Source organism: Rana temporaria, chromosome 5 (assembly GCF_905171775.1).
Source record: "Rana temporaria chromosome 5, aRanTem1.1, whole genome shotgun sequence".
NCBI classification, from domain to species: Eukaryota; Metazoa; Chordata; class Amphibia; order Anura; family Ranidae; genus Rana; species Rana temporaria.
The window spans coordinates 260,742,126-260,991,845 of NC_053493.1; the positions used below are offsets into that span (position 1 = coordinate 260,742,126).

A 249,720-nucleotide genomic window follows, 5' to 3' on the forward strand; every position below is an offset into this window, starting at 1 on the left:
AAAAAACAAACACAACAAACAAACACAAATACTCACACAACAAACAAACACAAATACTCACAGGTGAAACACACACACAAAAATCAAACCACACAAGCAGACAGCTAATACAAATTCAAAAACAAACACGGAAAAAACAAACAGAAAATACACTTAGAAAAAAAACACAGTTACTACACTCTACTACTCCTCCAAAACTTTTATCTAACACTAAACTCACAAACACACACCAACAGACGGCAGAACAAAAGCAGCTTGCTCTAGGAAAGGGGAACACAGGGATGTACTTTTGCAAGGGAAGTGTGTTTGTCTGGGGCTATTTATACACAGGGCGATTCTAAAACTAAGTACGCTTGGCCTTTTACCTATCTCACTGATTGCGCCAAGCCGAGTTCTGCACATGCCCAGTGAGATGCAGATTCGTGCGCGCATGCGCAGTACGGACGGCCCTTCATTTGCATGGGGTCACGGCTCATTACAATGGAGCACGCCCACTTCCTTCCCACTTGCAATAACCCTGCCTTACGCCTCGGGATTTAAGTTACGCTTGCGCAATTTTGGGCGCAAGTGCGCTGTGGATACGGCACTTATGACACAAAATTAAGGCGGCGTAACTTAAATGACATACGTTTTGAGTAACTTAATTTGCACCGCTGTTTGTGAATCTGGCCCTATGTTCTTGCGGAGAAGCCTCACTTTTAAGTTGCAGTGCGGCCTTAACCCTGCATCAATGTGACAGTCAGCCTCAGCCAGCCACTGGGGGCACTAGGGAGAACTTGCTCCGGATCCCCGCATTCGGGTCCAGTAATCCCTGACCACAACTGTTTTCTGATGAAGGAGGAATCCCCACAATCAGAACACAATGATACAGTAGGGAGGACTCCTCCATCCACCTCAGTTGTGTGGATGTGGGAGTCCATTCAGTTTTTCTCGATCAGCCCGCTGGCTGATCAAAAAACTATACTTGTATGGCCAGTTTTAGCTCCATCTGCAAACTCAACAGCACCTTTTCCCCAACCATTGGGTTCAATAATAATAAACTTTATTTCATTATTTTTCAATATTAGCAACTAGTTTTTCCATGGTAAAGTCATATGAAGCAAGGTAGCATATCTAGAATGGTAAATGCAATGGAGGGGACGCATAAAGGTAGTTTTTCAGTTGGCCAAAGTTCAGTAAAGGAACAAAACAAGTAAGCAGGTGATAAGGCCCTCCAGGAATCTAAGATGGATTTAGGAAGCGCATCTAATAAAATGTGGGATTATAGGCCACAAAGAGTAGGTCAATGGCCAACTAATATATTATCTATTTGTATGACACATCTCATAATTGTTTAGAATTCATAATGAATTATCTCTTTGGACTACAGATGCATACAAAATTTAGGAGAATTTAAAAAAGAGGAAACGCACAATATAAAACATTCCATCAGTTTGATTAAGATTTTGAAGTATGTGCCCAACATTCTGTCCTGTGGATGCACTCTAAAAATGAAAGTTGATTATGTATGGACCCCTTTACAAACTAATTCTGGATGTACACAAGGAAGTAAAGAAGCAGAAGCAATGATAGTTTGGGGTATTAAGAAGCTGTTCGGGGTTTTTACCATTAAGTTCCTAGTTAGTTGGATGAAAATGTTGACTTTTTATAAAGAAACAGGAAGTAGAAACCTCACTCAGCCTTGAACATCATTTGGACAATTGACAGCTAGTTAGTCAATGCCTGAAGTGCCGTTGCCACTGGCAGATTTCAGCAGACGGCTCTGTGACTGATCATCTGCCTCTTTTAAGCATTCTCTGCGTACCTGCCAACAATACCTCATTGCCGTGTGTTCTGTACAGCTGTCGTTTTTGACCTGTGATGGTTGGTAAAGAAAGTGATATGCTGTATAAATGCCAATGTCCCCATACTTCAATACTTTATATAGTGAGTTGTCAATTAATTCAACTAAAATGTAGCCAAAAGATATACAGCCACCTTTCAGTATGATTACCCAAAAGTATGAAATAATTTATCACACAGATCTATTCTCAGCCAAAGCATGACTCCTTTGGAAGGTACAGAATGTTTTTATTAAAAACTTTGCTCAATATAAAAAATTATTAGATAGTATGAGAGAAACATTTTTTGTATAGCTACAGTTCAATCAAAACTATATATAAAATGTCTTTCTCTGGATGCCAAGAAGAAAATACGGACACAATCTTTAAGTCTTTACACCTGTAATAAACAAACTAAATACAGTGTTCAACAATTGAATTACTCTAAATATGATTTTCACCTGTAACATGCCCTTTCTCATAGATAGACCAAGGTGGATTTTCCGAAATCTGGTTACTCCTGCACTTTAGTTTATAAAAGCATTCAACAACAAAGCAAAATATAATACCAAGACAATTGTCTGGTAAAGACAGATATTCGGGGTACAAAACAAGTTAAGATTATCTAAGAGTTCAGACAACCATATATAACTAAATCTCTAATTCCTTAGCACACATATGGGCTGGTAGAAGAAATTAATAGCAATCAAAAACAATTAGGAGCAGTGCCATGTTTACCCATGTGTTTTTGAACTATTTGAAAATTAGGGATTCATATAGAGGCACAGACTGATAAAAATTAAACATAAGATAACCATTCCTTAGCCTGATCTGTGGATATCAACACAGGCTCTTAAACCTCATTGCTGAGACAATAGTAATCTACCAGAGCTTACACAAGCGTCACATTTAGAGAAACTTGTGGACAGGAGTGAGAAACACTGTACTAGAGAATGCACTCAAAACTAAAGTTTCTTACACTTACAGGGACTAGAGAAGACATGTGAAATCATGTAATGGATAAAACAAATGTGACTTTGCAGTCATTCAATGGTAATCACAGGCTATACTAATACTTTACATAATGATGTGTCTGGCTATCTATGGTTTTTAAAAATTGAATTTGCCTACCTTCCAATTCGCCAGACATAGAAACATGGCACAGGGCAATATAAGCTCTGTGTAATGTCTCGTACACACGACCGAGAATCTCGTCGTAAAAGAAACGTTGTTTTCCTTGACGAGGTTCTTGTCAAGCTCTCCTTGCATACACCCTTTCGAGACAAAATCTTGTCTTTCAAGACGTACGACGGCACTATAAAGGGGAAGTTTGATTCCAGTGGCGCCACCCTTGGGGCTGCTTTTGCTAATCTCGTGTTACCGCGTGTTAGTAAAAGTTTGGTGAGAGACGATTCGCGCTTTTCAGTCTGTTACAGCGTGCTATCTCCATTACGAACGCTACTTTTACCAAAGGTGCCCTCCCGTCTCATACTTTATTCTGAGCATGCGCGGGTTTCTAAGCATACACAAGAACGTGTTTCTCGTCGTAAACCAGCCTAATGAGAACCACAAGGAAAAAATTGAGATTCCCGATGAGAAAAAGGAGAGCATGTTCTCTTTTTTTCTCATCGAGATCCACAACAGTTTTCTCGACCAAAAACCTAGACACGACCGTTTTTCTTGGCAAAAAAGCTCTGCCAGCATTTTTCTTGATGGTTTTTGCAGAAAGGCTTCAGTCATGCATAAAAGGTGGCCAAGGGTTTGTGAACATATGCTTATATGCAACAAATAATAACCCTCTTATGATTATGAACCCTGCTTCAGAAAAAAAGGCAACAATAAAAATAGAATTTATTTTTTGGGGGATTGGTGCTATTGCATTTTCACAACAGATAATCCTCCAAAGGGCATAAAACAAGAATTAGGAATTATTTATGTTCTCCATATTTAATAAAATTATATTCTTTGACCTGTGGTTCTAGGAAGAGATAGAGAATGTATGTACTGCTAGTAATCCCTGTGGAATGCACTTGTTTTTGGTATTCCATATTCAGTTCTTAAAAGTCAGTCCAGGCCAAATTATTGTTTCAATTTTAAAAGGATGTTGGTGGGTCAAATCTTCCCTTAACTTTTATATTCTCAGGAACTACAGTGGAACTATTTCCCACTAGGATTCCTGGAGTTAATGAAAAGTCTATGAGAGTGAGACCAATAGTAATGGCAGAGGGATGGACCATGAAACTCATATGTAGAGACCTCACCAACAGATTCTCTAACACAGATAAGACCGCATTCACACAATAAAGTCATCAGTAGAAGATTTAGCCCACAAGTACCTCAACATAACAGTAATCTACATTTTCAGCTGTCTATAGGCTTTAGGGCACAGGTGTCAAACTGGTGACCCTCCAGCTGTTGTAGAACTACAAGTCCTATGAGGGATTGGAAGGCTGACAGTTACAAACATTACTCCCACAGGCAGAGGCATTATGGGACTTGTAGTTACGCAACAGTTGGAGGGCCACCAGTTTGACACCGCTGCTTTAGGAGGTGATCAGACATTGTTGCCATTGCAGGCCTATCAGGTGAAAACCATAGCATTTGAGACAGTTTTCACTCATTTCCCCAGACAGCAACTATCAGGCAGAGTCATAGGCTACCTATAGACAAGAGATTGTAAACAGTCAGACTGGGAAACTGTCATTTCATATTTAATATGAGATGACAATTGCCTAATCCAGTTATTTACATTATACCAGGCTTGGTAAATACAGATAAACTGGAGTAATCCATATAGACAAGAGAAGAAGAAGAAGCGGAGAATCAAAAAATGATAAAAACATGCATTTTAAATCTACTTATATCCATCTTCTTTTTCAGTTTTGTTCATCCTTTCAGTCTTTGCATTTTAACTGGTCATTGCAGGCACTGTATTTTTCATCTGACTCAAAATGATGACATTTTACATACCGTATTTATCGGCGTATACCGCTCCCTTTTTCCCCCTTAAAATAGGGGGAAAATCGTGGGTGCGCGATATACGCCGATACCCGCTTCCCGCGCTCAGTTTGAACGCCTCCGCCGACATATACCGAGCGCAGTACACTCGGGTACATTCGGCCAGGCTCGGCTTCGCTAGTGGTCACGCTCTGTGACGTTTATGCGTGAGAAGCCGAGCGTGCCCGAGTGTACTGCGCTCGTTATATGTCAGCGGAGGCGTTCTAACTGAGCGCGAGAAGCGGGGATTCGACTCGGAGACAGAGCGGGAGAAGCCGGGAGGACACCACCGAGGCCGCAGACGGACACCGGACCGGACAAGGCCGCCGATGGACGCCGGGCAAGACACCAAAACTGTAAGTAATAAAAACATTTTTTACAGGAATTTCGGGTCTACATTAGGGGTGCGCGCTATACGCTGGAGCGCGCAATACCCCGATAAATACGGTAGTTAGGTTGAAAAAAGTCCATTTAGTTCAACCAGAAAAATATAGAAAATAAAGAAATAGACAGAATAGATAAATAAAAACCCTCCATATAAGGAACCCTATACCCACAGTTGATCCAGAGGAAGGCAAAAAACTTAAAAATTAGTTTAGTCCTATTTGCTCCAATAGGGAATACATAAATGCCTTCCTTATCCCACAAAAGGCAATCCTAAACTCCCCAGATCAACAATCCATGATTCTCTTATCAATAAATGTTAATATACAGTTATATTTTGTGTATTTAGAAATGCATCCAGTCCTTTTTTTAAACAATCTACTGAGATGGCCAGAGCTCATTTTCATAGTTCTTACTGTGAAGAAGACTTTCCATATGTGAAGGTTAAATCTTTTTTCCTCCAGATGTAAAGAGTGTCCCCTTCACCTTTGTGATGGTCTCAAAGTGAATACCTGTACACCAATATCATTATATGGACTACTTATGTATTAATACATGGTGATTATATCCCTCCTTAATCTCCTCGTCTCAGTTTAGATAATTCTTCCTCATACAATATGTTGCCAAAAGTATTGGGACACCTGCCTTTACACGCACATGAACTTTCAGGCCTCGTACACACGATCGAGTTTCTCGGCAAAAACCATAAAGAAACTTGCTGGGAGATATTTTTTTGCCGAGGAAACCGGTCGTGTGTACATTTTTTGTCGAGGAAACTGTCGAAGAAACTTGACGAGCCAAAAAGAAAGCATGTTCTCTATTTCCTTGATGGGAATGGAGAAAATTGGCTTGTCGAATTTCTCGACGGCTTCACAAGGAACTCGACGAGCAAAATGATGTGTTTTGCCCGTCGAGTTTCCCGGTCGTGTGTACGAGGCCTAATAGCATCCCAGTCTTAGTCTGTAGGGTTCAATATTGCGTTGGCCCACTGTTTTCTTCTAAAACAGCTTCAACTCTTCTGGGAAGGCTGTCCACAAGGTTTAGGAGTGTGTCTATGGAAATGTTTGACCATTCTTCCAGAAGTGCATTTGTAAGGTCAGGCACTGATGTTGGACAAGAAGGCCTGGCTCGCAGTCTCCGCTCTAATTTATGCCAAAGGTGATCTATCGGGTTAAGGTCAGAACTTAGGTTGGGTCAGGTTGTTTTTCAGGGGTTGGACTTGGCCCCTTACTTCCAGTGAAGAGAACTCTTAAGGCAACCACATACCAAGACATTTTAATGGACAATTTAATGCTCCCAATTTTATGGGAACAGTTTGGGGATGACCCCTTATTTTTCCTACGTGACTGTGCACAGTGCACAAAGCACGATCCATAAAGATATGGATAAGCGAGTTTGGGGTGGAGGAACTTGACTGGCCTTGCCTAGACACATTTCTAAACCTTGTGGACAGCCTTCCTAGAAGAGTTGAAGTTGTTATAACTGCAAAGGGTGGGCTAACTCAATATTAAACCCTACGGACTAAGACTGGGATGACATTAAAGTTCATGTGCGTGAAAGGCAGGCGTCCTAATACTTCTGGTTATATAGTGGATATACCGTGCCTTGAAATTTACAAAAAATTTAAATGTATTTTATTGGGATTTTTTGTGATAGATCAATGCTAAGTGGCACATAATTGTGAAGTGAATTGCTACAAATTAATAAGTGAAAAGTGTGGCATGCATTAGTATTCCGCCCCCTTTACTCTGATACCCCTAACTAAAATCTAGTGAAACCAATTACCTTCAGAAGTCACCTAATTAGTAAATAGAGTCCATCTGTGTGTAATTTAACCTCAGTATAAATACAGCTTTTCTGTGAAGCCCTCAGAGGTTTGTTAGAGAACATTAATGGACAAGCAGCATCAGGAAGGCCAAGAAACACACCACACAGGTCAGGGATAAAGTTCTGGAGAAGTTTAAAACAGAGTTAGGTTATTAAAAAATATCCCAAAGTTTTAATATCTCACGGAGAACTGTTAAATCCATCATCTGAAAATGGAAAGAGTATGGCACAACTGTAAACCTACCAAGACCTTCCACCTAAACTAACAGGCCGAAAACCCCCCGGTTCGGTTCGCGCCAGAACATGCGAACAGGCAAAAAGTTTGAGCGAACATGCAAACCTTAATAAAGTCTATGGAACACGAACATGAAAAATCAAAAGTGATAATTTTAAAGGCTTATATGCAAGTTATTGCCATAAAAAAGTGAATGGGGACTCAGGTACTGCCCTAGGAGACATGTATTAATGCAAAAAAAAGTTTTTTAAAACAAACGTTTTTTCAGTGAGTGATCCTACTCCATCTCCAACGATGCTCATTCCTTGTCCATGGTTTTCTATACTCAAACTCTTATTATGCTTTATTATAGAATGTCATTTGTCTCGATTTCTCCTGAAAAAATATCCCTGATGAAGGAATTAATATTGAGATCTTGAAACGCATCGGGCGAAAAGGAGACCAACAATTTCAATTACATCAACTGTACTGTTTTATCTTCATTTTTATGTCATATATGGTGATTATGCACCTACTAGTTTTTAATACTATTTCAATAAATTTTGCTATTTTGTCATATATCTTGATACTCTTGAATCTTTATATATAGTTGCCCTAAAAGTCCTCTGTGTACTCTTCCTGGGGGGCACTTTATCTTTTTATCGTTAAAAAGGAGCAATGATTTTTAGTCTGCCTGTAAAGTGGCAAAACTAAAGGTAAAAATGTAGTTTAAACTTGCTCGTGGCTGTAATGTATTGCCGGCTCCCAGCAATATAGATAAAACATGAAAGAAAAAATTGGCGTGCAGTCCCCCCCAGTCCATACCAGGCCATTCAGGTCTGGTATGGATTTTAAGTGGAGCTCCACGCCAAAATGTAAAAAAAATGGGAACCAAATCCAACCATGCAGCGACACAAACATCAGGACCATCCCTACAAGCCGGGCAAGGAGAGCCTTAATCAGCGATGCAGCAAAGAGGCCCAAGAAGCTGCATAGATCCACAGCTCAGGGGGGAGAATCTGTCCACAAGACAACTATTAGTTGTGCACTCAACAAATCAGGCCTTTATGGAAGAGTGGGAAAAAGAACGCTATTGTTGAAAGAAAGCCATAAGAAGTCCCACTTGCAGTTTGCGAGAACCCATGTGGGGGATACAGCAAACATGTGGAAGAAGGTGCTCTGGTCAGATGAGACCAAAATGTAATATTTTGGCCTAAAAGCAAAAGGATATGTGTGGCAGAAAACTAACACTGCACATCACCCTGAACACATCATCCCTACCGTGAAACATGGTGGTTGCAGGATCATGTTTTGGGGATGCTTTTCAGCAGGGACAGGGAAGCCGGTCAGAGTTGATGGGAAGATAGATGAAGAAAAATACAGGGCAATCTTAGAACAAAACATGTTAAGCCCTGTACACACAATCGGTTTGTCCGATGAAAACAGACCGATGGACTGTTTTCATCAGACAAACCGATTGTGTGTGGGCCCCATCGGTTTGTTTTCCATAGGTGAAAAAAAATGGAACATGTTTTAAATTTTTCCTATGGATAAAAAAACGATCGTCTGTGTGGAAGTCCATCGGTCAAAAATCCACGCATGCTCAGAATCAAGTCAACGCATGCTTGGAAGCATTGAACTCATTTTACGTCACCGCGTTTTTGCACAGTCGGAATTTTGACTGATGGTGTGTAGGCAAGACTGATGAAAGTCAGCTTCATCGGATATCGGAAGAAAAAAATCCATCGGATTAGATTCCATCAGATATCCGATCGTGTGTACGAGGCATTAGAGTCTGCAAAAGACTTGAGAATCTGTGGCAAGACTTGAAAAATGCTGTTCACAGATGCTCTCCATCCAATCTGAGAGAGATTGAGCTATTTTTAAGAATAATGGTCAAAAATGTCACTCTCTAGATGTGCCAAGCTGGTAGAGACATACCCAAAAAGACTTGCAGCTGTAATTGCAGTGAAAGGTGGTTCTACAAAGTATTGACTTAGGGGGGCTGAATACAAATGCACACCACCCTTTTTACATATTTATTTGTAAAGTAAAATGAAAACCATTTATCATTTTTCTTCTACTGCACAATTATGTGCCACTTTATTTTGGTCTATCACATAAACTTCCAATAAAATACATTTATGTTTTTGGTTGTAACGTGACAAAATGTGGAACGTTTCACGGGGTATGAATACTTTTTCAAGGCAGTGTTTACTGTTTACCAGGATATAACTGTACAATTCCACCAGGATTCCTTTTGGGCTCTTTGCTGATAATACCTATTTGTACATTGGATGGACAGTATGTACTGTTTTTAATCTCTTCCTATATGAAGCTTGTATTATTTCTATACTGGTGTGCATCTATATACCTGTGGTTAATGTTATCTGCTGGTTGTAGTAGTTCCTCTGCTCCCAATTACTTTTTTGAGATTGCTGATTAATTTCCCATGAAGTGAATCCCTTCTGCTCACAGAGGCTCTGTCCTTAGTGGAGACACTGCCAACTTTATTATCAAACCCACTCAGGTTCTGGTTCTCTTATTTACCTACAGGTTTAGCGCAATATCCTGTTTGGTGAGTAAATAGGTAAAGACTTGAATCTCTTTTCAACCCTGTCCTGCCTGGCCTATTGTAATATGAAGGCCAGGCAGGAGCCCTATTATCCCGGGAGGATGGAGAATCTCTAACAATTAGTAACAATGGCTTTCAAATAGCAGAACTCAACTCTTTGAGGATACATAGATGTATGCCATTTGGTCAAGGTGCTTTACTCACCTTTATTTTGTCTAAATATTTCTGGACAATATTTATTTTGAGCCATTGGGTTTTTTTGGGGCTATGTTTTTTTTTTTTTAAAGGGTACATTTTTTGTACACAACAAATAAAAAACAGATACATGGAGCGAACATCGCTCAATCCATTCCAAAATATAGTAAACTGATAAACATTCAGTGGATACATAGAAACCCGAAAAAAATCACATGTCAATTTGCCCATTTGAGACCGTTCAGTGGGCAGGGGCTTCATTCAGAAATGAAGGAGCAGGTGTATGGTACTCTCGGAGCTGACCCAGGAGCCCCAAATCTTTAAGATTTTTTTTGGACATCCATCATTATTTATATGTCAACTTGTATAACGGTATAGCATGATTAATGATAGTGAGCCAAAAGGTTATGGTGGGCAAGCATTGAGACTTCCAATGGAAGGTTATCGATTTCTTAGCATAAAACAATACTATACACATAAAGGTTTGTACATTCTTGGAATATACCATCATTAAATATGAATATATCCAAGTAACACAGCAGGGATGCAAAAATACGAAGGAAACTTGGACAGCCGCACTCCAAAAATGTTCTTTAAATTAAAATCGATCACAAAATGAACATAGCTAGTACTAGCTATGACTAAGCACTGAATCTACAGTGCGAAACGTTAGCTTTTGTTCAATTTTTTTTGCTGTGGCATGTTCATTTTGTGATCGATTTTAATTAAAAGAAAATTTTTGGAGTGCGGCTGTCCAAGTTTCCTTTGTATTTTTGGATCACTATTGCATTGCCGGCACCCATGGTTTGGTTCCAGTGAGGAGGTTCTTTGAAGACTACTGAGCGGTTATTTTCTCTCTCTAAACACCCCAGGGGATTACATATATTGGGTATCTGAGTTAGGGAGCTGATGAAGGCCGTGACCTCCGACCAGAACTTCCTAATCGGAGTGCACTCCCACATCAAGTGAAAGAATGTGCCATCAGCCATGGCGCATCGGGAGCACAATGCAGAGGGTAGTCTATTGAGTTTAAACAGTAAATATGTTCTAAAGTAAGATCTGTATAGTAATTTAGTCTGTATCACCTTGTCACGGAAAGAAATGACAGAGGGAACCTGAAGGGGAAGAACTTCCTGCCAGATGTCCTCCATCAATTCAGGTATGTCAGCTCTCCATCTATCAGCCATACTGCTGAGCCTAAAAGTTGTAGAATATAAGAGGGACCCATAATATGTTGAGACTAGTTTGGCATGAGAGGAGTCAGTCAGTAATTGTTCTAACGGAGAAAGTTGAACAACGATGTTACGGAGGCCTTTTGGGGCTGTTAATAGTATCCCCATTATGGACGTGAGCTTCCTCATTTTCCTTTGTATACACCAAGCTTAAAAAGGTATTTATTAAATGTATCCTCTCTTTATCCCCAGCTGCCACCTCTAAATTATCTAAAGCAGTGGTTCTCAACCTCAGTCTTCAAGTACCCCCAACGGGCCATGTTTTCAGGTGCTACTTTCAATTAATATCAATGACATGATATTGATAAGAGCTATTTTATCTAAGGGAAGTTCCCAAACCCGGCCCATTGGGGTTACTTGAGCACTGAGGTTGAGAACCACTGTTGTAAAGCACCTATATGCTCAGACCTGACATTATTACTATTAATATAATTTAAAAATGTTTTGAAGTCCTACTCTTTTTTGAACCCTGTCATTTGTTTTACATTTTTGTGACCCTGATTTCCTTTTCACATATTCTGTTATTCATAAAAAGACACATATGTGCAAAGACATAAAACTAGCAGGAACAGAACTGACATTAGATGTTCTTTTAGCAGGAGATGAAAGCAAAGAAAATATACTACAGTCCATGTGAGCAAACACACAAAGTAAATATTACTTGTGTTATTTTGTACTGCATTGTGCTTTTAGAAAGGTCAGAAGAAGAATAAAATCTTGAAGGCATTTTAAACCCTTCTACCTGTACCTTGCGTTTTTCACCAGCATATGATGTACATTGATCATGTAGTTTCATGTCATTCTTGTAATTTGTTGCCCTGTACACAGAGCCTATAGTATAGTAAATCTTCACATTTCTGTGTCAGCAGTTTCTGTTTGTGTAGAAACATAAGGGTATTTAGCATAACTCTGCCCAGGTTAATGCATGACCTCTGTCTGGAGTGTGAGACCCAACACTTCCTGTGAATATCTCACAATCCCTAGGTCGTTCAGTCTAGTGCTGGTGTAGGTGGTGTACAATAATTATCTGAAACAGACACAAAAACTGAGAACATTTACAGACACACGGAAAGCTCACCATGTAGTTGGAAGCTGTTTTTTTATCACATTAGCACTCCCACATCTTGCGACAGAGAGCAGATGGCATGCATTGGACAATGTGTGACTTAGAAAAGGAAGTTGTTGGCAAATAGGGCAGCTGAAGCAATACATGCAAATAGGGGAATTATTCGGCCATGACACTACAAACGGCAGCCACAATATGTGAGCCAATCAGTACAGAGTAAAGCAAACAAACAACCCATGGAATAAAACTACACCTATACCTAGGTTAAAACATACAGTATAGTGCTTACCTCTGGAGGACTTGTTTGATATGATGGTTTCTCTGTTCTACCACAACTCTTTGACCTGCTTGGTTCCCCACTGACACACCTGGTTATATAAATGTTTTTACACCTGGTTATTAGCTAGAGGCTGCTCACACCTGTGTAACTTAAGTGTTAGTATGCTACTGCTCTATAATAGTGCACAGAAAATAGGCCAGAAGCTATTTTATGGTAGATTAAATTAATTAATTATGATAAAGCAATTTAAACAATGCATGAATCAGTAAACAAGCAACTGGACACATTTAAACAGGCCAGCCTAAATAAGATGTACAGCAACCTATAATATGACATTTAACTAAATTAAACAAAATGTTAACTGGTATGGACAGTGGAAAATATAATTAACTAACCTTAACTAACTTAAAGAAATGTCCTTGAGTTCACTCTACACATACATCCCTAATAATGGGTGGGTGCATGCATTCCTTAAAAGGTGTACCCCTGGAGGTGGCTATAAAGTATCGGGTGCCTAATTAGCAGTATTATCCGGCTTTTGTTGGGGTCTGTATGTAAGGTGGTGCACATGTTGCTATCTCTTTAAGACTGCACATAGTGGATGCTTGATAGGCTGCTAAGTAAAGAGTGGCCTCTGTTTGCATTAACTATGGGCTGTAAGGAGTTAAACCCATCTGTTCGGCTTACCACTCGTGGTATGCAACGGATTCCATCCAGTACATTTGGCAGTCTGTTGTCCTAGAAGACCCAGTGCTCATGCTCAGATCCTCCCGATTAGATCCCCATGGTATGGTAGACTCTCACTGGCTCTCTCTGACTGTAGGTGCACACAGCAACGGGTCCCTCCAGCTTTGAGTCCTAGCACAGCAGGAGAACTTTCAATGCCTCCATCCTTGGCTCTGATCCTCACACTCTGCAATCAAACAGAAGACCCAAATGGAATCCCGGTCTCCACACATACTCCGTTCTCACTGGTGTAGTGCACAGACCCGAGCAACAGGTCTGCAATCTCTCTCTCCACACTGGACTGCCCTGATCTGTAGCTCAAAGGCCTGGGAAAAGCCAGTCCTCTCCTCCTTCTGTCCACAGGGATTCCTCAATTTCAAGCCCCAAAGCCTCCATTGACCATCACTCTGCCAGGACTACATGTCCCATGATCCTCCTCCCTGCAGCAACATCATCTCCTCTTCACAGGCTCCACTCCTACCTGGAAGGAGGGGGTTGTGATGTTGCAAACTTTGTTCACTTAATCTAGTGTGTCAGAGGGGCAGAAGTCATTGAGGAGGTCAAGGCAAAGAACAGAGAACCCATCCTATCCAGCGGCTCCTTCCGGGGAAGCGCTGTATTGGTAATGGAATGCTGGCATGCTGCTATTCATTAAGAGGTTAATGAAAGTGCATTTTGTACTGAGCACAATGTCCATTTCTGACAAATCCTGCAACAACCTCTGAACTGAATACAGTGTTTTTTCTTTATTATAAAGCTCCTTTTGTAGCTCAAATTTTATTTCCTAAGCCTTCCATCTGCCACTGCCAATCCTATATCTCACATTTATACCCATTTAAATCGTCAGTTACTACCTAAAGGATATTCATACTTATAGTCAGCCATACACAGTCTAGAATATGGTATTGGATTATTCCCTATCATGATGCAGAGGTTCTTTAGAAACTTTAAATTACTTTCAGAAAAAAAATGTTTTCTCTATTCTGTTGTATCTCACAGCATAAGTTATGCTTATTCTGCATTTATAGACCTTAAATAACATATGGACAATTTGAGTCCAGTTCTATTAAAACATCAACACAGTGAATCTGCCAATTTCTAAGAATCCACACAGGCAGCATAGGAAGTATAGAGTGTAATAGTACCTATTCTGTTAAACATGTACCCTATTTTAAGGAGCAATGGCTCACTGTAAACAAGGGCAGGGGTCATATCCAAAAATGTTAAAAGTGAAATCTGCGAGTTCTTGGCCACAGGGAAAACCAATGTTCACGTTATATTTCTGGGTACAGCATGGAAATAAACACCAACCTGGCCAATCATTTTTAGGGGAACATGCAATCTAATGATTTGATCTCTTGGGGAGGAACCATAAAATCCAAAGCATCCATTGTCTGCTTCACAAGAACATCAACCAACATGGACTTTTATACTAATTAATGCTACCTAGCCTTGGACATAACCAGTACCAGGAATGTTTGACCTGCACAGTGAAAAACAGCAACACCAACATTTATCTTCATGTCTCTCATGTAGCTGTGAGATTCTACTCCCATATCCAACCACAATCCAGTGTTTATGACTAGCATAGACTCAATCCCCAAACAGTGACAGAGCATCCCACTTGAGTTTAAATAGAGGACACAGTTGGGTGACACATCATGTGATGCTTTAGTGTCCATGGCACTTCCCCGCTCCAGTGTCCACAGCAGCAGAAGATAGAGAAGGAGCCTTCACTGGAACGTGACACAGAATCAGCAGTAAAAGTATTTAAGACCGTTCCTATTGTTAACTAGCAAAAATAAGGAAATATACACTGCATATTACATGCATATGGAATTGCTCTACTTTTACATCAGTTTTGTGCAGTTTTAACCACTGTTGAACCCACAGTCTAATGCACTGCTGCATCTCCATCTGCACCATGTGTCTCAGTCTTACCTGCACTTCCTGGGTACACAGGACCTCCAGTGCAGGGCGTGGACTTAGCCCCTGAGCCATGATTGGCCAAATGCACCCTGACTTTGGCCAATCATGGCTCTCACAGCACATTGCGCTGTGATTGGCCAAATCATACAGGGTCAGGTGCATGCTTTGGCCAATCAGTAGACGTCAATGCACTGCGATCTCGCAGTGCATTATGGGGTGCTCCACCGCAGGCGGCCCATATGTTTGTTTGTTCTACGAACAAATGAACAGCTGATGTTCGAGTTGAACTTACACTTCATTCGAACATCTGGCTCATCGATACCTGCAGGTAAGCTTTAATATAAACGTACCTGTAGATAAAAGAAACAAAGCAGAGTTTACTACCACTTTAACCTATACGGAAGATCAAGAACATCAATGTCCATCTGTGTATTGTGCAAAAAAAAGGAGTGTTTGTTTTGCATACAGGAGGATACTGAGGTAAAACAGAAGTCTGTTACTGCTACCCCCAAGAGTAAACCTCTTTCCATGTCAACTTTTTCTTGTACCAGAACTGAAACAGACAACTTTGAAACCTTTCATATTTTGTAATTTATCAATATACAGGTGTTATGTGTATACAAATATCACTAAGTGCCAGTTTTCCAGTATGATTCTATTACAACTTTTGCTTTGCTGAAATAATAATACTCTTTGTACTGTACATGTAGCAAAGCTCAGTGTTTCTGATAAATTTCAATTACTTTCAGTATGGGCACTATGCTAAAGCTAATGGGGGATGGGAGAGTTAGTTTACTCCCATTCACAATCTATTGAAATTTGGGATGTTGTCAATTCAGAACTGTCCTGTAGGTCAGTCTGCGCTCCAGGGGTGTGTTACCACCCCTGGGCGACAGTTGGCGCTAGAGGGGTCCTGACAGACCCACCTTCCCCAGCAGCCAATCAGAGGAGTGTTTCCCCCTTTGAGCATGCTGGGGGGGTATATATGTGGCAACCGCCATGTTCTGTTCTGTTCTGTGCGGGGCCCGATTTCCAGGTGCAGTATCCACCTTCAGGGTACGCGCATCCATGGGCCCCGCCACCGTGGTCCACTTGACCGAAGTTGCCCACCATGCGGAGCTTCACCCTGACATTGAGAGGGGCCCCAGCGACTTGCTAGGTCCCAGATCCTCATTGAGAGGATCCTAAGCTGAGAGCTGCATGGTGGGGGAACGGCTCGGGGAGAACCTAGAAATAGAGGTTGTCCAGGAGGCCTAGACGAACCATCGAGGATCCGGTCATCACGTTACATGACAGGTACACTAAAGCTGTCAATTGGTGACCCTTATTTGAACTAACTGGGAGAATTAGCTCCATTCAATCCTTCATATCTAAAATCATTAAGCCTGTGGCAGAGGTCTGTTCCTCCCAGTGATTTGCAAGTGGCGCTCCAGGTGCGAGGGCTGTGACAACCGCCTGTCCGGGGGCACTTTACCCACTCTAGTTGGAGTGGCGACGAGCTGAGCTAAATTATTGCCGAGAGCAGGCTTGCTCTCCTTCATATCCAGGGCATGATACTAAAGTTCTCACTATGCTCATCAACCTTTCTCTATTGTGTGCCATGTTGATGTTGGCCGTGTTGGGCCTTGGAATAAAGCATTGAAAACTAAATTGATGTCTGGACACCCGCTCTCTACCTACACTCACAGGTGTCACCCCTAGACAGAATAAGAGGGTAACTTAATACGCCGATCCCAAACTATCCAGCGGCTCCTTCGGGGGTGAGCGCTACACGTGGGGGCTCGTCCGGGATTCGGCTGTTGCCTTTGACAACCAGAGAAGGTAGTGGGTGCAATTTACTAAAGAGCGAAGAGTGTGCGGTATCGTGTGTGAACTGTCCGGCAGCGAGGGAGTTAACCTTGCACCGCTAAGCTAGGGCATACGTGCAGCACAGCCCGCGCCTACAATGTGCCTGGACAAGTTCTTCCAAGTAGGAGGAGCCACCCTCCCCTGCGTGCAACGTGCACAGCAATTTCGCAAAAAACGGGGAATAGGAACGCCCACTAGCACGCCCAAGATCAGCAGACCCATCATTTCCTTTGAGAAGTACAAAGTTGCGCTGAAGATGTCCGAGATCTCAAGGACCCCAACTGCTTTGAGGCACCCTACAACCACTCCAAGGCTGCCTGCTGAGTCTGCAAGGCTTGGAGTGCCCATGATTGACACGGGAGTTCGGCTGTCCACAGCTGGACAGTTCATATTGCTGTCCTCTGAGGGGACAGAGTTGTTGGGCTTCCTATGTCCCAAATGTTAGGGGCTGGCCGTCCGCCTCTCGCCCTTTGCCCGATGCCAGCAATGCCGGGCACCCCTATTCGCCACTATGCCAGTGGTTGGCCCCCCGCGGGACTATCGCATGGACCGGTCTTCCGGAGCCGTCACTGCGGAGGTGAAGGCCTCATGGCCAGAAGTTTTTCCTGCCGAGAAGAACGCGGCCCCAGAGGCCCTGGACGACGAGAGTGCCCTCAGGTTGCCCCTGAAGATTTTGCCGCCGGTCACGTGGACTACTCACCCCCAGGAGGTGAGCCAAGTGGGTGAGATGAGTGAGTTGAGAAATGTTGTGGCCCGCGCGGCTTGCATACGGGTCGAACCTACCCAAGAGGCCGTCTCAGTCGGCACGGCATCTATCCAGTGTGCACCCACCGGGGGGAGATCCCTCCAGCCCATCAATTGGGAGGAGATCCGGAGGCTCATCCGACCCAACCTGGCCACCGTTTCACTGACTTACCTCCCTGCTGGAGTGGAGGATTAGTCCGATCTGGAGATCTGGTCGGGAGACTCCACCATCGAGGGTGATGACTTGCCTGACCACTTATTCGAACCACGATTCCCCGAGCAACAGGGCTTCGGGGGGTGTTGGAGCTCAGCGAGGAGAAGAAGGAGGAAGAGGCGACCGGTTCGGAGTGTATCCTGTGGCCCATGTCTGCCCTAGGGAACGGGTGAGCTGTTTTTTTTTTCTTTGACTCGCTGCTTTTTCAGCCTGAGACATGTTGTCTCGTGCGGGGTGCTGGTGTTCCCGTTGGAGGGGCCCTGATTGCTGTAAAAATTACATTGGCAGGGAAGGGGTTAACCTGTAGGGGGCACTGAAGGGGTTAAGTGTAACCTAGGGAGTGCTTATAACAGTTAGGGGGCATGGCTTGCGTGGCACATCACTGATCGCTGTTACCAATTACAGGGAACTGACGATCAGTGACAGTGTCACTAGGCAGAACAGGAAGATGCATGTTTACACTTGTCTCTCCCGTTCTGCAGCTCTGTGACCCGATCACGGGACACCAGGGGACATTGAGTCCACTGGTCCCGGGCACGGTCACGGAACAGGGACGCAGGCGCGACCACACGGCCGGCAAATTAAAGGAGACGTGTATATATACAGGCCCATTTGCCCAGCCGTGCCATTCTGTCAATGTAAAAGTGCGTGCGTGCGTGCGTGCGGTGGTCAGCAAGCGGTTAAACACATGTCCCCTTATATGACACAGCAGTGAGAGGACAGCCTCCACTGCAGCATTTTTATTGGAAAACTTGTTCCAATGGTGCTTTACCATTGGTCCAAGGCTCCAAGATGTCCATTAAGCTCAGTGCTGCTGACAAGAAGTGAGAGGCACTTTGAGCTCATCCTCTCAGTCTGCTGCAAACAGACTGAGAGGTGGGGCATGCCCCACATAACAACACTCAGGTCTGACATACGCAACCAACAGTGCACTGTAGCAAGGAGTACAGAATGAGCACATCTGCCCTATACCTACAATTGTGGGTGGGGTTATTGGGGGGGAGGGGGTAATCTCAACACCAAAAACAAGATGGGACACCAGTGGGTACCTCCTATGCAGCTAGTAAATTACTTTGTATTTTTGGCAATATGACAGCGCAATATGACAAAATTGTGATAGTGCCAAAGATTGAAGCATAATGGTTTGCTTATAGTTAAACGTTATGAGCTTAAATTCTCCCTATGATTTCCATGGCTTTCACATCACTAAGCGCTCAAATTGTCAGCAGCATTAAAATACTGTCCTAGTTATAACAAGAAAAATAATCTCTGAAATAAAGGCTATACAGTGGGTGACCGCGATATTGTGTCAATCTCGCTCCCTTTCTCGGTGAGATTGACCACCTACGAGCCCCATCGCGGGAGCCAGCGCCGAGCTGGCCAGCCCGATGGAGACAAAGCCATCATAGAAGCGACGGGAGATCCGACTTGGATTCCCGCCAATTCTAGCGTCAGCATTTGGTACTCATTCCTGAGAGGGAGAACTCCACGCCAATTTTTTAAATAAAAAAACGGCATGGGTTCCCCCCCCAGGAGCATACCAGGCCCTTAGGTCTGGTATGTAGGGGGTCCCTACATACCGACGTAGGGGGGTCCCCCTACAATCCATACCAGACCCGTATCTAAAGCACGCTACCCGGCCGGCCAGGAAGGGAGTGGGGACGAGCGAGTGCCCCCTCCTGAGCCGTACCAGGCTGCATGCCCTCAACATGGTGGGGTCGGGTGCTCTGGGGCAGGGGGTGCACTGCGGGGCCCCCCACCCCAGAGCACCCTGTCCCCATGTTGATAAGGACAGGGCCTCTTCCCGACAACCCTGGCCGTTGTTTGTTGGGGTCTGCGGGTGGGGGGCTTATCGGAATCTGGGAGCCCCCTCAAATAAGGGGGCCCCCAGATACCGGCCCCCCACCCTAAGTGAATGTATATGGGGTACATCGTACCCCTACCCATTCACCTGGAGGCAAAGTGTTAAAGTAAATAAACACACAACACAGGGCTTTTAAAATAATTTATTAGTCTGCTCCGGAGGCCCCCCCTGTCTTCTTTAGCTCTTTTAGCAGGGGGGGCTTCTTCTTCACCGCCGTCTGGTTCTCTTCCACTCTCCGAGGGTGGCTTCTTCTTTCGCTGTCCGGGGGGTCTCCTCCGCTCTCCTTCTGCTCTCCGGGGGTCTTCTCCGCTCTTCAGGAGTCTTCTTCTATTTTCGCCGCTCTCCGCTGTTGACTCGGCGCACCCCGGTTCTTCCTCCCGCTGTCCGGTGCCTTCTCCTTCAGGGCTGGCCACCGCTATACTAGCGGCGGCCAGTCCGCTCTTCTGTGACGTCATCTTCTTCACTTCTCTTCTTCTGCCTTCTCCCGATGTTGACCCGACGCCTCTTCTCGCTGCAATGACGGGTGCGCGGCTTGCATCCGACTTATATGTGCCTCACAGTCCCATCATGCTCCGGTACCTACCCACGTGGTACCTACCCACGTGATACCTACCCAAGTGATACCTACCCACGTGGGTAGGTACCGGAGCATGATGGGACTGCGAGGCCTATATAAGTCGGATGCAAGCCGCGCACCCGTCATTGCAGCGAGAAGAGGCGTCGGGTCAACATCGGGAGAAGGCAGAAGAAGAGAAGTGAAGAAGATGACGTCACAGAAGAGCGGACTGGCCGCCGCTAGTATAGCGGCGGCCAGCCCTGAAGGAGAAGGCACCGGACAGCAGGAGAAAGAACCGGGGTGGGCCGAGTCAACAGCGGAGAGCGGCGAAAATAGAAGAAGACTCCTGGAGAGCGGAGAAGACCCCCGGAGAGCAGAAGGAGAGCAGAGGAGACCCCGCCGACAGGGGGGGTCTCGTTACAACCCATACCAGACCTAAGGGCCTGGTATGCTCCTGGGGGGGAACCCATGCCGTTTTTTTTATATAAAGATTGGCATGGAGTTCTCCCTCTCAGGAATGCATACCAAATGCCGACGCTAGAATTGGCGGGAATCCAAGTCGGATCTCCCGTCGCTTCTATGACGCGCTCGCTGGAATGTGCTTTGTCTATTCCAGCGAGTGCGAGATGTCGGCACCATGTCGCCGAGAATCAGCGTGATGCTGTTGTGCTAAAAACACAATATCGCAGTCACCCACTGTACCATGGTAGTCATATGGCTCCATATGTAACACACATAATTCATTTAACAAAAAACTAATATCAACGTACTTTGCAGCATTTTGTTCTTTATTTAAAAAAAAAAAAAAGCATTGTAATCGTTGTTTAACAGTTGAAAAACTGCATGTGACATTAATGTGAGGTGTACACAAATAATGATGTTTTGTCACATGAAATGTGGGTTGTACATAAAAAAAAACTAAGATTTGTCATTTATTTCGATAAAATTATTAATTAAATTAAAATTTCCCTGAGGTAATCCCCTCATTCTATTTTTGTGAGTGAATGAAGAGTTTCTCTATGAGACATCTCTTAGCATATTGATTAATGACAATTTGCCTACGGTCTGTTCTGTGAACAAACAAAATCCATTATTTAACCAGCGAGTCTTTTCCAGTAACGATAGGTTTGTGTGAAAGTTGCTACTGGCATTTTGTTCCAACGTTGATCTAATAATATGCCACATTTGGTCTTCTTAATGTAATAATAGGAGTAGGGACCCTGCCTTAAGCTATAGTGTACTTAGTTGGCCATACAGGTTAATATTTCCCTCATTCAGCCCAGTTCAGATGTTCATTTGAGAACTGTCCACCAAGCTCCTTCAACAAGGGTGAACTGTAACGTTGGCAGGGGCTGCTGCTGCCAGAGCCACCCATATTATTCAGTGGGAATCAGCTTAAAGCGGAGCGTTAGAACTCGCTCGTTAGAACTCGCTGCTCGCTCATTAGAATTTGTTCGTTAGAACTCGCTGCTCGCTCGTTAGAATTCGCTCGTTAGGACACGCTGCTCGCTCGTTAGAACTCGGCGCAAGCTCGTTAGAACTCGCCGCGAGCTCGTTAGAACTCGCTCGTTAGGACACGCCGCTCGCTCGTTAGAACTCACTCGTTAGGACACGCCGCTCGCGCGTTAGAACTCGCCACTCGCTCGTTAGGACTCGGCGCTCGCTCGTTAGAACTCGCTCGTTAGGACACGCCGCTCGCTCGTTAGAACTCACTCGTTAAGACACGCCGCTCGCGCGTTAGAACTCGCTCGTTAGAACTCGCCACTCGCTCGTTAGGACTCGGCGCTCGCTCGTTAGAACTCGCTCATTAGAGCTTGCTCGTTAGAGCTCGCTCGTTAGAACTCGCCGCTCGCTCGTTAGAACTCGCTCGTTAGGACACGCCGCTCGCTCGTTAGAACTCGCTCGTTAGAACTCGCCGCAAGCTCATTAGAACTCGCCGCAAGCTCATTAGAACTCGCCGCAAGCTCGTTAGAACTCGCTCGTTAGGACACGCCGCTCGCTTGTTAGAACTCGCTCGTTAGGACACGCCGCTCGCGCGTTAGAACTCGGCGCTCGCTCGTTAGAACTCGGCGCTCGCTCGTTAGAACTCACTCGTTAGGACTCGGTGCTCGCTCGTTAGAACTCACTCATTAGAGCTCGCTCGTTAGAACTCGCTCGTTAGAGCTCGCCGCTCGCTCGTTAGAACTCGCCGCTCGCTCGTTAGAATTTGCTCGTTAGGACACGCCGCTCTCTCGTTAGAACTCGCTCGTTAGGACACGCCGCTCGCTCGTTAGAACTCGCCGCTCGCTCGTTAGAACTCGCCGCTCGCTAGAACTCGCTCGTTAGGACTCACTGCTCGCTCGTTAGAACTCGCTCGTTAGGCCACGCCGCTCGCTCGTTAGACCTCGCCGCTCGCTCGTTAGACCTCGCCGCTCGCTCGTTAGAACTCGCCGCTCGCTCGTTAGAATTTGCTCGTTAGGACACGCCGCTCGCTCGTTAGAACTTACTCGTTAGAACTCGCCGCTCGCTCGTTAGAACTCGCTCGTTAGAGCTCACCGCTCGCTCGTTAGAGCTCCCTCGATAGAACTCACCGCTCGCTCGTTAGAACTCGCTCGTTAGGACACGCCGCTCGCTCGTTAGAACTCGCTCGTTAGGACATGCCGCTCGCTCGTTAGAACTCGCCGCAAGCTCGTTAGAACTCGCTCGTTAGGACACGCCGCTCACGCGTTAGAACTCGCTCGTTAGAACTCGCCGCTCGCTAGAACACGCTCGTTAGGACTCGGAGCTTCGCTCGTTAGAACTCGCTCGTTAGAACTCGCTCGTTAGAGCTCGTTAGAGCTCGCTCGTTAGAACTTGCCGCTCGCTCATTAGAATTTGCTCGTTAGGACACGCCGCTCGCTCGTTAGAACTCGCTCGTTAGAACTCGCCGCCCGCTCGTTAAAACTCGCTCGTTAGAGCTCGCTCGTTAGAACTTGCCGCTCGCTCGTTAGAACACGCTCGTTAGGACTCGGAGCTTCGCTCGTTAGAACTCGCTCGTTAGAGCTCGCTCATTAGAACTCGCTCGTTAGAACTCGCTCGTTAGAACTCGCTCGTTAGAGCTCGTTAGAGCTCGCTCGTTAGAACTTGCCGCTCGCTCATTAGAATTTGCTCGTTAGGACACGCCGCTCTCTCGTTAGAACTCGCTCGTTAGGACACGCCGCTCGCTCGTTAGAACTCGCCGTTCGCTCGTTAGAACTCGCCGCTCGCTAGAACTCGCTCGTTAGGACACGCCGCTCGCTCGTTAGAACTCGCTCGTTAGGACACGCCGCTCGCTCGTTAGAACACGCTCGTTAGGACTCGGAGCTTCGCTCGTTAGAACTCGCTCGTTAGAGCTCGCTCATTAGAACTCGCTCGTTAGAACTCGCTCGTTAGAGCTCGTTAGAGCTCGCTCGTTAGAACTTGCCGCTCGCTCATTAGAATTTGCTCGTTAGGACACGCCGCTCGCTCGTTAGAACTCGCTCGTTAGAACTCGCCGCCCGCTCGTTAAAACTCGCTCGTTAGAGCTCGCTCGTTAGAACTCACCGCTCGCTCGTTAGAACTCGCTCGTTAGAACTCACCGCTCGCTCGTTAGAACTCGCTCGTTAGAACTCGGCGCTCGCTCGTTAGAACTCACTCGTTAGGACTCGGCGCTCGCTCGTTAGAACTCACTCATTAGAGCTCGCTCGTTAGAACTCGCTCGTTAGAGCTCGCCGCTCGCTCGTTAGAACTCGCCGCTCGCTCGTTAGAATTTGCTCGTTAGGACACGCCGCTCTCTCGTTAGAACTCGCTCGTTAGGACACGCCGCTCGCTCGTTAGAACTCGCCGCTCGCTCGTTAGAACTCGCCGCTCGCTAGAACTCGCTCGTTAGGACTCACTGCTCGCTCGTTAGAACTCGCTCGTTAGGACACGCCGCTCGCTCGTTAGACCTCGCCGCTCGCTCGTTAGAACTCGCCGCTCGCTCGTTAGAATTTGCTCGTTAGGACACGCCGCTCGCTCGTTAGAATTTGCTCGTTAGGACACGCCGCTCGCTCGTTAGAACTCACTCGTTAGAACTCGCCACTCGCTCGTTAGAACTCGCTCGTTAGAGCTCACCGCTCGCTCGTTAGAGCTCCCTCGATAGAACTCACCGCTCGCTCGTTAGAACTCGCTCGTTAGGACACGCCGCTCGCTCGTTAGAACTCGCTCGTTAGGACATGCCGCTCGCTCGTTAGAACTCGCCGCAAGCTCGTTAGAACTCGCTCGTTAGGACACGCCGCTCACACGTTAGAACTCGCTCGTTAGAACTCGCCGCTCGCTCGTTAGAACACGCTCGTTAGGACTCGGAGCTTCGCTCGTTAGAACTCGCTCGTTAGAGCTCGCTCATTAGAACTTGCTCGTTAGAACTCGCTCGTTAGAGCTCGTTAGAGCTCGCTCGTTAGAACTTGCCGCTCGCTCATTAGAATTTGCTCGTTAGGACACGCCGCTCGCTCGTTAGAACTCGCTCGTTAGAACTTGCCGCCCGCTCGTTAGAACTCGCTCGTTAGGACACGCCGCTCGCTCGTTAGAACTCGCCGCTCGTTAGAACTCGCTCGTTAGGACACGCCGCTCGCTCGTTAGAGCTCGCTCGTTAGACCTCGCCGCTCGCTCGTTAGAGCTTGCTCGTTAGACCTCGCCGCTCGCTCGTTAGAGCTCGCTCGTTAGAACTCGCCGCTCGCTCGTTAGAATTTGCTCGTTAGGACACGCCGCTCGCTCGTTAGGACTCGCCGCTCGCTCGTTAGAACTCGCTCGTTAGGACACACTGCTCGCTCGTTACAACTCGCTCGTTAGGACACACTGCTCGCTCGTTAGAACTCGCTCGTTAGGACACGCCGCTCGCTCATTAGAACTCGCTCGTTAGAGCTCGCCGCTCGCTCGTTAGAATTTGCTCATTAGGACACGCCGCTCGCTCGTTAAAACTCGCTCGTTAGAACTCGCCACCCGCTCGTTAAAACTCGCTCGTTAGAACTCGCCGCTCGCTCGTTAGAACTCGCTCGTTAGAGCTCGCCGCTCGCTCGTTAGAACTCGCTCGTTAGAGCTCGCTCGTTAGAACTCACCGCTCGCTTTTTAGAACTCGCTCGTTAGTACATGCCGCTTGCTCGTTAGAACTCGCCGCTAGCTCTTTAGAACTAGCTCGTTAGGACACGCCGCTCGCTCGTTAGAACTCGCCACTCGCTCGTTACAACTCGCTCGTTAGGACTCACTGCTCGCTCGTTAGAACTCGCTTGTTAGGACACGCCGCTCGCTCGTTAGAGCTCGCCGCTCGCTCGTTAGAGCTCGCCACTCGCTCGTTAGAGCTCACTCGTTAGAACTCGTCGCTCGCTCGTTAGAATTTGCTCGTTAGGACACGCCGCTCGCTCGTTAAAACTCGCTCGTTAGAACTTGCGGCTCGCTCGTTAGAACTCGCTCGTTAGAACTCGCTCGTTAGAGCTCGCTGATCGCTCGTTAGAACTCACCGTTCGCTCTTTAGAACTCGCTCGTTAGGACACGCCGCTCGCTCGTTAGAACTCGCCGCTCGCTCGTTAGAACTTGCTCGTTAGAACACGCCGCTCGTTAGAACTCGCCGCTCGCTCGTTAGAACTCGCCGCTCGCTCATTAGAACTCGCTCGTTAGAACTCGCTCGTTAGGACACGCTGCTCGCTCGTTAGAACTCGCTCGTTAGAGCTCGCCACTCGCTCGTTAGAACTCGCCGCTCGCTCGTTAGAACTCGCTCGTTAGGACACGCCGCTCGCTCGTTAGAACTCACTCGTCAGAACTCGCCGCTCGCTCGTTAGAACTCGCCACTCGCTCATTAGAACTCGCACGTTAGGACTCGCCGCTCGCTCGTTAGGACTCGCCGCTCGCTCGTTAGGACTCGCCGCTCGCTGGTTAGACACGCCGCTCGCTCGTTAGACACGCCGCTCGCTCGTTCTATATAGCCGACGCTTCCAGGAAATGATTGCTTGTGGGCTTCACATTGCCCACAAGCAAAATGGAAACTGTCAGGAACCGATTTTAAAAGTTCTTATTTGCCATCAAAACGGACAGGGGATATTTGAAGACACCGAACAAGTGAGTTTAACTTTGTATTGTGAAACCCCATTGATTGCATCAAAAAAAAAAAAAAAAGAATCGCCGCAGAACCTCCGCTTTAAATTCAAGCTGTGTATGGCCAGCTTATTTTTGAAATTTGCATCTAGGCCAGTGTTTCCCAACCAGGATTCCCAAGGGTTCCTCCAGAGGTTTCTAGGAGTTCCTTAAGCAGTAAGCCATTTCTGCCTCTTAGATAGATTCCCGTAGACACCAATGATCTTCCTAGCTAGCTCTCTGTAAGAAAGCAATTCTTCCAAATGACCACAAGTGTAAGGAGCATCCTTCCCACCGACCATCACACCGACTACCCATATTTTTCGCTCCATAAGACGCACCTAGGTTTTAGAGGAGGAAAACAAGAAAAAAAATATTCTGAAACCAAATGGTGTACCAACATATTTACCAGTGCCCAAGAAATGCAGCTTGACCTGTGCCAATTAAATGCAGCCTTACAAGTCCCATAAAATGCAGCCTGACTTGTGCCCATTAAATGCAGCCTGACATGTGCCCATTAAATTCAGCCTGGCATGTACCCATTAAATGCAGCCTGAAATGTGCTCATTAAATAAAGCTTGACTTGTGCCCATTAAATTCAGCCTGATTTGCAGCCTTATCTGTGTCCATTAAATGCAGCCTGTTCTGTGCCTGGCGAGTACGTCATCACAGTCGCCCGTCCACCTGTCACTCAAAAGACAGAGTAGCCCGAGCGGCAGTACTCCATTCGGCCGTTGGGGCTGCTCTGTTTTCTGTCTTCTTTGAGTGACAGGAGATCGCCCGACGCTCGGGGGAGACGGCCGCCCTGTATTGTGACAGGGCGGCCACGACGGGCGGGGGCTGTTCAGTAGTTGCTCCATTAGACGCACAGGCATTTCTCCCCATTTTTTGGGCGGGGGGAGTGCGTCTTATGGAGCGAAAAATATGGTATATGGTCATTTTCAGCAGGGATTCCCTGAAACGGGAAAGTTATTTCTAGGGTTCCTTTGTGTTGAAAATGTTGAGAAACGCTGATCTAGGTTGTGGCCACCTTGAGCTATATTTATGTTATGTGGTATCATTAGATTTCTATTAAGACCCCTTTCACACTGGAGCGGTTTGCAGGTGCCTAATTCAAATGAGGATGGGGGGGTGTTTTATGTTAATTACTCGTGACCCGACGTGACCCGACGTGATTGACGTTTTTTACGAACGGCGCATGCGCCGTCCATGTACATATCCCAGTGTGCATTGCTCCAAAGTACGCCGCAAGGATGTATTGGTTTCGACGTGAACGTAAATTACGTCCAGCCTAATTCACGGACGACTTACGCAAACAACGTAAAATTTTCAAATTTCGACTCGGGAACGACGGCCATACTTAACATTGACTACGCCTCCTAAGGGGCAGCTTTATCTTTACGCGGCGTATCTCTTACGGAAACGGCGTATCTTTACTGCGACGGGCGCACGTACGTTCGTGAATCGGCGTATCTAGTCATTTACATATTCTACGCCGAACTCAACGGAAGCGCCACCTTGCGGCCAGCCTAAAAATGACACTTTAAGATACGACGGCGTAGGAGACTTACGCCGCTCGTATCTTAGCCTAATTTAAGCGTATCTGGTTACGCCGGCGTAACTCTCTATGAATCTGGCTAGTAGGTTGCACTTGTAGTTTGCACTTGTTAGTGCAAAGTGGATTTGCCTTCAGTAAATAACCCCCTATGTATCTTTATTTGAAGTTCAGTTCTGTGTTGCCAAGTCCCAGTTTTACCTACTTGTATGATTTTAGTTATTGTTAGCTACCATATTGGATGTGATGTGAGCAACCCCAGCACACTCAAAGCTGCCTATCAAATTCTTCTTCGCTCCTCCCCTGAAAGCTGCATAAAAAATATTTATGGAAGAGAAAGACATTAAGCCTTGTAAGTGCTGATTTTTTTTCTTGCACCTGCAAATTTTTGGTTGCATGTTAGTAGAGTTTACTGGTACAACTTTAACATGGTGTTTTTCCTTTGCGTAACCTGCATTTGAAAAATTGCCCATCCTTGAGCACTTCAACTGAAATTCAGTACCAGTGCTAACATAAAATACAGGGAGTAATTTGTAAATACTGGAAGAAAGAAAATTAGAAATGTCATTCAAAAACACCTGATTCCAGCTGACCTTTTTCAGTAAATGAAATCCTGACTAGTTGCTATTAACGCAGGAACAAAGATTGTCTCTGGACAGCCGCACTCTGAACAAATTGTAGCCTTTTATTAAAAGTAGGACAGCACTACAAGTCACAGCAAAATGACGCGTTTCGCACTGAAACTAGTGCTTAGTCATAGTCATGCTATGACTAAGCACTAGTTTCAATGCGAAACGCGTCAGCAGTCAGGTTTTATTTTGCTGTGACTTGTAGTGCTGTCCTTCTTTTAATAAAGGGCTACAATTTGTTCAGAGTGCGGCTGTCCAGAGACAATCTTTGTTCCTGCTTTGCCAAGTGCATTGCCTGCACCTGAGTTATCTGCAACGGAGGAAATTCATCTGGGTTCCCACCTGGAGCGGCTATTCCCTTTAGTTGCTATTAGACATGTGCATTCGTTTTCGTTAGAATGCATTTTCGTCCGAAAATCTGTTTTTTTCGTTATCGTTTTAACGTTTTAAACGATAACGAAAGTGCAAGAAACGAAAACCGAAAGATCCGACATAAAAAAAATTTATTTTAATTTTCGTTGCGGTAAAAATTCGATATAGAGAGATTCGACATTATAGGGAAAAGATTCGACATCATAGAGAAAACATTCGACACTATAGAAATAATAGATTCGACATTACAGAGAATAGATTTCGATTTATGAGAAAATAGATTCGACATTATAGAGAATAGATTCGACATTATTACTAGTCATACAACATTAGAATTCTTGTAGGTGGAATATTCGAACGGAAATGTACGATTCGACGTAAAGATTCGACGTTCCGTCGAATATTTTTTTGACCATTAGACAGACGCCAACAAAGATTCGACGTTCCGGCGAATATTCTTTTGCCCATTCGACAGAAACCAAGTATTATTGGATTTTCGGACGAAAGCTATTCCCCAACGAAAAACAAAATAAATCAAAACGATTTTCGGGAGTAACTAAATACATTTATTTTCCAAACGAAAACGAAAAAACTAAACGAAATATTCCAGTCTGCACATGTCTAGTTGCTATTAACAGCAGAGATATTTTCCGTTCTCTGATCAGCTGTATACATGGAGTGATCATGTGGCTGAATGGACATATATAAACACCGGTGACTGATTGTATCCTTGCTTTTGGTTTAGATTGCATGCTATCACCTTAATGGGGTGTTTTTAGTAATTTCATAACATTCACAGGATTATTGGACTAATTGGATTTTAATTCAGAATGACTGCGACAGCATAAAAATCAGCTTCCACTTTCCACACAAGCTAATGAGAAGGTCTCTTGCATACAAGTTGGGTATAAATACAGAGCCTTGCTATAAATATTTCATATGCAATTAATTGAATCCTGCCCTAGCTGGATGTGCTATTACATTGTATAAATGTTAACCAAATGAGAAATGAAGAGTAAAAAAGAAAATCCAATTTGTTTTCCGTTCCTGTCTCATGTATAAAATGGATTGGCTATATGTCACTGCTAGAGACAATATATATATATGTGTGTGTGTGTGTGTGTGTAACTAGGGGGTTACCGTCTAAGAGACCACAACATGTACACTAGCAAGGCCTGGGTTAATTTACTGTAGCTGGTTTCTTCTACAAAAAAAAAATATGGTTAATTAATTAGGCTTTAGCTTGACACAGTGGCTTTCGAGAGATTTTTTTTCTCATTGAGCTGCCTGCAAATAGATTCATAGCTGTAATTGTCCCATTGAGTGACCCTCTCAAAGAGAAGGCTAATTAAAGCAGCCATCAGCTGAGAACAAGTAAGTGTGACACTTGTCAGCATGTGGCATTTCATAAACAAAGCCCCTCTGCTCCCTGGTAATGGCCAATTGGAAGTCCATTAGTCACTAAAATCAAATGTTGTTTTTGTCTTCTTTTCTAGGCTCACAACAAATCTAATACCCTAGTAGGGAAATAGGTCTTAAATGAATTTATACAAACCATAATAAATACATCCTATGTGTTACAGATATATAATATGTAGGCTATATCTACTAAATATAAATATGCTGATGCTGTTTTATCTTCACTTCACTAGTACTAGCACCACAAAATGACATTGCCTTGGGTTTTGCCCTTAAAGGGGTTGTAAAGGTTAGTTTTTTTATTTTCTAAATAGGTTCCTTTAAGCTGAGGCATTGTTGGTTCACTTACTTTTCCTTCGATTTCCCTTCTAAAAATGTTTTTTCTTTGTCTGAATTTCTCACTTCCTGTTTCTCCTCAGTAAACTTGCCACCATCATCCAAGCGGTGGTTAGTCAGCCAGAACAGCTTACTGAACACCTTACTGAGGAGGAACAGGAAGTGAGAAATTCAGACAAAGAAAATGTAGCGATACCCCCGAAGGAGCCGCTGATTGTTTTGGGATCGGCGTATTACGTTACCCTGCAGTGTGTCTAGGGGTGATAGCAGTGAGCCAAAACAGTGAGCGAATGTCCAGACAGTGAATAAAGGTTTTTCCAATGCTTTATTTCCAGGCCAACACGGCCAACATCAACAATAAGTGGGAAGAGCAGGTTGATGAAGAAAAGGGAGAACCTTGCAGTATCAGGCCTGGATATTAGTTGAGCAGCCCTTGCTCAATAGAGTACCAAGTTATACTCGTTGCCACTCTCAGCTGGAGTGGGTAAAGTGCCCCCGGACAATCCCCTCTCAGAAGCCTGGCAGCTGAAGTGTCACTTAGAATTTGCTGGGAGGAACAGGTCTCTCTCACAGACCTGGCTCTAGGGCCTCTGCCACAGGCCAATTACTTTAGGTGAGCTAAATGGATGAACAGAGCGAATCGTCCCAGTGGATTTTTAGCATAGGTCACTGAGTGACAGCAAAGCGTACCTGTCAGCATTCCAGTCACCAGATCCCCGAATCGGACGGCACCCAGCCTGGAATCCTCTCAATAGAACCGGGAACCCAGTAGATCAATGGAGTCCCCTTTTACCTCCGGATGAGGTTCGGTGTAGCCTGCAATTTTGGCCAGGTGGGCCACGCTGGCGGGGTCCATGGATGCGCGCACCCTGAAGGTGGATGCCGAACCTGGAACCGGGACCCCGCAAAGATTTTAGAATACATGACCCCTGTCACAGATATACCCTTCCCCAGCATGCCCCGTGAGGGAAAAGCTCCTCTAATTGGCTGCTGAGGAAAACTCACTCTGCCAGAACCCCACTGGTGCCAACTGTTGGCCAGGGATGGTAACGCATCCCTGGAGCACAGACTGACCCAGTGGACTTTTCTGGAATGACAGAAGTCATAATTTAAGTAAATTGTGAATGGGAGCAAAGTAACTCTCCCATTCCCCACTAACTTTAGCGTAGTGCCCATACTGAAAGTAAGGGGGCGCTACAAAAACAAAGAAAAAAAACATTTAGAATTGAAATCAAAGGAAAAGGTAAGTGAACCAACAATGCACTAGCTTAAAAGGAACCTATTTAGAAAATAAAAAATTATCCTTTACAACCCCTTTAATAGCACATTCAGGCTCACTGTTACCAAGGTGCCTTATGCCTAGTACACACGAGAGGATTTATCCACGGAAGCGGTCCGGAGGACCGTTTCCGCAGATAAATCCTCTGGTGGATTTTGATGTGATGGTTGTACTAACCATCAGATCAAAATCCGCGCGGAATTCCCTCCGCGGTGACGTGTCGCGCTGTCGCCGCGATGATGACGCGGCGACGTGCGCGACGCTGAAATATAAGGACTTCCACGCATGCGTCGAATCATTACGACGCATGCGAGGGAGGGAATCGGACGGATTGATCCGCTGAGTCTGTACAGACCAGCGGATCAATCCGCTGGACTGGATTCCAGCGGATAGATTTCTTAGCATGCTAAGAAATTTTGATCCGCTGGAAATCCATCGCCCGGAAAAATATCCGCGGAAAAATATCCGCTGGATCGTGCACACCAGCGGATCTATCCGCTGAAACCGGTCCGCGGATAAATTCCAGCGGATAGATCCTCTCGTGTGTACGGAGCCTTAGGCTTTTAATTTTTCCCCTCCTTCCATAAATTCTTTCAATGCAAGTACTTTCTATTCCAAACTTGGGGTAGATATATTTTATGCGGCAAGTTGATATGCAACAGTCGGACCGTTTATGTTCCCACCCTAGGAGCTATAATAAATAAAATAAATAGCTTTGGCCATAGAGGCAGCTGGTTATTGCACACGGTTCAGCATATATTACTACTGCATGTGCTTCTGTGACACATTAGGAAAATATGGTAGATCCCAGCGCTCTAGGGACACAATGCAAGATTGTCTGCCATGAAAATTGTAGGAAATTCCTTTAATAGTTAGATAAACATGATATACAAAAATTCATAAAGGCAATGGGCAGATGATATACAATTACAGTTTTTCTCCATTGTTTTGGCTCATTTCTTGAAACAGAAATGACATTCTCAAAACAACATGGACAAATCTCCAAACCACTTCGCAATTGTTCACAACTGAATGGCATTTCTCATTCATTTCATCAAATTGCAAAGTCTCAGTACATGTCTCACTTTCTCAGTACATTTCTCAAATGATTTAGTACAAGTTGCCTACATTTAGCACATTTTCCAATTGAATAGATCTTGTTGATCTAAACTAATTGTAATTTCTTCAGTCTAATGGTCGTTCTCTCCAAAACGTGTCAGCGTCATTTCATTGTTTAAGTCATCACATGCACAATAGTCTGTTCAATTGTCAAAATGATTCAGGAACATAATACCATGAATACCATATATGAATCTCTTGGAACATTTGATAAAATGATTACAGCAATTGACAGTCGGGTGCAACTAGAACTTGACTAACGAAGGAGGAGTTGGAGTTGGTCTCAGATGACCAATCAAACAGTATGTTTAGTTACTGTACCTGACAGGTGTTGTCCGTGATTGTGAATGCTGCCAAACATGTATATATAGAGCTTGACCATGCAGGACCAGTACAATTTCTGAACATGGTGTCACCTGGCCAAGTAAATGAACAATGGCAACTGTCTGCTCGAGGAAGAAGAAGAGGAGGAGGAGGAGAAGTAAGGGTGTGTGGTGGTAGAATAGGGGGAAGAGGCCGAGGAGCACGAAGACACCATGCTGTCCCTGATGAAATTTGGGCAACAATTATAGACCATGTCATCAACCATGGCCTCACAATCAATGATGGAATTATATAATGTATAGGACAGGACACTGTGCATAGAGCAACAAATATGTTTATTCATTTACATATTCATTTAGTGTGTGTGATAGGCCTACAGTATAACAGTATCTTACCTCAGTGGGATGTTACGTATGATACTAACAATGACAAGAAAAATATTGTAGATGTAGCGCCTGTGTACTTCCAAGTACCGGTGCTATTACTGTAAAAGTTAAGGGATAATCAGAGTGTAGTTGACTCTGATTCTGATTGCAATTTTACAAAGGGTCTCTGTTTCAGCTGGGCTGTGCTGCGGGTCCATTCTGTGGTTGCTGGGGTGTCATACCACCCCGGGGCGACAGTGGAGTCCAGGCTGGGGTGCCTCTTGCCAGCAGCCAATCGGGAGGGAGTTTCTCTCGCGGGGCATGCTGGGGGAGGGTACTTCTGGAGCAGACGCCATTGAGGCGGGGTTCTTTTCCTGAGGTGGCACCCACCTTTAGGGTGACCACACATCACGGCCCGCCGGCGAGATGGCCTACCAGACAGGGGTGCGCGTGCCACGCGGTGTTCCTGGTTCCGGGACCATGTTGGCACGGAACATTTAAAGCTGTGGCGGGGCCCCAGTATTCGACTGGGTCCCCAATTCTGAGAAGAACATGTACCCCAGGTTTGGAACCACTGGAATACTGGCCAGTAGTATATTGAACTTGTGGAACATAGAACATTCCTATGTAGCTGTCTGTAACTCTAGTGTATGACTCTTCTGTATGACTGATTTGATGTTTTCTTTTTTTACTCTATTGTAGAGAATAATGGCACTGGAAGGAAACGAGACCTCTCACATACCTGTGTATGTGGATGAGGCTGGCTTCAACCTGGCCAAGGGCCAAAGACGTGGCCGTAATTTTATTGGCCACCGGGCCACGGTGGATGTCCCAGGCCAGCGAGGGGGCAATATAACTATGTGTGCTGCCATTTCTGAGAATGGTGTGGCCACTCACATCCCCAGTCTTGGCCCATACAATACACAGAAGCTCCTCATCTTCTTGGACCGCCTTCATTTGGATTTGATCCCTGAAAATGAGAGAGGTCTCATAGGGCCTCACCTACCACAATATATAATTGTATGGGACAATGTGAATTTCCATTGTGGCCCGCTTATCAGGGCCTGGTTCACTGCTCATCCAAGGATGGATATGGTGTTCCTACCACCTTACTCTCCTTTCCTCAATACTATTGAGGAGTTTTTCTCCACTTGGAGGTGGAGAGTGTATGAGCATCGGGCTCAAGATCAGAGGTCCCTGATCCATACAATGGACGCTGCCTGTGAGGATATTACAGGAGATCAGTGTAGGGGATGGTTGCAACATGCACGCCGTTTCTTCCCTCGTTGCATCGCAAGGGAGAATATACGCTGTGATGTTGACGAAAATCTGTGGCCAGACAGACAGCAGCATGTGGATGGGCAGGAGGGTGAGGACGGTGGGCAGGAGGGTGAGGATGGTGGCCAGGAGAGGGAGGGTGAGGACAGCGACCAGTGAAGAGATGTTACAGTACTTGTGAAACTCCAGCTTTATTTACAGCATTGTAGGCTAAATTTAATTTTCCTTGTTTTTCGTTTGTGTATTTATATTTCCGTATATTATGCTGTATACATTTTCTTTTTACTCTGAAGTATGGAAGTTACTTTGTGTGTGAATGATAATGGTTACAATACTGTAAAGTAATTTTTCCTTGGCAGTATGAGCGCAATGTGTGATGTCAAACCTTGGAGGCGACTCTTACCCTAAAATCTTTTCCTTTTTTTTTTCAGTTTTATACATCATTGTATTCAATTAGCTAGACAAAAACTGTACAGTAACCATTGTCAATGAAGGACTGGGCTACAGTTTTTCTCCATTGGTTTGGCTCATTTCTTGAAACAGAAATGACATTCTCAAAACAACATGGACAAATCTCCAAACCACTTCGCAATTGTTCACAACTGAATGGCATTTCTCATTCATTTCATCAAATTGCAAATGTCTCAGTACATGTCTCCATGTCTTAGTACATCTTTCAAATGATTTAGTACAAGTAGCCTACATTTAGCACAATTTCCAATTGAATAGATCTTGTTGATCTAAACTGATTGTAATTTTTTCAGTCTAATGGTCGTTCTCTCCAAAACAGGTCAGCGTCATTTCATTGTTTAAGTCATCACATGCACAATAGGCTGTTCAATTGTCAAAATTATTCAGGAAAATAATACCATGAATACCATATATGAATCTCTTGGAACATTTGATAAAATGATTACAGCAATTGACAGTCAGGTATAACTAGAACTTGACTAACGAAGGAGGAGTTGGAGTTGGTCTCAGATGACCAATCAAACAGTATGTTTAGTTACTGTACCTGACAGGTGCTGTCCATGATTGTGAATGCTGCCAAACATGTATATAGAGCTTGACCATGCAGGACCAGTACAATTTCTGAACATGGAGTCACCTGGCCAAGTAAATGAACAATGGCAACTGTCTGCTCGAGGAAGAAGAAGAAGAGGAGGAGGAGTAAGGGTGCGTGGTGGTGGAATAGGGGGAAGAGGCCGAGGAGCACAAAGACACCATGCTGTCCCTGATGAAATTCGGGCCACAATTATAGACCATGTCATCAATCATGGCCTCACAATCAATGATGGAATTATATAATGTATAGGACAGGACACTGTGCATAGAGCAACAAATATGTTTATTCATTTAGTGTGTGTGTTAGGCCTACAGTATAACAGTATCTTACCTCAGTGGGATGTTACGTATGATACTAACAATGACAAGAAAAATATTGTAGATGTAGCGCCTGTGTACTTCCAAGTACCGGTGCTATTACTGTAAAAGTTAAGGGATAATCAGAGTGTAGTTGACTCTGATTCTGATTGCAATTTTACAAAGGGTCTCTGTTTCAGCTGGGCTGTGCTGCGGGTCCATTCTGTGGTTGCTGGGGTGTCATACCACCCGGGGCGACAGTGGAGTCCAGGCTGGGGTGCCTCTTGCCAGCAGCCAATCGGGAGGGAGTTTCTCTCGCGGGCATGCTGGGGGAGGGTACTTTTGGAGCAGACGCCATTGAGGCGGGGTTCTTTTCCTGAGGTGGCACCCACCTTTAGGGTGACCACACATCACGGCCCCCGGGCGAGATGGCCTACCAGACAGGGGTGCGCGTGCCACGCGGTGTTCCTGGTTCCGGGACCATGTTGGCACGGAACATTTAAAGCTGTGGCGGGGCCCCAGTATTCGACTGGGTCCCCAATTCTGAGAAGAACATGTACCCCAGGTTTGGAACCACTGGAATACTGGCCAGTAGTATATTGAACTTGTGGAACATAGAACATTCCTATGTAGCTGTCTGTAACTCTAGTGTATGACTCTTCTGTATGACTGATTTGATGTTTTCTTTTTTTACTCTATTGTAGAGAATAATGGCACTGGAAGGAAACGAGACCTCTCACATACCTGTGTATGTGGATGAGGCTGGCTTCAACCTGGCCAAGGGCCAATAACGTGGCCGTAATTTTATTGGCCACCGGGCCACGATGGATGTCTCAGGCCAGCGAGGGGGTAATATAACTATGTGTGCTGCCATTTCTGAGAATGGTGTGGCCACTCACATCCCCAGTCTTGGCCCATACAATACACAGAAGCTCCTCATCTTCTTGGACCACCTTCATTTGGATTTGATCCCTGAAAATGAGAGAGGTCTCATAGGGCCTCACCTACCACAAAATATAATTGTATGGGGCAATGTGAATTTTCACCATGGCCCGCTTATCAGGGCCTGGTTCACTGCTCATCCAAGGATGGATATGGTGTTCCTAACATCTTACTCTCCTTTCCTCAATACTATTGAGGAGTTTTTCTCCGCTTGGAGGTGGAGAGTGTATGAGCATCGGACTCAAGATCAGAGGTCCCTGATCCATACAATGGACGCTGCCTGTGAGGATATTACAGGAGATCAGTGTAGGGGATGGTTGCAACATGCACGCCGTTTCTTCCCTCGTTGCATCGCAAGGGAGAATATACGCTGTGATGTTGACAAAAATCTGTAGCCAGACAGACAGCAGCGTGTGGATGGGCAGGAGGGTGAGGACGGTGGACAGGAGAGGGAGGGTGAGGACGGTGGCCAGGAGAGGGAGGGTGAGGACGGTGGGCAGGAGGGTGAGGACGGTGGGCAGGAGAGGGAGGGTGAGGACAGCGACCAGTGAAGAGATGTTACAGTAGTTGTAAAACTCCAGCTTTATTTACAGCATTGTAGGCTAAATTTAATTTTCCTTGTTTCATGTTTGTGTTTTTATATTTCCGTATATATTATGCTGTATACATTTTCTTTTTACTCTGAAGTATCGAAGTTACCGTATTTATCGCGGTATAACGCACTCCCGCGTATACCGCGCACCCCTAAAGTTGCCGTGAATCCTGTGGAAAAAAAGTTATTTTTTTTACTTACAGTTTTGGTGTCTTGCGCGGCGTCCATCGGCGGCCTCGTCGGGTCCGGTGTCGGCTTCGGGTGTCCTCTTCGTCGGGTCCGGCGTCCTTCTGCGGCTTCGGGTGTCCTCTTCGTCGGGTCCGGCGTCCGTCTGCGGCTTCGGGTGTCCTCTTCGTCGGGTCCGGCGTCCTTCTGCGGCGTCCTCCCCACTCGTTTCCCGCGCCGAGTTTGAATACTGCGCCGACATATACCGAGCGCAGTACACTCGTGTATCGACGGGCAGGCTCGGCAACTCTCGCGCTGACGTCCTGTATGCTCAGGATGTCAGCGCGAGTGGCGCCGAGACTGCCCGAATATACACGAGTGTACTGCGCACGGTATATTCCGGCGCAGTATTCAAACTTGTGGCGGGAAAGCGGGTATCGGCGTATACCGCGCATCCACGATTTTGGAAAGGTGGACATGGAGGATATTTCAATGGTCCTCTGCCATAGAGACAAAACATTTAAACATTTTGACTTGCAGTGCTTACACAATGCCAAAGGGATGAAGCATTTTGGGGGCACTGACTATTTGAATGAGAAAGAAATTTAGTTTTGACACATGAGTGAACTGTTTTGGGAAAGATATGAACTTCTGAAGGTGAACCATGGTGTTGTGCTGAACCATCCAGGTTATTTTGACAAATGTACCAAGAGAGCTGAGAATGTCCGGTCTGTATCAAGAAATGAGCCAAAGCAATTGAGAAGAATATTTGCCATTTTGGGGGCACTGACTCTTTATATGGGAAATGAATATGGTTTTGAAGCATGAGTGAACAGTTTTGGGAGAGATATGAGCTTTTGCACCTGAGTTATAGTGTTGTGCTGAACTGTAAGACTGTTTTGCCAAATGATCTTAGAGTTTTGAGAATGTCATTTCTGTTTCAAGAAATGAGCCAAACCAATAGAGAAAAACTGTAAAATCAAATAAGAACAAGTAGCCACAGGTGTGCACACCCACAGACAAGCAATTACTCCAATATTTCAGATGGTCTATACGTTTTTTTAAGTTACAGGACAGTTAGGGACTAACCTGCACCTATACCAAGGTCCCCCCTGCCCCTCCCCCCCCCGATTTGGTGGGAACCTGAATCAAACCCACAATCTGCGAACATTCTGATGGTAGCCTCATACCTCTCGAGGCTCCCTAAGCTGACTGAGATTTCCACGAAGTTGAAACAACCGCGGACATTCTGAAATTAGCCTCGAACTTCGCTGAGGCTCATTAAGTCCGCTGTGGCTCCAAACAGCTTAGACAAAACTGAAATTCATGGACATTCCAACGATAGCCACGAACTCCACTGAGGCTCACTAAGTCAGCTGTGGTTCCAAGCAGCTCAGACAAATTCACGGACATTCCGATGGTAGCCTCATCATTTCTAAGGCTTTCATGACACTAGGAGCACAACGCAACTCATCACAATCAGATTGAGGATCCTCTCAGCTTGCATGATCATTACATTTACTTAATTGGTAAATAAGCCTATACATCTCTAGACAATTATTTTCCACCATCCATTAGAGCCAACTACTTCAGGGTCAACTTACTGTGAGTAATCCACGTCATTACAAATCTATAAGAATCCGCGCTGAGGTGTCGGGTGTGGGCTGCTGCCCCCCTATGATACCCCAATAAGAGATCTGGATAGTTGTAATGTTTGTGAGAGGGGTAGATGGCGCTGCCCTCTCCAGGTGGTATAGATGGGGGTATAAGTGAGTGCTTCAATCCCAGGAGTTGATAATAGGTTAGATGTCAGGTACCCAATGGGAGGGCAGACTTACATGTGTTTGTGAGCTCCCTTCAGTTCTCCAATTGTGCCATAGGGGGTGCTGGTATTCCCTTTAGACTGTGAGTTACCCTTTTGCCAATAAAGCAGTGGATGAAGGGCTTCCTATAACGTGATCTATAAACTCAGTGAATACCCCTCTGTGAGTGAGTGGGGTGAAGGTGATAGCCCCGTAGGGGATGGTAATTAATAATGTGAAGTGTCCACTGTTGAATAAAGAATAGTACTATGTCAGGATCCTGTGCAGACAACCAGATGGGTAATCTGGACCTGACAGAACAAAAAAAGAGGTAAAATAAGGTCTAAGGACCTGCTGTGCTGTGTGAGTGCAACAGGCAAATGAATGATAACATGTGTACCATAAATAAACTCTCATAGTAGGATGTGCATAAATCACAAAAAATAAAATAAAATAAATATATATCACAAAGAGAGCCTTGGTAGGCAGCCGTGGTGTGTAAAATCGGTGTTTAAATATAAACACAGTGAGTCCCGTGTTTTAAAAAATACCCATAACAAAGATGCTATGGAGTGATACAGATCAATAATCAAATCAGAAATCAAAAATAAAAAGGTGAGTAAAACAGTCACTGGGTATGTTTCTAATTCCAACATAGAAAAGGTGACTTACAGTATGTGATCTTCACGTGCTAGTCATCAAACTGCTGGCGAAGGTGACTTATGTATTTGTGATTTACCCAAGTGACAATCGGCATAGGAGTACATAGGGTCTGAGCGGTGGATCAGCACTGGAATAACAGCAGGGAATTATCCTATCTGTGAAAGGAGAGGCTCAACCGTTCCACTACCTTCTGCTTATCACCCCACCAGGGGCACATAGATCTGGTGAGTGGGAGCACAAAAGCCACCTTCGCCAGCAGTTTGATGAATAGCATGTGAAGATCACATTAGTCACATAAGTCACCTTTTCTATCTGTTGGAATTAGAAACATACCCAGTGACTGTATTACTCACCTTTTTATTTTTGATTTCTGATTTGATTATTGGTCTGTTTCACTCCATAGCATTTTTGTTATGGGTATTTTTTAGAGCACGGGACTCACTGTGTTTATATATAAACACCAATATTACACACCACGGCTGCCTACCAAGGCTCTCTTTGTGATATATATTTATTTTATTTTATTTTTTGTGATTTATGCACATCCTACTATGAGAGTTTATTTATGGTACACATGTTATCATTCATTTGCCTGTTGCACTCACACAGCACAGCAGGTCCTTAGACCTTATTTTACCTCTTTTTTTGTTCTGTCAGGTCCAGATTACCCATCTGGTTGTCTGCACAGGATCCTGACATAGTACTATTCTTTATTCAACAGTGGACACTATTAATTACCATCCACAACAGGGATTTTACCTTCACCCCACTCACTCACAGAGGGGTATTCACTGAGTTTTTAGCTCACGTTATAGGAAGCCCTTCATCCACTGCTTTATTAGCAATAGGGTAACTCACAGCTTGAAGGGAATACCAGCACCCCCTATGGCGCAATTGGAGAACTGAAGGGAGCTCACAAACACATGTGAGTCTAACCTATTATCAACTCCTGGGATTGAAGCACTCACTTATACCCCCATCTAATCCACAAGATTGTTTGCTATGTGAAAACGGACAGAAATATTTGCAATTGGTCGGAATATTATGGAACAGAAGTTGGAATATTAATTACCCTATGATCTCTAACCTGATGGCTAATATTTATTTGCAACATATATTGCCACTCTAGCAATTTGTGACTTCCTTCCTGGCCCACCCATATATACCATATGGTGCTCTTTTCTAAGTAAACTGTTTACAAGATTAACCTGGTTGATAGCTTGGTAGATCTTGGTATATGAGCTAATGGTGGTCTGCAATGTGTTTGTTTAAGCCGTTATCTGGCTAACGCCACCGCACCATACCTACCCCTTTGCTCCCCTCCTTGATCCCATGCATATATGTCTTGGTGTAACTTTAAAAACTTGTGATTCAAGTCAATGCATGATTTATGTACCAGATACCATCATCTGGATGATCTTGGGTCTTGAGGTATATGAAGTCTGCAGGGTGTCTGCATAATCTAATCATCAGCTGGCATCGCTGAAGGACATTTCAGAACTCTCTTTCCCTTGATCCTGCCAGTTGAGCCTTCTATTGTAACTGTCCTGAAACTTAAGAAAGTTTATAGACAATCTGAAATATTGGTGTAATTGCTTGTCTGTGGGTGTGCACACCTGTGGCTACTTGTTCTTATTTGTTTTTTAATTTAATATCATCTGCACATTGTCTTTATGATTTTTTGTATATCATGTTTATCTAACTATTAAAGGAATTTCCTACAAGGTAAAGACGGCTGTCTGCCTTATCCCTTGTCCTACACTGAACTTTATGGGACTCTCCCCCTCTCTCTCTGTTTTTCATAACTGCTATCCAAGTTCAGGGCAAAGGGAAAAGGCGCCACCCACCCAGGGTGAGTCTGTATCCCTATTCTAAAGTGTTCTCAATGCAGATGTCAGTTAACACACTGGTCCTTTGATTTGACCTTTCGCTTTTTTTTCTCTAAAGATTGTCTGCCAGTCTAGAAAAACTACAGTGCCACTCTAGAATATTTATGGTCGCCAGTTGAATGATATAACAATCTGTGACTGTGTATGGGTAAAAATATATTGATAGATAATTGACATATGTGAATAATATATATAGAGATGAAAAGATAGATAGATAGATAGATAGATAGATAGATAGATAGATAGATAGATAGATAGAGTTTACTGTGCTGCCTCCAGCATGTATATGGGCATTTGTGTATATAGCCTATGTTGATCAACAGCTGAAGTGGTTCTGAAGTCACAAGGTTGTTTACCTTAATGTATTACCTGCATTAAGGAAAAAAAACTTTCACTAAATGTTTGCTTTCCCCCCTAAATACTAACCTAAACCAAATTTTTAGGGACTCATTAATGACAGAAATAGTACCACTGGATTGGCGCAGGGCCAATGTGGTGCCTATATTTAAAAAGGGAATAAAGTCTTTACCAAGTAACTATAGACCTGTTAGTTTAACTTCTATAGTTGGGAAGATACTGGAGAGATTAATAAAAGACCACATAAATGAGTTCTTGCTGGATAAAAATATTTTAGGCAACAAACAGCATGGATTTGCGAAAGACAAAAGTTGTCAGACAAACCTGATTTTTTTTATGAAGAGGTAAGTAAAACCCTGGACAGAGGAGTAGCAGTGGACATGGTATACTTGGATTTTGCAAAAGCGTTCGATATAGTTCCCCACACACGGCTCCTGTGTAAAGTAAAGTCTACAGAATTGGAAATATCAGTTTGTAAATGGATAGAAAACTGGCTAAAAGACAGAATTCAGAGAGTCGTGGTTAATGATTCTTACTCTGAATGGTCTAAGGTTATCAGTGGTGTACCCCAAGGTTCAGTGCTGGGACCCTTACTTTTTAATATCTTTGCAAATTATATTGAGTCTGGGATCAAAAGTAACATTTCTGTCTTTGCAGATGACACCAAGCTGTGCAGTGGAACAACGTCCTTACAAGATGTCTCCAATTTACAAGCCAACCTCAATGCTCTGTCTAATTGGGCGACTATGTGGCAGATGAGGTTTAATGTTGATAAATGTAAAGTTATGCACTTGAGGACGAAGAATATGCATGCATCATACATACTAGGGGGAGTACAACTGGGGGGATTGGTAGTGGAGAAGGATCTGGGGTTTTTAGTTGATCATAAGCTGAATAATGGCATGCAATGCCAAGCTGCGGTTTCCAAAGTGAGCAAAGTCCTTTCTTGTATTAAGAGAGGTATGGATTCTAGAGAGAGAGATATAATTTTGCCCCTGTACAAATCATTAGTAAGACCTCATCTGGAATATGGAGTTCAGTTTTGGGCCCCAGTTCTCAAAAAGGATATTGGGGAACTGGAGAAAGTGCAGAGAAGGGCAACCAAACTGATAAGAGGCATGGAGGAGCTCAGCTATAAGGAATGATTAGAGGAACTGAATTTATTCACTCTTGAGAAGAGGAGATTAAGGGGGGATATGATCAACATGTACAAATATATAAGGGGTCCATATAGTGAACTTGGTGTTGGTCAACACAAAGGATAAGGGGGCACTCTTTACATTTAGAGGAAAAGAGGTTTCACTTCCAAATATGGAAAGGTTTCTTCACAGTAAGATCCATGACTGCTTTAAGAAAGGCCTGGATTATTTCCTAAATGTACATAATATAACTGGGTACTAAACATTTATAGGTAAAGTTGATCCGGGGGAATATCCGATTGCCTCTCGGGGATCAGGAAATAATTTTTTCCCCTGCTGTAGCAAATTGGATCATGCTCTGCTGGGGTTTTTTGCCCTTCCTCTGGATCAATTGTGGGTATAGAATCGGGTATATGGGATTGTATGATATTATTATTGTTATTTTTTTTTATGGTTGAACTGGATGGACTTGTGACTTTTTTCAACCTGACTAACTATGTAACTATGTAGAGTTGAGCAGTTAGGATTATACAAAATAAAGCTCAGTGCACAGTGTAAAGCTATCTCAAGTATAGAACATAAAGCACAGTGTACACATTGAAATGGTGTAGACTAGAGTTTAGAATGTACTGCACAGTGCAAACTATCGTATTGTGCATTAAGAATTCAGCAGTTTCAAAAAATGCAAAAAGATAATTTAAATGAAGTGTCTTGGAGATGATGGGGGGTGTAATGGAAAAAAATAGAAGCTAATATTGGAAGGAGTACAAACTAATTGTAGAGGGAGTACAATATGAGAGTGGATGTTGCAGAAGGCAGATATAAGCTAATGGTGGAGTAGGTGGCATCAGCTAACAGAGGGGGAGCATAGAGACAAAGGGCCAGATCCACGAAGAAGTTATGTCGGCGTATCTATTGATACGCTGCGTAACTTCTAGGATGCTCCGGCGTATCTTTGTTTTGTATCCACAAAACACGATAAGCCAGAATGGGGGCTAGATCCGACTGACGTACGTCTTAGTACGCCGTCGGATCTTAGGTGTATATTTACACTGGCTGCTAGGTGGCACTTCCGTTGATTTCCGCGTAGAATATGCAAATTAGCTAGATACGCCGATTCTCAGAACGTATGTCCGCCAGGCGCATTTTTTTACTTAGTTTGCGTAAGGCTTTTTCCGGCATATAGTTACCCCTGCTCTATGAGGCGTACGCAGTGTTAAGTATGGACGTCGGGCCAGCGTAAAATTTTCCGTCGTTTGCGTAAAACGTTCGCGAATAGGGCTTTGCGTAAATTACGTTCACATCGTCTAGGCATCGAGCGGGCGTAATTTAATTTGAAAATTCAACGTGATACTGAGCATGCGCGCGAATGCGCCGTACGAAAAAAGCGTCATTTACGTGGGGTCATGCTTATTTTACATAAAACACACCCCCCTGTTCCTCATTTGATTTAGGCGCGCTTACGCCGGCTTTGTAAATACAGCACTTGCCTCTCAAAGTTGCGGCGGCGTATCGTTACTACTATACGCTACGCCCATTTAAAGATACGCCTATCTACGTGGATCTGGCCCAAAACATGCAGTGCCAGATGTAGCAAAATGAGGACATATAATGGCAAAGGAAAATAAGGAGAGATGGACCGAATTATCAGACAGGGAGTACTATATTGTAGTTTACTAAACTGGTGCAAGGTTAAAGCCATAATGGAAACCAGGTTCAGGGTGGTAAAAAAAAAAACATGCTTACACTGCAGAATAATAAAAGCTACACAAACATATGAAAGCTGCACAAATGTGACTCAATCAGGGTAAATTATGGTTTTACACAGCATAATCTCTATAAGACTCTATAACAACAGAGAGTCAAGCTGATAATCACTGCTTAAAGTGGTTGTGAACCTAGTTACACAAATTGTACCAACAGGTAAGCCTATAATGAAGCTTACCAGTAGGTACTGTAAATATCTCCTAAACCTGCAAGGTTCAGAAGATTTTTACCATATATACACTTGTGCTGACGTCATCGGCTCATGCGCACCGAAGAAACGGCTCGCTCGTGCCGTTTCTTCAGCAGCCGCGCCATGACCGGCAGCTCTCGCGCGCTCCAGCCAATCACAGTGCCAGAGCCCACGAACCCGGAAATAACTTCGGGAGACATGTCACAGCGGGTCACAGTGGTGTGCAGAGCTGCTGCAACAGTTTCGATCTAAGGTAGGTATCTCATAATGAGCTAGTATACAATACATTCACTCCGCTGTAGATGCAGCAAAATTGTGTATTGGAGTCATTTGAAAAAAGAGGGTGAAGATCGTTAGGACAAAGCTAAAGCGACCTGAGGACATTGTTGTCAGATAGACTGAGTGGCAATGTGGATGGAAGCCAAATACTGTAAGAGCAAAGTTTAATATTCCTCCCACTGTGTGTTGCACTATCCTTTATTGTCCTTACTATTAACTATCAGAAGCAATATCAAATGACTTCTAGGTCAGTCTTTTAAGCGTAAAACAATAAATAAGTCTCATCCTTTCCTTTCTTACAAATAAGTATCCTGTTACAATGCTACTGTAAGTACTGAATTACACAGCGCTAGCAAACATTTCACAGTTATCTCTTGTTTCTGAGTCCACCACAGTATTTCTATGTTTATTCTGACTTACATTTAAATACTAATTAAAAATCATTAAACGTTAAAATAAGAAGGCAGCTTTGCAGTAGATTGTTTAAGTTGTTTTCTGTTCAATAATTTGTATTGAAAAGATTAACAAAGTTACAGAAATAGCAAACACCCATTTGTGGATTAACATTCTCAGTAAGAAGGGCTTCAACACATTTCTATTTCGACAGGGTGATACAGAAATGTACAAAATGCAATTAAAGTAGTTGAAAAGGGTAGAAGGATTGTTCCTATGCTGATGTACTACTGTATTATAAATCTAGATACTTTTTTTATATACATATTTTCTATAATAAATATCTATAGATGTTTATATTTATTACTCGTGTGCTGCCAAAAGTAAATTTTTTCTAGCTTAGATTAGTTTCCATTCTCATAATACCGGGACGTTGGCACACTTATATTGATGCATCCACAGCAATCAGTTACCCTGTGATGATGCACATCTTAGGAAGGTCCTTTAAAAAGTAGAAGGATTGTTACCTTAATGAGCAGAGATTCTTGCAGCTCTGCAGGGGCAGGCCCAGAGGTGATTCATGCCACGTCAGCTGGAGCCACGAATGATGGTGTGCGATATTGGAACAAACCTCCTGTCTGCCCTTAGACAGGGAAAGTTGACATGTGCCAAGCCTGGAATATGTCCTCAATTTTAGTGGTGCAGCATTTATTAAATAGGTACCCAGGGTTGGAAGATCTGCTAAAGCAGGCCAGCAGAGTCTTTAGCCATTTCAGGCGGTCTTGCATAGCCAGTGCTCGGTTGGCTGAAATTCAGCTGGGATTCCACCTGCCCGTAAACCGCCTAATTTGTGACATCTCTACCAGGTGGAACTCGACTTTGGCAATGCTGCAGCGGTTGCACATGCAGCAGAGGGTCGTCAACAAGTACCTGTGTGAGTATGGCACAACGACAAGCACAGGTCGGCTCGGCTATTTTTTCCCATACCAATGGCTGCTGATAAAGGATGCTGTCACCATTTGAGGAGGCCACAAGAATGGTGAACTGTAAAATGTATGCATCAGTGACACAATCCCTGTTGTGTTCCTGCTGGAGCAGACTCTGCACAGTATTATGGACCGGGCACTCCAGGCACAGCTTTGGGAGGAAGAGGAGGACTTCCTTTCCGCTCAAGGCCCGCTTTATTAAGACATCATTCTTCCTATGCCACAGAACACACAAGAGGAGAGGGAGAAGGAGGAGGATTCTGGCTGTTTTAGAGGCATTGAAGCAAAGAAAGATATACGTCAAACCTTAAGAGTTGGTTTTCCATCCCCAGAACCCTTGGGAGTAGTATGTGGTTGGGAGGAGGCAGTTCCAGATACTGTAATCCTCACTCATGCGACAAAGCCTGCGAAAGGACCCAAAATTACATGGCATAAAGGAGAAGGATCACTATTGGTTGGCAACCACTGGGTTACTGGGTCATAAGAATAGACCACTGTCAAGAACTTGCCCAGTATGCAATTGAGCTGCTGGGCAGCCCTGCACCCAGCATGCTTTCCGAAGGGGCATTCAATGCTGTTGTCCACAGACTCCGTGGACCGTCTGACATTTATCAAAATAAATCAGTCCTGGATTACCAGCAGCTATGAAGTCCCTGATGCCGATGTCACTGATTAAGTGTTTTTGGGATGTGGAATCTCTGCAAGACTTCTAGGCTTACTAGGGTTGTGGGTGTTGATTTCATCTGGAAGAGTTTTCTTGGTGTAGGTTTCATGGGCACAATTAACACCCAAAGAACAATTTTTCCGCACCAGTTTGACAGGTGCATACCATTTATGTATTTGACAGCAAAGCAATTCTTGCTTTCATGAAAAGTACCTCTATAGTGTTACATTTTGAAGGCACCACTGACACCCAAAGACCAATTTTTCCGCAACTGTTTGACAGGTGCATATCATTAAAAATTTGGACAGCGATAGGCGTGGCCAAGATGGCGGAGTGAAAGGACGTGTTCTGCAGAGCTCTGCTGCCCCATTGATCCTGCATCGCATCTAACTGGGTCTTTCCCTGTTGTGCACTAACCCAAACGGCGGTGAATTCCTGGAAGACAGTCCGGGCGTTGTAAGGGGGATAAAAAAACTCAAGTTTCACCTTGAAATACCGCCGGAGACGAGCCCTGCTGTCTGGAGGCCTGGTGAGCAGACGTCTCGTGTCAATATGGCGTCACAGACGGATGCTATGGAGGGACCTGCCATGTCTGTGCCCGGTATACCGGAGGTTATGGCTGCCGTTGCTGCCTGCCAGGCTGCCGTGGCCTCTTGCCAGGCGGCCTTGAAAAACAAAATTGAGAAGGTGCAGATGGATATAGGTCTGTTCCGCCAGGACATGGACAAGGTCTGCTCCAGGCTGACCGAGGCGGAGACTCGGGTGGGCCAGGTGGAAGACGATGTGGGAGAAAACTGGAGCACCGCGCTGAGGATTCCGAGAACAGATGTCGTAGGAACAACATTCGTATTGTGGGGCTCGCGGAAGGTGCTGAGAGAAGGAATCCCACCGTGTTTGCACTGGAACTACTCCGTTCCCTCCTCCCAGCGGCTCACTTGTCCCCCTACTTCACGGTGGAGAGGGCTCACAGGCTACTGCTGCAGCCCGGTCTGCAAGGCTCCCCTCCCGGCACCGTTATCCTGAGTCTCCTCAACTTTAGGGATCGGGATGAGCTGCTTAGGGCGGCTAGAGAGGCCGGGGAGCTGACCCGCGGTAATAGCCGCTTGATGCTATTCCCTGACTTTTCTATCGAAACTCAGAAGCTCCAGCGCTCCTTTGATGTGGTTAAGGCAGGCCTCCGTTCCAAGGGAATCAAGTATAGCGTGCTTTTTCCTGCTAAGCTGAGAGTGATTCATGGGGAAATAGTCAGTTTCTTTACCTCTCCAAAGGAAGCTGCAAGATGGCTGGAAACTATCCCCCCTCTGGGATGAGACCTGCGGAGCTCCTGCTTTTGTTTCGCCTGGTGCCTTGTTTTTTGGATTACAATTTTCCCTTTTTTTTTTCTTCTTTTTGCACTACTTCGTGCACTTAGCAGACCGGAATGACTTCATTGGCTGGGGGATCGGCTGTCCTCCTATACATATGATTGTGCCTTACCCTTGATGCCAATTGGCAGCCCACAATGTGGTATGTACCACTGTTGGTTTCCTGCTGACTGCACCCTATTGCTGATTGACTTGTTGGCTGTTGTCCTATGGGGGGAGCTGCGTGATACTGCATGACTGCTAAACAGGAGGCCTGGTTTTGCATGTTTCCTCAGTTTAGGCTGCTGCTTCCCCCCTTCCCTATACCTGGCTGGTACTTCAGTCTGTCCCCCCTGTCCGGTGCTGGCTGCTAGACTTCTATTCTCTTGTTCATATGTCATTGTTGCCTTGTTGGAACTGTAACTTCTAAGTACTGTGCCCCTGGTGTAGACCAGGTGATACCCAGTGGCGTATCTAGTGTATGGCAGCCATGGCAAGTTCCATGGGCGCCATGGGGAGGGTGGCGGCAAAAAGCTACCCCCCGCACACAAAAAAAAACACCCGTCCTCCTGCGGCCCCCTCCCGCACTAATGTAGCTCCTCCTTGTTGCAGCCGCTCTGCTGAAGCACCGCGCCGGCACAGCAATTGCTAATATTGCAACTTGGCATGGGGAGGGGAGCAACAGGCGCCCCCATGACGGCCGATTACTGGCCATTGATGGCACAGTGGCTGTGTTTTATTGGCACAGTGGCTGCTTTTGATGGGCACAGTGGCTGTAATTGATTTTTCTTTCAGTTTGTTTGCACCCCCCCAAATAAAATTCAGCACCAGATGCCAGTGGTCCCCAGTGTCCCTCTCGCACTGCGTTCCTCCCTGTCCCTGGTTATCTGAAAGGTTTCAAATGTTTTGACAGGGGCGCAGTTTCAGTGCTTGCCATAGGCGCCATTTTCACTAGATACGCCTCTGGTGATACCTACAACCCGGTTAGGACATCATAGCAGCATCTCTTGACCCCTATGTTGCTCCCTCAACTTGTCCGAATTCTGTGACTTACACCTCCTTTCCTGAGTTTGTTGCTGGAGCCTAGGTGATGCTGACCCACTGCCTCTTGGGAAATTCACACATGCCTCCCAGACATTAGTTGCCTTCGGGCCTGTTTATTGGGTTTCATGCAGTCTTGCCTTGGATGGGATCTGCGGGGTGGGGGGAAGGGAAGGTTGGCAGTTGCTGACCTGGTTTTACTTGCTCTGTTGTGTAAGATTTACAGTTTTCAGTTATTATTGTTTTGTTCTCTGTTTGTTCCTTTATGGCATGATCCCTTTTTACTGCCTATGAATACAGTGTGGGGGGGTTTGGAAGTGTTGATGCCGGCCGGCGAAACCCCGGGAGTGGTGGTGTGCTACTGCCTCAAATGTACTGTGCATATCCCATTGGTACATTCACACCGCAATGGCCCAGATATCTATAATCTCATGGAATGTGAGGGGGCTTAACTCCGCCCATAAGAGATCTCTGGTCCTCAATTATATTAGAAGGCATTCTCCTCATATTTGTGTGTTACAGGAGACTGAGATTCAGGGAGGGTGTTGTTGCAATCACCTAGTGAGATTAACTATAGGTTTGCCCAATATTATCGGTGTCTGTACTCCTCCAGGGTGGATTACTCCTTTCAGGAATTTTCGGAGTTTCTGGATGGGATTCCTCTTCCCAGGCTTGGGGATGGGGCGTGTGCTGCCTTGGAGGCGGATGTCAGCTTGGAGGAGGTGCAGATTGCTCTTTCCCAGCTCCAGGCTGGTAAGACTCCTGGGGCGGACGGTTTACCGACGGAATTTTACTCCCACCATCAGGACCTGCTAGCTCCTCGACTCCTATTTGCTCAATCATTTCAACTGGAGGCCCTCCCTGCATCCATGTCAGAGGCAGTGGTGGTGTTGGTCCCCAAACCGGGCAGGGATCCTGAGGACTGCTCCTCTTACAGACCAATTTCGCTTCTAAATGTGGACGCCAAGATTTTGGCGAAAGTCCTGGTAAACAGGTTAACTACGGTTCTGGAGGAAGTGGTTCACCCGGATCAGACGGGGTTCATGCCTGGGAAGGGGACTGACATCAACCTCCGTTGCCTCTTTCTAAACATGTCAGTAACCCACGATAATAGTGGTAAGCCGGTCATCGCCTCGTTAGATGCCGAGAAGGCGTTTGACTCTTTTGAGTGGGTCTTTTTATGGGAGGTGCTGCGCCGGTTTGGGTTTGGGTTTGGACCTAGGTTCCTCCGATGGCTGCGGATGCTCTCGGGTCGTATCCTTACCAATGACAGATTGTCGGCATCTTTCTCCTTGCAGAGAGGCACGCGACAGGGCTGTCCCTTATGCCTGGCACTGTTAGCGCTTGCACTCGAGCCCCTGGCCGTCTCTATCAGGAACTCGGACAGGGTGAGGGGATTGATGGTGGGCTCCCTAGAGGAAAACATTTCTCTTTATGCGGATGACACCTTATTGTATTTGCAGGATGCGGGCGAGTCACTGACATTGGAGATATTTGACACCTTTGGTAGGTTCTCGGGGATACGTATCAATTGGTCCAAATCAATTATTTTTCCCCTTGACCCACAAATTCGCGAATCCGGGCATGGTGGCGCCTTTGCTCTGGATGGACCAATTTAAATATTTGGGTATCCAGGTGAGGAGAGACCTCTCAATCTTCAAGGACCTCAACCTGCTCTCGGTTCTGTCCCAGCTTCGAGCCAGGTGCGCCTCATGGGCCTCCCTGCCCCTGAACCTCATGGAGCGTATAAACCTTTTGAAAATGCTGTTTCTCCCTAAATTTTTGTATGTTTTTCGGAACAGTCCCACCTGGATACCCAATTCCTTCTTTGCTGAGGTAGATCGATGCGTGGGCTCCTTCATATGGGGTGGCGCGACCCAGAGACTGGCTAAATCGACCTATGCTTCCTGTTCGTTGTGGGGGCCTGGTGTTGCCGAACTACCGAACTTACTTTTGGGCGGCGGTACTAGTCACGGTCCGGTGGTGGTATGTTCTCTCTAAGGGTAATGCGGCGGTATTCCTAGAAGTGGCGGTTCTTGATTCGCTACGTGAGCTGGGTAACATAGTTTACATGGGGCATAGGGCATATGCGGCGCTTCCGCAACCGACTCGTACAACCTTGAGGGCCTGGACGGTAGCCAGACGGGGGCTTCTTAGCCCACGGAGCTGGTCCCCTTTTTGTCCACTTTGGGGGAACCCCAACCTTCCACATCTTAAGACGGTCCCTGATCCCCAGGTCTGGGCTAGGTACGGAATCAAAACGTTTGGGGATATATTTTCAGCGGGAGCCCTGATGCTGTTTACGACCCTCTGGGTCAAATACCAATTGCCTGGGTGGATGCATTTCCGGTACCTTCAGCTACGCCATGCTGTTCAGGCTCAATTCACCTCACCGCCTAGATTATCTATGGACCCAATTGAGGAGTTGTTGGCCCAGGAGCGACTGCAAAAGACCCTATCTGCCTTATATTTAGACCTGCTGAAGAATGACTCTGCTAGGGTCGACAAACTCTGGGATCAGTGGAAAGCTGATATTCCGGATCTTAATAGGGAGGATTGGGATGACTGCTTAGCTGACAGTACTGCCATACTGATATCCACTAGAGAGAGGTTAATACAGGTCAAGTTCCTGCATAGAGTATATTATACCCCCCAGAGGCTCCATAGGGTGTACCCACAACGCACACAGGATTGTCCCCGTTGCCAGAATAATGTGGGTACCTACTTCCATTTTTTCTGGAGCTGTCCTAAAATTGCTAGATACTGGGCTAAGGTAGTGGACACTGTTAATGGTCGCCTCCAGTTGACGCTTCCTGTGTCCCCCGGGCTGGTGCTCATGGGTATTCAGGACGACGATCAGAGGCCTCGCTACACCAAATTACTCCTCACTTACCTCTTTTTTTATGCTAAGAGGGAAATTGTCTTGTGTTGGAACGCCTCCTCCCCCCCGACGGTGGAGTCTTGGGAGAGATCTATCAATGCTGTGTTACCACTGTACAAATTAACATATATTAACAGGAACTGTCCCCAAAAATTCGAAAAAATCTGGCAGCCGTGGACAGCGTAGGGGGAGGTGGCCTTCTAGTTGCCGGAACATGGGGGGTGGTGGCATACTACTGGCTTGAGCTCCAGGTATGATAGAATTGGAAGGTGTTCTGCAGTGCTGATGCTACAATTGTAAGAGTTATGTATAGGTTCCTTATATATGCCTGCTTTTTTCGACTCCCACATGTACTGTATTCTTCCTTTTTTCCCTTGTCACTATTTGGTCCATTTTTGGACAATGTTGTATTATGCTTGAATCATTTTGCCTCAATAAAGGAACATTTTTTTTCTTGTAAAAATTTGGACAGCAAGGCCAATTCTTGCTTTCATGAAGAGTACCTCTATAGGGTTAGGGCGTGAAGGCACCTCCGACACCCAAAGACTAATTTTTCCGCCCCTGTTACTTCTATCCAAAGTCCTAGTTCTTAGATAAGCAAATAAAGGTTTACTGTATATGTACTGTATAAAGATGTAGTGATCATAGGGCCATATCATTGTCACACCTTTTTTAATAGATTGCATCTTAGCAATCAAACAGGTGCACTCCCTATGATTATTTAGATGTGTGAAGGTAATCTTGTGATTTATGGGGTTTTTTTTACTGCTTTTTCTGCTCCATGATTGGATACTATCTGAGGAAAAAATAATAATCGCTCAGAATTTTATGGTATGGATGCTATTGTCTCCATCTCTTCAACGTGGCAAGCATAACGGAGCTTATTTCCAGCACCTGGGCTCATTATGACGGCAACCGTGATCAGTAGAACAAAAGTTCTGCATTTTTATTCTGTTTGAGAAAAATAAACCTATTATTATAACAATCTTGCTATATACCTTTACAAGATAATAGGCTTGTATGTCACTGAAAGCTCTGGCTGCACTTGAACTGTGTTTGACATGCATTTTATACACCATTAAACTATTGTAACTTTAGATGTGTAACAGTATGAGAATTATTATACACCCCCACACTTCAAATGTAGAAATATAGAAAACACATTTTATGTAATCCTACAGATAAATATGATCAAAAGTTTGCAAAGGGAAAAATCTACATCCATTTTCGAATTTAGAGTTATTTTCAACATTAAAGTAACATTTTTCTATCACGCTAGTACATAGTGCATGTGTCTAAAGATCTGTAACTATGCCTTCCAGTGTGCAAATGATAAACACATAGCTTATCAAAATCAGAAGTGTGGTACATGATACATACTTAAGAACTACTTGCTTGATCTAAAGACTTTCATCAAGAATTGCATAAACTGAAACCTTTGGATGAGTCTTTAAGAGAGAAAAAAAATGATACAAATATAAAATATGTTTAAAGGGCAACACCACAAAACAAATGAATTCCATTGGTGAACTACTGTTGGTAAAGCTAACTAGGAAATATTGCAGCTGTGCTCAATCCAGAATATCTACCCAGTTTACTTTATTTTACAGTAATGTCATCCATCACAGGTTGATAAAAGTGAATGTAAACTCCGCTTTTTAAATTGTGTCTATAAGCAAGCCAATATTAAGGCTTACCTGTAGGTACAGTGAATACCTCCTAAATGGGCACTGTTTAGAAGATATTCAGGCGTGTAGCAGCCAGTGACATCACCGGTGCATGCCCACTGTACTCTATGCTCTGAGCGTTGCCATCCATTGAAAGTGCTGTGCCACAATTGTAAATCCCGCGTGCCAAATGGCCAGAGTCCACAAACCTGGAAGGAAGACTGGACGAAGATGGTTTCCCTGTCAGCGGTTACTGAGCGCCGATGCAGGGATCTGTTTCATAGTTAAGTCTGTCATAATGTGCTAGTATACAGTGCATACTAGCACATTATGACATTAAGCTGCAGGGACAACAAGTCGTAGTCGTAGTTAAAGTGGAAATCCATGCAAAAACTAAAATCCCTGCATCTATAGACACCACAGATCTAACACTAACCTCTCTAACCTGTAAAGAAAAAATTTGTATACATACTTTTTTGGAAGCTGTTCTGACCCGCTCCGACCGGATCCCACGCTGAGCTGTCAGCCGCGGCTTCACTGTAAAGGCGGATGCAGAGGAGACGGATGACAACGGAAGCCCCATAGTAACTGTATGGGTGACGTCACTTCCCATTCATTTTACAGCCGTTGTCAACCGTGTCTTCTACAGTGCTTACGTCATTTCCCCAAGATTGGGTCAGAGAGGATCAGATTGGCTTCCAAAAAGGTATGTATACAAATTTTTTCTTTACAGGGATAGAGGTTAGTGTTAGATCCGTGGTGTCTATAGATGCAGGGATTTTAGTTTTTGCATGGACTTCCACTTTAAGTAGTTATGGAAACTCCCACAGTTGCTTCTGGACTGCGACCATAAACACTGAGTGAATTAGGTCACACCGCTACAGGGAGAAAATTCTGGCCATCTGTGTTGCAGGGCCACCACATACCTGCCACCAACCGTTCTTGTCATTGGTGATTCTTAGGCCTCGTACACACAACCATTTTTCTCGACAGAATCCATCAAGAAACTTGGTGGCAGAGCTTTTTTGCCGAGGAAAACGGTCGTGTGCATTTTTTTCGTCGAGAAAACTGTCGTGGATCTCGACGAGCAAAAAAGAGAACATGTTCGATTTTTCCTCGTCGGGAGTCTCAATTTCCTCGTCGTGTTCCTCGTCGGGCTGGTTTACGACAAGAAACGCGTTCGTGTGTATGCTTTTGAATCCTGCGCATGCTCAGAATAAAGTATGGAGCGCACCTTCGGGAAAAATAACGTTCGTAATGGAGATAGCACATTCGTCATGCTGTAACAGACTGAAAAATGCAAATCGGCTCTCACCAAACTTTTACTAACACGCGGTAACACGAGATTAGCAAAAGCAGCCCCAAGGGTGGCGCCAATGGAATCGAACCTCCCCTTTATAGTGCCGTCATACGTGTTGTACGTCACTGCGTTTGAGACAGACAATGTTTTGTCTTGACAGTGTGTACGCAAAGAAAGCTTGTCAAGATTCTCGACAAGCCTGACAAGGAACTCATCGAGGAAAACAATGTTTCTTTTACGACGAGTTTCTCAGTCATGTGTACGAGGCCTTAGGCCTTATTCACAAAAGCTTACTTAGGCATATGCCCGTGAGAGTGCTGTGTTTGTCTGCACTAGATGCACAGGTGTTCCATGCATCCACATGCAGGCAGTCATAATCATGTCAATTGGGACGCAGCCGCTACTTTCAATTTGACATCTATGTGAGCATGGGTGTGTGCAGGTGCGTGTACCAGAACACAAACAGTGTGAGTTCGGGGACACACACATACATGGATGTCAAATTACCAATGTATAAATAAATGGTAAACTGTGCCATGGACAGTATAATGGATGAGTGCAACAGTGCAGCAGCTGTTTATAATTAGAGCAAAAAGCCCTTACAAGGAATAAAAAAATAGTAACAGCGCTTGCTCAGATATATATAAAATAAACAATACTAAACCTAAATTGGTGAATGATCATTAGTATTATCCAAACTAATTAGACATGTTGAATTTGTTTCACTCCAAATTAGTTTTTCGACGAAATTCGACAAATTCGTTAATTCAGAAACATTCGAAATAACAAATACCTGTTTAACAAATGTTTCCGAAATCAGAAATTCTAAATGCGAATCCAAAAACAAGAATGAAAATTCCAAAACCCGAAAATCCGAAATAATAACTTACTAACTAATAATAATAACTATTACTAACTAGTAAATTATAGGTATTGGAATTTCCTTTTTAAATTTGGCTGTTAGTGAACATATCGAATACAAATTTATCCGAAGTTACGAATTATCCGAAATAATGAATGCCTCATCTAAACAAATGTAATGTAACTAACTAATAATAATAATAATAAAAACGCGCAATAAAAACGTTTTATTATTATTATTAATTTGTTACGTTCCCTTCATTTAGATGCAGCATTTGTTATGTTGGATGATTCGTAACTTTGGATGAATTTGTATTCCTTACAATTTGAAAGGAAATTCCAATACCTATAATTTAATAGTTAGTTATTATTAGTTAGTTAATATTTCGTATTTTCAAATTTTCGTTCTCTTTAATTTTCGGATATTTCTTCTTATATTCTAATTTTTGACTTTCTGAATTTTCAAATTTCGATCATAACAAATGACCTGAAAATAAATAAACTAATGAAACAAAAACTAACACATTTTTTGGCAGTGCACATGTCTAGATCTAATATATAAACTAAAAACAACAGTACAAAGTTAATCAGAGAATACATACAATCAAGTGTATAAACAAAAAAGTGGTATAAATATAAAATAATGTGTTTATTTAAATATCAAGGCGTAATTGAAGTCCAAAAGTGCGATGTCTGTCATATGTATTTCATCACAGATTCTTAAAAAAGTGGCTTGAGCTGTGATTAAGACAAGACTTCCAAATTTGCCTCTCTCCAAGAACACCACCAGCAAGTGTTCACCTCTGTATGTGAGTGGTTTGGCAGTGAGTGTTTAGTACACGTGGTGTACACATGGTGAAGGAGAACACTTACTGATGGTATTTTTGGAGAGAGGAAATTTTGGACATTTGTCTTAATCACAACTCAATGCACTTTTTGAAGAATCTGTGATGAATTACATACATAGAAATACAATTACTGTCCTGGCATATAAGGGCCTTAAGGAATGAGATAGGCCATCAGTACATAAGAGCCGGTTCACACTGGGGCGACCTGGGATCCGACTTCAAGTCGCCCCAAGTTGCCCCAAGTCGCACGGTCGAGAAAATGAATGAAAGAGAATAGGAGCCGTCTTAATGTACACTACTGAAGTCTCTCCGACTTCAGAAAAGGTTCCTGTACTACTTCAATCCGACTTGTAGGCAACTTGTACCCATTGATTTCAATGGAAGTCGCCTCAGAAGTCGGATCACTGTCTTAACTGAAGCTACAATACTGGAAGATAACATACATTTCTCAGGCAAACCCCTCCCTCGCCCCTCCCTCCCACAGAGCTGATTGTTGTTTGATTGGCCACTGGAAAGCCTCCTGTCCTGGAGGCGACTTGAAGTTGCCTTGTACTGTCCTGGAGGCGACTTGAAGTTGCCTTGTAAGTTGCCTGATGATTCATACACAAGTCGTGTCCAAGTTGCCTCCCAAAGTCATGCTAGAAGTCGTGTTGCCCCTGTGTGAATGGGCTCTTAGGATTTTGAAATATATATACCATAGTTTGTAGACTCTATAACTTTCACACAGAATAAATAATATACACTGATTTGGGTTATATTTACCAGCGCCATTCACGAATCACTTACGCAAACGACGTGAAATTCAAATTTCACGTCGCGGGAGCGGCGGCTATACTTTAGCATTGGCTGCCCCTACTATTAGAAGGGGCAGCCTTGCGCTAAAGTTGCCGTACGGAAACTCCGTACCTGGCTTGCGCAGGGCCCGCGCAAGTTTGTGAATCAGTGGTAGTATGCAATTTGCATACTACACGCTGATCACAATGGGAGCGCCCCCTAGCGGCCCACGCAAGAATGCAGCCTAAAATCTGCGTGGCATAAGAGCCTTATGCCACGCAGATTTTAGGCTGCAGTCGGTGTAACGAGGTTCCTGAATCAGGAGCACTCATTACACCGGAGCAAGTAAGCAATTGCGCCGTGTAACCTATGGTTACACGGGCGCAATTGCTTCTTGAATCTGGACCATTGATTTGAATGTTCTGCTAATGAGACATTTGTCCACAAGGGGTGCTCAGCTATTAACTATCCTTTATATACTGTATGTATGCCTTATGCATAAAGCTAGTAATGGATAGTGCCAATTTTATTTTTTCCCGCAAAGCCCAGTGGATACATGACAGTTCACAAGCAAAAGAGGTTGTGAACATTGCCCAGCTTTGGCCAGGCCAGAGAGTGAGAAGATCTCTTATGCAGCATACACACGTCCATTATTCATGTCATGCAAAAAAACTATGGGCCAGATTCACGTAGCTCAGCGGATCTATAGATCCGCTCGATCTACGTGAATTAAGATCTGCTCCCGCAAGTTTAGGAGGCAAGTGGCTAATTCACAAACAACTTACCTCCAAACTTGCGACGGCGGATCCTAAATCCCCCGGCGGAATTCAAATTCCGTGGCTAGGGAATGTCATATTTAAATCAGGCGCGTTCCCGCGCCGATTTAAATGCGCATGCGTCGTCCGGGGAATTTCCCGGCGTGCATTGCTCCCACTGACGTCACTAGGACGTCAGTGGTTGCGACGTGAGCGGGACTTGCGACGCGCGTGTTCGTGAATCGGCGTACGCAAACGACGTAGGAAAATTCAAATTCGACGCGGGAACGCCGGCTATACTTAACATTGGCTGCGCCTGATAAAAGAAGGGGTAAGTATACGATGGAAAACCGCTACGGAAACGACGTAAGAACACTGCGACGGGTCCGCGTACGTTCGTGAATTCGCGTATCTCGCTGATTTACATATTATTTATCGTAAATCAGCGGGAACGCCCCCGGCGCCATTTTTAAATTGAAAAAAAGATCCGACAGTGTAACACATTGTAACACTGTCGGATCTAGCCCTATCTATGCGTAACTGATTCTATGAATCAGGCGCATAGATAGGAGCAGTGTAAGTCAGAGATACGATGGTGTATCTGTAGGTACACCGTCGTATCTCTTTGTGAATCTGGCCCTATGTTTTTCTCAACGTGATTTGTCGTGATTCCTCTCAAGCCTGCCTTGCATACACACGTTCGTGAAAAAAAAATGCTTGAGCAAAGCGTGGTGACGTACAACAGCACTATAAAGGGGAAGTTCAATTCGAATGGCGCCACCCTTTGGGCTGCTTTTGCTAATTTCCCCGTCTGATAACTTGCTTCTGAGCATGCACGTTTTTTTCCCCTTGTTAAAGCGTACACACGAACGTTTTTCACGACGTGAAAAACGACGAGAAAAAATAGAGCAGGTTCTAAAAAAAATCCAGGCATTTTTCTCGTTGAGAAAAATGCTCTGGAGCATACACACGACCAATTTAAAAAATTGCATTTTTCTTGTCATGAAAAACAGTCGTGTGTACGCGGCATCAGTCTGCATCTGTGTTCTAAAGTGTTACCCAGGAAACTGAGAAGAAATAAACTGAAATTATGGGATTTTTAAGAAAAGTGCAGATTTTCATTTATATTTTAAAACATTGTTAAAATAACTACCTGAAATCCTCCCACACTCCCACATTATAAATCATAATGGCATACTCTGGAGCAGTGTTGTAAGTAACGGCGTTAAAATAAACGCCGTTATGTAACGATTGCCCTTCAAGGGGTAACTAGTAATCCACCTGATTACTATTACCCCATTGGCAACGCCGTTGCCATTACATTGGCGGCGTTACCGAGTTACTAGGAGCGCGGGGGGCAGTCCGGGCAGACTCTCACTCTGTCAGGGGCAGGGCGGGATGGAGCTGGCCTGTGATTGGGTCATGTGTTGACGTTGTGACGCTGGCGCATGCACGCGCCTGAAGTCTCCCTCCCGCAGCAGTGTAGTGTGATGGGTCGGGAGGGAGTGAGTCTGGCTCACCTCCCCGCCGTCACCTCAGCCGCCGACATGGCGACATCTCCCAGTCCCCCGGCCACCGCGGATGCTCCACTCCACCACCAACGGTCCGGACTCCGGGGACACTGTCACTCACCGTGCCAGCCCAGCAGTACACCGACCGACCGACCGTGGGTCGTGGCCCTGCACAGGTGAGGAGGCTCAGGCGAGGCGACTCGAGCGGCATCGGATTGGGAGTGGGGGGGCCGGGGGAGGGGGACAGATGATGGGACACTCCACTGGACCGCTGACGGGACCGCTCCACATGCCCAGGCAGGCCCAGTATCATCACACTTCACCTGCCCAGCAATACTGTACAATATAGATTCAGTGTGCAGTGTGAGTGACACTTCTGCAGTGCACACTGAATCTATATTGTACAGTATTGCTGCCTGGGCAGGTGGAGTGTGATGATGATGATGATATTAATGTACACAGTATTGCATTTGCTGGGCCTGCCATATACTGTACTGACTGTACACTATTATAGTGTACAGTACAGTATATGGCAGGCCCAGCAAATGCAATACTGTGTACATTAATATCATCATCATCATCACACTCCACCTGCCCAGGCGGCAGCAATACAGTATTTTAGAACATTTCGTACTGTGTACAATTATTAATATCGTCATCACACTCCACCTGCCCAGGCGGCAGCAATACTGTACAATATAGATTCAGTGTGCAGTGTGAGTGACACTTCTGCAGTGCACACTGAATCTATATTGTACAGTATTGCTGGGCACTGGAGTGTGATGATGATATTAATGTACACAGTATTGCATTTGCTGGGCCTGACATACTGTACTGTACACTATACTGTATAACTGCACTACAAAATTCCTTTACAAATAATGCATATTTTAAAATGTTATTAGTAATAACTTATTAGTAATAACATTTTAAAATATGCATTATTTGTAAATGAATTTTGTAGTGCAGTTATACAGTATAGTGTACAGTATATGGCAGGCCCAGCAAATGCAATACTGTGTACAATTATTATCATCATCATCACACTCCACCTGCCCAGGCAGCAATACTGTACATTATAGATTCAGTGTGCACTGCAGAAGTGTCACTCACACTGCACACTGAATCTCTATTGTACAGTATTGCTGCCGCCAGGGCAGGTGGAGTGTGATGATGATATTAATAATTGTACACAGTACGAAATGTTCTAAAATACTGTATATAGTGTTTTTATTCTTCAATCAGTTAATATAAACATCTTTGATATTAAAGATGTTATAGAACGTACTTGCATTGTAGAAAATCAAAAAGAAAATTCTCAGTTACTTTTCCGAGTAACTAGTTACTTTGCCTAAAAAGTAACTGAGTCGCTAATTCACATACTTTTTCGGTCAAGTAACTTGTAATTGTAACTAGTTACTTTTTAAAAAGAAGATGAACAACACTGCTCTGGAGTCAGCCAGCCTCTGAAAAGCATTGATGGCCTCCTATACATTTAAACATCACAGCAGGTATGGTGAATAACAATAGCATACCCTTTAGATATCGCTTTTTTGGGGGGGACCATAAAAAAGGCAATAATTTCATCAGTTAAAAGAAAACACAAATGTAATATACAGAAGAAGACACATTGGTAAAGAAAAACATAAAGCAAAATTCTATTTCTAACTTAGCATCAGTTTCTTATTAGTGTATAGCAAAAGACTGACGAGTGCTGTGCGTTGTGCAATGCTGCTTTAAAGGGACCCTGTCACCAACTTAAAACACTGCGGGTAAAAGCACAGAAAAATCAAGTATCCACTAGCAATGTGTCTTTGAACTTGCTACAAATTGTGACTACTCCATGAAGATTAAATTCTGTTGCATTGCACCTTACCTCCTTGCACATTAGTGCTCTCTTCTTCTACTCTCTGTGCTGGACCCGCTCCTCCTCCCTTCATCTTCTAACATAAACTGTTATGAAGTTGCTGGGGCAGGAGCACAGGGGAATACTATAAAGTTTACTTGAATGACAGCTCTGGGTCTGTTGAGGCTGCATACATCACCTCAAAGATGGTGGCTACACAAGGTTAGCCCAGGAGCACAGAGATTAGGTGTAATACTTAGCTTATTCCTCTACTATGGCAGGCTCCCTCAATCCATGTGACCAGTCTAGCGCTGCTGCCTCTCAAAGGAGCTCTTAGCTGCAGTTGTATACTTGCCTTCTCCACATACAATGCAGGGCTCTGGGCTTCATCAGAATGGCAGTCTACAGCAAGAAGAAACGGGAGTAACACTGGAGGCAATTTACAGCACACACTAATTTTGGTAGCATGTACAATGTATGTTCCTTGCTAAAGAATAGGATTTGTTATTAAGTTGTGATGGATAAAGTTCCCCAAACGCGGTTTTCTGGGGTCCCCCGGCGGCTCTCTCGGCTCCTCCCCACATCAGATAACCCCCTCTGGGATGCGCTCCCGTGTCCAGCATTCAGCGTCCAATCGGGATTGCCCCGCACCATGGCGCAATCTGGATGCACTAGTGTCATCCGGACACGGGGCATCTCCAATCGTCAGGAGTGCTCTGTGATTGGCCCTTCTGATCACATGATGGCTGTGTCCAATCACAGCCGTCATGTGATGAAAATAGAGATTCGGTTGCTAGGCGATCGGCTCTCCTCTCCTCACACAGAAGTTGTCGGTGAGGAGGGGAGAGCAGATCGCTGCAGCCAGCTGGTGATCAATGAGTATGAGCTGTTTTTTACAGCTTTTTACACACTGATCACTGGCCCAGTGTCCCCACACTATGTTAACACCCAAGTCCCCAAAATAGTGTCCCCAAAACACATGTCCCCACACAGTAAAAACACCTGTCCCCCACATATGTAACAGTAAAATCACATTTCCCAATGATTATCAGCACACATATGTCCGTGATCACCTGCGCACATCTATACATGATCATCTGCGTACATAAGTCCGTGATCACCACAAACCAATTATTATACACTTAACAGGATTTTTTGACAAAAAACATGTAGCAGAATACATTTTGACATAAATTTATGTCAAAATTCGATTTTATTGGATTTCTTTTAAAATAGAAAGAAGAAAATATAGATTTTTTTTTCCAAATTTACGCTCTTTTTTCAGAGAAGTGAATAAATACCACGAAAAGAAAGCTCTATTTGTGTGAACAAAATGATTAAAATGTAATTTGGGTACAGCATTGCATGACCGCGCAATTGTCATTGAAAGTACGAGAGCGCTGAAAGCTGAAAATTGGTCTGGGAAGGAAGGGGGTGAAAGTGCCCAGTATTGATGTGGTTAAGGTGTAGCCTAATATTGAATTATGCTAGAGGAGATGACATGAACACAAGAGTGCATTTTTTGCAGTGTCTGTTTATTTTTAGGCAGATATCAAAAATATATTTCCATGTTCATTAAGGATACATTTAAGGTGTTAGGCCCCGTACACACGTCCGAGGAATTCGACGGGCAAAACTCATCGTTTTGCTCGTCGAGTTCTGTGTGAAGCCGCCGAGGATCTCGGCAAGCCAACTTTCCTCATTGAACAACGGGGAAATAGAGAACAAGTTCTCTATTTGGCTCGACGAGGAACTCGTCGGCTTCCTCGGCCGAAAGTGTACACACGCCGGGTTTCTCGGCAGAATTCAGCCAGAAACTCGGTCGGAGCCTCAAAGTACCGTATATGTAAAACCTCACCTTTTAAAACAACCCATTCAGGTTAAAATAGAAAGGCAAAACATTTGTGTATTCATACATATAAACATTATATATACCTTTCTTAGAAGTGATCACATAATCTCTGTTCTTAACTGCATAAGGAGCTTAGAGAGCTAGGGGGGAACAGCAGTACACTGGTGATCCTAGTGAATGGCTGTGTAAGGGGGGGCATGTCAGCAGAAATTTGATTATTGAAGGAGAGCAGGCTGAGTTCCCAGAACAGCTTAAAAGCTGACCACACTGTGATGTCAAGCCTAGTGTGGTCAGTTTTAATAGAAAAGTAGAAGGACTGGCAGGATCACAAGGTATTTCTCATACAATTACATGGCACAGCAGGCACAAATCAAGAATAAGAAATGTTGGGATTACAAATTCTTTAACAATCAATTCATTGTGTTACTAGATATATTGAGAAATCAACATTATCAACAGGATGTAACTTGATCAAAATCATATATTACCTAAATAAGGAAAGAAGAGGAAAACACGAGTTAGACTAAAATATGCTAAAGGTCAGTGCCCATTATCATGATATCATCACCAGTGTTGCCAACCTACCACTTCACTGCCAGGACACCCAAAATGTACTGGCACGGTCAAGATAATACTGGCATTTACAAAATTACAGTTTTAAGTGCCAATATCATTTTTTAAGCTACATTGATAACCACTATAATGGATTAATTCTTCCTACTGATTACCAGAGTGCCACCCTTACACACAACCAAAAAAGACAATTGGTGTCATGCTGCTGGCTTTGCCAAGTGGCATTGACTCTGGATGCAGACTGCCCTTCCTGTGCCCTGTCATGGCACAGACACTCCCTCCTCTTTGGAAACCCTGCCCCTGTGCAGACTATCTCTCCTTTTTGGGATCCTGATGCAGGCTATTGCTCCTCCTTGGTGTCCCAGTGCAGAATATCCTTCCTGTATCCTGGTCACTGTGCAGACTATCCCTCCTCTTTAGGGTCCCTGTCCCAGTGCAGACTATCACTCCTGTGTGCCTGTCATGGTGCAGACTATCCCTCCTCTTTGGGGTTCTGGCACAGACCATCCCTCCTCTTTAGGGTCCCTGTCTAGACTAAACCCCTGTGTGCCTGTTATGGTGCAGACTATCCCTCCTCTTTGGGGTCCCAGTGCAGACAATTCCTCCACTTGGGGGTCCCTGTACCACTGCAGACTGTCACTCCTGTGTTCCTGTCATGGTGTAGACCATCCCCTCCTGCAGTCTGTTACTCTGCCAGCCAGTGTGCCCATTAAGTAGGTAGGCAGGTAGCACCTTTTGCAGCCTTTGTGAGTGCCATGTCTGGGTGCAGGGGTCTTAGCTTGTCTATCATTAAGGATTGGCATGGGGCAGACCGGGAGAGGAGTGTGAGGAGATTCGGCTGGTGGCCTTCCTTATTCAATAGAGCCACCTGGTGCAGTGAATGGTGTCTCCCTCTGGCAGCTGTTGCATCCCAATAGACATAGATGGGACCACCTGCACAGAAATACCTGGAACACCTGTGCATCCCCATGCAGGTAAACACTGCCTTCTCACAGGGTATGCATTCATATGTCCCGTGTGATCAAGGCCTTATGGTGACACTGGAATTGGTGTTGCAGGGATTGGGAACACTGTGACTGGCTGTAACATCAGGCCTTATTTACACAGGGTGGAGTCATGAGTACTGTGTAGGAGGGCCGTGTGCACCTGCACGGGAATGCACAGGCTGAGTGTCCCTGAACTCACACTGTCTGTGTTCAGGCCTTGCACCCATACAGATGTCAGATTGGGAGCAGTGTCTGTGTCCCTGCAGTTGCTGCATCCCATTAGACATGAATGGGGCTTCCTGCATGGAAACACATGTATCACCTGCTGAGCACTGTACTACACACTCTCTGTCCTCTCACAGCGATTGCCTTAACATGCGCAGCACTGAAGCCTTTGTTTACATATGTGATTGATCACAGCAATCTTCTACTCTAGATCCTATCCAGGGCTTTTTTTTCTCACACAATATGTGCTGTAACTTAACCACGGCCTCACAAAACCCCTCCCTCTACGCACACCCTCCAAATCACATAAAATAGAGGGTGTGTTCAGTCAAATTTCACAAAAACAGTAGGAGGGTCTTAAAGGGGCAATCAATACCAGGATTGCATTACACACAGAGTGCAGAGCTGTCACTTGTAAACGCAGAAACCAGACTTCTGTGTTTACAAGTGATTGTGGTGAGCAGGCACCAAAGGGTCTGAGCCACAGGTGGTGGAACTGAGTTCTACCAAGTTCCCCCTGAAAAAAAAAGCCCTGATCCTATCACTTGCGTCTCCTCCTTTAAAGCTATTTTTCTTGTTAATTTTTGTTTTGTGGCTACATTTAAGCAAAACATAAAACCTCAGTAATATTCAATGTAATTATTCATTCACCTACATATGCCTTACTTAGTGGGGCCCCAGACTTGTTTTGAGATTACACATACATTCTGTAGCACATGAATACTCAGCTTCCACGCTTTCATTTTAGCCATTACTATTGCTATATTACTTGCTCAGCTTTAGATGTTGCCATATCCTCATTGTGAACGTATACACTAATGTCACTAAAGCTATTAAACTAAAAAACATTTTTTTATTTTATTTTTTATGAAGAAAACAGAAGGCTTGATTTATTATGTTCATAAGCTTGGCTGTCCTGCTGTGGTTCTTCAAAGATACAGCAGGGATGCACAAACCATTGCACATGAAATGCATGCTTAAATCAGTCTTTGGACCATATAAATGGAAATTCACAACCAAGCCCTTATTCCTATGGTTGGAACGTCCAATTTTTGATGTTATTGCAACACTAATATTTATACCGTTTCTATTGTTTGCAATTTTTTTAGACAACAAATGTGTTATTTCAGTCAGTTAAAATCATAGATTTGTTGTCCTATATTTAGTTTTTCTACATCTTTGGCATTATTTTAACTATAAAAAAAAAAAAAAAAACAATATGTATAGCTTTCCATTTATTGATAAAGCTTTGAACATGAGGCAGTTACGACTATGGAACCTGGCAACTAAATTATACTCATACATTCATGTAATCAAATGGTGTAATCTGTGAAGCACTGTATCTCTTTCTTCACTTTAAATATAGTTATGAGTCACTTATAGTTGTAAAATAAAGTTATGATTTACTTATTTTTCATAAAACTGTAAAAAAAAATTGCTTTTATCATGTGCATTTGGTACTGATTAAATGTAGACTTTGGGGCAGATCCACAAAGATCTGTCCCGGCGCATCATATCTGAGATACGCTACGCCGCCGTACCTTACCTGGCTTTGGTTCGAATCCATAAAGATTTTGCGCCGTAAGTTACGGCGGCGTAGTGTATCTCAAGCGGCGTAATGGTGCGGAATTCAAGTTGGGCGGGTAGGGGGCGTGTTTCATTTAAATGAAGCGCGTCCCCACGCCGAACGAACTGCGCATGCGCCGTCCCTAAATTTCCCGCCATGCATTGTGCGAAATGACGTCGCAAGGACGTCATTGTTTAGACTTGGACGTAAATTACGGACGACTTACGCAAACGAAAAAAAAAATCAAATTAAACGCAGGAACGACAGCCATACTTAACATAGCAGGTTTAACTATACGCCACGAAACAGCAGCTTTAACTATACGCTGGAAAAAGCCGACTAGAGACGACGTAAAAGAATGCGACGGCACACTGGACGCGGAAAACAACGTGAACGCCACCCAGCGGACGCCGAAAAATTGCATCTTAGATCCGAAGGCGTACGAAGCCATACGCCTGTCGGATCTAACCCAGATGGCGTCGTATCTTGTTTTGAGGATTCAAAACAAAGATACGACGCAGGAAATTTGAAAGTACGCCGGCGTATCAGTAGATACGCCGGCGTACTCGCTTTGTGGATCTGCCCCTTAATGTGCACACAAACATGTACACTTAGAAATATCTGCCTAAACTTACATAATAGGCAGGTAGCACTTAAGAAAGTTGAGCAAGAATAGGAATTTAAAGTTTTGGGGGATTTTTTTTATCGATTGGGCCTACCAATATGTGTTGTTATTGTATTTATAAAACAGTGCAGCGCAAATGGGAGTAAATAAAAATAACTAAAAACTTTAGTCAGACCTGTCTGCCTGCCCCACGCTGAAGAAGTCCCGCCCATAGGACGTAACGCGTATGGGGGGAGGAGCCACGCACAACGTCACCCGTGATCGCCGCTGTTTGTATTGTCACACTGTTTTACTGCCCGCCTGTCAGCTGGCACTCGTGGTAGAGTGCCTTAACATGTGAGTTGTTCTAATGTGTGCGTTTACAATAAATTGTTGCTACTGAGAGCATTAGATCTCTCTCTTTTTGTTCTATATGGTGGAGTACTACTGCTGGATTTTTGGTCACTTGCGATTCACACGGAGCTGTCAAGCTATCCTTTGACTTATCATACCAGGATCCTTTGGCTGATTTGTATGCTCAGTGACCTTTTAAGGTCGAATATATGTGGTGAGAGGCCATCTTATGCACAGTGGAGGATGTCTATCTGGTCACTTACATCTACCTGCACTGAGTGATTGAAAATTGATTGGATTTTCTTTTCCACTTACACTCATGGACTTCTTGACTAAAGTTTTTAGTTATTTTTATTTTTATTTACTCTCATTTGCGCTGCACTGTTTTATTGTACTTTTATTTGGGGATTTTTTTTATATGAATGTATCCTTAGTGCTGACTTGCATTTTCTAATTTTGCTAATTTGTTTTTCTCAGCGCTGAATACTCTTTATTGTTTTGTTATTGTATTTGACTATTTAAATATTAAATATATTCCTAATAGAAGAAAATATTACAAATGTATTTGAATCATGTTTATTTTTACATTTGTATTACATTTCCTGCAGCTGCTTTCAATATATTTCTATTTGTGCCATTTTTGGAATAAATATATTCAGCTGTAAAAAATATTTAAAATTAACTATAAACGTAATCATGTGTTAACTGATCACTCATAGCAAGAATTTGGATACGGGTGATAATGTGTTGAACACAACAAGCAGGAATAGTTTTCCAGCATGCGAGGAACATTTTCAGGTCGACCTTGATGGCAGCGTAAGTGTAACAGCTATGTGTTAGTAAGTTTGGTCCTATGTGCAAGCAGCATTTGTTAGACTGATTTGCGGAATTCTGATTTATTGTAAGGCTTGCGACCACACACATATTCTAACTCATAAGAATTACTAGGTGAATTGTATGGATTTAGAGAGCCCTCTGCTGGTCACTATTTAAATTAGCTGTAAATATTAAACAATACACATTACAAATCCAAAAATAATCTATAGTACTTTAAGGCCCCATGCTCACTAGTTTAAGAAACGCAAATTTATAAAAAAAAAACTTTGTACTAGAGTTAAGGAGCATTTTCATTTTTTTCTGCCAGAACAATGCTCTCAAAAACGCAAAACAGAAGGGGATTTTTTTTCTGCCTGTAAACGTTGAGCTTAAAAACACCTCTAGACTACCTAATGTGCATGGACACAGGATAACATTAGTCGCTTCTACAGGCAAAATGCTAAACTGCTCTAGTAGAAGTGTTTTTTTAGGCTATTGTGCATTGAGCTGAAGAGTTAATTTAAATATGCATGTGTATGTGAAAAACTGATTTTAAAATATTTAAATAAAGATGTGTTAATGTTTCATAAAAAAAAAAAAAATTATGCAAAAGTATGCATTGTGTTGACAGCTTTTCTCATCTCTTCAGGTAGACAGCCTCAAGTAGGAAGTTTTGTAAAGATAATGAAAGCCCACACAGCGGTTTCTGGTTTAAAACTGGTCACATTCGGTGCTTGTTTACAAGATAAATAAATAAACAATAAAAATAAATCAGAGCTTTTCTGGTGATACCTAAATATAGTAATGCTAATCAATGCTAACTAATTCAAACCCTTTCTTGCAGGTCAAGGGACCCAGTGTCCACTCCCAAAGCAATAGTTTGTACCAATTAAATATGCTTCTATACCGTGTCTCTCTGTAGTGCAACATGCTCTAGCTTCCCTAATGTTTGCCAGTTTTTAAGGAGTAAAAAAATCTGTTAAGGTTTTGGGGCAGGAACTGTGGTGGATATCAGCTGTGCAGCTCGGGCAGGTCCACTAGGGCCTTTGAGGTCCTAGGGTAAGGTGACCAGATTTTTTAAATTAAATCCAGGGACATTTTTTTTTTTTAATAGTAATGGCGGCAACCAGCGACTCTCTGCACGTCGCGGCTGCTGCCCGCCTCACAGCCTGTCAAGTCTTACTCTCCGGGCCCCAGCTACTACTGGGTGGGGAGCGGAGGAAGATCACTCCACCAGGGAAGGCAAGGAGATAAACAGGCAGGCGGCTGGCCGGGACTTGAGCCAAAGCAGAAGAACATATTAGTGGAGCTGGATGGGCATCCATCCGAAAATGAAGAAATATCCGCTCCGCTCCGACCAGCTCATGATCATCAGAAAGGGGAACAGATAATAGGAAAAAATAGACCCCCCCTAAGCTAGTAGGAGCGGGGGGGTGTAATTCAGAATTGTTTTATTAATACTGCACTGTCTTTGAAATTGCCTCAGCCCCATTCATATCCAATCCGGGGACAAAACTGGGGAAAAACTTGGTCCGGGGACAGTGTCCTCAATCAGGGGACTGTCCCCACAAACCAGGGATGTCTTGTCACCCTATCTTAGGGCTCATTACAGTTAGGGGCTGCTCACGCCTATAATGGAATAGGTGGCCAGATGATTGAAAGTACCCATGCCAGTTTCTGCATCTGTGTGCAGTATGGTTTCAGACAAAAGGGGTGTTGGAACCAGCATGTCCAGAAGAGCTCCTGTTTTAGTAAAAGTAACCGCTGATCACCAATGAATGGGGGGCCTTCTCCCACTGATACTGAGGAATACGAGTCCTTCACCCAATGACACCAATATAATGCCGCTTTCTCCCACTAAATATCAATGCTTGGGGACACTTCACAAAACCCCATCATTACAGGACCCTTCTTCTCTTGAACACCAATGTAGTAAAGGCATTTACGCCAACCGATAATCAGGCAAAGAAGGTAATATTGACCTCCAGGGAAAAATATATACTGATGACCAATGTAACAAGAGTATTTACACTGACAACCAATGTATCAAGGGGATTTACACTGACAACCAATGCATCAAGGGTATTTACACTGACTACCAATGTAACAAGAAAAATTACACTGACCACCAATGTAACGGGGGAACTTACACTGATCATCAATGTTACATAAGATTACACTGGCTACGAATATAACAGATGCATTTACAATGACCATCAACATAAAGGGGAAATTTACAGTGACCTCCAATGTTATGACAATGTAGATGCCCTTGTTATGTGGGTAGTCAGTATAAATGCTCCTGTTTCATAAGTGGTTAAATGCCTGCATTGCACGATGGACAGTGTAAATTAATTTGTCTGTCACATTGGTGGTCAGTGTAATTGCTCCATTACATTGGTGGTATCTGCAAACACCCTTTGCTTTAGGTAATTCAACACATGCCAGGGTACTGTGGCCTTTGCTAGGGGAATTAATTTAAGGGGAGCTTCCCAATGGGGAGGGGGGGGGTGATAGTAGCTGAACAAAGGACTGCTGGTGGCTGAATATAAATGATGTCTGTGGGTGATGGTTGCATAGTCTTGAATAATCTTGTTATCTCTTGTTACCCCTTTTAGATTTTTAGATTGTAAATTTTAATGAGCAGGGCCCTCTGATTCCTCTTGTATTGAGTTGTATTGTAATTGTACTGTTTGCCCTAATGTTGTAAAGCTCTACACAAACTGTTGGCGCTATATAAATCCTGCATAATAATAATAGCCAATATAAATTACAATGTCAGCATAATATGGTTATGCAGCACAATGTAATGAGTTATTGTAGTCTATATTCTTGCTGGATGATGGAATTTGCAATTATAGTGTGATTTACATAATTTTTTGTAATAAGTTTATAGAGTATAATTGTTGCTGCGCAATATGGTAACACTGACATATTAAGGTACATTTACTAAGATGTATGAGTTGCTTTTCTCAAATATCATTGTTTTGTCACAATTCAGTAAGCTATAGGCATATAGGCATATGTTAATTGACATTACCATATTAATAACTTGAGCCCAAACATTATTTCTGTATAGGGGCCTTATTGACTTTGCTAGCCACTGAGCAGGACCAGGCATGTCTTTTCAGAGAAAATGACATTTAACCATTTGGGGTGTATTTATAAACAAAATTGCATAGCTGTTAAGTATTAACATGCAGTGCAGTTAAAGCGGGGTCCCAACCACAAGATCCTATATTAGTTCCATGGTTAGTGGAATGAGTCCAAATAGAAGAGGTATAATTTCCACTCTTAAGGTGATAAATTGTCACCAACACCTCCACACGTGAAGAAAACGGAGGGTACACACATCCCCCTTCAAAATAGACTCTTACCAGAATCAACTGGATAATATGCAAAACACACGTGGATCTAATCACTCTGTCGCCAATCTCCCAGGAATGCTTCACCGGCGGGTTGGGTCACACAATGTTGGGCTCAATTTCAATCAAAGGGGGGGAAAAAAAACTTCCATTTAATTTTTTATTGTTTTCCACACAAACTCCCTCTTTAAGAATTGCACTTACAAGCACACAATTGCAAACTGACATATCAAGACAATAAAGCACAGCAACAGGCCGAACGGGGATAGCGCGGTGTCTCCTATCACAATTAGCTGTGTTTCCTAGCAGTGACGAACACTTGTGTCCCCGAGCAGCATGCTGATGTCACTAATGATCATCGTAAAGCCACACTTGACACATTTCATCATCCACTACATCATCTGATGCCCTCATATGATGTCGTGGATGACGAAACGTGTCAGGTGTGGCTTTACAATGACCATCAGTGACATCAGCACGCTGCTCGGGACACAAGTGTTTGTCACTGCTGGGAAACACAGCTAATTGTGGTATCCCCATTTGGCCTGCTGCTGTATTTTATTGTTTTGATATGCCAGTTTGCTTTTCTGTGTTTATAATTTGCATATTCCCTACAAATTGAATGTGTAAATGAGGGAGTTACCACAGTGTGGCTATTAGATGACACTAATTACCATAGCAAATAAGTATGTTCCTCAGCGCCATCTATTGTCCATAATACAGTATTTTTCAATTCACACATTGGATCTGCAGAGACTATAAACCTGAGAAAATTACATTTTGTGGACTGGACAAAATTATTGGCACCTTCTCAAAATTGTAAGAAGTAATTGCATTCCAAGTTTCTGATACTCCTGTAATTTGTAATCAAACTCACCTGGTCCACCAGGTCCATAAAGACATTAATGAGCGAGTTTGGGGTGGGGGAGCTTGACTGGCCTACATAGAGTCCTGACCTCAACCCGACAGAACACCTTTGGGATGAATTAGAGCGGAGACTGCGAGCCAGGCCTTCTCGCCCACATCAGTGCCTGACCTTAGAAATGCGCTTCTGAAAGAATGGTCAAATATTCCCATAGACACACTCCTAAACCTTGTGGGCAGCCTTCCTATAAGAGTTGAAGCTGTTATAGCTGCAAAGGGTGGGCCAACCCAATTTTGAACCCTACAGACAGAACCCTAAAGACTGGGATGCCATTAAACTTTATGTGCATGTAAAGGCAAGTGCCCCAATACTTTTGGTAATATAGTAGTGTGTGTGTGTATATATATATATATATATACACACCTCATTCTTAAAAGAAGAAAATCCAACAAAGTGTAAAAATCATGTAAGGTTGTGGTTTGATTGCCTAAGTCACCCAGTTACTGGTTCAGAATACAGTAAAACCTTGGATTGCAAGCACAATTCGTTCCAGAAACATGCTTGTAATCCAAGGCACTTGTATATCAAAGCATTTTTTTTACAGGGTATAAAAGAGAAGAGAGGCACCTCTAAGTGTAGCAATAAGTTGCTAAATGTTGTACCTTCATTAAATGTAACCATATTGCTACACTTAAGCCCCGTACACACGATCTCAAAATCGTACGAAAAATGCTGCTTTCGAAACGATCGTACAATAATCGGATCGTTAGTACAAGAGCCGATCAGGACAGTTTATCCGATTTTATTCTATCTGACATGCACGGAATTTTTTTTCGTACGATGCCAGATCGTGCGATTTTCGTTTAATCAATACAGCTGTCATTCGAAAATGCAATACAAATGCATTACAACACATGACATCACTTTTTTTATTCTGCTGTACGAGAATTTTCGTGACTTTAGTAAACTCATCAGATTCGACGTGAGAATAGCATACAATAAAAAAAACGAACCATCATTTGTTCGATAATCGGATCGTGTGTACCGGGCATTGGCTTCTCTTCTTTTTTATACTCAGTTGTGATATGTCGCTACTCTTAGGCCTCGTACACACGACCGAGGAACATCGACGGGCGAAACACATCGTTTTGCTCGTCGAGTTCCTTGTTAGGCTGTCGAGGAACTCGACGTGCCAATTTTCTCCATTCCCGTCGAGGAAAAAGAGAACATGCTCTCTTTTTGGCTCGACGAGTAACTCGACAGTTTCCTCGTCGAAAAATGTACACATGACCGGTTTCCTCGACAAAAAAAAAAAAACAGCAAGTTTCTTGCTGCTTTTTGCCGAGAAACTCGGTCGTGTGTACGAGGCATGATACATCGCTTGTATATGAAGGCACAATTTATTAAAATGTTTTGCTTGTCTTGCAAAACGCTCTCAAACCAAGTTACTCTCAAACCAAGGTTTTACTGTATCAGCTTCTGCTTAGTCATTTTATTGTGAATTCATTTTTTTTGCACTTTTATAGGAAATGATCTATTATGGTATATATATATATATATATATATATATATATATATATATATATATATATATATATATATATAATAGCAATATTATAAGAAAAAACTACATTGTATAAATACAGTATATCTCCAAAATGAAAAAAGAAATAGAATTGGAGAGCAATTGTTCTCCGCATTTTCTCATTTTGCCTCCACTGGCAATCCCTGGGCGCCATCTAGTGGACAAATACATTCTTACACAATAGATCAACTTTTACCAAAGATTAGATTATTGTAATTACTTACTAAAGTTTTAATATCAGATAAATTATGTAAACATATTTTCTTCTCCTTTGCCAGTAAGTTGCAAAACACGTTTGCTTTGTAACTGTGTTGGATAGATTATTCCTTTCAGGGTAAGAAAAAAGCTTTGAGGAGTTACATTGTAATTAAGTCTGATAGCAATGGTTTATTAGGAGCACCTAGTGACAACAGAAAGGGTTATAGGAATTGCTATGCTTTTTACTGGGGTTGTAGTAAACTTACATATTTAAACGCCCTAATTATAGTAAAGTTTCTTAAACCTAATACAGGGCTTCTGAGTGGAACATGAAAGAAAAAGGAAATTTTTCCAACTTCATCATTAAAAATGATGTTGTCCACACACCATTGTTTTTGAAAAATTATGAACAAAGTGACAGCACTCTAAAGGGAAAGTTCTATTCGCCTTGAGGCTGCTTTTAGCTGGTTACTTGTTAGTAAAAGACGATTCGTGCTTTTTTGTCTGTTACAGCGTGATGAATGTGCTTACTCCATTATGAATGGTAGTTTTACCTCCCGTCTCATAACTTGCTTCTGGGCATGTGTGGGTTTAAAACATCGTTTTTTCCCCCACACGATTATTTTTTACGACACAAAAAATGACATTTTAAAAAATGACATAAAAAAATTGAAGCATGTTCGAATTTTTTTTTTTGTCGTTTTTCAGAAGACAAAAAATGATGTTTAGCCCACACACGATCATTTTAAATGACGTTTTTAAAAATGTCATTTTTTTTCATCACAAAAAGTGATCGTGTGTACGGGGCATAAGTGTTAACTTAACAACACCCCAAATGCAGTGCATTTACCTACACCAGATGGCATTACTCAGTAGTACCATGCGATCCAGTTGCTGTGCATTTTATAAAGTAGTGCAAGCACAACTTTTGGTGCGGTCTGGCACAATTTCATCCCATTCAAATGAATTGGCTGAAATTGCATTGTGTGAACCAGCCCTAAAAGTTTTTGCTGGGAAATGTCCATAACCACAGTGTGCAGAAATCCCTGCAAGTTAGGCAGAACAGGCTTACTTAGGACTCTGCAACCAAGAGCCGATCAGGACAGTTTATCCGATTTTATTCTATCTGACATGCACGGAATTTTTTTTCGTACGATGCCAGATCGTGCGATTTTCGTTTAATCAATACAGCTGTCATTCGAAAATGCAATACAAATGCATTACAACACATGACATCACTTTTTTTATTCTGCTGTACGAGAATTTTCGTGACTTTAGTAAACTCATCAGATTCGACGTGAGAATAGCATACAATAAAAAAAACGAACCATCATTTGTTCGATAATCGGATCGTGTGTACCGGGCATTGGCTTCTCTTCTTTTTTATACTCAGTTGTGATATGTCGCTACTCTTAGGCCTCGTACACACGACCGAGGAACATCGACGGGCGAAACACATCGTTTTGCTCGTCGAGTTCCTTGTTAGGCTGTCGAGGAACTCGACGTGCCAATTTTCTCCATTCCCGTCGAGGAAAAAGAGAACATGCTCTCTTTTTGGCTCGACGAGTAACTCGACAGTTTCCTCGTCGAAAAATGTACACATGACCGGTTTCCTCGACAAAAAAAAAAAAACAGCAAGTTTCTTGCTGCTTTTTGCCGAGAAACTCGGTCGTGTGTACGAGGCATGATACATCGCTTGTATATGAAGGCACAATTTATTAAAATGTTTTGCTTGTCTTGCAAAACGCTCTCAAACCAAGTTACTCTCAAACCAAGGTTTTACTGTATCAGCTTCTGCTTAGTCATTTTATTGTGAATTCATTTTTTTTGCACTTTTATAGGAAATGATCTATTATGGTATATATATATATATATATATATATATATATATATATATATATATAATAGCAATATTATAAGAAAAAACTACATTGTATAAATACAGTATATCTCCAAAATGAAAAAAGAAATAGAATTGGAGAGCAATTGTTCTCCGCATTTTCTCATTTTGCCTCCACTGGCAATCCCTGGGCGCCATCTAGTGGACAAATACATTCTTACACAATAGATCAACTTTTACCAAAGATTAGATTATTGTAATTACTTACTAAAGTTTTAATATCAGATAAATTATGTAAACATATTTTCTTCTCCTTTGCCAGTAAGTTGCAAAACACGTTTGCTTTGTAACTGTGTTGGATAGATTATTCCTTTCAGGGTAAGAAAAAAGCTTTGAGGAGTTACATTGTAATTAAGTCTGATAGCAATGGTTTATTAGGAGCACCTAGTGACAACAGAAAGGGTTATAGGAATTGCTATGCTTTTTACTGGGGTTGTAGTAAACTTACATATTTAAACGCCCTAATTATAGTAAAGTTTCTTAAACCTAATACAGGGCTTCTGAGTGGAACATGAAAGAAAAAGGAAATTTTTCCAACTTCCTCATTAAAAATGATGTTGTCCACACACCATTGTTTTTGAAAAATTATGAACAAAGTGACAGCACTCTAAAGGGAAAGTTCTATTCGCCTTGAGGCTGCTTTTAGCTGGTTACTTGTTAGTAAAAGACGATTCGTGCTTTTTTGTCTGTTACAGCGTGATGAATGTGCTTACTCCATTATGAATGGTAGTTTTACCTCCCGTCTCATAACTTGCTTCTGGGCATGTGTGGGTTTAAAACATCGTTTTTTCCCCCACACGATTATTTTTTACGACACAAAAAATGACATTTTAAAAAATGACATAAAAAAATTGAAGCATGTTCGAATTTTTTTTTTTGTCGTTTTTCAGAAGACAAAAAATGATGTTTAACCCACACACGATCATTTTAAATGACGTTTTTAAAAATGTCATTTTTTTTCATCACAAAAAGTGATCGTGTGTACGGGGCATAAGTGTTAACTTAACAACACCCCAAATGCAGTGCATTTACCTACACCAGATGGCATTACTCAGTAGTACCATGCGATCCAGTTGCTGTGCATTTTATAAAGTAGTGCAAGCACAACTTTTGGTGCGGTCTGGCACAATTTCATCCCATTCAAATGAATTGGCTGAAATTGCATTGTGTGAACCAGCCCTAAAAGTTTTTGCTGGGAAATGTCCATAACCACAGTGTGCAGAAATCCCTGCAAGTTAGGCAGAACAGGCTTACTTAGGACTCTGCAACCACAAGGCTTGGCAGGAACCAATGGCTGAACAGTATTTGAAGTCTATATAACCTTAACCTAGAAAAGTTTACAGCTGCCCCCTCTGCTGTCGCCTTTTTCTTTAGACTGTAAACTGTTATAATAACCCATAAAACCCATACAACACATCAAGATTTACCTTGATAACCAAAGCCTTTTTCTTGCAGAAAAATAAATAGGTCTGTCATATTAACACTGAGAAAACAAACTATTAAATTATGGTTGTATGCTTTAATAAAACAAACCTTATATACAGTATCTCACAAAAGTGAGTAGACCCCTCACATTTTTGAAAATATTTTATTATATCTTTTCATGTGACAACACTGAAGAAATGACACTTTGCAACAAAAAAAAGTAGTGAGTGTAAAGCTTGTATAACAGTGTGAATTTCCTATACCCTCAAACTCAACAAATGACAACAAAAGTGATTACACCCCTAAGTGAAAATAAAAGTGGTAACAGGGGGGTTGGGATTATGGCAGTGGCTAATATACAAAAAAATAATCAGATATACTAAAAATAGAAATGTTATTACATAGAGACAATACAAATAGGGTTCATTAAAAATTATAGCAGAGTATATTTACAGACTGTTGTACTGGTCATAGTATCCGTATACATAATGTGGTCAGTGATGAGTGTCACGTCCCTACATGTTTCGCCGTTAATGGCTTCTTCAGGGAATTATGCAGACCACCAGTTTTCAAAACAGCTCAGAGTGACCCCAAAGAACACACACCAGGTCAATCCACAGAATGTAGTGGGGGAGGTTCTATGTGACCACAGAGGGCATATGGGGACCAGGAAAACTCTGCTATATGACAATATTCATGCAGGGGCACCAAGGGATAAATGCACACATGAGATGAAAAACCATCACATATTGACCACTTGTGTTGAATAACATGCAAAGCAAGTGGTCGCCCCTGCCCTATTTCTATTTTTAGTATATTTAAATATTTTTGGTGTATTAGGCACCGCCATAATCCCAACCCCCCTGTCACCACTTTTATCTATTGATTAAGGATGAGGTTCCGGATTAAATAGGGTCACTCAACTCACCTTCCTAGCATCCTAAGTGAAAATGTCCAAATTTTGTGTGGCCACCATTATTTTCCAGCACTGCCTTAACCCTCTTGGGCATGGAGTTCACCAGAGCTTCACAGGTTGCCACTGGAGTCCTCTTCCACTCCTCCATGACGACATCATGGAGCTGGTGGATGTTAGAGACTTTGCGCCCCTCCACCTTCCATTTGTTTAGAGACATGCTTGGCCAGTCCATAACCTTTACCCGCATCTTCTTTAGCAAGGCAGTGGCCGTCTTGGAGGTGTGTTTGGGGGTCATTATCATGTTGGAATATTGCTCTGCGGCCCAGTCTCCAAAGGGAGGGGATCATGCTCTGTTTCAGTATGTCACAGTACATGTTGGCATTCATGGTTCCCTCAATGAACTGTAGTTCCCCAGTGCCGGCAGCACTCATGCAGCCCCAGATCATGACACTCCCACCACCATGCTTCACTGTAGGCAAGACAAACTTGTCTTTGTACTCCTCATCTAGTTGCCGCCACACCAGCTTGACACCATCTGAACCAAATAAGTTTATCTTGGTCTCATCAGATCACAGGACATGGTTCCAGTAATCCATGTCTGTAGTCTGCTTGTCTTCAGCAAACTGTTTGCAGACTTTCTTGTGCATCATCTTTAAAAGAAGCTTTCTTTTGGGATGACAGTCATGCAGACCAATTTGATGCAGTGTGATTCGTATGGTCTGAGCACTGACAGGCTGACTCCCCACCCCTTCAACCACTGCAGCAATGCTGGCAGCAGTCACTCTTCTATTTCCCAAAGACAACCTCTGGATATGACGCTGAGCACAAGCACTCAAAATATGCAGCTCAGTTTCAGAGTCTTGGCAATCTTCTTATAGCCTAGGCCATCTTTATGTAGAGCAACAATTCTTTTTTTCAGATCCTCAGAGAGTTCTTTGCCATGAGGTACCATGTTGAACTTCTAGTGACCAGTATGAGAGAGTGAGAGCGATAACACCTGAGACCTTGTAACACTAACGAGTCACATGACACCAGGGAAGTAAAATGGCTAATTCAGCCCAATTTGGGCATTTTCACTTAGAGGTGTACTCACTTTTGTTGCCAGCGGTTTAGACATTAATGGCTCCTCCTAAGGAGCCGCAAGCAGATTGCGATCCCCCACCCTGCACAGCTAGGCACACTGAATTTCCACAGGCATTCAGAGTCATAAAACAGTCTGTGACTTTGTTATTTATTGGGGGGTAATAACTTGGATAGTTAAATAAAAATTATGAGATACCCATTTGACTTCAGAATAACTTCAGGGACAACGCTTCCTATATGCAGTCTCTATATACACACTACTTCTTTCTCCAGCACTCACTCGCTTGCAGAAACCCAGCTGGCAAAGTGTAAAGATCTGACAAAGCATTCAGTCAGATTAAAGAAGAAGCCTTTTATAGGCAGGAACCCAAGGCCTCTTGGGTGTGTAGTAGAATTTCAGAGTCCAGCTTGCATTCCTCCTGTGGCTACTGATCCCAGCACCACCACTTCAGGCACTGCCAACCCCCCCTGGCTACAGCTGCCCCTTTCACTAGCTCTCCAGGCTAACTTCTACCACAGTCCTCCAGACTGACAATAACCAGCCCACCCGGCTGACTCTAAGGAAATCTCCCAAATGTTCTGACCTGCTCCAACTGTTCCCTTGCTCCCGTGCCTCCAGGAAGGGGACAGGCTCCTAGGCACTCCATCTCCATCTTTCACCCGACTGCCCCTGCTGGCAGGACTCCTACCTATTATGAGGTAACCTGACCCCTTCCAGACCCTTTTTGCTGGGGATTGGTCAAGGACCTCATAAATATATATATGGCAGCCCCTCCTTACTCCCACCCTCCAGTTCTGGAAGTTTCTACCAACTTCCAGACCAAGGGGAAGTGCCAGAGAGAGCTGCCAGGTGAGTCATCGAGCCCCCTGAGTCACTAAACACTGACCCAGATTCACAAGCCTGTCCCTCAGCCAAGCTTAACTTTTCCTACACTAACAGCTACACTAACATCTAGCACACACTAGAGGGTGCTACATTGATAAAATAAATTCAGTTTTCCTGGTCATCCTCCCTACAAGACACACTTTGGGATATACCTCAGCCAATCTAGAAAAGACAACTTAACCAGAATTACTGCTTCACAATGCTTTAACTTGCAAAGGAGCTGGTACCCCTGCTGCTCTGAATTTAGAAAAACTAGCGGATACTATGTCATTGTCTACGTTATAGTGATGAGCAAAGGTCTCACAAGAACTCTAGCTAGCTGTTCTGCATATATCTTCCACCAAAACATTTGCAACAGGCTGTCATCCCTCTAGTAGAATGAGCTTGTATCCTCTGCGGAAAAGCAAGGCCCTGTTGATTGTATGCCAACCTGATCACCGTCGAGATCCAGGTAGCTAAGATTCTTGACAGCGCTGCCAGCCCTTTCCTAAGCCCGGCTGAAAGGATGAACAGAATAGCGGTTTTACGTATCTGTTGAGACCACTGTAGGTACGTTGACAACAAACTGACCATGTCCAGTGGTCTAAGATCTAATTGGTTTGTCTATTCCAGTGGTTGCGTAAAACTGGGTAGCAATGCCTCCCTTATTGCATGGAATCTGGAGATTACTTTGGAGGCCAAGGCAGACAAGGATCACAGAATCACTGTATCTGAACAAATGATGCAAAATGCATCTTTGCGGGATAGGGCTGCTAACTCGAACACTGTCATCGCTGTTGCAACAGTTGTGAGGAAGACTAATTTGATTGTCAAAAACCACAGTGGACATGATCAAGAGGACCCAAACAGGGGCTGCAACAGAGTTTGGGAAGAGGTTCCTTTTTGGATGTAATATTCTTATTGCTGCTCTGAAGAACTGTTTTATCAAAGGCACATCTGCCCACTGTTTAAAAAACACAACTTTGTTGCACTGGGATCAAAGAAGCAATGAAATAAATTAGATGAAAAAAAAGCAGCTGACACAAAATGCAGAAAAAGCACAATAGAGATATGTAGAAAATGGTGCAGCGCTTATATGGGAACTGAAACGCCCCTGAAGACATTAGTGATGACAAAACTTGTACTGGGCTACGGCGGCCATCTTTATGGCTAGAAGCACTGGACGTTTCTTCCGTTTTTTATCTGCTTGATATTTACTTCATAAATGTGAGTGTATCAACTTCTTTATTCTTTATTAAACTACTTCTTGGGATGTCTGCACTATGAAGTGTTTTCTTTTCTTTGCTGGGTTCTCCGCTAGCTAACAAGGAGGATTAAGGGCCTGATTATGCTCATGCTGCTGAGGATCCTATCTTGGGAGGCATCCAGGATTGCTGATTTGTACTAAAGGAGCTGCTGCCTTTTTACTACACCCTTTGCTGTTAACCACTTAAGACCCAGACCTTTATGCAGGTAAAGGACCTGGCCAGTTTTTGCGATTCGGCACTGCGTCGCTTTAACTGACAATTGCGCGGTCGTGCGATGTGGCTCCCAAACAAAATTGGCGTCCTTTTTTTCCCACAAATAGAGCTTTCTGTTTGTGGTATTTGATCACCTCTGCGGTTTTTATTTTTTGCGCTATAATCAAAAATAAAGCGACAATTTTGAAAAAAAAATATTTTTTACTTTTTGCTATAATAAATATCCCCCAAAAAGATATAAAAAAAATTTGTTTCCTCAGTTTAGGCCGATACCTATTCTTCTACCTATTTTTGGTAAAAAAAAATCGCAATAGGCGTTTATCGATTGGTTTACGCAAAATTTATAGCGTTTACAAAATAGGAGATAGTTTTATTGCATTTTTATTATTTTTTTTTTTTTACTACTAATGGCGGCGATCAGCGATTTTTTTCATGACCGCGACATTATGGCGGACACATCGGACAATTTTGACACATTTTTGGGACCATTGTCATTTTCACAGCAAAAAATACTATAAAAATGCATTGTTTACTGTGAAAATGACAATTGCAGTTTAGGAGTTAACCACTAGGGGGCACTGAAGGGGTTAAGTGTGACCTCATATGTGTTTCTAACTGTAGGGGGCGGAGATGGACGTGTGACGTCATTGATCGTGTTTCCCTATATCAGGGAACACACGATCAATGACACTGCCACAATGAAGAACAGGGAAGGTGTGTTTACACACAACTCTCCCCGTTCTTCAGCTCTGGAGGACCGATCACGGGACAACGGCGGCGATCGGGACCACGGGTCCCGCGGGTGCGGTCACGGAGCTTCGGACCGGGTTGCGTGCACGCGCGACCCCACGGCTGGGCTTAAAGGGCCACGTACAGGTACGTGGATGTGCCCAGCCATGCCATTTTGCCGACGTATATCGGCGTGAAAGGGTCCTTAAGTGGTTAAAGAGCCGCTATTGATATATTGTCTTGCAAGTTTTTATCTTCCTTTTGGTAAGAAGCAGTGTGTTTGGGTGTTGGTGTCCAAACCAGTGATCTCCACAATAATTTTTATATAGACTTTATTATTGTTCCATTGCATTTAATCTTATGAGTGATTCAGTTCCCATATAAGCACTGCACCATTTTTTACATATCTGCCCACTTATGTCCGGTGAAGGAAGATAGTGTTAAAAATTTATATTTGATTGAGCTATACGCCAAGACTACGTTAGCTAGCAGTAATAAATTATGTGTTGTGATGCAAAGTCTTGCGAATGCAATCTGGCCAATCCAACAGCCAAGCCGTCAGTTGTAATCTTCCTGGATTGGGGTGAATCCAATACCGTTGCTGTAATAAATCCCTCCTGAGAGGCAGGGGTACTGGCGGGGCTGATGCCACCCTGTAGGAGCAGAGGAAACTATGGTCTCTGGGACCAGAAGGGTAGAATTAGGATGGCACAAACTTCCTCCTTCGCAATCTTTAACAAGGTCCTCATAACTAGTGGGATCGGAGGGAACAGATACACTAGGGTAGGGGTGTCAAACTCAATTTCATTGCGGATCACATCAGCATTATGGTGGCCCTTAAAGGGCCAGTTGTATTTATAAGACTAGATGTCTAGAGCACTCCCATCCCCCTTATATCAGACGTCAAGAGCCCTCTAACCCTCTCTTGTCTTAGGACTCCCTGGCCAATAGTATCTGAGGGCATACTTCCTGTTCAGTCAGGAGGAGACTGTCTCTCTGTGTGCTGTATCATGCACGTCCTGTCCGGATGGGAGAAGCGGTCAGAGCAGCCCCGGCTCTTCCACTACTCTGCCTCCCAAGGTAAGGCATCTAAATGCATTCATGTCTGTCTTCCGCGGGTGGGGTGGGGGGGGGGAAATAGCTATGCGGGAGGGGGGACGAAATTGCCACCGTGCATCTCCCGTGGGGGGGTGGGCCGATCGCCGCTGCCTGTCTCATGGGGGTGTTAGTTTGCCGTCGCCGCCCCCCAAAATATTGAGCACCAGTCGCAACTGCCGAAAGGGTTGCTGTCTTTTTCTTGATGTCTGTGGCAACAAGCCCGATTTCCCACCTGTGATCTGCTTTATAGCTTCCTATAGGGTCTTCCCAAACAGCATCTTCAAGGATGGCAATAATCTTTGCGGCCTCTACACCCAAACTCAGTGCCGTCCCCACATTCAGGACCCAAACTTTTAAAGCCCTTGAAATAAAGAGTTATAGCCTGATGACAGGCTGCTGCCAAGACGTATAGATTTTCTTAAGATCGGTGTCAGCCCGCCTATCCTTAGGGTCTCTGAAGGTAATTGAGTGTTCCATAGGAATAGACATGTCTCACTAGATGCTGTAGGACTGCGTTTACCCTTGGCATTGTTTCCCAAAAAGCAGCATCAGCGGGTCTGAATAGATATAATTTCGCAAACCGATTCTGGATTCTAGCTTTCCTCTCTAGTTTCTCCCACTCATCATCAATTAATTTGCGGATCTCCTCCATAAATTGAAGAGAGGCTCCTTGCCTCTTGAGGTTTGGAAAAAATCTCTTTACCATCTCCGGAGATTGAGCGTTCTGATCCTAATCTATGGCCTCCTTTACCGCCGTAATATACGGGTCTATTAGGTTGAAATAATTCAAATGATCAGTCTAATCTTCTGTTTCGGAAGATGACCCTGAAGAAACTTCCAGCACCAATGGTGATGTTTGCCTTTGATCAGGAGGACTCTTTAGTTTAGGTTCACACTTTGAACCACTTGCGCTGGAGACTAAATGCATTTGCTTTCGGCCACTGCCTCATGAATGTAATCCTTAACTCTAAGGCCCGGTACATACGAGCAAACATGTACGATGAAAGCGGTCCGTCGGACCGTTTTCACCGTACATGCCTGCCAGAGGGCTTCTGTGCGATGGTTGTACTAACCATCATACAGAAGTCCGCGCGTAAACAATACGCGGGGCGTGTCCGCGTCGTCGCCGCGACGATGACGCGGCGATGACGCGGAGACGTGGGCGGGCCTGCCATTTAAAGGCTTCCACGCATGCGTCGAAGTCATTCGACGCATGCGAGGGACGGCGGGCGCCTGGACATGTACGGTAGGTCTGTACTGACGACCGTACATGTCCGAGCGGGCAGGATTCCAGCGGACGGTTTTAAAACACGTCCACGAATATTTGCCCGCTGGGAAAAGGCCCGGCGGGAAAATGTTTGCTGGAATTCGGCCCGCTCGCGCCTACACACGACCAAACATGTATGCTGAAACTGGCCCGCGGACCAGTTTCAGCATACATGTTTGGTCGTGTGTACGGGGCCTAAGAGCCTCCACCTTCTTATCTGTGGCCACATCTCTTATGCATTCAGCACACAAACATTTCCCGAGAACAGATGGAGCCACACAGGCCCAGCATAGGTCATATGAGGGCTAACTTGTATGCCTTGGCTCCACAGCTGGAATTTTACTGCAGGTTGGCATAACAGGTGAGTGGGCCTTATGTTTAGAATGTGACTCAGATCACAGAGATGTTGAGGTTTCCTCTTACCTTTCCGTAGATCTTCATGCCTGATGTGGCGTAGATCTTCATGCCTGATGTGGCTGTGGTGAGTTCATGGCTGAGGAGCAAAGATAAGAAAAGGAAGATTTTTTTAGCGGAATATAAAAATGTATACCTTCCACCCCCACCCCCCTCTCCCTCTCTCTTTTTTTTTTCCAACCTGTCCCTTTAAATTGTCCTTCATATTACCTGTCAGCAAGCCAATGCACCTGAGGATGGCAGGTAGATAGGACTCTGGACAGGTATATGAAGGACAAGCAGAAGGAAGAGAGATACATGAGGAATTGGGGCCAACATTAGCCCCTGCAAAAATCCAGACATGTGGGCTCTTATCACTGCTATCCAGTCTGTCAGCTTTTAGATTTAGGGGCTTCTAGACAACTAGTCCTGTATTATTTTGTACCACACCTGGATTAATAAATATATTTATTGTGGAAGATCAAGCATCCGGCTTTCTTTTATATACATGTTTGCTCTGAGGACACTACAAGCCAGTGCACCGACCACTCACCACCTCAGGTAATTACTACAGGTGTTTTCTACATTATTTAATAATGGGCGGCTATGCTCCTGTTGTGCCCCTCCCCTCTGTAACATTAGCACCAAGAGTGGCCAGCGAGGCTCCTAAGCCAGCTGCTGGCAGAGAAAGGAAGAAAGATGTAAGTCTCTTTACCTCCCATTTTGGAACGCCACAGCCTGAGAAGTTTAAGCACAGTATGCCCACAGCCCCGGCACTCAGTCTTTTAAGAGGATTTACCTCTATGATTTCTGGACCCTCCAACCCCAGGAGAGGGTGAACCTGAGGGGGGAAGGTTTGGTAGGGGGGAAGCTAGTTGCTGTGCAATCTGGTGGCCTTTAGTGACAATAAATAGAGAATCAGGGGGAGAATAAGGGGGAAGGGTTAACCCAAAGTGTGCTGACAGGAAGATTACCAGGAAAATGAGTTGTCATCCAAGCTGAAGATGAGGGTAAATCTTCTAATGGAGATACCTATTTCAATAACATTTTTCTAAAAGGGGAATTCCGCCTGACTATGTAGAAAATGGGCACAGTAAAACTGACAGGGGTTTTAACCAGTCTCTTTGTTAGGCCACCCATCATATTAAAGGGCCAACAGAAAGCAAGGAAAGCTAGAGGGCCAAGCGAAAAATTTACAGGAAAAGTTCAGAATAGAATATACACTCAGCTATTTATATCTAGATTTAAGGCTCAGCTTTCATGGAATGTAACTTTTTATGCATATTTCGATCATATACTTTTTTCCAGGTTTAGGAAAAATTTACCAAAGTGGTTCTAAAGGCAGAAGTTTATTTTTTTATCTTAATGCATTCTGTGCATTAAGATAAAAAAAAAACTTCTGTGTGCAGCAGCCCCCTCAGCCCCCTAATACCTGAGCCCCATCTCAATCCAGCAATGTTGCGTGGGAGACTCAGACCCTCAGTCCTGATACACAGGGCCCAGCCACGGCTCTGTGTTTGAATGTACACACAGAGCAGTGGCTCAGCTTAGGTGCCCCCATAGCAAGCTGCTTGCTGTGGGGGCAATTGGCAGGAGGGAGGGGCCAGAAGAGCCTGTGAGGGACCCAAGAAGAGAAGGATCTGGGCAGTAGTATATGTTTGTTATTTAAAAAAAAAACAAGACTTTATTACCAAGGGACAGTCCATGTATGTTGAGGAAAAAAAAATACCCTCCAAGTAAGGCGAGGTTTACATATGTCTGGCTGCATGGGGTCCAGTGCGTTTTTCTTTTCACCGTTTTATGTGCGAATTAGGTCCGAATTTTTGCCTGAATTCGCACCTGAACTGGAGCCAAACATGCACAGCAACCTTTTGGAATGTGGAGCACGAGCGCCACGGTCATGTGGAAAGAGACTCCATTAACAGCCGGTCACACTTGCCTATCATGAGAATTGGATGCAGAGAAAACGTGCATCCAATTAGCACCAGGACCAGGCCTAAATAATACACAGTACATGGATATCAGCAAACTTTGTTGCAGACGCCTGTTCTTGTTCCTACAATATTTATGTGAGCTCTACAATGCCCTTTTAAATCAATAGATATCCGATTGTGTGTACAAGGCTTAAGTCAGAAATGAGATTTCATACAGGACTCCACAAGGCTGACTGATCAAAGTAAACCATATTTGTTTATTTATTTTGCGTTTTAGAAATCGGAAATGAAAATGGCTTGTATATTTTTTGTGAAAAAAATTTTTTTTTGCTAATATCCTTTAGCTCATATTATATTTTCATTGGGGGACAGTGGGGGAAGAGGGAGGGGCCTGATGAGGGTGCTCGTCGGAACACGCTGCTAGCTCTGAGGAGCTCCGTGGGCTCCATGGATCACTCGGGCCTGCACTAGGCTGCGTCTCTTCCCTTCCCCCCCGCCGTGCTTCTTCCCCCCGCTCCCCCCACCTCTCGTCCCGTCGTGCTGCCTCGGTACCTTGGAACCGCGCTGTGGAGAGTGGTCGCGAGGATCTCCTGGAGACGCGAGTTTGTGGAGCCCCGACGCTCGCAGGTGTTGGAGGAGCCGAGGGGCTCGGGTTCTGTGTGCTGGGTGTGCTGGGCGCGCTGTGCGGTGCTGAGGAGCTGAGGAGCGGTGAGGAAGTGCAGTCTGATTCGTCTGTCTCAGGCGGTGTGAGTTCCCGGTGTGTCAGTGTGTCAGCACGGTTCAGCATGCAGCGTACCTCAGTGAGTGAAGCTGCAGCTGACTACTGACTACTGATAGACTACTGATAGACTACTGATAGTGGACTAACAGAAAGACTGTGATTATCATTATCATTATTATCATTGATAAAACCTATATGCTACCTAAATGTCAATCACCATCAGCTAATTATACAAAGGCATACAAGGCATATATAAAGGCACCTCAGTGAATGTGGCTACAGCGGCAGCAGATTACTGATAGAGGAGGATCGATAGAAGACTGTTATTGACCCAATGCTATCTAATGCTATCTAATGCTATCTAAACGCTAACCATCAATCAACTATAAAATTGCACTCCAGCAAGTGATGATAAGTGCTGAAGCGGTTGGCCGATTGAAGACTGTCACTAACTAAATGCTAAATAAATACTAACTATCAGCTAATCATAAGCTAATTATATAGCAACTGTATGCAACTATAAGTAACTATAAGTAACTATAAGTCATCATAAATGATTACAACTATAGGCGATGGAGTTGTGATTAGCGTGTCAGGGGACAGCGCACTACAGGGCACTTTAGTGAGCGAGGCTGAAGCAGAAACCGAAGCGGATAGTGGATAGTGGATTGCCACTTTAAGGGATTACAAGGGGCGTGGGGTGTGTGGGGAATAGTGTGCCAGAATAGTGTGCGGGGAAGCGTGGCTTTCTTTCCCTGCCCCCTACCACCTTTCAGCTCAAGCTCAAGCTCACCTACCAGCTCACATTGCTCCCACAGTTCGCAGGTTCTCACTACACTTTAAATATCAAAGGATGGGAGACGACTGAGCAGGAGACGTGAGATAAAGGAGAAAGAGAAAAATTAAGGAAAACAAAGGACACCTTTCTATCTTCAGAGGTTCATCAACTGGTAACTATAGTCTTAACTTTAAGTTCTGGCAAATGCTCCGGTAATCGATTGCAACAAGCGAAGGGATATAACAGCCCCACCACTTATCCGCTATCCAACTGTTGAGTTGTCTGAGGGGTCATTAGTGGAAAACTATTCAGAATTGAAAGCCCTTATAGTCGATCAATTGGCCGTGTTAAGGGTATTTGGGGGGTCCCCCGATCATTTTTTTTTTTTTTTTGTGTTGTGTGACTAACAGAATATAGGAAATGAGAGGCCGCCCAGTAAGGGGTGCTGTGGCTAACGCCCCCAAAATAAGTGCCAGCCCTGGCACCATAAAAAAATACATGACACAAGACACTTCCAAAGACTGTCCTAGCGAAACATCTGGGGCCAAAAGCAGACCATCATTGGGCCAACAAAAAAATGGACAGAGAAGGTACTCTGAAACAGTGACAATCAGAGAGTCTGAGGAGGATGTTGCGGAACCACACGGTGCCACCCATAAAGATTTACCCCCATCAAAAACAGAGCTATTAGAGATGTTTTCGCGACTAGAATTATCAATCTCACGAATGGAGCTCTCGTTAAAAAATGAGATAACGATTGTACACGAAGACATGAGTCATTTATTGAGAAGAGTGGAAGAAACTGAAGAAAAACTGGATAGCCAAGCAGCTGAGGTGTCAGAGTTAAAAATGCAAATGAAGGAATTACAAATAGAACAAAGGAACTTGAGGTATCGTATGGAAGATCAAGAAAATCGGAACCGGAGGAAAAATTTGAGGATCCGGGGTTTACCAGACCTGGAAGGAGAAGACCTCCAAGTAAAACTCAATAAATTATTCGGCCCCATTTTGTGTAAAACAGAAACGGAAAAAATCTAATTTGAAAGAATTCATCGGATTAGAAAACCGGCGGAATTGGCAGCCGGAATACCCAGAGACGTGATCGCAAGATTTCATAATTTCCAAGATAAAGAACAGATATGGCAGCGTCTTAAAACCATCAGGCCGGTTACATTCAATGAGACTGAATTACAGATTTTTCCGGACCTTGCCACCGAGACCCTCTCTAGAAGGAGATTATTAAAACCGCTACTCGAACATTTAAAAATACATGGTATCCAATATTCCTGGGGTTACCCAGCGTGTTTAATCGGGAAGAAGGAGGGCAGGTCCGCGACCTTAAGGTTCCCTGAAGAGATGACTAAGTTCTGTAAGAGACTGGACATTCCATTGATAGAGATACCTGGATGGAATGAACCACAAGAGAAGATATCACCTATACCGGGTCATCAGACATGGAACCTCATCCCAGGAAATAAAAGAGGAAAATAATTAAGAAAAAATCCACATAAGATGAATAAAAAGGGGAGATGATGAGGGGGGCCGGGGGGTGGGTTAGGGGGGGATGGGGGGGGACCGGCTGGTGTGAGCCCGGGGAGTTCTGGGGTCCTGGGGCTACTCACCCACCCCCAGCCTCCGGTTGGGGGGGGGGGGCGGGGGCAGTTCGGGATGTAGTCACACTTGCAGAGCTCAACCTCTGGGGCGAGAACCGTGGGCCGGGTGGAGCAGGTTGGCCACGGATCCAGGTGCCTATTTTAGGCCGTAATGCCCCTATTGGTGGGGGAAGGGAGGGAGGGGGGGAGGGTTAGGGTGAATATAAGGGTCATAGTACAGAGTAAATGGGGGGAGGTGGGGGGGTGTGGGAGAGGGTTCGGGGGGGAGTATCTCCGGTTATCAGTATCAGAAATAAGCTGCCTGTTGTGGCTTTGCCCTGATGCTTATTGGAAATCCTGTCTATGTAAGATGACGAGTGACATGACTCAATTCATAACAACTGAATATAATAATAACAATGTAACGGGAGTGGTCCGGGGGCGAGGGATTATCTGGTAGAACTATGGGAACCTTAAAAATACTCTCATATAATGTAAGGGGATTAAATTCCCCGTTAAAAAGGGGTAATATTTTAAGAGAAATTAAACATCTTTAAGCAGATATAGTACTCATACAAGAGACACATATCTCGCAGGAGTCAAATCTTAAAATAAGTTCATCGGAATACCCACTATGGTACTATGGAGACTCACCGACTAAACTGGCAAAGGGGGTTGCCATAGGGTTTGCCAAGGAAGTTAGATTCGTCCTGGTAGAGAGAAAAGTAGATCCCGAGGGGCGGTATCTCCTACTTAGAGGAAAAATAAACGAAGTGGACTATTCTATTGCAAACATTTACTGTCCAAATAAGAACTCCATGAGATTTCTTAAGGGGGTCATTGAGATGTTTATGGACTTCAGGATAGGCAGGGCAGTTGTGGCGGGTGATATGAATCTCTGCCTGGATCTGGACCTTGATTGTACGTCCCGTGCACAGCGGACTGGAGATGCACAAAGAAAATTACTTAAAAAAAAATTACACCAACTCCAATTGATAGACGTTTGGAGAATTCAGCATCCGAAAACACGAGATTACTCATTCTACTCCGCTGTGCACGGGACGTACTCTAGGATCGACTTTTTTTTAGTGGATCATAGCTCACTGGATGTAGTGACAAGTTCGGGAATTGGGATAACTACCCTGTCGGATCATGCGCCAGTTTCAATCAACTTAAAAAACGAGGGAGCTCCCAAAAGCAACACCAAATGGAGACTTAATGAGGATTTAATACAGGACGAAGAGGTTGTAGTAAGGATAAAACAGGAATTGGAATGGTATTTCAAGACAAACTGTTCCGAACACATGTCGGAATCATTAGTTTGGGAGGCTCACAAGGCCTATATCAGGGGCATACTGATCGCAATAGGATCAGCGAAAAAAAAGAAACTAAGAAAAAATATGATGAGTTATATAAAACTATCTTGGATCTTGAACAGACCCATAAACTAACAGGAGAGCAGGAAGCGGAGCGCACCGTTATCTTAAAAAGAGAGGAATTAAGAGATCTCATTGAATATGATAATAGAGCGGCATCTTACAGACGTAAGAAAGAGAACTATCAATGGGGTGACTTGTCGGGTAAATACCTAGCAAAAGGGTTTCAAAACAAATTTAAGGGTAATTTTATAGAAAGTATTCAAACAGGCAAAGGGAGTAAGGTACATACAACATCAGAAATTGCAAGAGTATTTCAAGAATACTATGGGAAGTTGTATTCGATATCGCAAGGGGACACCTCAGAAAAAACAAAAAGGAGAAGTGTTAATACAAAAAAAATTTTAAGTAACACATGTTTAAATAAAATACCAGATGACAAAATTAGTTTTTTAGAAGAACCTATAACGGAAATGGAAATCCGTAATAATTTAAAGGAGTTACCAAAGGGGAAAAGCCCAGGCCCCGATGGGCTAACAATTGCATACTATCAAAAGTTCAGTGACATTCTGATCCCCAGGATGTGCTCCTATATAAACGGTATCGGTTTAAACTGGGATATTCGTCAAGAGGCTTTGGAGGCTGCAATTACAGTAATCCCTAAGATAGGTAAAGACCCCTCCTTATGTTCTAGTTTTAGACCCATTTCGCTATTAAATGCAGACGTAAAATTGTTCGCCAAAATCTTAGCAGGGAGAATGAAAACAATCATGAAAGATTTAGTACATACTGATCAAGTAGGTTTTGTCCCCGGGAGGGAAGGTAGGGACAATAGCATCAGAACACTTCTGTTGACACAGATAATAAAAGATAGTAAATCCCCAGGTCTACTCTTGTCTATAGACGCCGAAAAGGCTTTCGACAGGGTAGACTGGGGATTTCTATTGAACACATTGGAGTTTATCGGGATCGGTCCAAAAATGATGGGGTGGATAAGCGCTCTGTATAAACACCCGGCAAGAGTTAAGGTGAACGGGACATTGTCAGGGACATTCGAAATGTTCAATGGGACTAGACAGGGGTGCCCCCTGTCCCCTCTTTTATTTATTTTATCTTTGGAACCATTGCTGGCCGGGATTAGAAATAACCCCGACATCAGGGGGATTCAAACAAATGATGGGGAACATAAACTTGCAGCGTTCGCCGACGATATCTTATTATTTATAACGAATCCAACTATAACACTCCCGAATCTATTAAAAACCCTCAAATTGTATGGAGACGTATCTAATTTTAAAATCAATCCTCTAAAATCAGAAATCCTCAATATTAGCGTGAACGCACAGGACGTACGGAGATATAAGCAAGAGTTCCCATTTATTTGGAAAGATACCGAGATAAAATATTTGGGAGTCAATATTACATCATCCCCTGACCTAATTTACCTGCAGAATTATATACCATTATTAAATGATATTAAAAAAGATTTAAAGAGAATTGCATTGAGACAAAGATCCCTACTAGGGAGAATAAATTGTTTTAAAATGTTTACTCTCCCTAAGATATTATATATAATGCAAATGTTACCAATTGCATTACCGGGTGTTTATTTTAAAATACTAAAACAGTTACTAAATAGGTTTATATGGCGGAACAAAAAAATGCGCATAAGTATGGAGGTGTTAATTAGAGATAAGGAACATGGTGGTTTGGGGGTACCGGATATTTACACATATTATAGGGCCATTCACATGGCACGGGTGATTGATTGGGTCAGAGATAACAAAGAGAAAAGGTGGGTGAGAATAGAAAGTTGCTCAAATAAGTCACGGTTAGGAAAAGAGATTTGGATACCGCCACATTTTAGACAAATAAATCCGCACATGCACAAAATCACATTGGCATCCACGTCTATATGGGATAGGGCACATAAAAAACATAGATGGGGCTATAACTCCCCACTAATCCCTTTATTTGACACAAAATTTTTTGTACCAGGGAAAATGGACCTGTTTGGTAACTGGATTAAAAAACCAGATGCACAATTAAAAGACATATTAAAAGATGGCAAAATTCTTACCTACCAGGAACTAAGTAAAAAAAAAGAATTGTTTGAGTTGAACAGGTGGCGATACTTGCAGTTGACGCATTTTGTAGATTCCTTCCCCTCCCCCCTGAGGTCAGATAGACACTTGCTTCCTTTGGAGCGTCTGTGTTTAGCTCCAAAGGGAAGGGGCGCGATTTCCGCAATTTATAAAATATTGATGGGATTGAAAGACCCCGGTTTCCCTCCTTATATTAATAAATGGGAAGAGGAATTGGGAACGGGTAAAACCGAGATAGAGGTCAGGAAAATATTAGAAAGGACGCATACGACTTCATTTAATTGTGCATTGATCGAAATGAACTTTAAGTGTTTAGCACGATGGTATATAACCCCGGCCATAGCACACCGTTATCAAGACGACACCTCCAAATATTGCTGGAGGGGCTGTCTTGAAGTGGGAACTATGTCACATATATGGTGGACCTGCCCAAAAATTAAAACATACTGGAATAATGTATTATTGGTAATTGAGGAGATAACCGGAATTAAAATACTTCCTGATCCATGGGTCTGCTTGTTCCATGGGACAGAAATGTCAACTAAACAGTACATGAGAACTTTACTTCCTCACGTACTAGATGCAGCAAAGAGTCTGATTCCCAAACAATGGAAGGACCCTATGAGCCCGACAGAGAAGAGCTGGTTTTGCAGAATCAATGATATATATTATGCTGAACAGCTCAGGTACATGGGAGAGGAAGGAGAAGGCGGATTTAAACGAAAATGGCAGGACTGGGCTAATTTTAAACTTGCACCAAGGTATATAGATAGGATGATATGATATAGTGTAGGAAGGTTAATGGGCAAAGAGTGATTCAATAGGAGACAGATTTCCAGAGATAGGGGAGGGCGGGAAGGAGGGGATAAGGGCTGGGGGCGGCTTGAGGGTGGGACGAGGGTTTGTTCTGCTAGGGGAAACTAATGTATCTATTTATGTATTTAAGTATTTTTTCCTTTCTCTCCTTTTGTATATTTACTGACATATATTTAAGAAAAAAAAAAAAAAAAAAGGGAATAAAAAAGGGAAGAAAATGAAATGGATAGATAAATAAATTTTCCAACCATGATGCGAACTAAGGAGACTGCGAATTGAACGCAAATTGATTGAATATCCTGATAGTTCTCTGAGGCGAAAAAAAAAAAAAATATTATATTTTCATTGAAGATCTGGGATCATTTTGTATCAGAAATATCAGCAACAGGGAAATCAAAGGGGTAAATACATTTTCCTACAACTGAATATATTTGATAAGAACCAGTATGGATAGCTCAGCTTGGTTAGATTTACTCTGTAAATCTCTGATCACTAGATGTCACTCTTTGGCATCATCATACCACTGTTATATACTATATTAATGATTTAATGTTTCCTACATACACAAGTAGTACTCCCAAATGGGAATTTTCCTAGCCCCAAAGGTCTAGTGGATTAGCTGGCAACAATTACATCATATAAGGAAACCTATTATGACATTTTATGTACAGAAATAAATATAGGCAGTGATGGCAAGTGATAAATATATGTGAAACTGTGCTTTGGCAAATTATTTTATGGTAAAAAGAGATGTTGTATAAGAAATTATATAGCACAATAACTGATAGATCTAAAAGATACAGACAAGGGCCCAGATTCAGGTAGAATCGCGCAATATTTGCGTGGGCAAAGAGCAAATTTTTTTCTCTGCGCCCACGCAAATATTGCGCTTTGCCCGCGATTCACGGAGCAGTTGCTCCGTAAATTGCGCGGGCAATATGCTAAACAGCCGGGCGCAAGGCTGCCTAATGTAAATGATCCCGCCGGGGGCGGGAATCATTTAAATTAGGCGCGCTCCCGCGCCGAGCGAACAGCGCATGCTCCGTCGGGAAACTTTCCCGACGTGCATTGCGGCAAATGACGTCGCAAGGACGTCATTTGCTTCTAAGTGAACGTGAATGGCGTCCAGCGCCATTCACGGTTCACTTACGTAAACGACGTGAAATTTAAATTTCACGGGCGGGAGGCGCAGCTATACTTTAGCATTGGCTGCGCCTGCTATTAGCAGGAGCAGCCTTATGCTAAAGGTGCCGTACGGAAACTCCGTACCTTGCGTACGCAGGGCCCGCGCAACTTTTGTGAATCGGTGGTAGTATGCAATTTGCATACTATACGCCGATCACAAAGGCCGCGCCCCCTAGCGGCCAACGCAAGAATGCAGCCTGGGATGTGAAGGCATAAGGAGGCTTATGTCTGTCACATCCTAGGCTGCAGTCGGTGTAACGAGGTTCCTGAATCAGGAGCACTCGTTACACCGGAGCAAGTAAGCACTTGCGCCGCGCAACTATGGTTGCGCGGGCGCAAGTGCTTCTTGAATCTGGGCCACGGTTAAATACTCAGCATGTAATACATAATATTGTGAATTTTAGTGATTAAAGATTAACTGATCCCTGAAAGCTTCACCCACAAAAAGGCAGGCAGGGAGCAAAGTACTAGTCACCGGTATTGCTTGTGATCTTCCTGCAGCTAATCGTTTCCCATTATTGACTTATCATGCCTTGCCCCACACAGTGTCTCTGTATGGAAGTGGCTTTTCTGGTATAGGTAGGATTTTGCTTCCTGTCATTCCCTCCAGCAAGGAGAACAGTGGGCAGCACAATAGTGGCATCACCAAATCTCTCTCCAAATTTTCTGAGACATGCAGTCAAAGGCAGCATTACCTTCACACTGCAGATATACAGCTATAGGATTGTAGTTAGGGGAGCGCCTACTATGACCACACAGTTGGTAGTGGCTTAGCAGATCGTTTTTTCAAACGCCCTGTGTGCACAAGGCCTACATGCCACCACTGTAACTATTACAGTATCAGAATTTAAACAAACTTTGCAGTTGTGGATTTGTTTACATTTGAAAGAGCCAGCTTTGCACTCTCCATTAGAAGTGATTCATGGCCACCTGATAATTTCTACACATAACATACATGTACCCTTTGACTTGAACTCCCCACCCACCCATGCATATCCCAGGGCCACTACAGCCGAGAAAGCAACCATGGTTTGTCCAAGGCCGAAGAGGCATCAGATGTGCCAGGCACAGTTGGAGAGGGAGCCTCTCCTGCCTTAATTTTTTTCTGATCTCTGTAACCCCATCCACTTAATGAGGCTCCTTTTTTTTAGCGCAGAGTAAGGAGATCACGAAGGAAGACAGAAGGGACCTGTGTCCTGTACTGTACTCCAAGGTATGGAAATTACAGGTATGTCAGGTATGGAATACACAGGTATGCCTATAATTTAACTGTACAGCACAAGACATCAGAGAAGAACAGTCAATACATATGAACGGAGAGGTGACTGCAGAAGCACCTTAAAGCAGAGGAAGGGATTAGTAGGGGCTTAAACTGCCAACTGTCAAAAACAATGTTTCACAAATGTGAATAGAAAAAACAAGCATTGGCCCTGTGACTCTTTAGAGTCCATGGAGACATGTTAGGTCTCCATGAATAACAGTCCTGACCCTAGTCATAATGTGATTCATAAGTGTCTGACATGCCATTAGGCAGAACATAGGGAGGAAGAATGGCATTCCCACACAAGGGGATACAAGGAGCCCTAGGGAAGCAAGAAGGAAATACTTACAAGATATGTTGTCCTTATGTAGTGTAAAAAAACTAGGGACCCCAGGAATAACACAGGGGGAGTCAAGTCCCCTGTGTCCTCGACACCCCAATAAAAACATTCTCCTCCTGCGCACGCGTGTGAGGAAGCCTCCCCCCACCTACCAGAGGACTCCGGCTTTATGGGGATGAGAGGATGCCTTCTGTGGAGGCGTGCCGGGGATAGCTACAGCGATGCAGCCTGGGGGGCCTGAAGAGAGCACAAAAACACCCCTCCTAAAGCCACACAGCACTAGGTATGCAAGACCCTTACTACCCTCTAGTGGCGCTCATAGGCAGGACTTAGGCTTGCTTTTTTTTAAAGACTTACCATTCCCACCACAGGATACTGCTGGTCCCCTTTAACCTTTTTGGGGCCACACCCTTGGACCTGTACAGCACCCTACCTAGAACAGCCTTTGGCTTCTCTTGTATGTCCAAGGATGCAGGACATGAGTCCAATGCTCCAAAAGGAGGCACATTACAGGCAAAAACCTCGGTCTTCTTCCTCGAGGCCCGGGTACCAACCATTTTCTGACCTTCTTGTCATATTGAATGGATCAGAATGTATAGTCCCTTAATCCTAGGCAGGACTTTCAACCGGGACTACTTGCAGTGCCAAGCACTACTCAACCTTGACCGTGCACCTTGAAGACACTGGTGAAAAATCTGAGGTACTTCCTATATGGGAGGGGTTATATAGAGGGGGATTTCCTGTCTTTTGATGTGCCAGTGTCCATTCACTTATAGGTGGCGTATAACCCAGATAGTAATTACTATAGCTGCTCTGTGTCCTGTGATGTACGATAAAGAAACAACAACTGCACAACAGGTATTAAAGGGGTGGTTCCCCCTAAAAAAAAATTCTAACAATACATTCGGAAGACTGCTTACACAGCGGGTAGGCTGGCTTTTTTTTTTTTTTTTCGTACATACCTCGATATCGCGGTTTCATCCCTCGGCTTCCGGGTATGAGTCTTGCTGGACCTAGTTGATTGACGTTCCTCCGACCGGCGCATACTGCGCGTCACGACTTTCCGACAGAAGCCGAACGTCATTGCGCAGGCGCCGTATAGAGTCGGCTCTACACGGCGCCTGCGCAGCGACGTCAAGTATGCGTCGGTCGGAGGAACGTCAATCAACTAGGAACGCCCAGCCCCACAAGACTCATACCCGGAAGCCGAGGGATGAAACGGCGATATCGAGGTATGTACGGAAAAAAAAAAAAAAGCCAGCCTACCCGCAGTGTAAGCAGTCTTCCGAATGTATTGTTAGAATTTTTTTTTTAGGGGGAACCTCCACTTTAAGTATCATAAAAAGTATTGGAGGGAGAGGAATAATTCTAAGGCCAGTATTTATGGTGAACGGTGAATTCTAAACTGATAAACTGTAAGGCTGGGTTCACACTTGTGTGAATTGGATGCAGGCTTTCAGAGCATCCAATTCGCATGTCAGAAGATTGTGACCGGCTCTCTATGGAACCGTTTCACTCCTGTGCATCTTTGGCTCAGTTTCAGAGCTGAATTCAGGCAAAAATGTGTCCCTGAATTGGAGAACAGGGACGCATCGGACCCCTGCTGCGAGCCGCATCCGTCAGATGTGAACCTAGCCTGTAGGTTTTAAAGCATCACCCAAGTCTTGAAATATTTGGTATCTATTTCCTCAATTCAAGTACATATTTTAAAGGTTTACAAAAAACTTGAAGATTGCATTGTTTGCATGCATTAAATCTATTTGAGTACATTTTTACTAAAAATAAAGGGCCAGATTCACATACATTTAGATAGGCGCAGCGTATCAGAGATAAGCTACGCCGCCGTATCTTACCTGGCTTTAAGTCGAATCCAGGAGGATTTTGCGCCGTAAGTTACAGCGGCGTAGTGTATTTCTGGCGGCGTAATTCAAATCGGCGATTAGGGGGCGTGAATAATTTAAATGAAGCGCGTCCCCGCGCCGATTGAACTGTGCATGCTCCGTTTCGAAATTTCCCGCCGTGCTTTGCGCGAAATGACGTCGCAACGACATCATTTTTTGAACTTAGACGTGACTTACGTCCATCCCTATTCACGGATGACTTACGCAAAAAATAAAAAAAATTCAAAATTTGACGCAGGAACGACAGCCATACTTAACATTGCAAGTCTATCTATACGCCGCAAAAATAGCAGCTTTAACTATACACCGGAAAAAGCCGACTAGAGACGACGTAAGAGAATGCGACGGCCGCGCGTACGTTCGTGGATTGTCGGAAAAAGCTCATTTGCATACCCGACGCAGAAAACGACGCGAACTCCACCCAGTGGACGTTGAAGTATTGCATCTACGATCCGAAGGCGTACAAAGCCATACGCCTGTCGGATCGAACCCAGATGCCATTGTATCTTGGTTTAAGCATTCAAACTAAAGATACGACGCGGGTAATTTGAAAGTACACCGGCGTATCAGTAGATACGCCGGCGTACTCGCTATGAGAATCTGGCCCAAAGGTGTTATAAACAGTTGCATTAATATTTTGTGAAAATTGCCACTACCATGATCATCTGGTCCTCTGCTTTCATAAAATGTATAATGTTTTGAGAACAATTTCATGAATAAAATGAACATTTAAGCATGTGTGTGGTAAATGAAAAATAGCTTAGGGCTAAAGGGGCCTATCATTAATGAAAATGGCCTACCTAGGCATCCATTAATGATCTCTTTCTGAAAATGTTAATTTAATTCTGACAGAACCAATTTGCAACTGGTGAAAACAAAAATTTACGTAGATAGTGAAGTGAATAGCCTCAGATTATACACAGAGATTAAACTAATTGTCCTACATAAGTTTTACTTCTTTATCTGCAGTATTCTCTTTTGTACACCCCTTCAAAATCGCTGATTTCAGATAAAAATCCTTCTGCGTCTTCAGTATGACAGAGGAGGGGGTGGAGAGCTTCAGTTAGAGGTCTGAGACACTGTGAGAGCTGATTGAAGCAGAACTGTGTTGTGAATAGACAAGCTCTGTGCTGAGCTCTCCTCCTCGGCACAAATTTTATCTCATGTCACATGGCAGGAAAACTTCTCAGAAGTGACTCGTGCTGCTAACTAAGGAATGAAGCACCAGAGAGAAACGACACTTAAGCCAGGTACACATGAGCCGAATGTCAGAAAAAATTTGGCAGTTAAAAAAAAAATGTCCGACATTCGGCCTGTGTGTATGTCGGACAAGCATGCTGGAAAACCAGCAGCCCAGGGTGTTCTGGCGGGGGGCTATCCCCCTATCAGAACACAACAGCTCAGTGGGGGAGATTTCTGTGTTTACTTTGCATGTTGGAGTGTTCTAGTGGGGGAGCAATGATCAGAGTGTTCTGGCAGGGGGGGCCCATACCCCTGTCAGAACACAACAGCTCAGTGGGTGAGATCGCTTGGTTAGTACAGCAACTCTGACCGGAGCCAACAGGTTATTTTCGTTCAATCCGCTGGGTTGAACGGAATAAAAACAAATAGTGTGTACCAAGCTTTAGAGACAGACTAGTCAACACTACAGCGCCCAATCTGGAAACTGACCTTACTAAAACCCGTACATCAGCATGGCGGCCAGGGAGACAGCCTACATACTATTTACACACAGGCTTGTGTGCTCTGACTGTGTGTTCTTTATGTGTGTTTGTGTACTCTGTCCTTGTGTCCTCTAACTAGGTGTTCTGCTTTTATTCTGTCTATGCATGATCTGCACAAGACTAATATGGGCTTTTTAATTGCATATTCTCTGTGTATGCTTGGTCTTCACATGCTCTGTGTGTAGTGTCTGTACATGCTCTATGTATATTCTGTATTTGTGTGTGCCTGTGATTCTAGCCGACTGCCTTCTGTTCCTGAGTGTGCAATGCCTCCAGAGAGTGGGAGAGTTCAACGTGGAGCAGAACGAGGTAGTACATGCTGGCAGAGCGTGTAAAGTTGATTGGAGGCAAAAGCCCTCTGCTACTAATACAGATAAATTCCAATCTCTTTTCTCTTGAAATTATATTTGGCAGGGTGGAAACAAAACAAACTGATTTTTAAAATGTAACCAGCTATAATACCCAGAGGTTTTAGTATTTTTTCCAGTGTACCATGTTTGTGCGCTTTTATTATGAGCAGCCAAACAATGTACAGAAGCAAGGGCGTGAAATGGGTCATTAATTCTTAACTGTCCGTGATTTGCAGTGGGGGCAGTTCTAGGTTATTCCTCAAAATGTTTGTTCCTGAAAGTATCCACGATTTCTCAGAGGTACCATCTTCTGAAAGATGCATGCTGTTAGCAACCACAAGAGACAGGGAAAGAGAAAGTGTGCGTGAGTACATACACAAATTACTAGCTGTTGTAAAGGAAAAAAAATGTTTTCATAATAAGCATCCTTTACCTGCAGACATTCCTCTTTTCACTTCTTCATTGTTTGTTTTTGCTCAGAAGTTTCTCTATTTCTTCTCTGTTCTGTTCACTTCCTGCTTGTCTGATTTTACTGACCACCGTGATGGGAGACTTTACTGCAGTGGTCAGTAACATGCTCACCCCCTCCTGGGAACTACATCTGTGTGGCAGGACGCTCTCTACATGTTAGAGACTTCAAGGAGGTGTGAATTACTGGGCGTGCCGCAATTCATACTGGAAAATGTAGTTCTTACATGAACGAGCGATGCAAACCACGAAGTGAATGAGAGAACAGAAACTAGAATCCCGGAGGTAATATAGATGAAGGAATTTAATAGGCATTTACTCGTTTTTTAACAGAATCGTTACACTATTCTGTCTGTCTGTCTACCTTGCAGACATTAATTTTAGGCAAAACATTTTTTTCCTTTACAACTCCTTTAAGTATACTATTTCAGCTGCAAAATGTTCAAGGAAATTGAACATGTTTGCAATTATGAGCCACGTGATCTGTCCTGAACTGCTGTATGAGCAAACTGAACTAAAATGCGTTTCTGTTTGGGGAAAAAAGGGGGCATGGACTTTTTAGTCTCAGTACTAGAAGAACAAACTAAATCAATAAACTTGTTTTAAATGTTATAAATCAAAAACAATTATCAGGAATTACAGAAGAGCAAACATTAGCTGTTCTATTATACATTACATCCATATAAAAATTTCTCTTGGGTTAAATTGTTGGTCTGTTGTGCCTGGCTCCTGCTGTATCATGGGATCATACTGATTATCATGTAATTCCTTGGGGTTATCATGTCTCCATCTGTTTGTTTAAGAAGAAAAACTGAATAACCCAAACATTTCCTAATTATTGCTGAATATGGATTAAACATGAAAAAGAACATATCCAATAACATACAGACTATAGAACATGTAAGAGTTGCAATAAATATGTTTGCTATGGCCCAAAACATTCCCACAGATAAGTCTATCCCCTGACATGTATTAACATCAGTGCCAAAGTTGTTTTAGGTCTGCTTTGTTCCAGCTACCATCTGTTTGCTTTGTACCGGTATATAAAACTACAAATTGCCTTAAAGCGACTGTTACCTTAGAAAAAAATTAAAATAAAACAAAAGCACCCTGTAATAGCAATAATGAGAAGGAAGCCTGCGGGAGCAAGGAATTAAGAAGGGATATTACCTTATTTATCATCCCCTAGGCAAAACGAGCATTTAACACTTGCAGTGGGAAGGGGGACCCACTGCAATGGCATTTTTTTTCTCTGAAGTTTAGCTTTAATATTTGTTTTTCTGGCAAGCTGCATTTAACAGTTTTGTTCTATTGAGCTCCTCTGTTATCTGACACTTCAGGGTTTGTTGTATAGTGTGTCCTCTGCTGTGTGCTGTGGTTTCACCCACCAGCTGTTAAGTCATTTTTGTGTCCTGTAGTGATGTACTGGCCAGCAAAGTCAGGGTTGCCAACCCCCACCGATTTATTTTTTAGAGCAGCAAAAATTTATTGACACAGCACATTTGTTACTGAAATTAAAAAATATGATGGAAACTCCCATTGGAAACTAAACCAAGCAATCTTTAAACAATGTAAATATTAACAATACCCTTGACAAGTTATTTGACCAGCTTAGCATTTAAAAGGTCAAACAGTGTAAAAAAAAAAATCAGCATGACAAGGTGTATGAAGACCTGGTACAGAACAAAAAGACTGCTGAAAAATAGGTTTGGCAAAAAAGAGGGGGGGAGAACCGGGTGGAACAGAGAAAAAGAAAGAGAGAGAAAAAGAAAGAGAGAGAAAAAGAAAGAGAGAGACCAGACACCTATGAGATCCTACAAAATGAGGTCATCCACTTCCAATCCCTGGGACAAGTGCTCATCTGCGGAGACCTCAATGCCAGGACAGGAAGGGAAAAGTACTATACAAGTTCTGATGGCAACACGTACATACTGGGCCATGCAAATTACGACCAGGAGTCCATACAGAAACAGCTATGACAGTACAACCAACAAAAACGAAAAAAAAAATTGCTGAATGTGTGTCGCAGTCTGGGCCTCTACATCCTCAACGGCCGTACCAAGGGAGACTCTCTAGGAAGGTACACATTTAGCTCCCATGTAGGCAGCAGTGTGGTAGACTATGCCATCACAGATATGAACCCCACACTCATCAATGGTTTTACAATCACCCCACAAACACACCTATAATACCACAACTAACTACTAAATTAAAAAAAAAACAAAGGTTGGCGCTGCGCTAATAAATTAGTGATAAAAAAGTGATGAGTAATGTTATGAACAAACAAAAAGAAAGACAAGTAGCAGCTAGCACTAAAATGTGTACAACAAATTAAAAAGCATAAATATAGAAAACAGTGCAGCGCTGTTATTAGTAATAGAATGCTTAAATACAATTGAGTAAAAACAGTGTATAAAAAAAAAAACTCTTTGAGATAAGAAAGAGTCCAGATGAATTAAATGAATGAGTGATAAAGAAACAGCAAAGTCCGTTTGAAAACCCAAAATTAAAAAGTGTCTCAATCCGGTGTGGTTTCATCTATAAAACATTCCTTAATTAACAAGATGTGATGAGATCTTGATTGCTGTGAAATAGTGTTCACCCATGCAATTCGTGAAGATAGGATTAACCGCTTACCAGAGGTAAAGACTGTTTTCCACCAGTCTTATAGAGCCTATGGGAAGTCTGGTCTCCACATACCTTTTCAGCAATAATATAACTCAGCATTCGATCCGGGTGTCTTCTAGTTCGGCTCCTCAGAAGCTGCTTTTCAGGGAGGATGGCCGAAGCTTCCTTCTCATGCTTCCACTCAACAGCTACATCCAATCAATCCTTTGGATGTAGCTGTTGAGTGGAAGCATGAGAAGGAAGCTTCGGCCATCCTCCCTGAAAAGCAGCTTCTGAGGAGCCGAACTAGAAGACACCCGGATCGAATGCGGAGTGATATTATTGCTGAAAAGGTATTGGGAGACCAGACTTCCCATAGGCTCTATAAGACTGGTGGAAAACAGTCTTTACCTCTGGTAAGCGGTTAATCCTATCTTCACGAATTGCATGGGTGAACACTATTTCACAGCAATCAAGATCTCATCACATCTTGTTAATTAAGGAATGTTTTATAGATGAAACCACACCGGATTGAGACACTTTTTAATTTTGGGTTTTCAAACGGACTTTGCTGTTTCTTTATCACTCATTCATTTAATTCATCTGGACTCTCTTATCTCAAAGAGTTTTTTTTTGTATACACTGTTTTTACTCAATTGTATTTAAGCATTCTATTACTAATAACAACTAACTACTGCTATACATCAAATCTTCTAGCAAACTTCACCGGGCGTCTCTCCGCAACCTGCCACCATAATTTAAATGGTCCAAACAGTCTACCACAAAATACAGAGAGGTAACTGACAGACCCGACATTAAAAAACAGCTTGAAAACTTCCAAAACAACACCTATGAGATAAGCCCACCAGGTGTGAACCAGGCAGCAAAGGACTTCCATAAAATACTACACACTATTGCAGAAACAGCCCAGCTGAGAAAAACCAATTACAAGAAACCATCCAACAAACAATCCAATAAATGGTTCGACAAAGAATGCAAAGCATTAAGGAACACCTTACGGACCAATAACCTTACGGACCAATAACAAACACAGAGACCCTGACAACGCTGACCTAAGGATAGCCCATGGCACCCTACAGAAAAAGTACAAACAAAATTCTTTCTGGGAAATATGGAAAAATATTGTCTCAGCACCCAGGAAAAACAACCTCCACATCCAAAATGGCGACATCTGGCTCAACTACTTTAAGGACCTCTACAAAAATATTCCAGAGGAGGCTCTAACTGTAGAACAAAAAGACATCATCAAAAGGCTTAATGATATGGAGGAATAAATTAAGGACTTCCAGAACCTTCTAGATGTACCGATTACACCACACGAAATTGGGGAGAAAATCCAAAACCTGCAAACCAAAAAAATCCAGTGGGATGGACGGAATCCTGCCAGAGATGATTAAACACGGCTCCCCAGATGTACACGCTGCAATGTGTAAACTGTTCAATCTGGTCCTGAGTGCTGGTTACTACCCTACAGTATGGAACCAAGGCCTCATAACACCCATCCATAAGAGTGGAGACCAGTATGATCCAGCCAACTACAGGGGGATATGTGTCAGCAGCACACTAGGGAAACTATTCAACAGTATCCTCAACAAACGGATCCTCAACTTCCTGACACAACACAATGTCCTCAGCAGAAGTCAGGCAGGGTTCATGCCAAACCATCGCACTACAGACTACATCTACACCCTGCCTCATCAAGAACCATGTCCACCATACAAATACATGGGAAGATATTCGGCTGCCTTGTGGACTTTAAGAAGCCATTTGATTAAGTGTGGCACCCAGGCCTGTTCCTCAAACTATTGGAGAGTGGAATAGGAGGGAAAACATATGATGTCATCAAGAGTTCATACACTGAGAACAGCTGCAGCGTAAAGGTGAATGGGAAAAGAACCGAACACTTCCAGCAGGCCCGAGGAGTCAGACAGGGCTGCAGCCTAAGTCCAACCCTCTTCAACATCTACATCAATGAACAGCTCTAGAATCCTCCCCAGCACCGGGACTGACTCTACATGACACTGAGGTGAAGTTCCTGCTGTATGCGGATGACCTCCTACTTCTGTCACAAACAGAGAAAGGCCTACAAGACAGCCTGGAAGTTCTGGAGAAATACAGTGCCACATGGGCACTACCAATCAACTCGAGCAAACAAAAACCATGGTGTTCCAAAAGAAAAATACAAAACAAACAAAGAGCCCTTCTTTCACAATAAACAACTGCACTGTGGATGAAACAAACAGCTACACATACCTCGGCCTAGACATTACCCAATCAGGAAGTTTCAAGCCAGCCATAGAGGCACTAAAAGACAAGGCATGCAGAGCCTACTATGCCATCAGGAGATGGCTGTATCACCTAAAACCACCCGTGAGAGTCTGGCTCAGAATATTTGATATCGTCATCGCCGCAATTCTTCTTTATGGCAGTGAAGTTTGGGGTCCTGTCACCTACCCAGACCAATCCAAATGGGACCCCAGCCCAACAGAAATATTCCATCTGGAATTCTGCAAGCACCTCCTCCAAGTCCATCGAAGCACCTCCAACAGTGCTTGCCGGTCCGAGCTGGGCAGATTTCCCTTACTTCTTGCAGTACAGAAGAGGGCGCTATCATACTGGGACCACCTACAAAACAGCAGTCCCAACTCCTACCACCATAAAGCCTTACTGGACTGTAAGAACCAGTCCAAGCCATGTGGCCTGCAACAACTCATCAACACCCTGTCTATCCCAAACTTTCAACAATGCGGCCTGACAAAATCTCACATAAAAAACATAATGGATAACTCCAAAGAAAAACATGTTGGAGAATGGAGATACGAAATAACAAACTCCAAAAAACTAATGGTTTACCAGTCACTGCAGAGAGACTACATACTGGCCCCGAACCTGGAGTTGCTACAAGACCCCAAAGACAGACAATGAGCCAGACTGAGTGCCCACAGCCTGGAAATGGAATTAGGATGGCACAGACAGACCTACAAGCCCAGGGAGAGTAGACTGTGCCAGCAATGTGACCAGGGGGTCCCGGAGGATGAGGAACACTTCTTGCTACATTGCCCCAAGTACTCATCAGTGAGGGACACTCACTTCCAGAGACTCTCCGCTCTCATCCCGGACTTCAATTCTACAGAAAAGAGGAAACTCCAATTTCTACTGAGAGAAGAGGAGCCAATGGTGAAGATAGCTGCCCAATATGTAACAGCGTGTCACAGACTGAGAGGGACATGAAAAACTGAGGACTTAAAAATCCTTTCACATACTTATGTCCGTTCCCCGTTAAATTACCCCCCTTCCCTTTCTCTTATACAAACTCAACTGCTTTGACAATGCTAACTTGTATTTGGTCCTGCCAATAAAGCTTATTTGAATTGAATGAGAACAAGAGAAAGAGAAAGAAATAGGAATGTCATCTAGAGCTCTGAATGCACCTCCAATGCCATCGGAGCACCTCCAACAGTGCTTGTTGGCCTGAGCTGGGCAGATTTGCCTTACTGCTCACAGTAGAGTAGGGTGCTATCATACTGGGACCACCTACAAAACAATAGTCACAGCTTATACCACCATAAAGACTTACTGACCAATAGGGATTAGCCCAAGCTGTGTGACCTGAAACAACTCATCAGTACCTTGTCCATCCCAAACTCCCAACAATTGGGCCTCTCAAATAAAAGACATAAAGAATGACTTCAAAGGGAAATATGTTAGATAATAGGGAAAGGAAATCTCCATGAAACAGTTTACCAATCACTACAGAGAGACTATAAACTGGCCCCATACCTGGATGTGCTACAAGACCTCAAAAGATAGACAAACCCTGAGCTTGTACAGAATGATCACCCACAGCTTGGAAATCGAATTAGGATGGCACAGACAGACCTACAGGCCCATGGAAAGAAAAAATTGCCTGCAATGTGAACAGGGGGTCCTGGAAGATGAGGACCATTTACTCATTTGGTGCTCAAGGTACTCATCGGTGAGGGACACTCTCATCCCAGACTTTAGAGCGAGGGGGTGAGAGAGAGGGGAAGAGGGAGGAATGAGAGGGGGGAAAGAGAGAACAAAGAGAGGAGATAGAAAGGGAAGGGAGGAGAGAGAGAGAGAAAGGGAATAGAGAGAGAGAGAGAAAGGAGATGTGGTGAAGAGAGAGAGAGAGAGAGAGAGAGAGAGAGAGAGAGGGGAAGAGAGAGGAGGGGGGGAGAGAGAGGAGGGGAGAGGAAGAGAGAGTGCAGAAAGAAGAGGGGAGGAAAAGGAGGAGACATGAGAGGGAAAGGGAAGAGAAAAGGAAAAGAGGAGAGAGGAAAGAGAGAGAAAAGAAAAGGAGAAGAGAGAGTCGCCCCCGACTCCCGTGATCGCCGCCAAGCACCCGCGATTGCTCGTTACCGAGCAGGGACCGGGAGCTGTGTGTGTAAACACACAGCTCCCGGTCCTGTCAGGGGGGGAAATGCTGATCCTCTGTTCATACAATGTATGAACAGAAGATCAGTGATTTCCCCTAGTGAGGCCACCCCCCCTACAGTTAGAACACACCCAGGGACATACTTAACCCCTTCCCGCCCCCTAGTGTTAACCCCTTCACTGCCAGTGGCATTTTTATAGTAATCCAATGCATTTTTATAGCACGGATCGCTATAAAAATGCCAATGATCCCAAAAATGTGTCAAAAGTGTCCGAAGTGACCGCCATAATGTCGCAGTACCGAAAAAAAAAAACACTGATCGCCGCCATTACTAGTAAAAAAATAATAATAAAAATGCCATAAAAATACCCCCTATTTTGTAAACGCTATAACTTTTGCGCAAACCAATCAATCAACGCTTATTGCGAATTTTTTTTCCGAAAAATATGTAGAAGAATACATATCGACCTAAACTGAGGGAAAAAAAAGTTTTTTTATATATTTTTGGGGGATATTTATTACAGCAAAAAATATTCATTTTTTTCAAAATTGTCGCTCTATTTTTGTTTATAGCGCAAAAACGAAAAACCGCAGAGGTGATCAAATACCACCAAAAGAAAGCTCTATTTGTGGGAAAAAAAGGACACCAATTTTGTTTGGGAGCCACGTCGCACGACCGCGCAATTGTCAGTTAAAGCGACGCAGTGTCGAATCGCAAAAAGTGCTCTGGTCTTTGGGCAGCAATATGGTCCGGGGGTTAAGTGGTTAATAAAATTGTCAATGGCCAGGGCACCCTTTGTTTTTTATCTATTTCCCACAGTAAAAATCTCTAGCCTGTGCACAGTCACAAGATTACCTTCTCCTTAATCAGGCTCTGCTCAACCCCCCCACATTGCAAAAGTTCCGACCTGAACCGCGAACCCCATTGAAGTTTATTAGACCCGAATTTGTAAAATCAAAAGTCCCCGTTTTGAAGGCTTATTTTGCAAGTTATTGGCCATAAAAAAGGGTATGGGTACTGCCCTGATGAACATGTACAAATGCAAAAAATTGTTTTTAAAAATATAATTTTAAAAGGAGCAGTGATTTTAATGATGCTTAAAGTGAAACAATAAACATGAAAAAATCCTTTACATATAGTGCCTGGGGGGACCCCTTAGTCTCCCTGTAAAGTGGTGCATTTGTAACATGTATAGAACGAAACTGACAAAAAAATGACCTTTTAATTGATTTTCCCTGCAAGCTTTTTTTATTTTGTAAACAACAGTTTGGGAAGCCAGTTTGTATGATGAGGCCACAATTTAGTTCACTCAGAATAAGATTAGAGATTTTTTGGATAAATGATGGTGTCTCGTTGGCAGACTTAGGTTGGAAATAACAAAGTTTTGCACCACAGTAAGCAAGCCTTTTGTGAAGGAGCCAAAGGTACACTCAGGTCAAGATTAACATCTGGTGTAACGTCTTTGGATAGAAGTAACTGGGCTTTGGGTGTTGGTTGTGCCTTCACAACGTAACCCTATAGAGGTACTCTTGATGAAAGCAAGAATTGGGCTTGCTGTAAAAAAAATGAAATTTGATGCACCTGTCAAACAGGTGCAGAAAAATTTGTTGTTGGGTGTTAATTGTGCACATAAAACCTATACTATAAGATAAAATCAATACCCACAAAGCTAGGCAGCCTAGACGGTCTTGCAGAAATTCGAGATCCCAATAACACTTAATCGGCGACATTGGCTCGGGGGCTTGATAGCTGCTGCTAATCCAGGACCGATTCATTTTGACAAATGTCAGCAGGTCAACGGAGTCTGTGGACAGACACACTCTTTTATCTGTCCCAAAACCTCTGGCAGCACTAAATTCTGCCCATTCAGAAAGTACGCTGGATGCAGGGCAGCCCAATTGTGTACTCGGCCAATGGTCTATTCTCATGACCCAGGGGATTGTCTACTGGAAAGCTCTCCATGTCGGTTTTCACCCCTAGATAAGCTTCGACCATATGATGCAGATGCTGCCAATGGGATATTGAAGCAGTCAGCCCTGGGACAAAGACGGACCCTTCTCCACCACTCCTCCTTTGATCAACAAAGCCTCAAAACTTACCTTTTCCATGAAATTAAAACAACAAACTTTGTGCCAACGAAAAAAATTGGTGACATAAAAATGTGTGTGTCATGATCAGGCGTTGCGCTTAAAGGCCAATTGCAATAACAGCAGAGCAGATGTTCACACAGGTCACCCTGGCTGATGACACAGGCTCACCTGAGTGCTAACATGTGTTCACCAGAGCTCCTCATGGTGGAGATGGATTTTGCTGCGTGTTAGCACCAGGTCGCGGTTCTTTAGGATCGCCCCACCAGGAGATGAGCAAGCTGGGGTCCAGTAGCGGATAAGCAGATAAGGATCAAACAGAAGCGTGGTCAGTAAACAAGCCAAGGGATCAATCACGAGTGGCTGCAGGCTGGGATCAAGCAGAAGAGTAGTCAAAGAACAGGCCGAGGGTCAAACACAGGTGGTTACAGATTGGGATCAGGCAGTAGAGTAGTCCAGGAACAGGCCGATGGTCAAACACGTGTGGTTGCAGATTGGGATCAGGCAGTAGAGTAGTCCAGGAACAGGCCGAGGGTCCAAACATGGGTGGTTGCAGGTACAAATGGCAGCAGAGCAGACAAATCGCAAGGCACTGGCTGGGAAGGCACAATAACCTGGCAAAGAGGAAGTGCTGAGACAAGGCTTTTATAGGAAGTTCATGGGAGGAGCAAGGGGTTCAAGGTAATCAAAACACCAAGCAGAGTAGTCTAATGGATCAGACAGGTTTAGCCAGCAGATCAGACAGGGAACTGTCCAGCATCCCAGTTAGCTCAGTGGGAAAAGACAATGTCAGACACAGAAGAGGTCCCAGATTCAAGCCCAAGTCCTGACAGTGTGTATTTGCACTCAGATGTGTAGTAATTACCTGCAGTATAATTGTACGCAGAATAGCAATACAGTTAATGAATAGAAGATAGTAAATACTCAATATACTACATCATAGTCTAATTATAATCAGCTGAATTCAATCATTCAATCCGGTGATAAAGTGTTTGTGCTCTAAGAACAATTTTCCAGTGGTTGACCCCAACCCTGACTCCTCAGAACCTGACAAAGAACCTTTCTCATCTGAATGGGAAATAGCTGCTGTTGGAGGAAGATTAGAGACAGACTATGGAGGTGAGCTAGAGGGGCCTGCTTGCAGCTCCTGCAGGCAGAGGACTCTAGCAAGGCTGAGAGCTGACCAATACCAAGTTCTGATGTGGTATTAGAAAATGCCTCCTCTGGAATATAGACATAAAAGAAATGCGGAAAAAGAAGTCCAACGAGCTCTGATATTAAAAAGGGAGAAGAGAAAAGAAAAAATACAAGAATACTTAAAGAAGGCGAAATTGCCAAAAATACATGAAGAATACCTAACAGTTCTGGATGCAGTAATTACGTAGGAGGAAATTATAAGAGCATTGAAAGAAACACCTACAGGGAAAAGCCCTGGACCAGACGGGTTCACCATTAAATATCATAAAAAATTCCAGAGCCAACTGATTCCGAGACTATGTGATTACTTTAACAAAATAGGGGAAGAAGAAGATATAAGATGCGAATCTCTAACGGCCCACATCCCTATAATACCAAAACCCGGAAAATATAAGACTGTGCTCTAGTTATAGGCCTATAGCACTCCTTAATGCTGACACAAAATTATATGCTAAAGTCTTGGCCATCCGTTTAAAGAACTTAATGCCAGATTTAGTCAACCCGGATCAGACGGGATTTATACCCGGAAGAGAAGGGAGAGACAATAGCTTAAAAACCATATTACTACTGCAGAAAAATAAAAGTGGAAAACCCCCAGTCAATAGATGCTGAGAAAGCATTCGACAGCGCCTTTTGAAATGTTTAATGGGACTAGACAAGGGTGCCCGCTCTTGCCACTTCTATATGTGTTAACGTTGGAACCTTTCCTGGCTACTCTGCGAAATAACCAAAATATAGAAGGGGCGAGAATAGGCGAAGAAGAACATAAGATAGCGGCCTACGCCGATGATATCCTAATGTATATAACTAACCCAAGAGTGACCTTGCCAAATGTAGCTATTGAAATAAAAAAGTAAGGAGAACTCTCGAACTTCAAAATAAATCCTATAAAAACAGAAATGTTAAATATAGGTGTGGAGAAGAAAGAAGAACTTTGGTTACAAAAGCAGTACCCATTCACATGGGTAAGAGGAGAGTTGACCTACTTGGGGATCAAATTGACACCTACGGAAGCGGGCCTATATATGGCTAACTATGGTCCCCTTTTAAATGAAATAAAAACAGACTTAAAAAAGAATATAACAAGATCACTTTCATTGCTAGGAAGGATAAATTCTTTTAAGATGGTCACCCTCCCAAAAATAACATACAAATTCCAGATGTTACCCATATAAATTCATATAAATTCCACTGAGTTTTTTTGAGATCCTTAAATCAATGTTGATAAAATACATATGGAAAAACAAAAAGCCGAGAGTTAATTTTGCCACAATAACAAGAGAAAAAAAACACGGAGGATTAGCAGCACCGGATATAAATAGATATTATAAAGCCACGATTATTGCACGCATGGTAGAATGGGGAAATAAAGATAAAGAGAAAGGAAAAAAATGGATTTGAATAGAAAATAGTATAAGTAAAAAAACACTGCACAAAAATCTATGGGTACCACGAAAATATAGAGTGTTTGATGAAGATACACATGGAATAACAAAAAATGTTTAATTTATAGACAGAATAAATGGATTTATAATTCACCTTTAATTTCACTTACAGAAACTAATTTTTTTATCCCTGGGAAAGGGACTCGGCTGGGAACCAAAATGGGAGCAGCACAAATAAAGGACATCATGGAGCAAGGAAAAATAAAAACATTCCGAGAGATAAAGTAAAAGAATATATGGGACATTAGCGAATGGGAATATATACAACTAAAACATCTGGTAAAGTCAATACCCTCGCCTATAAGAGAAGAAAAGAAATTAACAGTCTTGGAAAAACTATGCTGTAAAAAAAAAAAAAACATTACGACATATATCAAAAGTATATCAAATCTTGACAGAATTAGATTCACAAGGAAATCCATACTTTATAGGAAAATGGGAAAAAGAAATAAACAGGAAGTTGGAAGACCAACAAGTAGAAAGAATAATAGCATCCGTACATAACACCGCAACTGATATAACTACAATCGAAATTAACTATAAATGTATCGCGAGATGGCACAGGACACCTGAATTTATGCATAAAATCAGTAAAGATAAAACGCCATTGTGTTGGAGAAAATGTGGACAGATAGGAACAACTACACACATATGGTGGGACTGTCCAAGGATAAAGGAATATTGGCAGGAAATTCTGGAGTATATTGAAGTGATAACTGGGAAAAAGGTACCTAATACCATACAAGCTTGCCTGTTCCACGAATCAAAAGAGTCAAATAGTAGCTATAAGAAAACATTAATTCCACCATTGATAAATGCCGCAAAGGGACGGATACCAAAAAACTGGTTAAGTATCAGAAAACCAGACATAAAAGAATGGTTTGAAAGGGTGGAAAATTATAATAATTTGGAACATCTATGTAGCTGTGATGAGGGTCAATCTAATACATATAGAAAGAAATGGAAGCCGTGGAAAGATTTTTAATTAACGGAGCAATATCTGGAGAAAATCACAGTAGACAGCAGCTAGAGAGGAGGACTGAAGGAAGGAGGGGAAGGAGAAGGGAAAGAGGCAAAAAGGAAAAAAGCAAAGAAGTAAAAAAAAAAAAAAAGTAAGGGACAAACCATTAGGGGTGGAAGAGGGTGGGTAAGGTTTATATTAACTGAATTAAAAGAGATCATGAAAAATAACTAATATAATGAAAAAAAGTAAAAAATATACAAAATAACATTTGAAATACCACAAATGATGCAAAACCAAAAGTGGAGACGGAATTATGAATAAAATCATGAGCAAGTCTCTTGCTGTGGTTGAGTCTGAGGTGGAAAAAAAAAAGAGAAAAAACTGAGAAAAAAAAAAGAAAATGCCTCCCTTGACAAACAAGAGGAGTGTGCCACCCCATAAGAAATTAGGCTCGGTTCACACATATGCGGCTCTGCAAGCCGTGTTTTGCTTGGACAAGGCAGCCCATTCATTTTAATGGGCTCCTGTGCCTCCTGAAAAGCAGAGAAAGGGTACCTGCAGTGTTTTAGAAATTGCAGCCCACACGGGAACCACAAGTGCAGTGTGGCTCCCAGTGTGGGAGCGATTTCCAGTGCATGTGATTAGGATAAAGTGTACCTGCATGCATCCAGTGCATTTTTTTGTGTGGGTGGTTGCAGCTACCGAAACATGTGTGGACCCGCAGTGGGAACCACCTGCACAGATGTGAACCTAGCCTTTAACTAGTAGCCGACCGCGCACCGTCATTATACGGCGGCAGGTCGGCTCTCCTGGGCGAGAGCCCGTAGCTATACGTCCTATCGTATAGCCGCCACTAGGGGGCGCGTGCGCGCCGCCGGAGGCGCGCGCGCGCGCTCCCCGCTCGCCCCCGACTCCCGTGCGTGTGCCCGGCGGGCGCGATCGCCGCCGGGCACACGCGATCGCTCGGTACAGAGCGGGGAACGGGAGCTGTGTGTGTAAACACACAGCTCTCGTTCCTGTCAGCAGGGGAAATGCTGATTTTCTGTTCATACAATGTATGAACAGAAAATCAGTGTTTCCCCTAGTGAGGCCACCCCCCCCCCCCACAGTAAGAACACACCCAGGCATACTTAACCCCTTCCCCGCCCCCTAGTGTTAACCCCTTCACTGCCAGTGGCATTTTTATAGTAATCTAATGCATTTTTATAGCACTGATCGCTATAAAAATGCCAATGGTCCCAAAAATGTGTCAAAAATGTCCGAAGTGTCCGCCATAATGTCGCAATACCGAAAAAAAAATCGCTGATCGCCGCCATTACTAGTAAAAAAAATATTAAAAAAAATGCCATAAAAATACCCCCTATTTTGTAAACGCTATAACTTTTGCGCAAACCAATCAATAAACGCTTATTGCGATTTTTTTTACGAAAAATATGTAGAAGAATACGTATCGGCCTAAACTGAGGAAAAAAAATGTTTTTTTATATTTTTTTGGGGGATATTTATTACAGCAAAAAGTAAAAAATATTCATTTTTTTCAAAATTGTCGCTCTATTTTTGTTTATAGCGCAAAAAATAAAAAACGCAGAGGTGATCAAATACCACCAAAAGAAAGCTCTATTTGTGGGAAAAAAAGGACGCCAATTTTGTTTGGGAGCCACGTCGCACGACCGCGCAATTGTCTGTTAAAGCGACGCAGTCCCGAATCGCAAAAAGTACTCTGGTCTTTAGGCAGCAATATGTTCCGGGGGGTAAGTGGTTAAAGGTTATCTCCACGTTTCATTTAACTGTCAACACTTTGACGCTTTCCAAAAAAATATTATCTTCACTAACAGTTGACGCGTTGTGCACTGTATAAACTGTATGTAGTTTAAGCTATATACAGTGCTGTGTTCCGGAAGTGGAAAAAGAACTTCCCATTCCGCTCCCAGAACGAGATTAAGTTGGGCTGAGCACTTCTTGGCTAGTCAGAGGAAGCTTTGTATTCTATGAATGAATACAGGGTGGGCCATTTATATGGATACACCTTAATAAAATGGGAGTGGTTGGTGATATTAACTTCCTGTTTGTGGCACATTAGTATATGTGAGGGGGGAAAATTTTCAAGATGGGTGGTGACCATGGCGGCCATTTTGAAGTCAGCCATTTTGAATCTAACTTTTGTTTTTTTAATAGGAAGAGGGTCATGTGACACATCAAACTTATTGGGAATTTCACAAGAAAAACAATGCTTGGTTTTAACGTAACTTTATTCTTTCATGAGTTATTTACACGTTTCTGACCACTTATAAAATGTGTTCAATGTGTGTTTTTAGTGTACACGTACACTAAAAACAGCCGTTAAGTCATGTTTATGTGCCGCGTTTAGCCGCGTTTGCATCTAGAAGCATTTGAAAGAAAAAAAAATGCTCTTGTTAAAATGAAAAATGTCTGTAAAACTAAACGCTGCTAAATGCGAGTTGCTGCGTTTAGCCGCATTTGGCGCTTCAATTGCCTCTAAACACAGCTTCTGAACGCATTTTTTTGGGGTTCAAGAAAAAGCCTCTAAACACAACTGTCTAGAAGCAAGTATAAAAACGAACCATTGTACATGTAATAAGATAACAGAGGAGAGTTCAGGAGCAGTTGAAAAAAATGCCCAACTGCTCCTAAACGTCTGTTTACCAGCAGCAGTGTACATGAGGCATTAAGCAAAAAACTGACTTATATTGGGGGTGTGAGGGGTTGTCCAGTATCTAATTCAACTGAAGGTGGTAGTAGAAACCATGGGTTTCTGAGTAGCATCCCATGTTCTGTAATGTACAATTAAAGTAGAACTAAATGGTAAAACTTTTATTTTTATTTTGGAGTACCAATACTTTTTTCAAGTACTCATCCCTGATCCCCTGATGTTAACCTCCTCCCGCCAGTGTGATTAGTACATATTTTTAGCACTGATCACTGTATTAGTGTCAGTGGTTTCCAAAAACTGTCAAAAAGTGTCAGTTAGGTATCAGATTTTTCTGCCGCAATATCCCAGTCCTGCCATAAGTCCCTGATCGCCGCCATTACTAGTAAAACAATTTTTTTAATAAAATATTATCATTCCATAGTTTGTAGCTGCTATAACTTTTGCGCAAACCAATCAATATATACGCTTATTGGGATTTTTTTAACCAAAAATATCTAGCAGAATACACATTGGCCTAAATTTATGAAGAAATTCGATTTTTTTAATTTTTTATTGGATGGGTTTTAGAGCAGAATGTAAAATATATATATATATATATATATATATATATATATATATATATATATATATATATATATATATATATATATATATATATATATATATATATATATATATATATATATATTTTCAAAATTGTCAGTTATTTATAGCACAAAAATAAAAAAACAAAAAAACGTAGAGGTGACCAAATACCACAAAAAGAAAGCTCTATTTGTGGGAAAATAAGGACACCAATTTTATTTGAATTTAGGGTCGCACGGCCACGCAATTGTTAACATTATGCAGTTCCGTATCGCAAAAATGGCCTGGTCACGAAGGGGGGTAAATCTTCAGGAGCTTAAGTGGTTAAGGCACCGCCAGGTATTTCCAGCGCTGGGCCCTCTTGGGAGAAACAAAGTAATTATTCAAATATGAACAAATTATGACACGCCTTGCTTCTCTGGCATCACCCCTGCACCCAGGAATCACTTGCCCTACAAGTTTTTCTCTCTTGGCAACACATATATTCTGACATACTTTGCACTCTTCCCAACAAGGCTGTTGTGCTCTAAATCTAACAATGTAAGTTACTGGTCTGCCTGCAGGTGCATTCCTTTCAGTGAGTGGCTCTGACTGTACAGTGAGCTTTGTTTTTAGCAAAGACCACATGATCGACATCTAAGCTTTAGTCATATGACCACCAGTGGGGTGAAGATTATGTGTAGCTTTTTAGGATTATCAGGCCACCATTTATAAACTGTATGACCTTGTACAGCCTAGCTGATTTATTATTGCAAGGTTTACCCATAAGTCATTTTGATGAGATTTTCTTATTTTTACATGCTTGCACTTAAAAATTGTTATTACATTTAATGTAGCGATTTGTAGATTATCTGCAACAATTATTTTTTTAACCACGTGTTGAAATATCATGTACACAGAGGCTTATGCTGTGAGAGGAAGAAGCAATAAAACACGGCCATTGTGTAGCACTGTAAATTAGGAGGCTAATATGGACATATAACTAAATAGTTTTAAATTATACACAAAAACAGTTTTAAAAACATTGATCTATATTGAAAAGATTATTTACATCCACCTGTTCTTTTTACAAGTATGCATATAAAAAAAAATGATAGAACTATGCCTTCCCTTTAAGGGAAATGTTGCCAGATTCATCATTATTACAGTAGTGTGCAGATGCCCGTTAAGAACTTTGTTATAGTGGATAGTCCATAGTGAATGACAGCGTTGGCTTACACCAGGACACCATTCACATAACTGAAATGTTTAGTATTAAAATTTTGAAAGTTTAAGTCCATTAAATACAAAAAAATAAAATAACAAAAATAAAAATAAAATAAAAAAAGATCTGACACTGGGATACTGGGCCGTCCAGTATTCCCAGTCTTTGGTGTGAGCAAACACGTATTGTGTATAAAGTCCATTGTCCATTTGTCATTCATCTGGAGTTATTGTTCATGTGCTTGAAGGGTTCCTTTTCTTCCAAATGATTGGTTGTGGATAAAGGAGTCTTTTTAGAGTAATATCGCTGTCTGTCCTTTGATGGCTTGTTGGGCAGAATAATAAGCACAATAACAACAGCAATATGGAAGTAAAAATAGAATGACCTAGGCAAAAAGAAAAAGAAATGATGTTTAATTTCACAAAAATTCTATTTCTGAGATGACCTGAACATTTTCATTGTGATGAGTGGACACAGCTTAAGTCTGGCCATACAGGATGGAATCTGATTGCACAACCTTTAGATTTACCATGTAATAGAAGGGAAAAAATGAAATAAAAGAAAGAACAAAATCGGGATTTGGTAGAATTGCCTTCTGAACATTTCCTGTTTTTTGTTACCTAGCTAATTCAATAAAGAAAAAAAAACAACGTGTACAAACACATTTCATTCAGAGTTTTAGTCTTTTTTTTTTCTTTTTTTATTACTCTACAAAACTTTATTTGAAATCTGATTGGTTACTGTATTTTACAACACCTTGCACTTTATCACAATATTTTACACTTCTCCACCTTTGTCACAATTAAAAAAAAAATACGGTCGTGCAGGGCTCCGCTGCCCACCTGTCCATTCAACATGTTCTGTGAATGGAAAACTACAAGTCCTGACAGCCTTAGCAGCTGTCGGCTTGTAGTTTTTAATTACCTACCACAGCTCTGTGGTAGTGCATTGATTCTTCCAGACAGCTTGCTTGTACGAGGTCTTGACAGGTCTGCAGGAGACTTGAATAGCATCAGTGATGTGCAATGCTTTACGGGCTCTTGCAACAAAAAATAATAAATGCAATTTTTTTCAAAAAAATTTGCATTCATTTATTTCTGATCAAAAGGTGAACCTATCCTTCAAATGAATGGGCTGATGATGCACCAGGATGGAAAAAGAAAAACACACACACCTTTTTTCTGAATCAGTACACCACAATACACAGTAATATAATACTGTGACTTGTGATTGTAAAGCAGATACTTTGTCTTAGGGTCACAATACATGTTACAATCTTGACATACAATCAATTTTAGCTTTCCCAAAACTATGTAATATGAGCACATACGGAAACTATCCAATTAATCTATATTCATTCAGGGAAGCCCCTGTACTACATAGTTGTTGGTATATCAAAAAGGAAGTTGTATGACCAAATTGTAATGTGTATGGTGAGCTTAAGTGCTTTGGGGTGCCACTGAAAATGAATTGCACCACAATGCACTAACCTGTAAGGTCAGTCTTAGCAACTGACTGTTTTAAAGAATTTCTAATTAGAGGGTCTATTTGCCAGGTCCTTGTGCATTGCATCTGCATTGTCAATGTAGTCAGAAGCTACAGCTCAATGCACTTTTTCCACCTGGGTAACAATTATCAGGAATCAATAACCTATGCTGAGCTCATTGAGATATGTCGATCAAGTAAATTAGCTAAAAATTCATCACAAATTGGGCTGCTTGTTTTTAATGTGCTTTTGGGACCCCACAGGTCTGCAACAGATTTACAACTGAAGAGGAGACACATTTTTACTCAAACATATGCACAATTAAGTGGTTGGAGTAGGTTTTTTTCTGTTGCAGGGCTATTATACTTGGGGTGATTGTAGCCGTATTAGTGTAAATGTGATAGAGAGAATTGAGTACTGTCCATGATACTTTTTTTATTTGCACCAACATATAATTTTCCATGGACGAGCTTTCAAAGTGTCCCCTTCTTCAAGGTCCAAGCAGTACTGATTCACAAAAGTTTTAGCAGAAGGTGAAATGTTAAAACAAAAAAATGTATACAAAGCGGTTAAAGGGTAATTTATGACTGCAGCTGCCCAATTATAATAAATCTGTCTCACTGCTCCTGCCTAGCATTGTCTGCCTGTGCAACAGAACTGATAAATGTCCCCTATTGTCTTTAGCCCTTGTTCACATTGGTACGATTTGACATGTCAAATTGGCGGCAATTGGTAGCAATGGCATCGTCCTAATCAATGCGACGCATTTGCGACGCCACACGATTTCAAAAAGTAGTTTCTGTAATACTTTTTGCGATTTCGGGCTGCGATTTACATTGACATCTGTGCAGAAACCTGCACAGATGTCTCTGAAATCGCGGCCGAATTCGGGACTGACATGCGGGAGTGAAATTGTGCGAGTTCAGCTAAACTCGCACGGCTTCATTGCCACAGCTCAGTGTGAACCCGGGCTAATGCCTGTGTATACAGAACATTATGCCAGGTAAACACAGGCCGAAAACTGAAAGAACAGGCTAACTTTCAGCCCAGTCTGACAGATGCCAGTCTCACGATCGGCTTCTGTCAAATGGGCATACTAGAAAACCAGCATCCGATCTGCATTAGATCAGAGCTGGCAGCCAATGGCTGCCAGTGCTGATCAGTGTGTTCTGGCAGAGTGCGGTCCCCCTGTCAGAACCCAATAGCACAGCAGATTGCTACTAACATCACTTGCGTTAGTAGTAGTAGTACAGCGATCTGTCAGTTTTTTTCGTTCAGCCAGTTGGGTTTAACAAGAAAAACGTATAGTGGGTACCAGGCTTTAGTCTGTCCACATCATTGTAATCATGTATGTAGGCAGGCCACTATATCTGTATGGATTCAATGGTACAATTGTAAAGTGTTGGGGAGGAAGGCTGCAGTGCTATTAGACAAAGAGAGCAACATGTCTACCTGTGTTTTTAGGCCTCCCATCTGTTGTCCCAGTATAGAGTTTAGCACCAAGAAACCAGACCACAACTTCCAATAAAAAAAAAAACTGATGAAATGTAAATGTACTCATGCAGATCACCTCTACTTAATGATTAATAAAAGCTTTACACACCGAGATAAGTCATTCTGCACTAAACAATACCAGTGTATTAACATGGATACATACTTGTACATTTTAAGGCTAGGCGCCATAGCCAGGAAGAAAAAAGGGGCAATAGTGTAGGAGATGGCCATCTGGGTTACAGTCCATGTGATGATGTCATACCCAAGTTTACGCACTTTCGAAGTAATGAAGTACTGACGGAAATTATTTCTTACCTGAAATTTGAACACAGTTTATGTTAAGTTTAATGCTTTTCCCTGTAGGACAATACTGTTATTCCAAACCCAAAATAACTGCTTTGAACAGGTTTAGTCAGTGTTCTCTGTCTAGAATGTGCACAAAATAGTTTATCTCAAGAATGTTAATGTGGTAGAGCATGCCTTCCAGTAATAAGCACTGATTATATCGCATTAGAAAAAGGCAGAACTGCTTCTGTTCCTGTTTGGTGTGCAATGGACACAAAGAAACAACAAAAGTCTAATTGCTTGTTATAAAAAGCTAGGTTGTCTAATGCCTCGTACACACGGCCGGACTTTCCGAGAAAAAAAGCCTGTCTGATTTTTTTTCTCGGAAAGTCCGGCCATGTGTAGCCTCCATCTGACTTTTTTTCTCGGAAGTCCGACGGACCATAGATAGAGAACCTGTTCTTTTTTTGTCCGTCGGACTTCGAAGCATTAAAGTGAACCAACCATTTCTTGGTTTATAACAGGGGTATTGAATTAAAATTCATGGAGGTACAGTCAGTAAAAAAATCAGAATCCCCCCCCCCCTCAACTGTCCTGAGCTCGCCCCCCAACTGTCCTGAGCTCGCCCCCCAACTGTCTTGAGCTCGCCCCCCAACTGTCCTGAGCTCGCCCCCCAACTGTCCTGAGCTCGCTCCCCAACTGTCTTGAGCTCGCCCCCCAACTGTCCTGAGCTCGCCCCCCAACTGTCCTAAGCCCCTCCATTACAATTTTTTGCAATCCCATTAATGTCCTCAGCCCCCCTTTACATCACCCCTTACACAGACAGGGAGCACAGGAGTCACAGCATGTTTGGCTAGAGCAGTGTTTCCCAACTCCAGTCCTCAAGGCACACCAACAGGTCATGTTTTCAGGCTTTCCATTATTTTGCACAGGTGATTTGATCAGTTTCACTGCCTTAGTAATTACCACAGCCGTTTTATCTGAGGGAAATCCTGAAAACATGACCTGTGTGCCTTGAGGACTGGAGTTGGGAAACACTGGGCTAGAGGGTGGGAGCTGCAAACTGGTGATTGGCTGCTAGCATCCTAGCAACCAATCACCTGCTTGATAACTAGGGCAGCCCCTGCCCTACATCCAGAGCTGTCCCACCTCCCACTGTCGGCTCTGTGAGAATGACAGTCACATCGGCGGCATCTCTAGGCAGAATGGTTCCTAAGTGGCGGTACTGTGGCGCTCCAGTTTGCCATTTAGTGATGCCTAGTCTATAATGTTTCTAAAACTGGGTACACATGAAGCATAATTCATCCAATTAAGCAATAACCAGACACATTTTGATCTGTTTCTCTGCTCAACAGAAACGCTATCATTAGACTGGATTCTGTCATAAAACCAGCATTCGATCAGATAATAAATGTTTGTTCTTGGGTTTAATACCGCTTCTATAGTAATTTTTATCAAATCATAGCATAGCTAAAATAAGTATCTGAATATTTGAATCCATTCATGTGTATAACAAATGTGGACAGATTGGCTAGCTGTTCAGTCTGGTAGAGTTACTGATAAACCCAGCTATGGTGGAGCATCAAGCCTATGAACGCAGCTCAATAGCTGCCATCTAAACTAAAGCAACTTTTTTTTTTTTTTTTTTGCTTTCAATAGATTTTTATTTTTCCAAATATAGAATACAATTACAGTATGACCAAAGGCCGTGTCTACAACATCAAAACATTCAACAAATAAGGCAAAATGTCAGCAACAAGGCCTCAACCGACTTCATATTGCCCGATTGTAGGCTGATTAACCTCTTGACCACCGCCCCATGTCAAAAAGACGTCCTCTTTTTAAAGTTGAATATCTCGATAACGGCAGCAGCTGCTGCCACAACCGAGATATTCATCTTTTCAGGGGGCGGTGGTGTACACGATAACGGCGGTCTCCGTGGCGGATTCGCCGCGAGATCGCCGTTATCGGTGGCGGGAGAGGGCCCCTCCCGCCGCTCTCCCGCGCCCTCCGCCGCTTACCGGAGCCGTCGGTAGCGGCGGAGGGGATCGGATGTGTCCGGCAGCTGAGCGGGGACGGGACTGAAGGAGAAATCTCCTTCACCCGTCCTCATAGCTCTGCTGGGCGGAAGTGACGTCAAAACGTCAGTCCCGCCCAGCCTCTTAAAGAAACATTTTTTTTTTTTGTCATTTGAAAAAATGACATTTTTTTTTTTTTATTTTTTTTTTTTGCATTTAAGTCTAATTATGAGATCTGAGGTCTTTTTGACCCCAGATCTCATATGAAAACGGTATTCAAACCACACAAGTGAGGTATCGCCGCGATCGTTAGAGTGAGAGCAATAATTCTAGCCCTAGACCTACTCTGCAACTCAAAAAATGCAACCTGTAGAATTTTTTAAACGTCGCCTATCGAGATTTTTAAGGGTAAAAGTTTGACGCCATGCCACGAGCGGGCGCAATTTTTAAGCGTGACATGTTGGGTATCATTTTACTCGGCGTAACATTATCTTTCACAATATATAAAAAAATTGGGCAAAATGTATTGTTGTCTTATTTTTTAATTCAAAAAAGTGATTTTTATCCAAAAAAAGTGCGCTTGTAAGACCGCTGCGCAAATACGGTGTGACAAAAAGTATTGCAATGACTGCCATTTTATTCCCTAGGATGTCTGCTAAAAAAAATATATATAATGTTTGGGGGTTCTGATTAATTTTCTAGCAAAAAAATTGTGATTTTCACATGAAGGAGAGAAGTGCCAGAATTCACCTGGTGGGCAAGTGGTTAAAGGAAATATACGAGCTTGCTAACAGGGGAAGGGGAGGGAAAAAAAATGAATATAGTAGTCACTCGCTCAGGGGAGTCCTACCTGTCCTGGGCACCCCTAATGGGATCATTCTGTGCCCCGGCCAGGCCCCCCCCCCAATCCACCCCTCCAATAAAAGCATACGTAAGAAAATTAGTGGGTTCGAATTTGACTTCACTGCACTTCTAGCTTGTACTTACGAATTCAATTAGGCCTATAGTGTTGCCAAATTGTTTTTTATAAAAAAACGAATATAAAACATTACCCTTAAGTCAAACAACTATCTTAAAAGGATAAGAGGTAGGAAAGAGAAAGAGAAATGGGGGGAAGAGAAAAAGAAAGGGAAGGGAGCATGTGCCTAACTAGAGCTGGAGGATGCAGGTTGCCCAGGGTGTACCCCAGTATCTAGAGATAAACCACAGTGGGACGCCCATGGTTCCCATACAGCTTCAAATTTTTGTTTCGTGTTAGATAGAATGCTGGCCAGCTTTTCCTGCATCATGATCCACAAAATCTTGCGGTTTACCGCTTTAATGGAAACCCTGGGTTGTTTCCAAGCCCTAGCGATGGTAATTTTACCCCCGAGGAGCATAAATCGGATCAGCTTCTGATTGGGCTTGGATATACCCGGAATCCGAGCGTTTAGGAGAGCAACAGATGCTGACCTGGGGACCGAGCATTTAGTGACTGTGTAGATGAGGTTAAAAATCTTCTTCCAGACTGGTCTAATTCGGGGGCATTCCCACCAGACATGCACCATCGAACCCAGGAGTTGGCATCCTCTAAAACAACTGGGATCTGATGATGGGTAGATGGCCGCAAGTCTGGCGGGAGTCATATACCACCTCATGAGAACTTTTAAGTTTGCTTCAATCAAGGAAGTATTTAAGATACCCTGAAATGAATCAAAGCAAGCCGCTTGCCAGGTCTCCAGGTCCCATTCAAGTTGGAGGTCGGCCTCCCATGCCATCATGTAGGAAGACTTCTCGGTCGGGCGAGTGAGGGAAGAGTAGATGACAGATATCCCTCCCCTTTGTCCCATGGCCTGCCCGCACCAGAGCTCGTAGTCTGTGAATTTGGGAGGTAGAGGTCTCTCCGTCCATAGAGTGTGTAGGAATTGTGATATCTGTCTGAATCTGAATTTTTCAGTGTCAGGGAGATCCAACTTGGTTAAACACTGGTCTAGGGTAAGAGGGCCCTTGGTTGTGAAATAGTGTCCTATGCGGTACAGGCCCTTGTCCAACCACCAACTGAAGGCCTTATTGTCCATTCCAGGTGGAAAATTTGGGTTTTGAAATACATTGGCTAGAGGTTGCGCTTTCGAAACCAGGGCTGGAAGGTGACGGATTCTATCCCAAAGGGCGTAAGATTGAGAGAGGGAGGGGGACAAAATGGGTGGTCTTCTCTTTTGGGGGCACCAAAGTAAGTAGTCTAGGGAAAGATGGGGGACAGCCTGTTTCTCTATATGGACCCAGTCCGGTTTATCAAATTTGGAGTAAACTACTGATAGTTGAGCCAGCCTCGCGGCTAAGAAGTACTTATATAGATGCGGTAATCCCAGCCCCCCTCTTTTCCTATGGTTATATAGGGTGTTTTGGGGGATTCTGTAACCTGACTTGCCCCAGATGAATTTGAGTATTTTGCTTTGTAAAGACTGCAACTGGTCTTTTCTGATGGAGATGGGAAGGGAGCGAAATAGATATAAGATTCTAGGAAGCAAGGTCATCTTTATAGAGTTAATTCTGCCTAGCCAGGAAAGTTCATATTTGGCCCAGTTATTCATGTCTGCTGTAAGTTTTCGGTATAGGGGAGGATAATTGTTTGTGTATAGGGATTCTGTACGCGCTGTTAAGGAAATCCCTAGATATTTGATGGATGAGGGACACCATTCAAATTTGAATGACTGTTGGAGGAGGGATACTGTGGAAGGTGGGAGGGACACATTCAAGGCTTGTGATTTGGCATAATTAACCTGAAGCCCAGAGATTTTAGAGAATTCTGAAATTACCCTGTAGAGGTTTGGTAAGGAAGTAATGGGAGAGGTAAGAAATAATAGTAAATCATCGGCAAAGAGCCCACATTTATGAATTTGATCTCCGCATGATACACCCAAAACGTCAGGGTTCTGTCGGATAGCTATTGCCAGGGTTTCAATTGCCATTGCAAAAACGATTGGGGAGAGAGGGCATCCCTGTCTGGTACCCCTAGCTATGTCTATTGGGGAAGAATAGTACCCTTGGATTCGGATTAGGGCCTTGGGGTTGGAATAGAGAGCTTGTATCACCCCCAGGAATCTCGGGCCAAAGCCCCATCGCTCTAGTAGGGGGAGGAGATATTGCCAGGACACAGAATCAAAGGCCTTCTGCAGATCAAGTGCTAGGAGAAAGCCTTGTTGTTTCGGACCTCTGTCCCAGTTGGATTGCAAGATTGAGACAATGTCTACTGCCCTTCTCACTTGATCTGGGCCTTGTCGACCTGGGATAAACCCAACTTGGTCCTTGTGAATATATTTACCAATGAAAGAGGAGATGCGGACAGCTAGAATTTTTGTAAGAATTTTTAGGTCATTATTTATCAGGGATATGGGGCGGTAATTACAAACTTCTTCTAGATTTTTCTCCGGTTTTGGAATAACCGTAATGTATGCAGTATTCAGTTGTGTACCCAAGGGGGAGCCTTGAGTCTTGAAATTAAAAAAGTTTGTCATATGTGGGACTAGGGTATCTGCAAATGTTTTATAATAGGGGACTGATAGACCATCTGGGCCTGGGGCTGAACCCTTACGGAGGCCCTTGATTACTGTCGCCACCTCCTCAACCGAAAAAGGTGCTTCCAACCTGTCTCTATGTTCTGTGTCTAAGGATGGGATGGATAGGCTGTCCAGGAAATCGTCGATCGAGTCCCTGGGAAGCTGTGGAGGAGCACTATACAGGTTAGAATAGAATGTTTGAAATGCTTCCAGAATCTTTTTTGGATTGGCCGTAGGTTCTTGACCCGCTATGCGTATCTTGGGCAAGGAATGAAACCTTGTTTTAGGGGACAATTTGGTCGCTAACATCTGACCTATCTTTTCTTTTTGGGTGTAAAACTTATTGCCACTCCAGCGGAGAGATCTCTCCGCTTTTGTTGTGAGAACTAAATTAAGTTCTAGTCTCAGCTTGTCAATATTCTCTAGTAAGGCTAAAGACGGTTTCTTTTTGTGTTGTGCCCTTAGGGTCCTGTATGACCTCTCCAATCGCACAACGTCCGCTTCGTGTTCTCTTTTGATTCGTGTGGAGATCTGAATAATTTTACCTCTAATACAAGCTTTATGGGCTGCCCATAGGGTCTCTGCGGAGATATCCTCAACATTGTTAATTGTGAAATATTCTTGAAGAGCTTTATTGATTTCTGTTGTTGTGGTTGGATTGGAGAGAATGGACTCGTTTAGCCGCCAATGTCCACTCTTTGCCATACCGGCTATAGTGCGTATGGACATGATGACCATGGAGTGGTCAGACAGGACCGTGTCTCTGATTTGGGCCTTGATCACTGCCGGAAGGACAAATGAAGGAATTAAAATATGGTCAATCCTGGCATAGGTATTATGCGGGTGAGAGTAATGGGTGTAGTCTCTCTTTGAAGCATTAGACTCCCGCCAGACATCCGTCATCCCCCTGTCATGGAGTAATTTGGCAATTTTCAGGCTGACCCTAGTGGGTCTAGTAAGTTGGGCAGATGGAGGTTTGGATTTGTCCAAACCTTGGTCAAAAGCCACATTGGAATCCCCCCCCCAAATGACTGTGCCTTCCATAAGGGGGGTTACAGTATCCAAGATTAGTTGGAAAAACTTGTCTTGCCCTTTGTTGGGAGAATAGTATGAGACCAGGGAGTAAAGATGACCCTCAATTTTGCCCTTAACCAATATAAACCTTCCCTCTGGGTCTTTGAAGTCAGAGAGATATTCAAAGTTACAGGATTTGGAGAGAAAAATTGCAACCCCTTTAGTTTTATTCTCAGCATTAGCCAAATAGAAAAGGGGAAAATGAGAGTGGACAAATTTGGGACTGTACCGCCCAGGAAAGTGGGTCTCTTGTATCATGAGGATGTCAAGTCCGAGCGCTTTGTAACTATCAAAGATCTTTCGCCTTTTGACGGGGGAGTTCAGGCCCTGAACATTATGTGTGGCTATTTTGAGGGAGCTCTGTACGTGATCAGCCATGGGGATCCGAAAAGTCACTGTGTCTGTCTCCACCTCCACTCACCCTTAGATGTCTTCCGCTCTCCCAAACCTGCCAGCTGTCAGGATGGACATCAGGCAGCCAGGTGAACACCCTTTGTTCGTAGGTAATGCAAGCTGTAAAATATTGAAAGGTTAGGCACATGTGGGAAAGGCAAGGAACAGAAAAGGAAAGAACAGAATCGAAAGAGAAAAAGAGATGAAAGGAAGGTCTCCCAATCCAACTAAAGGAGAATAGGTAAAAAAAGCGAAAATACATTCTCGGGGGGGGGGGGGGGGTTGGGAGACGCCCTCGAGAACTTCTACCAAGGTAGAACAAGTCAAGCTTGCTCCAGGAGGGAACAAGCGACCTCGCCCCCAGAGACCTTCTGGAGTCTGAGGGAAAGGCGGAGGTACATGGGGCCCACCCCAGCCAGGGCGCCCCTGAAAAAATGCATGAAACAATTTTCAAAAACAGTAACTGGAAGGAATCAAGTAAGTCAAGACCCAGTTCGGTCGGATCTAGGTCCGACCCGAAAGTCCCCCCGTCCTCCGCTCTGAGGGAATCGAGGAGGGAGGGACCCCAAAATCAAGGTGGGGACATCCCCCTGCAAAAAAAAAAAAAAGAGGGGGCCGATCTTTTAAGGAAGTGAAGTAACGGTGTAATAGCAAGTGTCCAAGAAATTGTTAAGCTGATCAGAGAAAGTCTAATCCTCATGCTTAGGTCCATCCGAGATCCTCTAAAGTTCAAGGTGAATATGACCAATGTGTCAACCAAGGTCAGATGGGTCCGCCGTCTCTAGCCTTCTTGGACTTTGACCTGGTCCAGAGCAGGGATTGAGGACTGGTGGGGGTCGGTCTCTTGGAAGTATTTGGAATACTATGAGAAGTATCCATGGCGGGTTCTTGCGATATGAGCTTAAGGCGTAGAAGTAATCTTTCACCATCAGGGAAAGTGGAAAAGGAGTAATTCTTCCCTTTTTCTGAGAACTTGACCGCAAAGGGGAATGCCCATTTATATTTTATATCCTTTTGGGCCAGGACTAGAAGTAGCGGTTTCAATGACCGTCTTCGCTGCATTGTGGAGGGAGAAAGGTCTGCGTATATTTGGACGGGATGACCTTGACACAAAACATTGGGCACAGAACGTGCTAGTCTCATGACTTCATCCTTTACTGCGTAAAAGTGAGGTTTGGCGATGATGTCCCGCGGTAAGCCGTCCTTTCTGGGTGGCCCCAGGGCTCTGTGGGCTCTGTCAAGCTCTAGGCGGTTTTGAGGAATGTTAGGGATCAGACCCTGGATCACATTTTGTACCGCTGCTGGAATGTCAGTGATGGATTCAGGCAGACCTCTGATCCGGATATTATACCTCCTGGATCTGTTCTCCAATTCGTCGATCCTGGAAAGGGCCACATCCAATTGCTCCTGTACTGTTTGGATATGCTCTGAGTTCTGGTTTGTGGCTGCCACAGTTTGATCAAGCTTGTTTTCTATAGCTTCAATTCTGGTGCCCAAATTCTGAAAATCTGCTTTTAATTCTCCTGTTATCTTGGTAGCAGTTTGAGAAAGTCCCCTATCCAGAAGTTCAGCCAGTGCCTGATATAAATCAGTCACTGAGAATGCAGAGGCTGCAGTCAGGGGGCTGACAGAGAATTGAGCAGCCTGATTTCCTATGTTAGGTCCCATGAGGGGAATTGCAAAGTCCTCCATATTACAGCCTACCAGGGGTTCTGCAGAATTTATTGAGGGGGGTATATCTTGCTGATTATTCACTTGAACCAGGGGGTTAAAAAGTAGGGGAGCCGCTTCTGAAAGATTCCTTCCCTCAGGCATCTCCTCAGCTCTGCTCTTGTGAGGTGCAGCAGCAGCAGCCATCTTGGATTTCTGCCGTTTTTTGCAGTGTTTTTAAACAGCAAAATAACAGCTTTAATGTGTCCCTTTAATTAATCCAAGTATATAGAGGGGTGCCCTGGTGTCTGGGGGTGCTGTGTGTAGCGGTGGCACGACTTCCAGACTGTTTTTGGCTTACTTACAGGCACCGCTGGACTGGGGTGGTGAGGAGCTCCCGGCTCAAGCAGCCATCCTCTGGGCTCCTCACATGCGCCTCCAACTAAAGCAACTTTATGTCTTTCGCTACATCTAGCATCATGACCAGTGAGGTTCAGCTTGAATCTACAGTATAATACACTTCAATTCTTACATGGATTGTGTCCAGTGAAGTGTTTTGCACTTTGCATTAGAGCTTCCGTCCACCACAGAGGGAAAGGAGCACTGTCCTACATGCAGCAACGCTCATCAGAGCTGAAGGAGGCAGCAGGTGTGAAGCTGTGGACGCAGCCCCCCCTGCCCACTTGTAAACGCAACCTGTCACCTGTGTGTATTGACATTGCCATTTTCTTACTGCTGTCATTTTTATGACTTGTAGCACAATACTCACTGCTCTTGCAGCCATCATCACAGGAATACCAGTAATGAAGGTGAAATAGTATCCAGGATAAACACCATGCCACAGTGCAGAGAGGAGAAATGTTAAAGCTGTGCGATACTTTGGAGCTCGGTCATAACAGACTCTGTAAAAACACAATAACCAGGTTACTAAAAAATTGCAATTGCATTTTACAGAAAATTACAGAGCTGCAGATTAAAAAAAGGAAAGGTAATTTTTAATAACATTCAATTAAAATATGACTTGTGCCGCAATTGTTTATACTATATCTTTTTTTTCCGTATTTGCTATTGTGGAGGTACCCTTTAGGTTCATAATTAACCAAACAGTCATACAACCCCTCAGAATACTGGATAGGTTTCAATATAACTCTGCAAATTCATAGGGATCTTTTACATTGTTTTCTTGTTAAGGAGATTACACCCAAAGTTCGATTAGCTGTACTTCTCCTGTGAATCACTGGAGTGCAGTTCGTTTTGCACTCCTGTAATCCTTTTTCAGCCGACAGTAGGCTGAAATCACAGAGCCGGTTCAGGCAAGATCGCGACACTGGAGTCAGGATCTGCGCACATGCCTGGACAGACACCTGGCTCAGCCTTAGTCGGCTGCTGCCCCCCTCTTCACAGCCCAGCGATCCAGTGAGCAAGGAGGGGGCAGAGCAGAGAGCAGTGACTGACAGTCAACAGCTCTCTGCAATGTTTGATCGCTTGGTTCTCAGTGTTAGAGCTGGCGGGGGACCGATGCTACATCCACCTGGCTCTGCGGCGCTGGAAAGAAGTTCACCTCTCCCCCTCCCTCCCTGCAATCTTCTGGCACACGTCACAGATCCCAGAAGATTGCCCAACCATTCACAGTGTGCAGCGTAGCTCAGGCATGCGCAGTGCGCACCGGGCTGTGAAGCCACAGTTAGAATGTTGACGCCTCGGAGAGGAGTGGGGCTTTGTGAGCCCGCATTGCTGGACCGTGGGACAGGTGAGTGTCAGCAGCTGAATTTTAAATGGGTGGAAGTCCACTTTAATGTATTCTTTGCATTAAGATAAAAAAACAGTGTGCAGAAGCCCCCCCCCCCAATACTTACCTGAGCTCCTTCGAGATCAAACGAAGTTGCTGGAGTGTCTCAGTTGTCTGTGACTCCTCTCGTTATTGGCTGAGACAGCAGTGCGGCGCCGCCGGCTCTCGCTGCTGTCCATCAAAGTCAGTCGGTCAATAAGGAGAGAAAGAGGGCAGGGTAGGCCGTGGCTCTGTTTCTGAATGGACACAGGGAGCTTTAACTCGGCTCGGGTGCCCCCATAGCAAGCTGCTTGCTGTTGGGGCACTCAACAGGAAAAACGGGGCCAGGAGCACCGAAGAGGGACCCAAGAAGAGAAGGATCCAGGCTGCTCTGAGCAAAACCAACTGCACAGAGAAGGTAAGTATAATATGTTTGTTATTTTTAAGAAACCAGCAGGGTGGCTCAGGAAGCAGGAGGGTTAGGGTCAAGTTAGACTTTTACAACAAACATTGAGATTTGCTTATAAACTTGCTGGACCTACAGGTTGTGTTGACATGTTGTTTTCATGAAATTATCACTTTTGTATTGCTTCATCATATCATTGGATTTGTTTCATGGCATTACTCAAGTTTACTATCGGTTAACTTTAACCTGGAGCAAGCAACCAGTGACTAAAGTGAAACTTTAGTCAGAAAATGAAGTCCTGCTAGATCACTTCAAGCTGGCCCCTCATGCAGGTATAGCTGTTGATTGGTATAGTAGTTCATTAAAAGTTCCGGTGTGTAACTGAATGATCATATGAGGTACAAGCACACAGCTTAGAAAGAGAGTCTGCAAGAGCCCTGCATAGCACTCACAATCTGCTGATCGTGGGTGCAACGCTTTTCAGTTTTCCAATTAAAAAAAAAATAATTTTTTTGCTTGCAAAAAGACGTGCATTTATTTTATTTTTTTGAAAAGGTGAATTTATCCTTTAACCCAGGGGTCTCCAAATGTTTTACTTCAAGGGCCACATTGTATATTTTACACAAATTTGCAGGCCGATTTTGTGTTATCGTTCATATTCTCAGAAAAATGCCCAAAAAATCATAAATTCTGCCAGGGTAGGTAAACTTTTGAGCACAACTGTATATACACAGTATCTCACAAAAGTGAGTACACCCCTAACATTTTTGTAAATATTTTATTATATCTTTTCATGTGACAACACTGAAGAAATGACATTTTTCTACAATGTAAAGTAGTGAGTGCACAGCTTGTATAACAATGTACATTTTCTTTCCCCTCAACATAACTCAACACACAAACTGCAGGCTTTTTTTTTTTTTTTTTTTCATAATTTACAATTTTTATTACATTTTTGCATTTTCAATACAAAGGTATAAAACACAGTTGAGGGAGGAAAAAGGGGTGGTAGTAACAAACATCTCTGGAGAGGACATAGATAGCTTGATACATCAGGTTAAACATAATGTCCGGTGGCATAGTTAGCTAGGTCACAACTCTATAGAGCAGAGGGACACAATACTGGAAAAATAATAGTGAGTTTTTCTGTCAGATGTACCATTAGCATGTTCCGACATGTATAATTGTGTGACCTGCATTTCCAGAGATTAAAAAGAAGAGGGAAAAAAGAGAAACAAATGGGGGAGAAGGATATAGAAAAAGCTCCAATCAGTTGAGCTCATCTCTCCTGAGCTCCAGGTGCTTATGGTATACAGAGCGGGAGGGGGTCTCATGGAATCAGGGTGGATCCATCTGTGATGCATTTGCCTATATGTCTCAGTTTAATTCTCCCTGCTTGCCCTGTGTGATTCAGTCCTGGCTAACAGGTTATTGACGTGCTAATGTCCACTCACTATTTCTAAAGGTTAATTGATCTATTGTGTTGTGTGAAGGAGATCTGTGTTTAAGTGGCTTGTGTTAGTTATTCTGATTGATTCATTGTGGTAATTATCTCTCTATATGCGGGGTCGAGCTGTCTAGTTAATGTATTCAGTACAACTAGTACTCAGCGTCACTGATGTCATTGTCTAAAGGAAATGTGTTTTCAGACTCGGCTCCGTCGTGTCTGCCTAATCGTGTCTGCCTAATCATCTGTATGGAAGACCCAGTGTGAGGGGGCGGAGATTTGTCATTATAACAGTTTTGGAAATTACATATAAGCATATAAGCTGTGTGATATAACATATAATGATATAAGTTCGTGGAAGGATTGCTAGCAACAAAACCAAGCGGGTCATCATAGCAGAATCAATGGAGCTAGACCAGGAGGACGGGATTGCAGCAACGCCAGCAGTACAAGAGATGGAGACACCAGTGATTCAGGAGGAGGAATCGCCAGCCAACAAGCTAATGAGAGAGAAGCTAGCATGGTTCGGCCCGAACCCAACGCCGGATGTGGTGCTGAAAGTGATGGACCTGTTAGCGGAGGAGGCTAAACAAATAAGAGACAAACAAATAAGAGACGCAGAACTACAGGAGGCTAAACAAATAAGAGACGCAGAGCTACAGTTAAAACTGGCAGCAGTCCAACAAGCAGCCGCACATTCTCCAAACAGTGAGTACAGCACAGCAGACACAAGGAAGATTCCGTTTAGCGCTTTTAAAGCTTTTGATGAAAAGGACTGTGAAATTGATAACTACCTGGCAGATTTTGAGCGACAATGTAACCTGCACCGAATAGCTAGAAGAGAGTGGGTTTCAATATTGTCAGGCAAACTGTCAGGCAAAGCTTCTGATGCTTTCCGGGCCGTGCCAGATCAGGATATCCATAGCTACGCCAGGGTTAAAGAAGCGCTCCTGGCTCGTTATGCAGTAACCCCAGAGTCCCACCGACAGAAGTTCAGGGACTCACGCAAAACCACGAAAGACTCTTACGCGGAATGGGCATGCCAGTTGTCCCTGTCGGCCTCTAACTGGGTTAACAGCAGCCAGGCCACCACCACAGAGGACATTTTGCAACTAATGCTCCTGGAGCAATTTTACAATCACATCCAGACGGATGTCAAAGATTGGGTGAGAGATCGCAGGCCCATGACTCTACCAGAGGCCGCGAAGTTGGCGGATGAATATGCGGATACTCGCAAGACAAACCAGGTCACACCACGGGTACAACCTCCACGACCAACGGCGCCCTCACACCCACCAGCCACTAGATACCAACCTCCTAACAGACCGATGACATCTAGCCCTTGCTATCCACGCCAGGAGGACAACGAACAACGCTGCTTCCGGTGCAAACAGCTGGGTCACTTCAAGCAGAATTGCCCCATGAATGACAACACCAGGTCAAATTGGTCTCAACCTGGGTACCGCCCACCAGCAGCAGCCCATTGTGTAGACTCGGCTTGGGATCTCCAGGAGCTGGGTCCGGAAGAACCATTGGACACCATTTACGAAGTCCTCACGGTACAATCTGGTATTACGGACAACAGGGAACACCATTGTCAGCTGGTCATGGGCGACAGCCATGAGCCGGAGGGGCCCTGGAGGGAGCTGGGCAGAAAGAGGCACCGCCGGCTACCCCCCAAGAAGAAGAGGTCCTGGAAGCCGTATAACAAGCTGACCTGGGAGGATAAGAAGCGACTGGAGGAGAGGGAGTCGCAGCGGGCGTCCCAGATGCGGGCCGAGATGTTCGCCAAGGGCCCACCGGTGGCCCCTTACACCACCACCCAGTTCCTGATGATGAAGGACCACGTGGAGAGCCTGCAGGACATAAGCAAGCAGGAGCTGATCCGTGAGTACATAGAGCTGGAGGAGTGCATAAGCCGCATGAAGGAGGAGAACAACCACCTGAGTTCACAGCAGGCTGACCCCCCCAGGCTCCATGAACTGGAGATGGAGCTGGAGAAGCTCAAAGAGGAGAACTGGCGGCTGCGGAGGGAGCAGAGGGTAGCTGACCCTATGGGGCCCTGATTCCCCCCCCCCCCGAACTCTGAGCACCAGTGCTACAGCATTTCAACAAATATAACTTTTTCTTTTTATGAATCTCCTGTGATTGTCACTTCAGAGCCATAACCTGCCCCTCCCATAGCGGGACACCTAGATGGCGGCGCACAGACCCATTCGCCGTCTTCACACTGACTTCTGGTGACTCTGCAGATCGCACAAAGACTTGGGGACTGAACGGCGTGTGATCTGACGACCCGGTGGCATACCTGAGTCTGAAGCAGTTGCCAAGGGAGGTCAGTCACGCCAAACGGAGTTAACCTCGGACTAAAAGCTCTGAACCCGTCAACCCTACTGGACCAGGAAAGGTCCAACCGGGTTTGCCGGAGCAGGGAGAAAAAGGGGGGCCATTGTGATGCATTTGCCTATATGTCTCAGTTTAATTCTCCCTGCTTGCCCTGTGTGATTCAGTCCTGGCTAACAGGTTATTGACGTGCTAATGTCCCCTCACTATTTCTAAAGGTTAATTGATCTATTGTGTTGTGTGAAGGAGATCTGTGTTTAAGTGGCTTGTGTTAGTTATTCTGATTGCTTCATTGTGGTAATTATCTCTCTATATGCGGGGTCGAGCTGTCTAGTTAATGTATTCAGTACAACTAGTACTCAGCGTCACTGATGTCATTGTCTAAAGGAAATGTGTTTTCAGACTCGGCTCCGTCGTGTCTGCCTAATCATCTGTATGGAAGCCCCAGTGTGAGGGGGCGGAGATTTGTCATTGTAACAGTTTTGGAAATTACATATAAGCTGTGTGATATAACATTAAAGTCTGTCTTGTTCTAGCAGTAAGCCTGGACTCATGTGTGGCTTAATGGACGATCTCAGGAATATTCCTCCTAGTGAAATATTGGGTGATGTTCTTATGGAAGAAGGGAATCTTTGACGGGGATATCATACCAATACCGTCACACCATCCGTCAATGCCAAGGATCCCTTTGCAGGCTTTCTTGTGCATCATTTTTAGAAGAGGCTTCCTTCTGGGATGACAGCCATGCAGACCAGCTTGATGCAGTGCGCGGTGAATGGTCTGAGCACTGACAGGCTGACCCCCCACCCCTTCAACCTCTGCAGCGATGCTGGCAGCCCTCATACTTCTATTTCCCAAAGACAACCTCTGGATATGATACTGAGCACATGCACTCAACTTTTTTGGTGACCATGGTGAGGCCTGTTCTGAGTGGAACCTATCCTGTTAAACTGCTGTATGGTCTTGGTCACCATGCTACAGCTCAGTTTCAGGGTCTTGGCAATCTTCTTATAGCCTAGGCCAGTGGTGGTGAACCTTGGCACCCCAGATGTTTTGGAACTACATTTCCCATGAGGCTCAGCTACACTGCAGAGTGCACGAGCATCATGGGAAATGTAGTTCCAAAACACCTGGGGTGCCAAGGTTCACCATCACTGGCCTAGGCCATCTTTATGCAGAGCAACAATTCTTTTTTTTTCAGATCCTCAGAGTTCTTTGCCATGAGGTGCCATGTTGAACTTCCAGTGAGCAGAAATTACATTTTTGTTGCTAGCGGTTTAGACAATAATGGCTGTGTGTTAAGTTATTTTAAGGGGACAGCAAATTTACACTGTTATACAAGCTGTACACTCACTACTTTACATTGTAGAAAAGTGTAATTTCTTCAGTGTTGTCACATGAAAAGATATAATAAAATATTTACAAAAATGTGAGGGGTGTACTCACTTTTGTGATATACTGTGTATAAATATATATATATATATATATATATATATATATATATATATATATATTTTAGCAGACGCCTTAGTGACTAAATGGGTGGGATTTTTACACGTTAAAGAATTTTAATGCACACAAACACAGTATAGTAACCAATTTGGTAAAATATAAAAGAAGATATTACGCCTAGTAAATATATACCTACCATGTCACGCTTTAAAATTGCACAGGCTTGTGGAAAGGCAACAAACTACATTGCCATAAGCGAAGCTTTAAAGCCTTTACAAATTACCAGTTTAGAGTTAAAGGAGGTCTGGTGCTAGAGTTATTGCTCTCATTCTGATGTTCGCCTTTGTATGAAAGCACGAGGGGACAACATTTTTTTTCATTATTTGTTTTATTTTTTATTCACAGTTTATTTAAATCTGTTCACTTTTATTGCTGTTACAAGGAATTTAAACACCCTATGCAACAGCAGTAGGCATGTGACAGGTACTCTTTATGGAGAGATCTGGGGTCTATTCAACCCCAGACCTTTCCTCTGCCCAAAAGCATCTGATCACACCAAGATCAGTGTGTTCAGATCCTTTGTCCATTTAAAAATGGTGCGGTTTACACCTGGGATACTGGAAGTAACTTTGCTTCCTATTTCCTGTACCGGCTTTCATTTCGGGCTCGCCACCAATACACCTCCCGCCGCCTGTAAAAGCAATTCAGTGACTAATTAGTTGTTCAGATAGCTTTTAAAAGAAAGCCATCTGCCGGCTTTAAAAGAAGATACCAGGATTATGCCTGTAGCTGCAAGCATTGATCCCGGTACAACCACCTAAATCCAGAATGATATACAGGTATGTGACTTGGTGTTAAAGTGTTTGTTACCCTAAAAAAAAAAATAGATCGTGTTCCCTTAACCCCCCTGACGGTAAACCCGAGCGTGACTCGGGGTTGGTTTTCAATGCTAAGATCGGTAACCCCGAGTCACGCTCGGGGTGGACGTGCAGCGGCGCGTCTTACCTTTCGCTGGATCCACAGGCAAGTTACTCACCTTGTCCCTGGATCCAGCGATGCCACCCCGCTGTGTGAGCGAGCGGGACCTCCTCGCTCGATTCACAGTCCCCGTGTGCCGCCGATCTCCGTTCCCTGCGACGTTACAACGCACGGGGGCGGAGAACGGCGCCAAATTCAAAAAAGTAAACAAACACTTTACATACAGTATACTGTAATCTTATAGATTACAGTACTGTATGTAAAAAAATACACACCCCCCTTGTCCCTAGTGGTCTGCCCAGTGCCCTGCATGTACTTTTATATAATAAAAAATGTCATTTCTGCCTAAAAACTGTAGATTGTCCAAAAGTGTCCCTTTATGTCAAAAATGGTTTTAGATCAGCTAGAAAACAGCGATAATAAATTATAATCACTTGCAGAAATGTGCGATAGCGATTTGCGGGGAAATTCGTCATAAAAAAATAAAATAATGACAGCGACAATTCTGCAACTGCAAATTTCAGTGATTTTGAGTTGATTACATTATTGAATAATTTTTATTATAATTATATTATTATTTGTTATAATTATTTATAATTATTTATTATATTATAATTTATAATTTTGTTTTAAAAAAAAAAAATCATACCCGGGATGCCTACAAGACTCTTGCTTGGTCAGATTTAAGTGAGTTATTTCTAAAAATTACAGGCCTACAGTATAAAACGCCAATTTCCTTGCAAAATAATTGTACCGCTTTTGGTATGTAATTCCAGACAGAATCATACCGCCAGGCAGGTTAAAGCATGTTATACAGCACAATGCTTGTGCTGTATAATTTGGCACCCTGTATAGCCTAAAGTACCTGGCTGATACTGCCTCCCCCCCTGTAAACTGACCACGGTTCATCATGGCTACTAAACCCTGACACTGTGATCAGTTTACGTGCCTCCGTCATCCGCAGCCCTGCTCTGTCCTCCCCTCCCCCCCTCCCTCCCTGTCTGCTCGAGACACTGCCCTCCCCTCCACTCACGCTGCTATAAAAACTATGATTTATTCATCCCATCCCCTCTGTTATATAACAATATGTGCCCCAGTGTCTGATCTATATAAAAAAAATGCCAATTTGTACCTTATATCAGAGTATCTCCTGGCACTCAGATGACCGCTCGGCTCTCTCCTCCCCGGCTGACGCCAGCCGGGGAGAGGAGCGAACCGAGGAGTCACGTGAGCGCCAGTAGACACTCTGATATAAGTTACAAATCAGCATCTTTTTATATAGATTAGGAACTGGGACACATATTGTTATATAACATAGGGGAAGGGATAAATAAACCATAGTGTTAATTTTTGCAGCACATTTTGATTTAGTTTTAGGCCTGGTTCACACCTATGCATTTTTTTAGTGCTTTTCAGTTTTGCAGAAACACACTACAGTCTATTTCACATGGTTTCCTTTGGATGTAGTTCACATCTGTGCATTTTATGGAAAAGGCCATGGACTTTTTTCTGGTTTTTGGTTCCACAGACTTTAATGGATCAGAAATGCGTACTGAAAAATGAAAATGCACCTGGAATATGCAAACTGCAATTGTCTTTGTCGTATTTAGTCAACTAAAATATTCTTGCATTTAAGTCGACTAAAATGTATTACATTTTAGTCAACTAAAATCTCCAGTACATTTTAGTCAACTAAAACCATGTTAGTTGACTGAAACTCATTTTAGTTTAATTGTAATGCATTATTTAAGCATTTCTTTACAATTTCCAAACTCGCATACTCCTGGAGTGAAATATCGAATATGTTATTTATGGTATTAAGGTTTGAACGTGTACTACAGACCAATGTTAATTTTTACATCAAATTTCAATTTAGTTTTAGTCATACTCTTTTGACTAAAATGCTATTTTTGTTTTAATCGTATTTTATTCATCTCAATTGTTTTTTCGTTGACTAAAATAGTATTAATTTAAATTAGTCAACAAAAATGTTTTAGTCGACAAAATTAACACTGGGACATGCATGAGATAAGGTACAAATCGGCATCGTTTTTTTATATAGATCAGACACTGGGACACAAATTGTTATATAACAGAGGGGATGGAATGAATATATTATAGTGGCTTAACAACCACTTTAAGCGGTAAATATCTAGTAATACACTATATCATCCCGCTCTGCACATGCTCAGTTGCTCTCTATTTTTAGGCACTGCCAAATTTTTAGAGGGCGATCTGCTGACAAAGCAGAATTAGGCCCTCCTATCCTTTACAGCCAGGGAAGATGCTCCTGTTTGATCTGCAACCGCTATGGGGCTGTCCATGTGATCAGTTATGACACCAACCATTTCATGGTTTGACAATTTGGTGGAGGACACAAGCAAATGTAACAGCTAGCAATTCAGGCATTCCAGGAATGTAACTGTTTTTTTTTTTTAAACCGTTAATGTGGAACTTTAATCATAACAACTTAAAAAATACATCCCACATTAAAGTGGTATTGAGTACCCATAACAACTTGATAACAAATAATGTTTTTTAGCAAGGAACATATACATGCTACATTAATAATTATGTTACCAAAATAAGTGTTCACTGTAAATTGACTCCAGCAGTGTTCCTAATTCTTCTTGCTGGAGGCTCCCCAGCTGTAATTCATAAAGTGGAACTAAACCCATCCATTTACCAGTTTCAAATACCAGTTTGGTTGAGGACACAATCAAATCAAACTGTTACACCATCAAATGGCTGGTGTCCTAACTGATCACATGTGCAGAACCCTGGTAGTTGTAGTTCAAACAGAACTTTCTTGGTTGTAAAGGATAGGAGGGTTTAATTCCACTTAGGCTGTCAGCAGACCAGCCTCTACAAACTCAGCAGTGCCTAAGAATACAGAGAAACTGAGCATGTGCAGAACATAGTTACACAGTGTATTACTGGATTTTCACCACTTAAGACCCAGACCTTTAGGCAGCTAAAGGACCTGGCCAGTTTTTGCGTTTCGGCACTGCGTCGCTTTAACTGACAATCGCGCGGTCGTGCGACGTGGCTTCCAAACAAAATTGCCGTCCTTTTTTTCCCACAAATAGAGCTTTCTTTTGGTGGTATTTGATCACCTCTGCGGTTTTTATTTTTTGCGCTATTAACAAAAATAGAGCGTCAATTTTGCTATAATAAATATCCCCCAAAAATATATATAAAAAAAAAATGTTCCTCTGTTTAGGCCGATACATATTCTTCTACCTATTTTTGGTAAAAAAAAAATCGCAATAAGCGTTTATCGATTGTTTGCGCAAAATTTATAACGTTTACAAAATAGGGGACAGTTTTATTGCATTTTTATTAATTTCTTTTTTTTTTTACTACTAATGGCGGCGATCAGTGATTTTTTTCCTAACTTCGACATTATGGCAGACACTTCGGACAATTATGACACATTTTTGGGACAATTGTCATTTTCACAGCAAAAAATGCATTAAAAATGCATTGTTTACTGTGAAAATGACAATTGCAGTTTGGGAGTTAACCACAAGGGGGCACTGAAGGGGCTAAGTGTGACCTCATTTGTGTTTCTAACTGTAGGGGGGTGTGGCTGTAGGTGTGACATCATTGATTGTGTTTCCCTATAAAAGGGAACACACTATCAATGACGCCACCACAGTGAAGAACGGGGAAGCTGTGTTTACACACAGCTCTCCCCGTTCTTCAGCTCCGGGGACCGATCGCGGGACTCCAGCGGCGATCAGGTCCGCGGGTCCCGTGGTCAGGTAGCTTCGGACCGGGTCGCGGGCGCGCGCCCGCGACCCACGGCTGGGCATTTAAAGAGGACGTACCTGTACGTGCTTGTGCCCAGCCGTGCCATTCTGCCGACGTATATGTGCAGGAGGCTGACCTTAAGCGGTTAAACAGTATAGGGACTTTTTTTTTTACATAGATATACCTACAAAAGCCTAAAGTGATCTATCAGGGCTTAATTTTCTGACTAAAGTTCCACTTTAATAATTATACTACCACAATTGGTGTATGCTGTAAACTGCCTCCAGCATTACTCCCGTTTCTTCTTACCAGAGGCTGCCATTTTGTTGAGGCCCAGAGCCCCTGAACAGCAGTAAATCATAAAACGGAACTAAACCATCAATTGAACTGTTTAAAAAAACTGTTACATTCCTTTAATGACAAGATTGCTAACTGTCACATTTGCGTGTGTCCTCATTCAAACTGTTAAACCATCAAATGGCTGGTGTCATAACTGATCACATGGACAGCCACCTTGGCTGAAAAGGATAGGAGGGTTGCGTTCCACTTTAAGAATAATGAAGTACATTGCAGTTAGAATAGAAAACAACAGTTTTCATAACTGCATCAATGATTCAAACAGTCGCTCTTTTGTATTTAACTGGAAGCTGCTAACAGATCAGAGGAAATATGGAACTGTTATAAGTGATTTCTGTTTGAGAATACTGTATTAAAAATGATTTATATACCTTATAAGGTACCTGAATTTTGATGTGGAGGTTCACCCCAGAGTATTAAAAAGCCATATAACACATATACCTTGATAAATACCTAGCACTGTGTTTGACTTATATCTGCACTCTTGTTGCCCAACAATTGGCTTTGGAAATTCTGGCCATTTATAATTAAAGCAGAATTTTCTTTTCTTTTTAAAAGCCAGCAGCTACAAATACTGCAGCTGCTGACTTTTAAAATATGGACACTTACCTGTCCATCGCGCCCGCAAACGCTCGTCCCTCGGCTGCACCCGCCACCATCCTCAGAGAAAGAATCGGGAAGTGAAGCAATGCGGCTTCACTGCCCGGTTCCCTACTGCACATGCGCGAGTAGTGTGGCGCGCCATCACTGGTCCCTGCTCTCTCCTAGGAACAGTGTGTTTCCCAGAAGACAGTGGGGGCTGCGGGTAGGGGCATGACTGCCGCAGGAGTGTATTCCCGGAAGTGGGTGCAAATACCTGTCTTTGACAGGTATCTGCACCCCCCTCCCCCTGAAAGGTGCCAAATGTGATACCGGAGGGGGGGAGGGTCTCCGAAAAGCAGAAATTTCATTTTTAGGTGGAACTCCGCTTTAACAACATGCCACTCACATTGTTTCTCAGCCCCAACCTCAAGCTATTCTCTGCTTTTACAGCATCAGAGCACATAAAAGTTCTACCCAGTCAAGCTTTTAAAATCACAAGAAATAGATAATGCAACAAGTCACTGGTAAAAGTCTGCCAGCTTTCAATGCCGATTGCAGGACAACCAGACCATGGACAGAAGTCCCACATGGTGCTTTGTATGTATGAAGGTACATGTGATATTTTCATAGACTTCTGGGGTGAACTTTCACAATAATGATCAGCTGATCGAGGACATGAACAATACAGCTGGAGACCCTGACTTCTATTAGGCTTTTATTCTATACTGTCTATTTTACTTATGTTTGTATTACCTTTTCAACCAAGCTGCTGTCTGGATATTCCAATTGTCTATGTACATTTTAAAACTTGAAGCCATCTGCAAAAAAAGGAAAGAATCAGAACATTGATTTAATTAAAAATATATATGAAGCACGGTTTTTACCATTTAACAACGGCCTTAAGTAGAATACACATTTACATCAACTATTTAATTGCCAACATATCTGTTATCTTTGACATCTAGGCCATATACAGTAACTTGGTGTTCTTGCTCCAATAGCCATGCTAAAAAATTAAAGTACCGTATTTATCGGCATATAACACGCACAGGAGTATAACACGCACCCTAACTTTAAAAGGGAAGTTTCAGGGAAAAAATGTTTCAAAGCCCCCTGCGTATAACACGCAGGCACAGTTTACCCTCTATTTTCAGGGTAAAAAAGTGAGCGTTATACGCCAATAAATACAGTACTAGAAAAGGAAGTGTTTTGAAGTGCTGGAAAAATGGGCACACTACTTTCAAAGTCAGCAAAGATCGCGGTTCTAAACGTTCTAAAATAAATCACTATAAATCTCCCTGTAATACTTTGAACACTTTAAATGATACAGATGAAAGCCAAAAAAAATAAAAAAGGGGGATTAAAGTAAACCTGTATTGTTAACCATCACTTCAAGATGAACTTTTGTCACACACTGCAGAGCTTTGTGCCCAAGAGACCTATCCTCAAGGCCCAAGAGCTGTCACCCTGGAGGAGGGGAGTTGCTTAAAGTAGATGTAAACCCGATTCATGAAATTTGACCTAGGTACATATATATGTAGTGTTTACTTCTCTTTCGCCAAAGCCCTAAGTCCCCTGTCTTCCTGCTGTTTCATTCCTCTGTTATCAGCATGATAGCTTCTGACAAGTTCTCTGACAACCGAGATAAAACCAGCCTGAAATTTGTGTGGGTGAGTGCTATAAATAGATTAGCAGAGAGCTTGTCTTGTCACAGCACAGCTTTGCACATTCCTTCCTTCCTCCCTCTGTCTATGTGGAGTGGGGGTGTGTGTCTTTCTTTCAATCAGTTGTCACACAGTGTATGCCAAGAATCCACTCCTACTGCTGAATGAGGAAGTAAAAATTTTAACACGATGTTGGAACTCTAAAAATTATAGAATGCCGAAGACAGCAGATATACATGTAAAACATATGTATGGAGATTTGTTTAATCTCTGTGTATCATCTGAGGCGGTTAACCTCAGAGTATAGGAGAGGGTTTACATCCACTTTAATGCAGCAGTGCTTCTTTACCTCTCTTACAAAATCAAACTGGAAGTACCCTGCAAGGTATGGGGAGGAACACTCACCTTTCTGATGGGTTGTGTATTGTATCTTCGTTCGCTTACAAAGTTCCAGGGTGCTGTTGTGGTTCCTCCTTGTGACCCATAGATGATCGCTACTGTCTTACTTAGTAACACAGGGATAGGTGGGAGAAAACACAGTGCTCAGTTGGGGGAACACACACTATTCGGCATATCCAGAAGTGTTAAGCCGGCCATACATGGTTTGAAATTTGGCCAGGTCAAGGGACAGGCCGAGTTTCAATCCATGTATGGGCACTGTGGTTGTACTGCGTACTGTAGTTGTACAGAAGTCGATCTACTGGTTGACTTCTGTACAACCGCCCTGTTGGATTTACCCTGCTATATCAGCGCTGATCGCTATAGTTTGCAACACTGATCAGTGTATGCTGACAGTGGGGAAGTCTTTCCTGCTGTCAGAATACAACAGCTCAGTGGGGAGGATTCCCCCATCCACAGTGAATGGGGAAATTGGGTCAGTTTTTGTTTACTTCAACTACAAAAACTGACTCATCTAAGGATTGCCTTACGCTGGGTATCCACGGGCCAAAAATCGTCTAAAAATCGTCAGTTTGGCCAATGTGTACAGCACCTTGGAAAACCAGCATCCAATCAGTGCGGGCAGCAAATAGCTGCGAACCCTGACCAGTGAGTTCTGGCGGAGGGGCAGCCCCCCTGTCAGAAAACAATACCACAGAAAGGGAGGTCGTTGTACTAAAGTTGTTACTAGCTGGTTTGGATAAAAAATAAAAAAATAAAGTGTGTACCAGGCTTTAGACAGCAACTGAAACTTCAAGGAGAGTGAAAACTGAACAGGACACTTGCCAAAAAGTGTGTATTCATCCTATTCTTTTTTTTTTTAATTCTTTATTTTATATATTTTTCTTTCTCAGTGGCTCTTCCAAAGGTAAATACAGCTTACATATCATGATACATAATTTTACACTTTGATACACCTTTTACATTATTATTCCTTATTCTCCCTAACCACCGATCCACAGTCCCCCTTCCTATCTAATAGCTATACCATTACGTCTTCCTATTCTCCTAGACCTAGCTTACTCCTAGCACCCCTTCCTCCTATCTCTCAGATAACCCCCCCCCAACAAAACAAAAAAGCAAAAGAAAAAAAGAAAAAAGGAACAAAAAACCCCTTAGTGCGTGTCTCTCCCGGTCTCCCCCCTCCCCTCAAGGATTTTGCTCCCTATATCTCACATAGGGGGTCCAAACCTGTCTGTACTTCTCTTCTTGCTCTCTTATACCCATGGTCAGGTTCTCCATATGCTGGATTTCTGTTATTCTACTCAGCCATTGTTGTCTTGTCGGCGAAGACGTACTTTTCCACAAAATTGGGATGCAAGTCCTTGCTGCAGTCAATAAATGCCTAAGCAGAGAATTTTTAAACCTTGCCATGGAAACAGGGAAATCATACAATAGGTAGGTGGCTGGATTGTCTCCCGAATCCACCTCAGTGATTTATTTTACCGTCTCCGCTACCATTTCCCCAAATTCTTTCAATTTGGAGCATTCCCAAAATAGATGTATCATAGTACCCTCTGCTACTCCGCATCGCCAACACTGATCTGACACTTCTGGAAATATTTGTTTTAATGCTACAGGGGTTTTATACCATCTAGTTAAAATTTTATACCCCCCCTCCTGGTATCTGGAGGCTAACGAAGCCATATGTGTGAACTTAAATATTTTTGTTTTCTGAGTATCTGGTTCCCAGCACACTTTCCCATGCTACTATAAATGGTAATTCTTTTGGAGCTTCTGACTCTACTACCAAACTATACATTGATGCCAGACCATGTCTCAGCCGTTCCTCAAAATCCAATATGTCTCTAGTCATTATGCTTTGTGATTTCATGGCTCTAATGGCAGCTTTTAATTGAAGTTGTCTAATTGGGTCCAATTCCCTCCTAACTGCGTCTTCCATTTCTCCACCCGACAGTCTTTGATTCTCACTTTCAAAATCTATTAGTCTACTCATTCCTAGTCGTCTTAAATAATTAAAATGTAGATCTGTAAGGCCTATCTCAAATCTGGGGTTTCCAAGGACCGGTATCAATGGGCTTGGGTGTTTCGAAATTCTAGTTTTCCTAAATATCCTTTTAATAGCTCGTATTGTGGCTCCTATTGTTGGATGTTTCTTCACCCCTTGTGGAATGTCAGCCTCCTGTATCCACACCATTCCCTCCAGGGGGATATTCGTAATTTTTTGTTCCATAAGGAGCCATGGTTTTTCCTTCTGATGGACACACCATTCTACCACCCTTGCCAAGTGAGAAGCATCATGGTACCCCATTGGATCTGGGAGTCCCACCCCTCCCCTGTCCTTAAGTAAAATCAGGATATCTCGCCGTATTCTCACTGACTTTCCTGCCCAAATAAACTTCACAAATCTAGATCTTAAGTCTCTCAAAAATCCTAAGGGGATCTTTACAGGTAGGGTCTGGAATAAATAGAGTAATCTCGGCATAATATTCATTTTTATAATGTTGATTCTTCCAAACCATGTGAAGATCTCCTTATCCCAACGTTGGAAATCTGCCTTAATCTGTCTGACCAGGGGTACAAAATTCAGCTCATAAGTTCTATTTAAGTTTTTCAGTATCCTTGTACCCAGGTAACAGATATGGCAATCTGTCCACTTGAAGGGAAAATTTGCCGCCAATTGTCGCTGCATCTGTCCCTCCAACTCTATCCCCATCGCCTCCGATTTACTATAATTCACCTTGAAATTGGACAGATCTCCATATTCCCTTATCTCCTTTAGCAGAGATGGTAGGGATAGCCCTGGGGACGTTATTGAAAACAAAAGATCATCTGCAAATGCAGCAACTTTGTATTCATCTCCTTTAACCCGGAGGCCTCTTATATCCGTGTTCGCCCGAATAGTTCTCAAAAATGGTTCGAGGGCAAGGATAAAGATAATCAGAGAAAGCGGACATCCCTGTCTTGTTCCGTTACGTATTGGGAAAGGATCCGACATTACCTCGTTTACCTTTACCCTTGCCGTCGGGCAAGAGTATAGACTTGAAATCCAACACTGCATCCCTCTTCCTAGGCCTATGTGTTGTAGTGTAGCTCTAAGGAATCCCCAATCCACCCTATCAAAAGCTTTCTCTGCGTCAGTTGAAATGAACACTAATGGATTTTGATAGAATTGGGACATATAGATAGTACTTAGCACTCTTTGTGTATTCTCCCTTCCTTTCCTACCGGGGGTGAATCCAACTTGGTCTGGGTGGATTAGGGCGGGTATATGGGTCACTAGTCTGTTTGCAATTATCTTCGAAAATATCTTCAGATCTACATTTAATAAAGATATTGGTCGATAACTAGGACATGTTGTAGGATCCTTCCCTTCTTTAGGGGTAACTGCTATATGTGCTCCCAGTGTTTCTTTAAGCATCGGCTGCCCCTCTTTTATTGAATTGAAGGCCGCCAGGAACTTTGGAGCCAATTTTTCAAAAAAGGTTTTGTAATAAAGTAAGGTGTACCCATCTGGGCCTGGAGATTTACCCGGTTTCATTTCTTTAATTACCTCTAAGAGTTCCTCTGATGTAATCGGCCCCTCTATACTATCCGCAATTTCTTCTCCTTGAGTTTTTATTTTTTCAATGTGATTTTTTGCTCTTGTTTCTCTCAGCGCGTTTGCCAGCATCCTGCTTGGCTTGTTCCCATATTCGTAGTATGCCCTTCGGCATCAAGTTAATTTGGCCTTAGCCTTATCCATAAGTATCAGATTCAATTTATCTCGGAGGGAAAATAGTCTCTCTTCAATCTCTACTCTTTGTGCTTTCTTATGTTCATTTTCTAGAATTCGGATCTCCCCAAGCAGGTTATCTAACTTTGCACTGAGAGATCTCTTTCGGTGTGCTCCTAATGAAATAATAATTCCTCTCAAATAGCACTTATGTGCCTCCCATCTACATAGCGGCGATGTTTCATCGTTATCGTTCGTTAAAAAAAAAACTTTTCTATTTCCTGATTTACCTTACTCTCGTATTCTGGCTCTTTGATTAGTGTTTCATTAAACCTCCAGTTCCACTCCCTAGGACCCACTAACCCCCATTCAATGGAGCAGTTGACTGAAGCATGGTCTGAAATCATAAATGATCCCATTGTAGTTTCTCTTAAGTTTAGCAATGTATTTTGATCCAAAAATATATAGTCAATTCTTGTGTATGTTTTGTATTTTGATGAGTAGAAACTGTAGTCTCGCTCATGAACATATAGGGTCCTCCAACAATCTATTAGCTGTAAATCTTGTAAAATTTTCCTTACCTTTCTCAACTTTATATTGGATATGTTATAGGACCCCCTAGAGGAATCTAAACTGGGATCCAACACCATATTCAAGTCCCCTCCCATAATTAGGACACCCTCTTTGTTTTGATTTACCACGTCCGCATATTTCTCCAATGCGGATACCGGGTCTTCATTTGGGAGGTAGATATTTACTAAGGTAATCTTTTGTTCATTTAATGTCCCCTTAACCATGAGGAAGCGTCCTTCCTCATCAGCCACTACCTTAGATTCTCTCCATATTATCCTTTTGGCCAGCAAAATTGCTACTCCGTTGGCTTTTGAAGTCTGGGACGCTGCTAAATATACTGTCGGGAATCTTTGGCTCCTCATCTTTGGGATCTTATCCTTTCTAAAATGTGTTTCTTGTAGGAAGACTCATCCTATTCTCATGGAGGACACTATCAGTTTGATTGAGTTGGGTAAACGACAAGGTTGTTTTAAAGCGGCTCTATAGCCATCCCAGCATACTTTTATTTTTGCTTTTGATGCCCAATGAAATATATTAATTATCTGTGAATTGTGATGCCGCGTACACACGACTGTTTTTCGGGATGTAAAAAATTAAAACAATTTTTTATGTCATTAAAAACGATTGTGTGGGGGCTCCAGAGCATTTTTCATGACGTAAAAAATGGCCATTAAAAAGTTAGAACATGCTCTAAATTTTCACGTCGCTTTTAACGCTGTCATGAAAAAAACGCGCATGCTAAGAAGCAAGTTATGAGACGGGAGCGCTCGTTCTGTTAAAACTAGCGTTCGTAATGGAGATAGCACATTCATCACGCTGTAACAGCCAGAAAAGCGCGAATCGTCATTTACTAGGGTGGCGCCATCCGAATGGAACTTCCCCTTTATAGTGCCGTCGTACGTGTTGTACGTCACCGCGCTTTGCTAGAGCATTTTTTTTTTCATGATCGTGTGTAGGCAAGGCTGGTTTAACAATAATCGAGTTGAAAAAAACGTTGTTTTTTCTAGACCATTAAAAATGGTTGTGTGTACGCGGCATAAGACTTTGTCAATGGTGGAAACTGAACGTGATTACAAATACAACTTATGCACAGCAGTAGGGAAGTGTCTGCCACCACTATGTGCAGAAGTCAATGCAAGTTACAACAGTGCAGTGACCAACACATCCACATCACTGATCCCTAAACCAGTATCTGTATCTGTACCCCATAGCTAGATAGCCTGGCGGCAGCCAATTCTGCCTCTCTCAGAATAATTGGGTTTTTAAGTGCTTGATAGTTGATGCAGTTTGTGAGTATACATCTGTTTTATCTTTATAATAAAGCTATCGTAAAGGCAATGCACAAGGCTGATATGCCCTCTGTTTTTGTTTTCTAGTGTAACTTCTTTGTTTCTACAGCCCTTAGGGAGCAGCAAAGTTCTGCAAACATTGGAGTAGCTGAAGCTCTGTGGTCCATCATTGCTGGTGCAGGAGATTTTTTTTGATTTGAAGCATGTGCTTGCAGCATAACCTGGAAAAAGTACCATCATGGTACACATCCTTAGAAGGTGAATTGTTATACTTAAACTCCACGCTTAAAGTGGAACTCCAGATATGGATATTTTATACATAGTTACATTAGTCTAGCTTGGACCAATGTAACTTTGCATTTACCTGTCATGGTCTTACCTCTTGCTGGCTTCTTTCATCTGACATGTGCTGGTTTCTGGGCTTCTTATAACTTACCACACCCTGCGGCTCCTCCTTCCCACTGGGAGGAGCTGGATGCCTTGCATATATATAGGAGGTCTGTTGCTTCAGTTCCCTGCTTGGTCCCCTTGTATTCACATGCTCCTGAGATTGTGCTGCTGCTTTTGGTTACCGACCCAGCTTCCACGGACTACCCTTCTGGCTCCCGATTCCTGGCTTCGTTCGGACTACCCTTCTGGCTCCTGATCCCTGGCTTCGTTCGGACTATCCTTCTGGCTCCTGATCCCTGGCTCTGGTGGAAGACTCTGCACTGTTTGATCATCCGTTTGGACTTTTACCTTGCTGTTTGGTTTTCAATAAAGCCTTCCTATTTCATTTATCTATTGTTGTACGTCTCATTCATGCTTCCGTGACATTACCATACCTAGCTGATGCCCCTGGAAGCTGGAAATCACTGTAGTTTACAGCACTACTTCAGTGACCTCCACTTGCTTCCAGGTCCCACACCGAGCAGCTTCCCTGCTGCAGTCTGAACATAGGAGGTTGGTTGCTCAGCATGGCCACCATTCAGAGAATGCTTTGAATTTCCTGAATGAATGGAACGTTTTTACTGATTGGGCGAGGTGGAGAGTGTAACATCAGTCTAATAACTATAGATAAATATCCATAAATGGAATTCTGTAAAATGAATACAGATCCAGATAGGGCTCAATTTACCATAATGAAACTTAGCGCCAGGGCCTACGGTAGCATGGTATGGTATGGTATGGCTGCCCTTGTATACCAATTATATATACCTTTTTTACCAAAACTGGGCTGCTTCAGTGCCTAGGGCAGCAGGGTTGGGGGAGGGGCATATTATATTAATTGTCATCAATACTTTAAAGGAGAAGTTTAGACAAAGCTCGTTTGGCTGGACTTCTCCTGTGAATCACAGGAGTTCAGTTAGTTTTGCACTCCTGTGATCAGTTTTCAGCAGAAAACAGGGTGAAGTCCGCTCTTTGCTGAAGGCACAGAAATTTGTCCAAACATGACAATGGAAGTCGGGATCCACCAGGTGCCTGGACCAAAACCTCTCGGCGAGACGCTGAGACAGCTTCTCCGCCCCCCTCCACAGTCCAGCGCTCCAGTGAGCAGAGCAGAGAGCTGTGACTGACGGCCAGTGGCTCTCTGCTCAGGGAACTGTGAGAACAAAGAGGTATTTGATTGCTCGATTCTCAGTGCAGAGGCACCGGGGGACAGGTACAGCAAAGGACTGATGCCGCATCCACCTAGGTAAGTATAAATCTAAAACAAGCTTGATTCCCATACTTCTCTTTTAAGCTCACCTCAATGTTCCATATGTTGAGATTATATATTAAATCCCACTGGGGATTGCCTTTCTCATCCAGCCCATTGAAACCATATCCTGCAGCATTGTTAACAGCATCAGCTAGAAAAAAAAGACAAAGAGATAAAATACATAAGTAATAAGTATAACCTTGCATTAAAAGCAAGCCCAGCAAGAAAAACTCAGTAATCCCATAAATTAGCTATAAAACAATATTGAACACCACTTTCTTCATCCCACTGTGAAGGATACTGAACAAATTGTTCTCCCCAAGAACGCCCATTCACATAAAGAAGTAAGCTGAAAAGAGGTACCAGAAAGATACTACCAAGTAATATGCACACAAGCATAGCACACAAGCACTGCTGCCATCAACATAAATTGATCCAAGAGTGTAAGGCCCCGTACACACGTCGGGCAAAACACATAGTTTTGCTCGTCGAGTTCCTTGTGAAGCCGTCGAGGATCTCGGCGAGCCAAGTTTCCCCATTGACTAGCGAGGAAATAGAGAACATGTTCTCTATTTGGCTCGACGAGTTCCTCGTCGGTTTTCTCGGCCAAAAGTGTACACACGACCTTTCCTCTGCAGAATACGGCTCCTATCGAGTTTCTGGCTGAATTCTGCCGAGAAATTCGGTCGTGTGTACGGGGCCTAATAAAGGTATAAACATCTAGGTGCGTATTATGCAGTGGCAATGCGTGCATAGAGGGCGCAGGAGCGCCCCCGCCCCCCCCCCCTCTCTTCTGCACCCGTCAATCTCCAATTTTTTGGGGTTCTAGTAAAACAATGGAAAATCTAGTCTTCAAGTAAACAGATGTTTTTACTAGTACAAAAGTAGCACAAAAACAAGTTGGGCACATCTAAGGTTTATAAATAGATAGAGCAGGTATAATGCAGGGATAGGTTAATACAAGCATGGAAGGAAGCGGTGGAGATAAGTGTCAAGCACCAGAAAATGGGTCTGAATCAGAGAATCTGGACAACATACATATACTGTACACTCTTACAAATGCATATACTGTATGTGTTCACACACATTGATAAATGCACACAGCCTTGCAGATACATACACACACTGTGACCCAAAATATCAGATTTTCACTACCTGACCCCTCCCATTTACTCACATACTGAGGGGCTGAGAAGGGGCAGGGAGCCCAAATACTTCCCATACAGAGGTTACTAGGACTTTAAAGCGGCAGAGCTCAAAAACAGATAAATGAGGCTTATGCCGCATACACACGATTGGAATTTCCGATGAAAAAAGTCAGATGGACTTTTTTCATCAGAAGTTCCAATCGTGTGTGGGCCCCATCGGACCTTTTTCCGTTGGTGTTTAGAAATAGAACATGTTTTATTTTTTTCCGATGAAAAAAAAAACGATAGGAAATTCCTATCGTCTGTGTGCAACTCTGACGGAGAAAAAACCCACGCATGCTCAGAATCAAGTCGATGCTTGCTTGGAAGCATTGAACTTTATTTTTCTCGGCTTGTCGTAGTGTTTTACATCACCACATTTTGTCTGACAGTGTGTATGCAAGACAGCTTGAATGGAATTCTGACGAAAAATTCCATTGGATTTTAAGCCATCGAAAATTCCCATTGTGTGTACGCGACATTACAGAAACTCAGGGCTCTCACACACAGAGATATTTCACACAGTGGTTTATCTAGATTGGGTAATTCCTATAGATTTAAGCTGGCCATGCACACATAGATTTCTTCCGATCAGCTTATTGGCTGAACAGAAGGAATCTAACAGAATGTCCCATCTACGTTAAACAGCCCCTGACGGCTATTGAAATCTAACAGCTGGTGCCCATGGCTGTCAGAATACTTCAACAGTTAATTGCAGCTGATTGTCTGCAGTCACTGTTTGGCTGACATTTTTTTTTTGCCTGGATCTTAAGCTTAAAGTGTTACTAAACCCAGGACCGTGCGTTCACTATACCTGGTTTCCCACAGTACACAGAATATGGAAATGCTATAGTTTCAGTAAGTATAAACAGCTAAATATATTTTTCATTAGCAGTTCGAGCAGTCTTGTGACTTCTATCAGTGTCTGGTTATAGCTTGTTGGAGTTTCCATTCTGCTCTGACTGTCCTATCAGGCTGTGGGACCCCTGACCTTCAGTCTGGACAGTGCTGATTGGTCATGTGCTGATCACATGCACTCCCTCAAGAACAAACAAAAAAATCTCTAGCAATACACACCAAACTGAGCATGTGCAGCTTTGTCTCCCTTAGCCTCTGTTCTATCAGGAGATGGACTGGGGACTGTGAAAGAAGGGGAGGAACAGAGGAGACAGGATCAAAAAGCCTTTTTACACAATGAAGAGGATTTCCCCTAAGGTTCCACAATGAGTATAACAAGCATGCTTTACTGCACATACAGACTGATTTGAATGTTGTGGGTTTAGTAACACTTTAAAGTTTAAAGCAGCATTAAACCCAAACATTATATTGCAGCGTACCGATTCTTAGATGTGATGGCTGCATTTGTTTTCTTTTTTAGACTTTCTTTCTTCTTTTTTTTATCTGGTGATCCAGCCAGTAACTGATTATAAAGTATTAGCTGGAGTTTGGCCTCAATTTGTTAGTGTATTTAAATCTGCTAGCACATCTAACACTCTATGTCACCCTTTATCCAAAGTGGGGGCACTGCAATACTGGGGGGGGGGGGTGTTAATAGCCAGATAAGGTGAAAACAGAGGGGAAAAAAAACATAAAATAAAAAAACTAATGCAGTCACCACATCTAATGATTGGTAAGCTGCAATTTATATATTTTTTTGTTTTAATACGGCTTTAAGAGCATTAGACACTAATGCATACAGCGTACAGGATGATATGGCTCAAATGAGTAAAGCCAAAAAGTATCCAATAGACACATAATCATATTAACATCAATTGAGAATAGTACATAAACAGTTATAGAAAATTATTCTGCTCTATAATAAATATTCTATTCTATATTTACTTACCCAGAGTCCATGCAAAATAGTACTTAGGTTTGTTAGCCATTGCAGCAATGTAAAGGTAGCCTAGTCTTGTCAAAAACGAATATTCATTAATGAAAGTATCATCCACAATACGGGAAATGGGGAAAGCCTTACTTATGGTCAGGAAAATAATGAGTGATGCCACACATATGCCAATCCTATGTAAAACGGCTTTCTAAAAAAAAAGAAAAACATTTACACTGTAAATAATGTTTTCACAAATATCATACTGGTGCAGTGTATTGTTATGTGGGGTCACACATGAAAAAAAAAATGAAAACAAATATCACAGATGTGACATTTGCAAGGTTTATACAAAGTTTATTTAGTAATCTAAAGTTAAGGCTTCCTTTGCAAATCCCTTCCAAATTTAAAACTGAATTCCAGCAAGTACAGTGGCTAAATGCAAAATAATAAAAAATGATAGACTCCCAATTATTTTATATATATATTGTAACAGAATGACCCATGACACCCAGAGACTTTTGAAGGATGAGGGGTACTCCTGTGCCAGCGTCACCAATGACTCTTGGGTCTAGGGTCATCCTGTGCCCCTTTTGGGAGGATTTCCAGTGATCCTGACTTCAGGGATGATAGGGAGTGGCGCTTGGAGGACATAATGGAGCACAGAGAGGAAAAATTGAATGTCTCGGAAGGCCACTGGTTGCAGGAAGATTTGGAGTTTCTGGCCATTCAGGAATGGGAGCTGGAGATCGCTTACAGACAGCTGCTAGACTCTGCTCAGCAGCAGGATGGGGCTCCTGTTGCCCTGGACTATGAGGAAATTTCAGATGACAGCTCTGAAATCCTAGCTGATGAATTGGCAGTGGAAAATATGGAGATTGTCATCCCTAAAGCCGAAGCGGATGGTGTGGAGTTCCAGGGAGCCGGGGCAGTTGGCCCCTCTCTCAAGCAACAAGCTGAGGTGGTAAAGCTTTTACTCCCAGCTAAAATCACTGGCAGCTGGGCAGGATGCTACTGACCGCTGCACACAACTACAGCTTGAGCTGATATCGGGGGATGGGACTGTGGTCTCCCCTCACAGCAACCCAGCAAAAGAGCTGGCAACAGAGCAGAGTGCCATGAGCCTCTGCTCTCAACTAACATGAGAGGTAGTTCCTGTGGTAGTGGATGGGATTGTGGTCTCCACTCACAGCAACCCAGCAGAAGAGCTGGCAACAGAGCAGAGTGCCACAAGCCTCTGCTCTCAACTAACAGAAGAGGGAGTTCCTGGGGTAGTGGATGGGACTGTGGTCTCCACTTCCAGCAACCCAGCAGAAGAGCTGGCAACAGAGCAGAGTGCCACAGGCCTCTGCTCTCAACTAGCAGGAGAGGGAGTTCCTGTGGTAGTGGATGGGACTTCAGTCTTCACTGACACAACCCCAGAAAATGGTGCGGCACTGAGACAGGAGGATGTCGGCTTTGCTTTGCAAGCACCGGGGGATTTTCACCTACCACCAGTGGATGGGACTTCAGTCTCCACTGGTATACCCCAGGGATGGGGGCCAGTTGGCCCACATCCCCAACAGCATGATGGACTGAGCCCAGTCACCCTGTCTTCTATCCAGTGGCTGAAAAGACTCCAGGGAGAAGGGCCAGTCCAGGCCTCTCCCCAGCGGCAGGCATGTTCTCTGAGAGAGGCACAGGTTGGCTGGGTGAGTAATGCTCTGTTTGGAGCAATTTATTTGGGGTACTGTATGGATACCAGCATTGGAGGACTGGAACTACTGACTAACTTTGGAGTCAACCCGTTTGGGGTTCCCTCCTGTGTCAGTCTCCCACTGAAAGGGGAGAGATGTAACAGAATGACCCATGACACCCAGAGACTTTTGAAGGATGAGGGGTATTCCTGTGCCAGCGTCACTAATGACTCTTAGGTCTAGGGTCATCCTGTACCCCTTTTGGGCATAGGGTGACTGAGAAATATTAATTATAAATTACATGAGATGGGACATTACTGATAATTCATGTTTTGCAGGATATCTTGGAATTTTACAGGTTGTTAAAGTCTGACTCCAAATGGAGTGTTTTCATTCAATGGGGGGACACATGCTTTTGAGGTGTTAATTGCGTAGACTCCCGAAAGACATTCCATTGTCCATTGTGTGATGCTAACTAAATCTGAAGGGTCAGATGTCTCCTTTCAGGGGTAGGGAATTAGCATGTCAATTATGTTTAGTAAAGGAATGTGTTTTGTGTAACAGGTGAGGGGAACTTATCAAGCTGTAGTAATTAACCCCTCTAATGCGGAGACGGGATGTCTGGGGGATGATTAGTAATTAGCCCATTTGAATGTGTACTGAAGCCCCATTGTGTGATATTGGGGGTGGAGAGTTTCTTTGTCCCTGTGATTAACTTTAACATGCTTGGACTGTATATAAGAAAGCTAAGATACCATTAAAAGCGTTCATACATTTTGAAACCAGTAACGGAGCTTGTCTCGTTATTCTGGGAAATGAGATGGATCGTGTCTGATGTCTGCTGGCTTGTCGTATAAGCTGTTCTGGGTTGATGGAATGAATATCCTAAACGGTGGTGACCGTTACACACACACACATATATATATATATATATATATATATATATATATATATAAAAAATGGAAAATGTGATCCAAATTCATGTGTTCAAATATCTGATGTGCTCCTTCATCAAGAAATGTCCTAAAATGACTCACCAGAGGCTGTTGTTGGTCAGATTATAAACCAGCAAACCAGCAGTGTTTGTATATTTAGGAAGATCCACTTTACACTCTGCCGATTTCCAATGTGTTCACCCAACAGTTTCGCTCCTGTATTGAACAGCAGATAATTATGGTGAAGAAAGAAGAGAAATCTCCATAGCGTAATCTCATTTTTTTAAAGGTTTTATTTGTTTAAAACTTAGTTAAAATGCACTCACATTTCCTGAGTGTCAGCCCGACACTAGGGAACAATCGCATGCAATTACAATGTATCTCTCTGCTCCTGGCTGTAATCCCCAAGCCTTGTCCTTACACAAGCTTGGTGGTGTCAGCTTCCTAGCCCCCGCTCTAATAATTTAATTGTGCAATGTCCTCACAGAGCGGCAGGACATCTCCTGTGCAATACGAGAGAGAAACTGATGGGTGGACACATTGGAAATCAGCAGAGCGGAAAGTGGATCTTCCTAAATATATAAAAACACGCGCCATTGCTGGTTTATAATCTGACCAGCCACAGCCTCTGGTGAGTCATTTTAGGATATTTCTTGATGAAGGAGCACATCAGATATTTGAACACATGAATTTGGATCACATTTTCCATTTTTTTATTTATTTTTTTGACGACTGAAATTTGGATTTTGTTTGGCACATATGCATTTGGAGACATTAATAAGTTCTTTTCCTTGGACTTTTCTTATTTTTTACATTTTTTTCATTTATTTATAAAATATACGTTTTTTAAAAAAAAAATATGTTCACATATGTACTTTTTGTTATCATCACAACAAATTAGCAGTCAGTTGCAGATATTAGATTTCTTTTGTTAAGAAATCTTGGTATTGCAAATTGTGGTAACACATATATAGATTGACATACACATTGCCGTTCCACTTGCACTTTATGTTTATGGAGACACACACACACACAGTGGTTCAGCACTTGCACTCTAATATTATGCACAATATATTAAATAGCGGTATAGTATTGGTAGGAGGGTGCTGGTTTTATACACACTGCTCGAAAAAATTAAAGGAACACTTTGATAACATATCAGATCTCAACGGGCAAAAATCTCATGCTGGATATCAATACTGATATGGACTGGGTAATGTGTTAGGAATAAAAGGATGGCACATCAATAGATGTAAATGAAAATTATCCACCTACAGAGGGCTGAATTTTGCAGCAAACGACTCCATTTTGCCGAAATTTCATTGCAACAACTCAAAATGGTCCTAGGTAGTTTGTATGGCCCCAAAGTGCTTGTATGCATACCTGACAACATCAGGGCATGCTCCTAATGAGATGACGGATGGTGTCCTGGGGTATTTCCTCCCAGATCTAGACCAGAGCATCACTGAGCTCCTGGACAGACTGAGGTGCAACCTGGCGGCACCGGATGGACCGAAACATACTGTCCCAGAGGTGTTCTTTCGGATTTAGGTCAGGTGAGCGTGGGGACCATTCAATGGTATCAATTTTTTCATCCTCCAGGAACTGGCTGCATGCTCTCGACACATGAGGCCGGACATTGTCACACACCTGGAGGAACCCAGGGCCCACTGCACCAGCGTAGGGTCTGACAATGGGTCCAAGGATTTCATCCCGATACCTAATGGCAGTCAGGGTGCCATTGTGTAGCCTGCAGAGGTCTGTGCATCTCCGTGACTTCTCCAGACCCTTTCACGTCTGTCACATATGCTCAGGGTGAACCTGCTCTCATCTGTGAAAAGCATGGGGCACCAGTGTCGAACCTGCCAATTCTGGTGTTCAATGGAAAATGCCAATCGAGCTCCAAAGTGTCCGGCAGTGAGCACAGAGCACACTAGAGGACGTCGGGCACTCAGGCCACCCACATGAAGTCTGTTTCTGATTGTTTGGTCAGAGACATTCACACAAGTGGCCTGCTGGAGGTCATTTTGTAGGGCTCTGGCAGTGCTCATCCTGTTCCTCCTTGCACAAAGGAGCAAATACCGGTCCTGCTGATGGGTTAAGGACCTTCTACAGCTCTGTCCAGCTCTCCTAGAGTAACTGCCTGTCTACTGGAATCTCCTCCATGCTCTTGAGACTGTGCTGGGAGACACGGCAAACCTTCTGGCAATGACACATATTGATGTGCCATCCTGGAGGAGTTGGACTGCCTGTGCAACCTTTATACTGTCCAAGTATCGCCTCGTGCTACCAGTAGTGACACTGACCCTAGTCAAATGCAAAACTAGTGAAAAAACAGTCAGAAAAGATGAGTAGGGAAAAAAATGTCAGACACCTCCACCTGAAAAACCATTCCTGTTTTGGAGGTCGTCTCATTGTTGCCCATCTCGTGCACCTGTTGTTAATTTCAATTAATAACAAAGCAGCTGAAACTGATTAACAACCCCCTCTGTATACACCCCTCCCCCTCTGCTACTGACCAGATCAATATCCCAGGAGTTCTGGTCCAAAAGTGTTCCTTTAATTTTTTTTGAGCAGTGTATATGTGTATATATATATATATATATATATATATATATATATATATATATATATACTGTATATATATACACACACTGTGTGTGTAGATAGATAGATAGATAGATAGATAGATAGATAGATAGATAGATAGATAGATAGATAGATAGATAGAGAGAGAGAGAGGCCATAATTGTTTATTATTGTAGCAATGGTTCATGCAATTGTGTAATTTCTACAGATTTGCACTATTTTTTTGTTATTTTGAGTATTTACCAGTGACTTACTAGGATGGAGTAGCAGTACTCTCAGTTGGACTGGAATCCACAATTGTTTAGTAGTTCTGTGGCGCTGATTCCCTTTTGTAAATGCAAAAGCAGTATATGGGAATAGTATTACTTGTCAACTGATTTGCAATTCTATTCAGCCAGTCTTTTGATTAAGCTATATAGAACAGCCATATCTTTGTACTCTAGTACAGCAACAGCTCAGCTTGGAGGAACACAGTCTCATAACCCAATAATGAGTCATCTCTCTGCTCTCTTCTCCTATCATCATGTTTTCTGTAATCATTTATGAGTTGCAGCACAGTTGGCTCCCCATCCTCCAATTCTTCACTGTATAGTGGATTGCTAGGAAACCAGCATCCATACAGATTTAGGTACTTCATCTATATACACATTAATACAGTTAAAAGAGAAGTAAAAAAAACAAAAAGAAAACATGCTTACCTAGATGGCTGCAGCCTGAACCCAATGCTGCAGTTGTTCCCAGTCAGCTCTACACCAAGAACTGTGTGATCAAACACCTCTAATCGCGCAGATCTTGGGTCCGCTCTGAGCACAAAGCAGTGACTGACTGACTCACTGGAGCACCGGGATGTAGAGGGGGTGGGAGGGGCTGACTCAGGATCTCAGCAGCATGATAAGTAGCTAAGCTATGTTGTCAGCTGGCAGCGGGCTAAATTTGGGTCACAGAAGCGCAGAACTAAGTGCACTCCTGTGATTCACAGTTGAATTATAGTCAAAAGAGCTTTGGCCATATTTCTCCTTTAATTTACTATTAATAAATATACAGTACTATACAAAAAAAGTTTTAGGCAGGTGTGAAGAAACGCTGTAAGAAAGCTTTCAAAAAAATATGTTAATGGTTTATTTTTTATCAATTTATAAAATGCACAGTGAGCAAACAGAAGAAAAGTCTAAATTAAATCAATATTTGGTGCAACTACCCTTTGGCTTCAAACCAGCATCAACTCTTGCATAAAGGAATGGATTTCGTAGGATTAGAGTCATGTGTGTGATCAACCAATTATACCAAGCAGGTGCTAATGATCATCAATGTCAGTTAAAACACAGTCATTAACTGAAACTGAAAACTGGGTGAGGAACAGCCAAACTCTATAAATTAGGTGAGGTTGTGGAAGACTGTTTCATGTCACAGATCATATACCATGGCAAGACTGAGAACATCAACAAAACACAAGGTAGTTGTACTGCATCAGCAAGGTCTCTCCCAGGCAAAGATTTCAACGCAGACTGGGGTTTCCAGAGTGCTGTCCAAGCACTTTTGAAGACGCATAAAGAAAATGGCAATGTTAAAGACTGTAGACACAGTGGTCGGCCAAGTAAACCTAATGCAGCAGATGAAAGACACATCATGCTTACTTCCCTTTGACATTGGAAGATGTCCAGCAGTGCCATCAGCACAGAGTTGCCAGAAACCAGTGGGACCCAGGTACATCTATCTACTGTCCAGAGAAGTCTAGCCAGAAGTGGTCTTCCTGGAAGAGTTGCAGTCAAAAAGCCATACCCCCCATGTGGAAACAAGGCTAAGCGGCTCAACTATGCACAAAAACATAAGAACTGGGGTGCAGAAAAATGACAGCAAGTGCTCTGTACTGATGAGTCAAAATTGTATTATTTGGCTATAGCAGGAGGCAGTTTGTTTGCTGAAGGGCTGGAGTGAGGTACAATAATGAGTGTCTGCAGGCAAAAGTGAAGCATAGTAGAGTTTCCTTGCAAGTTAGGGGCTGCATTTCTGTAAATGGAGTTGGATATTTGGTCAGGAATGATGGTGTCCTCAATGCTGAGAAATACAGGCATAATATTTATTCATCATGCCATACCATCAGGGAGGCATGCGATTGGTCCCAAATTTATTCTGCAGCAGAACAACCCCAAATATACAGCCAATGTCATTAAGAACTACGTTCAGCTTAAGCTTAAGCTTCCTGGAAGTAATGGTTTGGCCCCCACAGAGCCCTAATGTCAACATCATCGAGTCTGTCTGGGATTACATGAAGAGACAGAAGAATTTGAGCTAGCCTACATTCACAGAAGATCTGTGGTTAGTTCTCCAAGATGTTTGGAACAACCTACCTGCTGAGTTCCTTCAAAAAACTGTGTGGAAGTGTACCTAGATAAATTAATGCTGTTTTGAAGCCAAAGGGTGGTCACACCAAATATTGATTTAATTTTGGATTTCTCTTCTGTTCATTTACTTTCCATTTTGTTAATTGATAAAAAAAAAAAAAATCTTCATAATTTACATTCTTAATTTACAGCATTTTTTCACACCTACCTAAAACATTTCCACAGTATTGTATACCTGCATTAACTGGTGTTTTTATAACTGCTTGGAGGTCAGCTTTAAGCATTTAAAAATGGAGATTAACAGCAGTATGTGATGATTTGTCACAAGTATGGCAGGAATACTAATGTTAGGGAATTAATTGTAGTCATTTTTAAAGCCTGGATATTTATTAAAGGCAGCAACTATCCAGAGACCTATCAGATGCTGCTGTATGATTTTGCCAATAATATCAGCATGGGATATGGTAACAGACCAGCTATCTGGCAGAGTGACTAGGCCATTAAACAAAAGGGTTTTGATGACTCTAATGGTGGTGGCATTTATGCAAAAAAACATCACAATGTAAATGCTGCCTGCGTACAAAGGGATTACATGAATGAGGTCTTTGACAAGCCACTGGTGCAGAACAAATGGTACTTTCACAGAACAATCTAAATATTACCAAAGTGACATACTGGGCATGTGCAGAACTGGAATATTGACCTTTTTTTAAATCATTTTAATCAACATAAGCCATGTGGCATAACAGTGCGACTTCAAGCAACTGGATACAGAAGCAAAAGAAAAAACAAATCAATCATAGCAATGTTTGGTGTCTCTGTATAGACACCTTAAAGGAAATGAATTTGGTTGTGAGTGTCACCGGCGCAAAAAATAAAATAAAATAAATATGAATATAAACCGTGATCTGCTGCAGTAATGTGTGCCCTTGGTAGGGGTTAATAGTGCATAGGAAAAAATGTTACTGCGCTGATCTAATTATCCAGAGGGTTTAATCTCTGGAAATGTGAGCTGTGACTTGATAGAATACACCCTCAACCATAAGTGGAATATGTATATCAGGGCCACAATGTGCCCAATCTTAAATGTGAGTAACCTAAATACAAACAATCTGTGAAAATATATAAATTAAATTTAAATCATGCATATGTGACACAGGGGTCTTAGCGGAGCTTTACCAGCGTTTTTCAGGTGCTGGCAGTGTGAAAGGGCTCTGAAAGCACTCAGACTTTCACATTGGGATTGCAGATGAGGCTTCTTTCAGATGCTTTACAGGCGCTTTTTTTAAACCTACCGCCAGGATAGAAAACCTTTATGGGCAAAACTTCCCCCCACTCTTTAAAAAACTAACTGAGGATCTAAATCAATGGGCCCACTTGGAGCTTTCTTGGCTAGGCAGAGTCAACTCGGTCAAAATTACGTTACTCCCTCATGTTTTACATCAAGATGGCCACGGCTAGAAATGCTAGAGGTTTTTTTTTTCAAAGTGATTTCTCAGCAAAATAAAGCATGGAGACAGACATGGATGGATGGATAAAAATTCTTATCAGAGTTGTTTCGTCTCTGCTCAACAAAAGTTGATCATTTGATTGAATTCTGTCGAAGGAACATGTTGGAAAACTTCCCTCCATCAGCCATTTATCAGTGTATTCTGACAGCTGCTGGCCCCTTGTTAGAACACAAAGTCCTGGTAAGAGGGGATTCCTCCATTCACCTTGTTTCTGTGGATATAGACATTTGCTATACACTAACCATGTATAAACCAGCTTTAGTTCTGCTATACCTATAAAGGGGGTTGCAAAAGGCTGATTGGGGAGTACTTTCAATAACTGCAGTTAAAAATAAATGTGATGAATGTATTAATGCAGGGCTCAACTAATCCCGGTCGCCAGGTCGCCATGGCGACTAGAAATAGCAGCCTGGCGACTTGGCTTGATATATTTTTTTGTGAAGTTCCCAGCTCTTCCTTGTGTAAGCTGGCGCCATCTGGTGGTGGCCGTTGGTATTACAAGTTAAGCATTACAAGTTAAACAGCAATTCTAATGTCATTTTTCACTATTTTAACTGCCACCTTCTTCCCTCTAATTAGAACCCCCAAACATGATATATATTTTTTATCCTAACACCCTAGAGAATAAAATGGCGATCGTTGCAATACTTTCTGTCACGCCGTATTTGCGCAGCGGTCTTACAAGCGCACTTTTTTGGGGAAAAAATTACACTTTTTTTAATAAAAAAATAAGACAACAGTAAAGTTATCCCCATTTTTTTAAATATTTTGAAAGATAATGTTACGCCAAGTAAATTCATACCCAACATGTCACACTTCAAAATTGCGTCCGCTCGTGGAATGCAGACAAACTTTTACCCTTTAAAATCTTCATAGGCGACGTTTAAAAAAATCTACAGGTTGCATGTTTTGAGTTACAGAGGAGGTCTAGGGCTAGAATTATTGCTCTCACTCTACCAATCGCGGCGATACCTCACATGTGTGGTTTGAACACCGTTTACATATGCGGGCGCTGCTCACGTATGTGCTCGCTTCTGCGCGCAAACTCGTCGGGACGGGGTGCGTTTTCTGGCTCCTAACTTTTTTAGCTGGCTCCTAGATTCCAAGCAAATTTGTCAAACCCTGTATTAATGAACCAATGAATATACAGCTACATTCATCTGTGTCTTTTATATTGACCTGGAGCTCAGCTTTCATCATGGAAAATAAATGGTAAAAACGAGAGACAATGCCAAGTGCAGCAATCAGAATCTATAAACACTAAGGGGGGGGGACAGTTGGTTCTGACCATTTCCATTCAACCAAAACCCAAGATAAAGAGCACAAACTGGCTATAAAAAGGTGAGGAAAGGAAGCTGTATACCTTTAGTACTCACATTTGGGGAAGGATCTGACACATGGCGTTTTTCTTTCAAGCTGACTTCTTTTAACTTTGATCGTATGTGACTTCCTTCAATAAAGGCAATGTAGTCCTGGAAATTACTGCAGGGCCCAGCAAGCACACTCATAAAATTCAGGTGGTAGCTAAGGTACTCCAAAAGAGTTGGTCTTTTCCTGCAGATAATATATATAATATAATATAATATATATAATAATAAATAGATTGAATTCTATGTATATATATATGTGGTCTAAAATATTATATATCTTACCTCACCATTTCTGGGCACTGTTTAGTTTACAGGTAATGAAACACATGTACTAAGGGCTGATTCACACCAGATGCAGCCCAGTGCATTTTTATTCTGCATCAAAAAAAGCATAGACAGCATTTAACATGGATTCTAATGAACTTAGTTCACACCAGTGCAGTCAACAAAAGTAGAACATGATCATACCTCCCAACTTTGAGATGCGAATGAGGGACACCTATCAGCAAAAGTATGCAGGCATAAGACACACCCCTTGTCACGCCCCCTTAAAGGAGAATTGTACAAAAACCAAGCTTGGTTAAACCCACAAGTGTTTTTTTTACCAATACTATTCCTTTATATTGGCTTTTAAATTTACAAATGCAGCAATTAAGAAATCAGATGAAAGGTTTAGTGCTGGGAAACACATTTGTATAGATAAAAAGTGCATTTTATATACAACTATATAGATCAGACCAAAATAAAGAACAAATGAGGAGGAATGAGAGACAGAGGGACAGTGCTCCAAATCAGGGACAGTCCCTCAAAATCAGGGACAGTTGGGAGCTATGCATGCTGCATATGTTCTACTTGGAATGCATCTGAAATGCAGCAAAGTGAATTAAAAATGCACCAGAATGCACATGTACTCAATTGAGACAAATGGAGTAAAAAAAGGAGGGGAAAAAACACACCAAAACACATCAAAAACATGCATGAAGAAATGCACCCGGAACGCAGAAATTGTGGTGTGAACCAGCCCTTGATGCAAAACAGTCTGTTAATCAATACAATAAACAGGCACAAGTGAAAGTGAAATCAATAGTAACCCAACACAATCCTGCATGTTTTGGTCAGCTTTAAAAGTAATTCACTGTTTTTATTGTATACATTGTCTTAATAAATTAGGTTAGGATGTAAATGACAGTTTTTATTGCTGTCCCAAGGGAGGGGCGAGCACGTTGACTAACCCCCGGCCAGAACGGCTTGGATGATGGAGGCAAGCTTTCTGAGGAGGAACAGAAAGTGAGAAATTCAGACAAAGAAAAAAAAATTTAGAAGGGAAATCGAAGGAAAAGGTAAGTGAACCATTAATGCACTAGCTTAAAGGAACCCATTTAGAAAATAAAAAACAAACCTTTACAACCCTTTTAAGGGAAATCTCCCCGATAGAACATAGATGGCAAAAACAACTGACGGGGGTTATAGCCCTCCCTTATTCTATCCTAAAAAAAAAGTTTTGGGCCAGATTCACGTAGATCTGCGGCGGCGTAACGTATCGCATTTACGTTACACCGCAGCAAGTTTTACGGGCAAGTGCTTGATTCACAAAGCACTTGCCTGTAAAGTTGCGGCGGCGTAGCGTAAATCCCCCGGCGCAAGCCCGCCTAATTCAAATGATCCGGGTAGGGGGCGTGGATCATTTAAATTAGGCGCGTTCCCGCGCTAAACGTACTGCGCATGCGCCGTCTCTAAATTTTCCCAACGTGCATTGCGCTAAATGACGTCACAAGGACGTCATTGGTTTCGACGTGAACGTAAATGGCGTCCAGCCCCATTCACGGACCACTTACGCAAACGACGTAAAATTTTCGACGCGGGAACGACGACCATACTTAACATTGGATACGCCACTTAGGGAGCATGTTTATCTTTACGCCGCGTATCTCTTACAGTAACGGCGTAAATTTACTGTGACAAGCAAGCGTACGTTCGTGAATCGGCGTAACGACTCATTTGCATATTCTACGCCGACCACAATGGAAGCGCCACCTAGCGGCCAGCATAAATATTGCACCCTAAGATACGACGGCGCAGGCCGTCGTATCTTAGGAATGTTTAAGTGTATCTCAGTTTGAGAATACACTTACACATACAACGGGCTTAGATTCGGAGTTACGTCGGCGTATCTGCTGATACGCCGGCGTAACTCTTTGAGAATCTGGCCCTGTGTCTTTAGTTACTCTTTAAGTCAGGTTCCTGTAGTGATCCAACAAGGCTGCACCACTAAAATCTGCCTAAATTCCTGTAAATTAAAGGAAAGATAGAAGTGTTCTGTAGTCCTAACATATTTCTTGTCATAGGTTGTCCAATGTATTCCTTTAGAGATACAGTACAGTAGCATGGTGTTCATTTAAATAGGCTGTCTAGTTCTCCACAATGGACCCAGAACCAGGCCTACGTAACTTTTCCTAGCACAGTGCACTGTTATGTATGGTGTGGTATACTGTTAGAAGATGCATTGAAAGAATGGCACCACAATGCATTCACATGCGTTACTACATTGCATTGGTGTGAATGAGGCCTAAAAATGTTCCCTTTTCTGCTGTAGGAACTGTAGAGAAAGCTTATGTGTAGAACATAAACTGGATGGCTCCAAGCAGTATGCAATACATATGGAAAAAATCTCATGCACTAATGACAAAAATCTTTTAAAAATACCCTCAGTACCTTTTACTTTCAGAAAGTTTCAAGCAGTATTGGAGCGATATTGCCAAATTTCCTGTGTATCTGATCAGTGTGAGACAGATTAGGAAGCAAGGGGAAAGCGCCAAAATGCTTTTTCTAAAAAAAAAAGTTAGAATCTCTGTCATATTTTTATTGTTGCGTTTGCACCCGGTAAGACTTCCCCTCACTTCCTGTCCAAGTAACTGACATCAAACAGAACAGGAAGTGGGGGGACTCTCCCAAATGGGGACTGAAATTCTCGCTGTTCTGCAGAGTGCCTTGAAAACAGAAGTTATGATATGTCCACTGTGTTTTAATAAGACCCAAGACAGAGCAACCAGGAACATTTCCAAATTCAAAACAAAATAGGGTTAAAGCTCACATAAATTTCTTATTTTATCTATGCGTTTAGCTCTAGAAACGGTACATGCGATAGTAAAATGCATGTTCTTATTTCAAACACATTCATCTATTGAAAAAAAAAACCATTTACATAAAATCTCTTACTTAACGCAGTTTTGAAGTTGCTGCTTGGTGAGTGATTCAGCATTGTGACTCATCCCTTTAAAAGGAGAAGTAAAACATAAAAATAACAGCTGAGGATTAAAAGGAAAAAGAGGAAACTACAGCGAGTATAGACATACAGTGAGGAAAATAAGTATTTGAACACCCTGCTATTTTGCAAGTTCTCCCACTTGGAAATCATGGAGGGGTCTGAAATTGTTATCGTAGGTGCATGTCCACTGTGAGAGACATAATCAAAAAAAAAAATCCAGAAATCACAATGTATGATTTTTTAAACTATTTATTTGTATGATACAGCTGCAAATAAGTATTTGAACACCTGAGAAAATCAATGTTAATATTTGGTACAGTAGCCTTTGTTTTCAATTACAGAGGTCAAACGTTTCTTGTAGTTTTTCACCAGGTTTGCACACACTGGAGGAGGGATTTTGTCCCACTCCTCCACACAGATCTTCTCTAGATCAGTCAGGTTTCTGGGCTGTCGCTGAGAAACACAGAGTTTGAGTTCCCTCCAAAGATTCTCTATTGGGTTTAGGTCTGGAGACTGGCTAGGCCACGCCAGAACCTTGATATGCTTCTTACAGAGCCAGTCCTTGGTTATCCGGGCTGTGTGCTTCGGGTCATTGTCATGTTGGAAGACCCAGCCTCGACCCATCTTCAAAGCTCTAACTGAGGGAAGGAGGTTGTTGCCCAAAATCTCGCAATACATGGCCCCGGTCATCCTCTCCTTAATACAGTGCAGTCGCCCTGTCCCATGTGCAGAAAAACACCCCCAAAGCATGATGCTACCACCCCCATGCTTCACAGTAGGGATGGTGTTCTTGGGATGGTACTCATCATTCTTCTTCCTCCAAACACGGTTAGTGGAATTATGACCACAAAGTTCTATTTTGGTCTCATCTGACCACATGACTTTCTCCCATGACTCCTCTGGATCATCCAAATGGTCATTGGCAAACTTAAGACGGGCCTTGACATGTGCTGGTTTAAGCAGGGGAACCTTCTGTGCCATGCATGATTTCAGACCATGACGTCTTAGTGTATTACCAACAGTAACCTTGGAAACGGTGGTCCCAGCTCTTTTCAGGTCATTGACCAGCTCCTCCTGTGTAGTCCTGGGCTGATTTCTCACCTTTCTTAGGATCATTGAGACCCCACGAGGTGAGATTTTGCATGGAGCCCCAGTCCGAGGGAGATTGACAGTCGTGTTTAGCTTCTTCCATTTTCTAATGATTGCTCCAACAGTGGACCTTTTTTCACCAAGCTGCTTGGCAATTTCCCCGTAGCCCTTTCCAGCCTTGTGGAGGTGTACAATTTTGTCTCTAGTGTCTTTGGACATCTCTTTGGTCTCGGCCATGTTAGTAGTTGGATTCTTACTGATTGTATGGGGTGGACAGGTGTCTTTATGCAGCTAATGACCTCAAACAGGTGCATCTAATTTAGGATAATAAATGGAGTGGAGGTGGACATTTTAAAGGCAGACTAACAGGTCTTTGAGGGTCAGAATTCTAGCTGATAGACGGGTGTTCAAATACTTATTTGCAGCTGTATCATACAAATAAATAGTTAAAAAATCATAAATTGTGATTTCTGGAATTTTTTTTTTGGATTATGTCTCTCACAGTGGACATGCACCTACGATGACAATTTCAGACCCCTCCATGATTTCCAAGTGGGAGAACTTGCAAAATAGCAGGGTGTTCAAATACTTATTTTCCTCACTGTATATACAGTATTAAACACAATCACAAATACAAAAAACATACTGAACCAGTTCTTGACTACTACTATCTATAAGCACTTTCTGCAAACTATGAATAACCACTTGCCCTTTGGAAGGTTTACCCCCCCTTCATGACTAGGCCATTTTTTTGGCAATATAAGACTGCATTACTTTAAGGCCTCATGCACACTGGACCATATAAAAACGTCAGCAGCGTTACCTGTAGAAAGCTGTAGAATGAGTCTTGCAGCGTTTTTCACCTTTTTTTTTTAGCAAAACTATACTCCCACATAAGCTTATGGCTCAAAAACGCTGATAAACGTTGAATAATTGCGTTTTTTTTGCGCTTCAAGCTTTTATCATAGTTCGAGCATTTGTACAACTGAAAAACTCCTCTTAAAACCCACTAGTTCTGGGGGTTTTTTTCCAGACAGAAAACACCCCTGCCAAAAAACGCTAATGACAGCCTATGTGTGCATGGACACATAGGATAACATACTGGGGAATTTACTGGCTGCAGAAATAAAAGCCTGAAGCCAAAAACAGCATTCATGCAACGTTGTACTCAAATAAACTTGGTTTTCTTTTTTTCCCCACAAATAGAGATTTCTTTTGGTGGTATTTGATCACCTCTGTGGTTTTAAAATGTAAAGATCTTGTCACTTGAAAAAATAAATTTGCACATGCAGTACATCTCTACAAGAAATGCGCATTCCCAATTTTTTTCCCCTTAGAATTCTTCATGCCGACAGTACACAAATATGCAGCCTCTCTGGATCTGGACTGGGCTTCTCATTGAGAGCCCCGGGTCCTGTTTGAACAATTGTAAACCGAAACAAACGGTTTCGGGTCACCTGATCGCGGTGATAACCTCTAAATCGGTTGTCACAGTGATCAGTCACTGTGAAGCTTGCCCCTGTGTTCCTCTCCCTGGGAATAGAGATACATTTAGGTAGATTCACGTAAGGGCGCCTAAAATTAGGACGGCCTAGCCTACTCTTTTTAGGCTACACCGCCGTAAATTATTTAGGTTAGTAGAGATTCTCAAACCACTTACCTTCAAATTTTCGGCGGCGTAGCCTAAAACGAGCGGGCGTAAGCGCGCCTAATTCAAATGACTGGGAGGGGGGCGTGTAGTATTGAAATGAGGCTTGACCTCACGTTTTTTGAAGTTTTTTACACTGCGCATGCGCCGGGCCACTACATTTCCCAGTGCGCATTGCGGCTAAGTAGGCCGTACGGGCCTATTGATTCCGACGCGTACGTAAACGACATAAATCCCGATTCGTGGACGACTTGCGCAAACGACTTAAAAATTCGAACCTCGTGGCGGGAACGGCGGCCATACTTAACATTGTTATTCCACCTCATAGGTGGAATAACTTTAGGCGGCCTATCGCGTACGGAAACGACGTAACTCGACGGTGTAGGCCCGGCGTACGCTCGTAAATCGCCGGGAATCGGCGTATCACCTCATTTACATAATCTAGGCCGGCCGCAATGGAAGCGCCATCTAGCGGCCAAAAGAAACATTGCAACCTAAGATAGAACGGCGCAAGCCGTCCTATCTTAGATATGTTTAAGTGTATCTCTGTTTGAGAATACACTTAAACATAGGCCGGCTTAGATTAAGAGTTAGGTCGGCTTATCTGTAGATAAGCCGGCCTAACTCTTTGTCAATCTACCTAATTGTATCTCTATCTTTCTCCTTGCACAAAAAAAAAAAAAGCGGTGTGTAAAATAATAAATAAAAAATAGCTAAATCAAGGTTTGATCTAGGTCAGTGCCAGAATTAGTGTCAAGTAAGGGTCAAAGATCAGGGTCAATATATTTTGGGCAGGATTTTTTTTTTTTTTTTTTTAAAAGGCAATTTTAAAATCAGTTAGCATCAGAATGTTTTAGGTATAATTGTTTTTGGGCTGTACTACAGGTACTAACATACACATGTGCGGTATTGCTGCAAAAGTCCGGAGATGGAGGATTTTTTGGGTTGTGCTTTGGTGGTAGGTTATGGTAGTAACAAGAAATATTCAGCTAAATTTAAAATATTTTTTATTTTTTTACCATTTTGGGACAGTTTTCCTTTGATAATAATAATAATAATAAAAATAAAATCAGGAGATATCCATTACCTTTTACCACCAAATGAAACCCCAATTTGTCCGGAAAAAGCAAGGTATAATACACCTGGATGCACAGGTGATGATATGTACGGTTTTACTAACACATATCAAAATTGTTAAATTGTGCTTAGGCATTAAGATTTGTTTTACCTTAGGCATGAAGGGGGTTAAAGATCCTGCAAGTGAAAGACAAACACCTGTTGGGCTGCCAGAAATACTCTGTTGTGGTAATGACAACATACAACATTTGGGTGGAATGAGTGGCGTTAGCATATTTAGAGACTTTTTTTAAAACTACTCAACCACTTCTATTTTCGGCTCTCTACTAAATAATTTGTTTTTATTATTAAATATTCTTTAGTCCATGATAAAAAACTAAGAAGGTTCATTGAGATAACACAGGGAATCTGCAGAGCAGACAGAACAGCTCTGAATTTCTGAGAAGAGAAGATCCTCTCTCCCCACACCTAGGGCCAGATTAGGAGCATCATGGGCCTGGCGATAAAGATTTTGGTGGGCCTTAAGGGCCCTGCATCGATGTGCGCTCTGAAGTGAAAGGGTGCAGCAGTACGGGCCCAATGCTTCTGAAGTCCCAGGCTTCCATAAGAGCCCTGAATCAGCATGTGAGGCGTGCCCTGAAGTGAGGTTGAAGGGCACAGCTGTGTAGACCTAATGCACTTCCATTAGGACTGCCCATCTGGTGCCCATTATTAATCCCGCCACCACCCGGCCCAGGCAGTGTTTGCAGAATTCAGGATCGGTCAGGCCAGGGGAAATTGCTCCAAACGGCATATTGCTTTCCCTGCATGACCTGTTCCTTTTTGGAAGGCTAAGCCCAGGGCTTTTCTTCTCAAAGAATAGGTGCAGGAACTCTCCCGAGGAGCACACCACATCATAGGGTGGGTGTGGCCAAATTGTACAGTGGGAGGATTTTAAAGGGACATTGTTAAATAAAAGCAGAAGTGCATTACACACAAGCACATGGTCCAGGAGAATGTAATACACAGAGCGCTGGGGTCAGGAGTGTAATACACAGAGTGCTGGGGTCAGGAGTGTAATACACAAAGCGATGGGGTAAGGGGTGTAACACACAGAGCACTGGGTTCAGGACAACATAATACACAGAGCACTAGGGTCAGGACAGCTTAATAGACAGAACGCTGGGGTCAGGAGAGCATAATACACAGAGCGATGGGGTCAGGAGAGCATAATACACAGAGTGCTGGGGTCAGGAGTGTAATACACAGAGTGTTTGGGACAGGACAGCGTAATACCCAGAGCGATGGGAACAGGACAGCATAATACACAGAGCAATGGGATCAGGACAGTGTAATACACAAGAAGGTGTTAGGCACAGATTGCAGGATTCAGAGGTTTGCTATGCACAGAGGACACTTCTGCCCCCACATCCATAGCTCACTTCTGCACCCTTCTCTCACAGATTATCTCTGCAGCTACTTTCAACCCCTTCCTCCCCCAACAGATACCCTCTGCATTCAGCTGCTTCAGCTCTGACTCCTGCTCCCTCACTGCCCTCATCTTTACAGAAACATCCTCTCCCATCTGCTCACCTCTCAGGCCCCGTACACACGGTCGTTCCAAACTGATGAGATGTTTTAAAATTTTGGACAGAAGGAAAACAGACCGATGGGCTATACACACGGTCGGTTTGGACCGATGAAACTGAACCTCGGTCCATTCTCATCGGTTTTGTCCGACCGTGTGTACGGGGCCTCAGAAACAGTCAGTCTTGGTCTTCCATACAGTCCATTAGTGGCTCTCCACCACTGGACAGCAGCAGCAGCGCAGCAGTATGATCGTCCAGAAGGGGGCATGGCACTCGAGCGCCAGGCTGTTTCTCAGCCACCACCTCTCTGACGCTTCTACACACATCCGTGCCCTGGCAACTATCCCTCTGTGTCTGCCCTGTGTGCTGTGTAGTGCAGGGAAGTTTTGAGGGAGCAGCGCACTGTCACTTGTAGCACAGAAGCCAGGCTTCCGTGTTTACAAGTGACAGAAAAACTGGGCAGCCTGGGCCTATATTAAGGTAGGGGCCTGGTGCTGCAGCTCCAGTAGCCCCTATGTTAATCCGGCCCTGCACACACCCCCTCTTCCCCCGACATAAAGACCCAGTAAAAGGGCTGCTGGGAGGGGACAGGAGAGAGTTCAAGTACAACTAAAGGCACCAGAACAGGAATAGAGGGGAAACCATGCAATGAGGAGAATAGTTCTGGGGAACCTAGTGACACATCGGGATTCACTTTGAAGGGATTTCTTCTAACTTCCTGTTTTGGCTATGGGACAGGAAGTGAGGGGAAATCTGCCCAATGGAACGCAGATGGCACAAAAAACCTGCCCAGGGTTATAACTCTCCCTTACCCTATCCACAAAAAAAAATGTTTTGCCTTTAGTTCTACGTAAATGATCAAGTCTCTATTTTGTAAGTGTATTTCAGATTAATTGTATTCATCAAAAATAGGTATTTATATACATTATCCAGTGCCCCGTTTTTTTCCCTCTCTGACACTTTCAGTTTGTACTATATCACCTTTGAATATTTGCGGAACTAGCAAAGAAAAGCAGACATGCTAACGCTCCATTAAGAACAGTGCACGTGAAGACTTTATAGGTTTGCTTTAGTAAAATGAGAAGCTAAAAAGAGACTATCCACTTGGTAACTAGTCTGCAACCCAATGACAAACAAAACTTTATTTTTATTTTTTTAAATCCCCCAAATCAGGGTGATTTCTCCCCACTTCTAGATCAGGAAGTGATTGCAAATCTCTCCAGATGGGACACAGACTGCAACAAAGCACTTTATTATAAAAATGAAAAAAAGGTTAGTACCTTTGTCATGTTATTAATACAGTTTTTGTCTTCTGGTCTCAATGGCATTGTGCCCTTCTGTCACAAGGACAGGAAGTGAGTTACATTTTTTATAAAAAAAAAAAAAAAAGAAGACAGGTCTGCCTTAAATGTTTATACTTACCATCATGTAACTGGAAGGCCAGTGTTGTGATTTTCTGAGTAACAATCATCAACGGCCTAGAAGATAGAAAATACATTATCGTACTATCACCAACCATTATAAGTATATTCGTGCATCTAATAGTGCAGTATATACTGCCTATTTGTTAGGACAAGCCACTTAAACAAATGGTGCTTAGCAACAAAATGTTCTATTCTGTCTAATGCCGCGTACACACGATCATTTTTCGGCATGAAAAAAAAAGAAGTTTTTCGGCATGTAGAAAAAACGAAGTTTTTCCAACTTCATCATTAAAACGACGTTGCCCACACACCATTGTTTTTTAAAAATGTTCTAGCAAAGCGCGGTGACGTACAACACGTACGACGGCACTATAAAGGGGAAGTTCAATGCGGATGACGCCACCCTTTGGGCTGCTTTAGCCGATTCCGTGTTAGTAAAAGACGATTCGCGCTTTTCTGTCTGTTACATCGTGATGAATATGCTTACTCCATTATGAACAGTAGTTTTACCAGAACGAGCGCTCCCGTCTCATAACTTGCTCCTGAGCATGCGCAGGTTTTTAACGTAGTTTTAGCCCACACACGATCATTTTTTACAACCCGAAAAACTACATCATTTAAAACGTGGTTAAAAAATGCAGCATGCTCTTTTTTAGAAGCCGAAAAATGATGTGAAGCCCACACACGATCATTTTAAATTAAATTTTTTTAAAACAACGTTTATTTCATGCCGAAAAATTATCGTGTGTACGCGGCATCAGGCTGGATTCACACCTATGCAGTTTTAGTGCTTTTTGTAGATTTGTACTACAGTCCATTTAACATGGTTTCCTATGAAACACGTTCTGTAACGCAAATCTGCAAAATGCAAAAAGCACTAAAAATGCATAGGTGTGAATCCAGCCTAACTGACAGTTGTGCGTAAAGCCCTGTACACACGATTGGAATTTCCGATGGAAAAAGTCAGACGGAGGACCGTGTGTATGCCCCATTGCAAATTCCGATGAATTCCATCGGAGTTTAAATATAGAACATGTTCTCTTTTACTCCGATGGAATTCCGTCGGAATTCCGTCGGAATTCCGTCGGAATTCCGATGTGCTTTTGGCCGGGCAAAAGCCTGTTCGTGTGTACGCGGCATAACAGTTAATTTAAACACATTTCTCTGGTTATTTCCTGTTACGCGCTTACTATGTGCACCTACCCAGAGAAGTCCGTAGTCAGGATGCCATAGTTGAATATGTACACTCTGTTAATCTGGCACAATGTTAGATAACTCATGGCGGTTATAAAAGAGTACCTGTGAAAAAAAAAAGTAAAATACACACTTTGTCTCAGTTGTATCTAAAAAATAAATCCATTTCAACATGATTTATGAGTAATATAAACAGCTAAATCACCATCTTAAGCACTCGAGCCCTGAAAGATTTTATCCCCTTTGAAACCAGGCTATTTTTTGCTATTTGGCACAGCGCTATTTAAACTGCATGCAACTCTATATTATTTTTTTACACAAAAGGAGCTTTCTTTTGGTGGTATTTGATCACCACAGGGTTTTTTATTTTTTGCAATATAACCAAAAATTAAAAAAAAACAAAAAAAAAAAACACAATACTTTTTCTTTATGCTACAAAACATATCCAATGAAATAAAATTATAATTTCTTAACACATTTTGTCCAAAATGTATTCTGCTACATGTATTTGATAAAAATAAAAAAGTGTACATTGGATTGGTTTGTGTGAGAGTTCTAGTGCCTACAAACTATGGTGTGTGTGTGTGTGTGTGTGTATATATATATATATATATATATATATATATATATATATATATATATAAAAATATTCTTTTTAATACTACTAAATGGCAGTGATCAGCGACTTATAATGGGACTGCGATAGGGCTGTGGATAATCTGACACTAACTGACGCTGGGGGGAACTAACTGCCACTGACATTACCAGTGTCATAAATACAGTGATCAGTGAAAATTATATACACGGTCACTGTACTAATCACACTGGCTGGAAAAGGGTTAACATCTAGGGCGATCAAAGGATTAAATGTGCCTGACTATGACTAAATATGTGTAATGCATGCTGCTTTTACTACTAGATTTCTCAGTTTCTCATCCCTACAAAGTAAAGCAAAGCTGAGAGATCGCTCCATCTGTACAGAGCCCTGTGTTTACCAACTGGGCTGTGATTGCACACAGCCGATCAGCATGTCCCAGCTGTGAATCATTTGCTAGGACTTGCTGACAGGCTCCCACTGTGCACAATCACAGCGGGTGCTGGGCAGAGGGCGCGCACCCTAAACCTAGAAGTAGGCAACGATATACGATACGTCGCTTTGCCAAAGTGGTCCACATTGCAGGCGGGCAGCAAGTGGTTAAAACTGGGTTTGTGCTGAATTATAAATTATTAGATGTAGATCATTTTATTTATTGGTATAAATATGGACAAAGCCACAAGAACGGTCATGCTGGCACATAAAAATAACAATGCTACACAAAAGGAAAAGCTTGTAATAGCAAACTTTTTGGGTTAAAGCTGCAGAACTACACAACCAATATTTATCAATATTAGCCTTCTACTACCTGTCTCTATTGGTTATTGTGTCACAATAAAAAGCACTCAGGGCCTCTGGGATTGTTCATTTGTAGGCTGTTCTAGGTACCCACATTTTATTCATGGAACCAGTTATACTTGTTTGTAAGACAAGTGTATCCTAAAATATAACTAAAGCCAAACCTTTTCTCTTTCTGGTTTGGCTAGAATGGAAAAATGTTGAAACTCCTGTTTTTCTTGTTGTTCGTCTGTCTGCTGGGATTTCCACTCACTTTATAGGGATTCCCTTTCACTCTTTTTCCGCGTACACACGATCGGAATTTCCGACAAAAAAATGTTCGATGTGAGCTTTTGGTCGGATATTTCGACCGGGTGTATGCTTCATCAGACATTTGCTGTCGGAATTTCCAACAACAAATGTTTGAGAGCTGGTTCTCAATTTTTCCGATAACAAAAGTCCTTGTCGGAAATTCCAATCATCTGTATGCAATTCCGACGCACAAAAATCCTACGCATGCTCGGAATCATTGAACTTAATTTTTCTCGGCTCGTCGTAGTGTTGTACGTCACCACGTTCTTGACGTTTGGAATTTCAGACAACATTTGTGTGACCGTGTGTATGCAACACAAGTTTGAGCCAACATTTTGTCGGAAAAAAATCCATGGTTTTGTTGCCGGAAATTCCGATCGTTTGTATTAGTTTTGTCTCCAGATCAGGAAGTGAAGTAAATGTCCCCAAAAATGGCAAAAAAAAATAATAGGGAGTTTAACCCCACTCTAATAGGGAGTTTAACCCCACTCTATCAAAAACTAGAACAAAAAGTGTGGGCTTTAGATAAACTTAAAGTGGAACTTTAGTCATAAAATTAAGTCCTGCTGAATCACTTCAGGCTGGTCCCTTTTACAGGTATAACTGTATAAAACATTAGAAATAAGTGCCTATACTGTTTACATTTCAGTATTGCACTGTCTCACCCTGCTCTGCACATACTCAGTTGCTCTCCATTTTTAGGCACTGTGCCCAATTTGTAGAGGCTGATCTGCTGACAGCCTAAAGATGTAATGCTGTTCATGGGGCTCTGGGCCTGAACAAAATGGCAGCCTCCAGCAAGAAGAAACAGGAACAATGCTTGATGCAATTTACAGCACATACTAATTTTGGTAGCATAAATATCAATGTGGATTGTATGTTTCTTGCTAATTTTTTAATCAAGTTGTCATGGCTAAAATTCCACTTCAAAAACATCTGTCCATTTGTGAACGCAACCATTAGGAATTTTTGTTTATATCAACTAGGAAAAAATAGTACTATTAAAAATATTAGCCATTAAAAAATAAATTAAAAAAAAACAAGCATGGCAGGGCATGTGCTTATCCCGTCCGCATAAAGCTGTGGCTACCCTTATCCTTCATATGGCATCATATGCAGTATGTACAATAGGTTATGTGAAGAATGCAAAATCCATAGACCTTACCTGTGAACTCTTTCTTGACTTGCATTCATCATGATGAAGTAGCATACAAGCACTAAGGTAAATATGTGCAAAGAGTACCTGGCATTTAAAAACAACAACACATTCATTTACTATTTAATTTCCATAAAAGCCTTTTAATAGCAGTAACAGTCTGGCATTATAGAGATTTATACCAATTCTAGGAAATAGAACTGCAGACTATATAGCAAAGCATACATGAAGAACAGCATATCATTAGCAGAAACAATAAATGTTAAAGTACTACTGGTGAATCCACAGTATCTGGTGTAAATGGATAGTGACCACAGTGACTAAGGCCACAGGAGACAGTCATACTTCCTGTGATCCGATGCAGTTTCTAACATTGAGAGGCACATCAGCATATATTGTGGATCAAGGATCAAAGGCCAATTTCACTGTTCTTCAGGCAGGATTGTGTCCACTGAGGGTAGAAAATGTCCTGGGCCTAGCATCAGTAAACATGGCTTCAGGCTCGGTGGTCAATAGGAAAAGTAGTAGGAGGAATAGTACCAGTATCTACTGTATCAAATAGTATCTAATATTATCGGTACTAGCATCAGTAGAAGAAACCGTGCCCCGTTGTTGGTGGCAGTGGGAGGAATAGGGCCCCATGGTTGGGGTCAGTGGGAGGAATAGTGCCCCATAGCTGGGGTCAGTGGGAGGAATAATGCCCCATCATTCATATTAGTGGGAGGAATAATGCCCTATATATCATTAGTATCTGTGGCAGGAATTATGCCCCACTCTTGGTATCAGAAACAGGACCCCAGTGTCTGTGTCAGTGGGAGGAATTAGTGAATTAAACCAAGAGATGGATTAAGGCTAGCAAAGGGTCACATCTGGCCCTCAGGCCGCAGTTTGGAGACCACTGTTGTAGATGGTCCATAAGGTAATTTCCTTCCACTTCTAATATTTCCAGACCCTTCTTTAGGAGTAACATTTTTTAAAGAACAAGGCTTAAGTGTCTAAAGGGTTGTGCCACAGCACTGGGTAAATTGACCTTAGTAATATCACAGCTAGTAATGCAATTGGTGCTGGGGAAAACCCTACATTTTCATAGACTATAATCCAACATTTAAAAAAATAAATATATATATATATATATATATATATATATATATATATATATATAAAATTGTACAGTAGACTTGAAAAACTTTACATTACTAAGTCACCGGGACCAGATTGGCTTGCACCCGAGGGTCCTTAAGGAACTCAGTCAAGTAATTGCCAGACCATTGTTCCTAATTTTTACGAACAGTCTACTGACTGCAATGGTACCAGCAGATTGGAGAAAAGTCAATGTAGCTCCAATATTTAAAAAAAGGGCCAAGATCCACCCCTGGGAATTACAGACCAATTAGCCTAACATCAATAGTATGCAAGATCTTTAAAGGGATGATAAGGGACTATATACAAGATTTTAATAATGAAAACTGTATCATTAGCAGTAATCAGCATGGATTCATGAAGAATCGTTATTGCCAAACCAACCTATTAACCTTCTATGAGGTGAGCTACCATCCAGATAAAGGAAGGCCTATAGCCGTGGTGTATCTGGATTTTGCAAAGGCATTTGATACAGTTCCCCATAAACGTTTACTGTACAAACTAAGGTCTGTGGGCATGAACCATAGAGTGAGTACATTGTTTGAAAACTGGCTACAGCGGCCATTTCAGAGGGTAGTGATAAACAGGGAGTACTTGGAATGGTCTGTGGTTCTGTTCTGGGACCAATCCTATTTAATTTATTCATAATTGACCTGGAGGATGGGATAAACAGCTTAATCTCAGTATTTGCGGACGAAACTAAGCTAAGCAGGACAATAATTTCTCTGCATGATGTGGAAACCTTGTAAAAAGATTTACAAATTAATGTGGTGGGACACTACATGGCAAATGAGGTTTAATATAGAACAATTAAAAATAATGCATTTAGGTGGCAAAAATATGAATGCAATCTACTCACTTGGGGGAAAAACTCTGGGGAAATCTAGAATGGAAAACGAGTTAACATAAATACGGGCGCTACTTGAGTAAAACTGTATAATTTAATAGCCAAAAATGCATTAAAACACTCACATAGAAGTTTCTTTATAGAGGCATGTTAATGTCCTGTGATCAAACACTCTCCGCCCTGGTCAGCGGTCTTGAGATGTTCCTGTGATTCTGTGTAGCCGTGTGGAGACGGGCCGGTGTCCTGTCCACCAGGTGACTTCCGGGTCTTCAGGCAATGATCAGAGCGAGGTGTGGGGCGCAATCTACAGGGCTCGGACGAATGCTGAAACACAGCGTGGAGCAGGATGACGCCACGGACATCATGCTACGTGTTTCGGAGCATGCGCAGTGATGAGATGGAGACACTGCATGCTCCTTTGTCAAGCTTTGTCAAGAGTGTTTTATCACAGGACATCACCATGCCTCTATAAAAGAAACTTCTATGTGAGTGTTTTAATGCATTTTTGGCTATTAAATTATACAGTTTTACTCAAGTGGCGCCCGTCTTTCTGTTTACTCTTTTTACATGATTTTGAGTCCTGCTTCAGCTCCCTATGCAAGGCTGCCTTGGGCAAATAAGACTGTTACTTCACACTAAGAGCCATATAGCTCAAAGGACTTGTATGAACTTGCTTTTACTTTGTACACTACAGTTTTTACGCCACTATTGTTGTATTTTTTCTAGATTGGAAAAGGACCTGGTGGTCCTAGTAGATAGGCTCGGCAGTGGCATGCAATGCCAAGCTGCTGCAAGTAAAGAAAACAGAATATTGGCATGCATTAAACAGGGGATTAACTCCAGAGATAAAACAATAATTCTCCCACTCTACAAGACTCTGGTCTGGCCGCACCTGGAGTATGCCATCCAGTTCTGGGCACAAGTCCACAGGAAGGGTGTGCTGGAACTGGAAAGAGTTCAGAGAAGGGGAAAAAAGCTAATAAAGGGACTGGAGGACCTTAGTTATAAGGAAAGGTTATGAGCACTAAACGTATTCTTTCTGGAGAAGAGAACATTGAGAGGAGATATGATTTAAATATACAAATACCATACTGGTGACCCCACAAAAGGGATAAAACTTTTAAAAACGTTTAAAGGAAATCTAAGAAGACACACGGCCATTCACTAAAATTAGAAGAAAAGCGATTTAACCTTAAACTGCATAGAGTTCTTTACTGTAAGGCCCCATACACACGGGAGAATTTATCCGCGAATACGGTCCAGCGGACCGTTTCCACGGATAAATCCTCTCAAAGATATCCGCTGATTTCGATGGGATGGAGTGTACACACCATCCCATTGAAATCCGCGCGGAAATCCTCTGGCGATGACGTGTCGCGCCGTCGCCGCGATTATGACGCGGCGACGGGCGCGACGCTGTCATATAAGGAATTCCACGCATGCGTCAAATCATTACGACGCGTGCGGGGAATCCCTTTGGACGGATGGATCCGGTAAGTCTGTACAGACGAGCGGATCCATCCGTTGGAATGGATTCCAGCAGATGGATTCGTTGTGCAGCACAACAAATATTCGATCTGCTGGAATCCATCCCAGAGGAGATTTCTCCGCGGAAAGAGATCCGCTGGCGTGTACACACCATAGAATCTATCCGCAGAAACCCATTTGCTGGGATTTATCTGCGGATGGATTCTATCGTGTGTATGGGGCCTAAGAGCGGCAAGGATGTGGAATTATTTTCCGCAGGCAGCTGTTTCAGCATGGAGCACCAATAATTAAAAAAAAAAAACTATTAGCTAGGCACCTGAAAGACGACAACATACAGGGATATACAATGTAATACTAACATAAAAGCACACACACAGGTTGGACTTGATGGACTTGTGTCTTTTTTCAACTTCCCCTAATATGAAGCTGGAAGCTTTTGGAATGTTCTGACTCCCTTACAACTGGTGCAAGATATTGTAGATATCCTTCTGTAGAACTACCCTTGTAAGAGCTGCTAGAGTAATGCTCAGGTATTCCCCACTTCTGCACTGACAGCCAGGCACAAGGTATTACTGCAGCCAGATGCACACACACCACACCAGACCAGTCTAGGGGTGTTTGTTTCGTAGTTTTATTTTAAAGGAACTTGGATAGGGTAAGGGGAGTGCAGTAGAATACTCCAAAACAAAGCTTTGAGGACACTAGCTGTTCTAAGATGGAGCCTTAGGTGAAGTCCTTTGCTGGGAGCAGATGGAAGACTACTGCTGAATTGGTAGTAGTAGAAGAAGCTTGGGCAAAGTTTCTTGCAGGAAGTGGCAGGTAGAAAGATCACTAGCCACTGATCTCTTTAGCTGGGCTCTTTAAATGGCTAGAGAAGAGCAGGGGGGGGGGGTTAACAGCACTAGTCCCTGAGATCCCACAGATGTCTGTATCCACAGGCCATTGAAGATCAACCAGCTGCCTCTCTCCGTGATACCAGATGGATCCTTTGTGAACTTCCCCCTTAGTCAGCTTAGGAGAACCAAGACCACTCTTCTGTCCTAGTTTCAGGCCCTCAGGTCGCCCACCTGAGGCCTTTTGGCAGCAGCCTCTCCGCCAGCTGGGGCAATCCCCAATGGGAATGACCCAGAGCCCATGTGTTCCCAGAATATATACTGTATATACGCCAGCACCCAGCATGCTCAGGGGCACCTTCCCCAGCAAATCGCCAGAGCTGCATACATATTCATGCTGCCCATTTGCCTAGCTCCCACCCATGTTCCAGAAAGGTCTAGTAGTTTCCAGAACATCATGAGCAGTCCTGTCTATTAAATTGCAGCACTCTGTTAGGCAGAATGCTAGACAATACATTTTCCTCTAGCTCCCCCCATTAGGCAGAGGAGCAAATTACACTAACCTAACTATATACATCCTAGCAGCTAAACTAGGAGGCTGCTACATTTCTACCCATGGTTCTTAGGGAGATGTCTGTTATCCCCCTGCCTGCCATTAATGCTAGCTATACATGCCGACATCTATGCTAGTGATATTTGAGGTTACATTTTGAGTTGTGGGTGGCCCTGTTAGAACCACATGGCTTGACAATTTTTTAATTAAAAATCAAAGGAGCCAGATGGTAAATCAGATAAGTAAAGCATTAAAATGACTGCGGTCAATCAAATGCAGTCAATGTTAAGGTATTCTGACAGTCGCATGAGCAGCAGCTGTCAGAATACAATGGCCCACAGGGGGGATTCCTCCATACAGGCCGTTCAGCATTGATGGGGAAATCAAAGTGTGTATGATTAGCCTTATGCGCCATGTACACGGGCCGTTTTTTACAACTGCCCCTGAACTATTTAACTTGATAGATAGTAACCCGCATTTAAAACGTCCATTTTGCCACGTTTACATGCTGCATTTAGCCGCGTTTGCGTTTAGAAGCGTTTCAAAAGTGGTCAAAAACGAAAAACGCCTATAAACTAAATGGCATCTGAAAATGTGGACATAGTCTGTGTCTGAACCCATGCTTTTAAAGAAACGCTGTTAACCTCCCTGGCGGTATGATTCTGTCAGAAAAAACATGCTAAAAGCGGTACCATTATTTGCAAGGAAATTTGGCGTTTTATATTGTAGGTCTGTAATTTTTAGAAATAACTCACTTAAATCTGACCAAACAAGCTTCTAATAGGCATCCCGGGTATGACATTTTTTTAAAAACAAAATTATAAATTATAATATAATAAATAATTATAAATAATTATAACAAATAATAATATAATTATAATAAAAATTATTCAATAATGTAATCAAATCAAAATCACTGAAATTTGCTCAGTTGCAGAATTGTTGCTGTCATTATTTTTTTTTTTTTATGACGAATTTCCCCACAAATCGCTATCGCACAATTCTGCAAGTGATTATAATTTATTATCGCTGTTTTTTAGCTGATCTAAAACTATTTTTGACATAAAGGGACACTTTTGGTTGCTATGGACAATCTACAGTTTGCAGGGAGAAAGAAACGTTTTTATTATATAAAATGACATGCATGACACAGGACAGACCACTAGGGACAGGGGGGGTGTGTTTTTTTTACATACAGTACTGTAATCTATAAGATTACAGTATACTGTATGTAAGGTGTTTGTTTACTTTTTTGAATTTGGCGCCGTTCTCCGTCCCCGTGCGTCGTAACGTCGCAGGGAACGGAGATCGGCGTCACACGGAGGCACTGTGTGAATCGAGCGAGGTCCTGCTCGCTCACACAGCGCGGTGGCATCGCTGGATCCAGGGACAAGGTAAGTAAAACATGCCTGTGGATCTAGCAAGGCAAGCCCGAGTCTGACTCGGGGTTACCGCTCGCAGCAGGAAAATCTAACCCCGAGTCAGACTCGGGAATACCGCCAGGAAGGTTAAACGCAACTGCCTAAAAATGGCAATAAACGAGACTGTGTACATGGTCACATACGTTTAGCAGCGTCCCGTGTACATGGTGCCTTATATCTAAGTTCTGCACAGATACTGCAACAAATATATAAGCCATGCATTGATAACAGTTCTATATTTACTGTGGCCTGAAAAACCTGACAACCCACTTTAATTCATAATTCTAGCTGAAGCATGATGAATCTAAAAACACAATGCTAGATCTGACAATCACAAGAACCATGGGCCTGATCCACAAAAACCGGCCGTAACTTAACTTTTGGCATTTAAGTTACACCGCCGCAAAATCTCTACCTAAGTGCCCTATCCACAAAGCACTTACCTAGAAATTTTGAGCGGTGTAACTTAAATCCGTCCGGCGCAAGGCGTTCCTAACCTAATGGGGCGAGTCCCATTTAAATTAGGCGCGCTCCCGCGCCGGACGTACTGCGCATGCTCCCGACGCGATTTTCCCGACGTGCATTGCGCGAAATTACGTTACGCCAAGTTTTGTGAATCACGCCGGGTAAAAAAAGTTGCGTCGGGAAAAAAAAGATGCAGGGGGAAAAAAAAATTAAAAAAATATTTGACAGCGTCGCGGGAAAGAAGGGTCTACTTTTACATGGTATACTAACTTTACACTTTGTAAAAGCATCCCTAATTTTGCGACGGCAAACTAATACTTACGGAGAAAAAACGAAGCTTAAAAGCTTCGTGGATCTCCGTAAGTGTTAATTTGCATACCCGACACTGGATTTCGACGAGAAATGCCCCCAGCGGCGGCTGCGGTACTGCATCCTAAGATCCGACAGTGTAAGTCCCTTACACATGTTGGATCTCCTGCCTATCTATGAGAAACTGATTCTGTGGATCAGTTCCATAGATAGAAACAGGGATACGACGGCGTATCAGTAGATACGCCGGCGTATCCCTTTTGTGGATCAGGCCCCTTGTGCATAAAACTGTTTAACCAGATACAAATAAACAACATAAAGACAGTGAACCCTATCATCATTTATTGTGCAAAAATTATTTCATGGTTGTTTCTGCCCAATGACAAAGAGATCATAACAAAAAGTTTAGGATTATCAGTTGAAGCTGACAAAGACCAGCACAAAGAATCTGACAGGAAATGATGTAGGTGGACAAGCAGCAGAAAAGACAAAGTTTGCACAGACAATGTCTTGTCCCAAGATCTGTCATGAATTCCAGACTAAATGCCACTCACTCTGTATTTATCTTTTTTTGTTACATTATTGTTTACCATTTGACTCAATGAAAAGAAACGCATTTCCAAAACTGATGCACTTTTCAGAATATTCTTAATCTTGACAAATATTTCTGACAAACTTTGATCCTATTTACAGTTCACTTGTCACTGGTGCATGCCTACAGAAAAGTACGTCATAAAAAGCCCTATATTACTTACCATCCAAAGCAAAACACTGCGAGGTAAACACCAATGATGGTGGCAAAAGCATGGCGCACAGTAGCATGTGCATGGCTTGCACTCAGGTAGGTACGGAACCAAATGGCGACACCAAGAGAAAACAACTGACATGTCACAAAGTTGACCTGTAAAAGCACAATAAGCACATTAATATTTTATGCAGGAAAATAATGGACTCAATAACTTAACTTCTGAGAAGCTTAGGCTTATCTTAACTACCACTCAATTCAACCATAACAAACCTTGCCCCCCAATAATTACACATAGACCATTTAAAGTTGGAAGTGGGCAAGGCCATAGCTTTATTGAAACATATTGTTTTAACAAACTCCAAAAACCATGCCAGTCACGTTACACCGTGAGCATCTCTAAACCAACTGTCTAGTCTAAGAGGCCTGTCTCCACCATCAGTGTGAGACGGGCCTTAAACTGACCCTATAATTCAACGTGAGGGCTTAGCCCGAAAAGTAATGCCAATTGCTCGCCAAGTAAAACCGCCAAAGAAGCTGTGACGAAACAACAACACAATAGGTGGGTGGGTGGGCAACTCTTGTGACCACGACCTCCTGCTCTGGGATGGCTGGTTGGCAAGGCCAGATTGCAGGTTCCCCACTTGCCATCTCAGAACATCAGTGTTGTGAATGAAGCCGGCAGTAGAGGAAGCAAGTGGCTTTTCAGAAAGTGCACCAAACCTGCAGGATATAATAAATGCCTATGGCAAAGTGGGAAAACCACAGGAACGCTGCGCCGCACCCACGGTGTGGGTAGACCACAGACATTTAGTGTAAAAGCAGCCTTAGGCCCCTTTCACACGAACAGTCCGACCCAATTGACCCTCCATTCAACTCTATGGAGCGGCAGCTGTAAACAGATTTTTGTCCGTTTACACCCACATACCTCCAATCCTATCTGCTAAAAAACAGAAGTGGATCCATCTTCTTCTATTTGATTGGATCAGAGGGCCCATAGCGTAGATTGGGCTGTGCTTGTGTCTGCTTTGCATATGCAGACTGGACACAGACCTGTCATCTGCCCACTCTGCTCATTGTGGCCTGCGACTGTTTACTAAGACACTTAAGTGGCCCTCGGTCTTCAAAAGGTTGGGCACCCCTGATCTAGATCCTCTATGTCTCCTTGACACGTGGCAAAACTATTTTTATGTTTTTTAGTGTTCTCTATTATTTGTAAATTAGAATAAAGATCTCCTATCGGTCCTCTTTTCGTGCAAGAAACCAAACTTGCCTTTGATAGTATTTTAGAGTGTTTATACTGTAGTTGGATTTTTGAGCTCTAAATCTGTAATGCATGGCGTATTTGAAGATATTGGTAGAAGTTTTTATTCGCTAACTGATAGCGGTCTTTAAATATATTAAAAGGAAGTAAAACATCCCCTTCATAAAACTGATACAAGAATATTATTATTATTTTCCAATCCGAAAATTCTAAAAGTCTATTCAGTTCATAAAGGTAGTAGTTGTCTCATATAGGCAATTGTTTCGTATAGCCATTATGTTGAGTAATAGTTAGGACTGCTCCCCATAACCTATGAATCAAATAAAATGTAGGGAATTTTCTTTTATTATAAAAGTGGTGAGCTACAATTAGTTGAACTAAAGGGTGTTTTTTAAGTTGTGATTTTATTATCTTCTGTGTAGGGTTCTGCATGTCCACTACCTCACAGCCATGCCAGTGTTTCTATTGTGATGCAATAAAATATAATCTTGGGTATTGCAATTCCCCCGTTATCTATGGGCTGTTGTAATATTAAAAGTTAAAGTGTTACTAAACCTATAAACGTTTTTTAACTTGAAGTGTGTGTTTACCCCCCCCCCCCCAAAAAAAAAACTGAGCATGTTATACAGCACAGTCCTTGTGCTGTGTCATTTGGACCCCTGCAACACCTAAAAATACCTGGCTGATCCTGCCTGAGAATGAGCTCCGGCGGGTTCGCACAGTCCACATGAAGAGCCCGGCAGGAAGTCGGCACTGCGCTGCGGTAATCACAGGCAGTGAGACATTTCCCGATCTCTATAGCCGCACATCGGGACAATGTCTCACTGCCTGTGAATAGCGCAGTGCCGACTTCCTGGGGACTCTGCACATGGACTGTGCGAACACGCCGGAGCTCATCCTAAATCCTGCCTGGCTATATACCCTCCCCTTTGTAAATTGACCACGGTGTCAGAGCTCAGCAGCCATGATACACCGTGGTCAAGATCAGTTTATGTGCCTCAGTCATCCGCTGCCTGCTATCTGTCTCCTTTCTGCTAATGTGTTCTCCTCCCCCTTCCTGCCTGTCTGCTTGTGTCAATGGGAGCCCCCCCCCCTACTCTTTTCCCAGGTCCTCAAGGTCTTATATTAAGTATAAAATGCTCCTATCCCCTCTGTAATACTACAATAAGTGCCCCTGTGTCTGTGTTATGGCTTCACAGCCTGGTTCCCTACTGCGAATGCACGAGTCGTGCTACACGTCCTCACTGGTCGGGATCACACAGACTACGTTCTCCCCATAGCCAGCGGCTGGCTATGGTAGTCCCAAAACCAAGAGGAGGAGCCAAGATCGCTGCCGGGACCCCAGAATAGGCAGATCAAGGCCACTGTGCAATACCACTGCACAGAGCAGGTAAGTATAACATGCTTGTTATTTAAACAAAATGTAACTTTACACTTTAAGTATAGGTAAAGCTTTTTGGCTATATTTCTCTTGTGCGTCAAAGAAGTACATTCACTTTTGTACTCCTGTAACCCAGAGTCAGCTGATGGGAAGGATCCCTACAATATTGTTAGGATTCACTGCCTGACCAAAAGCTTACCATCAATGAATGTCAAAATCATCTGTAGACCAGAGGTATAGACAACTGGAAGGTATAGGCAAATCTTGCCTATCCAGTAACATTTAAAGGAGAAGTATGGCCAAAGCTTTGTTGGACAGACTTCTCGTGGGTCACAGAAGTGCACTTTTCTGCTCTTATGGGACTCAGATTCAGCCGACAGCTGGCTAAAGCCTGTTGTCAGCTTACGCTATAGAGCTGGCCCAAACTCTGCTGGGATCCTGACAATGTCGGGATCTGCCCAGATGCTTGACCGGCAGCCAGCTCAGCCTCTTAGTGCATCACTCCTACCCTCTCCCTAACCTGGCACTCCACAGTCACAGTCACAGTGACAGTCACCGCTTTCTGCTTAGTGAAGACCAAGAACTGAAGAAAAAGGTGTTTGTCTTTTGGATACAGATTCTGAGTGAAATTATTGATCAGCTAAAACACTTGCAGTGCTCTAATGAGGAAAGTTGCAGGGTCTGCATTTCTTTAGAATTAACCCTTTAGGAGAATCTCTTCAAAAAATCTGACTTGGATCTTAGTGCAGACTAAGATTAAAATTAGTGCAGATAAGTGAAAATCAGTGAGCGAATCACACAAGCAAGAAATTACATTACTGGAAGTGTACAGAACACATCCAGGTTGCCATATTGCACGGAATTTTACAGAAAATAACAGCGCTGCAGATTGAAAAGGAAAGTCGTTTTCACCACTTTTTTATTTTATTATTATTTGCTGTATTTTTTGTAGTATTACCCTTTAACCATTATGCTGCCAGGTCCATACCTTGTACAGTCCTGACAGCAGGGTTTTTTTTCTTTTGGCTGTCAGATGGAATCTGTCCGTAATTAAAAATGTTTTTTTTCAAAATGTAAATATTTAAAGTCACACCCAAGCACATAAAACGCCTCCCAAATTTTTTTTGTGCTCCCCCCACAACCACATATATGCAGATATGAACGTAAACGTGTCCGTCAGGGCACCTACACAGGAAAACGTTGATTGTGATACATGTTACATAATGCTGCACATGCTGGAGAGCAATATTTCTTGCACCAGACCTCCTCCATAACACTAAACTGATGACCTATAGGGACTTTTAATACGTTGTGTATGGAAAATATAGTGTACTAAAGTTTGTCACCATTTCACGGGCGCACCCAAATTTAAGGTTTGACATTTAAGGTTGGGTATCTATTTACTCAGTGCAACCTCATCTTATGTACAAGGGTTCTTAAAAACGTTTCCACACTTTAACTCTATTAGTTATAAAAAAAAGTAGAGAAACTATTTGAAGACCCCTTTCAAATTTCCCTCGTCGTATCTTTGTTTTGAATCCTCAAAACAAGATACGACGGCATCTGGGTTAGATCCGACAGGTGTACGTCTTCGTACGCCTTCGGATCGTAGATGCAATTCTTCGGCGTCCGCTGGGTGGCGTTCCCGTCGTATTCCGCGTCGAGTATGCAAATTAGCTATTTCCGACGATCCACGAACGTACGAGCGGCCGTCGCATTCTTTTACGTCGTTTCCGTTCGGCTTTTTTCAGCGTATAGTTTAAGCTGCTATTTGGTGGCGTACGCAATGTTAAGTATGGCCGTCGTTCCCGCGTCGAATTTGAATTTTTTTTATTTTGTTTGCGTAAAGTCATTCGTGAATGGGGCTGGACGTAATTTACGTCCACGTCAAAACCAATGACGTCCTTGCGACGTCATTTAGCGCAATGCACGGTGGGAAATTTAGGGACGGCCCATGCGCATATCGTTCGGCGTGGGGACGCGCTTCATTTAAATGAAACACGCCCCCTACTCGCCGCATTTGAATTCTGCGCCGTTACGCCACGAGAGATACACTACGCCGCCGTAACTTACGGCGCAAATTCTTTCTGGATTCAAACCAAAGCCGGGTAAGTTACGGCGGCGTAGCGTATCTCAGATACGCTGCGCGGGTGCAGATCTTTGTGAATCTGCCTCCTTGTATCTTACCAAAAGTTTGGGTCATTTATTACGTTTGGGTTACTTAAAATTAACTTTGGTGTATTTTTTACTGAAATTTTGCATTATTATTGTGTAGTATAAAACGTTGGAACTACCACCATTTTATTCTCTAGGGTGTCTGCTTTGGAGGGATTTATGCAATCTTCAGGCTTAAAACAATTTTTTTAACGTGTGCAAAAAACCCTGATAACAGCTCTGTCAGTAAAAGGGTTACAGGATGAGTTTGTCCAGACTTCTAGAATTTCAATGGGGATCTACTGTGCATAAGTGGTCAGCACAGAGAAGATCTTGCACAAAGGATGTCCACAAATGCAAGATATTGTGGGGCACATGTAAATATGCATCTGAGAAAGGGGAGATACTTAGGTATTTTGGAATACTGACTTGTTTGAAACCCCCCAAAAAAAGACGGGCTTATGTCAGTTTTTTTACTAATCCTGTAAAACCCTGTCAACACCTACACCACTAAATAACACAGCAGGATGGTATGAAGACAGCAAAAATGCATTGCACACCCACCAGATAGTCATGATAATTCTGCAGTCTTTTTCTGCTGGATAGACAAGGGTAACCGTTCATTTACAAGGTTTTTCTAGTCTCACCTGGGCTCGCTTGTTAAAGGGCCTCTTTAACCAGTTCCCGCCCAGCCTATAGCAAAATGACAGCCAGGCAGGACTTTCGTCATTCTAAGTGGACTTCATATGATGTTCCTCCCAGAACGCACTTCTCAGGGGCCAAGCAGTGGCACTATCTGTCACCGGTGGACATAGCCGATGACTGATCACTATATCCGCCCACTGTCAGTAACATGTGATTGCTGTGATCACAGCAGATCACATATCAATTGTACACAATGAATGGCTTCCTTTTATGCCATCCATTGTATACAATTGCCCTACTATGTGTGATTGGTCACAGTGATCACAAGGTACAGACAGGACCAATCACAGGCCATTTGTACCATGTGATAAGCTTTGGCAAATCACAGGGTAATTACAACAAAAGACACCAAGTGAATCATTTTCATTATGTAAAAATGGTTGCTTATACCAATAAAAATCTTTGCTATAATCAATCAAAAAAAAAAAACATGATCACTTCTCCAGAGTAGTACAATGTTACTATGGTAACACTGTATTACTCTGGTCACAGTGTTTAAAAAAATAAAATAAACATTTTACAACTTCATAAAACTCACTAAGGCTAGGTTCACATCACGATTTTAACATCCGATAAACGGACCGTTAAATCGGATGGAATCGTATCTGCCAAAATCGTATGAAAATCGGACAGTCATCCGATTTAGTACGATTTAGATTGACCACAATATAAAAAAAAAAATCGGACACGATTTTAATACAAAATCGGACACGATTTTAATACAATTTCAAATCAGGACCAAAAAACGTGGTCAAACACGTTTTTTGATGCGATTTTAAATCGTATCAAATTGTATGCGGATCAAATCGGATGCACTTGGGGACCTAAATTAATGAATGGAAGTGAATGGATACGTTTTGCCATACAGATTTGGACAATTTAAAACCGAAAATCGTGAGAACAAGTAGGATGATAAAATCGTGGTGTGAATGCACCCTAAGCCTCTTACTATAAATACCTTGGACTGTGTTCTTTCCGAAAAGGGGTCATTTGTGGGTATTTGTACTGTCGTCCTGAAATTTTTGGGCCTCAAGAAATTATGTCAGTACATCAGGATCGATCAATTTTCAGATATACTGTATATACCATAGTTTGTGGACTCTATAAAACTTTCCCACAGACTAAATAAACACAGATTTAGGTTATTTTGACCAAGGAAATGTAGCAGAATACATTTTGACCTAAATTTATGAAGATCATTTGCAAAATTTTATAACAAAAATTAAGAAAAACACTTATTTATTTTTGCTCTTTTTTTCCTTTATTTAGCAAAAAAAAAAAAACAGTGGTGATTAAATACCACCAAAAGAAAGCTGTATTTGTGTGAACAAAATGATAAAAAAATTGCGAAATTGTCATTCAAAGTGTGACAGCGCTGAAATCTGACAATTGGCCTGGCCAGAAAGTGGGGAAATTTTTATTTATTACCTGCAGGTAGATTTTCTTGTTTGTGTGATAAAGAAATCGCTTGTTTTTGCAATGAAGCTTTAGATTTTTACTTAAAGCAAAAAGGGAAAAACACAGCACATCAGCTGTACAATTTTAGTTTCTTTGGAAAATTGGTAGACACGGCAGTCAGCAGCTATAATTACAGTGAAAGAGAGATCACCTTTTCTTTTTTTTTACATAGTGCGGGTTAAACTCCAGCATGCTTGGCAGATGCCTACACTCTTTCTCTCCAAGAATTACAGTAGGATTCTACACAGCCCACTCCCTAGCAACTAATCATGCTGTTCATTGCTCAACCTCAAAAATGGCAGATGAAAAGCCACATAAAAGGTCTCTGTTTAACAGGATGGGGAAAGCAGTTATGCCATTTCCTTGTGGTAGTCTGCTTGTGGTTTCTGGCAATCAGTAACAAAAAATGTTCAATCTGTTTTTCTTTATATGTAATGAAAAAAAAAGATCCAGCGAGAAAGAAGGTGTGCTGCTTTATTTATTTCAAGTAACAAAAGTTACAAATACAGAAGGGGGGTTGAATTCACAGGGAAGCCATAAAACAGAATGTGCTATAGCCTAAGACAGGGGTCTCCAAACTTTCTAGAGAAAGGGCCAGTTTACTGTCCTTCAGACTTTGGAGGGCCCGAACTGTGCCCTGTGAAAATAAACAATGCCCAATATATGGTATTAGCAGGAGAAATAGTTGGTGTCAGTGGGAGGCATAGTGGCCCATTCTTGTCAGAGGAAAGAATTATGCTCCATTGTTGGAGTGTCAGGTCACCTGTGGCCCGGTGACAAGTGCACCCTGTAGGGGTCAGGGATGCACCACAGGGAAGTGAACCCTATAGCCGACTACTGCTGGCAGGGAGGAAGCGTAACCCAAGATCACCCAGGGCGCGGAGTCTAAGACCCAGTTTTGTATTCACCAGAGCCCTTGATGGTAGGGATGGTCTTGGCCGCAACTGGGTCCAGGTCGCGTTCCCGGGATTCCTTAAGTCACACTCCGCAGGGAGAAGGGGGAAGCAGCCAGCAAGACAAACAGTGGTGATGGACAGGCCGAGGTCAGGGCAACAGGCAGACAAGGATAACCGTGGAACATGCAAATAGTCAGGAGCACAGGCAGACAAGGAAGTCGGGGATAAGCCAAAACGGTACACGGAGAGATGATCGTAGCACTCTGCAAACAGGAACTAGCAATTACACTGCAGACAGGAACTAAGCATAGGAACACTGTTGAACAGCACTGCAGACCTGCAGAGCAACGGTTAATATAGGCTTCCTGGGATGGACTAGGGTGGAGCCATACAGGAAGAGGAAGTGATAAAAAGGGAAACCAGAACAGGGTCAGCCTCTAATGGACACATGGAGATCAGGTAACCAGACAGACTTGATGCATATTCATGACATGGAGTCATTGGAAGGAATAGTGCCCCATTGTTGGTATTAGTGGGAGGAATAATGCCACATCCTTGGTGTCAGTGGAAGAAAGAGTGCCCAAATGTTGATGTCAGTGGAAGAAAGAGTGCCCAAATGTTGGTGTCAGAGGCAGGAAAAATACCTCAAAGGCCGTATAAAGGCAAGCAAAGGGCCACATCCGGCCCCAGGGCCGCAGTTTGGAGACCACTGTATTAGTAAGTATATGACAATGGGCGTAACATGCCACTCACTGTGTGCAGGCCAGGCCCTGCAGCGCTACCCACCACCGCCTCTTGTATTTGTTTTACTGCTCCCTCCCTGCCAGCTCACTCACATCAGTCCTGACACCTGAAAGAACCGAGCAGCTGCAGGTAAAGCACTTTACAGATTACTCCGCCAAACACTGACACTAGGAAAGAAATATAGAAACCGGGAACTCTATCACATGCAGTTGGGAGTAGGATTGTGTACCTCCGCCCCGAAAATGAAAACATAGTCCCTCAGCTCCCACCTCCTCTTATGAGCCTCTTATGGCCAAGAAAAATATATTTATACACCCCTAAGCAAGAAGGGGGGTAAATTTAGTAAGCCCAATTTTTTGTTTGGAAGAAATTCACTTTGAAGGTAGCTGGGGGTCCCCTGAAGAGCTGATAGGGCCGGGTCCGGTATAACAGGACTGGTTGTACTGCCTTATCAGCGGCCCTGCTCATTCAACTGCCACTAGGGTTACTCAAAGTTCCAGTATCTCACTGTGGTTTCTGCTAATGAGAAGCTTCGTTCCAGGCTGGTTGGACGACAGTTAGAGGATATCCCCTTCATTACAGGTCTCCTGTCAAGCCCTTGCTGATAATATCTGTTTGTACCTTGGATTTATGTACTATTAATATTAATCTTTAAGCATGTATTATTCCCATACGAGTGTGCATCTATTTAATTAGGGTAATGTTATATGCTGGTTGCAGTACCTCATTTGGTCCCAATTACTTTGATAGGATTACTAGTTAATTTCCCAGGAAGGGGATGACCTCTGTTTACAGAGGGCCTGTCCTGGGTGGAGGCACTGACAACTTTATTATCAAACCCACTCCTCCACTTAGCGAAGGATCTAGTTCTTTTATTTAACTAAAGCCATTTCTTATTAAATCTTTTTGAGTTCAGGTTCACTTGATTATTTAAAAAAAAATTGTGATTTAGAAAATTTGATTGTACTATATCTCACAATAAATACATGATCATTAGAAGATGGGTAGTGTGCCACATTTTACATATACAGCTTTGCTATACCAATCCCAACAAGTTATTTACATGCATGATATTAGTACAGTAGTATAGAGGAATGCTCTTTAGTAGTTTTACAAGAACTGCATTCCATACAGTACATATCTTCTAGGAAACAAAGATCTATTTATACAGATTGGTGAACAACTGCTTTTCATTGTGTTGTTCCTCTGAATAATTCTCTAGGAAATGTTGTGCGGTGCTTCTTTAGTTCATAATATAGAAAGTTGTACTATTCAAGTGCAATGCAAAAAATTTGCAAAATGAAGGGGAAAATTACACCATGTGCAACCTCCCTCCTCTGCGCATTGTAATGGATTATAAAGGCCTATATGTTTTGCTCCCGATTTGCATTTTGAATTCCTATTTTAAAGGACTGTAATGTAGTTTGAATTTTTACTTGGACCATATGGAGATGCATACAGTTATCTGTAGTATTATTTTTGCCATGCATTTCTTTTATTCTTCGAACATAGATCAGAGACTATAACAAGACTGTAAAGCCGTGTACACACAATCGGTTTGTCCGATGAAAACAGACCGATGGACTGTTTTCATCAGACAAACCGATCGTGTGTGGGCCCCATCGGTCTGTTTTCCATCGTGTTAAAAAATAGAACCGAAATTTTTCCTATAGATAAAAAACCGACATAAAAATCCAATCGTCTGTGTGGAACTCCATCGGAAAAAAATCCACGCATGCTCAGAATCAAGTCGACGCATTCTTGGAAGCATTGAACTTCATTTTTTTCGGCTCGTCGTAGTGTTGTACGTCACCGCGTTTTGGCACGGTCGAATGTTTGACTGATGGTGTGTAGGCAAGACTGATGAGTCCATGTGCGATGCAAATTCAGTTCTATAGACTGGCATCCCTTGAAATCGCTGTAAAAGCATCTTCTTGGACGGCACAGGCAGGGTTGTCTCTGGAGACAGTCTGCAAAGAGGCTAGCTGGTCATCACATGATATGTTCTTAAAACACTACAGGGTGGATCCAGCAGCCCTTACTGCAGTAGAGTTTGGGAGGAAGTCTATCCAAGCTTCTATGTCTTTTTGTTGAATAAAGATTAAGTTTACAGCATTAAACCCTCCCTCTCAAAAGCTCATAATTTATCATATGTAATGCTGCCATGTCTGGCATCAGGAAAATGGAAAATTGTATCAAATACTTACCGTAATTTTCCTTTCCTGATGCCAAGACATGGCAGCATACGAACCCTCCCTCTGATCTTTGTGCTTGATACGGAGAATGGGGGAGGTAGCTCTCAGTCAGACTTTTATGGAGAGTTAAACAAGTCCTGTGGGAGGATATAGGGGCGGGGCTATATCATATGTAATTCTGCTATGCCTTGGCATCAGGAAAAGAAAATTACGGTAAGTATTTGATACAGTTTTCCATTATTCACCATGAGGTGAATTTTGACAAAGTTCACCTTTTTAGAAAAAATAAATGCTCATTTTTTGGAGGTAATTTTTTTTTGCATTTATTTGTTTTTTGTTGCAGAGCCTTAAAAGCAATATAACAGCACGGCAGATTGCTTGTGCCATGCAGGCAGGCAGTTTTACACTGACAGGAAGACTCAATTAACTACCACAGTGCTCAACAGCATCATGATACTTTATTGAATACTACAAAAGATGTCGGGACTTGTAGTTCGTTCATACACAGAGCTCTGCAAATCATGGACGTGACCATGTGGGCGGAGCCCAACATGCCCGCGCTGTTTTCAGAGAGTGACAGCCAGTACAGCAAACTTCTTCCTGTACTGCTGTCACAGGGAGCGGCTGTAGCACTGGTAACATGTTACATGTTCCACCCTTAAAGTGGAGGTTCCATCAAAAAAACAATTTTGCTTTAAACTGTAGCTTACGACTAAAAAAGAAAAAAAACATTTTTTTTTACTCATCTGGAAATGCCTGTTGCTATGTGGTCCCACGAAATCTGCCTTTAAAACCACCTAGGATTCTGACATCATCTCCCTCTAATGCTCCTGGAAAATGTGTGTCATAATTTCCCAGGATGCAGTGCGCTGTCCAATTATCACTCCCCATCCAAGACTTCCAGGAAGTAAGTGCCTGTAGGCTTCACAATGCCCACAAGCAAAATGGCAACGGTGTAGATATAGTTTTATAAACTATCTTTTTTGAATATCTATGCGGATCGGCGGCGGATTGTAAAATAGTAAGTGACCAGATTTATATTATAAAAACGCAGGATGAAAGGACATACATTTAAAAAATGCTAATTGTGGTTGGAACTCCGCTTTAAAACGGGTGGAACATGTAACGTGTCGTTTCTTGCACACTCCAGTGTTTTATATTTCCTGCTGCTGGCTTATTATGTTTTCAACATCAGTGCAAATGCACCTGAAATGTTTTACAAGAAAAATAATGTGGTATATATATTTTTTTTTTTCATTCATTAAAATTTATTTTTTCCCCAACAAATTGCGTTTGAAAAACTGCTGCGCAAATAGCATAGTGACATACCAAAATTTCCACGATCGCCATTTTATTCCCTAGGGTACATGCTAAAAAAATGTAAAATGTTTGAGGGTTCAAAGTAATTTTCTAATAAAAAGTGCCAAAAAAAAGCCTGGTCAGCAAGTGGTTAAAGCATGCTGTTGTTAAAGTGGATGTAAACCCACTCTCATCCTTTCTAAACTACTGCCATAGTGCTGATCTATAAGGATTTACAAGCCTCCTGCATGTATCCTTACCTGTCAAATGTCTCCCCTCTGTCTGTTATAAGAACTGAAAAACTGCAGATTCTGTGGGTGGGTCTGTTGTCTGGAGCTCGGTGGGTGGAGTCGTGATGTCAGTAGACTCCCCGCCCTCCTCTACACTCCCCTTGTCAACATGCATTTTTTTCCTATGTATTCCTTACACTAAATTCTGCTAAGATCACTAACATCCAGTCAAAATTCAGAAAAGTAACCACATGACTTCAGAAAAGGAGTGGGGTGGGAATTAAAAAATAATGCCTGTCTCCAGGCTAGTTCATGAGATATGTAAATAACCTGTCACTCACAGCAAGGGGGCAGAACGGACTAAGGTTTTTCTCTGTAAGTCCGTTTTATTTCACTGAACTATTAAAGAGGATTGCTTAGAGCAAGATTAAGGCCCCTTTCACACTGGGGCAGGAGGCGCGGTGGTGGTATAGCGTGGCTAAAATTAGCAGTGCGGTATTTACCCCCACTAGCGCCCGATAAAGGGTTAATACGGCATCGCAATGCGCCTCTGCAGTCTCCGCGGTTTCCCATTGTTTTAAATGGGAAGGAGGGCTGAAGCTCCTCTCACTGCTCCAAAGATGCTGGTGGCAGGAGATTTTTCTCTCTCCCGCCAGCGCATCGCCTCAATGTGAAAGCCATCGGGCTTTCACATTGAGTATGCAGTGCAGGAGTTTTTCAGGCGGTATAGCAGCGCTATTTTTAGCGCTGTACCGCCTGAAAAACTCCTCAGTGTGAAAGGGGTCTTAGTCTGTGTGGCAAGATTGGGCACAGATGATAGGAAATCTTATACTGAACATTGTGACAGCAAAAAACAAATAAAAAAAATTTGGGTTTACATCCACTTTAATGTTTTTTCACAGCTGTCCGTGACAAGGAATATGTGTTCCTTATTTTATCATCAGGTATAAAAAAAAATTGCCAATGTCTGGAACTTATAAACATAAAAGTGGCGCTATGAAAAGAAAATTAAGTAGACAAAAAGAAAAAATGAGGCATCTACTAGCAAAATTGATTCATTCTTTGGTATTAAAAAAAAAAACAGATGATGTTCCTCATGAAGATGACCCTGTTGATCTCAACAGGGTCAATCTTAATTGGGGTCAAATTAAAGGGTCAATTAATCTTAGTGATTAACCAATGGAATCCGTGGCATCGGTAGATCAATTTCAACATTTGACTCTGTTTCAAGATCTACAACATCTTCTTCGATGTTGTAGATCTTGAAACAGAGTCAAATGTTGAAATTGATCTACCGACTGGAGAAAATACACAGGGACCTCTGCCTGCAAAATTCCCATCTGGAGTAGAGAAATCACCATTAAAAGAACACTACTTTCTCTTTTCCCAAGACTTGCATAAAGCAGGAATTTCCATAGAAATATTTTGGGACTTTCATTCTAACCAGCCCATAGAAAACCCATTGATAAGCACAACAAAAAACAGTGTATATTGTTCCATCTGCTTATATTATGGCCAGGAAAAGTACAAGCTTTTTTTTTTCTTTCTTCGTACTTATCTTTATATTTTGATTTGGTCCAGGAACTGGGCGTTCCTATCCCTGCCTCAGGCTTCCGATGCTTGCGGGACTGGGCGTTCCTATCCTCTCGTTGGATGATTGACGGCTTGTGAAACAGGTGACCTGTCGCACAACGCGCGTCACCAGATTTCCGGAAATACCTGAGCTAAGAGTCGGCACTATACGGCACCTGCGCCCGCCGTGTAGAGCTGACTGCGCAGGCGCCGTATAGTCTCGACTTGCAGCTCGGCTATTTCCCGACATCTGGTGACGCGCGTTGTGCGACAGGTCACCTGTTTCACAAGCCGTCAATCATCCAACGAAAGGATAGGAACGCCCAGTCCTGCAGTCATCGGAACCCGGAAGCCCTGGAGAAAAACAGATTATAAAAGGTATGTACAGAGCAAAAAAAAATAAATACGCCGAATTTAAATGCCGTTACTATGGTTAATCTAAAGTGTGTAAAATTAAATTATTTTTTTTTGGGTGAATCCCCGCTTTAAGTAGTCAGATGTCTCTAATAAATCAGCAAGTACTACAATGTCGTGGTACTGTAAGCCACGTAATCAATATTATTTTTTTTATTGGTGTTCAAGCATTGCCATTCAGAAGCAGTCATGTAGAGCAGTGGTCATCAACCCTGTCCTGCAGGGCCCACTAACAGGCCAGGTTTTATGTATTACCTTGGGGGGAGATGCAGTCTAGAATACTGCAATCACTGAGGAGCAAATGATATCAGCTGTGATGTATTTCAGTTATCCTGCAAACCTGGCCTGTTAGTGGGCCCTGCATGACAAGGTTGATGACCACTGATGTAGAGTCTGTGGCAGGTGTGTTTGATAAGAATCATCTGAAAAATCAAGGAAATTTTTTGGAGTTTGTGAAACTTCCCCCTGACTACAGTTATGCCGCGTACACACGATCGGATTTTCCGATGAATCCTATGGGAAATTCCGATCGTCTGTGTGGAATTCCAGCAGAGAAAAACCCACGCATACTCAGAATCAAGTAGATGTATGCTCGGAAGCATTGAACTTCATTTTTCTCGCCTCGTCGTAGTATTTTACGTCACCGCCTTGTGGACGGTCGGAATTTAGTCTGACAGTGTGTATGCAAGACTGATGGAAGTCGGATTCATTGGAATTCCGACAGAAAATTCCATTGGATTTTATTTCATCGGTATTCCGATCGTGTGTACGCGGCATTAGTGTTAAAGACACCTAACCAATATTGTAGAGAGAGCAAAGAGCCATAATCCAGAGAAAAGGGGAAGAGGGAAGTTTGTAACTTTACTATAACAAAGTTATTTTTGATTCTTGGTGACATGATAAAGGAGGAAATAGTAAAAGAAGTGGAGAATTATGGACTATTTTCCATTCAAATGTACTCCACACAAGATGTGTCAACTCATGATCAGTGTGCCATTGTTGTTCGGTATGCTGCTGGTGATAAAGTTAAGGAAAGATTATTACATCTTGTTACCTTTTGAAGATTCCAGCGGTAAAAGCCTACATACCTTATTCACTGAATCACTCTCTGCTTTAGGACTTAAGCCACGTACACACGACCGGTTTTCCCGGCAGGAAAACTGCCAGGAAAGCATTTGGCCGGGAATCCCAGCCATGTGTATGCTCCCTAGCAGTTTTCCCATCAGGAAAATAGAGAACCTGCTCTCTATTTTCTCATCCGGTTTCCCGGTGAAAAAAACAGTCGTCTGTATGCTTACCTGTCCCAGGTAAACCCGCGCATGCTCGATAAGAGTTCGGTAGTATACAAGTTTACTGTGGGGTATAGAAAGATGGTGGCAACGGCATCGAATGTGTCGTAGTCGATGACGTCACTGCGTTCTTGCCATTCAAAAGAACGGTGGTTCTTTTGAATGGCCGTCTGTATGCATGGCTTTGCAAGAAAAGCTTGCCAGGAATCCCGTTAGGAAAACCAAAGTTGACGCGGGAACGACGGCCATACTTAACATAGGATATGCCTCATATAGCAGGGCTAACTATACGCCGAAAAAAGCCCAACGTAAACGAGGTAAAAAAATGCGCCGGCCGGACGTACGTTTCTGAATCGGCGTATCTAGCTCATTTGCATATTCCTCGCTTAACTATACGGAAGCGCCACCTAGCGGCCAGCGTAAATATGCAGCCCAAGATACGACGGTGTAAAAACACGCCGGTCGTATCTTAGGGAAATCTATGCGTAACTGATTCTATGAATCAGGCGCATAGATACGACCAGCCGGACTCAGAGATACGACGGCGTATCTGGAGATACAACGGCGTATCTGGAGATACGCCGGCGTATCTTCTCTCTGAATCTAGCCCTGTGTGTTTAGTCGTTTGCCCAAAAACTTTAGGGCCAGATCCACAAATATCCTGCGTAACTTAAATCTTCCGATTTAAGTTACACCGCCGCAAAATTTCTACCTAAGTGCCCGATCCACAAAGCACTTACCTTGAAATTTGCGGCGGAGTAACTTAAATGTGTCCGGCGCAAGGCGTGCCGAATCTAATGGGGCGAGTCCCATTTAAATTAGGCGCGCTCCCGCGCCGGACGTACTGCGCATGCTCCGTCGGGTAACTTACCCGACGTGCATTGCGCTAACAGACGTCACTCTGACGTCATTTGCTTAGACGTTAACGTAAAGGGCGTCCAGCGCCATTCATGGACGTCTTACGCAAACGACGTAGAGTTTAAAATTTCGACGCAGGAACGACGGTCATACTTAATAGGGCTTAGTCAAATAGGACTTAGCCCTATTTTTACACGGCGTAACTCGATGTAAACGACGTAGATTTAGCGCAACGGGCCCGTCGGAACGTTCGTGGATCACCGTAAGTGTTCATTTGCATATTCTAGGCCGGCCGCAATGGCCTCGCCACCTAGCGGCCGGCCTAGAATTGCATCCTTAAGATCCGACAGTGTAATTCAATTACACATGTCGGATCTTCTGCCTATCTATGGTAAACTGATTCTGTGGGTCAGTTCCATAGATAGAAACAGGGATACGACGGCGTATCAGTAGATACGCCGGCGTATCCCTTTTGTGGATAACCCCCTTAGTTCTTTAGTACCAGCAGTTACACTAATACAAATGAAAGAAATATCAGAGCAGAAATGTTTCCTCGGTTATTCAGCAATGAATGAGTACTAAAATACTTGGAAGAGTGCAAATGCAGCCCAGTGTATGACTAATAAGGCCTATTTAGATATAAACTGTAGTCTTTTCTTAAACCAAACAGTCACCTCAGATTATATACAGAAGGCTTTTCCTCCACATTCCAAGATGTTTAGATCAGTGCTGGCCAGGTGCAGAGGTAACCGACTGCTTCTTACAAGCCTACTTTAGTCCCAGTGCCAGGCGGTACGTGCATGATACAGGTACATGGTGACACCACTACATTAATAGTGGAAAGAAAATATTTTACTGCCTAAATGATTTATTATGGTAGTACTTCTGTGCTTTTAGATTTTAAAAGTCAATGTTAAGCAGTAATTACACCAAAAACTGAGGTATATGAAATTTGAAGTCTATGTGGATGCGAGTAGAATTAATCACCCTTGGTCTTCTTATGGTAGCCAAACAAGTTACAATCTGGTTCACCAATCTCTGTACAATCCTCAAACTCAACCCATTCATTGCTATGAAGAAGCCATCTTCTATGTATCCAGACATAATGAGGTTGACTTACTAAGGCCTAATTCACAACTATGCATTTTTTTTGTGCGTTTTTAGTTTTGCAGAAACACACTACAGTCCATTTAACATGGTCACGTTCACATCTGTGCATTTTATGGAAAGGGCCAGGGACTTTTTTTCTGGTTCCATAGACTTCAATGGGTCAACAACTAGTATTGAAAAATGCACCTGAAATATGCAAACTGCAACCTGCATTGGTGTGAACCAGGCCTAAAACTAGAGAGTGCAAAATCTGGTGCAGCTCTACATAGAAACCAATCAGCAACCAGGTTATTTTTGTCAAAGCTTAACCACTTGCCTACAGGGCACTTTCACTCCCTTCCTGCCCAGGCCAATTTTCAGCTTTCAGCATTGTCGCACTTTGAATGACAATTGCGCGGTCATGCAACACTGTATCCAAACAACATTTTTTATATTTTTTTTTACAGAAATAGAGCTTTCTTGTGGTGGTATTTTGCTAAATAAACAGAATAAAAAACATGTGAGTGAGTGAGTAACTTGTATAGCGCTACAAATGCGTACTAAATCGCCTCAAGGCGCCTTTGCCTCCGGTGTCGTCCTGCTCCTTCAGAAGAGGTGGGTCTTTAGTTTTTTCCTAAAAGCCCGATGGTTTTCTTCCATGCTGATGGTCGTGGGTAGAGCGTTTCCAGAGCCGAGGTCCTTGGACTGCAAATCTTCGTTCTCCTTTAGATTTGTAGCAGGATTTGGTGATTTGGAGGAGGTTTTGGTTGGTTGACCGGAGGACCTCAAGACCGGGGATATTGATTCCCACGTTTTTTTACCTGTTACCAGTCTGGCTGCAGTGTTCTGGATGACTTGTAGATGCAAAATATGGTATTTGGGTAGTCCTAGGTAGAGGGAGTTAGCGTAGTTGAGTCGGGAGTTGATGATTGTTCCAACCACTACTGCTGTATCCTCTTCCGTGATGAAGGGGATGAGTCTACGCAGCAGGCGGAGAAGATGGTGAGAACCGCTGACTACTCCTCCTATTTGTGCGTCCATCGTTATTGTCTGAGTCAAAGATGACTCCGAGGCTTTTGACTTTGTTGCTTGGGGTGATGGTTTGTCCAAGGATGGAGGGTGGTGTCCACGTGGTCCTAGAGTTAGATTTTCGATTTGCGTGAAGGATAAGAAGTTCTGCTTTGGATCCATTGAGCTTGAGGGAGCTTTCCGTCATCCAATTATCGATCAGAGTGAGGCATTTTCCTAGTTCGTGATATTGGTCTTTTTTGTTGGTGATTTGAAAGTAAAGTTGCGTGTCATCAGCATAAGAGTGGTAGCCCAGGTCCTGTTTGCTGATGATTTTTCGGAGTGGGCGGATGTAGATGTTGATGAATAACTTTCATAGTTTGTTATACAATTTTGGAAACAGTTAATTTTTCTCCTTCACTGATGTGCGCTGATGAGGCTGCACCCATGGGCGGCACTGATATGTGACATTTATGGGCAGCACTGGTGGGCACTGTTAACCAGTGCCTTGATTATCAGTGCACATGTCCCTTTGAGAGAAGCCGGTTATCGGCTCTATTCTCCTCTCCTCATGCTTTCAGCTTGAGGAAAGTACTGCCAATAACCGGCTTCTATTTACATCCATGAACAGCTGTGATTGGACACAGCTGATCACGTGGTAAAGAGCCGCTGATTGGCTCTTTACCTCAATCTGTGATCAGCAGTGTCCTCCGGAACAGACACTGTGATAACAGAGCATGCCGCCCGCACCCAGCAGCGGACACAATCATGGGAAGCCATCATAGTAGGCCTCCCAGAACTAACCGTCCACGCTGTAGCCACACCAAGGAGGCAGCAGGAGCTTAGTGAGCTTAGCAAGTGGCTGAAGAACTGGTGCAGGAAGGAGGGGTTTGGCTTCATGGAGACCTGGACTGACTTTTCAATTGGTTACTTACTCTACAACAGGGATGTATTGCACTTAAATGAGCAGGGTGCAGCTCTGTTGGTAAAGAAAATAACCAAAAAGTTGGAAAAAATTATTTGCTAGTAAACATGAGGGAAAGGATCTTCAAGTCAAGCCATCATCACCGGAGAGTACACTATGTCATCACTCTGTTGAAAGATTCTCATCTCGTCTCCAAGAGAGCAATACCACCAGCTCTCTTCACCAACAGGAGTGCCTCAGTATCTTTTCTGCATAGCCCAAGTTTTTTGTGTGCGGGATAGAGTGTTAGGGAATATCTACCCTCAGGAGGTACCCTCCCCAAAACAATAAATGCTAGAACCCAAAAATGTCCATCATAATCACCTGTAAAAAAGTGCCTGAGATGTTGGTGGTAAACAGCCTGCCAGGCCCGGGGGGAACCGAATCAAGTCCTCCAAAAGCTACCTCATATCCAAGAGTCGCCAAGAGTGTAAATGTAGACATTAAGATTTAAGGTTCATCAAAAATATCACATTCTAAAAGAGAAAGGTAGAACGAGGGGGAGAGGAGGAGGGAAGAGGGAGGGAGGCAGGAAAGGAGAAGAAGAAGGGTAGGTTGGATGAAAGAAGGGGGGTGAGTGTTGGGGGGAAGATGCATACACCAGAGTGCATCTAAACGCATCAAAAATACACCAGAGATCATCTAAACGCACCACAAATACACGGTAGCACATTTAAACGCATCAAAAATATACCAGAGAGCACCCAAACGCATCAAAAATACACCAGAGTGCATCTAAACGTATCAAAAAAACACCAGAGTGCAACTAAACGCATTGAAATTACACCAGAGTGCATCTAAACGCATTGAAATTACACCAGAGAGCATCTAAACGCACCACAAATACACCATAGCACATTTAAACGCATCAAAAATATACCAGAGAGCACCCAAACGCATCAAAAATACACCAGAATGCATCTAAATGTATCAAAAATACACCAGAGTGCAACTAAACGCATTGAAATTACACCAGAGTGCATCTAAACGCATTGAAATTACACCAGAGAACATCTAAACACATCACAAATACACCAGAGTGCATCAAAACTAGAGGTTGACCAATATGGGTTTTTCTATGGCCGATGCTGATATTTAGAAATTGGGGCGGCCGATGGCCGATATATGATGCAGTTATTTTAGGTAATTAAAAAAAAAAAATCACCCACTACACTCCTCCCTGCTTGATCCTGTCACTATACAACACACTTGATGTCCTCAGTACAGATGGCACTGGTTGGTTCTGGCAGGTAGCACCGATTGGCAGTGGCACTGGCAGGCACTGGTTTGAAACTGACAGATGGCACTATTGGCACTGGCAGATGTCGCTGGTTGGCACTGGCAGATAGTGTAACTGTGTGTGAAACTGACATGTAACAGAGAGAGAGAGGAGCTGTCAAAACTGAGCTTGATGTTGGGGTGGGCAGGACAAGGCCAGGGTGGGCAGGACCCAGCAACTATCAAACACCAGCCAATGATAGGCTGCTTAAGAAAGGGGCAGGCCGCCCAGATCCCATCCCATTGGCTGGTGTTTAATAGCTCACCCCGGCCGGGTCCCGCCCACCCCCGACATCAAGCTCAATTTTGACAGCTCCTCTCTCTGTGCATTCAGTTACGTGTCAGTTTCACACACTCAGTGACTCTGGCAAGCATCAAGCGCCACGCTGAGTGTGGAGAAGGGAGGAGGAACACTTGCGAGTGCGGTCAGTGTTAAATATTGGCCTAATTTGGACAATAATCGTCCGATGCCGATTTATTAAAAATGGCCAAGTATCGGCCGATATATCCGTAGACCTCTAATTTGTATGGCCATAAATACACTCAGATACACATAAATAATATGTAAAATAAATATTAATGTATGCTCCATCTCCTGTAGGTCTTTTAGGTTGTTATTTTCTTGCATTTATTTTTATTTTTTTCATTGTGTATCATTTGAGCCTGTGATCTCATATACACTATCCATTGCTTGCATTCACTACGGTACATATTCTATTCACGTCAGAGAAGAAAAGCTCTAGTGTTAAATATTTTCTCTTAATAAGTGGTTAACCTTATTAAAAGGACACCTAATCATTTACTGTAATTAAAATAGTTATAGCTTTGTAAACTCTGCCCAATAATTAATGTTACCTTTTGGGTGGAACACCTCGGGCATTAGATGCCTGATTAACAAACTTAAAGGATGCCGTTAAGTATGCTACTGGCTATTTATCAGTTTGTGGATATAACTTGGAGCAGAATATGTAGATAAGGGTTAAAGCGATAGTAAACCTTCAGTTTTTTTTTTTAAACTAAAATGACAAACAAGTTATACTTACCTTCTCTGTGCCATGGTTTTGCACAGAGCAGCCCCAATCCTCCTTTTCTGGGGTCCCCCACCAGCGATTCCAGACTCCTCCTCTTTGGCGAGTGCCACCAGGAAAAGCCACTTTGTCTGCACCTGATCATATGATATAAAACAACCATGCAATCTGCTGCATGCGTTCCCAAAATTGCTGCATGCACATCTTTGGTGCGGATGCGGTGCGATTTGAGATATTCAAAGTGAATGGTCTCAAATCACACTGCACTGAATTCTACGTGAATTGTACAGGAATGTGGCGCGGTTCCTGTGCAATTCATAGTGTGAACTTAGGCTGAAGGTTTTACATAAAAAAAAAAAAATCATTATAAGCACCCCTGTCAGTGCTAAATGGTTTGTTTCATCCCTGTAACTGATATATCTGCAAGAGCTTCTTCTTTTAAAAAATATAGGAAAGAAAGCCTAAAAAAGAAAACGAATGCAGCCATCACATCTAAGATTTGGTAAGATGCAATAATGTTTGCTTGTGGGTTTCAGCAGTACTAGCCAATATTAGGTGAACCAAAGGTTATTGGGACCGACAATATTTGGCCGCGATTTCAGGGAATACCATTCTATAGAGCTGAATTTGCATCTCACATGGATCCTTTTTTAACGCAGCTTAGATTCGCAATGCATTCATGTGAACGGCACTGATGGAAAACGATGTTAGTAAAATGACTTGCGAATTTGAGCAATCGCAACGGATCAAATTCACAATAGAATTCGCAGCAGTGTGAACCGGCCCTTAGACCCCTTTCCCACAGAGGCGGTTTTCAGGCGTTATAGCGCTAGAAAAAGCTTTGAAATAATGTCTGAAAACCACCTCCCATTCATTTCACTGGGGTGATGCGCTTGGACATTAGGAAAAGTCCCGCAAGCAGCATCTTTGGTGCGGTTTGGGAATGGGCAGAGCTTTCAAAGCGATTCGGAAGCGCCGCAACACGGGCTCTTTTAACCCCTTTTTTGGGTTAAAAGCGCTGCAACACGGTCACTTTTAACCCCTTCTTTGGAATTAAAAGTGTCCCGTTAGTGGGTGAAAAGCGACACGAAAACGAGCAGCGCTTTAGCGCTAACTGCCGGGCGCTGCGATGTGAAAGTAGCCTTAACGGGGGAAAAACAGCAATAAAAAAATGACAGGCTTTCTACTCCATCTCCATTCTATACGAAACTATACAAAACTGAAAATACAGTTTTTCCTTTAGTTATACTTTAACCACTAAAGACCCGGACCTTTAGGCAGCTAAAGGACCTGGCCAGTTTTTGCGATTCAGCACTGCGTCGCTTTAACAGACAATTGCGCGGTTGTGCGACGTGGCTCCCAAACAAAATTGGCGTCCTTCTTTTCCCACAAATAGAGCTTTCTTTTGTTGGTATTTGATCACCTCTGCGGTTTTTATTTTTTGCGCTATAAACAAAAATAGAGCGACAATTTTGAAAAAAAAGCAATATTTTTTACTTTTTGCTACAATAAATATCCCCCAAAAATATATAAAAACATTTTTTTTCCTCATTTTGGCCGATACGTATTCTTCTACCTATTTCTGGTAAAAAAAATAAAAATCGCAATAAGCGTTTATCGATTGGTTTGCGCAAAATTTATAGCGTTTACAAAATAGGGGATAGTTTTATTGCATTTTTATTATTTATTTATTTTTTTACCACTAATGGCGGCGATCAGCGACTTTTTCGTGACTGCGACATTATGGCGGACACTTAGGACAATTTTGACACATTTTTGGGACCATTGTCATTTTCACAGCAAAAAATGCATTTAAGATGCATTGTTTACTATGAAAATGACAATTGCAGTTTGGGAGTTAACCACTAGGGGGCGCTGATGGGGTTATGACCTCATGTGTGTTTACAACTGTAGGGGGGTGTGGCTGTAGGTGTGACGTCATCGATTGTGATTCCCTATATAAGGGAACACACGATCGATAACAGTGCCACAGTGAAGAACGGGGAAGCTGTGTTTACACACAGCTCTCCCCGTTCTTCAGCTCCGGGGACCGATCGCGGGACTCCAGCGTTGATCGGGTCCGCGAGTCCCGCGGCTGCGGTCACGGAGCTTCGGACCGGGTCGCGGGCACCATGGCTGGGCATTATACATTCTGTCGACGTATATCGGCGTTAGGCGGTCCTTAGGTGGTAAAGCTAGTGCATTGTTGGTTCACTTTTTTTCCTTCAATTTCCCTTCTAAATGTTTTTTTTCTGTGTTTGAATTTCTCACTTCCTGTTTCTCCTCAGTAAGCTTTCCACCATGGAAAGTGATGGTGAAGCGCTGTGAACTAATAATAGAAGGGGGATCTCAATACCTAACAAGTAGGTAACCCTAAAGTGAAATACATAAATAAATAAATACTAAGTGACTATTACAGGGAAAAAGAGGTGAATAAACAACATATAATGTGAACATAAAATGACGCGAATGTACCAGGCTGGATAAACCAGAAACACAGTAGTAAAGGTACACGGATGTGAGCCAAACAGTAGCTTACACAAACTAAAATAACTGCGTACAGAAACAATGTATAACAAAAATGCGTGAAAAAAGTATATTTAAAATAGTGACATCCCAGAAGACAGTCCAGTGTAAAAGTAGGCAAACTTCGGTGCACACACCTCTTGTGGTACTAGATGCTCACCTCAGAGACATAGCACAGATGGCTCAAACTACCAAACAATGTCTCCCTAGGGGTGCAGTACTTTGAGCCATCCGTGCTATGGCTCTGAGGTGAGCATCTAGTACAGACCTGGGCAAACTACGGCCCGCGGGCCGTATACGGCCCGGCGGACCTTTTAATCCGGCCCCCCCCCGCCGCTGCCACGTTAATCACCGCGGCGGGGAACATTACAGACAGCGTTCGTTTGAACAGCTGTTTTCCCCGCCGCGCATAGACACTCCCCCTTGGACGGATCTGTCCAATCGCGAGCAAGGGGGAGTCACATAGACACTCCCCCTTGCTCGCGATTGGACAGATCCGTCCAAGGGGGAGTGTCTATGTGACTCCCCCTTGCTCGCGATTGGACAGATCCGTCCAAGGGGGAGTGTCTATGCGCGGCGGGGAAAACAGCTGTTCAAACGAACGCCGTCTGTAATGTTCCCCGCCGCGGTGATAACAGTAGGCAGGGCCGGGAGGGGTCACTGTGCCCATCACACGCAGCCACTTGTGCCAACACATGCAGCCACTTGTGCCAACACATGCAGCCACTTGTGCCAACACATGCAGCCACTTGTGCCAATACACGCAGCCACTGTGCCACCATAAATTGTCGCCACTGTGCCAATCACACGCAGCCACTGTGCCAATCACACGCAGTCACTGTGCCAATCACACGCAGCCACTGTGCCAATCACACGCAGCCACTGTGCCAATCACACGCAGCCACTGTGCCATCACACGCAGCCACTGTGCCATCACACGCAGCCACTGTGCCAACACACGCAGTCACTGTGCCATCAATTGTTGCCACTGTGCCCATCACACGCAGCCACTGTGCCATCAATTGTCGCCACTGTGCCATCACACGCAGCCACTGTGCCATCACATGCAGCCACTGTTTAATCAATTGTTATTGATTAAACAGTGGCTGCCTGTCCCCAGCCTCTGTCCCCCTCCTGTGTCATGTCCCCAGCGTCTGTCCCCCTCCTGTGTCATGTCCCCAGCGTCTGTCCCCCTCCTGTGTCATGTCCCCAGCGTCTGTCCCCCTCCTGTGTCATGTCCCCAGCGTCTGTCCCCCTCCTGTGTCATGTCCCCAGCCTCTGTCCCCCTCCTGTGCCATGTCTATAACAAGTACTCGTACCAGTTTTCCAACAATGATATTTACTGCTTTTTATAAAGAAATACAATTGATTTTATGCAGTATTGAGTTTAGCCTTTTGGCCCGGCCCTCCAAAATATTTTTAGTTTCTCATGTGGCCCCATCGAAAAAATAATTGCCCACCCCTGATCTAGTACCACAAGAGGTGTGCGCACCGAAGTTTGCCTACTTTTACACTGGACTGTCTTCTGGGATGTCACTATTTTAAATAGACTTTTTTCACGCATTTTTGTTATACATTGTTTCTGTACACAGTTATTTTAGTTTGTGTAAGCTACTGTTTGGTTCACATGCGTGCACCTTTACTACTGTGTTTCTGGTTTATCCAGTCTGGTACATTCGTGTCATTTTATATTCACATTATATGTTGTTTATTCACCTTTCTTTCCCTGTAATAGTCACATAGTATTTATTTATTTATGTATTTCACTTTAGGGTTACCTACTTGTTAGGTATTGAGATCCCCCTTCTATTATTAGTTCACAGCGCTTCACCATCACTTTCCATATTTGTATTTTTTTCTGTGTAAGGCAGACTTTAAGGTGATTGCAGCAGTGCCCCCCCCCCCCCCCCCCCCGCTGTCCAGTACAGATAGCGTAAGAGTACTACTATCTCCTTCATATACCAAGCTTTCCACCATCATCTGAGCGGTAGAAAGTCATTTAGAACAGCTTACTGAACACCTTACTGAGGAGGAACAGGAAGTGAGAAATTCAGACAAAGAAAACAAAGAAGAAAAACATTTAGAAGGGAAATTGAAGGCAAACGTTAGCAAACCAACAACGCGCTAGCTTAAAGCAACCTATTTAGAAAATAAAAAACGAACCTTTGCAATCCTTTTAAGCTATCCATAGGTATGAGGAAATTTTTTTTAATTGGATCAGGAAACAATCTCACGTACATTGGAGGCCCCTGAACCTGCTACCTAAGCACTATGTAGAAAACCTATCCAGATCAATAATCCTCCTCTATGTGATAATACAATGCTAACAGTGCCTGTTGGTGCCTCTCACTTCTTCCCCTTTCCATTGACATGAACAGGAACTGCAGCCAAAGAAGAATGTTCCTGTTTGTGAAATACTCAGCTCTTACTGGACAGGAGTTGGCTCATCTACACTCTTCTATGTCTATGAACATCTTTTAAAGCGGATGTGCCATGGGGAAAAAATATTAAAAGCCAGCAGCTACAAATACTGCAGCTGCTGACTTTTAATATTAGGACACTTACCTGTCCTGGAGTCCAGCGCTGATCGCAGCAGAGCACGAGCGATCGCTCGTCTCTCTGCTGCTCCCCCCGCCATCCACGCTGAGGGAACCAGGAAGTGAAGCGCTGCGGCTTCACTGCCCGGTTCCCTACGGCGCATGCGCGAGTCGCGCTGCGCCCGTCGATTGGCTCACACGCTGTGTGCTGGGAGCCGAGTGTTCCCAGCACACAACGGGCGACAGACGGGAAGTCAGAAAAACCCGTCTTTCGCCCGTAGCGTGTGGCCGGAAGTGGGTGCAAATACCTGTCTTTAGACAGGTATCTGCACCCCCCTCCCCCCTGAAAGGTGTCAAATGTGACACCGGAGGGGGGGCGGGTTCGGATCAGCGGGACTCCACTTTAGGGTGGAGAACCGCTTTAACAATGAGGATCTGCAACATTACTCCAAGGAGCCAAACTAAACATTATCCTCTTGGCGCTGGTGCCTCCCGGCCCTTGAAGAGGTTTAGGAGGCCAGGAGGTGTAGGGGGGGGGGGGGGGTTTATGCTGTAACCATCATGATTGGCTGTCACAGCGATCATATGATCAGACTGCGCAAATTGGGCTGATTTGAATGTTTTTATTCCCATAGAAACTAATGGAAACGCTCGATTCAAGCGTCTAGCGCGACAACGAGAGTTTCTACGGGCGTTTTGTCGCTTTAATCTGTTCTGTGAAATAGAACATTCACCCAGGAAGAAGATAAAAAAAATTTACCAACATAGCAACAAATGATGAAAGAGATGAGCATTTTTCCTATTGGCTAAGATAAAAAACAACAAAGTTTAAAAACGTCGGACAACGCTGTATGCAAACGCGCGAATACGTGTGAACACGCGTGACAAAACGCCAGAAAAGACAACAGAAAACGCTACGCTCAGGTGTGAATGCGGCCTAATTCAGGAAAATATACGGCTGTTCTGCGTGAAGGCCCACCCGCTAAACGGCCTTATATACTTGCGTGCGGCCAGCGCCAAGGGGTTAAGCCAGTCATTTATTAGTAGTATTTTGTTTGATATTTTTAGTTTTAAGAAAATTCATGAGATTTTCTAACTGTTAGTGGGCCAAATAGGCGTTCATTTTCAACGGCAGTGACAAATAAAAAATGAAGGAGCAGGATGAGAAAAACTCTAACAATGTATATGGTGTTAATTTGGGAAAGTTCAATTCATTCCAAAACTGAATGTTAACCACTTCAGCCCCGGACCATTTTGCTGGTCAAAGACAAGGCCACTCAATCAGATTATGAGATTGCATTGTAGAAACAAAGATACAGTCCAATCTTCCAACTATTGAACAAAATCCACTCTCCCATGTGTGGCACATTGATTGTGTTGTTAGGAGAGATCGATTAGAAAATAATTAATCATTTATCGAAATGCGTATGGGCACCATAAGGCTCCATTCACACTTGTAGGACTCCAACGTCACACAACTTTAGAGTGCTACTTTGACGCAACTTTTGATGGGTGCGACTTGGATGCAGCTTTGGCTTTGACCAATGATAATGGACAACATTCTTTTTTTAATTTCCTGTGACTTTTGAGGGTTAACATTGAAGTCCATGGTCCTCAAAAACACATGTTGGACCAAAGTAGTGCATTAAGTTGCATACTGTAGATATGAATGGTACTCATTGGAAAATATGGGGTATAACCTGTCATGCAACTTTGATGTCCAAAGTCGTATAACAAGTCACTCAAGTGTGAATGTAGCCTAAAGCCTCGTACACACGTACGGGATTCCCGGCGGGAAAAAGTCCGCCAGGAATCCCGAGGGGAAAACCAGAGAACCTGCTCTGTAACTTTTTCCCCCTACACACGACCGGGTTTCCCGACAGGAAAACTGCCATGAGAGCTTTGGTCGGGAATCCCGGCCGTGTGTATGCTCCATCGCAGTGAAAAAACTGCGAAAAAAGGAGAGCTGGTTCTCGTTTTTTCCCCGCCAATTTTCCTGTCGGGAAAACTGTGATGGAGCATACACACGGCAGGTTTTCCCGGCCAAAAGCTCTCATGGCAGTTTTCCCGACAGGAAAACCGGTCGTGTGTACGAGGCTTCAGACAGATTTACATATATCTTCAAAGTTTGATCGTCAGCATAACAGGTAACAGATTTTCAATCTATCCAATAAATGTAATTGATTCTGTGAAAAACTCTCCATATGGTCACAAACCTCTTCAGTCCCCACTAATGCAGGCCATACATGGGTTGAATTCTGAACCATTTGTGGACTGAAAATTTAAAATTTGTGCATTTTGTAGTCCTATGGTGCCACCACTGATTTCCAAATTCGACCGACCAAGCCTTCAATTTCACCTCATGTTGTTATGGAAAAGAAAATTAGTGGCGGGAATTTTCTTTTCTTTCCAGGTCACAGCTCATGCACATTTCTTTTTTGCTTCGATTTCTCGCACAATTCTCCCATCGATTAGAAATTTGTTTGGTTTTCGAAAAAATTCCAACATGCCCGAAAACTCGAATTCATGGTCGCATGAAAATCGGCTATTGCTGCGGCCCCATTAATGGTCGAAAATCGAACGATTATTCAAAGGTACAAGTTCAGAATTCAGCACATGTATGGCAGGCATGAGGCGCCATACACATGGCTGTAAGGCCCCTTTCACACTGGGGCGTTTTTCAAACGTTATTACAGCGTTATTCGAGCGAAGCCTCATCTGCAATCCCAATGTGCTGGTGAAGCACCGCTAAGACCCTAAAGTTTTAGGGCGTTTTTGCAGTGCCTCAGTGTGAAAGGGTAAGGCGTTTTTACAGCGCTTTTCAATTCATTTCAATGGAGAGGGGCGTTTTTGGAGCGTTTTTTTCAGCGCTCAAAAGCTGCTCCAAAGATGCTGCTTGCAGGACTCAGCGTGAAAGGGTCCATTGAGATGCATGGAGAGCGTTTTATGAGCGTTTTAAGAGCGCTGTTTTTAACGCTAAAATGCTGTAAAAACGCTTCAGTGTGAAAGGGGTCTAAAGAAATGCATATACAAGTGACTATGGATCTGAACTCAGCTTTATTATTTTCAATGACGCCATTTACACAGGGGGAGTAGACATGCACTGCATTCAGATCCGTAACACAGAATCCAAAAATCTGAATCTAAGAACATGCACTTTACTCGCTTATGCCCTGTACACACGATCGGAATTCCGATGGGATAAAATCTGATGGAATTTTCCGTCGGAATTCCGTCCAAGCTGTCTTGCATACACACTGTCAGACCAAATTCCGACCGTCCAAAACGCGGTGACGTAAAACACTACGACGAGCCGAGAAAAATTAAGTTCAATGCTTCCGAGCATGCGTCGACCTTATTCTGAGCATGCATGGTTTTTTTCTCCATTGGCGTTCCACACAGACGATCGGAATTTTTCCATCGGAGAAAAATAAAACATGTTCTATTTCTAAACTCCAACGGAAAAAAGTCCAATGGGGCCCACACACGGTCGGAATATCTGATGAAAAAAATTCCGTCTGACTTTTTTCATCGGAAATTCGGATTGTGTGTACAAGGCAATACACATATAAACACATGTATACACGTTTGTAAGCGCATAAATAAATTATCATTATGTCTGGGAATGCATCCATACACAAGTTTTTTCATGATCATTGCACAGGAATTTTTTTCTCTTGGAAAATGTGTAAAATGTGTAATACCATCAGTAACATTTTTATGGCCGTGTGAATGAAGCCTTAGGAGCTTTTGCATGTTCTCTCTGTGCCCTGGTACTCCAAAGACATGCTGGCAGGTTATTTGGTTTCTGTCTAAATTGGTCCTAGGATGTATGAATGTGAGTTAGGGATCTTAGATTGTAAGCTCCTTGGACCGATAGACCGATGTGAATGTATTGTACACTATCCACTCACCAGCCACTTTATTCAAACCGAGCATCAAAATTGTGAAGAAAGATTTATATGACTTTAAAACGTGACATGGTTGCCGGTGTCAGATGGGCTGGTCTGAGTGTTTCAAAAACTTCTAATCTACTGGGATTTTCACACACAACCCTCTATAGGCTTTACAGAGAATGGTCCCAAAAAGAGAAAATATCCAGTGAGCGGCAGTTGTGTGGATGAAAACGCCTTGTTGATGTCAGAAGAGAATGGGCAAACTGGTTCCAGATGATAGAAAGGCAACAGTAACTCAAATCAGGGTTTGACAAATTTGCTTGGAATCTAGGAGCCAGCAAAAAAAGTTAGGAGCCAGAAAACGCGCCCCGTCCCGACGAGCTCGCGCACAGAAGCGAACACATACGTGAGTAGCGCCCGCATATGTAAACGGTATTGAAACCACACGTGAGGTATCGCCGCGATTGTTAGAGCGAGAGCAATAATTCTAGCCCTAGACCTCCTCTGTAACTCAAAACATGCAACCTGTAGAATTTTTTAAACGTTGCCTATGGAGATTTTAAAGGGTAAACGTTTGTTGGCATTCCACGAGCGGACGCAATTTTACAGCGTGACATGTTGGATATCAATTTACTCTGCATAACATTATCTTTCACAATCTAAAAAAAAATTCCCCACTGCGTGATCTCGGCGGGCCTGCGGCGGCCGGTAATTGAGGCCACGGCTTCGAGGCCTTGTAGGCCGCAAAGCCGCGGCCTCAATTACTGGCGGGCGCCAGGTCACAATTTGTCGCCAATGGCGCCCGGATATTGTCGACCCCTGACTCAAATAACCACTCGTTACAACCAAGGTATGCAGAATACCATCTCTGAACGCACAACACATCCAACCTTGAAGCAGATGGGCTACAGCAGTAGAAGACCACACCGGGTGCCACTCCTGTCAGCTAAGAACAGGAAACTAAGGATACAATTCACGCAGGCTCACCAAAATTCTACAATAGAAGATTGGAAAAACATTGCCTGGTCTGATTTCAGCTGCAACATTCAGATGGTAGGGTCAGAATTTGGCGTAAAGCAGTGGTACTCAACCTTACTCTTTAAGTATCCCCAATGGGCAATGTTTTTAGGTTTTCCTTTACTATGCACAGCTGCTTTAAATTAAAGCGGTTGTAAACCCTCCTATCTTTTTCAGCCAAGGAAGCTGCCATCTTGGCCTTTGTTCAATCTTCAACTGCCATGAAGCTGCACATGTGATCAGTTATGACACCAGCCATTGGATGGTTTGACAGTTTGGTTGAGAGCACAACCAATGTGCAGTTAGCATTCCCGGCATGCCGGGAATGTTAACAGTTTTTTTAAGTGTTACATCGATGGGTTTACTTCCGCTTTAATATCAATTACATGGTATTGATAAGAGTGATTTTATCGAAGGGAAATTCCCAAAACATGGCCCATTGGGGGTACTCGAAGGACTGAGGTTGAGAACCACTGGCGTAAACAACATGAAAGCATGGATCCATCCTGCCTTGTATTAATGGTTCAGGCTGGTGATGGTGTAATGGTGTGGGGGATATTGGGCCCCTCAGTACCAATTAAACGCCACAGTCTACCTGAGTAATGTTGCACCCGGACACTGGTGTGCCTACTCTCTTCTCTCTGCAACAAGCAACTAAGTCTCAGCATCAGCAGGCAGCCGCCATTCCGTTTGTACATAGTGTCAGAGGTGGGGAGGGCTGTGCCTGTGTCCTAACTCCTGAATGAATGGAAGCAGCAAACATTCATTGATGGGCGCTGGTAAAGCTGCATTAACCACTTAAGGGCCCCTTCACGCCGATATACGTCGGCAGAATGGCACGGCTGGGCACATCCACGTACCTGTACGTGGCCCTTTAAGCCCAGCCGTGGGGTCGTGTGCGCGCCGCCGGCGCGTGCACGCGACCCGGTCCGAAGCTCCGTGACCTCGCCCGCGGGACCCACGGGCCTGATCGCCGCCGGTGTCCTGCGATCGGTCCTCCGGAGCTGAAAAACGGGGAGAGGTGTGTGTAAACACACCTTCCCTGTTCTTCGTTGTGGCAGTGTCATTGATCATGTGTTCCCTGATATAGGGAAACACGATCAATGACGTCACACGTCCAGCCCCGCCCCCCTACAGTTAGAAACACATATGAGGTCACACTTGACCCCTTTAGCGCACCCTAGTGGTTAACTCCCAACCTGCAATTGTCATTTTCACAGTAAACAATGCATTTTTATAGCATTTTTTTGTCCCAAAAATGTGTCAAAATTGTCCGATGTGTCCGCCATAATGTCGCGGTCACGAAAAAATTAGTAGTAAAAAAATATATATTAGTAAAAATGCAATAAAACTATCTCCTATTTTGTAAACGCTATAAATTTTGCGTAAACCAATCGATAAACGCTTATTGCGATTTTTTTTACCAAGAATATGTAGAAGAATACCTACTGGCCTAAACTGAGGGGAAAAAAATGTTTTTTTATATCTTTTTTGGGGATATTTATTATAGCAAAAAGTAAAAAATATTGAATTTTTTTTTCAAAATTGTCGCTCTATTTTTGTTTATAGCGCAAAAAGTAATAACCTGAGAGGTGATCAAATACCACCAAAGGAAAGCTCTATTTGTGGGGAAAAAAGCACGCCAATTTTGTTTGGGAGCCACGTCGCACGAACGCGCAATTGTCAGTTAAAGCGATGCAGTGTAAAACTGGCCAGGTCCTTTACCTGCATAAAGGTCTGGGTCTTAAGTGGTTAATGGGCGCTGGTGAGGCTGCATTTGAATTTGATGGGCGCTTCATTAAAAAGGTGGAGTATACATGGGCAGGACAAAGGGGGTGGAGTCATGGATGGAGCCAAGGAGGTGCAGCAAAATGAGGTTTCACTTAGGGTGTCAAAAATCCTTGCACCAGCCCTGGGTACAGGTGTATATGGTGCATGCCGTATATACTCTACAGGTGTATGCTTTGTATGGTGTATACTGTGCAGGTGAATGCTGTATACTGTGTATCTTCTACAGATGTATGCTGTGTATATTGTACAGATGTATGCTGTGTATGGTGTATACTGTGTATATGTACAGGTGTATACTGTATAGGTGTATGCTGTATACTGTACAGGTGTATACTGTACAGGTGTATACTGTACATATGTACAGGTCTATGCTGTGTATACTGTACAGGTGTATGCTGTGTATGGCTTATACTGTGTTATACTGTACAGGTATATGCTGTATACTATACAAATCTATACTGTGTATATGATACAGGTGTATGCTGTGTATGGTGTACACTGTGTTATACTGTACAGGTGTATGCTGTGTATAGTGTATACTGTGTTATACTGTACAGGTGTATGCTGTGTATAGTGTATACTGTGTTATACTGTACAGGTGTATGCTGTGTATAGTGTATACTGTGTTATACTGTACAGGTGTATGCTGTGTATAGTGTATACTGTGTTATACTGTACAGGTATATAGTGTACAGGTGTATGCTGTGTATATGGTACAGGTGTATGCTGTACACTGTGTTATACTGTACAGGTGTATGGTGTACACTGTGTTATACTGTACAGGTGTATGGTGTACACTGTGTTATACTGTACAGGTATACTGTACAGATGTATGCTGTGTATGGTGTACACTGTGTTATACTGTACAGATGTATGCTGTGTATGGTGTACACTGTGTTATACTGTACAGGTGTATGCTGTACACTGTGTTATACTGTACAGGTATATACTGTACAGGTATATACTGTACAGGTGTATGCTGCATATATGGTACAGGTGTATGGTGTACACTGTGTTATACTGTACAGGTGTATGCTGTGTATGGTGTACACTGTGTTATACTGTACATGTATATACTGTACAGATGTATGCTGTGTATGCTGTACACTGTGTTATACTGTACACTGTGTTATACTGTACACTGTGTTATACTGTACAGGTGTATGCTGCATATATGGTACAGGTGTATGGTGTACACTGTGTTATACTGTACAGGTGCATGCTGTGTACAGAGTGAGGAAGAAGTGTACCCACCATCCGTGCACTTACCTGTTCCAGTGGCATGTGGAGCAGATCGCTGACAGGCAGTAGTAGGGAGGACCCTGTGGGTCGGGGGGAAGTGTTAGCCGCCATCAGTCACCCATGCAGCATCCCACAGACAGAGAACGGCCGGAGCCCGGGGGAGCCGGTACATGTGTACACAGCTACACACCCAGGAAACCAAACACATCGTATCTCTGGCAGCACCGCCCCGCCCACTCACCCCGACCCACCAATCACAAGTAGTGTGAGTGTTTTGGGTGTGTCCGCTGAGTGGTGTCAGTGTGATGGCAGAGAGGGGTGAGAGGTCTGTGAGTGGGGGAGCTGGATGAGCTGGTTTTTCATTGTAATGATGGAATATAAAAATAGCCACACACAGGGAAATCAAGGGATAGTTGTAGTAGAAGGAACCCAAGTATTTCCCATAATGCATAGAGGATATGGGGCTGATTTACTAAAGATGCTCTGACTTTATACTGAATAAATAGAAGTAGAACCAATGCCTAAAGCTGGCTACACACTATACAATCGTTGTCCAATTTTCTTGTACAATTTCCCTCTAGATTTACCAAAGCCATATAATATGAGGTCAATCACTTTTAAATTGTATGCAATCAGGCAGGACATTACACTACATAGATTAATGCAAATCTAAAGGAATTGAAGAACACAAATTGTACAATCCAGCTTAATACACATGATCAGAAAAACAGACCAAAAAAATACTACTTTTGGAGCAATCGTGTGATATTCTGATCGTTAGTACACAGCTTTCGAGATCCGATCATGACGCTTCATGTGAAATTATCCCATATGACAAACAAAAAATGTTCTCGTACGATACCAGAACAAAAAAAAAATACATTTAACCTCTTGCCTACCGGGCACTTTTACCCCCTTCCCGCCAAGGCCAATTTTTAGCTTTCAGCGCTGTCACACTTTAAGTGACAATTGCACAGTCACTGTACCATATGACATTTTTATCATTTTCTTGCACCCAAATAGGGCTTTATTTTGGTGGTATTTATTTCATCACCACTGTTTGTTTTTGCTATATAAACAAAAACAATTGGGGGGAAAAATAAAAAAATAATAGTTTGTTATTAAATTTTTGCAAATGCAAATGCCAAGCATGCAATGCCAAGCTGCTGCTAACAAAGCAAACAGATTATTAGCATGCATTAAAAAGGGGATTAATTCCAGAGATAAAATGATAATTCTCCCGCTCTACAAGACTCTGGTCCAGCCGTACCTGGAGTATGCTGTCCAGTTCTGGGCACCAGTACTCAGAAAGGATGTGCTGGAACTGGAGAGAGTCCAGAGAAGGGCAACAAAACTAATAAAGGGTCTGGAAGATATTAGTTATGAGCAGTGGCGTATCCAGTGTATGCTGCCCATACGAAAAAATATTCCCACCTGTTCTCCTGCGGGCGCCGCCTCCCATACTTTAGCTCTGGTGCCGGCGGTGGCACAGCAATTCACTTGTAGAACACTGTTACTGGCTGGCTGGCAGTATAATGCCGTCCCAGATGCCACACACTGAGGGGGTGTCAGGCTGGCTCCCCCCCCTCCGCGACTGAAAGGAGACAGCGCCGACATTGCGCGGTGATAGAATAGGCAGGTATCGGCTTTGCAGGAGGGGGGGTGGTGGTTGAAAGCTGCACCCGAGCCAGCGGCACATCTGGGGGACCGGCGCAATGACACTCTTCTCTCACGGCTCTAACCAGTCTTGGGCAGCGGCTGTCAGCCGAGCAGAGAAGCCGCCTCCCCTCCTCCTGCATGCAGAGCACTGTATAGACATAAAGGAGGAGGGGGAGGCGGCTTCTCTGCTCTGAGAAGGGGATCTGAGAAGGGGATCGTTGCGCCGGTTCCAGATGTGCCGATGGCTCGGGTGCAGCTTGCAACCACCCCCCCCCCCTCCCGCCAAGCCACTGCCTTGGGCTCTCTGTGGTGTGTGTGTTCCGAGACTGAGCCTGTACATTATGGATCTGTACTGTAGGAAGGGGGGGTCTGTATTGTAGGAAGGGGGGGTCTGTACTGTAGCGGGGGTCTGTACTGTAGCAGGGGCCTGTACTGTAGCGGGTGCCTGTACTGTAGCGGGGGCCTGTACTGTAGGGTGGGCCTGTACTGTAGGGGGGTCTTCACTGAAGGGGGGCCTGCACTGTAGCGGGGGTCTGCACTGTAGGGAGGGGGTCTGCACTGTAGGGGGCCCAGAACTGTTAAGGGGGGTGTCTGTGTAACATACAGACGTCTAGAGGTGCAGGGTGTTGTGTAATGTAAAGGGGTCCAGAGCTGTGGGGGGGCGGTATAATGTAAAGGGGTACAGGGTGCTGTATAATGTAAAGGGGTCCAGAGGTGCAAGGGCTGTGTAATGTAAAGGGGTGCAGGGTGCTGTATAATATAAAGGGGTCCAGAGGTGCAGGGTGCTGTATAATGTAAAGGGGTCCAGAGGTGCAAGGGCTGTGTAATGTAAAGGGGTTCAGGGTGCTGTATAATGTAAAGGGGTCCAGAGGTGCAAGGGCTGTGTAATGTAAAGGGGTCCAGAGGTGCAAGGGCTGTGTAATGTAAAGGGGTCCAGAGGTGCAGTTGTTGAAGGATGCAGAGGTGTGCAGGGGGCACAGCAGGGTATTTTTACATTTTAAGGTGGGGGGGGGGGTGCCAGATATAGGATCCGCCCTGGGTGCCAAATGCTCTAGGTACGCCCCTGCCCTCCTCTCCTCTGCGCAGCGCTGCTTCATCTTCTTTTCAAGGGAGAGTGGGTCGGTGACTACGAGAGGAGTTGAACAATTGTTGGACTCTAGTCTCTGGAAACCCAGCCAGGCAGCACTGCAGCAGGCCAGGTACTTCCTAATAGTCACATACTAATCTGTTAGCATCATCATCATCATGTTCATGTGAACAGTATGATGATGTGTGCCACTGCCAACTGCCAAGCAAATATAGTGCTTAATATATGGATTAAATAAATTATATTTATGCAAAGCCATAGTTATCATAAATAAAGTGATTTGTGCAAATCACTTTATTTGTGATATCTATGGCTATGCATAATTATAATTTATTTAATCCATATTGAGCAAGCACTATATTTGATTGGCTGCTTGCTTCTGTTTGGGCCTGTGCCTGACACATGATGACTTAAGCTACTTTCACACTGGGGCGTTGCGCCGCATTTATGTTGTTTTTTGCACCGCATTTATGGGTGCTGATAAGGCTGCGTTTTTATGGGTGCTGGTAAGGCTGCGTTTTTATGGGTGCTGGTAAGGCCGCAATTATGGGTGCTGGTAAGGCCGCAATTATGGGTGCTGGTAAGGCTGCGTTTTTATGGGTTCTGGTAAGGCTGCATTTTTATGGGTGCTGGTAAGGCCGCAATTATGGGTGCTGGTAAGGCCGCATTTATGGGTGCTGGTAAGGCTGCATTTATGGGTGCTGGTAAGGCTGTATTTACAGGTGCTGGCAAAGCCGCAATTATGGGTGCTGGTAAAGGCTGCATTTATGGGTGCTGGTAAGGCTGCAATTATGGGTGCTGGTATAGCTGTATCTGTAGGTGCTGGTAAGGCCGCATTTATGGGTGCTGGTAAGGCCGCATTTATGGGTGCTGGTAAGGCTGCAATTATGGGTGCTGGTTTAGCTGTATTTGTAGGTGCTGGTAAGGCCGCAATTATGGGTGCTGGTAAGGCCGCAATTATGGGTGCTGGTATAGCTGTATTTGTAGGTGCTGGTAAGGCCGCAATTATGGGTGCTGGTAAGGCCGCATTTATGGGTGCTGGTTTAGCTGTATTTATAGGTGCTGGTAAGGCCGCAATTATGGGTGCTGGTAAGGCTGCATTAATGGGTGCTGGGAAGGCTGCAATTATGGGTGCTGATAAGGCTGCAATTATGGGTGCTGGTAAGGCCGCATTTATGGGTGCTGATGTTACTGTATTTATGGGTGCTGGTAAGGCTGCTTTTATGGGTGCTGATATTACTGCATTTATGGGTGCTGGTAAGGCCGCATTTATGGGAGCTAATATTACTGCAATTATGAGTCTTGATATTACTGCATTTATGGGTTCTGGTAAGGCTGTATTTATGGGTGCTGTTTCAGTGCTTGCCATAGGCGCCATTTTCACTAGATACGCCTCTGGTTATGAGGAAAGGTTACAAGCACTGAACTTATTCTCTTTGGGGAAGAGACTCTTGAGAGGGGATATGATTCCAATGTACAAATACCGTACTGGTGACCCCACAATAGGGATAAAACCTTTCCACATAAGGGAATTATTAAAATAAGAAACGTGGCCATTCACTAAAATTAGAATAAAAGAGGTTTAACCTTAAACTCCGTAGAGGTTTCTTTACTGTAAGATTGGTTGGGATGTGGAATTCCCTTCCACAGGCAGTGGTCTCAGCAGGGAGCATTGATAATTTAAAAAAACTATTAGATAAGCACCTGAACGACCACATCATACAAGGATATACAGGGTAATACTGACATATAATCACACACATAGGTTGGACTTGATGGACTTTTGTCTTTTTTCAACCTCGTCTACTATGTAACTGTAACTACGAGGCTGCACTGAAAGGCACTGATGGTCACCGATAGGCGGCAGTGCGGCACTTATAGGTAACACTGATGAGGAGGCGCTGATTGGCAGCACTGATGGGTAACACTGATTGGCAGCACTGATTTGCAGTACTGGTGGTGAGCACTGTTGGGACTTCACTGATAATCAGTGCCCTGATTATCAGTGTAGACGTCCCTTTCACACAAGCCAGTTATTGGCTTTCCTCTCCTTACGTTGTCAGCATGAGGAAAGGAATGCCAATAACCATCTTGTGTTTACATTGTGATCAGCTGTGTTTAGACAAGATAAAGGGCCGCTGTAATAAGGACACAGCTATCACAGAGCATGCCGCAGCAAGCACACGGCGGCTGCGATCACAGGAGGGCATCATATGATGCCTATCCAGAACTGGATGACTGTGCTGTAACCGTCAATACAGCTCCCTCCCCAAGCAGCAACCAAAGGCAGAAAGCCCTGTAAGTGGGCAGAGCCAATGTAAATGAAACAGACCGGTCGGTGGGCGGGCTGCTTCCTCCTGATCTGCTCTCAATGCTGCTGTCTCCCGTCCTGGAAGCTGAAGCTGGCTCTGCCTGGACAAGTCAGACTCTGGAGAGGTGCAGAGGTGGAGCACCGAGACAGAGCACTGTCAGCCAGATTTCTCCCTCAGCCCAAGCCAAGCCTGTGCATCTAGAGGTCAGGAGATGTAATAGCAGGCATCAGCAGCAAAATTACAGTGAATTGGTGCTAGGTGTGGTGCGGGCGGCCGGTCAATGCCGCAGAGCACACCGCGCACTTGGGGAGCCACAGTCGAGATGCAGGAGATTCCTGCACCTCACGGGAGACTTGGGATGTTTGCATTAGGGAGAATTACCTTCACTTCCTATCCCATAGCCAAAACAGGAAGTGAGAGGAAATCCCTCCAAAGTAAGGGAACCTTTTTTTGCCACCACAACTAGTGTCCACATTGGAAGATTTCCCTTCTAATTCTGTTCTTGGGACAACCCAACATTTAGGATTTTTTTTCACTTTGACTTTTCTTTTTTTAAACCAACTCTATTGAAAAATCACACAGACATTTCATAAAGTTCAATTGGCTGCTGCACTGCATAACATTTTTTTTACTTACCCTCCCATCCCCCAACACTGGGGTAGATTCAGGTACATTTGCCCTTTTTTTACGTAGGTGCAGGGCACCGTTTTTGCCCTGCGCCCCCGCAAATTTTCTGCGCTACCCGCGATTCAAGGAGCAGTAGCCCTGTAAATTGCGTGGGCGCTCCGGCAAAATGCCCGGCGTAAGCGTGCGCAATTTAAATGATCCCGTAGGGGGCGGGAATCATTTAAATTAGGCGCGTTCCCGCACTGAGCATAGTGCGCATGCTCCGTCGGGAAACTTTCCCGACGTGCATTGCGGTAAATGACGTCGCAAGGACGTCATTTGCTTCAAAGTGAACGTGAATGGCGTCCAGTGCCATTCACGATTCACTTACGCAAACAACGTAAATTTCAAATTTCGCTACGCGGGAACGACGGGTATACTTTAGCATTGGCTGCCCCTGCTATAGAAGGGGCAGCCTTACACAAAAAACCGACGTACGCAAACAACGTAAACTGCGTACGCAGGGCTCGCGTAGGGTAGTGAATCGGCGTTAGTATGCAATTTGCATACTATACGCTGATCACTACCGGAACGCCACCTAGCGGCCTGCGTAAGAATGCAGCCTAAGATATGAGGGCAAAAGAGCCTTATGCCACGCATATCTTAGGCTGCAGTCGGCGTAACGAGCTCTCTGAATCAGGAGAAGTCGTTACGCCGGGGCAAGTAAGCAATTGCGCTGCGTAACTATGGTTACCCAGGCGCAATTGCTACCTGAATCTACCCCACTGTCTCCAACTTCCTCCTTGGTCCAAAATCATTGCTCCCTTTCTGACAGAGGAACAAACACGTCCTTCTGCTTATTTTATGTGAGTCTGGCCTGTCATTCACACACCCATGATGGAACATCATCACACAGTTTGGGCTCAAAACCATATAATAGAAGGGTAAATCTAAACACTTTTGTTTGAGAACCAGGCAGGCCCTTGCACTACATAGTTGAAGGCAAATCTAAAGAAAATTGAATAAGAAAATTGTATGGTGTAGGGCAAGCCAAAGACTTAAGCCCCGTACACACGATTTGAAAATCGGACGAAAAATTACGCTTCGTACGATAATCGGATCGTTAGTACATAGCTTTCGAGAGCCGATCAGGACAGTTCATCCGATATTATTCTATCAGACATGCACGGAAATCTTTTTCGTACGATGCCAGATCGCGCGATTTTCGTTTAATCAGTACAGCTGTCGTTCGAAAATGCAATACAAATGCATTACAACACATGACATTACTTCCGATTTTTTTTTCTATCGAACGAGAATTTTCGTGACTTTTTTTTTTTTTTTTTTAACAATCAGGAGTGCTTTATTGAAGGAAAAACAGACACATAATATACCAGCAATATATACAGTTCGATAGTCAAGAATAATGCATTACAAAGCATGTCAATCACATATTTCACATACCATGCACGCTCAACAGTACAATCAGAAACACAACCCAGAAAGAATGTATAAGGGAAGCGGAATGCGCTCCAGGGAACCAGGACCGGCGGAGTCCACTCCAAGAGAGACTCCGCCACCCGGCTGATTAAAGTTCCATCCATGGCAGCCACACCTTATCATACTTCCAGGGACACCCACGACTGATATAGGTCAATTTATATAGTGGCAACGCTGCATTAACTCTATTCTCCCACGCGGACACAGAAGGGGGGGCAGAAGAGGTCCAGTTGGTAAGTATTTATTTTTTGGCATAGAACAAGAGGTATAAGATCAGTAGCTTGCTATGATGGGACCTTTGATCATCGGCCATGACGCCCGAATTTTCGTGACTTTAGTAAACTCATCAGATTCGACGTGAGATTAGCATACAAAAAAAACGATAGACGAAAGACGATAATCGGATCATGTGTACCAGGCATAAGAGCAGGGGAGGGCTGGGCCGGGGGGCAGGGTGGCAATTGCCTCCCAGTCCACTCTAACTTATGTTTAAAATGGCCCGCAGCCGCTGCCCTCTACCTGCCCTCTACCATAAAATAAATTTTTGGGCAGTGTACATGTCTATGTTACATCATTAGAGCGGCAAGAAGACAGATGTGAAAAGGTATAGAAACAATAAGTGATCCCCAGAGTGCAATAGAACATTCTGGCCCCACCACCACCACCAAGAAAGAAGAATATCCTGTTACATAACTGGACTGGCAAGAAGATTGCTGTAAAATGATATACAAACAATAGGCGACCCTCAGAATATTCTGGCCCCACCACCAAGAAAGAAAAAGAAGATCCTGATATGTCTTCGAAGTGGCAAGAAGATTCTTTGTAAAAAGGTATAGAAACAATAAGGTTTAGTTTACACTAGTGTGACTCCAAAGTCACATGATTTGGAGTGCGACTTTATCATGCGCTACCACTTGAATTGCATTGGAACTCTATTCTTGCAGAATATCGTTGGCTTTTGATGTGAGTGGCTATTTTTTTTTTTAAATGTTATGTTGAATTACTACACTGTGAGGAATATTTTTATCATGCATGGCTATTGCTGACTGAAGGATAGGAGAGGCCTTATGCCGCGTACAGACGGTCGTTTTTTGTGATGAAAAAAAACGTTGTTTTTGAAAACGTCATTTAAAATGACCATGTGTGGGGAAAACGTTGTTTTATGTCTTCTGAAAAACGACAAAAAAAAAATTCGAACATGCTTTAATTTTTTGTGTCGTTTTTCAAAACGTCATTTTTTGTGTCATTTAAAATGATAGTGTGTGGGCAAAACGACATTTAAAACGACGTTTTTAAACCCGCGCATGCTCAGAAGCAAGTTATGAAGCTAGCTTCAATGGAACAGAGTGCCGCCGTACGTGCTGAACGTAACCGCGCTTTGCTAGAGCATTTTGAAAAAACGATGGTGTGTATGCTTCATCGTTTTTGAAAATGAAGTTTGAAAAACGTCGTTTTGTTTCATGATTTAAAACGTCGTTTTATTTCATCACAAAAAACGACCGTCTGTACGCGGCATTAGGGATCAATTGGGAAAAATTACCAATTACCTACTACTAAGCGCTGCATGGAATGGGCCCTGTGTGGTCTATTTTTGAGGTGAGCTGCTAGTACATATATTGTAGATTCTTGGATAGTATATGGGAGCGTGATCACAATACACCAGAAGCTTACCTTATATGCACAAGTATTATCACTGGACTGCATCGCACTTGCCAATTATTCAATGACACATTTTGCTGTAATTTCAAGCACTGAAATTGAACTGATAGGCAGAACTGGTTGGCACTGATATGCAGCACTGGCACGGATAGGCAGCATTGGTTGGCACTGGTTGGAACTGATAGGCAGAATTGGTTGGCACTGATAAGCAACACTGGCACTGATTGGCAGCATTGGTTGGCACTGATTGGGGAGAGGGGGAGTTTCACATTCAGGAGATCGTGAGAATTGCCAGAGCTGTTCAGTGTATGAAACGGTCAGATAATGACACTACATGCAGGGAGAGACACCAGCTGTTAAAAGTCAGCGGTGGTGTAGGGGGTGGGTGGGACTGAACAGTTATTAAACACCAGCCAATGGGATGGGTCTGGGCGGGCCACTACATTTCTCTGGCTCCACCCCCTCTCTGAAGCAGTGAATCATTGGCTGGTGTTGATGGCACTTGGTCCCGCCCACACCCAACATTGAGTTGTGATGACTGCGATGTCGGGGGTGGGCAGGACCAAACGCCATAAACACCAGCCAATGATTGAGCTGCTTTATAGAGTGGGTGGAACCACATAAATGTAGCGACCTGCCCAGACCCATCCCAGCTGGTAACAAATGGAAAAAGAAAATATGGACATCCGCACTCCAAAAAACCTTGATGGTTGTCTTTATTTAAAAAAGGAAAAATGCACTACAAGTCACAGCACACTACACGGGAGTAAAACAACTGACGCGTTTCGCACGATAAATTAGTGCTTAATCATAGCTGGTCCCAGCTTAATCCCAGCTGGTGTTTGATGGCCGTTCAGGCCCGCCCACCCCCAAAATCACCACTGACTTTTGACAGCTTGTGTCTCTCCCTGCATGTAGTGTCATTATCTGACAGCTTCATACACTGAACAGCTCTGGCAATACTCACAATCTGCTGCCTGTGAACCTGTTTCACAGGCAGCGGGGGCCACACACTCTCATGGATGCAGTATTTCTGGGGAGATCTCTGGAGACAGCACAGGGTGATTAGGGTATGCCCAGGCACACCCGGCGCATACCGTGCGCATGCCTATGATTGTAGCCAGTCAGCCTGGAGCAGGGTTAAGAAGGGGGTAATTGAATAGGGCAGGCACTTCCCCTTCGGACCTGCTTATTGCCAGCTGGGCTGAAAATGTCAGAGGGAGAGCAGGGTGACTAGGAGTGAGAGACACAGCAGCACGCTGTGTGATAAGATCCTTTGCTGGATTGTGTACCTGCTGGGGTGAGCAAAAACTGTATCAGAGACTGTAGCTCTGGCTGTAGCCATGTACTTTGTCTATATATCATCCTGTTGGCTAAAGAGACTGAACTTTTCCTATATCTGCACCTGTATTACAAGACAAACCTGTTGTTTCTTCTGTTTGTTTTGCTGAATAAAACCATTTTTGTTTTACTGAACTGTCTGAGCCGGCTTTTCACAATATTATATATATATATATATATCATTTTCTGTTTTGCACAATCATTTTTCTGACAGCACCAATGATTTGGCTACACTACCCAGTAGGGTTATCTCATTATATATGGAATTGATGTTTTTATTTATTATTACCTTTTTGCACTTGCACTACTGATGTGTGTTTAGCACCTACAGTATTTGGACTATTCACGTTGCACTTTATTGATCTACGTTATTTATGACATTGTCCCACTTTATTTATTCACAATATATATATATATATATATATATATATATATATATATATATATATATATATATATATAAATATATATATATATATATATATATTATTATTACTATTTTATATATATATATATATATAAAGCAGTGTTTATACCTAGTAGGGTTACCTTTTGCAATTGGAGTTTTTTGCCATTTGCACATATTTTTTATTATTTGCAGTACTGGTAATCTGGGTTCAATACCCAGTAGGGTTTCTGAAAAAACCTATATGTCTCATTTATTTTCCTTTATCATTCCTAATTGTCTATTTGGGAATATTGTCATATGGTGTAGTGGCACATTATACCTTTTCCTGGTACTTAGTGGCAGGGATGTATTTAGGTTTTGTGCTGCCCTAGGCCTGACTAAACTTGTGCACCTCCTAATTTAAATATGACCCACCCCCTCCTGTCAAGGCCACACCCCTTGCGGTTTAAGACCCACCCTGAAATTTTCAAGTGGGGACACTAGTTCTGATGGCCTGGGGGCGGGGGATGGATTCCCTTAATTTTCATAATTTAGAAGGGTTTCCTTGAACCAAGGAAGGATTGTGGGACTTTAATTGAAGCTTGATGGATAAGGATAGAATATTTCAAATAACTCTGTAGGCTTGGTCAAACCTCAGTCATTCAAATCATACCGACAATAATTTTACTAACAAGTATTTATTTTTACAAAAAATGGAAAAATATACAAAAGATATATAATAAATGTTTAGTACATATTAAAAACAGTCAGACTATAGTTTGTATAGTGTATTACACATGCAAGATGCTGCAGGTGATCTTCATCACAGCCCACGTTAATTGGGGGTTCAACTAGTTTCGCCCGAGAGGGCTTCGTCAGGAACCCGTGGAGGGTGATAGTCTACGTGAATAAAAAGTATGTCAATAGAATATTAACAGACATCAAAACCAATTATATAATGTGTACCAATACTGTTCATCTAAGAAAAAAGACAAGAACACAAGACTCAAAAAAACAAAGGCAAAAAACAAGCCCGTTAATTAGAAGGCTAAGGTTACAGTATTCTGGACACAGTATGTATCATTGACCAAAAAAGAGATATGAACATATATATATGTCAGAGTACATGTTAATAAGTTCCGTTACAAACATATCAATTTAAATAAGATGAAAAATGGACTAGATGCATGGAAAAGCTGTGGACTGTGAAACAGTCCTTACCTTGCACAAACGGAGTAGATGGTTAGGGGCGTGAGCCGTGGCGAGATCAAATCCCAGGTGTAGACACACTAGGGGAGGGAAGAGTCTCAGCACAGCATATGCTTGGCTGTCACACAGAGAGCAGACCACATAGAAAGGACTGACCTAGAGAAACAGAAAGGAGATGGAGGCAGGCAAGAACTAGAAAATAAATAAATAAAAAAATGAAAAATGAGAAAGGAAAAAATGTATATGTATAATATATATAAAGTAATTTAATGTATATATATATAATATAATTGCTAGAGCGCATCATATAGGTAAAGGACGCTCAAGTGAGAAAAGAGGGAATAATTATTAGGTGATGGAGTTACCTTATTGGTGTTGGTTGATAAAAGTCATAGCCATAGGTCAGATGGACACGATAATTGGATAATTTCAGAGGAAAAATCCAAAGTTAGATAGTATGCTGACCAGTCAGGGTTAATTCCAGTAATGCTACGTAGCATAAAAAGGAATAGATTACACATTCATGCTTAAGTAGATATATAAATATATCTGCAGGTGCATGTAAGTTAATATAAAAAATAAGAAAAAAGTAATATTAAATAAATAAGACTATGACCTATATTAATCATATCATCTAGTTATACAGTGGCATCAAACTGCGTACATCACAGGGATGCAGAGTATAATTATATTGACAAGGTTAAAAAGTTTCCAATTTGTATAAAGTATGTCCCTGTCTGCGTGTGCTAAAAAAAAAAATTACTAAACAGAAGACAGTACCTGGTTAGTATTGCAGCTGAGTCTGCCAGTGATGTAGCGATTTCAATCACTTAACCACCATCTACTCCGTTTGTGCAAGGTAAGGACTGTTTCACAGTCCACAGCTTTTACATGCATCTAGTCCATTTTTCATCTTATTTAAATTAATGTTTGTAACGGAACTTATTAACATGTACTCTGACATATATATATGTTCATATCTCTTTTTTGGTCAATGATACATACTGTGTCCAGAATACTGTAACCTTAGCCTTCTAATTAACGGGCTTGTTTTTTGCCTTTGTTTTTTGAGTCTTGTGTTCTTGTCTTTTTTCTTAGATGAACAGTATTGTACACATTATATAATTGGTTTTTGATGTCTGTTAATATTCTATTGACATACTTTTTATTCACGTAGACTATCACCCTCCACGGGTTCCTGACGAAGCCCTCTCGGGTGAAACTAGTTGAACCCCCAATTAACGTGGGCTGTGATGAAGATCACCTGCAGCATCTTGCATGTGTAATACACTATACAAACTATAGTCTGACTGTTTTTAATATGTACTAAACATTTATTATATATCTTTTGTATATTTTTCCATTTTTTGTAAAATAAATACTTGTTTAGTAAAATTATTGTCGGTATGATTTGAATGACTGAGGTTTGACCAAGCCTACAGAGTTATTTGAAATATCTATCCTTATCTATCAAGCTTCAATTAAAGTCCACAATCCTTCCTTGGTTCAAGGAAACCCTTCTAAATTATTTCTAGAGGGACTCGGTCGCTGATGGTTATTCACCTTAATTGGTGCTTTTGCTCTACTACTCTATTTATCCTTCATTTCATAGATTTCCTCTCACTTCCTGTTTGGCTATGGGACAGGAAGTGAAGGAAAATCTCTCAATGGAACAGGGATGGTAAAAAAATTGAAGCAACGCCCCCCCCCCCCCACAGTTGCAGAATGCCAACCGCCCACATACTGGAAGCAATGCGGCCGATTTTATGGGGGCGCTAAACTAATTTGCCTAACAGTGTAGCGCAAGCCGGCGGGGACACTGTCCGTGCTGCCCCCCCTGCAAAGTGCTGCCCTAGGCCTGGGCCTTGTTGGCCTAGGCCAGGATACAGCATTGCTTAGTGGGGAAAAAAAATCTGTTTGCAATTTGATTTGAGGTAGAGCTACACTTGTTTTAATTTATTTTTTATTTTGTGGATTTCTACTTTTGCAGTTGGATTCAAGGTAGCACCACATTTTTATTTTTATATATATAAAAAAAAAAAGACCCTGTTATGTCACCAGACCAGCAAGAAGATGGCTGTAAGAAGGTATGGAAACAATAAGTGATTCCCCCAGAGTGCAACAGAACATTCTGGCCCCACCACCACCAAGAAAGAAAAAGAAGATCCTGTTATGTCCACCGCAGCGGCGTAAATTTCTGTAAAAATTATATAGAAACAATAAGTGATACTCAGAACATTCTGACCCCACCACCACCACCAAGAATTAAGAAGATCTTGTTACACCAACTGACCGACAGAAAACTGCTGTAAAAATGTATAGAAAGAATAAGTGATCCCCAGAGTGCAACAGAACATTTGTCCCCACCACAACCACCAGAAAGAAGATCTGGTTACATCACCAGACTGGCAAGAAGACTGCTATAATTACTGTTAGAAATAACAAGTGATCCTAAGAGCACAATAGAAAATACAAGCCTTGGACAGTTAGTAAAATAACATGTCTACCTAATGCCGCGTACAGACGGTCGATTATGCGATGTAAAAAAAACAACGTTTTAAAAACATCAATTTAATTGACCGTGTGTGGGAGAAAACGTCGTTTTATGTCTTCTGAAAAACGACCCAAAAAAATTGAAGCATGCTTCAATTTTATGTGTCGTTTTTTAAAACTTCGTTTTTTACTTCACAGAAATTGACCGTGTGTAGCAAAAAATTACGTTTCAAACGACGTTTTTTACACCCGCGGCATGCCCAGAAGCTAGTTATGAAGCAAGCTTCATGGAAAAACGTGGTGAACGTAACCTCGCTTTGGCTAGAGCACTGTGAAAAAAACGATGGTGTGTAGGCAACATCGTTTTTGAAAATTGAAGTTTCAAAAACGTCATTTTTTACTTCACAGAAAACGACGTTTTTTTTACATCGCATAAAACGACCGTCTGTACGCGGCATAAGAGTAAATCAGATTGGGAAACCACAACCATCTTTCTGCTCTCAATGAAGCAAAATTCTGGAGGATCTCACGCTGAAAACAAAGCCAAGCATTGGTGCACCTTCTCCCTCTGATTTATTTTTTGCTCTAGGGTTAACTGTATAGGGTTAAAATAAAAAGTTAGTAGGGGCAGTAAAAAGGGCGGGAAAAAACGCTGCTCTGGAGTTCCACTGATAATTAGCAACACCCTGGGAAATGAGAAGTTTAATAATTATCTTTCCATCTGGGTTAAATCTTCATTCTCTAAGAGCCATGGGGGCTCTTGCTATCCTACACATTTAAGATGTGTCAGATATCTGGTCCCAAGGTGTCACTATGGTTTCTCTTGACAGTTTTCACAATACTACAGGAAACTAAAGACATGGTGGAAGGAACCACAGTGCCCAGCAAGGGACATGTTATCCTACATACCCAGAAGTGTCTGACAGCAATAGCACAGTAGCTCTTTAAAATAATTACAATTCTGGTGCAATTGTTGAATTGCTCTAATCGGCCACCAATTCACGACATCCAACCTGCAGCCATTACGGGGAAAGCAGCTAGATGCTGCAGCACATTGACTACAGAATGTGTTGTATTCTGCAAGATGGAACCTTCAAAGCATATGAATCTTATGCTATGTGATTGTGATGAGTTTAGAAAGATCAAGTCTAAGACTCCAAAAATCCATAATGGGAATAGTAGAGGGTACTAGGGTTGGTTTTACTACATTGGGAGAACTTGGTGTCCATAATAGTAGATGGCTCGCCTCCAAAAGATACTGGAGGATCAGGAGTTGGGAGGGAAGCTGGTGCAATGATGACGCAAGCCCTTGCTGGCTTAGCAGGGCCCATAAGAGGTGTGGGAGAGCCTCACAGAAGGTAATGACATCTCAGAGCCAAGGCAGCGTTGCCACTGCTACCGCTTGTATTGCTAGGGAATCTTCAGGTGAATGATGAAATACATATGCGCTTACCAGAGGCGTTGGACTCGACTGTCATACAACAACGGATCGATCGAGCTTAGGGGTGTCCCAAACGGCTGTTCCACAAACGTGTCAACGAGATACAATGAAAGATGGATGGCGACCAAACCAAAAAGGACGGATAGGCCCGATGTTCCTCAGCCACAGATTACTCTGATATGGTAGTACCCGGGCTAAGTTGTTGATATGGCAATCATAGGGATCCACAGACATCTATGTGTACCCGATTCAGGCAAGCAGCAACCCTGATAAGGGTGTTAAAACCAACTGGAGAGAACTAAAAAAACTTATCTTCCACAAATTCATGTGAAGAGAAGAAAAAAATAGGGGGCTTCAATGGTGTAGGTCAAAAGGAGGTTTTAATAATATAAACCAGCATACATGATAAAAAAGTGATCACAGTTCATGAATTCTTAAAAGCAATATGGGAAGCAAAATGCAAAGCTTGACGCGTTTCGTTCCAATACGGACGTCAACGGGGGCATCTGAAGATTTCCGATGGGATGTTTCTTCCATCTCATGACATCTTTTTGATTATATTTATTTATGATGGACACTATATTTCCTAATTTTGATTTATATTTGAAATTTTGTTGATTGATTTTCACGTTTTTGTTCACTTTGCTGGGTATTTATTGCGTAGCATTTTTATAACATACTTAATGGTGACACCCTAATGGTACACATAGTGTTACTATGACTCATATTTAGCGCTACATTATCATCCTCACTCCCTTTGAATTTGTCACATTCCTGTGTAACTGCTTCATACCCTTCACTGGGGTTCTGTTTTACATTTTTTGGATAGCGCATTCATTTCTCACTCCACCAAGTTTTACATAATGTGCTAGTATTAATGCATACTAGCACATTATAACTTTGCCTTTCAGGTTAAAAACAGTTTACTACCACTTTTAAATAGTTTGAGGCAGTTTGGCTCAAACTAATTGTTTGCTGCTAGGGATGCTGTCACAGACAGTAGTAGGTTTTTCCCACATATAGTAAGTGGTGTTGTCTTCCTGCACAGGTACAAGTAACTTCTCCTCTGCTGCTGAAATGATAGTCCTCACTCCCACGGCATTTCCATTATTCAGGAATAGCCTTGTTTTTCTAATGAATACAAGTTTTTTTTTTTTTTTTTTTTTTTTTATGATTGGCAGAGATGGATAGGCGGGGATAGGGCAGATTGCAAAACCTGTCCCAATCACAGTTATTGCCTGGAAGATAGAATATAAATTCAGATATCTTTTGTTCCCCCCTCCCTTTCTCGTTATTGAAATATGTAGGTACATTCAGCATAAGTTGAGATTCATGCCTCAACTGGTGAATTGAATGTCCAGCAGCCCCAGCAATCAATAAAGATAGTTATATTGTGCAAAATATCTTTAACTTGATTAATGAAATTAGATCATCACAAAAGCTAAAGCAATATTTCTCTTGTTAGCTAATAAGTATTGCATCAGTTGTTTAATTATCAAATGAACATTGTATACACCTATGACTGGTTGGTATTTAACTCCTATTTGAATACCCACCCACTAGCTCTTCTTAGTGCTAAAAAGCTATAGCACCGTACAGTAAAAAAGCTGTCTATATTTTTCCCTTTTGTCTGCAGACTTTGGCTTAACAATCATTTAGGTATTAGTGTCATACTGCGAAAAAGAAACACCCTGCCATAAAACTGAACTTCTGTAGCAACAGGAAACCACAACATTTCATAACAGATTAAACCATCTCACACTTAAACTGTGATTATCCAGTGTAAAACTAGGTGGGGCTGAGGGGAATGTTTTCCAGGTTTCTTCTGAAGGTACCCACGGGATAAAGAGCATCCATGAGCAATTCATCAATCATGTGTCCTAATCATGACACCGCAAATATACCTTTAAATATACCCTGGGGCATCTATAAGACATTGAGGTCCCAGCTGAAGGTTTAGCTGGGGGGGGGGGGGTTGGTCCTATTTGCAGAGCTTAGTCCTGGAATTGGATTGGGTCCTGGAGAAGCCCACTAAAGCGTGCTAGGAGGAGGTTGGAGGGAAAAGTGTCCAGTTGTCCTACAGTGGTGTGAGTCTGTCTCCTTCACTGAAAAGTAAAAGTGAAAACTCCCTTGGGTAATGGGACTTTAGAAGTGACCAATACACCAAATAGTGTCAAAGTATATATTTATTGTATGAATTTAAACATAATAAAAAATTGTTACAATGGACATAGAATTATGAAATAAACAATTTTTTTTTAAGTTTTTTTAAATTTATTTTCAAGGTAAAAAAATAATACAGAGCCTATTGGGCATACCCAGGCTGAGTCACACACAAACTAAAATAATAATAAACAACTAAACTACTGTACGCTCAATGAAATAAAAAATTTGATGCCCTATACAGACATTGGGCCAGATTCAGAAAACACTTACGCTGGCGTATCTACAGATACGCAGCGTAAGTGTAGAGATGCGCCGTCGTATCTATGCGCCTTATTCACAATACTAGATACGCCTGAAATATGGGCTTCTTCCGACCGACGTAAGTCTTAGTACGCCATCGTATCTTGGTTGCATATTTATACGATGGCCGCAAGGGGCGCTTCCGTCTATTTTACGCGTCGAATATGCAAATTACCTAGATACGCCATTTCACAAACGTACTTGCGCCCGTCATATTAAGCTACGCCGTTTACGTACGGCTTACGTCCGGCGTAAGTTTACCCCTCATAAAGCAGTGGTAAGTCATGTTAAGGTATGGACTTCGGAACAGCCGTCGATTTTTTGAATGGGGCTGGGCGTAGGTTACGTTCACATCACAGGCATTGAGCCGGCGTATGTTAGGGAGTAAATTTGATGTGATACTGAGCATGTGCGCGCATGCGCCGTTGGTTCAGCGCTTCATTTACATGGGGTCACGATTCATTTAAATACATCAAGTCCACCTTACACCTACTTTGAATTAGGCGGGCTTACGCCGGCCTATTTACGTTACGCCGGCGCAATGTTGTCGGCAAGTGCTTTGTGAATAGTGATCTTCCCTCTCTTATGTTACGTCGGCGTAGCGCATAAAAGAATTCGCTACAATGTACCTGGATCTGGCCCATTGATTACATCTCTGATGAACCCGACATTTCTGGCTAGATGGCTTTCTTCAGGGGTTATTTACAAACAGAGCACAAATGTCTATTGAAAAAACATATATATATATATATAATTAAAAATGCAGTAAACACTGGTTGAAACAAAAACTGCAGGCAAATATTGATGGAAATATCAAGTACATACCAGTGGTATCAATTGTTTGTGTGAAGAGTAAAAAAAATGGAAAAATCTAAAGCCCCCCCCCCAGAAGAACAGAGGGACTGGATGGATAGGTCTTGAATGCTAGACCCCCCAAAGGCAAAGGAGAGATCTCAGCGAAGGTCCAAGTGGTGATCACATGCATGACATCAGAGCTGGTATAATCTGGGTGGGCACAATTAGCACAGTAATAGTAGCTCATATGTCTAATTATACCAGATGGGTGTGCATTAGTGCATGCATATAACAATAAAGTATATGCATTGCATGAATCTATCTATTGGTGAGAGGAGGGGTGGCGCCTGTGCGCCCCTATGGACGCACTGCCACTGGATAAAACAATATACTGTGATCTTCCACCTCCATGTTACAAAGTAAATGTGCTAATCAATAATCCTCCACCAGTGAATAGATGGCCGCTCACTTTATACTTGGACCGATGTGTCACCAGAAGGTCTAAGCAAGCAGTCCCCTAATGGGGGTAAAATTAGATGAATGCTCCTGCTCCAACACCTCTTGTCAGTGCTGCATGCTCTCAATCAGCGGTATAAGAAAATCAAACAAAAGGAAATCTAGTTCTCTCTGTCACAATATTTAATGTTGGATAAAATTGAGGTAGCACACTTGCATGAGAGGCACTCAGCCCTGCTGATGTGTCAGACAGGTAATCAACTCCTAAAGTGCTTCAGCACCAGCACTTCAGAACCAAAACATTTGCTAAGTGGAAGAGTAAGATTGATAATAAAGTTGATGGTGACAGAACCTCTGTGAACAGAGGAGATTTAATTCCTGGGAAATGAACCATGAGTATATACTATAGGTGCACACCAGTATGAAAATAATACAAGCTTTAAATAAGAAAAGATAGTTAATAGTGCATACATCCAATGTACAAACCGGTAGTATCGGCAAAGGGACCAACAAGAGTCCTGGTGGAATTGTGCACATATAACCAGGTATAGATGGTTATTAAGAACGATAGTTCCAAATGAATGTTTCAGCACAGTTCAGTTACAAGGGCTCCTTAGGATGACTGATGTATAGTCCATCTATGTGTCAGAAAACAGAAAATCTGGGGAAATCCTCCAATTGTTGTCTAACCAGCCTGAAATGCAGCTTCCCACTGGCAGAAACTGTGGTGTGGCACTGGAACTCAGAGCCACTCATCTACTCTCTTAGACCCTAGAAATATCTAATCTCTCTTGTACCTGGACCTCCTAACTACCAGAAGTGGCAGACCGATATCTAACCCGGCTCTAGTCTATGCTGGTTTTTGAAGTAGACAGTAGAACAGACCTAACTTTCTGGCACTGTGCATGTGAGATGGTAACAATAGAACAGAAATACTGGGGGTAATCCACAAAGATCCGGCGTAACTTAATTTTTTCCATTTAAGTTACACTGCCTTAAAATTTCTACCTAAGTGCCCGATCCACAAAGCACTTACCTAGAAATTTTTGGCTGTGTAACTTAAATTCCGCCGGCGCAAGGCGTTCCTATTTTCATGGGGGCGATTCCCATTTAAATTACAAAAAGATACTTGGTGGGCACACCCAAAAAATGCTATACATCTAAGCTGGTGCTGCTATAAGACCAAATACAGTACAAAACAGATTATAGCGCACACATGCAAAAATGACATTTATCCTGCAAGGCTAGTTAAAAACACCTGAACATATTCAAAAATACGGGGGTTTGGTCACACTATATAGTCATATAGTGCTAAGCCCACTTACTGCGACAAAGTACCCCGAATTAGTGGGTCCTACCCTAGTAATAGAATGAAAGAACCTGGGTCTCAACCATGGGAGATAAACTCCTCTATGTGGGAGAACTGAAGGGATTCTTCCTATAAACTGGTGGCCACTAATGTGAGGTAATGAAGAGGGGGAGGGGTGCTCCAGCCAAGAGACCTGGTCAGGGTCTATACAAAATACAAAAAGATACTTGGTGGGCACACCCAAAAAATGCTATACATCTAAGCTGGTGCTGCTATAAGACCAAATACAGTACAAAACAGATTATAGCGCACACATGCAAAAATGACATTTATCCTGCAAGGCTAGTTAAAAACACCTGAACATATTCAAAAATACGGGGGTTTGATTTAAATTAGGCGCTCTCCCGCGCCGGCCGTACTGCGCATGCTCGTGACGTCATTTCCCCAACGTGCATAGCGCGAAATTACGTTACGCCGAGCTTTGTGGATTGCGACGGGTCAATAAAGTTGCGTCGGGAAAAAAAAAAGATACGGCGCGAAAAAAAAAATTCAAAACAAAAAAAAAAAACGCGTCGCTGGACAGAAGGGTCTGTTTTTACAAGGTGTAAACAGTTTACACTTTGTAAAAGCAGCCCTAATTTTGCGTTTGCAAACTAAAACTTACGGAGAAAAAACGAAGCTGAAAAGCTTCGTGGATTTCCGTAAGTGCTAATTTGCATACCCGAGGCGGCATTTCGACACGAAATGCCCCCAGCGGCGGATGCGGTACTGCATCCTAAGATCCGGCAGTGTAAGTCCCTTACACATGCCGGATCTTCTGCCTAACTATGGAAAACTGATTCTGTGGATCAGTTCCATAGTTAGAAACAGGGATACGACGACGTAACAGCAGTTACGCCGGCGTATCCCTTTTGAGGATCTGGCCCACTCTGTCACAAGGATTCGGCTACACACTCAAGAAGCTATAGGCATGTGGTGGTACCTCTCACGCAGAGTACACTTATCAATGCCCGGGACCAGGCGGGGACTGTGGTCATGTGAAGAATCTAACAAAAGCAGTTCTCCGACTTGCAGATGAGCTTTCAATGTGTGCAGTAATAAAGTACAGAGTTCCTCTAAAAAGCGACTTGTCCCATGTCACTACACACTGTAAAGCCCAGTACGCATGAGTATTTTTTTTTCATTCAACCCAGCAGGGCTGAAAGAAAAAAAACTGACTGCTCGGGAGGAGTCTCTGTAATTAACCACTTGCTTACTGGGCACTTCAACACCCCTCCTGCCCAGACCAATTTTCAGCTTTCAGCGCTCTCACACTTTGAATGACGATTACTCAGTCATGCAACACTGTACCCAAATGATTTTTTTGTCCTTTTTTTCATACAAATAGAGCTTTCTTCTGGTGGTATTTGATCACCTCTGGGTTTTTTATTTTTTGCGCTATTAATGAAAAAATACCGAAAGTTTTTTTCTTAGTTTCTGTGATAAAATTTTGCAAATTATTAATTTTTCTTCATACATTTTGACCACAATTTATACTGCTACATGTCTTTGATAAAAAATAACCCAACTTCTTGGAAATTATTTGGTCTGTGTGAAAGTTTTAGAGTCTACAAGCTATAGTGCAAATCATAAAAAATTATCACATCTGATCACACCTGATGTACTGAAGGCCTATCTCATTTCTTGAGACCCTAACAAGCCAGAAAAGTACAATTCCCCCCCAAATAACCCCTTTTTGGAAAGTAGACATTCCAAGGTATTTATTAAGGCATGGTGAGTTATTTGAAGTTGTAATTTTTTCCCACAATACTTTGCAAAATTAAGATTTTTATTTTTAATTTAAAAATGTTCTCAAAATTGTCATTGTAATAGCTTATTTCTCTCACATGGCATGTGCATACCACAAATTACACCCCAAAATACATTCTGCTACTCCTCCTGAGTAGAACGATACTCCATGTGTGAGACTTTTTCACTGCCTGGCCACATACAGAGGCCCAACATGCAGGGAGCGCCATCAGGGGTTTTAGGAGCATAAATTGCACATCTAACTAGTTAACTACCAATTACACTTTTGAAAGCCCTGGAACACCAGGACAATGGAATTACCCACAAAGTGACCCCATTTTGGAAAGCTAATACCCCAACCTATAATCTATGAGGCATAATGAGTAGAGTTGAGCGGACACCTGGATCTTCGGGTTCGGGTCCGAACCCGAACTTTAAAAAAAAAGTTTGGGTTCAGGAACCCGAACCCGAACTCCGAACCCCATTGTAGTCAATGGGACACAGACTTTTAGAAAAAAAATGCGCGGGGGTCCCCGCAAATTCAATAACTAGACCCTTTAGGTCTGGTATGGATATTAAGGGGAACCCCGCCGTCAATTTAAAAAAAAAATGACGTGCGGTTCCCCCTAAATATCCATAACCAGACCCTTCAGGTCTGGTATGGATATTAAGGGGAACCCCGCCGTCAATTAAAAAAAAAATGACGTGTGGTTCCCCCTAAATATCCATAACCAGACCCGTTATCCGAGCACGTTGACCTGGCCGGCCGCAGAAAAGAAGGGGGGACAGAGTGCACCCCCCCCCTCTCCTGAACCGCACCAGGCCACATGCCCTCAACATGGGGAGGATGTCTCATCATGGGGACAAGGGTCTCATCCCCACAACCCTTGCCCGGTGGTTGTGGGGGTATGCGGGCGGGAGGCTTATCAGAATCTGGAAGACCCCTTTAACAAAGGGGACCCCCAGATCCTGACCCCCCCCTGTGTGAAATGGTAATGGGGTACACTGTACCCCTACCATTTCACGAAGGAAGTGTAAATTCTTGTAAAAAAAAACACACACACCGTAGAATAAAGTCCTTTATTAATAAAAAAAAAACAAAGTCCGTACCGAAACCCAAAGTCCGTACCGAACCCGAACTTTACAGTTCGGGTTCGCTCAACCCTAATAATGAGTCTTTTGAACGGTTTATTTTTTTCCAGCAGTTTTTGGAAAATGTGAAAAAAAAATGAAAACGCATTTTTTTTACACAAAGTTGTCCATTGATAAGATATTTCCAACACATAGCATGTACATAGCAAAAATGACACCCCAAAATACATTCTGCTACTCCTCCTGAATAGAAAGATACTCCATGTGTGAGACTTTTCACTGCCTGGCCACATACAGAGGCCCGACATGCAGGGAGCGCCATCAGGGGTTCTAGGAGCATAAATTGCACATCTAACTAGTTGACTACCTATTACACTTTTGAAGGCCCTGGAGCACCAGGACAATGGAATTTTCCCACAAAATGACCCCATTTTGAAAAGCTAACACCCCAACGTATAATCTATGAGGCATAA

At 43.0% G+C, this 249,720-nt stretch overlaps 1 protein-coding gene across 1 annotated transcript; it reads right to left on the minus strand.

The window, feature by feature from the left end:
* Positions 1-120,633: 120,633 nt before the first annotated feature.
* On the minus strand, positions 120,634-225,864 carry MBOAT1 (membrane bound O-acyltransferase domain containing 1). The gene is made up of 13 exons (XM_040353782.1): positions 225,674-225,864; positions 190,822-190,967; positions 183,020-183,097; positions 180,180-180,275; positions 178,975-179,030; positions 172,122-172,176; positions 168,912-169,089; positions 158,501-158,693; positions 155,515-155,618; positions 146,900-146,964; positions 133,827-133,959; positions 124,265-124,416; positions 120,634-121,506 (listed from the first exon to the last, which is right to left on the minus strand). The coding sequence occupies exons 1-13, from the start codon at positions 225,755-225,757 to the stop codon at positions 121,338-121,340; spliced, it is 1,509 nt and encodes a 502-aa protein (XP_040209716.1). The 5' UTR covers positions 225,758-225,864; the 3' UTR covers positions 120,634-121,337.
* Positions 225,865-249,720: the final 23,856 nt, after the last annotated feature.

Coding starts and splice junctions, on each gene's coding strand:
- MBOAT1 (XM_040353782.1), bottom strand. CDS start 225,757: ATGGCGGCTAACACTTCCCCCCGACCCACAGGGTCCTCCCTACTACTG. Junction 180,276..183,019: donor AGTCAAGAAAGAGTTCACAG/GTAAGGTCTATG, acceptor TTTTTTTCACAG/GTACTCTTTTATAACCGCCA. Junction 146,965..155,514: donor TCAACATATGGAACATTGAG/GTGAGCTTAAAA, acceptor CTTTTTTTGCAG/ATGGCTTCAAGTTTTAAAAT.